General features: G+C 48.8%; 5 protein-coding genes and 1 pseudogene across 5 annotated transcripts in view; 4 read left to right on the forward strand and 2 right to left on the reverse strand.

Annotated features, from left to right (window-relative positions):
• Positions 1 to 19709: 19709 nt before the first annotated feature.
• GNG2 (G protein subunit gamma 2) lies at positions 19710 to 85241 on the forward strand. The gene is made up of 4 exons (XM_066610692.1): positions 19710 to 19841; positions 75092 to 75174; positions 76887 to 77016; positions 84464 to 85241. The coding sequence occupies exons 3-4, from the start codon at positions 76930 to 76932 to the stop codon at positions 84590 to 84592; spliced, it is 216 nt and encodes a 71-aa protein (XP_066466789.1). The 5' UTR covers positions 19710 to 19841; positions 75092 to 75174; positions 76887 to 76929; the 3' UTR covers positions 84593 to 85241.
• LOC136638198 (5S ribosomal RNA) lies at positions 56002 to 56121 on the reverse strand (annotated as a pseudogene).
• Positions 85242 to 94222: 8981 nt separating the features above from the next.
• Positions 94223 to 108277, forward strand: RTRAF (RNA transcription, translation and transport factor). Its single transcript, XM_066629983.1, has 8 exons — positions 94223 to 94368; positions 97365 to 97492; positions 100218 to 100317; positions 101708 to 101794; positions 101951 to 102039; positions 104275 to 104343; positions 106027 to 106075; positions 107291 to 108277. The coding sequence occupies exons 1-8, from the start codon at positions 94308 to 94310 to the stop codon at positions 107443 to 107445; spliced, it is 738 nt and encodes a 245-aa protein (XP_066486080.1). The 5' UTR covers positions 94223 to 94307; the 3' UTR covers positions 107446 to 108277.
• On the reverse strand, positions 108219 to 168279 carry NID2 (nidogen 2). The gene is given in 24 exon segments (XM_066624359.1): positions 108219 to 108616; positions 109602 to 109714; positions 110790 to 110913; positions 112334 to 112491; positions 113316 to 113487; positions 114911 to 115040; positions 117602 to 117771; positions 117946 to 118167; positions 119206 to 119436; positions 120389 to 120508; positions 123873 to 123926; positions 123929 to 124015; positions 126813 to 126932; positions 130015 to 130116; positions 130119 to 130142; positions 131986 to 132129; positions 134845 to 135075; positions 136349 to 136549; positions 138579 to 138824; positions 140146 to 140295; positions 142328 to 143043; positions 148508 to 148734; positions 158889 to 159194; positions 168070 to 168279. Coding segments are annotated over 24 exon segments (4269 nt in total). The 3' UTR covers positions 108219 to 108605.
• Positions 168280 to 218213: 49934 nt separating this feature from the next.
• On the forward strand, positions 218214 to 232436 carry LOC136648257 (prostaglandin D2 receptor-like). The gene is made up of 2 exons (XM_066624370.1): positions 218214 to 219281; positions 232203 to 232436. The coding sequence occupies exons 1-2, from the start codon at positions 218214 to 218216 to the stop codon at positions 232434 to 232436; spliced, it is 1302 nt and encodes a 433-aa protein (XP_066480467.1).
• Positions 232437 to 248834: 16398 nt separating this feature from the next.
• The window catches only part of PTGER2 (prostaglandin E receptor 2), an 11819-nt gene continuing 4707 nt past the window's right edge, over positions 248835 to 255946 (forward strand). The window contains exon 1 of the mRNA XM_066624383.1: positions 248835 to 249638. Coding sequence (XP_066480480.1) covers positions 248835 to 249638 — 804 coding nt within the window. The remainder of the gene's footprint in view (positions 249639 to 255946) is intronic.

A 255946-nucleotide genomic window follows, 5' to 3' on the forward strand; every position in this document is an offset into this window, starting at 1 on the left:
TGTGGGTGAGCTTTGCAGATGGCAGCAGCTGCCTTGGCAAACATAGATGACATAGATAGCAACATAGATGGCAACATAGATGACACACAGGAAGCTTCTCCTAAGGTGGACTGTCCAACTTTCCTTAGACAGTCTTTTCCTAGACAGAGGCTGTAATATAAGTTAACCCAACCAGCACTTGTCCTGTTTCTAGAACTGAAGAGGTGTTAGCACAAGCATTTGTGAGAGGGCCACATTGTTGCAGTTGTGTGGCCTACTGTACATGTGAGTTGTGTTGAGCACAGTCTATGTGACTGCCTGCACATTGTGCGAGATCTGTGTTGGAAGAGGAGGAAGGTGCAACAGCCCAGCACCTGTGGGGGACAGTATTGTCAGGAGGAGGGATCATGGGGGTATTGCTGTCTTTTTTTTTTTCCCCTTCAATCTGCAGATTGCTATTCTCAAGCGGACTTCCTTTCACTTTCACCTCCTCTTCTCTTTTTTAACTTTGTAAGCATACCAACAGAATTGTTTCATCAAATGAACTTTGTGAACAACCAGTCTGACCAACATTATACACACCCACCCCTGTGGACCCCAATCCAACTAGTCATTTCTCCCATTCTCCTTGGATAGGATTGAACCCTTTAAAAATTTAATGAAATTAAATTTTTCCAGCAGCTGGTGGGGAAAACAAAAATAGACCATGAAACTATATCAGAGCTGATAAGGGTTTGGTTAGGAAGCTGATTTGTCTCCGATACTAGGAGATGCTCAAGCCTATGCATGTCTACTCAGAAGTAAGTCCCATTAGAGTCAATGGGGCTTACTCCCAGGAAAGTGTGGATAGGATTGGGCTGGCAATCACTTCATCAATGGCTGATAAGTATTCCCTTCAAATAACAAGATTCATCACTTTAAAAATACAGCCTCTCCCCTTCAGTCAAACATATGTATTGGCAACCTTCAGTCTCGAAAGACTATGGTATCGCGCTCTGAAAGGTGGTTCTGGCACAGCGTCTAGTGTGGCTGAAAAGGCCAATCCGGGAGTGACAATCCCTTCCACACCGGGAGCAAGTGCAGTCTGTCCCTGGTCTGTCTCCCTGGCTATGGGCCTTCCTTCTTTGCCTCTTAGCCTCAGACTGTTGGCAAAGTGTCTCTTCAAACTGGGAAAGGCCATGCTGCACAGCCTGCCTCCAAGCGGGCCGCTCAGAGGCCAGGGTTTCCCACTTGTTGAGGTCCATCCCTAAGGCCTTCAGATCCCTCTTGCAGATGTCCTTGTATCGCAGCTGTGGTCTACCTGTAGGGCGCTTTCCTTGCATGAGTTCTCCATAGAGGAGATCCTTTGGGATCCGGCCATCATCCATTCTCACGACATGACCGAGCCAACGCAGGCGTCTCTGTTTCAGCAGTGAATACATGCTAGGGATTCCAGCACGTTCCAGGACTGTGTTGTTTGGAACTTTGTCCTGCCAGGTGATGCCGAGGATGCGTCGGAGGCAGCGCATGTGGAAAGCGCTCAGTTTCCTCTCCTGTTGTGGGCGAAGAGTCCATGACTCGCTGCAGTACAGAAGTGTACTCAGGACGCAAGCTCTGTAGACCTGGATCTTGGTATGTTCCGTCAGCTTCTTGTTGGACCAGACTCTCTTTGTGAGTCTGGAAAACGTGGTAGCTGCTTTACCGATGCGCCTGTTTAGCTCGGCATCGAGAGAATGAGTGTCGGAGATCGTTGAGCCAAGGTACACAAAGTCATGGACAACCTCCAGTTCATGCTCAGAGATTGTAATGCAGGGAGGTGAGTCCACATCCTGAACCATGACCTGTGTTTTCTTCAGGCTGATTGTCAGTCCAAAATCTTGGCAGGCCTTGCTAAAACGATCCATGAGCTGCTGGAGATCTTTGGCAGAGTGGGTAGTGACAGCTGCATCGTCGGCAAAGAGGAAGTCACGCAGACATTTCAGCTGGACTTTGGATTTTGCTCTCAGTCTGGAGAGGTTGAAGAGCTTTCCGTCTGATCTGGTCCGGAGATAGATGCCTTCTGTTGCAGTTCCAAAGGCCTGCTTCAGCAGGACAGCGAAGAAAATCCCAAACAAGGTTGGTGCAAGAACACAGCCCTGCTTCACTCCGCTTCGGATGTCAAAAGGGTCTGATGTGGAGCCATCGAAGACAACAGTGCCCTTCATGTCCTTGTGGAAGGATCTGATGATGCTGAGGAGCCTGGGTGGACATCCAATCTTGGGGAGAATCTTGAAGAGGCCGTCTCTGCTGACCAGGTCGAAAGCCTTTGTGAGATCTATGAAGGCTATAAAGAGTGGCTGTCGTTGTTCCCTGCATTTCTCCTGCAGTTGTCTAAGGGAGAATACCATATCAGTGGTGGACCTGTTGGCTCGGAATCCACACTGCGATTCTGGATAGACGCTCTCTGCAAGTACCTGGAGCCTCTTTAGTACAACTCGGGCAAACAGCTTTCCTACAACGCTAAGGAGAGAGATGCCGCGGTAGTTGTTGCAGTCACCCCTGTCACCTTTGTTCTTGTACAGCGTGATGATGTTTGCATCCCTCATGTCTTGAGGTACTCCACCTTCTCTCCAGCAGAGACAGAGGATTTCATGCAGCTCAGTGACGATGATCTCTTTGCAGCATTTTAGGACTTCAGCAGGGATGCTGTCTTTTCCAGGTGCCTTGCCAAAGGCAAGGGAGTCCAGGGCCACGTGAAGTTCTTCTAGGGTTGGTTCACTGTCAAGCTCTTCCAGCACAGGCAGGCACTCAATGTTGTTCAGTGCTTCTTCGGTGACTACATTTTCTCTGGAATATAGCTCAGAGTAGTGCTGCACCCAGCGTTCCATCTGCTGCGCCCGATCCTGGATGACCTCGCCTGTGGCAGACTTCAGAGGGGCAATTTTCTTCTGTGTTGGACCTAGGGCCTGCTTGATACCATCATACATCCCCTTGATGTTGCCCGTGTCAGCTGCTATCTGTATCTCGGAACAGAGCTGGAGCCAGTAGTCGTTAGCACATCTCCTGGCAGTCTGTTGGACTTTGCTGCGAGCAGTTCGGAGGACCTGCAGGTTGCGCTCACTGGGACAGACCTTGTATGCTGCTTGAGCTCTCCTCTTTTCCTCAATGACTGGTGTCAACTCCTCAGAGTGGGCTTCAAACCAGTCTGCCGCCTTGTTGGTCTTCTTGCCGAATATGGACAAGGCGGTGTTGTAAACGGTATTCTTGAAATGTTCCCATCTGCTGGATGCGTTTGCGTCGGCCGGGCCTGGAAGAGATTCCTCAAGCGCTTGTGCAAATTCCTCCACTTTTCTCTGATCCCGGGTCTTGCTGGTATCAATGCGAGGTCTTCCTTCCTTTTTCGTGTGATACAGTCGCTTTGTTTGCAGTTTCACTCTGCTGCACACCAGGGAGTGGTCAGTGTCGCAGGCAGCACCATGATAACTGCGTGTGATCTTGATGCTGGGAAGGCTGGAGCGTCTGGTGAGGATCAGGTCGAGCTGGTGCCAGTGCTTTGATCTTGGATGTCTCCAAGAGACTCTATGTTGGGGCTTTGTGTTGAAGAATGTGTTGCTGACACAGAGACCGTGATGACAGCAAAACTCTAGCAGGCGTTGGCCATTTTCGTTCATCCTCCCAGTGCCAAACTGACCTAAGCAAGTGGGCCATGAACTGTTATCAGCACCAACTCTAGCATTGAAATCGCCGAGGATGAACAATGGCTCTTTTACAGGGATTTTCTTGACAGTGGTGGCCAGGTCATCATAGAATTTGTCTTTGGCTTCTGCTGGAGACGACAGAGTCGGTGCATAAGCACTGATGAGAGTGATAGGTCCTGCTGATGACTGGAGCTGCAGGGACAAAATTCTTTCACTTCCCACAGTAGGTGGGATGATGGATTTCAGCAGGGTATTTCTGACCGCAAAGCCAACGCCATGTTCCCTGGTTTCGTTTGGTGGTTTTCCCTGCCAGAAAAATGAGAAATTTCTCTCCTTGACAGATCCGGAATCTGGCAGCCTAGTCTCTTGAAGGGCGACGATGTCCATCTGCAGTCTGCTCAGCTCCATGTCGATGACAGCTGTTTTGCGTGCGTCGTCTATTTCTTGCAGGTCATCAGAGAAGCCAGGTGTCATTGTCCTAACGTTCCAGGTGCCCAGCTTTAGGGCAGTAGTTTTCTGTTTTCTGTTGCATGGTGCAGAGTTGTCGATCCGCTTGTCGGTTTTCACCCTAAACCCCACGCACCCCATGAGGTTAACGGACCGTGGCGAGGCAACACCTTACTGGCTGGGGACTGCCCAGCTTAAGGCGGGCGGTAGCTGCCCAATGAGATGCAATGATCTCTCCCACCGTCGGAAGCAGCCCCTGGCGTCATGCTCTACGCCAATCGAGCGAAGACTTATAACCGGTAAACTGCTGCTTCCCGTGTTGTGCCGACGCCGTATGGCGAAGTTGGAGTGTCCTCTCCAGTGCGCGAAGCCTGGGTAAAGAAGGTATGGAGGATAGGCTGTTACCCATGCAGCAAATCCCCCCTCTCCACGTCGCTGGAATGGTCCAATGGAAAGGCAGAAGCCAATACGGTTGGTTCCAGCGGCGTCGCAGGAGTTGCCAGAACGTGACTGTGTTCAGCCATGAACTGCCTAAGGGACTCCGGCTCCTGATTTTGCCTCGAGGTTGACTCCTGAAGCCTTTTCCACAACTGGATGTAGCCACAAGGCAGTGGAGGTTTGGGATCAGAGTTTCCTTCTCTTAGATGAGCTGCCTTCCTAGGCTGACGAGTCCCATCTACCCGGTGGCTGTTTAGTCGCCTCTTACGACAAGTACAGCCAAACTGAGGGCCTATTCTTGGCCCCCAGCCCCCAGGGGTACAAACAACAAGATGAATAAATCACTTTAAAAACGGTACCCTTTTTCTGCTCCTGGCCAAGTAAAACCTGTGCTTGTCTCTCCCCTCCCTCTTTGCCAACTGCATGGAAGCAACTTTGAGAATCCTGATGACCGGTAAAATAGGAAGCGTTTTATTTGGGGAGGGGGAGGAAAGCGGGAAGGTTTGGAGATCGAAAGGGGGGAGTGGAAGAGGGAGGGGGTTGAAAAGAGAGATTTCACTTTGATGAGAAGCAATCCCAGGCTGGGAACTAGGAACCAACCAGACAAGGATCAGCGAGGGTTAAGGACTGCAAGCTGAGCATGCTCGGTACTTGCCAGCTGGGGGTTGGAGTCGAAGAGCTTTGGAAACAACATGCAACGAACAGGAAGGCAGCAGCCTTGGAGTGGAGGGAGAAGAGGGCGGGGCGGCAGCAGCTACTCTCACAGCTGAGCAACTCCCCTTTCTTCTGCTTTTAAAAAAAGCGCAGAAGACGGGCTCGTATTCTGCCCAGGAGTGTGACTGTATCACTGCGAGAGGACATCCCGCACCTCCCCTTTGAGTTCCAGGCGCCGCCCTAAGGAGCCACACCTTGCAGTTTGAATAACACTGGCATACATGATTTTCCCTTTCCTGGCAGTGGTGGCGTAGCTGGAGGGGGGCAGAGCACTCAGTCTGGTGGGGAGACTCAGCAGGGCAGGGAAGCAGCCCCTCCCTTTGGAGCCATTCCTGGCTCTGTACGGCTCTGTTTTGTTCCCCCCGCCAGGAATGGCTCTGAAGGGAGGGGCCACTTGCCTGCCCCACTGAGCCTCCGCACTGGACTGAGCGATCCGTCCCCCCCTCCAGCTATGCCACTGCCTGGCAGTGATCTTCTGAACAGAAGTCTCCAAAAACCTGCTGCATAAACCAACTGTGCCAACAAGCTGTTCTGTCATAAGATGGAAAGGAGGTTGCAGAGGAGGTTGGCGCCATCTCCCAAAGTGCATTTGGAGATACTATACTTGTTTAGGCCTTCACAGGGCAGACAAGCCCCGTCCCAGGACTGGACCCTGTCATCTGCCCAACATATCTGACCCTCTAGTACTGGCTGCCTGAAACAAACAGGACACAGCCCAGATTCAAGGTGTTCTGAAATGTGCTGGCTGAGCTTGAAAATCTGGCATCTTTCCCCCAGCTGGCTGAAGCATACAGATGCCTTGTCTGTCTCATTTTCCCTTGCAAAAAAACCCCGCTGAAAGCCACAGTGGATGTCTACAGCCCCCCTACTATGGCGGATTTCAGTAGTAGACACGTTGAATGACTGGCTTGCTGTGCACCAGGAGGAGTGAGCCCGCCAAGTGCTGGTGAGAGGCAGTGGATCAAAGAGAAAGGATTTAATTTTATTTGCTAGGAAGTGGAGACATGAGCCAACTTGGTCTTCAGGTTAGCTTTGCAGGCTAATCCTAGGGACACAATGAGGGATTTCAGCTCACCAAGAATCCTACCCAGTCAATACACCAGACTCATTCATAGATCTTGCTGCTGCTTCTCTTCCCATACAACAAGAACACAAGCCCTGCTGGATCAGGCCCTGATCTGTATTGTCTTTGTATTCCTGTAACTGTATCGTAAGGTACAGAAAGCTGGATCTACTCCAACTTCCTGCATCTTACAATGGCCCACCAGATGCCTTTGGGAGCACATAAGACCACAAGGCACCTGTATCCTGTTGTCATTCCCTTGCATCTGGCATTCAGAGCCAGCCCACTTCTGAAAGCAGGAGACTGTGTATACCCATCATGGCTTGTAACCTGTGATGGACTTTTCCTCCAGATATCTGTCCAATCCCCTTTTCAAGGCATCTAGGCTTTCTGGTGCCATTACAATGTCCTGCAGCAAGGAGTTTCACAAATTACTTATTTACTGGGTAAAGAAGTGACTCTCTTGTCACTCAATTTTAGTAGATGTCCCCTGGTTCTAGTGTTGTGTGAGAGGGAAGAGAACTTTCCTCTGTTGACTCTATCCACCCCCTGCATAATTTTATACGTCTCCATCCTGTCCCCCTAGGGTGCCTTCTTTCTAGAGTGAAGAGCCCTGAATGCTGTAGCCTTTCCTCATAAAAGAGGTGCCCCAACTGGCTCATTGTTTTGGTCACTCTCTTCTGCACCTTTTCCATTTCCACTATGTTTGAGATGTAGTGACCAGAACTGTCAACTCCAGGTGTGGCCTTATCAGCAATTTGCAGAATAGCATATAATATTATTTCCCCTGGGGGCTGGGGAAAAGAATAGGCCCTCGGTTTGGCTGTACTTGTTGTAAGAGGCGACTAAACAGCCACCGGGTAGATGGGACTCCTCAGCCTGGGAAGGCAGCTCATCTGAGAGAAGGAAAACTCTGATCCCAAACCTCCACTGCCTTGTGGCTACATCCAGTTATGGAAAAGGCTTCAGGAGTCAACCTCAAGGCAAAATCTGGAGTCCCTGAGGCAGTTCATGGCTGAACACAGTCACGTTCTGGCAACTCCTGCGACGCCGCTGGAACCAACCGTATTGGCCTCTGCCTTTCCATTGGACCATTTCAGCGACGTGGAGAGGGGGGATTTGCTGTATGGGTAACAGCCTATCCTCCATACCTACTTTACCCAGGCTTCGCGCACTGGAGAGGACACTCTGTTCCGGAACCACCATTCAGAGCGTGACACCATAGTCTTCCGAGACTGAAGGATGCCAACTTAATCATAATATTAGCTGTTTTATTCCCAGTCCCTTGTACATGATCCTGAGCATGGAACTGGTCTTCCTCACAGCTGCCACACACTGGGTCAACACTTTCAGCTCAGAACCCCATCAGTGTATGTGTGAAATGATTTCTTGCTTTTCACCTTTGTCCTCTGTGAAAGTTGCCCATTTACACCCATTCTTCAACCAGTTCCTAATCCATAAGAGTACCTGCTCTCTTATTTCCTGACTGTGGAGTTTTCCCAGGAAACTTTGTGAGAGGATGTGTCAAATGTCTTCTGAAAGTTCAGATATATAATATCTGTGAGTTCATCCACATACCTGTTGACCTTTTCAAAGAACTCTAAAAGATTGGGAAAAAAGACTTACCCTTGCAGAAGCCTTGCTGATTCTCCCTCAGTAAGGCTTGTTTGTCTATGAGTTTTAAGATTTAATCTTTGATGAGGTCTTCCACCATCTTACCTGGAACAGAAGCTAGGCTGACCACCTGTAGTTTCATGGGTCCCCTCTCCCTTTTTTAAAGACTAGTGTGCTATCTAAAGACATTAGCGATCTCCAGTCCTCTGGCACAGTGGCCATTTTAAGGGAAAAGTTGCAAAGATTTCATACTTGAGTTCCTCGAGAAGTCCTAGGTGGCTGATATCTGGGGCTGGTAACTTGCTAATCTTCAATTTGTCAATATGTTCTGAAATGTCCTCTCTCTTGACTTCTGTTTAACTTACTGCTCAATCCTATCCTCCACTATTGGTGCCAATGCAGCTGCGCTGACTGACGGAACATGTGCTGCATGGGGGGGGGGCAATCAGGAGGCCTGCCAGAAGCGTTTTTTACTTACCTCTACGCAGACCTCCTGTTGGCCTATGGGTCTCCTCGGACCCACGCCACCTATATAGCTGGCATAAGTCCGAGGAAAGAAAGTGGTCAGGAGGATTAGTTCAACATGGTAACCACTGCACAACACTGGCTCTTCAGGAGTTAATTTACTGGGTTGACTACAACATGATACCTACATCTGGCTCACACTGTACCTCCACTGTGGGAATGTGTGCCATTGATACTGTCCATAAAAAAGAAAGTCACATGTTATGCTTCTGAGTAATTGAAGCCACGTTGTGTGTGTGTGTGTGTGAGAGAGAGAGAGAAACAGCCTGGCAGGACATGGTCTCCAAGATCAAGAGAGGGGTCAAAATGGAGCCAACCTGACCAGCTCAGCAGCAGCTGCCACCCCTACCCAAGCCAGCCAACATGTGATGTCTTCTTTTAGCCCAGGTTCCCCCCACATCCAGTTGCATTCTGTCACTGCTCTCTCCCTTTCCCTTAATGCTTAACATAATTATGAAACAAAACAAATGCTTCAGAAATGATCCTTTTGATTGTTTTGCTTGTCCTAGAATGTTCCTGTTTCCTGGGAAAGGACACTTTTGCACACAGAGATTTGTTCCACTCTGGTTTCCAAGGGGCCACCAAGTGCTTTCATGGCCTTAGCCATGTCCCTGTTGGGGAGAGCCTGGTCTTCCCAAGGTGCAAAGTAGACAGGAATTTAGCCACACGGAAAGAAAAGCAGGCTACAGTTTAAAAGCATGTGCATCTCTGTAGGTAGTGCAGGTCCCTGATTTGGGGACAGGGAGTGCAGAGCTCTTCCCTTGCATGGAGGTGTGAGAGCTCATGGCTTGGCATGCAAGAGCTCCTTGTGGCTGGCAGAGCTCATGGAGCGAGCTCTTATTCATTGAAAGGTAGAGAGAGGAGTGGGGGAAGAACATAAGAAGAGCCCTGCTGGATCTCTAGTCCATCTTCCTGTATTTCACAGTGGCCCACCCGGTGCCTCAGGGAGCACACCAGATAACAAGAGGCCTGCATCCCAGTGCCCTCCCTTGCATCTGGCACTCAGAGACAGCTTACTTCTAAAACCAGGTGGCTGCACATATGCATCATGGCTTGTAACCCATGATGGACTTTTCCTCCAGAAATTTCTCCGATCCCCTTTTAAGGCATCCAGGCCAGATGCCATCACCACATCCTGTAGCAAGGAGTTCCACAGACTAACTATACTCTGGGTAAAGAAATATTTTCTTTTGTCTATCCTAACTCTCCCAACACTCACTTTAGTGGATGTCCCCTGGTTCTGGTGTTGTGTGAGAGGGAAAAGAGCATCTCTCTATCCACTCTGTCCATCCCCTGCATAATTTTATATGTATCAATCATGTCCCCCCTCAGACGCCTTTTTTCTAGACTGAAGGAGAGGACCTGTCCTCTGATTCCCTGACTGTGGAGTTTCCTCAGCAGCCTTTGGTAAGGGACCATGTCAAACACCTTCTGAAAGTTCAGATATATAATAGCCACAGGTTCTCTGGGTTTAAATATTTGTATTCTTTCAAGTAGTAGTAGTTGGCAACCTTCTGTCTCGAAAGACTGTGGTATCGCGCTCTGAATGGTGGTTCGGGAACAGCGTCTAGTGTGGCTGATTCAGGAGTGACAATCCCTTCCACACTGGGAGCAAGATAAGAACATAAGAACATAAGAACAGCCCCACTGGATCAGGCCATAGGCCCATCTAGTCCAGCTTCCTGTATCTCACTGCGGCCCACCAAATGCCCCAGGGAGCACACCAGATAACAAGAGACCTCATCCTGGTGCTCTCCCCTACATCTGGCATTCTGACTTAACCCATTCCTAAAATCAGGAGGTTGCGCATACACATCATGGCTTGTACCCCATAATGGATTTTTCCTCCAGAAACTCGTCCAATCCCCTTTTAAAGGTGTCTAGGCTAGACGCCAGCACCACATCCTGTGGCAAGGAGTTCCACAGACCGACCACGCGCTGAGTAAAGAAATATTTTCTTTTGTCTGTCCTAACCCGCCCAACACTCAATTTTAGTGGATGTCCCCTGGTTCTGGTATTATGTGAGAGTGTAAAGAGCATCTCCCTATCCACTCTGTCCATCCCCTGCATAATTTTGTATGTCTCAATCATGTCCCCCCTCAAGCGTCTCTTTTCTAGGCTGAAGAGGCCCAAACGCCGTAGCCTTTCCTCATAAGGAAGGTGCCCCAGCCCCGTAATCATCTTAGTCGCTCTCTTTTGCACCTTTTCCATTTCCACTATGTCTTTTTTGAGATGCGGCGACCAGAACTGGACACAATACTCCAGGTGTGGCCTTACCATAGATTTGTACAACGGCATTATAATACTAACCGTTTTGTTCTCAATACCCTTCCTAATGATCCCAAGCATAGAATTGGCCTTCTTCACTGCCGCCGCACATTGGGTCGACACTTTCATCGACCTGTCCACCACCACCCCAAGATCTCTCTCCTGATCTGTCACAGACAGCTCAGAACCCATCAGCCTATATCTAAAGTTTTGATTTTTTGCCCCAATGTGCATGACTTTACACTTACTGACATTGAAGCGCATCTGCCATTTTGCTGCCCATTCTGCCAGTCTGGAGAGATCCTTCTGGAGCTCCTCACAATCACTTCTGGTCTTTACCACTCGGAAAAGTTTGGTGTCATCTGCAAACTTAGCCACTTCACTGCTCAACCCTGTCTCCAGGTCATTTATGAAGAGGTTGAAAAGCACCGGTCCCAGGACAGATCCTTGGGGCACACCGCTTTTCACCTCTCTCCATTGTGAAAATTGCCCATTGACACCCACTCTCTGCTTCCTGGCCTCCAACCAGTTCTCAATCCAGGAGAGGACCTGTCCTCTAATTCCCTGACTGTGGAGTTTTTTCAGTAGCCTTTGGTGAGGGACCGTGTCAAACGCCTTCTGAAAGTCCAGATATATAATGTCCACGGGTTCTCCCGCATCCACATGCCTGTTGACCTTTTCAAAGAATTCTATAAGGTTTGTGAGGCAAGACTTACCCTTACAGAAGCCATGCTGACTCTCCCTCAGCAAGGCCTGTTCGTCTATGTGTTTTGAGATCCTATCTTTGATGAGGCATTCCACCATCTTACCCGGTATAGATGTTAGGCTGACCGGCCTATAGTTTCCCGGGTCCCCCCTCTTTCCCTTTTTAAAAATAGGCGTGACATTTGCTATCCTCCAATCTTCTGGTACCGTGGCCGTTTTGAGGGACAAGTTGCATACCTTAGTCAAGAGATCTGCAACTTCATTCTTCAATTCCTTAATAACCCTTGGGTGGATGCCATCAGGGCCCGGTGACTTATTGATCTTTAATTTATCAATGAGGTCTGAAACATCTTCTCTTTTAACCTCTATCTGACTTAACTCCTCGGTTAGGAGGGGCCGTTCGGGCAGCGGTATCTGCCCGAGGTCTTCTGCCGTGAAGACAGATGCAAAGAACTCATTTAATTTCTCTGCCATCTCTAAGTCTCCTTTTATCTCCCCTTTCCCTCCCTCACCATCCAGAGGGCCAACCGCTTCTCTGGCGGGTTTCCTGCTTCTAACATATTTGAAGAAGCTTTTATTATTCCCCTTAATGTTGCTGGCCATGCGTTCCTCATAGTCTCGCTTGGCCTCCCCTATCACCTTCTTACATTTCTTTTGCCACAGTTTATGTTCCTTTTTATTCTCTTCATTAGGGCAAGACTTCCATTTACGGAAGGAAGCTTCCTTGCCCTTCACAGCCTCTCTAACTTGGCTGGTTAGCCATGCGGGCACTCTCCTGGATTTAGTGGAACCCTTCTTTCTTTGCGGTATACACCTCTGCTGGGCCTCTATTACTGTTGTTTTAAGCAGCCTCCATGCACTTTGGAGAGATTGGACTCTTTTTACCCTCCCTTTCAACCTCCTCCTAACCAGCCTCCTCATTTGAGGGAAGTCCGCCCGTCGGAAGTCAAGGGTTTTTGTTAGAGATTTGCCTGGTATTCTTCCCCCAACGTGCACGTCAAAACGGATCGCAGCATGATCACTGTTCCCCAATGGCTCAGTAACGTTTACATCTCTAACCAGGTCCTGCGTACCGCACAAAATTAAATCCAGAGTCACCTGTCCTCTGGTGGGCTCCGTGACTAGCTGATCTAAGCCACAGTCATTTAGCACGTCAAGAAATCCGGTTTCCTTATCGTGACCAGAACACAAATTGACCCAGTCAATATGAGGATAATTGAAGTCCCCCATGATTACAACCCTGTCCTTCCTTGTCACCTCCCTGATCTGTTTCCTCATTTCAAGGTCCCCATCAGATTTCTGGTCTGGAGGACGATAGCACACCCCCAGTATTACATCGCTGCTCAAGCCTGGTAATTTAACCCACAGAGATTCCACGGTGGAGTCGGACCCACCTTCAATCTCTACTTTGCTGGATTCTATCCCTTCCTTAACATAAAGGGCCACCCCACCTCCAACACGCCCCTGCCTGTCCCTCCTGTAGAGTTTATAGCCCGGGATTGCGGTATCCCACTGATTCTCCGCATTCCACCAGGTTTCCGTTATGCCCACTATGTCAATATTTTCCCTTGTCACCAGACATTCCAGTTCTCCCACCTTTGCTCGTAGACTTCGGGCATTCGCATAAAAGCATTTATACACGGAATGCCCCAGGATGGGCTGCTTATTTGCTCCTTTGTCCCCGCATCCTCTCATTGTGCCAAACTGTCTATCACATCCCATCTCCCTACCTTTCCCAATTTCTTCTCCTACCCTGCCTTTGTCTTGTTGTTCTCTAACCTCCCCATCCTCATCCCATAGGGATGAGGAGTCCCGAACCGGATGCCCCTCAGCTCCTGTCGGCCTTCCCCCAGGGATCAGTTTAAAAGCTGCTCTGCCACCTTTTTAATGTTATGCGCCAGCAGTCTGGTTCCATTCTGGTTCAAATGGAGCCCGTCCCTCTTGTACAGGCCCCGCTTGTCCCAAAATGTTCCCCAGTGCCTAACGAATCTAATCTGTCTGTCCCTGGTCTGTCTCCCTGGCTATGGGCCTTCCTTCTTTGCCTCTTAGCCTCAGACTGCTGGCCAAGTGTCTCTTCAAACTGGGAAAGGCCATGCTGCACAGCCTGCCTCCAAGTGGGCCGCTCAGAGGCCAGGGTTTCCCACTTGTTGAGGTCCATCCCTAAGGCCTTCAGATCCCTCTTGCAGATGTCCTTGTATCGCAGCTGTGGTCTACCTGTAGGGCGCTTTCCTTGCATGAGTTCTCCATAGAGGTTATCCTTTGGGATCCGGCCATCATCCATTCTCACAACATGACCGAGCCAACGCAGCGTCTCTGTTTCAGCAGTGCATACATGCTAGGGATTCCAGCTCGTTCCAGGACTGTGTTGTTCAGAACCTTGTCCTGCCAGGAGATGCCGAGGATGCGTCGGAGGCAGCGCATGTGGAAAGCATTCAGGAGGGCAGGAGGTCTGGTCTAGAGGGTAGAGCCTCCGTTTGCCTGAAGATAACATCTGAAGGTTGCCAGTTCGAGGCCACCAGCACCATGAATGGCGAGACCTTGAAGCAGCTGACAAGCCGAGCCAAGTTATGCTGAGTTATTCCACCTGCTCCTTGGCTGCTGTCAGCTTGCGTGGGAGGAAACTGGAGGCCAGAATGTGATACCAGATCATAAAAAGATCCATCTGAAATGTTGTGGTTCTTGAAAGACAGAACCTTCTTCAATTATAAAAATCTCTATTGGGATTTAGTATAGCCTGCCTATGTAAACCGCCTTGAATTAAAGTCTGAGGAGAAATCTGACGACCAAGAAAGGTGGTATATAAATACCTGTATTACTATTATTTCCTCTCCTGTTGTGAGCGAAGAGTCCATGACTCGCTGCAGTACAGAAGTGTACTCAGGACACAAGCTCTGTAGACCTGGATCTTGGTATGTTCCGTCAGCTTCTTGTTGGACCAGACTCTCTTTGTGAGTCTGGAAAACGTGGTAGCTGCTTCACCAATGCATTTGTTTAGCTCGTTATCGAGAGAAAGAGTGTCGGAGATCATTGAGCCAAGGTACACAAAGTCATGGACAACCTCCAGTTCATGTGCAGAGATTGTAATGCAGGGAGGTGAGTCCACATCCTGAACCATGACCTGTGTTTTCTTCAGGCTGATCGTCAGTCCAGAATCTTGGCAGGCCTTGCTAAAACGATCCATGAGCTGCTGGAGATCTTTGGCAGAGTGGGTAGTGACAGCTGCATCGTCGGCAAAGAGGAAGTCACGCAGACATTTCAGCTGGACTTTGGACTTTGCTCTCAGTCTGGAGAGGTTGAAGAGCTTTCCGTCTGATCTGGTCCGGAGATAGATGCCTTCTGTTGCAGTTCCAAAGGCCTGCTTCAGCAGGACAGCGAAGAAAATCCCAAATATTCTGTCAAAGGTTATTCAAAACCTATCAAAGGTTATAGCCAAATAACCAGAAAAGGAAGAGACAACTGCCTTATTTAACAAAAAGTGGATTTTCTTTTTAACCAAAACTAACCAATGAGACTGATTGTTCTGAGAGCCAATGAGGTGTCATGATGACACAGCAGAGGACCAATAAAGCGTTAGTATGAGTCAGCTCTCATTTCCAAGTATCAGAGCTAACTCAGTTGTGTGAGTGTCATCAAGTTGGCCACTTGTTTTTGTTGTGTGGCCTGTCTGTTGGCAACCTTCAGTCTCGAAAGACTCTGGTATTGTGCTCTGAATGGTGGTTCTGGAACAGCGTCTAGTGTGGCTGAAAAGGCCAATCCGGGAGTGACAATCCCTTCCACACTGGGAGCAAGTGCAGTCTGTCCCTGGCCTGTCTCCCTGGCTATGAGCCTTCCTTCTGTGTGGCCTGTACTGTTATATATTTAAATAAAGTTAATGTTGGTTACACCAACTCTAGTGGTGCGACTACATTTAGGTTGTGCTGATGATCCTGTAATTTATTCTGTATGGTCTGATACAGGAGGAGGTTCATCTAGGGGAGACGCAATGAGCTCTTGCACTAGTGCTGCCCCCTGACCTTAGCTTTCCCTTCCTTCGATCTCAAGGATTCCAAGACGTGGTCATTTGTGCCCAATGTCCCTGACCCTTCCACTTCCTTTGCCAACTCTTCCCTATTGGTCATGATTAAGTGCAGGGCAGCAAGCACAGGGCCCAATCCTATCCAATTTTCCAGTGCCAGTGCAGCTGCAATGCAGCCCCAGGATAAGAGATGTTCCCATAGCTTGAGGAGTTCTCTGTGACTGCCTCCCCACCACAGGGTGCAGTGCATGCCCCATTGGCACAGCTGCACTGGCACTGGAAAATTGGATAGGATTGGGCCCACAGGCATATGCAGGCAGAGCTTCCAAGAGGAATTTTTTCAGGAGATACAAAGTTCCTTTTGAACCACTTCCCAAAGGGGGAAGGGAGGGGCAAAACAGAGCAGGGCAGGATGATGATGGCAGTGGGCAGAAAGGGGGTGGTGAAAGGGCTGAAACAGGGCAGGGGGGGAGGTGCAACAGCCAGAAACATCTTTGGAGCCCATATCTACCAGGCTTCTCAATGCAGAGCCAGAGCCGACCTGCCCACACAGTGTTGGCAGCTAGATACAGCAATACGGAAAACCAAATGCAGTCCTAAGTCTCTCTAAAATCTTTTGAATATAAAAAACCATTGCAGAAATCAGCAGCATCATATTGAGGCTCACACCAGAATGGAAAGTTCCTGCTTGTACCAAAACTTGCTTCTTTAGTTGTAGTGGAATGTGCAAGGTCCCTTTTGAAGATAGGGTGTGGTGTCAACAGTGGCCCCTTGCTCTGGCAGGAAAGCAAGGGGTTAAAACCAGGGCCTTAGATTGCAGTGGGTGTGCTGTCCAGCTGCAGCCACTTGGAGGCAATGAGGCTCTCAAGCAGGGGTGCTCACACTTTCTTGGCTCGAGAGCTACTTTGAAACCCAGCAAGGCCCGGAGATCTACCAGAGTTTTTTTTACAATGTTCGTGCCATCATAACATATAACATTTATGTGTACAATGTATGTTGGTGTACCTTGCATAACCGCATGAGCCAATATTGCACAACTTGTATTGGCACCCTTCAGTCTCGAAAGACTATGGTATCGTGCTCAGAAAGGTGGTTCTGGCACAGCGTCTAGTGTGGCTGAAAAGGCCAATCCGGGAGTGACAATCCCTTCCACACCGGGAGCAAGTGCAGTCTGTCCCTGGTCTGTCTCCCTGGCTATGGGCCTTCCTTCTTTGCCTCTTAGCCTCAGACTGTTGGCCAAGTGTCTCTTCAAACTGGGAAAGGCCATGTTGCACAGCCTGCCTCCAAGCGGGCCGCTCAGAGGCCAGGGTTTCCCACTTGTTGAGGTCCATCCCTAAGGCCTTCAGATCCCTCTTGCAGATGTCCTTGTATCACAGCTGTGGTCTACCTGTAGGGCGCTTTCCTTGCACAAGTTCTCCATAGAGGAGATCCTTTGGGATCCGGCCATCATCCATTCTCACGACATGACCAAGCCAACGCAGGCATCTCTGTTTCAGCAGTGAATACATGCTAGGGATTCCAGCACGTTCCAGGACTGTGTTGTTTGGAACTTTGTCCTGCCAGGTGATGCCGAGGATGCGTCGGAGGCAGCGCATGTGGAAAGCGCTCAGTTTCCTCTCCTGTTGTGAGTGAAGAGTCCATGACTCGCTGCAGTACAGAAGTGTACTCAGGACCATTGCACAACACAACATAATTAACTATAAACATTTTTTGTAATGACTTGAGTTTACTTTGATGACTTGCACTGAAGTGAATCAGCCAAGGATGCATAGCCCGGACAGTAGCTGCTGACAGCCAGCTTCAAGCACACTTCCAAATGTTCATCAGTCATAGTGGAATGGTACTTGGACTTAATGATCTTCAAGTAGGAAAAGGCTGACTCACATAAATAAGTGGAGCCCTTCCTGCCTCAGGTGCTCTTATATCCCTGAGGGCCTATTGCCTTCAAGTGGCTGCAGCTGTGCAGCACACTCTGCTGGATGCCCAGACCTTACCCTTAAAGGGGCCACTGGTGACACCACATCTACCTCCCCACCAGATCTTCCTCGATTCCAATACAAGTGGGGGGGGGGGGAGCAGATCTCTATACAGACCACTGCAAAAACAAGGGAAAGGTGTGAGGGAGGGAAGATCTCTATATAGGCATCACAGCAAGACCAGTGCAAAACCCCTTGCACACAGAACCAACAGATGGAAGTTGGGAGGGGGGCAGATCTCCATACATACCAGTGCAAAAACAGGGGGAAGGTAAGTCATCCCCAGGAGAGTCAACGGGGCTCACTCCCAGGGATGCATGGATGGGAGAGAAGCCTGCCAGCTGCTCCTCTCCAGGACTACTCATGAGTCAGCCCCAGGACTGCTCACTCCCAGGGCGGGGCTCACTCCCAAGAATTCGTGGATGTGAGAGAAGCCTGCGATGGACTCATTTTGCCTGGTGATCGACTGGTAGATCGGGATCGACTTATTGAGCACCCCTGCAAGGTTAAAAGCAGCACCTGGTGGAAGGAAAGGGTGTAGGAGCAAAGATGATGGGTCTGAGACTGCTGGAGGCTGATGTGTGGCTGTCAGGCCCAGGAGCTGCTGGTAGGAGAGTGGAGGAAGAAAGAACTCTGCAGATTGAACAGGTGAGCTACCCTGGTGGTGGGGTCCAGCAGTGCTTTCTGCAAGGTTAGGACCATTTTAAGTGAAGATGGGAACTAACTAGCTTACAGTGAGCATAAGTTCTCTAGAGCAGTGGTTCTCACATGTTTAGCACTGGGACCCACTTTTTAGAATGAGAATATGTCAGGACCCACCAGAAGTGATGTCATGACTGGAAGTGACATCAAGCAGGAAAATTTTTAACAATCCTAGGCTGCAATCCTACCCATGCTTACCCATGCTTACCCAGGATAGTCAATAGGAAGTCCCATTGACTATCAATGTTAAAAGAATATACATAGTAGTGTGTTAGAAGTACAGGTCTGTCACATTTCCTCCAAATGAAGTCGCATACCATGGAAACATTGGGTCTAATATATTAAAAATAAAACATTGAAATGAATGGGGACCCACCTGAAACTGGCTTGTGACCCAGCAGTTTGAAAAACACTGCCCTAGACCAAGTTTGGAAAGGAAACTTGTCCAAATAGCAGCTACTGTAGTCCCACTTTGGTGTCCTGAGCTCCTAAAACACCCTTTCATGGCAAGTGGCTCTACAAGCCAAAGGGTTCCTGTAGCAGGCCAGTTTCCTCCCAGATTGGACACTGTGTGAAGGAGTGTCATGTAGGCATTCCTGGGCCTGGCGCATATGGCTTGCAGCAGCAGCAGCTACTGCCATGCACCTGTGGTAGCAGCTCCAGCATCCCAAATTGGCCACAAGACCGGGTGAGAGGAAAATGTAAGATCCCAGGAAATGGGGTGGGGGGGGGCCTGTGTTGGCTCTCCAGAGCCAGAGAAGTCCTCCGGACTGGGAGGCAGTGGGTGTAGGCAGCTCTTGCTGCCATTCACTCCTCTCCTGTTAATTCACATACACCCAGGGTGGTGCGCTGCAGTTGAAAGCACATCTGGGGCTGCTGGATCACATCAAGGAAAAATACATGGGAGTGTTTTACAGCAGCTTTTCTCACTGTTTGTCCCCCACCACACCACTTTGCACGGTCCACCTGTTGGATATACCACCAGAAGTGACTGGTGATGATGTCATCACCCGTTACTTCCAGACTGGGAGGCCAGACGAAACATGACAAGCACCAGAAAAAGGCTCTTTGTGGGCAGGAAAGCTTTTTTGAGCAGGCCCAAAGTGCAGGCTGGAGCTCTGCCTGCTGAGCTGGGCCTCCCACCGCTGTTCGTTGCACTGTGTTGCTGGTTGCGCTGCCAGGTGGTGGGGGTCTGGGGGTCCTGCAAGTACCAGCGGGCGCCACCTTGAGTACCACTGGTTGGGAAAGGCCGCTCTACAGTCCTGTACATCCTTTTCCAGCATGTATTTCCTCCCCCAACCTCAGATGGAGCCCCTTTGATCTCCTGCCCCTCCATAGCAGGGCTTGCAGTGGCGTAGCTAGAGGGGGGCGATGCGCTCAGTTGGGCGTGGAGCCTCCCCCAGCTGCTTAGCGCACCGCCCTCCCTCTAGCTACGCCACTGGTACGCCCTCTAGCTACGCCTGGAACGTGGGCGCGCAGGCTCCGCGGGGCAGGGACCTGCCGGCTCCCGGGGCGTGGCAGCATCGGCTGGAGGCGGAGGCAGCGCGGCCGGAGCCGTTTCCTGCACAGCGGCGCGGCGATCGCACGAGGCTGGGTGGGACTCGGCGCGCTGCTCCGCTCCAGCCAGTTGCTGCTGCCGCTGTCGCGGGCGGGTGGAGGCTGCGCCTGGTCTCGCCGCGATCGCAGGCTGCTGGTGCTGCGGGACTCCCCGGGTGAGCTGCCAGGAGAAGCCTCGCCAGGTAAGGCGCCCGGACGGGCCCCCGCTGCAGCCCCCGGCCTCGAGCCGGCTCCTGCGGGGCGCTCCCTCCAGCCGCAGCTCGGGATCGTGCCGGGCGGAGGGGAGGGGAGGCGCTCCCTTCCAGTGGCGTAGCCGGAGGGGGGCAAAGCTCTAAGTTCGGTAGGGAGCCCCACCCATGCCTCCTTTGGGCTCCCCCCGCCCGGAATGGCTCCGAGGGGGAGGGACCCCTTGCGCGCTGCGGTGAGGTTCCCTGCAAAACGTAGTGCTTTGCTCCCCTCTGGCTACGCCACTGCTTTGCCCCCCCCAGCTACGCCACTTTTTGCAGCTGCCGGCACATGAATTCGATGCTCCCCGCCCGGGAGTCGCTCGCAGGGGCCGCGATGCATGTGTGGGGCAGCCGCCCCTTCGTGCTCCAGCAGTCGGGGAGGGGTCCTTCGTAGTTCTTTGTTCCTGGCTATGGACAGTCAGGGCAATGCCAGGTTTGCCATCTCTTCCCTCCCATGTCTAATAATGGGGGGGGTCTGTCTGTCAGATGAACTTGGTGGGGGGAGCTGATGAGCCCACCCAGGGTTAACGCAAGAAAGAAAGGAGCTTTGTGTCTCCTTGCAAACTGTGGCCCCCTCTAACTGGGCAGGCTGGCTTTTGGTCAAGAGGTAGCTCCATCCTGACCTCTTGCATTTCCCCAGATGAGCAGACCCTAATAGGTGGTCTTCTTGGCCTCATGGCAGAGGGAATGGAGAAGAGATCTCCTTTCCACAGGCACCATGTGTGCCAAGCGCCCAAGAAACACATTGCCCAGAAGGGAGGTTTGGGGTGGCATTTGAACTGCATGTACAGATGCACATCTGTGGGCATTGAATGGAGCAGGTTTGTCCTCTCCCCGCCCCGGTCATAAAATGGACTGTTGGGTTCTGGAATCCAATAACAGCTGGGGGGGCAAGAGGTGGTGGACCAAATAGGTTCAGACTCTGCTAACAAAGATCAAATTCAGTTTAGTGTACTGTGTAGACTGCCTGTTAATCTGGGATAAATGGAATCTGGCATTCCTGGCTTTGTGTGTGTGTTAAAGCTAGAGATCAGCTTTTTCACCAGTGGCCCCCCTCCTAACACCCACACCTGACCACCTCTCAGAAGAAACAGACAAGCCTGACATGACCACTTGTTTCATTTCAGGAGATGATTTGACCCAGGTCAATGATGTAAAAGTTATTTTCATGCAGATGACTTTGATGTTGGCTCTTAAAAATAAAAACCCGATTGCAGCCTAGCAGAGGAATGGGATGTAGCCCTAAAGCATCTTTTGCGTTCAAGAATCTGAGAAGCGGAAAAGCAGCCCAACCAGCTACAGAGCTGTCTGTGTATCTGTTCAGACTGTGTGAGACTTGATTTGCTGGGTGATGCAAACAGGTCTGCTAAAGAGAAAAATGAAACGGGAAGACGCTTCCTTTCAACCTTGGGTGGGCATTCAGTCATATTTATTAGGAAGCAGAGCTGATGTGTCCCCCCTCCTCTTTTTTTCCTTTGGCTTCCCACATTAGTCATGCGTTCATAGAGCATCACAACCTATAACAGTTAATGGTCCTTTGCATTTAGGTACATAAGTAATCATTGGGCAAAGGTACCTGTTGTCTCTGTCCCCTAGGATCATTTCTAATGGCTTTTTATTCTTTCCGTGTTCTGTTGAAAGAGCTGGCATCAAACCCACTTCTGTCTCTTCAGTGATTCCCTGGCTAGCTTTCAGATTTGCTGGTACCTTAAGACAATAGGAAAACGTACCTAGATTTTTTGGGATCTCTTTTGAAAGTAATCCATTATGGAAGAGCAGGCTGAGCTGAAAGATCAACCTGTATTTCTTTGGGAGGGGGACTCTGGTGGGGGGGGAGTTGGTGTAGGATTCTATGGATCTTAAAACAGCAACATCTGTCTCCTGATTTCAGTGGGCATTGGTGCCATGATGGGCTGCACCACGCCCACCCTTTCTATTAACTGGATTTCACTGAATTCTCATATGTTAATCCTCTTTTCTGCCATATGGCTATAGACTGAACTGAAATACAATTGATTTACTCAGCGATGATGTAGAAAGCTACTTGGCTTTTTTTTCGCTTTCCCTGTGGCTTTGTGTCTCCTCCATAGGTGTGGCAGGCTGCAAATCCCTCCATCATAGAAAAAATACAGCCACAGAGCACATGATAGGAGCTTATCAAGCTACAAGTGTTATGGATGCAGAAAGGGGGAAAGCTTTCCTCCTGCATGTCTCATCATACTTCAAGTCAGGGTCATCTACGGAAACGGATTCTCAGTAGACTCAGCTGTGAGAAAACACTGTGATTAAGAACATAAGAACATAAGAACAGCCCCACTGGATCAGGCCATAGGCCCATCTAGTCCAGCTTCCTGTATCTCACAGCGGCCCACCAAATGCCCCAGGGAGCACACCAGATAACAAGAGACCTCATCCTGGTGCTCTCCCCTACATCTGGCATTCTGACTTAACCCATTCCTAAAATCAGGAGGTTGCGCATACACATCATGGCTTGTACCCCATAATGGATTTTTCCTCCAGAAACTCGTCCAATCCCCTTTTAAAGGCGTCTAGGCTAGACGCCAGCACCACATCCTGTGGCAAGGAGTTCCACAGACCGACCACACGCTGAGTAAAGAAATATTTTCTTTTGTCTGTCCTAACCCGCCCAACACTCAATTTTAGTGGATGTCCCCTGGTTCTGGTATTATGTGAGAGTGTAAAGAGCATCTCCCTATCCACTCTGTCCATCCCCTGCATAATTTTGTATGTCTCAATCATGTCCCCCCTCAAGCGTCTCTTTTCTAGGCTGAAGAGGCCCAAACGCCGTAGCCTTTCCTCATAAGGAAGGTGCCCCAGCCCCGTAATCATCTTAGTCGCTCTCTTTTGCACCTTTTCCATTTCCACTATGTCTTTTTTGAGATGCGGCGACCAGAACTGGACACAATACTCCAGGTGTGGCCTTACCATCGATTTGTACAACGGCATTATAATACTAACCGTTTTGTTCTCAATACCCTTCCTAATGATCCCAAGCATAGAATTGGCCTTCTTCACTGCCGCCGCACATTGGGTCGACACTTTCATCGACCTGTCCACCACCACCCCAAGATCTCTCTCCTGATCTGTCACAGACAGCTCAGAACCCATCAGCCTATATCTAAAGTTTTGATTTTTTGCCCCAATGTGCATGACTTTACACTTACTGACATTGAAGCGCATCTGCCATTTTGCTGCCCATTCTGCCAGTCTGGAGAGATCCTTCTGGAGCTCCTCACAATCACTTCTGGTCTTTACCACTCGGAAAAGTTTGGTGTCGTCTGCAAACTTAGCCACTTCACTGCTCAACCCTGTCTCCAGGTCATTTATGAAGAGGTTGAAAAGCACCGGTCCCAGGACAGATCCTTGGGGCACACCGCTTTTCACCTCTCTCCATTGTGAAAATTGCCCATTGACACCCACTCTCTGCTTCCTGGCCTCCAACCAGTTCTCAATCCACGAGAGGACCTGTCCTCTAATTCCCTGACTGTGGAGTTTTTTCAGTAGCCTTTGGTGAGGGACCGTGTCAAACGCCTTCTGAAAGTCCAGATATATAATGTCCACGGGTTCTCCCGCATCCACATGCCTGTTGACTTTTTCAAAGAATTCTATAAGGTTTGTGAGGCAAGACTTACCCTTACAGAAGCCATGCTGACTCTCCCTCAGCAAGGCCTGTTCATCTATGTGTTTTGAGATCCTATCTTTGATGAGGCATTCCACCATCTTACCCGGTATAGATGTTAGGCTGACCGGCCTATAGTTTCCCGGGTCCCCCCTCTTTCCCTTTTTAAAAATAGGCGTGACATTTGCTATCCTCCAATCTTCTGGCACCATGGCCGTTTTGAGGGACAAGTTGCATACCTTAGTCAAGAGATCTGCAACTTCATTCTTCAATTCCTTAATAACCCTTGGGTGGATGCCATCAGGGCCCGGTGACTTATTGATCTTTAATTTATCAATGAGGTCTGAAACATCTTCTCTTTTAACCTCTATCTGACTTAACTCCTCGGTCAGGAGGGGCCGTTCGGGCAGCGGTATCTGCCCGAGGTCTTCTGCCGTGAAGACAGATGCAAAGAACTCATTTAATTTCTCTGCCATCTCTAAGTCTCCTTTTATCTCCCCTTTCCCTCCCTCACCATCCAGAGGGCCAACCGCTTCTCTGGCGGGTTTCCTGCTTCTAACATATTTGAAGAAGCTTTTATTATTCCCCTTAATGTTGCTGGCCATGCGTTCCTCATAGTCTCGCTTGGCCTCCCCTATCACCTTCTTACATTTCTTTTGCCACAGTTTATGTTCCTTTTTATTCTCTTCATTAGGGCAAGACTTCCATTTATGGAAGGAAGCTTCCTTGCCCTTCACAGCCTCTCTAACTTGGCTGGTTAGCCATGCGGGCACCCTCCTGGATTTAGTGGAACCCTTCTTTCTTTGCGGTATACACCTCTGCTGGGCCTCTATTACTGTTGTTCCATTAGCTTGATGGAATTGGCTACACAGGTTGCGGGGATGCCCATTAATTAAGCCTGTTCAGGACCTGCAGCTGCTGACTGAGGTAGTAGAAACCTCTGGTGCTAGAACAGATCATGCTGTTTCAGACTCCAGGTAGGAGATGCTGTTATTTTAATATCTCCCTCCTCACCACATTTTAAAGATATCCTCCTTGGGCAGAGAAAAATAGCACTTTGGGGACAAGGGTTTAAGCCCAGCCCACTCCCTGCTGTGCCAGTTTCTCTTAGCAAGAGGGTGTTCTGTATTTTTAACTCGGGGGACCATGCCAGTTACGTGGTTCACCAGCTGCAGCCTGCTGGGATACAGCCCATTGTCCCATCTCAGGAGACCTTCATCTCACTCCATAGCATGTGTCAATCAGATTTTAAAAGGGGAGAAAACAAATTTCAGAGGGGAAGGTGGATCTGTCCATGGGGAAAAACTAGACTGCTTCTTTTGGATGCTTGTTTCAATGCTGGAGTGCTGGCAAGTGCACATGCTGGCAAGGCAGCTCCTTGGCTAAATGACCTGTAGTTTCTAGAGACTAGGAGGCACAGCGGGTAAGGATTCAGTGCCTGGTGCAGGCTTAACAGTACCTGATGTGCAAATAGATTTGCTATGTACCCATTTTCTGATTATGTCCATGTGCATCGGATGCACATTTTAGGAGCCAAAGCGTTCAGAGTTAAGCTGGAAACTGGATCCTGTTTGCAGTTTCCAATGCAATAAACGACCATTATGGTGTGCAGTTTTATTGTATCTTGCCCTGAAAACAACCATGCAAGTTTGATTGCTGTTATTCTCATTTAACAGTTGGGAAAACAGAGTAGTGACTTGTCTAAAATCAACCAATGAATCTATGGCAGAGGTGTGGCAAACCCTGCTCTTTGTGCTGACCGCCCCCCCTCCCATGATCACTCTAGCTTTTAGGAAGTAAGAGGACCAGTCTTGAGGTGGTTCAGAATTTGGGAATGGGGCTGTGTCAGAGAGCATCAAGCTAGTATCATTCTGATACCCGTGCAGGGAGTTTGCACCAGTGACCACATCTGACAGTTGTCTAGATCTCCTCCAAAAAGCACATAGCTGCGATGGGATACTGATCTGGAACAATTGCACACACATTGAAAGTTGGGTGCCCAGGGATCCAAACTCACCCAAGCTTTGGAGTGCTTTACAATCTGTTTTGGTTTTACCGACCCTGAACAGTTTGGTGTCATCTGCAAACTTGGTCATGTTGCTGTTTACCCCAGACTGGAGATCAAGTATCGTAGCAAAACAAAGATGTGGATCAGTACCTAAGACACTCCAAAAGGATCTCTCCAAATTGGATGGGCAACTAAATGGCAAACTCAGTTCATTGTCAGCACATGTAAAGTGAAGCATGAGGGGGCAAGGGTGGATCCAAGGGGGGCCATGGCTGTGTGCCCCCCCCCAAAAAAAACTAATGCCAGAGGAAAAAGGATCTACTGGGACACAAAACAGTCCAAGCATGACCAGGAGCCCAGGTCTACCTGCCTGGAAGAGGCGGCAAGGGAGCCCAGGTCTACCTGCCCAGCGAACCTCAGCCATGGAGGCCAGTTCATCTGGGAGCACTGGTCTACCCAGCTGGTAGATCTGGGTTCTGAGTCCAAGCTGGAGCCTCAGGTTTACCCACCCAGCGAACCTCAGCCACGGAGGACATTAAGTTCGGTCCGCGGCCCATGTCTACCTGCCTGGTTGTCATGGGCTCTGGAGTTGGTAGTGCTCATGGCCATCCCCAAAATACAAACACTGGATCCGCCCCTGCATGGGGGTGAAAACTCCTGGCTTCACGTACACGCTGATGGGGTCTGAGCCGTCAGTGACGAACCAGCAAGGAGGCATCGTGGAGAGATCCATGAAGACCTAGTGTCCAGCAGCAGTAAACAGGGTAAAATCCATGCTTGGGGTCATTGAGAAAGGGATTGAGAGACTGCTATATACAAATATAGCCAGTGAGAGATAATGCCCATATATAAATCTGTGATATGGCCACAGTTCAAAAAGGGTATCACAGAACTGGAACATGTGCACAAGGGGGCAGAGCACCTTTCTTATGAGGTAAAACTATAGTATTCAGAACTTCTTTGCTTGGAAAATATGATTACGAGAGGACAAGACTGAGACCTGTAAAATCATGCATGGTGTGAGGAGAGCAAAGTTTTTCTTTCTCTCTCTTGCAGTGCTACAACCAGGCATCATTCATGGAAGCGGGTAGGTGAGAGATTTAGGATGAACCAAAGGAGGTCCTTCTTCACACAGCTCATATACTGTCAGGAATTCATTGCAACAAGGTGTGGTGGTGGCCACTAGCGTGGATAGCTTTAAAGCATGATTGGACGGATTAGTGGAGGACAGGTCCATCAATGGCTTCTAGCCATGATGGTTATGCAATGCCTCTAGGTAGGCTCTGAATGCTAGTTGTAGGGGAGCAGGTGGGAGAGAAGGGTGCCTTTCTCCCCTGCTAGTCAGCTTCCCAGAGGTAGCTTCCTGGGTGACCTTGGGCCAGTCACTTTCTCTCAGCAGCAACAGTTACCCTGCACATCCCTGATCTCGTCTAATCTTGGAAGCTAAGCAGGGTCAGGCCTGGTTAGTACTTGGATGGGAGACCGCCTGGGAATACCGGGTGCAGTAGGCTTATACCATAGTCTTTCGAGACTGAAGGTTGCCAACCAACCTACCTCACAGGGTTGTTGTGAGGACAAAAGGAGGGGAGCAGCTGTGTACACAGTCCTGAGCTCTTTGGAGGAAGGGCGGTAGAAAAACGTGAAAAATAAAAAAATAGAGCAGGATACGAGACTAGATGGGGCCCTTGGGCCTGATCTGCAGGGCTTTTCTCACATTATGTTATGATTTGAGGCAGTTTAGAGCTAATTTACACCTCCAAACTGGCAAGCTCCGTATGTGGTTATATGCAGACATGCGCAGCATTCAGCACACAAGGGAAGTGGTTCACCACATGCCCAGCTCACAATGCGAAGCCGCACCTGCAGCATTCAGCCCTCTCTTGGTTCTCTGTGAAAGGGTGCGAGAGCCCAAGCAGAATGTGGCTCCCACCAAGACAGCTGTGATGCCACTCGAGGCTGGTAGCGGATCTGGCCCAGAGCTCGGTCTGTGGAGTTGAGAGGGCTGAAGCAGGGGGAGACTGCGAGTGCTGCAAGGGAAAGTAGGTCCATGAGAGAAAACATGGGGGCAGTGCAAGCCAACCAGACTATTGTTTCCCCTGGACATAAACACTCTGGACAAGACAGTGGCTCATCTATAGGGGCGGCAGAGCAGTAAGTACTGCAGGTGCTGTAGCCTGTTGTGTAAGCAGGCCCCTCCCACTCCCCATCAGAGCCATTCTGGGCAGCAATGACAATGCGCAGAAGTGAAATGGGACCAGGACTGAGGAGAGCTAGGTTCAAATCCCTGCTCAGACATTAAGCTTACTGGGTGCTGTGGGATACTCGTACAGTACTCTCTTGGCCTCTCCCACCTCACAGGGTTGTTGTGAAGAGAAGAGATTTAACATACCTTCCAGCATTTCAAAAGCGAAATCAGGGACAGTCTTAAGTACTTCGAACACTCATAAGAACAGCCTCACTGGAACAGGCCAGAGGCCCATCCAGTCCAACTTTCTGTACCTCACAGCGGCCCACCAAATGCCCCAGGGAGCACACCAGATCACAAGAGACCAGCATCCTGGTGCATTCCCATGCATCTGGCATTCTGACATAACCCATTTCTAGAATCAGGAGGTGGCGCGTACACATCATGGCTTGTAACCCGTAACGGATTTTTCCTCCAGAAACCTGTCCAATCCCCTTTTAAAGGCAGCCAGGCCAGATGCTATCACTACATCCTGTGGCAAGGAGTTCCACAGACCAACCACATGCTGAGTAAATAAATATTTTCTTTTGTCTGTCCTAACCCTCCCAACACTCAATTTTAGTGGATGTCCCCTGATTCTGGTGTTATGTGAGAGTGTAAAGAGCATCTCTCTAGCTACTTTCTCTTTCCCGTACTTAATTTTGCATGTCTCAGTCATGTCCCCCCTCAGGCGTCTCTTTTCTAGGCTGAAGAGGCCCAAATGCCATAGCCTTTTCTCATAAGGAAGGTGCCCCAGCCCGGTAATCATCCTAGTCGCTCTCTTTTGCACCTTTTCCATTTCCACTATATCCTTTTTGAGATGTGGTGACCAGAACTGGACACAATACTCCAGGTGTGTCCTTACCATCAATTTGTACAATGGCATTATAATATTAGCCGTTTTGTTCTCAATACCTTTTCTAATGATCCCAGGCATAGAACTTGGCCGTCTTTACTGCCGCCGCACATTGGGTCGACACTTTTCATCGACCTGTCCACCACCACCCCAAGATCTCTCTCCTGATCTGTCACAGACAGGTCAGAACCCATCAGCCTATATGTGAAGTTTTTTTCCCCAATGTGCATGACTTTACAGTTACTGACATTGAAACACATCTGCCATTTTGCTGCCCATTCTGCCAGTTTGGAGAGATCCTTCTGGAGCTCCTCACAATCACTTCTGGTCTTCACCACTCAGAAAAGTTTGGTGTTGTCTGCAAACTTAGCCACTTCACTGCTCAACCCTGTCTCCAGGTCATTTATGAAGAGGTTGAAGAGCACCGGTCCCAGGACAGATCCTTGGGGCACACCGCTTTTCACCTCTCTCCATTGTGAAAATTGCCCATTGACACCCACTCTCTGTTTCCTGGTCTTCAACCAGTTCTCAATCCATGAGAGGACCTGCCCTCTAATTCCCTGACTGTGGAGTTTTTTCAACAACCTTTGGTGAGGTACCATGTCAAATGCCTTCTGAAAGTCCAGATATATAATGTCCATGGGTTCTCCTGCATCCACATGCCTGTTGACCTTTTCAAAGAATTCTATAGGGTTTGTGAGGCAAGACTTACCGTTACAGAAGCCATGCTGACTCTCCCTCAGCAAGACGTGTTGGTCTATGTGTTTTGAGATTCTATCTTTGATAAGGCATTGCACCATCTTACCCGGTATAGATGTCAGGCTGACCAGCCTATAGTTTCCCGGGTCCCCCCTCTTTCCCTTTTTAAAGATCAGCGTGACATTTGCTATCCTCCAATCTTCTGGCACCATGGCCGTTTTGAGGGACAAGTTGCATATTTTAGTCAAGAGATCAGCAACTTCATTCTTCAGTTCCTTAATAACACTTGGGTGGATGCCATCAGGGCCCTGTGACTTATTGATCTTTAATTTATCAATAAGGTCTGAAATCTTCTGTTTCAACCTCTATGTGACTTAATTCCTTGTTCAGGAGGGGCCGTTTGGGCAGCGGTATTTGCCCGAGATCTTCTGCCATGAAGAAAGATGCAAAGAACTCATTTAATTTCTCTGCCATCTCTAAGTCTCCTTTTATCTCCCCTTTCCCTCCCTCACCATCCAGAGGGCCAACTGCTTCTCTGGCGGGTTTCCTGCTTCTAACATATTTGAAGAAGCTTTTATTATTCCCCTTAATGTTGCTGGCCATGCGTTCCTCATAGTCTCGCTTGGCCTCCCGTATCACCTTCTTACATTTCTTTTGCCACAGTTTATGTTCCTTTTTATTCTCCTCATGAGGGCAAGACTTCCATTTACGGAAGGAAGCTTCCTTGCCCTTTACGGCCTCTCTAACTTGGCTGGTTAGCCATGCGGGGACCCTCCTGGACTTAGTGGAGCCCTTTTTCCTTTCAGGTATACACTTCCGCTGGGCCTCTATTACTGTTGATTTGAGCAACCTCCATGGACTCTGTAGAGATTGGACTCTTTTTACCTTCCCTTTCAACCTCCTTCTAACCAGCCTCCTCATTTGAGGGAAGTCTGCTCGTCGGAAGTCCAGGGTTTCTGTGAGAGATTTGCCCAGTATTCTTTCCCCAACATGCATGTCGAAACGAATTGCAGCACAATCATTGTTCCCCATCAGCTCAGTAACACTGACGTCTCTAACCAGGTCCTGAGTACTGCACATAAGAACAGCCCCACTGGATCAGGCCATAGGCCCATCTAGTCCAGCTTCCTGTATTTCACAGAGGCCCACCAAATGCCCCAGGGAGCACACCAGATCACAAGAGATCTCATCCTGGTGCCCTCCCTTGCATCTGGCATTCTGACATAGCCCATTTCTAAAATCAGGAGGTTGTGCATACACATCATGGCTTGTACCCCGTAATGGATTTTTCCTCCAGAAACTTGTCCAATCCCCTTTTAAAGGCGTCCAGGCTAGACGCCAGCATCACATCCTGTGGCAAGGAGTTCCACAGACCGACCACACGCTGAGTAAAGAAATATTTTCTTTTGTCTGTCCTAACCCGCCCAACACTCAATTTTAGTGGCTGTCCCCTGGTTCTGGTATTATGTGAGAGTGTAAAGAGCATCTCCCTATCCACTCTGTCCATCCCCTGCATAATTTTGTATGTCTCAATCATGTCCCCCCTCAGGCGTCTCTTTTCTAGGCTGAAGAGGCCCAAACGCCGTAGCCTTTCCTCATAATGAAGGTGCCCCAGCCCCGTAATCATTTTAGTCGCTCTCTTTTGCACCTTTTCCATTTCCACTATGTCTTTTTTGAGATGCGGCGACCAGAACTGGACACAATATTAAATCCAGAGTCACCTGTCCTCTGGTGGGCTTCATGACTAGCTGCTCCAAGGCATAGTCATTTAGCATGTCAAGGAATCTGGTCTCTTTTTTGTGACCAGAACACAAATTGACCCAGTCAATATGAGGCTATTTGAAGTCCCCCATGATTACAACCCTGTTCCTCCTTGTCAGCTCCCTGATCTGTTTCCTCATTTCAAGGTCCCCTTCCAGTTTCTGGTTCGGAGGATGATAGTACACCCCCAGTATTACATCACTCCTCAGGCCTTGTAATTTAACCCATAGAGATTCTATGGAGTCAGACCCACCTTCATTCTCTACTTTGCTGGATTCTTTTCCTTCCTTAACATAAATGGCCACCCCACCTCCAACATGCCCCTCCCTGTCCTTCCTGTAGAGTTTATAGCCCAGGATTGTGGTATCCCACTGATTCTCCACATTCCACCAGGTTTCTGTTATGCCCACTATGTCAATGTTTTCCCACCAGACATTCCAGTTCTCCCATCTTTGCTCGGGCATTTGCATAAAAGCATTTGTACACGGAATGCCCTAGGATGGGCTGCTTATTCGCTCCTTTGTCCCCGCATCCTCTCATTGTGCCAAACCGTCTATCACATCCCATCACGCTACCTTTGCCAATTTCTTCTCCTACCCTGCCTTTGTCTTGTTGTTCTCTAACCTCCCCATCCTCGTCCCATAGGGATGAGGAGTCCCGAACCGGATGCCCCTCGGCTCCTGTCGGCCTTTCCCCAGGGATCAGTTTAAAAGCTGCTCTGCCATCTTTTTAATGTTATGTGCCAGCAGTCTGGTTCCATTCTGGTTCAAGTGAAGCCCGTCCCTCTTGTACAGGCCCCGCTTGTCCCAAAACGTTCCCCAGTGCCTAATGAATCTAAACCCCTCCTCCCTACACCACCGTCTCATCCACGCATTGAGACCCCTGATCTCCGCCTGTCTGGCTGGCCCTGTGAGTGGAACAGGTAGCACTTCAGAGAACGCTACCTTTCAGGTCCTAGCTTTCAGCTTCCTACCTAGGACTACCTACCTAAGAACTTCCTACCTAAGACTCCTTGTTTTGCACCAAGGATCGCTGCCTGAGTCCCCTTCTCCTCCCAATCCATCCCATTTTCCACTGCTGAATGCTTTCCACATGAACAAAGTGCTTATTCTGTAGCAGCCTGTCCTGCCCTCTGATGTGGGCATGTTAGAAAATGGACCATTACAGCTTCCTTTTAAAATTTTTTAGAGTGTTTAAGGGGTATTTAATCTCACGGCAGACTTAGCATAGCGAATGGGGATGCAAAGCACTAAGTTTGGCAGGTGCCTGGATTCGCCGCACAAGCAAAACAGGCGTTTTGCTCTTGCCTCCAGGAATGGCTCCAAAGGGGAGAGGGAGGGGCCTGCTTCCAGGGCGCATTCAGGCACCTGCAAAACTTAATGCTTTGCACTTCCTCTAGCTCACCACTGCCTAGTTGTACTTCTAGAACAGTTGCAAGTTGAAAACATTCAGCCCACATTTACTCCTTGGTGTAGGTGGCAGTTGGAGGCAGGTGATGGGATACTGGTTCACTCTGGCGTGTCATTTTATACTGCTTGAAATTGTTCAGGGGTTTGTTTTACTACCGTTAATTGTTTTTAGTGTTGTGATTTTAAGATTATTGGTCTTGTTTGTATCTGTACACAACGTTACATTTGTAAAAAGAGGGGCTATAGAGTTACAGAAATGTGTAAACACACGAACAATTTTTCTTTTAAAGCCTCAGATCCCTACAACCTCTTCCGCAGGCGAAATGGGGGTGGTAGTTTACCAGGTAGGTAATAGAAAAGAGTGACTGCACTGGTCAACGGGGCAGCTCATCCCACTGGAGAAAGTTCATCTCCTTCCTGGGAGTTCAGGGTAGCAAACAGGAGGTTGATCCAGTGCACTTTGATAATACCCGCTTGTGTCACCTGAGCTCTTTGGGGAATGCGCAAGTCATGGTTTCTCAGTGGAGTAGGCTGGTCCCGAGAGAATGAACTCTCTGGGTCTTGCAAATTCTGCCTCCTCAGTCTGCCCTGAAAGTGTGCTGTGGAGTGCTGGGATGACTTATTCAGAAGGCAGTTATAAAGGGATCTTTCTAATGGCGCACAGATCTCTGTATCATGAAATTACTTCATCCCAGCTCTGGGGAGTTGGTGCCAGCAGCCCTCTGCTCCATTGTTCTCTGTGAAATAAGTGACACGAAGACTTCTTAGCCCTGTCGCCAATGCTGACCGTCTTCACTTGGGCTATGAAGGGGGGAATGATACTGCCATTTAAAGACATGGCACACAAGCACCTCTCTGTCTGATCACAGTTCTTGTGGCAGCAGCTTTTACGGGCGAGAGCCCTCTTTGTGCCATTGATGGCATGCATGAGCTCTTGTCCACGGAACCTTCTGCCACAAGAAATCCTTTCTGGCACCGCAAGACTCCTCCATTTCTGGCTGCAAAAGGCTACCTTGGATCTAGGAGGTTTGGACCCAGAAAAAAATGAGCGCTGAGGATGCCTTTCCCAGTGTTGCTCCAGTGCCAAAATAACTGGAAAATCAAGTTGGGGTTTAAGCCCCTATCTTGAGACATATTTACTTGGAAGTTCCATTTTTCTCAAGGTGATGGTCTTCTAGGTAAGCACAAGTGTCTGGTCCTAGAAGTAAGGCCCATTGTGTGGACTGTATCCCCCAGTAAGTTGATCAGAGTGTGGCCCAGGAGTGGTTGTGATAGCAGCAGCCACAGGTTCTGCAAGACAGTTCTGTTTTTCTTCTTCCCTTTGCTTCTGCTTTTGCTGTTATATTCATAACAGGGAGACAGTGTGGTATAGTGGATAGAGCAGAAGAGTCCCCGCTATGTGTTGGGGCCATAGATCAGGAGCAGAATACATGCTTTGCATTCAGAAGGTGCCAGATTGTCACAAGGGCGTCGTATGGCAGGGCTTGGAAGATCTCTGCTGGGCACACTGGAGAGTTGCTGCTCCTTTGGTCCCGGCTGGAGGTTGCATTAAATCCATTGCAATGGCTGGTGTGCCTATGTAGAAGCTATTGGGATAGTAGCTTTGGGGGGGGGGGTTGGTTAGACTCTTGGCCCCTGCTGTAATCCCATTCCCAATCTCCCCTCTGGAAGGGGGTGCCCACTGGTGCCAGTGGGGGAAGGCCAAACATTTTCTGTGCGTGCTGCATCTTGTGTACACACAGGATTGCAGTCTGAGTCCCTGGGTTGTTTTTCAGCTGGTATGGAGGTGGGGCTGATCCCTCCCCTTCCCCTCCAGTGCCAAATTTGGGACCAAAGGGAAAGGCAGGAGAGAGCCAGGATGGTGTAGTGGTTTGGGAGGTGGACTTAGACCTGGGATGATCCAGGTTCAAATCTCCCCTCAGCCACAAAGCATCCTGGGTAACCCTGGGCCAGTCACTTTCTCTCAGCCTCACCTACCTCACAGGGTTGTTGTGAGGACAAGGAGGAGGAGAGAAGCAGCTGTGTAAACCGCTCTGAGCTCTTTGGAGGAAGGGCGGTATAAAAATGTGAATAAATAAAAAAAGGCAGGCAGGCTCCCACCGTTTTCCTCCAGTGAAATAGCCAACACTGGTCTTCCTCTGCAGCTTGAAGTGGGGGGGGGGTCCTTCTCCATGGCTGCCAGCCTGGGGACATCCTCTGGGGCCCAGAGGGCACTGGGACACTCAGCATGGTGGATGGAATGTTGGGCACTTGCACTGTGCTTTGCCCGCTGACTCACGCGGCTCAGTTTTTCCTTCCTGCCCTCGCACCTCTGGGAGCACCTCCACTGAAACCCGATTTTCCAACTGTCCTTAAACAAAGTGAGGAAAAAGCTCCTTGCAGGTAGCAGTGTGTTTTTTAAGTCTCCGGAGACACTGCCAAAGTCTTGCCCCTTTGCGCAAGAGGATTCCCTCGGGCGTGACTCTCTCTCTCGGTGTGGAATCTCAGTGGGCCCCAGTGATGTTTCATAATTGGGCTGTGTCTGTCTCTCTCTCAGGGTGCCGTTGCTCGGGCGGCTACACTGGTTGCCGGTTCTGTTCCGGGCCCAATTCAAGGTGCTAGTTTTGACTTTGAAAGCCCTTTACGGCTTGGGTCCGGGGTATTTGAGGGACCGCCTCCTTCCCTACAATCCGGCCCGTGCTCTTAGATCTTCTGGGGCGGCCCTTTTGACTGTGCCGCCACTAAGAGATGTGAGAGGGGTGGCGGCCAGGAAGAGGGCCTTCTCGGTGGTGGCCCCCGAACTGTGCAATACCCTCCCCTTAGAACTGCTCCCTCGTTGCTAACGTCTCAGCGTGGACTGAAGACCTTTTTATTTCAAAAAGCTTTTAATTGTTGACAGGCTGGCTGCTTTTTAAATGAAAATCCACGGGGTTTGTTTTGTTTTGTTTTTAGCTTTTTAATCATTGTAAATTGTTTTTAACTGTTTTTTATGTTGTATTTTTAAATTGTTTGTTAGGCGCCTTGTGTGCCCGTTGGGTAAAAAGGCGGGGTACAAATTAATAAAATAATAATAATAATAATAAGATAAATCACCATTCAGCCATGAAGCTTCCTGGGTGACTTTGGGCCAGTCACTATCTCTCAGTCTTGCTTACCTCACAGAGATGCTGTGAGGATCAAAGGATGGAAGGAAACGTGTGCACCATCCTGAGCTCCTTGGAGGAAGGGCAGGATAAAAAAGTGGAAAATAAAACATCCTCATGGAAACTAAGAAGAGGCTCCACTAGGGAGGGAGTGGGTTGCAGCTCAGTGGAAGCATTCCAGTTTGCAGGTAGAAGGTCCCAGATTCAGTTTTGACATATCCATCTGTCAAGGCTGAGAGAGAGAGGCTTGGAGAGCTACTGTCAACCTGAGCAAGCAAGAGTGGCCCAGATGGATCCATGGTCTGACTCAGCAGTTTTGAATGTTTTTCTTCTCATGGCACACTGACCTCTTTGGTCTTCCCTATGACCTTCACCTCTTGTGATGTCACTTGAGACGTCCAGGAGACATGCCTGGGTTCTGCTGCTCGGTTTGTAGGGTCAGTAGTAAAGGAAGAGTTTGTCAGCTCTTTTCAACCAGTGTGCTCCCAACTTCTGTGGCACAGCTGGGGACCTTCGACTGGTTGAAAATCACTGACCAAGTCAGCTTCATAAGTTCTGATGAATGTGTGGATGGCGAGGTGGATGCAGTCCTGAACATGTGGATTGTACATGCCATGTCGCCTGCACCAGCTTGTCTAAGGCTTCTTCTTTGGCTGGAGCAAATTGTTTCCTGTACTTGTTTAAGAAAACACACCTGGGCCGTTAAAAACAGCTTAATGGAATCCCAGCTGTATACAAAGGGAGTGTATACAAAGATCTCTCCCTTTCTAAACTATTTACAAATTAATTCATGTTAATTGGATTAGAAAGCTTGGATTTGCATAGTTTTGTCCAGGAATGCAGCAGCTGCCCTGATATATACTCTTCTCTTCCCCCCCCCCCAATTCATAACAGAGCGGCTTATGCAAGCCAAAGCTACCAAGATTACAACCGTTATTGTTCCGGTATGTGCTCTTCGGAAAATAGTGTTCATACTGATTTGGAGGTGGGGGTGCCTGTGTATTTGGGTTTCTATTTTAAAACAATTCAGCCTTAAAAATGGTGGTTGAGGGACCACTTCAAGAAACGAGGGGGGAAAAATGAGTCATTAAAAAAAACAACCTCAAGAAATCCACCCACTCGACTCATGCCGTTGCTATAGCAATTGGGCTCAGCCATGCCAGAGCAGCTTCTCACTTCTCCGAAAGAACCCTGGACTGATTGACACCCCGCAAAGGGGGCTTTTTCCCCAACTCCTGTGTAGGGCAAAAAGCCTCCTGTGAGGCTTCCCTGTCTGCTAGGAGTGGAGGTGTTTGTGGCTACCAGTTTGGGTGAGGTCAGCATGGGTCCTTGCCAATCCACTTGGGGTTGCTCTGAAAAGATGTCAGATGGATGGATGCAGTAGATAGGGAGAGAGAAAAGCCAGGACCTTCACTCAAGGCATAGTGAACTGATGGAACATGCTGCCAGCAGAAGTGGGGATAACCCCTGGTTGAAACAGCTTCTAAGGGAGATTACACAAATGATGGCACCTCCACGTCCAGAGGAGCTTATGCACAACACAAGCATTGCCTGCAGGATCCCTGGCAGCCCCTCCAGGTGAGGAAAGACCCCCTGTTGGAGAACTGCTGCTGCCAGCCTGTGTAGATGGTACTGAGCAGGATGGAGCGGTGGCCTCACTCAGTATCAGGCAGCTTCCTGAGCACGTAGTGTTTTACAAAGACTGAGATGGGTCTCTGTCCCAAGGGGCTTACATTTTGTAATTCAGCAGAGGGAAGGGAAAGATTGGGATGGAAGAAGATGCAGTGATCAGAGTCCTGTGAAGACAAGGGCTGTGCCAAAGGCTTCAACTCTGGACATCTGGTTGGCCACTGGAGCCCAGGCAGAGTGGGAGCCCTGGGCAAAGCATGTTGGCATTTCAGCAGAGGCTCCACTAGCCCTTTCTGTCTGTTTACTCAAATAAATATTCTGTAGTTGTATTCTGTAAACTCAGACAGATACTCCTGGCTGGTGCCACAGAAACCTCCTTAAGTACAGCCATTGTTCAAGTTGGGAGCTGAGGGAGAACCAAACCTATGTGCTGTTTTCGGATTCATCTTCCTTACTGCCATTAGAACCCCCCTGCTTCAAATCCAGGGCTAATCCGAGTGTGTGACAGGATTAACAACCTGGGCTCTGGAGGGACTCTCCGCCCCCCCTCTTTCACTTTGTTTCCAGAACCTTCATGGCTTGGTCCTCTCCTCGGTGGTCCAAGGCTAAGAACATAAGAACAGCCCCACTGGATCAGGCCATAGGCCCATCTAGTCCAGCTTCCTGTATCTCACAGCGGCCCACCAAATGCCCCAGGGAGCACACCAGATCACAAGAGACCTCATCCTGGTGCCCTCCCTTGCATCTGGCCTTCTGACATAGCCCATTTCTAAAATCAGGAGGTTGCACATACACATCATGGCTTGTAACCCGGAATGGATTTTTCCTCCAGAAATTTGTCCAATCCCCTTTTAAAGGCGTCCAGGCCAGATGCCGTCACCACTTGCTGTGGCAAGGAGTTCCACAGACCGACCACACGCTGAGTAAAGAAACATTTTCTTTTGTCTGTCCTAACTCTCCCAACACTCAATTTTAGTGGATGTCCCCTGGTTCTGTTATGTAGAGCATCTCTCTATCCACTTTATCCTTCCCCTGCATAATTTTGTATGTCTCAATCATGTCCCCCCTCAGGCGTCTCTTTTCTAGGCTGAAGAGGCCCAAACGCTGTAGCCTTTCCTCATAAGGAAGGTGCCCCAGCCCCGTAATCATCTTAGTTGCTCTCTTTTGCACCTGTTCCATTTCCACTATGTCCTTTTTGAGATGTGGCGACCAGAACTGGACACAATACTCCAGGTGTGGCCTTACCATCGATTTGTCTGCAGGCACCTGACTCAGTAGTCTTGCTCCTGGTCTGGCTGCTGGCAATGCTGGGTGGCAGACCTCCTACATATTCCACGCCCCTTAGTTTCATTTGAGAAAGATGATTTAGTAAATTCCTCTGATCCATGTTTGGTTTAGCCCTTCTTCTAAGCAAGAGTTCAGGGACGTCCTTCCAAAGCAGAAGCAATTGACTCAAAATACAAGTGGTTACAAGATACTTTACAAACCTTCATTTGGCCACAAAACTCTTGGAAGCCCAGGCAAAAAAGGGTTAACCAGGACCCCTAAGTATGAGTGATCCCACCTGGGGCTAAACCGAAGAATGCAAGTGTTCTGGCAGGAATGCAACCCACTTCCTCCCAAGTGAACTGGGTCAAGGCAGGTAATCAGTAGAACAGAAATAGGAGAAGTTTATGAAAAAGCTGAATGAACAAAACAATCCAAAGGGGGATGAAGCAGAATGAAAGCATAGCATGAATTTTAAAAAACTGATGTCTTCAAAAGGAGAGTGTTTGACCCAGGTTGGCAAGGAGATTAAAATGCAAAATAGAGACATTCCCTGGTGTAGAGGACTGACTATTGTCCTCTTTTGTCATTCCTGATCTTCCAATGTTCTTGTACTCACAATGCAGCAGTGGCCACTGTTACCCTGCACATCCCTGATCTTGGAAGCTAAGCAGGGTCAGGCCTGGTTAGTACTGGGATGGGAGAACGCCTGGGAATACCGGGTGCTGTAGGCTTATACCATAGTCTTTCGAGACTGAAGGTTGCTAACCAGACACTTAAGTCCCCTTGTGTGTGACCCAGAGGCAGTGATGCTGTGGGTTCATCCGCCTGAATGGTTCACTGCAAACTGGGGGCATCCCTGCCTGCGCCTTGTCCTGGTCAGGTGGGCTTGAATGCCCAGCCAGATGTTGCAGGCCAATCTCAACAGGGAGACTGACCTGGGTCTGCTGTATGGGGAACCCAGAGGATGAGCAGCGCACAAAATGACTTGGCAGCTTCTGCCACGTGGCCTTTCTGGGATGCCACTGAAAGCAATTCAGAACAATGGCTGTTGAAGCAGGATATCCCTGGAGCCTTTATAGTGCACTTAAGGTATCACAGAAACCTGGGGAGGGGGGGAGTTAGAAGGACTCAAAGATGGACAAAAACTAGAAAAAGATCAGGAGTGTTCACCTCCACTACACTTAAAATACGCCTTTCTCACTCAGAGTCCTCTGAGTGTTCTTGTCTTTTACACCTTGATTTTATTCAGCTGTCACTGTTGTGATAAAGATTCTGCAAATGGAGCAGTGCGAGCTTAGGTCAGGCACTGGCCAGGCCAATCGCATTTTTAAGTACCCAAAGGGATCTTGTTGGAACTTCGCATCACGAGCCAGCAGACAATGGAACACCAGGCCATTTGAGTCAGTGGGTTTTGAGAATGTGCGAAATCACAGCCAGGAGCTGGTTCTGAAACAATAGAGGATCTATGACCTGTTGGAGAGGCTAAAATTAGATGCAGGACTGGAGGAGCTGGTCAAGGCTACACAAAGGTTCTTTGTTCCTTTCGGCTGACGTTTTGCTCACCAGCCCCCTGGGCTGAAGTGGGTTTCCTTAAATGGCTTTTCTCAGTCCAGTTTTGTCAGCTGGCCTTCGTCACCGAGTGGGCGTTTGTTGAAAAGGAAGTCTGGACATAGCAGGGGGCTGGCTCGTGGGAACTGGAAGCAGAGACTGGGATTCACATCCCATTGCTGCTCCCTTCATTTGTGTTATTTATTTATTTAATAATTTATAATGCTTTTCAGTGTGGTACACAACCTTGTCTGAAATAATTACAAGCAAACAATGCACATCGGAAACACATTGTGCAAGGAACAGCACAGTAACACAAGTAGCCAGGTTTGGGGTGGTGAAGAGAAGAGCTTTGCCCTACGTGAGTGTGATTGTGAAAAACAGAATCAAAGAGTTAGTGATAGAGGTGAACAGAGGAAGTATTGTGTCCAGTTCTGGTCACCACATCTCAAAAAGGTCATAGTGGAGATGGAAAAGGTGCAAAAGAGAGCGACTAAGATGATTATGGGGCTGGGGCACCTTCCTTATGAGGAAAGGCTACAGCGTTTGGGCCTCTTCAGCCTAGAAAAGAGACGTCTGAGGAGGGACATGATTGAGACATACAAAATTATGCGGGGGATGGACAGAGAGATGCTCTTTACACTCTCACATAACACCAGAACCAGGGGACATCCACTAAAATTGAGTGTTGGGTGGGTCAGAACAGACAAAAAATGTTTCTTTACTCAGCGTGTGGTTGGTCTGTGGCAGGGGTGTCCAAAGTTTTTGGCAGGAGGGCCACATCATCTCTCTGACACTGTGCTGGGGGCCGAATTAATTTACATTTCAAATTTGAATAAATTTACATAATGAATATATTAAAGATGAACTTACATGAATGAATGAAGGACTTGCAATAGCTCAAGGCCTATAAAAGGCCTTGCACAAAGCAAGGCTGGCCTTTCCTTTGCTGCTGCTGCTGCATCACAGACGTGAAACAACAAGCAGTGGAGGGAGCCCTCATCCCACAGCTCACTCAATAGGCCAAACAGTTGCCCTCACGCTGAGAGCAGTTGCGTCGGGCCAGTGTCGGCTCCAACAAATCTCCGGAGGGCCAGAGGCTCATTGGAGACTAAGGGCTCCCTGAGGGCCGCATAGAGAGGCCTTAAGGGCCACAAGTGGCCCCAGGGCTGGGGTTTGGGCACCCCTGGTCTGTGGAATTCCTTGCCACAGGATGTGGTGATGGCATCTGGCCTGGTTGCCTTTAAAGAGGATTGGACAAGTTTCTGGAGGAAAATCCATTACGAGTTACAAGCCATGATGCGTATGTGCAACCTCCTGATTTTAGAAATGGGTTATGTCAGAATAACCGGGTAGATGGGACTCGTCAGCCTAGGAAGGCAGCTCATCTAAGAGAAGGAAACTCTGATCCCAAACCTCCACTGCCTTGTGGCTACATCCAGTTCTGGAAAAGGCTTCAGGAGTCAACCTCGAGGCAAAATCAGGAGCCGGAGTCCCTTAGGCAGTTCATGGCTGAACACAGTCACGTTCTGGCAACTCCTGCGACGCCGCTGGAACCAACCGTATTGGCTTCTGCCTTTCCATTGGACCATTCCAGCGACGTGGAGAGGGGGGATTTGCTGCATGGGTAACAGCCTATCCTCCATACCTTCTTTACCCAGGCTTTGCGCACTGGAGAGGACACTCCAACTTCGCCATACGGCGTCGGCACAACACGGGAAGCAGCAGTTTACCGGTTATAAGTCTTTGCTCGATTGGCGTAGAGCATGATGCCAGGGGCTGCTTCCGACGGTGGGAGAGATCATTGCATCTCATTGGGCAGCTACCGCCCGCCTTAAGCTGGGCAGTCCCCAGCCAGTAAGGTGTTGCCTCGCCACGGTCCGTTAACCTCATGGGGTGCGTGGGGTTTAGGGTGAAAACCGACAAGCGGATCGACAACTCTGCACCATGCAACAGAAAACAGAAAACTACTGCCCTAAAGCTGGGCACCTGGAACGTTAGGACAATGACACCTGGCTTCTCTGATGACCTGCAAGAAATAGACGACGCACGCAAAACAGCTGTCATCGACATGGAGCTGAGCAGACTGCAGATGGACATCGTCGCCCTTCAAGAGACTAGGCTGCCAGATTCCGGATCTGTCAAGGAGAGAAATTTCTCATTTTTCTGGCAGGGAAAACCACCAAACGAAACCAGGGAACATGGCGTTGGCTTTGCGGTCAGAAATACCCTGCTGAAATTCATCATCCCACCTACTGTGGGAAGTGAAAGAATTTTGTCCCTGCAGCTCCAGTCATCAGCAGGACCTATCACTCTCATCAGTGCTTATGCACCGACTCTGTCGTCTCCAGCAGAAGCCAAAGACAAATTCTATGATGACCTGGCCACCACTGTCAAGAAAATCCCTGTAAAAGAGCCATTGTTCATCCTCGGCGATTTCAATGCTAGAGTTGGTGCTGATAACAGTTCATGGCCCACTTGCTTAGGTCAGTTTGGCACTGGGAGGATGAACGAAAATGGCCAACGCCTGCTAGAGTTTTGCTGTCATCACGGTCTCTGTGTCAGCAACACATTCTTCAACACAAAGCCCCAACATAGAGTCTCTTGGAGACATCCAAGATCAAAGCACTGGCACCAGCTCGACCTGATCCTCACCAGACGCTCCAGCCTTCCCAGCATCAAGATCACACGCAGTTATCATGGTGCTGCCTGCGACACTGACCACTCCCTGGTGTGCAGCAGAGTGAAACTGCAAACAAAGCGACTGTATCACACGAAAAAGGAAGGAAGACCTCGCATTGATACCAGCAAGACCCGGGATCAGAGAAAAGTGGAGGAATTTGCACAAGCGCTTGAGGAATCTCTTCCAGGCCCGGCCGACGCAAACGCATCCAACAGATGGGAACATTTCAAGAATACCGTTTACAACACCGCCTTGTCCATATTCGGCAAGAAGACCAACAAGGCGGCAGACTGGTTTGAAGCCCACTCTGAGGAGCTGACACCAGTCATTGAGGAAAAGAGGAGAGCTCAAGCAGCATACAAGGCCTGTCCCAGTGAGCGCAACCTGCAGGTCCTCCGAACTGCTCGCAGCAAAGTCCAACAGACTGCCAGGAGATGTGCTAACGACTACTGGCTCCAGCTCTGTTCCGAGATACAGATAGCAGCTGACACGGGCAACATCAAGGGGATGTATGATGGTATCAAGCAGGCCCTAGGTCCAACACAGAAGAAAATTGCCCCTCTGAAGTCTGCCACAGGCGAGGTCATCCAGGATCGGGCGCAGCAGATGGAACGCTGGGTGCAGCACTACTCTGAGCTATATTCCAGAGAAAATGTAGTCACCGAAGAAGCACTGAACAACATTGAGTGCCTGCCTGTGCTGGAAGAGCTTGACAGTGAACCAATCCTAGAAGAACTTCACGTGGCCCTGGACTCCCTTGCCTTTGGCAAGGCACCTGGAAAAGACAGCATCCCTGCTGAAGTCCTAAAATGCTGCAAAGAGATCATCGTCACTGAGCTGCATGAAATCCTCTGTCTCTGCTGGAGAGAAGGTGGAGTACCTCAAGACATGAGGGATGCAAACATCATCACGCTGTACAAGAACAAAGGTGACAGGGGTGACTGCAACAACTACCGCGGCATCTCTCTCCTTAGCGTTGTAGGAAAGCTGTTTGCCCGAGTTGTACTAAAGAGGCTCCAGGTACTTGCAGAGAGCGTCTATCCAGAATCGCAGTGTGGATTCCGAGCCAACAGGTCCACCACTGATATGGTATTCTCCCTTAGACAACTGCAGGAGAAATGCAGGGAACAACGACAGCCACTCTTTATAGCCTTCATAGATCTCACAAAGGCTTTCGACCTGGTCAGCAGAGACGGCCTCTTCAAGATTCTCCCCAAGATTGGATGTCCACCCAGGCTCCTCAGCATCATCAGATCTTTCCACAAGGACATGAAGGGCACTGTTGTCTTCGATGACTCCACATCAGACCCTTTTGACATCCGAAGCGGAGTGAAGCAGGGCTGTGTTCTTGCACCAACCTTGTTTGGGATTTTCTTCGCTGTCCTGCTGAAGCAGGCCTTTGGAACTGCAACAGAAGGCATCTATCTCCGGACCAGATCAGACGGAAAGCTCTTCAACCTCTCCAGACTGAGAGCAAAATCCAAAGTCCAGCTGAAATGTCTGCATGACTTCCTCTTTGCCGACGATGCAGCTGTCACTACCCACTCTGCCAAAGATCTCCAGCAGCTCATGGATCGTTTTAGCAAGGCCTGTCAAGATTTTGGACTGACAATCAGCCTGAAGAAAACACAGGTCATGGTTCAGGATGTGGACTCACCTCCCTGCATTACAATCTCTGAGCATGAACTGGAGGTTGTCCATGACTTTGTGTACCTTGGCTCAACGATCTCCGACACACATTCTCTCGATACCGAGCTAAACAAGCGCATCGGTAAAGCAGCTACCACGTTTTCCAGACTCACAAAGAGAGTCTGGTCCAACAAGAAGCTGACGGAACATACCAAGATCCAGGTCTACAGAGCTTGCATCCTGAGTACACTTCTGTACTGCAGCGAGTCATGGACTCTTCGCTCACAACAGGAGAGGAAACTGAGCGCTTTCCACATGCGCTGCCTCCGACGCATCCTCAACATCACCTGGCAGGACAAAGTTCCAAACAACACAGTCCTGGAACGTGCTGGAATCCCTAGCATGTATTCACTGCTGAAACAGAGACGCCTGCGTTGGCTTGGTCATGTCGTGAGAATGGATGATGGGCGGATCCCAAAGGATCTCCTCTATGGAGAACTCGTGCAAGGAAAGCACCCTACAGGTAGACCACAGCTGCGATACAAGGACATCTGCAAGAGGGATCTGAAGGCCTTAGGGATGGACCTCAACAAGTGGGAAACCCTGGCCTCTGAGCGGCCCGCTTGGAGGCAGGCTGTGCAGCATGGCCTTTCCCAGTTTGAAGAGACACTTTGCCAACAGTCTGAGGCTAAGAGGCAAAGAAGGAAGGCCCATAGCCAGGGAGACAGACCAGGGACAGACTGCACTTGCTCCCGGTGTGGAAGGGATTGTCACTCCCGGATTGGCCTTTTCAGCCACACTAGACGCTGTTCCAGAACCACCTTTCAGAGCGCGATACCATAGTCTTTCGAGACTGAAGGTTGCCAATACTATGTCAGAATGCCAGATGCAAGGGAGGGCACCAGGATGAGGTCTCTTGTGATCTGGTGTGCTCCCTGGGGCATGTGGCGGCCACTGTGAGATCCAGGAAGCTGGACTAGATGGGCCTATGGCCTGATCCAGTGGGGCTGTTCTTGTGTTCTTATGTCTTTCTCGAAAGTGGTTGTGCTGCTCACATACAATAAAGTGCTGCAGTTGGGCCTAGAGAGAACATCACTGGTATCCTTTCCCCAATCCTTAACCTACCACCCTTCTTCTTTTGCTGAGTGGCAGTCCTCCTTTCTGCCATTATCAGCTAGGCAATGAATGAAAATTTTGGTCTTGATGGTATTTTTTATTGCCCTGGGGCACTGGTGCCATTTGGTGTGTCTGCCTGAGGTGCCAGAACATCTGGAGAGTTGACTTTCAGACCTGTCAAAGGAGAGGATATAGCCAAGACTGCTGAAGCCTGGTGCTTTTGTCCATCCTTATCCCCTCCCTCCATTCTCCTTTCATGCTACAGTGGAAAGGAGGGCTGCAGACAAGGCCTTTTCAGCCTTTTGTGGCAACCAGAACTGGACACAATACTCCAGGTGTGGCCTTACCATCGATTTGTACAACAGCATTATAATACTAGCCGTTTTGTTCTCAATACCCTTCCTAATGATCCCAAGCATAGAATTGGCCTTCTTCACTGCCGCCGCACATTGGGTCGACACTTTCATCGACCTGTCCACCACCACCCCAAGATCTCTCTCCTGATCTGTCACAGACAGCTCAGAACCCATCAGCCTATATGTGAAGTTTTGATTCTTTGCCCCAATGTGCATGACTTTACACTTACTGACATTGAAGCGCACCTGCCATTTTGCTGCCCATTCTGCCAGTTTGGAGAGTCCTTCTGGAGCTCCTCACAATCACTTCTGGTCTTCACCACTTGGAAAAGTTTGGTGTCGTCTGCAAACTTAGCCACTTAACTGCTCAACCCTGTCTCCAGGTCATTTATGAAGAGGTTGAAGAGCACCGGTCCCAGGACAGATCCTTGGGTCACACCGCTTTTCACCTCTCTCCATTGTGAAAATTGCCCATTGACACCCACTCTCTGTTTCCTGGTCTTCAACCAGGTCTCAATCCATGAGAGGACCTGTCTTCTAATTCCCTGACTGTGGAGTTTTTTCAACAGCCTTTGGTGAGGGACCATGTCAAATGCCTTCTGAAAGTCCAGATATATAATGTCCATGGGTTCTCCTGCATCCACATGCCTGTTGACCTTTTCAAATAATTCTATAAGGTTCGTGAGGCAAGACTTACCCTTACAGAAGCCAGGCTGATTCTCCCTCAGCAAGGCCTGTTCATCCATGTGTTTTGAGATTCTATCTTTGATGAGGCATTGCACCATCTTACTCAGTATAGATGTTAGGCTGACCGGCCTATAATTTCCCGGGTCCCCCCTCCTTCCTTTTTTAAAAATTGGTGTAACATTTGCTGTCCTCCAATCCTCTAGCACCGTGGCCTAGGATGTGGTGGTGGCATCTGGCCTCAATGTCTTTAAGAGGGGACTGGACAAATTTCTGGAGGAAAAGTCCATCATGGGTTACAAGTCACAATAGGTATGTGCAAGCTCCTGTTTTTAGAGGTAGACTAACCCAGAGTGTCAAATGCAGGGGAGGACACGTGAGTGCAGGTTGTGTCGTGTAGGGCACAATCCTAACCAGGTCTACTCAGAAGTAAGTCTTATTTTGTTCTGTGCAGCTTACTCTCAGGAAAGTGTGGTTAGGTTTGCAGCCATGGTCTTGTGTGCTTACTGAGGCATTTGGTGGGCCACTGTGAGATACAAGAAGTTGGACTAGATGGACCGATGGCCTGATCTAGCGGGGTTCTTCTTAGTTCTTATGCTTTTAACACTGTTTCAGGGGTGTACCATACCAAAAATCTTGGAGGATAAAGTCTGTGTGATGGGGCTTTCTCAATGGGACCTGGAAAGGAGTTTTGTTCTGTTGTTGGCAACCTTCAGTCTCGAAAAACTATGGTATCGCGCTCTGAAAGGTGGTTCTGGAACAGCGTCTAATGTGGCTGAAAAGGCCGATTCGGGAGTGACAATCCCTTCCACACTGGGAGCAAGTGCAGTCTGTCCCTGGTCTGTCTCCCTGGCTATGGGCCTTCCTTCTTTGCCTCTTTGCCTCAGACTGTTGGCCAAGTGTCTCTTCAAACTGGGAAAGGCCATGCTGCACAGCCTGCCTCCAAGCGGGCCGCTCAGAGGCCAGGGTTTCCCACCTGTTGAGGTCCACTCCTAAGGCCTTCAGATCCCTCTTGCAGATGTCCTTGTATCGCAGCTGTGGTCTACCTGTAGGGCACTTTCCTTGCACGAGTTCTCCATAGAGGAGATCCTTTGGGATCCGGCCATCATCCATTCTCACGACATGATCGAGCCAACGCAGGCATCGTTGCCTGCCAAACCCCTCCTGTGTCTTTTACTAGTTGTTTGTATCTGTTCTTTGACAGGTCTTTAAAACGTGAACTTTCAAAATGAAAATTGTACAAGTAATTTAAGGAGGCCCTGCCTATGTCTCTCAGATAGTCTTTTTTTTTTTTTTTTAAACAGGCAGTGGGAGGCAGGGATCAGCCCCCAAACCATTGGAATATTTGAAATCAACCAGTGTTTGTGTGGCAGGACTCCCATGCTGGGTCTCTGAGAACAGGCGGCTGCTGGGTTAAAGCACACCCTGAGAAGCGGGAGGACGGGACGGGACGGGACAGGTACTGAGAACCCTGCAGTGGCAATGGCTTCTCTTTAAAACTGTGGATGCTTGCATTATGAGCATTTGAAACGACTAGAGGGGAGGGAAATCCTTCTGACTGGCAGTGGGTTCAGGAGCTTTTTCAGACTATGAGTCGCTGACTTACGGAACTCACTGCCCCAGGATTTGGTGAACCCATGTGATGATCCTAGCTTAGGATCAAACTTGATGGAGGTGATAGTAATCTTGTAATTGGATCTCCTGCCTTTTAAATATTGGCAAGTAATAGGAGTGTGTGTGGATCAGTACCATGATACTCAGGGAGGGGGGACCCCCCTCTCCTCTTTTTGCTGTCCACATGTAGAAAATTTGGATATAGGACAGAATTCAAAGACATGATTTCCGTTTCCCCCACATTTTATGCAGCCCTTAGAGTACTATACCATAAGAACAGCCCCACTGGATCAGGCCATAGGCCCATCTAGTCCAGCTTCCTGTATCTCATAGCATGGGAAAACTGTGTGGGTTTTTTGGTCACATTTGCATGTCCCCTTAAAGCTGCAGTTTTCAAACTCTCCGGGAGTTTGAAACTCGCAGTAAGTCTTTGCGGGGGCAGGGGGGGAGGCAGCAGGCGGAAGGCAGATCGTGTTGCTCAGGGGGCCGCAGGGACTGGGATGCACTCACCAGTCCCTGCAGCAGCCATCCCTGTGCACGATCGCTCCGCTTTCACTTTTCCTGACCTGGGGAGCCCTGCTGAAGGTTGCGCAGGGCTACCTGCACCCCGGGAGGCTGCAGGAGGCTTGGGCAACTGCACCCAAGCCCCTGCACCCCCCCTGAGCAGCGCAATCCTGTGGATCGCGCCCCTGTCGCCCGTCTGTGTCCTGGCTGCCCCCGCCTCTTAAGGGGACAGAGGTCAGGACCCACAGGCTGGGGCGTCACAATGCCCCAGTTTGAATACCACTGCATTAAAGGATATGACCCACTGTGATTTTCAGCTCTAGGCTCCTTTGATTCTGTCCGGTGCCGCACAACCTTGTGTTACAACTTCCGTCAGCTTCAGTTCCCACGTGCACAGATTTTGGATGGGAGATCACCTGGGAATACCAGGTGCTGTAGGCTTATACCATAGTCTTTTGAGACTGAAGGTTGCCAACCAATAACGAAGGAAGGCTTGGTGGGTGACGAGGCCTTTGGTGTTGGCGATGCTGGGGAAGGGAGAGCTGCTCCCTTTTACAAGTTTGCTGTTGCCAAGGAAACAAGTTTGCACTCTTCTGTGGGTGATTTGTGGTGGGGGGAGACAGAGGAGTGAGACTATGAAAGGCTGTGGCGTTCGGTTGTACACACGCCTGTGTGTACTCCTCGTAGTGCCGTGTGGCAGACTGAATACAGGCCAAGGCTGGCAACGTTGGCTGTTGTTTTGTCATCCAGGCCTTGCACCAACCAGGACAGAACTTGCTCTTGGAGTCAGCCATGGTTTCTTTAGGCTGTTCAGTGCTGAGCAGGGGCTGCTGGGACTCAGCCCAGCGCCTGTTTTCACAGGTACCACTACACTGGTGACTCCTGACATGTGAAGCTGTCGCAGATGAGCATCTCGTCTTAGCAGGATTAAAAAAACTCAGCCAGCTCAGAAATGGGTGCCCACTCAGAGTCCTGCCCACTTGTTTAGTAGGGAGGGGTTAGCAGGTACAAGGACTACAGCTTACCCGCCAGCATTTCACCGATGAAAACTGGGGCATGCTTATGATGTCCTTATCCCCATACCAAGGATTATGGCCTGAATCCTCTCCCCCCAGCCAGGTGCCAAAGGCTGTCCTCCGTCTGCTACATGCGGCATTCGTGGACCTGCCGCGCCTTCACGTCTACTCTGTTTTCAAAGCCAAGGACGGGCCTGGAGAGAAACAGGCCGTAATCAGCAGGTCAAAATTAGCCTTGCCTGCTTGGGAAATGGCCGGCTGCTCAATATGTGGCACCATAATGTGCAGGTACGTGGCTGTGCCCTCAGGGCGAGAGGCGTGAGTTTGAGGAGTCCTTTGGAAGGGGGCTGGACCCTGCCAGGTGTCTTGTTCACCATCCTACTGTGCTGTCACCATGGTGTGCTGTTTGTGAGAAGCCCAGGATGAGTCCAAGGTCATCAAACCAAGACGCATGCCTAATGTATTGTTAGCAGGGTAGTGCAGGGACTTGTGGTGGGTGGGGAGGCAGGCGAGGCAGAGCCTCCCCCCCAGAGTCCTTCGCTGCTGTCTGAGGTCTGCAAGCACTCATGCATGGGTTGTGTGTGCTTGCACACCTCACACGCGACAGCGCTGTTCAAAGGACTCCGGTGGGGAGGCTCTGCCTCACCTGCCTCCCCACCCACCGCGCATCCCTGGGTAGTGGCGTTTGTCGCACGTGGTCACCCTCGGAATGGCGCCTGTCTCTTGTCTTTGCTGCTTCCTATCCTGTTCAGGAGTTATTTCAGTTTTTTTGCAATTATGAACCATTCCAGAAATGTGGGCTAGTACCGTCTTAGCTGCAATACTAAACATGCTTTTGCGACTTTCCCGGAAAGTGTTGGCGCCAAGCTGACATCGGAATGTCTGTGTCCATGAGCTCATTACCTTAGTTGATTATTCATTTTAAACCCTAACCCTCTCCTCCTCCACATTCCCTCTTCTGCTCCACTATCCTCTTCCTTTGTAAATCCAGGAAGTGGAAGGAGCAGAGGCTGGCAGGCCCCCAGGTAAAGGAGGGGAGCATTTGGCCCACTGCCTCGGGGATCGGGAGGCCTTAGGGCATCCCTGACTCAGTGGAAGGCAGCTTCTCCAGATCTCTCCTTGGCAGCAGGCCCCAACTTTTCTGTGTTTTGTGCTCTTCTGAGTCAGTGGAGGATGGGAGGGCATAAGAACATAAGAAGATCACTGCTGGATCAGGCCAAAGGCCCATCTAGTCCAGCTTCCTGTATCTCACTGTGGCCCACCAAATGCCCCAGGGAGCACACCAGATAACAAGAGACCTGCAAGGCCTCCTGGGAATTGTAGTTAAGAACATAAGAACAGCCCCGCTGGATCAGGCCAAAGGCCCATCTGGTCCAGCTTCCTGTATCTCACTGTGGCCCACCAAATGCCCCAGGGAGCACACAGGACAACAGGCGCAATCTGCGTCCCAGTGCCCTCCCCTACATCTGGCAATCAGAGCCAGCCTGCCTCTAAAACCAAGAGCTTGCACATACCTACAAGGGGGCTTTCCACACACGCCAGCAGCAGCTATCAGAATGGCAAGCTACGCTGGTTCTCTGGAAACATCAAGACTGGAGTCTTGCTTGAGCACTCTGGGGTGAACCACAACACAGACTTGTGTGCATATATGTTATGGAGCATGGCTTGAGCAAGCCACGGGACCCACCAAAACCAGTGGGGACAATCCAGTGGGCCTAGATGTTGACAGGGCTGTAGGCATTGCGCTAATGAAGTCCTTCTTTAGGAAGAAGGGAAGGTGCTGTTCCTTGCCTGCTTTGGCCCAAGTGCAAAGTGGATTGATTTTCCATCAAGGCAATTGCATATTCATGCCTGTGTTCAGAGAAAACCAAACAGAAATCCATTAATCTCACTGTGCTGCCCCACTTCGCCCCATTCTCTAAGTAGATCTAAGTGTGCCATGCAAAAGGCATGTGGGCTACAACACCAGAGTTCTGGATGATTCTCCTTGGGAGTGTGAATGCTTGATTTAGCTACGGACCAAAATGTTTAGTTGTTAGAGGAACCAGTCCGTGTGCTCTCTTTGTTCAGGAAATGCATGAAGTCTGAAATGGGGAGTCCCATTGAAACCAGTGACTGAAATGGCCCGCTCTTGTTCTTGTTGATTTCTATCACGTGTGCCCCAGGTTCACGTGTGCCAGGTTCAGCTCCAAGGCATCTCACCCAGTGGCGTAGCTGGAGGGGGGGCAGAGCCCCCCATGGCAGGGAACCTCAGCGCAACGGCTCCGTTTTGCCCCCCCCTGCTGGGAATGGCTCCGAAAGGAGGGGCCACTTGCCCCCCATGATGAGGCTCCCTGCCAGACTGGGTGCTCCGCCCTCCTCTGGCTACGCCACCGATCTCACCTTCTGATAACTACATAATTGTGTTCTATGTGTGTGTTGGGGAGGGGTACCAGGTTGTGCACAGCACTGGTGCATATCCACTCTCCCTGCACAGAATTTTCACCAGCACAAGCATAGTGTGTGGGGGGGAGTACCATAGGAAAGTGGGAGGCTTATTTGGGGGCCATAGCAAAATTCAGTTCTCTGTAGCCTGAGTGAAGGGCTACAGGACAAAAGTGAGTCTGTCAATGGAGAAGTGAAGTCTCTTCACCCACTTGCAGTGGGAGATCTAGGTTCTCCCACCAAAGGATCCCTCAGTCTTCACTGATATCCCAAGCCTCGCATTGCAGGGCGAGAATGCCAAGACCTTGCAATGCCCTGGGTAAAAAAATGGTGTGTGGAAAAGGGCTTTGAAGCCAACGCAAAGCTGGGCTGTAGCCAGAGCTGTCCAAGGGGGGAAGCAGAGGAAGGAAGCCAGAGCTGCCTTCCTGGGGGAAGAGGTTGCATTGCAAGGTGGCCCACAAAGGGTGGCTGTCCTGCCCACAGTGGCATAGTGGCTTCAGGTTGTGCTGGAGAAGGCTGGAATAGGAGTGTGTTGTCAGTAATCCTGGGTGCTTGCTTGCTTGTGGTTCTTGGGTTGCAACTGAATGCAGCACTGGCAGGTCAACAGACAGCAGAAGCAACAGCAAGTCCATGAAGGAAGAAGGCATGAGGGTCTGGTGGCTCAACTTTTAATACCTCTTCTTCCTTCAGACTCCTACGGGATCTTTTGTAGGATGAACTCGTCAAGAGACCTTCTTTTGTAACCGGAGGCCTTAGTCTTTGTGTTCCTGGACCTCATTGGGTGCTGCTCTAGTTGCGCATCTTACCAAAGGACGCGTGACCAGTTCTGGAGGCCCTTGCTTGGTATTTGATTAGCATGAACTCCTTGATTGAATTTGTCCAGGGAGCTGGTGAGGACAGCCAGAGCAGGAGATGCTTACTTGTGGTGGGTAAAACCCACTTCCATATGACCTGGCAGGGAAGTATTTTAAAAAAATATCTCCCTGAATTCCACCCCCCACCCCCAATTCATATTTGGTTGGTACATTTGCAGGGTTGAGTTCAAAGTTCTTGTTCTGAAAAAGAAATCCAAAAGGTAAGATTTTTTCAGTGCAAACAGTCAGATGCCAAATGTTGAATTTCTGCAATATAAAGTTTGAGTTGAGGGACTGTCGCTCTGCTTTGCATAGAGTCCACAGCAGGCTCCTTGCAAGTCCTTAGTCAGCCTCCATCCATTTGCCTAATCCCACGCATGCATCCCTTGCAGTGCAAAGCAGTTGCTTTGGGGGGAGCAGGAGGTTCTGCTTCTGGCTAGCAGGGAGGAAATGGGTCAGAAAAAGTGTTGACTAAGATGCAGCAGTGCATGAGCGCCTCATCTGAGAACCCGGAAAAGGCACAAACGTTTGACAAACGGCTTGCAAGAGAAAAGGAATCTCTGCAATTTTACACATGGCCGGCTTCCAGCTGCGTGTGGCTGCCTTTTCGGCAGAAAGCTGCTAATCAGGGAGGCGTTGGTGTGATGGCAAAGAAACAGACTTAAACACTCAGGTTGGTGAAGGAGATCCCGTCTATGTTTGGAACCCAAAGTGTTTTCAAAAGCAACTGAGAAGAAATTAACCCAGTTGTGGCTTTGTCTAAGGCAGCTTCCTCTGTTTCCTGCTAGCCCCACAGCTGCAGTCTTCAAGGCCCCATCTGTCTTAGGGACATATGCACACACCCAGTAGTCTGAAAAGGGGAGGGGAGGGATGCCATCTAGGTTTGGTGTGTACACCCCTCTGCGTACAGACCTTGGATGAATGCAGGCTGAAAGTGGGGCCGGGGTGCAGTTCTTCCTCCACTGGTTCATTTCTTCAGGGCTGTAGTCATTCAGATACCAATCAGCAGCAGTAAGACCATGCTGAGGGTTTGATTGGGGTATCCCTGCATGCACACTGGCCATGACATCATTTGTTCCACAGACCAATCACACACTGAGTAAAGAAATATTTTCTTTTGTCTGTCCTAACCCTCCCAACACTCAATTTTAGTGGATGTCCCCTGGTTCTGGTGTTGTGTGAGAGTGTAAAGAGCATCTCCCTATCCACTCTGTCCATCCCCTGCATAATTTTGTATGTCTCAATCATGTCCCCCCTCAGGCGTCTCTTTTCTAGGCTGAAGAGGCCCAAACGCCGTAGCCTTTCCTCATAAGGAAGGTGCCCCAGCCCCGTAATCATCTTAGTCGCTCTCTTTTGCACCTTTTCCATTTCCACTATGTCTTTTTTGAGATGCGGCGACCAGAACTGGACACAATACTCCAGGTGTGGCCTTACCATCGATTTGTACAACGGCATTATAATATTAGCCGTTTTGTTCTCAATACCCTTCCTAATGATCCCAAGCATAGAATTGGCCTTCTTCACTGCCGCCGCACATTGGGTCGACACTTTCATCGACCTGTCCACCACTACCCCAAGATCTCTCTCCTGATCTGTCACAGACAGCTCAGAACCCATCAGCCTATATCTAAAGTTTTGATTTTTTGCCCCAATGTGCATGACTTTACACTTACTGACATTGAAGCGCATCTGCCATTTTGCTGCCCATTCTGCCAGTCTGGAGAGATCCTTCTGGAGCTCCTCACAATCACTTCTGGTCTTACTTAAGATGGTGCATTTATTTGATTGGTCCTAGTAAAGGTATTAGCAGATTGTAGATTTTTGATATTGCATCTAATGGCAATAGCTGGAGGGGGTGCAAAGTGCTAAGTTTTGCCAGGATCCTCACCACAGCGTGCAAGCAGCCGCTTCCCCTCCCCTTCAGAGCCGTTCTGGGCAAGGGGAGCAAAACAGAGGCAAATGCCAGAGAAGACCCAGAGAAGACGCAAACGCCTGTTTTGCGCCCCCCCCCCAGCTGGAATGGTTCTGAAAGGGGGAAGGGGCTCTTTGCACGCTACAGCGAGGCTGCCTGCAAAACTTAGTGCTTTGCACCCCCTCTAGCTACGCCACTGTCTAGTGGACCAACACAGCTGGCTATGATTTTTCTGACTAGTGGAAACATCCTTTGCTATGGTGAGGGTGGAGGAGCGTGGCAGCTGCCAGACAAGACCTTGGGAGTGAGCAAACCCAGCAGCACTCTGGGGATGATGCCTTGTCATTGCTGGATGACTGCATGTGTGCTGATAAGCATGACTCATCAAGGGCTGCACGAGCCTTCTGCCCCCCCCTTTGGGGATGCATTTCAGGTAAATCCATGCAGTTTGGCCAGCGCATGTAAGATGTCATGCTTGAGGTGCCAACTGTAAATGCTCCAGAGTCTTATCAGACCTTCACTATGCAAAAGATATTGCATTGACCCAAATATCGAAATGGGGGCTCTGTTGTGACTGCAGAGCTGGCCAAAGCACTGACACATTTTAACCAAAAGCTTCCTAAGTCTTTTCTGTTCTAATTTGCCTCTTAGGAACAATTTTCGAGCCACTTAGAACAACAGCCAACTCATACCAGATTCTTGTGTCTCTCTGCCAGTTTGCTGCCCATGACAACACGTGTGCTGGGGCTCATTCCAAGTGGAACAAAGAGGCAGGCTGGGTCCTCCTTCGTGCCTCCCACCTTCAAGGGTGTGTGGCCCCATTTGAGGCTTGCCCTGATGGGAATTCCCTTCTCCATTCATTTTAATTGAATCTTGAAAGTGCACTGGCTCTAACCTGGATCTGTGGACGTGTGTGTTCATTTCAAGATGAAGTTCTTTGAGTTTTTGAACAAAGACAGCCAGAGGCTTCCAATTTAATTCAGTGTAATTGACATTATATGGGTCATCATCCCCCACTTCACCAGTACATGGAGTTAACCAAGGGCCACGTGCGAGAAGTCCTACTTCTGGGGAAATGACTCTCAGGAACGGAATTCAGCACCCTGCCAGTCAAGCAGATGTGGTTGGCAACCTTCAGTCTCGAAGGACTATGGTAGAAGCCTACAGCACCCAGTATTCCCAGGCGGTCTCCCATCCAAGTACTAACCAGGCCTGACCCTGCTTAGCTTCTGAGATCAGACGAGATCGGGCATGTGCAAGGTAACAGTTGCTGTTGGTGTCACAAAGGATGTCAGCCATGTGTTCCGTTTCCAGGTCTGCCTTCCCTATCAAGTCTTGTAGAACTTGCCCCATAGGAACTTTCTGGAGGATGAGGCAGCCATTTGTCCATCTGGGCTAGTATTGTCCATGTCCCACAACTTCTCTTCAGGGTCTCTTTGGCAGCTCTTCTGCTGCCTGAGGTCCTGTAACTGGGGATGTCAGGGATTGAACCGTGGACCTTCTGCATGCAAAGCCTGTGCTCCGCCACTGAGCTGTTGCAGTCCCTTGTGTCCTGCCATACTGCTGTCACACATTGCTTTGCCCTCCTACCATTGGAAGGTCAGGGTGTGAAGCAAGAGCAGGAAAGGTCAACAGACCATCATGATGGAAGAATGACACCGTGGACGTTCTGCAAGACGTTGCATAGAGAGAAGCAAGACGCTTGGTTGCTGTATTCAGAGGCAGCCATATCTGCCATCGTGTCTGGTTTGGCCCTCTCAATCTGGGGGCTCTGTTTCTCTAGCCCCTGCAGCCACATGGGGAAGCTGGAGAATGGACAGACAAAGACTGAAACTCAGACCTCAATGAGAAGGGCTTCCAGCAAGAAAGACATTTCTCTCTTCTGGCTAGCTGTAGAAGAGGGATACTGACCAACAGTCATTGGAATTATCAGAAGGGATCACGGAAGTCCACCTTTTACACACCCCTGAAGGAGCTATTCTTAGTGCTTCTCACCCCACCATCCATTGTGGTTCCCCAAGTGGATGCTGCAATGACAGCATATCTTTAAGTGAGAGAGTTCCAAACAGGAACAGTTTGGTCAGGTGGGACTGAAGTATCAAGTGTAACTAGGAACACACAGAAAGAGCCACCTGAGTGGAGTTTAATCAGTCCTTTACTCCTGAGGATTGTCTTCACAAAGCAATGCAGCAGGAGCACTGAACACAACACAGCCTGCAAGTTGGTATCACTGCCCAGAGTGGCTCTGACAGTGAGTGGGAAGGGCCGCTTACACAGTGCAATGCAGCAGTGCCCCCCAGTAGCTATGCTACTGCAACACAGCATTCTCCCTTGGTTTGCCTTTGACTGAGTAGTCCCCTAGAGTCCTCCAGGCTGCACCTTTTGAAGTGGTGGCTGGGGAGGGGGAATAACTATTCATCTCAGCATAGCCTCCCTCCCAGTGGCTCCTACTGGTATTTCACTGGAATTCTCTCTCTCTCTCTCTCTCTCTCTCTCTCAGATTATGAGTCTTTGAGGACAGGAAGCCATCTTATTTCTTTGGCTAAGTATAATGTCAACAGCTCTGATTAATACAAATATTTTAAATATGTGTGCAAGTGTGTGGGCGGAAGGTGCTGACATGCTGGAATCCCTAGCATGTATGCACTGCTGAAACAGAGACACCTGCGTTGGCTTGGTCATGTCGTGAGAATGGATGATGGGCGGATCCCAAAGGATCTCCTCTATGGAGAACTCGTGCAAGGAAAGCGCCCTACAGGTAGACCACAGCTGCGATACAAGGACATCTGCAAGAGGGATCTGAAGGCCTTAGGAGTGGACCTCAACAGGTGGGAAACCCTGGCCTCTGAGCGGCCCGCTTGGAGGCAGGCTGTGCAGCATGGCCTTTCCCAGTTTGAAGAGACACTTGGCCAACAGGCTGAGGCAAAGAAGGAAGGCCCACAGCCAGGGAGACAGACCAGGGTCAGACTGCACTTGCTCCCGGTGTGGAAGGGATTGTCACTCCCGAATTGGCCTTTTCAGCCACACTAGACGCTGTTCCAGAACCACCATTCAGAGCGCGATACCAGAGTCTTTCGAGACTGAAGGTTGCCAAGAAAAATAGTGTGGTGGGGTCTCATGGAAGTGCATACCTACATTTAGAAACAATCAAAAATCACACACCTGCATACACACACACCTGCTGATAAAAAGACTAGACTGCCAAGGCAAAGGGCTCCAGCCAACTCTCCTCGTTGACATGCTAGTTCTCTATAAGCAGTGATTCTTGTGTGTGGAAGGATGTCCAGATGTGAAGCGGCCATCCCCAGATATAGATTTACCACCTCTGCGAGAACTAAGCCTGAGCAAGCTGAAGAACTGAATGGAAATTTTGCCCAAGACAACCTGAAGTCTGTATTCTCCGTGTGTGTGCTACTGGGGCGTGATCTGTTTGGTGTATTTGAAGCTTGAAGCAGACCCTTGTGAATACTGGGCTCCAGGTGCTGACTGCTAATTAATTCATTTTTAGCCTAGATGCCTAATTAAAGCCGTCCAAGAGGCTTAATGCCACGGGGACTGTTTTCCAGGCGGACTCTTCCGTCGTGCTTGACGTCATTGTTGGCATGAATCTCACTGGCTTTCTGGGCTAGGTGTGACTGCCTTTGTGTGGCGGTTACTAAAAATATGACATCGGTGGAGAATTGAGGCAGTCTGGGGTACTGGAGGAGAGGACACAAGTTTGCCAAGGAAAGAGAAACTTCAGGCTCCAGTTCCAAGAATGAGGCAGCTCAACGGGGCTGTCAGATCTTAAGAGGAATTAGTTGTTAGGGTGTACAGTGGGCCCTCCGTGGGAGATCTGTTCCAGGACACCCTCCCCTGTGGATGCTGATTTTTGTCGATACTGGAGTCTGTGGAAAGCCGTCACTGTCTCCCCGTACCTCAGAACACCTCTTGGGCGCAACCAGAAGACACTTCCAGTCACATCCAGGAGGTCAAGTGAGTCCCTCCAGTGAGGGTTGGCAGCTCCACTGAGTCAAATTTGCAGGTGTCAAACCTATGGATAAGGAGGACCCACTGCGCTCACTGCATCTCAAGAAGAGAGCATCAGCTGAGCCCTGCTGGATCACACCTCATCCAGCATCTCTCTTCCCATGAAGGCCAAACAGATACTTCCAGGAAGCCCACAATCCTCTCTGGCGCTAAGATATCCTTCCATGCTGTTCACTGGAAGAGTGCCTCCAAACAGGGAACCTCCCTGAACCTTAATGACTAATGGCCATTCACTAGACCTCCTCCTCTTCCTCCACAGATTTATCTTCCTTTCAAAGCCATCTAAATCAGTTGCCATATTGTCAGATCGGTTGTCATAACATGGTTGCATTGTGTGAAGAAGTTGGTCAACACCTGACAGCTAGTGTTGCATGGTAGCTAAGGCAGGCCCTGGGTTCAAGTTTCCCCTCTGCCTTGAGACCACTAGGTTGCTTTGCTCGTTTAAGAAATGTTTATTCTGACTTCCTGTCCCCCATACAGGCAAGTAAGGTGGCTCACAGCAATTATTATTTCAATTTATATTCCATGGCATCAGGGATGCTTACAGTATCTCCCCTAGCAGGGATGTGTGGTGGGTGGGAGTCTCATGTTCGCATGTGGGTTGTGAGTGCTTGGGCAACTCACACAGCAGTGGCGCTTTTTGAAGGACTCCAGCAGGGAGTCTCTGCCTGACCTGCCTCCCCACCCACCGCACATCCCTGTCCCCCATCCCCAATATGGAAAGTATAATACTGGTTTACCCCATAAAGCTGTTGTAAGGATTACTAATAGGTATCTGAAGTGTTTTGAGCATGTATAGAAGTCTTGATGGTGCATAGCATTCTGTTTTTGCCACAGGAATATACTAATATACTGTACAGTGTGAGTGGGGGAGATACAAACACAGGCACATTATATTCCTGCTTGAACCATATGGCTGCCTACTTGGACAGCCAGACATCTCCCCTGGGATATGTCAGCTTCACAGCTGACAGCAATCTCACTGAGCCTGGGCTGGATGGATGGCCAGCCAGAGCCCTTTTAAAGGGAGAATTGAGGGGGGTGCAGGGGGAGGAGCAGGTCAGACAAGAAAAGGAAAAGGAAGCAGCAGAAGGCAAGAGAAGGGGAATCGGGCAGTTGTGAGCAGCAAGAGTGGACAGTGCAGTACTTTTGAGAACCTGTTGAAATTCTGCTCTTTTAAATGTGGGGGATTTTTGCACATAATTCCTAATAAATTGCACTTGTAACCATGGGGAGTTGGTTAAATTTCTTCCCAGCCTGCAGGTGCACACATTTGATCCCTGTTGCGTACATGCAATATTGGGCAGAAATGGCTTAACAGAGACGCTTATAGTGAGCCCCCCGGTCATTTATTGAAAATCCAAAAGGAAGGGAATTTCACCATATGGGAAAGGGGAGGTAGGAGAAGTTCAAGCAGGCTGACGGGCAGTGCCTGAACTTGATTGGAAAGACACAAAGAAAAAGCTTGGCCAAATTGGAAACAGTAACCAGTACTGTCCAGCAGATGGACCTAGGATGCTTTCAAGAGCAAAGCATGCAAGCCCCCAGTGCACAGTGAGTTTTCAGGCTTGGAGGGAATAGCAGCTGTAGACCAAACTAATTCCTGAACCCATCTGGCTATAAATACAGTCCCTTTTGCTAGCTGTGTATCTTGTCCCAGGAAACCCAGTTCCAGTCCCTGCATTTACTGGAGTGCAACTGGGTGTGGCTTTCACACGCCAATATTAGATGCCCTGGCAGAAACACACGTGAGTATCCCTGTGCTTGACCGTCAGTAATCCAGGTTTGATGATGTCACATGGCTACCTGACCTCTCCACCCCACTTCTTCACCTACAGCAGGGGTCTCCAACCCAGCAGAGGGGCCAATTGCGGCCCATGACGAGCCTCTATCCGGCCCGCAGCCAGTCTCTGATCCCTTGAGAGCCTCTGGCCCAGTTGACCAAACACAGCCAGAGTTGTGGGGTGGGGGAATGGCGATCCATTTAAGTGTGTACTTTATTTCTTGGGCTGAGTTCGTGCTTGGAGAAGTCCTGGACATCTGAGCATTTGGCATTCCTTTATTCATTCATCTAAGTTTCATCTCTAATGTATTTATTTAAATTTAAATTTTATATTTAATTTTTTTCCCGGTGCTCGACACTGTGCCAGATATTTGATGGGGCCCTTTGGTCGAAAAGTTTATAGAGACCCCTGACCTAGAGATAGACAGTGACTGACTGGGCAGCCACTCCAGAGGAGCACTCCATGAAGAATGATTTCAGATCCACAACAAGCATGAATGCTTGGCTGATAATGAGCTTTTAACCAAATGCCAACAACTGCTGGAAGAGGAGGTCTGAGCAGCTTTTTAGATGACTGAACTGCATAGGAGCTACTGGAGAGTTAGAAATGTTGAAAATAGGGGGGAAACCAGTGCTTTCATCACAGGGGGTGGCAAGGTTGGCTTGTTCCCCCTTGTTCACCTGCCAGTCCTCCAGCTAGGGGAAGCTGAAGGTCCATAGAGCCCCCCCTCCCCAAGACCTTGAGGTTTCAGTGGCACAAACCACTTCTGCTCTTTGCCGCAAGGCCCTGGGAAAATACTCAGCAGTGTGGCTGAAGCAGCCCAGACTGGATTTAGGTGAACCAATTCCTTCTCACAGACAACACAGCTGTAGATTTTCTAAGTTTATCATGAAAGGATAATTACGAGTACTTAGGTTATGCGGAACTCAAAAGTACTTAAGTCAGGCTGCAAGCAACAGTCCAAAAGCATCACAGCAAATGGAGCTGAAAGTGTGGCCTGCCCAACAGTAGCGCTGGCAGGAATCCTGAGAGCAATGGGGTTTTGTACCTGAGAGGCAACCTTTTGACCACATCCTGTCCAGTCTGGACCCCAGGGTATCTGAAGCTTCCGGAACACTGATGTCCCTGACTGATGCCACCTCCCTGAGAATCTCAGCTGGGGGCCACTTCTAATGAGCAGCTCAGCTTCTTCAGCCCTGCAGAGCCATTCCAGTGGACAACTCACATGTGGCCAGCCTGGGAAATAGCTGGAAAGCCCTTCGCCCAGGCGCAGCAATGCCCAGCAACCCAAAATGGAGCTCCAGCAAGAGCCGGATTTCTTGACAGAGGTCAGCCAGGTGGGGCTCCACCCAGGCAGGCCAGTCCAAAACTCTCTTTCCCAGTGGCAGCAGCAGTGCCCACTCTACCATCTGGGGTTCGGGAGGAGGCAGTGCAAGCCTTAGCCCCAGGGCCGCCAGCTACCTGGCACTGCTTCACACGCAGTACCTTCCACCCATCTGCTCTAAGGAAGGGGCTGGCAGAGCAGTGGGGCAGGAGAGAAAAGTAGCTGCACCATCTCCAGAGGGAGCCCCAGTACTCAACGGGGAGCAGCCGTGTTGTAAGGGGTCCTGAAGAAGCAGCACACAGTCTCCGAGGCACTTCCCCTGATCTGTTGCACTGTCCCAAAGGCAGCTGGAGCACAGATCCTGACTCACTCACTTGCAATTCCTCCTGTGGTCCTGGGAGGGATGCAGCTTGCACGGCACGCAGCCCTTCTCTCTCGCTGTTCAGGCCCTTTTTCGAACAGCCGCGTTCTCTCCAGGCTGACTTTTGGCAACATTTAACAATCCCGTTTTTCAACTTTGCGCTTTGGAGAAGGGCAAGTTTGGAATTGAGGAAACAAGCAAGTGCTACAATAGGATCAGCCTAATTAACGTGAAATAATTGCTCTTGACAGCACCTATTAATTTGGGGTCATGGAATCGGAGTGGCGTGAACAGATGCTGTTGTAATTTCCCTGTTACAAGAACAGAGGTGGTAGTAATGCTGAGAGCCAATGTGCTTGTCACAATATATATTGCAGCCAGGTGTGCTGCTCCTGCCATGATTTCTCCCCCCCTCCAACGTGTGATCAGACTGAGCCAGCAACAATATAACTAGGAAAACCAATGGCAGGATGGTTGGCATTCACAATACCCAGTCGGTGGCGTAGCCGGAGGGGGGCGGACCACCCAGTCTGGCGGGGAGCCTCAGCGCGGGGGGGGGAGAAGCGGCCCCTCCCTTCAGAGCCATTCCTGGCGGGGGGGAACGGAGCCACCCCCTCTATGGGAGAGCCAAGCAAAAGACCAGGGGTGGAGCCAACTCTCTCTGTGCCCCACCCTCATGGAAGCTTTGTGTAATTCCTCTGTCTTCAAGGAGGCTGTTCCAAGTAGGGGGCCCCCCTTGCAATGCTGTTTTCAATACCTCGTGACTGAACACCGTAGGACTGTAAAGAACTGTTGTACCTTTTAAATCTTTGCAACTTATCAACACCCAAGGGGGGAAATCTGGCAGCTCCTTAAAATTATACAAATGTCGTCGTCTGTTGATGTTTCAGGGCTTGCTTGCCATTAATTAGCTGATGATCCAGATCTTGTTTAAGTAGTAGTTGGTTTCCATCCGTTACAAAGTTCTGTTTTACATTTGTTGCCAGCTGAACAATCCAGGCCTTCTGTTCCAGAGTTAAAACCCTTCCAATGTTTTAATAACACATTCAGCCTCACCCAAATTTATTGTGCTGAAATGCTATGAAGAGACAGCTGGAATGGGGCTCAGTTTGAGCTGGAACGTCTCAAAAAACCTTGTTTCGTGCTGGAGTAGACATCTTCGTGATGGTGATGGTGATGGCGCAAAGCTAATTCTGTACAGACATCACACATGTTAACACATATAGCAATTCAAACAGGAAGCTTTTGGTCCATGGCTTGGCTTAATAGAATAGTTTTCAGTCTTTCTGCTTTAAGAGGTCCAACTTCTGCCTGCAGTCCCTCCTCTACAGGTTCTCCTCCCCCATCCCCCATTCCTTGCATTTGAACGGAAGAGTGGAAGACTTTTAAAACCAGAAGGTTGCCCATGATGGGTACATCACGGCTTGTAACCTGTGATGGACTTTCCTTCCACAAATCTATCCAATCCCCTTCAAAAGGCATCTAGGCCAGGCACCATCACCGCATCCTGTGGCAAGGAGTTCCACAGGTTAATCGCATGCTGGGTAAAGAAATATCTTCTTTTGTCTTTTCTAACTCTCCCAACACTCAATTTTAGTGGACGTTCCCTGTTTTAGTGGATGTTCCCTGGATCTGGTGTTGTATGAGAGGGATAGGAATATCCATTCTATCCATCCCCTGTATAATTTTATGCATGTCCCCCCTGAGGGATCATGTTCCCCCCCCCAAGTATCTGTTTTCTAGACTGAAAAGCCCCCAACACTGTAGCCTTTCCTCATAAGGCAGGTGCCCCAGCCCAGTAATCACTTTGGTCACTGTTCCAGTTCCAATATATCTTTTTTGAGATGTGGCAACCATAACTGGATTCAATACTCCAGGTGTGGCCTTCACACTGATTTGTACAATGTCATTATAATATTGACTGTTTTATCCCAATCTCTTTTCAATGATCCTGGGCATGGAAATAGCCTTCTTCACAGCCACCACACACTGGATCGACTCTTCCATTGAGCTGCCCGCTAGCACCCCAACGTGTCTCTCCTGATCCATCACAGGCAGCTCAGAACCCTGTTCAGGATCTTCATTCAATGAGGAATACGCATGAGATAGCCCACTTCTCTGCACATGTGTTGAATTACACAATCATGCTTTATCTTTGTTGGAAACTGAGCGCTTTCCACATGCGCTGCCTCCGATGCATCCTCGGCATCACCTGGCAGGACAAAGTTCCAAACAACACAGTCCTGGAACGTGCTGGAATCCCTAGCATGTATTCACTGCTGAAACAGAGACGCCTGCGTTGGCTCGGTCATGTCGTGAGAATGGATGATGGCCGGATCCCAAAGGATCTCCTCTATGGAGAACTCGTGCAAGGAAAGCGCCCTACAGATAGACCACAGCTGCGATACAAGGACATCTGCAAGAGGGATCTGAAGGCCTTAGGAGTGGACCTCAACAGGTGGGAAACCCTGGCCTCTGAGCGGCCCGCTTGGAGGCAGGCTGTGCAGCATGGCCTTTCCCAGTTTGAAGAGACACTTGGCCAACAGTCTGAGGCTAAGAGGCAAAGAAGGAAGGCCCACAGCCAGGGAGACAGACCAGGGACAGACTGCACTTGCTCCCAGAGTGGAAGGGATTGTCACTCCCGGATTGGCCTTTTCAGCCACACTAGACGCTGTTCCAGAACCACCTTTCAGAGCGAGATACCAGAGTCTTTCGAGACTGAAGGTTGCCAATACAATGTCTCTGAAGCCAAGACTGCCTCTTGCTAGGCCTAAAACCTGCCGGTGGCATCACTAAGGTTTACGTCACCCAGTGCAGGAGGCCAGTGCATCACGCCCATGGTGGACCTCCTCCCCTGCACTAGGTGGGGCTTTACCCTGGGCAGTGGGCAAGGTGATGTGCCAGTGCCCCGCCCTGGCTGGTATTTTGGCTATAACTTTTGATAGGGAAATATCAACATAGTATGTTTAATTGCGTTCTGCATGTAATTATGGATCAAATGGTTTATAACATAATGGTATTATTCAAAAATACCAAGATTTTAAAAATTTTGGCCAGTAGTGATGTCTCCCTCTCAGTGTGCATCACCTGATGTGGCCTGGATCCCCCCCCCCATACTGACACCACTGAACCTGATAGATTTTTCCTTCTTATATCATGCTGACTTTTCACGTTTTTGAAGCTTGAAAAGTTACATAAGAAGAGCCCCGCTGGATCAGGCCAAAGGCCCATCTAGTCCAGCTTGTGTGTTCCCTGAAGCATTTACTGAGATACAGAAAGCTAACATAAGAACATAAGAACAGCCCCACTGGATCAGGCCACAGCTCATCTAGTCCAGCTTCCTGCATCTCACAGCGGCCCACCAAATGCCCCAGGGAGCACGCCAGATAACAAGAGACCTGCAAGGCCTCCTGGGAATTGTAGTTTAAGAACATAAGAACAGCCCTACTGGATCAGGCCACAGCCCATCTAGTCCAGCTTCCTGTATCTCACAGCGGCCCACCAAATGCCCCAGGGAGCACACCAGATAACAAGAGACCTGCATCCTGGTGCCCTCCCCTGCATCTGGCATTCTGACATAACCCACTTCTAAAATCAGGAGGTTGCGCATACACATCATGGCTTGTACCCCGTAATGGATTTTTCCTCCAGAAACGTATCCAATCCCCTTTTAAAGGCATCCAGGCCATATGCCGTCACCACATCCTGTAGCAAGGAGTTCCACAGACCAACCACACACTGAGTAAAGAAATATTTTCTTCTGTCCTAACTCTCCCAACACTCAGTTTTAGTGGATGTCCCCTGGTTCTGATGCCCCAGCCTGAGAACATAAGAACAGCCCCACTGGATTAGGCCATAGGCCCATCTAGTCCAGCTTCCTGTATCTCACAGCGGACCACCAAATGCCCCAGGGAGCACACCAGATCACAAGAGACCTCATTCTGGTGCCATTCTTCTCCCAGCACGCTAACATCTACGGTCTTCTCTGTGGTCTTCGCCTCTTGTGATGTGGCTTCCAGCTTCTGGGAGATTCTTTGGCGGCTCTGTTTCTAGGGCAACTGCCTATAGTTGCAAATTGTCTGCCTTCCGCTGTCAGAGAGGGAGAAGCAATTCATTACTACAGCCCATTGCCCTAGAATCACAGCTGCAGGACCAGGAAGAGTTTTTCAGCTATTTTCAAATGCTGTGCTCCAGACCCCCGTGTGGCACACCTGTGGACCTTTCATGGCACACCAGTTGGGAGTTGCTGCCCTCACTCAGGCCGTGCTTCTGAGTCGCTTGCTGTTGGTGTGGGGATCCTGATGGGTTCTGGCTGGCTCCTTCCTCTTGTGACTCGGCCTCTCTGGCCTGCCTCTTCTGACGCACTTGGCCTTTTGCAGCCAGAGCTGGAGACTTGCTGAGGCCTGGCACTCTCTCAGAGTTCTCAGGTGGTCACCTGGGTCATCTCAGTACACCTGGTGAGAGCGGCAGATCCCTGCTTGTGTTGCCTTCGTTTTAGTATTCCAACGCATGTCCCTTTGGAGCCTGTTTTCAGCACACACCCTGTCAAAGTCCGGGAACGTGCTATTTCTTGCTTTCAAATGCTCAACTTCACCATGTTCCAGCATCTCCTGAAGGCTCCTCAAGGGAACGTCCTGCGAGGTCAGCAGCAATAAAAACCACCGTCTTGTTTTTGTAGAGCAGAGAAACAGATCTGGTTTGACAGAGGGGCTCTTTCTTCCCCTCTTGCGCAGGAAGAAGCAGGCCAGCCCTTTCGGAACCCGCTTCCCCTCTGCTAAGCTGCGGCATCGTACGCCAGCATGCTAATGAAGCCGTCTCCATGGAAACGGGCTCATTACTGCTCATTTTTGCTGGCCCTCTTCCAGCTTCTGAGCTGTGCTGCTTTTCCAATTTTTCAACCGCACATCATATATCAAACAAAAATATGGCATCAGTTGGAGAAAAAGAAAACCGCTGACAGCTCCGGTGAATCAACTCCCTTGTCCCAGTTAAGAGCCGTTACAGGAATCCTGAAGCGGTGTTTCGGTGGATGGTATTTCATTTTCCTGGCTGCGAGAGGGGAATGCATGAAATGTGGAGTCCTCAAAGATTTCTGTTTCAGAAATAGAGTCGACTGCAGAATCAGAGCCAAGAGCCTCCTCACCTGGTCCTCTGTTTCCAACAGAGGGTGGGCAGATGCTTCTGAGAAGCCCACAAGTGGGGCCCAAAAGTGGCAGCCCTCCCCACTGTTGGAGGTAACAGATGCCTTCACCTTGATGAACACAACCTGTCGGTTTCATAAGTTTCTAAAGCACTCAGTGAACAAGCAGCCATTGTCTTGGATACGAGAGACTCAATAACTGAGTTAACAGCCCAATCCTGAGCTGCCCATTGCACTGGGACTGCCATGGAATAATGTGCGCAACAGGGCAGCCGCCACCGGCTCCTCAGGGGAAGGGGACTTCCATCCCCTTCCTCCAGGTAAGGGATGTAGCCCCACAATGGGGCTACTTGATTCTGCGGCAACCCTTGGGCCACATGGCCTGACTTGGAGCTCAGGATTCGGTGGAGCTGAACTCCAGTAGTTCCGCCTCTCTCCCACTCTGCTCCCCCCCCAGCATGCCTCTCCCTCTCTCACCCCCACCTATCCGCCACCCGGCAGTCCACACAACCGCTGAGCAGCGGAGTACCGGTGTTCCACCAGTGCTAGCCCAGTGCCCACTGGGACTGGGGTAGCTTTGGTGCTCAGCCAGCACTAAGCCTCGCAAACGTACCTTACGGCACATTTGTGACAGTGCGTGCCAGTGGTAAGCCGGCATGCACTGCTTAGAATTGAGCCCTAAGATAGTAGGGCCTGAACCCTCTTCAGGCAACCTGTAACCATGGGCAGCTTCCAACGAGAGTGTGCAGCATCCCTACAGAGTGGATAGAGAGATGCTCTTTCTCCTCTCACACAACACCAGAATCAGGGGACATCCACTAAAATTGAGTGTTGGGAGAGTTAAGGCAGACAAAAAAAAATATTTCTTTACTCAGCATGTGGTGGGTCTGTGGAACTCCTTGCCACAGGATGTGGTGACAGCATCGGGCGTGGACGCCTTTAAAAGGGGATTGGACAAATTTCTGGAGGAAAAATCCTTTACGGGTTACAAGCCATGATGTGTATGCGCCACCTCCTCATTTTAGAAATGGGCTACGTCAGAATGCCAGATGCAAGGGAGGGCACCAGGATGCAGGTCTCTTGTGATCTGGTGTGCTCCCTGGGGCATTTGGTGGGTCGCTGTGAGATACATGAAGCTGGACTAGATGGGCCTATGGCCTGATCCAGCGGGGCTGTTCTTATGTTCTTATCCACAGGGAGGATTTCTTCCACAGCACAGTGTCTGGTTTCTTTTCTTTCTTTTTTCTTTCATAATTGTGCCAAGGTGGCATCAGATGGTATTCTGGGTTGCACCGCTGCTGGATGGATGGGAGAAATATGGCTACAAACACATTACCTTTGATTTATTATATATAAACAAATGTTATCTGGGCATGAGTGGCTGATGTAGTTCTGCACGTCTGTGTAAGTAGTGAAGAGAGGGTGACAGTTTATCTGGCCATCTTTGGCTTAACTGTTGTGACATCACAGAAAGGCTCACCAACCTGAGCCAAACAACTAGAAACTAAGGGGAGGAGACATTATCTGTGAGAACAAGCCCACAAGCAGACTTTTGATAAATGGATAATCTCTATAACAATTGCCTGCAGTCTATGGGCTTTCCAGTAAGCCTTTCCTCCTGTTGCTTGGGCAAGAGTAAAAGGCTGAGGGGCCAAATGGAGAGTGAGAAAATCAAGGATTTATAAATGAACAGGAAAAATCTGTTGAAGCCTGTTTCTGTGCCTTTAACAGTAGCTTGATTGGTGGTCAATGTGTGAAGTTTTCCATACAGTGGCAATAAGGAACAACACCTAACATCTGCAGAACAAGCTGTTGTTAATGGCACAGGAGCAGGGACCAGTAATAAACCTTGGCAACCCTAGGGAACTGTTTAGGATCAGAATGTGCTTTGCTGGACTTGCTTATCCCAGCCCTACTGATCTTCAGTGGGACCACCTGGAAGTGTAACCTGTGTGAATGCACAGACAGATCGCTGCACAGATCTCTCTTGCCTCTCTTGCTACACAGTTCTCTCTTGCCTCTGATGAAATCAGCTCTTGCATAAAAAGCTCACATCAGAAGAAAAATGACTTTTAGTCATCCTGCATCTGATGAAGTAGGCTGTAGTCCCCAAAAGTTATACCAGCATAAATGTGCTAGTCTTTAAGAAGCTACAAGACTCTTTGCTGTCTCTGTTGCAACACAGCAACCCCTTCTCCTGAAATGTGTTTCTACTGTTATCCTGGGGTTCTGCTTTTTCCAAAATGATTGGTGTTGCTGTGGGGCAGTAACTGTGATCTTCTGGTTTGTGTGTTGCAGTAAGGTTACAAACCTGTGCGTAATTCCTTGGAATTAAGTATTTGCTTTGCTATAAATCCCCGCTAATTGGGTAAGAGGCACTTTTTCAAGTGGGTGCTGGCAGGACAAAGTTCCAAACAACACAGTCCTGGAACGTGCTGGAATCCCTAGCATGTATGCACTGCTGAAACAGAGACGCCTGCGGTCATGTCGTGAGAATGGATGATGGGCGGATCCCAAAGGATCTCCTCTATGGAGAACTCGTGCAAGGAAAGCGCCCTACAGGTAGACCACAGCTGCAATACAAGGACATCTGCAAGAGGGATCTGAAGGCCTTAGGGATGGACCACAAGTGGGAAACCCTGGCCTCTGAGTGGCCCGCTTGGAGGCAGGCTGTGCAGCATGGCCTTTCCCAGTTTGAAGAGACACTTGCCCAACAGACTGAGGCAAAGAGACAAAGAAGGAAGGCCCACAGCCAGGGAGACAGACCAGGGACAGACTGCACTTGCTCCCAGTGTGGAAGGGATTGTCACTCCCGAATCGGCCTTTTCAGCCACACTAGACGCTGTTCCAGAACCACCATCCAGAGCGCGATACCAGAGTCTTTCGAGACTGAAGGTTGCCTACAGAGCTCCTTTTTTTAGCAGGGGGAGAGTAACTGGCCCACCTCACCCCAGCACTGTCTGTTCTAGTGGCTGTCTGCTGGTATTCATTTGCATCTTTTTAGATTGTGAGCCCTTTTGAGACAGGGAGCCATTTAGTTATTTGAGTTTTCTCTGTAAACAGCTTTGTGAACTTTTAGTTGAAAAGCGGTATATAAATACTGTTAATAATTAATAATAATAATAAACATGCAGGCTGTTGCTCCCAGCATATAGGTTTAGGGAAAGTCACACCCTAGAAACCCTTTTCAGATTTCTTTTGCTTTATAGGAGCAATGTACCCTAGAATGTATCCCTCCTTTGCCTTCTAGAAACTAAATCAACATTGGCAAGGAGGTACTCTGTAAACCGCTTTGTGAACTTTTAGTTGAAAAGCGGTATATAAATACTGTTAATAATAATAATAATAATAATAATAATAATAATAATAATAATAATAATAATAATAATAATAATAATAATCAGGTTCCCACCTCCAGGTCTTCTGTAGAAGAATCTCCACCCTTCCACAGTTCCCAGCTCCTGAAGGTGATGAAGGGGTACCTTTTTTCAAATGATTGTGATCCAGAGAGCCCAGTCCTACATGCACTTTCCTGGGATTTTGCATGATGTGGGACTGATTTCTGAGAAAATGTGCATTGGGATGGATTCCATGGCTGCAGTCCTACTTGCACTTTCCTGGTAGCAAGTTCCACTGATCACATGAACTTGCTTCCAGGTAAATGTGCCTAGGGCCAGGCTGAAAGACAGTCTTGCAGATGACATGGGTGCAATTTCAAGGTAGGATGATGCCCATATGAACTGCATGTTATAATCCAGGTGTCTCCAAACCCCAGCCGGGGGGCCAGATGCAGCCCTCAAGCCACTGTCTGGTCCACAGCCAGCCTCTTGTCCCCTGAAAGCCCCTGGCCAAACATGAATGGAACTATCTCTGGTTGTGTCTGGAGGGTGTTCTAAGGGCCAGAGAGGTTGAATGAATGAGCCCATTCATTCATTTATTCACTCATCTAAGTTCTAGCTCTATTTTATGTATATAAATTTTATATTTAAATTTTTTTTTTAACACTGTGCCAGATATTTGATGCAGCCCTCTGGCCAAAAAGTTTGGAGACACCTGCTATAATCAATAAAAGAGGAAGGAGGAAGGATTTTTTTGCTTGTCCAAGGTGAGAATCCTACAATCCAAAGCCCAGATCAAGTCACAACTACGTGTTCTGCAAAGAAGAGAATACTTATGATTCCTGTTTTCCTGGCAGGAAAATCCTATCCAATTTTCCAGTGCTGGTGCAGCTGTGCCAATGGGACATGCACTGCATCCTGTGGTGGGGAGGCAGTTTCAGAGCACTCCTCAAGGTATGGGAACATATGTTCCCTTATCTCAGGGCTGCATTGTGGTTACATTGGTACTGGAAAGTTGGATAGGATTGGACCCAGAATCTCTGTCAGGAAGAGAAAAGGGCATGTGCACCCAACCGCATATCATGACACCTGCCAGCCATATCAAACCCGTGTGTGGTTTACAAGTAGGATTAAGGAGCCAGGAGGAAAACTATAAAAGGGGGGGTGTTGGATGCGGATATTTAAACTCTCCATTGGGAAGTAGTCAGTTGGTCACAGCTGGGCTGGTAAGTGGGTGACCTGGCAAAATCTAGCACGACTTGGGAGCAGAGTGTCTGTTCTGGTCAGCATGAGCTGACAGGCTGTGAGTGCTTCAGCCCATCTCTTTGCGCTGGTCCTGCAGTTGCCAGGGCAACTGGAGAATGATGTTTTAGTGCTGACTTTAGTGAACAAATGAATTGAGTCAAAGCCCTGGTCTGCCTGGCTCAGTTTTGCCCTATGCTGAGTGGGAGGGGGCTCTTCGGGCACAGAGGAGGTGCTCTCTGACCATCCTCCTGTTTCACTAAAAGCATCTGGCACCTTAAAGGATGGTAGAGGGTGTCCTAACCACCCCTCGCTGGATTTTGGAGGGTGGATGAATTTCTATGGATGAGGAGGAAGGCAGGATGGGTGCTGTTGTGTGAATGGGGATGGTCAGGCCAGATCTGTCCTTGGGAACCTGTGATGGGGGAAGTGCACCTTCTCCATGGAGAGGTCCCTTCTGAAGAAGTCATCTCTTCAGAAAGCTTGAACATGTGGTGGATGTAAGGATGTGACATTGTGGTGGTGGTGGTGGAAGGGTTGGCGTCTTAGACCATTTTTATGCAGTTATGTGTTGTGCATCTGAAGGGTGTTGCCTGTTTTGCATTCAGATGATCCTTGATGCTGTGTCCTACCATTTTGGTCTTGTAAGAAATTAGATATTTTTTTTAGAAAAAGTAAATATACCTTCAGAAAGAGTGGCCCCAAAGATGGTGAGAAATTTATGAACAAACCAGGCATTAGAATGGCTGAGGGGTCTTGGTGTAAAGTGTGAATTTAAAATGAGAAAAGGGGGGATTAAATAAAACCTCATTAGATGGGATGAGGGAGCCCCGTGACTAGAATTCCTAATCTAATTCCTTTTTTTCAAGAAGTGGTTGTCGAGGGGTGATCTGGATTAGGGACGCATGATGAGGAAGTTCTGACCATTCTGCACCACCCCCACATGCTGCAGCGCCATTAAAAAAATTCTTCAGGCAGGTCAGGTGAAGTGCTGAGGGTTGCTGTGCTGCTTCTCTAAACTCCAAATCCAGCTCCCAAGAGCTGCCTCTTTTCCAAAACTTGCCAAGCATTGATTGACTCCCACCCCTTCAAACCCCTATGAAGCACATCCATCCTGAAGAAGTGCATCTTCTAGTAAGCATAACTCCCCCAAAATGCTGGTTTCTGGCCTATATATTTGGTGTCCAGATTTTTGCTCCTGGACCTTCCACGTTCACCTGCAGCAATAATTCTTTGGCTGTTGCACTAAGAGAATTTCCTATTTGTGAGTAAGAACATAAGAACAGCCCCATTGGATCAGGCCATAGGCCCATCTAGTCCAGCTTCCTGGATCTCACAGCGGCCCACCAAATGCCCCAGGGAGCACACCGGATAACAAGAGACCTGCAAGGCCTCCTGGGAATTGTAGTTAAGAACATAAGAACAGCCCCACGGGATCAGGCCATAGGCCCATCTAGTCCAGCTTCCTGTATCTCACAGCGGCCCACCAAATGCCCCAGGGAGCACACCAGATAACAAGAGACCTGCAAGGCCTCCTGGGAATTGTAGTTAAGAACATAAGAACAGCCCCGCAGGATCAGGCCATAGGCCCATCTAGTCCAGCTTCCTGTATCACACAGCAGCCCACCAAATGCCCCAAGGAGCACACCAGATAACAAGAGACCTGCATCCTGGTGCCCTCCCTTGCATCTGCAATTCTGATATAGCCCATTTCTAAAATCCGGAGGTTGCACATACACATCATGGCTTGAAACCCGTAATGAATTTTTCCTCCAGAAACTTGTCCAATCCCCTTTTAAAGGCGTCCAGGCCATATGCCGTCACCACATCCTGTGGCAAGGAGTTCCACAGACCACCCACATGCAGAGTAAAAAAATATTTTCTTTTGTCTGTCCTAACTCTCCCAACACTCAATTTTAGTGGATGTCCCCTGGTTCTGGTGCTATGTGAGAGCGTAAAGAGCATCTCTCTATCCACTTAATCCTTCCCATGCATAATTTCATATGTCTCAATCATGACCCCCCTCAGGCGCCTCTTTTTAGGCTGAAGAGGCCCAAACACCATAGCCTTTCCTCATAAGGAAGGTGCCCCAGTCCAGTAATCATCTTAGTCGCTCTCTTTTGCACCTTTTCCATTTCCGCTATATCCTTTTTGAGATGCAGCGACCAGAACTGGACACAATACTCCAGGTGTGGCCTTACCATTGATTTGTACAACAGCATTATAATATTAACTGTTTTGTTCTCAATACCTTTTCTAATGCTCCCAAGCATAGAATTGGCCTTCTTCACTACCGCCACACATTGGGTCGACACTTTCATCGACTTGTCCACCACCACCCCAAGATCTCTCTCCTGACCTGTCACGGACAGCTCAGAACCCATCAGCCTATATGTGAAGTTTTGATTCTTTGCCCCAATGTGCATGACTTTACACTTACTTACACTTAAATGCATCTGCTATTTTGCTGCCCATCCTGCCAGTCTGGAGAGATCCTTCTGGAGCTCCTCACAATCACTTCTGGTCTTCACCACTCAGAAATGTTTGGTGTTGTCTGCAAACGTAGCCACCTCACTGCTCACCCCTCTCTCCAGGTCATTTATGAAGAGGTTGAAGAGCACCGGTCCCAGGACAGATCCTTGGGGCACACCACTTTTCACCTCTCTCCATTGTGAAAATTGCCCATTGACACCCACTCTCTGTTTCCTGGTCTTCAACAAGGTCTCAGTCCAGGAGAGGACCTGCCTTCTAATTCCCTGACTGGAGTTTTTTCAGTAGCCTTTGGTGAGGGACCATGTCAAATGCCTTCTGAAAGTCCAGATATATAATGTCCACGGGTTCTCCCACATCCACATGCCTGTTGACCTTTTCAAAGAAGTAGTAAGTAAGTAAGTAAGTAAGTGGTAGTAAGAGTGCTCTTCTATACACTTCCAAGTGTGGTGGGGAGGGGTTCATCATTGCTCTTCCCATATTTCCTTAAGTCTTGGACAGATGATTCATCATCCATCACTCTGTTCCCTTGCTCTACAGGGTTACTCTTGAGGTGCACGGCATCTTAGTTTGAGCCTGCTGTTTGTCGGTCATTGCAGAGGAGCGTGCAAGGTTGGAGTGAGGTGAGTGGTTCATATTTGTGTGCTGAGCAAACGGAATTGCTATGGTGAGTCTCTACCTTCTGAAACCAGGTGTGGTCCTTTTTCTCTAAGGTGGCACATGGGGTCAAATATGGTTGTTGCCTCTCTCTCTCTCCTCCCCTCCACCTTAGTGGCAACACCTTTCCAGGGTTCCAGATGGGAACTCTTCTCCACCCTCCCTGGAGATGAAGGCCAGGGATTGCACCTGGCCTTCTGTGTCCAAGGTAAGTGCCTAGCCACGGATCTTTAACCCCTTACTCAGGTCTTGTGTCAGTGAACGTATGCGAGGAGCTTTACCTGTTGAGATGCTGCCCATTTTGCAGGGCACAGGATGCTTGATGCAGAAATGCTGGCTCAGTATTCAGGGCACACCCAAACAGCATCTTCAAAGATGACACCATCCTGGCTGGGAGTGGATCTGCTCTCTTGCCTGGAGCTTTGCATGTGGAAGTTCCATCCCCTTTCTGTGTTGGCTGCTGATTAAAGGTCTATCCTAGCTTGGCTAGCAAAGACCTTGGCCCAAGGCAGTTGGAGAGCTGCTGCCTCTTAAGCGGCCAACAGGCGACCTTTGGTCTTTCCTCTCACCGGCCCTGACCTCAAGGGGGTACAGGCACTAAATTGTTCCCAGCCTGGCATCAAAAAGGAGCAAAACGAGGGACCCTGAAAATGTCCTCAGATTTCCTGTCTCGCCAGGGCCCATGAAAGGGGGTACAGGGTTAGGATTGTACCTTGGTCTGGGATCAAAAAGGAGGCCCTCTTTTGGCTTAAGGAGGGGAGCAGAAGTTTCCTGTGATCTCAGAAAATGGTTGCATCAATTGTGTGAAGACCAGCATTCGCACTGAATGTAAGCCTGCATAGCTTTATATATTGTAATTTGTATGGTTTCAGCAATGCACCTGCTTTGGAAGCTCTGCTCTTACCAAAATGCCTGCACCATCTCTTTCCCTGGACTGAGCTTGGAGAAAATCTCTTACAAATTAGTCTGTAGCCAGAAGCTTTATTTGCCCACCTCATGCTGGCTGCCTCCTGTGTCAGTCACCAAGGAATTTCTCCCCTTCCTCAGAGCAGATTAAGCAGAAAGCATTTTGCAAAAAGAGTGCCAAGCAAAGATTTGATCAGGTAGCCTGAAACGAAGAGATGTTTAGCAAGTGGGTGAGAAATCTGGAGCCAGGTATGTGACATTGAAGGAAGGAAAGCAGAACTTGTCCAGTAAGTCCCCACCCACCCACCCCGATATGCTCTTGTTCCGGAGTCTGTTGGTAAACAGCCTCTGTATAAGAGCTTCTTAGAGCAAACTAACATACTATTAATGCTCGTCTTCTAGAATAGAGCAGCAAAGGTTAACCCTTCTGGGTGTTCTCTGATCTGATTCCAGTCACGTGCCAACTGGCTGGGCTTACTCGGGGACAAGCACAGCATACTCTGTGCATGTTCAGGCACTTCATCAAAATCTGATCTTGTTTGATGTGTGTGGATCTTAACTTTTTCCAAGAGAGTCTCCTGAACGAGCTTAGAATAATGAGCTTTTTTTTAAAAAAAAGGTGGGATCTTGCTGCCAGTGAAACCAAAGTGTAGTTTTGCATCATTATTAATCACCATCTCCTTTATTAGATCTTGCATCCCGGCGGATGGGTTTGCAAGCCTGGCAGTTTATTAGTTCCCTGATGGATCGATGTAATTTATTATCTTGGCAGAGCATTTGAAGGAAGGCATCGCTTGTGCACTCAGAAGGCTCAGATGGCCAGCAACAACACCACCAGCATCGCACAAGCCAGGAAGCTGGTGGAACAGCTCAAAATGGAGGCCAATATTGACAGAATAAAGGTAAATCTCTACTGTCATGTGTTTTGTGGAATCCTGGGGGATTACTCTGAAGCTGGTCGATCTTCACCTGCCTTGTAGAGCAGCAGTTTTTTTTTTCAGTGTCTTTCTTATCACAGCACACTGACCTCTATGGTGACCTCTGTGGTTGCTTTAGACTCTCACACAACACCAGAACCAGGGGACAGCCACTAAAATTGAGTGTTGGGAGAGTTAGGACAGACAAAATAAAATATTTCTTTACTCAGCGTGTGGTTGGTCTGTGGAACTCCTTGCCACAGGATGTGGTGATGGCATCTGGCCTAGATGCCTTTAAAAGGGGATTAAACAAGTTTCTGGAGGAAAAATCCATTATGGGTGACAAGCTGTAATGGGTATGTGCAACCTCCTGATTTTAGAAATGGGCTACATCAGAATGCCAGATGCAGGGGAGGGCACCAGGATGCAGTTCTCTTGTTATCTGGTGTGCTCCCTGGGGCATTTGGTGGGTCGCTGTGAGATACAGGAAGCTGGACTAGATGGGTCTTTGGCCTGATCCAGTGGTTCTTTTCTTATGTTCTTATGTGTTCCCCTTTTGCAGTATCACTTCCAGGAGATTCTTCTGGGTTCTGTAGCTCTGTTTTAAGGGCAACTGTCTGTAGTAATCAATTGTCTGTTATCTTCCTCTTCTGGAAAGCCAGTGGAGGAAGAGATAATTTGTTACTATATAGACCGTTGCACTAGAAACAGAGCTGCAGAACCTGGAAGAATTTTTCAGTGATTTTTCAGCTGCTATGCTCCAAACTCCCACAACATACCTGTGGACCATTCACAACACACCAGTGTGCTGCAGCACATTGGTTGAAAATGGCTTTTGTAGAGTGTATTCCGAATACATGCAGGGCAACAGTAAGGATCCCACATAAATGGATTTACTGGAAAACCCGTAGTGTGCATGTATTCTAATGGGAACTCTTAGCATATTTCCTAACGCTGGCATTTGGTCAGGTTTGGGGGCTTAGCTCTCATGACTGTTGGCTCACCCAAAGCTCTGCCAAGCCTTCTTGTTGAGGTTAATAGAGCCAGTGGGATTTTTAGCTGAGCTGAAATGCTGACAGTCGTGCTGCAAACTGGCATACAAAACCCTAGGCTTGGTTTGAGTGCTGGGTCATGGGCTGCAATTCCCCGTGTCCCAGGACACTTGAGTTTCTCACTCTTGATTGGTGGCTCTCTACAGCTCACAAAACTCTTTTGAACAATTGTTGGGAGTTGTGTAGGATCAAATGTAGTTGTGCAGCAGTTTCAGAGAAGCTGCAGCATAGTGAGTTGTTCTTGCACATGGAGTAAGGTATCCCCCTCTGTTTAGCTTTTTTGTCTCCTGAAGACTTGCCAATCGCAAGCCTGCCTGTCCATTTTCCAGAAGCACTCAAGTAGAAGGCTTTCTGAGCCCTTGGTATTGGGAAAGTAAGAAGTCCAGTTAGTATGTGTGTGATGATATGGGGAAGTTGATGATATGGTGCAAGGGAGGGCAGGTGTGCTATCAGGTGTGATCAGGTTATCAGGTGTGCTCCCTGGGGCATTTGGTGGGCTGCTGTGAGATACAGGAAGCTGGACTAGACGGGCCTATGCCTGATCCAGCGGGGCTGTTCTTATGTTCTTAAGTTGCCACCTCATACTTAATTGGCCAAGTACGAGTCTCCTATTAGAAATTTATATTAACAGTATGGTTAATTGTAAAACAACAAACACTAGACTTTTTTTACTCTTACCCTAACCACCAGGAGATATGGACATAATACCCTGCTTTTGTGCTTATTTACTAGAAAGCAAGTTCCATAGAATTTAATGGAGCATACTCAAAAGCAAGGGTGTCTACAATTGCAGCCTTGGTCTGTTTTGTAGTAGTCAGCTAGAGGGGGTGCAAAGCATTACATTTTGCAGGGATCCTCACTGCACCATCAAGCCGCCCCTCCCCTTTGGAGCCATTCCGTGCCACTAGAACAGGGGTGTCCAAAGTTTTTGGCAGGAGGGCCACATCAGCTCTCTGACTCTGTGTCAGGGGCCGGGGGGAAAAAAGAATTAATTTACATTTAAAATTTGAATAAATTTACATAAGTTTACATAAATGAATATATTAAAGGTGAACTTATATGAATGAATGAAGGTCTTGCAATAGCTCAAGGCCTATAAAAGGCCTTGCACAAAGCAAGGCCAGCCTTTCCTTCACTGCCACTGCTGCATCACAGATGTGAAAGAGCAAGCAGTGGAGGGAGCTCTCATCCCATAGCTCACATGAGAGGTCAAACAGTTGCCCTCACACTGAGAGAAGTTGCGTTGGACCAGTGTGGGCTTCAACAAATCTCCAGAGGGCCAGAGGCTCATTGGAGACTGGGGACTCCCTGAGGGCCGCATTGAGAGGCCTCGAGGGTTGCAAGTGGCCCCCAGGCCGGGGTTTGGGCACCCCTGCACTAGAACAAAGCAGGCATTCAAAACAGTACAGAGACTGCAAAACTTAGTACATTGCACCCCCCTCTAGCTATGCCATTGTTCGGAGTTACAAAATGTGTTCACATTGTGGCACTAGTGATCATCCAGAGAAAAGAGGATTCTGTACACTGTCACAGGGTGGGAGTTCTGCTCTCCATCAGCAGTCTTGCTGTGCGACATGGTGGGGCTTGTGACTTGGATTGAGGCTGCTTCACAATGAGAGGCTTTATCTGAGGGGAGTCCTCATTGGCAGAGCTGGCTGCTGGTTTCTTTCTGAGCACATTCTCAGTGCTGGTGCTTAATTTCCATGGCCCAAGGTTGCGATCTGAGGCATGCTTATCTGGGAGTAAGCCCCATAAGCAGTGAGACAATGACAGTGAGACTTACTTCTAAGTAAATATGAATAGGATTTTCAGGCCCAATGTTTTCCAGTGTTCCATCTGGAACCTTCATTCCAGTGGCACAGCCTGCTTTATGGGGACACAAAACACATCCTGCCCAGAAAAGCCCCAGCACTGGTAAGTGGGTGGGGAGGGGAAGGAATGAAGCAGAGAACAGGTGTGTGCTGAGGCTGGGAAGGGTATGGTATTGCTGGCAGCGGTTCTGTGGATATCCTATCCCCCTTGCTGGCCTCAATCCACCTTCCTGAGTCCACTCAGACTGGCACCAGAAAAATCACTGGTGCAGATCCAAGTAGACCCACTGCGGCAGTGGGGACTCATGGGAGAAGGAACACATGTTCCATTAGTTGGAGGAGACCTTCAGGCCTGCCCCACCTTCCACAGGAAGCAATGTGCATTCTGGCGGCACAGCTGTATCGGCGGGGGTGTGCGTCTGTGTTAAGAATGTGCTGTAGGTGGCCTGGGACCTGGTTTCCTGAAGGATCCACCTCCTCCCACAGGAACATTCTTGCATGTCCAGGGAGACCTTTCTCCACCTACTCCTGCAATGTGAACAGCAGGCATTGCACCTGGAGATGGTTACATAAGAACATAAGAACAGCCCCATTGGATCAGGCGATAGGCCCATCTAGTCCAGCTTCCTGTATCTCGCAGCAGCCCACCAAATGCCCCAGGGAGCACACAAGACAGCAAGAGACCTGCAAGGCTTCCTGGGAATTGTAGTTAAGAACATAAGAACAGCCCCACTGGATCAGGCCAAGGGCCCATCTAGTCCAGCTTCCTGTATCTCACAGCGGCCCACCAAATGCCCCAGGGAGCACACCAGATAACAAGAGACCTGCAAGGCTTCCTGGGAATTGTAGTTAAGAACATAAGAACAGCCCCACTGGATCAGGCCAAGGGCCCATCTAGTCCAGCTTCCTGTATCTCGCAGCGGCCCACCAAATGCCCCAGGGAGCACACCAGATAACAAGAGACCTGCAAGGCTTCCTGGGAATTGTAGTTAAGAACAGCCCCACTGGATCAGGCCACAGGCCCATCTAGTCCAGCTTCCTGTATCTCGCAGTGGCCCACCAAATGCCCAGGGAGCACACCAGATAACAAGAGACCTCATCCTGGTGCCCTCCCTTGCATCTGGCATTCTGACATAACCCATTTCTGAAATCAGGAGGTTGCGCATACACATCATGGCTTGTACCCCGTAATGGATTTTTCCTCCAGAAACTTGTCCAATCCCCTTTTAAAGGCGACTAGGCTAGACGCCAGCACCACATCCTATGGCAAGGAGTTCCACAGACCGACCACACACTGAGTAAAGAAATATTTTCTTTTGTCTGTCCTAACCCGCCCAACACTCAATTTTAGTGGATGTCCCCTGGTTCTGGTGTTATGTGAGAGTGTAAAGAGCATCTCCCTATCCACTCTGTCCATCCCCTGCATAATTTTGTATGTCTCAATCATGTCCCCCCTCAGGTGTCTCTTTTCTAGGCTGAAGAGGCCCAAACGCCGTAGCCTTTCCTCATAAGGAAAGTGCCCCAGCCCCGTAATCATCTTAGTCGCTCTCTTTTGCACCTTTTCCATTTCCACTATGTCTTTTTTGAGATGTGGCGACCAGAACTGGAAGATGCAGCCCCATGTGTGTGGATTACTGTATTGATGTGATCAACACATCTTCCAGGTGTCTCATGACTCTCAAAAGTTTACTACTCATGGCCAGTATAGCTGTGCCACAAGAGACCTCGATTTTGTCAAGAGAGTCTTTTCCACTCAGCTTTCAGACCTCACAGACCCCTTCCCCTCTGAAATCTTGTCTTCTGTCCTTCCCAAGTGGCACAGGCATTGACCCCTCATCTTCAGAGGTTAGGAGAAAGAGCCTCTAGCGTTCCAACTGCTTTTCCTAGGGTGGCTTGCCTGTTGCCCTCTCTCTCCTTGGCCCCACACAAGGTCTCCCTGTTCATCCAGGACAGTTCAAGTATTGCTTGAAAATGGTTTCAATTCTGTTGCTGATATTAATAAATAATAATAAATAACTCGGTATTTCTATACCGCCTTTCTGGTCATTGGATTACTCCTCTGACTTTATTCAAGGCGGTTTACATAGGCAGGCGTTCCTAAATCCCTCAAGGGGATTTTGACAATCATAGAGGTTCTCTCTTTCAAGAACCAACCACATTTCAGAATGGATCTTCCTGGTTTGGTCTCACTTCTGGCCTCCAGTTCTCCCACACAGGCTGACAAGCAGCTCCTTCATCTCTCACATGGAGGGCAGCCAAGACACTTCTTGCTCACAGCAAGAGCAGGTGGAATCACTCAGCTGGGCTTGTCAGTTGCTTCAAGGTCTCGCCATTCTCAGCTGTTCAGGGAGCTGCTGGTGTCCTCAAACTGGCGACCTTCTGATATTATATTTGGGCTAATGGAGGCTCTACCCTCTCGACCAGACCTCCTGCCCTTCTTTTCTGTTACTATGCTATACTTGAACTGTTGGTTTCGTTGACTGCAAGTCCCCCTGCAGATGCTGCCCTGAAGGGTGTGAACCAGTCATTGAACATCTTCTAAACCAGTGTGAACATCTTCTAAACCAGTGATTTTCAACCTTTTTCATCTCATGGCACACTGACAAGGTACTAAACTTGTCAAGGCACACCATCAGTTTTTGGACAATTGACAAGGCGCACCTTGCTGTTGGTGGGGGGCTCATATCCCCAAGAGCCCTATTAATAAATGATCCTCCACCAAACTCCCACGGCACACCTGGAGACCATTCACGGCACACCAGTGTGCCATGGCACAGTGGTTGAAAATGGCTGTTCTAAACTTTAAGCCTCTGGATTTTTCCTTGCTTTGTCAGTGGTGTAACTTACCTGTCCTTGATAGTCGGGAGGGTGAGAATCTGAGTGCTGGGGGTTTCTACACAGCTGGCTTCATGTGGAACGCACCAGACAGCAAAACATTTCTCCTTCCGTTACTATGGCAACTACAGACATCAACGGAGCAGTTTGCCATATGTTTAGAAAGGGATCGGAAAGAAACTTGCCCGTCGAGAGCCTGGACCCTTTGGGACAAAATAACAGAATTCATGGGAAAAACTCACTGTCTAGCATAGTATCCCTGCCCACCTGGGAAATTGTAGTACTGCTGAATGCATGGGCAGATCGGGGGGGGGGCAGGTAGATCTGGCTCCAAGTCCAGGTGAGAGCCTAGTTCTACCCACCTGGTTGACCTGGGCTCTGGAGTTAAGGGAGTGCTCAAGGTTCCGTTCCCCCCCAACACAAGCACTGGCTCCATCTCTGGCTGAATGTGCCTCCCCCACCCCAGAGGTGTATTGAAAGTGAAGAGTAGGCTAAAGTTCTCCCAGATATGACGTGGCTGGGCTGCAGGCACTTTCTTGGGCCCCAGGTAGAAACTAGGTCCTCCGGGGCCTCCTTGCCTGCCTGTCTAGGATCAGAGTGGCTGTCAGCCCCTCCATCCGCTGACAAGTCAGCCAGCCTCTGCCAGATAGTCCACCTGCACCAAATTCCAAACCGCACATGATACTAAATGCGCCGGTGTGTGATTACAGGATTATGTTTACCCCTGTGTAGCGGTCATGTAGGGCTGCAATTTGGAGTAGGACTGCAGTGCAGAGGTGTAGCAGGAGGAGGTCTCATTCTCTGGTACCACAGCTTCTGCTGAAAATCACCTCTACAAAGTAGTGGTTTTACCCTTATATTCTCATAGCGAACAGATCATTGTTGGTAAGTGTAGTAATTAAATTACTGCAAGATCTGATGTTTAACCATTTCCCCTGTTTGTTGGTGGAAGGGGATTGTTCCATCACTCCCACAACTTATGCCCAGGGTTCTGCGAGTGCAGCTGGTGTGGTGACTGTGCCACCAGCCTCTGGCAAGCGTAATGAGACCAGTCTTCTTCCAGCTCTGAAGCGGAGAGAGGAGCTGGAGGGGAGCAGGGTTTGTGCCCATTCTTGCACACCCCTGGCCCCTCTCCAGTTCCAAGGTTGGGAGGAAGATTAAGGGGGTAACTTGCAGCACAGGGCCAGACCAGTCTGTGTCGCCTCCAGCTCTGGAACAGGAAAGGGAGGCAGAAACGCGCAGTGCCTGGCCAGCACAGAGCCAAAGCAAGTCCTTGGTCTCCACCCTGAGCTGGAGAGTGGGAGGCAAGGGGCTTGCTCTGGCTCTGCCCTTCCTGGGCACTCCAAGCACTTCCCAAATGCAGCCACCTTACAGCAAGTTCCTGCTTTCCAGCTCTGAACTAGAATGAAGTGCTTGGAATGATTCTCTTCCCTTGAAGAGTGTGGCTTGGGAGGAAATCGAGGCCCTAACCTGGGCTCTGAATTTTGAGACTTTGGGACACAACATCATCCCTTGAAGGAGGCCTGTTGAGCCCCGTTTGTCCTGTTGGCAAGAGGTTCTAGGGCCACCTCTGTTTACTTATATTTACAACGAGGCTCTGTTACTTCTTGCATCTAGAGAGATCTTCTTTAGATGTTCCTGGGCTTCCTCTGGCCAACTATCTGGGCCCTCTTCCTCTTTGACAAACATGGTTTCAGAGAGGCAAGGGTCCACAGAACCTTCTTTTTCTCCTAGGTGTCTAAAGCAGCGGCTGACCTGATGGCATACTGCGAAGCTCATGCCAAGGAAGACCCCTTATTGACTCCTGTTCCTGCGTCTGAAAACCCATTTAGAGAGAAGAAGTTCTTTTGTGCCATCCTGTAAACCTGACAGGAGCCTGACTCCAACTTGGGCCACCCTGGACACTGATGTAGAGATTTTTCAGCATCGTGGACGTGTTTTTTCAGAGTCCACCCAATTTAAAAATCCAGCTGCCTAGAAGTGCATGCTCAAAGTGCAAACGGGCCACCTTCTTTGGAGAACGTGATGCTGATGTTGATCTACATCATGAGGCTAAAGATCTTGACATCTGCAGAGTTGCCTGGAGAGGGAGGGGGAAAAATGTGTACCAGAATAACTTTAATGTCCACTTCGGCTTTTGCCAAACGAGCCCTTTGTCTTTTTTCAAAAAAGAGGGTCGTGCACGGCAAAGTTACAGAATGACACAAAGGTGTGAGTGTGTGTCTGTGTGTAGCCTTATTCTCAATTTTTGTTTGGCTTATCCTCAGTGTCATTTTTATTTATGTTGAAGTGTAAAATAATCACAAGTTAGACTTACTTGGATGTTTCTCAGCATTGGGTCTTGTGCATATTTAGCCTTTTAGTAGTGCCACGTAAGGGGGAGAGATCGGAACTGCAGCCGCCTTTCGGCTGACTCTGAACAAGCATTTAGCCGGGAATGTGTCACAGCTGCTAACGGGCCATGGGTTGTCTGGTGCATACTTACTACCACTGTTTTTCTAACGTTTGTACTTGGTAGCTTTTTGTTCTGCAAGTAAATTGTATGTTGTGATGAATGTTTTGGCTTGCTCTCCTTTTTTCTCTCTAAAGAGTCTTCTGGCATTCTGCACTCTGCGCTGTGTACAGATGACAGACAGCACCTTGTTGCAGAGTTTCTATCATTTTGACAATCGCATCTCGGTCCCTGGGGATGTCATCAACTCTGCCTTGGAAGGCATGGTTGGTTGGCTGGCAACCTTCAGTCTCGAAAGACTGTGGTATAAGCCTACAGCACCCAGTATTCCCAGGTGGTCTCCCATCCAAGTACTAACCAGGCCTGACCCTGCTTAGCTTCTGAGATCAGATGAGCATGGTCTGTCCCATGTCGGGGATGGTGTGCCTGCCAATAGTAGGGGCACTTGTTTTCCCCAGTCAGCAGGGCATGATAAACAGCAGATGTTACCTGCTACTTTTCTCAACACAGCCAGCTGAAGTCGAGATCTAATAGGAAATAAATTCAAAGGCAAATTTTTCCCTAATTAGCTAGATACATAGTTATGAAAATAGTGACACTGTTACACATTCTTCACTTTTTGGGGGAATTGCTATTTAGAAAATGGCTGTTCTTGCAGTATAGAAATCTAACATTCTGATCAGCTCCTCCATGCTTGCTATGAATTCAGATGATGCAGGTCTTTATTAAGGGGAGTCATCGATCTCAGGTACTTCCTTACAAAGCTCCATTTTGCAGGGTCACAGTTCACACATCACTGGGCAAACATCCTGAGGGAGCTATACAACGGGGGAAGAGTCTACCTTGTTGGCGGCTGGATAGCCACCTCTCACTGATGCTGTAGTAGTAGTTACCACCACTACTAGTAGTAGTAGTTATGTTTAGTTACCCATACTAAAGTGCTAGTTTTTACATTTAAAGCCCTACGCAGCTAGGGTCCAGGATATTTGAGGGACCTCCTCCTTCCATACAATCTGACCCATCCTCTCAGGTCATCAGAGGGGGCCCTTCTGAATGTGCCATTACCAGTGGAGGTGAAGGGGGTGGTGGCAAGAAAGAGGGCCTTCTCGGTGGTGGCTCCCCATTTGTGGAACTCCCTTCCCCTAGAGCTGAGAACAGCTCCCTCTCTAGAATCCTTTCAGCCGGGGCTTAAGACCTTTTTATTTACACAAACCTATTAATGCTGACACAAGGGAGCATGGCCTTCTCTTCTCCCTCTTTTTTTTTTGAGGGGGGAACCAATTGTTTGTGTTTATTGTTTTTAAATGTTTGATTTTTATGCTTATTTATAGTTTTCATGGTTTTCATATTTTATTTGTTAGCCGTCTTGAGTGCTCCTTTCTGGAGTGGAAAGGCGGGATATAAATTCTACTGTTGACAACCTTCAGTCTCGAAAGACTATGGTATCACGCTCTGAAAGGTGGTTCTGGAACAGCGTCTAGTGTGGCTGAAAAGGCCAATTTGGGAGTGACAATCCCTTCCACACTGGGAGCAAGTGCAGACTGTCCCTGGTCTGTCTCCCTGGCTATGGGCCTTCCTTCTTTGCCTCTTTGCCTCAGACTGTTGGCCAAGTGTCTCTTCAAACTGGGAAAGGCCATGCTGCACAGCCTGCCTCCAAGCGGGCCACTCAGAGGCCAGGGTTTCCCACCTGTTGAGGTCCGCTCCTAAGGCCTTCAGATCCCTCTTGCAGATGTCCTTGTATCGCAGCTGTGGTCTACCTGTAGGGCGCTTTCCTTGCACGAGTTCTCCATAGAGGAGATCCTTTGGGATCTGGCCATCATCCATTCTCACGACATGACCGAGCCAACGCAGGCGTCTCTGTTTCAGCAATGCATATGTGCTAGGGATTCCAGCTCGTTCCAGGACAATGAATAAATAATACTGGGCAGAAGTTGAGCCTCTGAGGTTCCTTTCAAGTCTATCATTTCTGAAGCAGAAGAAACCTGGGAGAGTTAACAAAACCATGGACAGTGCCTGGCAAGGCACCTCACAAGCAAAATCAGTATAGTGTGCCTCTTTTTAAATTGTACTTGATCCATCTTGTTCAGGTTTAAACTTTGAGATAACCTCTTTAGGCTTTCTTTTGCAGAAGGTGCTGGTAGAACCTTGTGCAGAAGACAGAGACAAGGTGCTGGTAGGCAGAGTGAATAGAGAGATGCTCTTGATTGACTCTCTCACATAACATCAGAACCAGGGGACATCCACTAAACTTGAGTGTTGGGAGAGTTAGGACAGACAGAAGAAAATATTTCTTTATTCAACATGTAGTTGGTCTGTGGAACTCCTTGCCACAGCATGTGGTGATAGCATCTGGCCTAGATGCCTTTAAAAGGGGAGTGGACACGTTTCTGGAGGAAAAATCCATTACGGGGTACAAGCCATGATGTGTATGCGCAACCTCCTCATTTTAGAAATGGGCTACGTCAGAATGCCAGATGCAGGGGAGGGCACCAGGATGCAGGTCTCTTGCTGTCTTGTGTGCTCCCTGAGGCATTTGGTGGGCCAATGTGAGATACAAGAAGCTGAACTAGATGGGCCTATGGCCTGATCCGGTGGGGCTGTTCTTATGTAGAAGTGTTTATTCCTGAGAAAGCCTAGAGAGGTTTTTCACTGCCTTCATTCCTCCCTGCCCCTCCCTGCCCACTGGCTGGTGGATTGTGACCTACCAGTTTAGGAACCTCTGGACTAAACCCAAATACTTTTCGGAACATGCATAAAGCAAACAAAACTTAAATCCAAACAGAGGTCAACTGACTTGGCAGCCAGAAGTCTTCCTAGGCAGAGTGATGTGGCTGCTATTGAGAATATCCTGTTGTGGGTAACTTATTGCACTTCAAACGGCAAAAGCATCCTAGCAGATCTTTAGGGGTGGGGAGAGGGGAATACAGTGGAGGAGATATTCCTTCTAATATTTTAGAGCCAGTCCATTTACAGCTTTAAAGGTCAAAACCCATGATCTAGAAAACCCCCAAACTAGTGCCTGGAAACCAACTAACATCCAATGAAACATTTCAAAGAATGGTGCTAACATCGTCCCACCAGTTAAGGGCCTATTTGTAGCATTCCAGAATGTGTAGCATGCAGAAATACCAGAGGTCTCCCAAAGTGTGTTCTTTGTGAGTGTGACCCGCACACCTGAACCAAAGGAAGGAACAAGACTTTTGGTGAAGCGTGGCAAGGTCTCGCTTTCAGAGTAATGGCCTGGTCTGTTGCAAAGCATCCAGTTCAGACCTGCTTTGTGTGTGTGTGTGTGAGAGAGAGAGAGAGAGAGAATAGGCATACAATGCTCAAGGTCCAGTTGGGCTTCTCCCTCACATAGGAGGGACTGCATTGTGCCTAGTGCAACTGACCATGCTTTATTTTTTGAAAACAGACCTGCTCTTGCCTGGATCACTGCTTCCTCCCTCAAATGCAAGCTGAAAGACAAGACTGAGGTTGTTTCAGACAGGCACACAGAGAGCCCCACTGTCACCTCCTCTGCTCCTGCCACAGCCTGTCACACACTGTTTAGTCTGAACGCTGTTCCTTTCCAGCAAGGGACAGTTGAGGTCTCCAAGCTTGGTGGTCAGCATGCGTTTCTCAACTAGCACTTGCTATTACATCATTACAAAGCAGCTGTTGTGAGGATGTGCAGCATAGCGGTCTCATTTTCACAGAGAAAGAAGGGAGTTGCAAGGGAGAGTTGCAGATCAGTGAGGGTTGTACAAAGCCCTCTGCTGGACAATTTGGGAGAAATCTTGATGGATCAGGAGCCGGCAGGCAGCAGCAGGCAAGAAGGATGCAGTAGTATGTATTGTAGTTCTGGAGTTTGTATGGAGGAGGAGGAGGGCGGTGGAGGACAGGAAAGATCTGGGTTCTGAATCCTCACCTTGAGGGTGAAGACAGGCACTCATCTTTTAAGTGCGGTGGAAGTGGTGTGAGCATACATTCTCTGTACATTCATGCGTGAGCTTTAAGTCTACATCGGGGTGTCCAAACTTTTTGGCAGGAGGGCCACATCATCTCTCTGACAATGTGTTGGGGGCTGGGAAAAAGAATTAATTTACATTTAAAATTTGAACAGATTTTACATAAATGAATATATCAGAGTTGGAACTTATACGGATGAATGAAGGTCTCAGGATAGCTCAAAGCCTATAAAAGTCCTTGCGCAAAGTAAGGCTGGCCTTTCCTTTGCTGCTGCGTCACGTGAAACACCTAGCTGCAGAGGGAGCCCTTGGCTCGCAGCTCTTGCGAGAGGTCAAACAGTCGGCCCTTGTCCTTAGAGTAGTCATGTCGGGCCAGCGCAGGCTCCAGCAAGTCTCGAGGGCCAGAGGCTCATTGGAGACTGGGGGCTCCCCATGGGCTGGATTGGAGGCCCCTGCAGGCCACAAATGGCCCCTGGGCCGGGGTTTGGGCACCCCTGATCTATATTTTCAAGCCGCTTCTACCATACTCAGGGCCCAATCCTATCCAATTTTCCAGCCTCTTGCAATTGTACCAATGGGGTGTGCACTGCATTATGTGGTGGAGGGGCAGTCACAGAGGCCTCCTCAAGGTATGGGAACATGTGTTCCTTTACCTTGGGGCTGCATTGCGACTGCACCGGTGCTGGAAAGTTGGATAGGATTGGGTCCTTAAAATATCTTCACTCATATTCTACTACCCTATCCCACAGGGCTGTTGTGAAGGGAGAATGGGCCCATCTAGTGGTTCTAAGCATCTGGGCAGAAGGCCTGCATAGATACACACATATCAAAATCGTTCTGATTCAGAATAGCTCTGATATGGCCATGAGCACCAGCCTAGTTCACCCACACTCACTCCCATGCTCGACGCCCTTCTTGAAACCTTCCCTGGAGCACGAACAGAACTGCTGTCTCAGTCAAGGAAGCTTTCCCTCACAAGTATTGCTAAGCTTGCCATTTATTCTGGAATGCTACACTCATGAACCTCAGTGATGTGATGTGACACAGAAAACGGAAGAGCGGTCAGTGACCAGGGACCACTCGTTTTCTCACAGCTGATCCAACTGTGCAACGAAGCTGCTCTATGAACACATCTGCCTCCTACTGATTCAGACCCTTGATCCACCCAGCTCAGCATTGCTTGCAGGGTCTGGTCACAGCTTTCCAGATTTCAGACACAGAAAGGTCTTGCCCACTTAGAGACGCCACCAAGGACGAAATCCGGGACCTTCTGCGTGCAAAGCGGGAAAGCCGGGAAAGCCCATTCCCTGGATAGCATTGCCTAAGCAGTGGTTGCACAGGTGTGTGGTGCACTCAAATGGAAAAAGGTTACTAGTGTGTGTGTGTGGGGGAGCCCTGAGAAGCAAGCATGCTTCCAGATTGATCCTCCCAGCAGTCCTTTTCCCTTTCCAGTATGAGTACAAGAGAAATAACTTTTTATTAGATAATGTTTTGCATTTCCAAACAAAGAATAACAACTAAGTAGCCTCAAATACGAGGTTTTGAAACACAGTTACATACATTGGAAAGATGTTGGTGATCGCAAGCATAGAGCATGCAAGTCCATTTCAGGCGGTTACTAGTGGTGGGTTTAGCCCATTTCTGCCCAGCCCACAGATGTATACATTTGATCCATGTTGCGTATATGAAACATTGAGCAGATATGGCTTAAAGTCCACAAGTCACTAATTCCAAGGCTAGAGAGTGGGGTATGCCCGGTCTCGCCTTGCCCATGGCCAACTGTGCCAGGTCAGCCTTCTTCTTCCAATGGCAGACTCCAGCTGTGGATCTGGCGTCCAGGGGGTTCTCCGTGTGGGCGGTCTCTGCAGTCATCACTGGTGTGTCTGGCTTTGGGTTTGTTCTAGGCATGCATTATAACAGTGAGGCATGAAATCAGAGCACCAGGTGATGCACAGAATAAGAAGTCATAATAGGGGTAAAGGGGGAGAGGATAAAGCAAAAAAATGGTTATGAAGTGTGTGGAAATGTCTGTGGCTGCAGAGGTGTAGTGGGTGGGGATAAAGCATTAAGTTTTGCAGGGAGTCTCATGGTAGCGTACAAGGGGCCTCTCCCCTTCAGAGCCATTCCAGACTCCAAACTTTTCCGAGTGGTGAAGACCAGAAGAGGTTGTGAGAAGCTCCAGAAGGATCTCTCTAAACTGGGAGGCTGGGCAGCAAAATGGCAGATGCGTTTCAATGTAAGTAAGTGTAAAGTCATGCACATTGGGGCAAAAAAATCAAAACTTCACATACAGGCTGATGGGTTCTGAGCTGTCTGAGACAGATCAGGAGAGAGATCATGGGGTGGTGGTGGACAGGTTGATGAAAGTGTCGACCCAATGTGTGGCAGTGGTGAAAAAGGCTAATTCCATGCTTGGGATCATTAGAAAGGTATTAAGAATAAGACAGCTAATATTGTAATAATAATAATAATAATAATTCTGGTATTTATATACTGCCTTTCTGGTCATCGGATTATTCCTCTGGTGGTTCACATAGGCAGGCTATCTCTAAACCCCCGGGGGGGGGCGATTTTTACAATAACAGAAAGTTTCCATCTTTCAAGAACTCCACTACATTTCAAATGGATCTTTCATGGTCTGGTATAACTTCTGACCCCCAGTTGCCTCCCAAGCAGCTCCTCCATCTCTCACTTGAAGGGCAGCCAAGACGCTTCTTTGCTCACACCAAAGAGTAGGTGGAATAATTCAGCTCGGCTTGTCAGCTGCTACAAGGTCTCGCCATTCAGATGTTATCTTTGGGCTAACAGAGGCTCCACCTTCTAGACCAGCAGTGCATGCATGCTACGCCGACGCATCCTCGGCATCACCTGGCAGGACAAAGTTCCAAACAACACAGTCCTGGAACGTGCTGGAACGTGCTGGAATCCCTAGCATGTATTCACTGCTGAAACAGAGACGCCTGCGTTGGCTTGGTCATGTCGTGAGAATGGATGATGGCCGGATCCCAAAGGATCTCCTCTATGGAGAACTCGTGCAAGGAAAGCGCCCTACAGGTAGACCACAGCTGCGATACAAGGACATCTGCAAGAGGGATCTGAAGGCCTTAGGAGTGGACCTCAACAGGTGGGAAACCCTGGCCTCTGAGCGGCCCGCTTGGAGGCAGGCTGTGCAGCATGGCCTTTCCCAGTTTGAAGAGACACTTGGCCAACAGTCTGAGGCAAAGAGGCAAAGAAGGAAGGCCCATTGCCAGGGAGACAGACCAGGGACAGACTGCACTTGCTCCCGGTGTGGAAGGGATTGTCACTCCCGGATTGGCCTTTTCAGCCACACTAGACGCTGTGCCAGAACCACCTTTCAGAGCGCGATACCATAGTCTTTCGAGACTGAAGGTTGCCAATACATGCTACGGATTCCAGCACGTTCCAGGACTGTGTTGTTTGGAACTTTGCCCTGCCAGGTGATGCCGAGGATGCGGCGGAGGCAGCACATGTGGAAAGCATTCAGTTTCCTCTCCTGTTGTGAGTGAAGAGTCCATGACTCGCTGCAGTACAGAAGTGTACTCAGGACACAAGCTCTGTAGACCTGGATCTTGGTATGTTCCGTCAGCTTCTTGTTGGACCAGACTCTATTTGTGAGCCTGGAAAACGTGGTAGCTGCTTTACCAATGCGTTTGTTTAGCTTGGTATCGAGAGAAAGAGTGTCGGAGATCGTTGAGCCAAGGTACACAAAGTCATGGACAACCTCCAGTTCATGTGCAGAGATTGTAATGCAGGGAGGTGAGTCAACATCCTGAACCATGACCTATGTTTTCTTCAGGCTGATCGTCAGTCCAAAATCTTGGCAGGCCTTGCTAAAATGATCCATGAGCTGCTGGAGATCTTTGGCAGAGTGGGTAGTGACAGCTGCATCGGCAAAGAGGAAGTCACGCAGACATTTCAGCTGGACTTTGGACTTTGCTCTCAGTCTGGAGAGGCTGAAGAGCTTTCCATCTGATCTGGTCCGGAGATAGATGCCTTCTGTTGCAAAAAAGACATAGTGGAGATGGAAAAGGTGCAAAAGAGGGCAACTAAGATGATTGCTGGGCTGGGGCACCTTCCTTTTGAGGAAAGGCTACAGCATTTGGGCCTCTTCAGCCTAGAAAAGAGACGCCTGAGGGGGGACATGATTGAGACATACAAAATTATGCAGGGGATGGACAGAGTGGATAGGGAGATGCCCTTTTCCCTCTCACATAACACCAGAACCAGGGGACATCCATGAAAGTCGAGTGTTGGGAGAGTTAGGACAGATAGAAGAAAATATTTCTTTTACCCAGCGTGTCATTAGTTTGTGGAACTCTTTGCCACAGGAAGTATTGATGGCATCTTGCCTGAATGCCTTTAAGAGGGAATTGGACAAATTTCTGGAGAAGTTCATTACGGGTTACAAGTCATAGTAGGTATGTGCAAGCTCTTGGTCTTAGAGGCAGGCTTCCTCTGATTGCCAGATGCAGGGGAGGGCACCAGGATCATAAGACTCCCGTTTTGCTCCCCCCCGCCGGGAATGGCTCCGAAGGGAGGGGCCGCTTGTCCGCCCCGCTGCCAGCCTGAGTGCTCTGCCCCCTCCAGCTACGCCACCGGTAGGTGCAAAACGTGCTCTGCCCCCCCAGCTATGCCACTACTGTGGGGCATCAGCGGCCTCCTGCTTGCAAACCCCTCCTGGGGGGGCTGCCCCATGCAGAGCAACAGCCCCATCCTCTGCAGGTCTACTCAGAAGTAAGCCCCATTGGAGCCAATGGGGCTTACTCCCAGATAAGTGTGGACAGGACTGCAGCCTGAGAGCCCCACCCCACGCACACTTTCCTGGGAGTAAGCCCCATTGGATCCAATGGGGCTTACTTCTGAGTAGACCAGCCACGTGACACTGCTGCACCCCCTGCGCCCCTATTGGCCTCATCCGCTGTCGTTCAAGAGCTTCGCACCACCTCCCCTGCTCTGCCCCGCCTTTCCCCTTGCCCCGCCCCTCGCGCGCGGATTGGCCGTCCCAGCAGCCAGTCAGCTGGAGGCCGGGTTCCAGAGCCCGGTTGCGCGTGCGCAGTCGACAAGGCCGCGGCGCAGGCGCAGTAGGAGCGTCGCCGTTCCCTCTGCCTCTCGTCAGCGCCCGGCGGAGGAGCGCTCGCTCGAGGCCTCGTCAGTCGCCATGTTCCGGCGGAAGCTGTCGGCGCTGGACTACCATAACCCGGCCGGGTTCAACTGCCGAGGTGAGGCCAGGCTGGGCGGGTAGGCCGCACCCAGCGCCACCCCCCGCTCCCTGTCTGCCCGGCCCGCCCTGCGTCGCGATGACGCCCGCGCTGCCCGCAGCCCCGCCGTGCGGCCCACTCGGGCTCCGTTCACATGTGACGTGTCATCACGTGCTCCTCAGCACTGGTGGTTGCCTGTGGAACTCCCTGCCTCTGGGTGTTGCCTGTGGAACTGCCTGCCACTGAGTGTCATCACGTGAACCCCCACGTGGTTGCTTGTGGAACTCCCTGCCGCTGGGTGTCATCACGTGACACACCCCTCGGCGCTGGTGGTTGCCTGTGGAACTCCCTGCCACTGGGTGTGGGTGGCACCTGGAAGAGGGTTGGGCAGGTTCGTGGAGGAAAGTTCGTCCCCAAAGGCCATTCCTTTGACCCTGGACAGCAGGGGGTGCAGAGTTCCTCTTGGGCCCCCTCTGAAGCAGGAGCGGGAGGGGAGGAAGCAGCACTAGACTAGATGGGCCTTTTCTCTCATCCAGCAGGGCTGTGATGTACTTACAGTGTCTGCAGGTGTGTGCACTCAGAAATAAGCCCCTTTTGAGTTCAGTGGGATTTACTTCCAGGTAAAATGCTGCCTTTCTGGCAAGATCTTCAAGATAGCCTGCTGTTTAATCCTAAAGCAAACAAAAGGACAAAATAAGGACTTTTCAGACCATTGAATGTGTGAATTCCCTGGGCTGGAAAGTAGATAATACTTTTATTATTTGCCATAAGAGGCTTGTAGGGGACGATAAGCAGCAGAAGATGGGTTGCTGTTCTGAGAAGGTAGCCTGTGATGTGGGTAGTGCTGGGTTCCTGCAGCCTGCCTCCTTGCAGTTGGTTCTTGCTAAGTCACCCTTCCAAGTTCACATCGTCTTTTAGGGAGTAGAATGAATTTCCATCCTTCTGCTATTCTTGTTTTTGTTATATGTGCATACTGTCAAATACCTCTTCTCCCTGTGTTACACACAACTAAGACTTGTATAGTCAGTCCTAGGGTCCTGCTTCCCATCTTGCATTGGGTTTCCAATTAGGCACTTCCTAGTAAGCTGGCTGAGATTTTCTCATTGCAGTGAAAATGGTGTGTATGTGTGTGTGTGTACACGCCTACAGCCTAGTCACATACGAAGATCGCTGCTAGTCAAGTAATTCGTAAACTTGGAGCAGGTTTTCACATGTCCAGGTGCCACCCTTTGTGCATTGGAGCACTTTCCTCTGTGTCTCTTTGAGTAGAGCTACACATTATGTGGAGACCCAGGTCTGGGAATATGGGTCTGTCTCCAACAGCTGCAAAGCATCATTATTGAACCCAGTATGCATTGTCTTTTAGCAATTTGTTCCAAGACCTTAGAAGCTGAAATTTCTAGCACAGAACTAAGCTATTTCCCTCTCTTAAAAGTACCTACTGTGCTTTGTTAGGTGCCATGGTTATCAATTTACACAATGTTATAATTATAAAACACAAATTACAAGGATGTTTGTATTGGCAACCTTCAGTCTCGAAAGACTCTGGTATCGCGCTCTGAAAGGTGGTTCTGGCACAGTGTCTAGTGTGGCTGAAAAGGCCAATCCGGGAGTGACAATCCCTTCCACACCGGGAGCCAGTGCAGTCTGTCCCTGGTCTGTCTCCCTGGCTATGGGCCTTCCTTCTTTGCCTCTTAGCCTCAGACTGTTGGCAAAGTGTCTCTTCAAACTGGGAAAGGTCATGCTGCACAGCCTGCCTCCAAGCAGGCCGCTCAGAGGCCAGGGTTTTCCACCTGTTGAGGTCCACTCCTAAGGCCTTCAGATCCCTCTTGCAGATGTCCTTGTATCACAGCTGTGGTCTACCTGTAAGGCACTTTCCTTGCACAAGTTCTCCATAGAGGAGATCCTTTGGGATCCGGCCATAATCCATTCTCACAACATGACCGAGCCAACGCAGGCGTCTCTGTTTCAGCCTTAATGAACACTGCCACAATTCTAGAAAAGTTGCTACCAGCTGAGACACTACTTAAAGGGCTTGTATTTGCATCACGGCTTGCTTCAGCTGTATCCTTACCTCCATACACACAGATGTGATGTTAAAAATTGTGCTGTTCCCTGAGAGGCTATTGTTAGCATCTCTGATTGATCGGTCACCCATGAGGTCCTGTTGACAGCAGTCATGAGCCCATCATAAATTGAGTAACTGTCTTGTTGTAAAGTGAACCTACAGAGAGTCTGTTGTAAGGTGACTTAACTGTAAAGTGAACCTGTAAAGCAGAGGGTTCTCTGTACTTTGTTTGGGGGCATTTGGGCCCAAAAGTGGCTTAAAAAAAAACCATAACACAAAATAAACATACTACCACAAGGTGTTCCAATAACTTTGAGACAAATTCACAAGGGGCTTCCGTCATCTATGACTGTTAGCCATGCTAGGCTATGTGGAGCTTCCATGTATAGAGGCAATGTGTGTCTCATTAGTAGTTGCTAGGAGATGTACAGTGGGAGAACACTGAGGCCTTTGTGGCCTCCTTGTTGGCTTTCTGTTGGAAGCAAAAGCAGACTGCGTGGATCAGACCAGCAGTGTTCTTCTGGTAACTGAAACTAGCATAGTTAAGGAGGGAGCTGTTTTCAAGCAATGTGTGAGGCTACTGCACTGCTGAACTTTGTTGTATTTTCACAGGGGGATTGGGAGAGGAATGACACTGGTAGATGTCTTGCTCTAGAGTATATAGTACTGGCAGCAGCTGTTGTGCATGTGTGGTTTTTTCCTGGAAGAAAATGAATTCTGTTTATTGATAGCAGTTTAAAACATTTGGCCATCTTCTTGAAAATTGTGTGCTTGAGACCAGATCACACTGGATCACTGATGGCAGTAAAACTGAATCTGATTGGTTGAAATTCAGGGAATTGAAGGCTTTAGTCCCAGGAACCTCTTGATCATACCTCTTAACTCTGTGAAGTGGATGGCTTGGGATGGACTTTGACTGCTTTTCTATGAATTGTATTTATCCTCACAGATGAAACTGAATTTCGAAACTTTATTGTTTGGCTTGAAGACCAGAAAATCCGTCACTACAAGATTGAAGACCGAGGGAATTTAAGAAACATTCACAATGCCACAGAATGGACAAAGTCCTTTGAAAAGGTAGTGTCATTTGAAGACTTGCCTGCTGCATCTGGGTAGGGTTTCTGTTTCACAACACCTGCATATCAAGCTTTGGGTATCTTAAAAGAGCTGTTAGAGAGTGGGCAAAGGTTCAGAGAAGGGCAGTGAAAAAGTTCAGACTCTGGAACATCTTCCCTATAAGGAAAGGCAAAGAGGTTTGAAACATCTTAATTTAGAGAAGGTCATCTGATGGGTTTATAGAATTATTATGAATGTTCTGGTGCACAGAACTTTCATGTGCTTCTGTTTGCCAGAAGCTGCAGACAAAGCAGCCCAGTCCAAACAAATATTGCATGTGTTCCTGGTGTCCATTTTGGGGCTGCTGCCACCAGCTACCTATGGGAACACCTGTAAGCTGTTGTGTGGGACTAGCAGTGTGAAGAATGGGGCAGGGAGAGGGAGGAACTTGAGTTTCTAGGTGGGGGGGTGGATCCCAGTGGGCCAGGATCCTATCCCTGCTCCCTCTCTTCTTCTCTCTCTTACTCTCCTTGTAAAAGAGCTGGCATAGATCCAAGCAGACCTGCTGGGAAAGCAGAGGCTTACCCTGACTTAGGACAAAAGTTCCTTTACCCTTAAGGCGGCCTCCATCACTGTTCCTTCCACCACAGGATGGAGCTGCACCCAGTTGGTGCAGCTGCATCAACATTGGGGGAGTTGATTAGGATTGAGCCCAGGGAGGAGTATAGTTGACTTCATTTTGGTCTGTTGTGAGCTTCCCAGAAACCTGTGACTGGCCACTTGTGGGAGACAGAGTGCCACACTAGATGGTCTGATCCTGCATTACAACTTATGTTAAGCATAAGTTGTTCGCCAGAACATAACTTAAGAATGTTCACCAGAACATTCATAATAATTCTATAAACCCAGGCTCTTTCACCCTCATCAAGAGGTTCTTTAGATCCTCCTCATTTCTGCCATTAGAGTGGTATTGTCTGCATATCTGAGGTTATTGATATTTTTCCCAGCTATCTTAACTCTGGCTTGTGATTCATCCAGCCCAGCCTTTTGCCTGATGTACTCTACATATAAGTTAAATAAGCAGGGTGACAATATACAGGCTTGTCACATTCCTTTGCCAGTTTTAAACCAATCAGTTGTTCCATATCCGGTTCCAAATGTATCATTCCCCAAATGCAGTCACATAACATGGTAGTATCAAGTTTAACGTATTAAAAATAAAATACACATTGAAATGAATGGGGACCCACCTAAAATTTGAGAAACACTAGACTAATGAACACATACAGTGCAAATCAAAACTGGATAGTTGCAATCAACTTTTTTTTTCTTTCAGATGACTATCATTAGGAAGCATGCATGTATAGTTGGACTCAGTATCCATGAGGGATCTGTTCGCAGATCCCCCCACAGATACCAAAACCTGCAGATAAGCAAATCTGTGGATCAGGTCCAATAGGACCTCCGGACACAACCAAAGCTGTCCTCCAGTCATGTCTGGGAGGCTTTCTGAGGCCTGTGGTGGACACGTGCAGCCTTTTATAAAAACCAGATGTGCCTTTCTGACATCCCTGGGACCTTCCTGGGGCTTGGAGAGGTTGCATGCAACCTTTGCAGCCCGCCTGTATACAATGAATCAAATCTATGGACCCGCATGTATACGTATAAGTGCAGAGCTTTTTAGTTGTGCTCAAAAGTTGTACACTAAACATTTTAGTGCCTTTGCTTTATGTCCTAGATTATTCATAATATTAGTTTCAGTATATAGCATTCAGAGCACACTAATTTTTGATCCTTGTTTCTTATCAAATATTTCAGTTCAAATGCTTTTGGCAGTTGGAGAAATGTTTGAGATATTTATGCAGCATGTAAAATTATCATGGTGAACATTTTGTATTTTGTTTGTTAAATATAAGTCAAGCAAGCATGCTAAATTGGATCCTAGTCTATTTAGAGGATTGAAAAATGTCTCCATTCAGAATTTTTCTGGGCAACCCACATCACTTCTGCCTGCAAGAATCTGCTTTTCATAAGGGCTTGGGGCAAGTGCCAGGCTTTGCCCATCATGGCAGTGGTCAGCATTTCCTTGAAGGCCCTGCATTGTTCATTCAGATGATGCTTCTCTCAGATTGGATTCTTGAACTGCCAGTAGGACTGAGCCATTGATGCTCCAGAGAGAGCTGTCTTTAGGTTATTCTGGGTTATGTGGGATTGTGCCTAATGTTGCTGTTGGCCTTTTTGAGGATTGGAAATGCCCTTAAGCTCAGGCATATGTCACTGCAGGAGCTTTCGAGAGGAATCGGAGTGTCACAAGCACAGGGCTGCTGTTGTGCACTTTTCTTGTTGGTTTCGCACAAAGAGAAATTCCCCACTCATCCTCTGTTCACTTATTACGTGCATATCTTGGTGTTCCTCTGGAGAATGCAGGTGAAGTCCGTGGGGGTTCTCAGGCAGGCTCCCTTCCAAGCAGTGACCTCATCTGGACCTGCTTAGTTTTCAGAAGGGTAACTGCAGCCTGTGCCTTGAAGGCACAGCTATGGTCTTTGTATACAGTATGTGTTTAAACTTTTCAGAGTGATAAATATTTGGTGTACTTAGGCATGGAAATATGGAACTGAAAGCATCAAATGAGGTTTGACAGTAAACAGTTTTATTTCTGTCCGTCCCCCCTCGCCATGACGTGACCAGATCTGCAGTTGTTGCCATTTTATGCTAACTTCTGCATCTCTCTTTTTATTCCTTACAGTACCTCAAAGATGTGAATTGCCCCTTCAGCATTCAAGAACGACAAGAAACTATTGACTGGCTTCTGGGATTGGCAGTTAGACTTGAGTATGGGGACAATGGTAGGCTTGGCTTCTCAGCATCTCTTGTGTGGAAGGAGGGGGGTGTGCTTGCAATTTCAGATGCAGTCTAATGTTTCAGATGGGAGTGAGGGACCAGCAAGTACCCATTGATTTGCATTATCGTTTACTTTTAATATATCGGTTGAGCTTGTAAAGTGCGTCAAGACAATGCTCCTTTATTCCACTCTGAGGCTATAGTCTTTCGAAGAGAACCACCAGGAGTCTTGGGGCACCTTCAAGGCTAAGCAGTATCCATGGCATAAGCTTTCTTGTCTATTTGGTCAGGTACATGGGTAGGAAAAGCGTTGAATGTTATGTGTATGTGTAACTGAGGAGGCTTAAAGCAAGGTGAGAATGAAAAATAAAGGAGTCTATCCTGAAAGCTAAGGTTTTTTCAGTCAAAGCTAAGAAGATTTCATCGAGAGACCACAGCAGGCCTGTCAAAGTCAGTAGGCTCTGGAAACACTGGCAGGGTACATAGATATGTTAGCCTTCCACTTTTCTTTTTTGGAAATGGACTAGCATAGCTACTGTTCTTGAATTCAGTTGTTAATGGACTTCAACTTAAAGTGATGAGCTTCAGACCATTAGCCTTAATGGCTTGAGACCATAATAACTGACCTGCTTTCAGGTCAGTTGAAGGCTGTTGTTTTAACTGGCTTCCAGCTCGATCCTGCTTAAGATCTGTCAAAATCATTGGGGCTAATTTGTGAAGGATTTGTATGTTTGGGAATAAGATAACCAAGATCAGTCTTAAAGGATTTACCCTTGAATACCTGCAGACTGACTCTGTGTCCCATCACAGAGTGATTAACACATGTGTGTTAATGCTGAACTACTACTTAAGGTGGAGCTATACATTTGACAAAGACCCATGTCTGGGAATGTAGGTCCCTACAAACAGCAGCAGAGTGACAGGGAGGGATGTGCGAGTGAATTTTAATTCTTCGTTGTCCTTCACTTTTTCCCTGCAACTCAGTCAGTCAGAATTTACCACAGTGTGGGGAAAATGAATTCCAAGGAAAAACAAGATGGGGTAAAAGAAGGGTTACATAGACGCATCCTTCCTGCAAACAACCGTTCTACTTTGGATTGGTTTCTTCTGACGCATTATTCCCCACCTGCCCCCACAAAATCCAGATTAGTTTTTCCACTGAACATGAGACAAGTTTCATTATTATTTGTGATTGATTGACAAGAACCCAAAATGGTATTTTTGGTCAACTTGGCAGCTGTTGCAATTCCATGCACAGACTGTTCTCTGTGGATGAGGATAATTATTTAATGCCTGTTCTCTTTGTGGACCTGGAGCTTTCTTTCATTTTTAGCTCATTCTTAGTTCTCTGATCTCTTGTGATTCATGGAACAAAATGGCTTTTTGTTTCAACAGCTGACAAGTACAAGGATGCCACGCCTGAAGGCGCCAAAAACACCGACAATGCAGCCAAAAATGCAGAGCCCTTAATAAATCTGGATGGTGAGTGAAGGTTCAACTCCTGCTTGCTTGGTTGCTAGCTTCATTTGAGATATTTATACTCCATTTATACTTTTGAGCATATTGTGTCTGGATTAAGCAGCCCTAAACAGAAGTTGAGGCTTATTTTTGAAATCCACTTGTGTGTACCTTTCACAGTGAACAATCCTGACTTTAAAGCTGGTGTGATGGCTTTGGCAAACCTCCTTCAGATCCAGCGTCATGATGACTATTTGGTGATGCTCAAGGTTAGTTGCTTAATATTATATTATTGTGCCGTAATCCCTGGCTGTGTGATAGTTAACAAGTTTTTGAGAAAACATGGCTTGCATAAAGTCCTTCCCTTGCCTTCTGAAAGCTGCTAGGGTCTTTGTTCTGTATTTGCTTGGCAGATGTCTGAAAAGGAGGCCAGAGCCTTGATCACTGGCATGATGACTCTCTTGGCAGTGCCCTGAGATAATATACCCTCTTCCCAAGACACCCTCAGTGGATCCCCACATATTGTTAGAAACACCTTTTGCTTAGAATCACCCCTGCTTAGAACACACCCCTGTGTGTTTAAATATTAGAATGATCTTCCTAATGTTAACCTCCGTCTGCAATCCTGTAAGATGTGCTTAAGTGAAACATAGAAAAAGACCAAGATTGTAAAATCTGCCTCTGAGGAGGAGGGATGTCTCACTTACTACCAAGCATATTCACTGAGAAGTAAGCTCCACTGATTAAGGGCCCAATCCTATCCAACTTTCCAGCTCACAATGGGTGTAGCCACAATGCATCCCTGTGATAAGAGAACACATGTTCCCATACCTTAAGAATGGCCCAGTGACTGCCTCTCCACTACAGGATGCAGCGCATGTCCCGCTGACACAACTGCACCTGCACTGGAAAATTAGATAGGGTTGGGCCTTTCGTGCAGTGGGATTTACCCTCTACTAAATGAGCCTTTTGCTAATTGATATTTGCAGTTCCTACTTCCAAATGATTTCAGTCTACTAAGGGTCCTTTTGATTTTGCTTCAGTTAATGATTTGGGAGATCAGTTCCAAGAGGATCTGCTGCACTGGCTTGGCAGAAAAAGATGTGTGGACTTTATATTGGATCTTTTGGCACTTCAGAAGTACACATTGTCATGGTCTTGGAGGAGCCTGTTCGAACTCGTAAATGGCTATGACTATTCGTTCATTTCCCTGCTCATATTTAGTATTATCTTCTTTGTGTAGAATTAGGTAGACGGTATGTTAGCCAAATTGACAGTCTTGAAGATACAGCACAGATAGAAATATCTCTCAGACTCCCAGGGAAAAAACTCTCAGTTCTGGCACCAAGTGGTAAACATGTGGGGGTGATGGACCTGGCTTTGACAGTATGATGATCCCTCCAACTAGAGTCATCCAGTCTAGTATCTAGTCAGACTACATGGACTGGAAGAGACCCCCCTGAAGGCTGAATTAAATGTTGCTGCTTTGTGTATAGAAAAGCAGTGGGAGGGGGTTGGAATTATGCTTTTTCCTATGTGCAGTTTTTTCTTTTCCTCTCTCACACACACATGCACACATTTTTCTCTGCATAGGGCTCCAGATGCTACATGTGCATGGTTGAAGTGGGGGGGGTGGGTGGGAAGCATGCAGAGAAAGGATTAAACATGCGTTGTCATCACAGCACTGTGTCTCTGCTCACAGTTGCCCCTTCTTGAAGATGCTTTCCCTTTAGCTAGTAGGATTGAAAAACATGCACTTGCAACATCAAACTTGGCCGTAAGAATTTAAAATGGGAGGGCCAGTCATGATTCCAAAACTAGGAACGCCTAGTTCTTTTATTCTCAATGGAAACAAAAAGGTGGGGAGGGGGGAGGATGGCTTGCAGGCTAGCACAAAAACCCCAAGTTGCACCTCTGCAGGGGCCTGTCGTAATGAGAAATGGCCAATGAACCCTTAGAAAGTCTTGAAGTTTCTCAACCAGTAGCAACTTGTTTAACCCTTGATGCACATAGCCTAATCTGCCCTCTCAGTTTTGCAAATCACCAAAAATTAAGTCATGACCCACTGGTGGGTCCTGGACCCACAGTTCGGGAACTGTTGAGTTAAAGAATTGGACCAAGTGCTTGAAATGTTCCCCATTGGTATCTTTACATTGCTGATTAAGGGATCTACAGACATCCACCAGCGTGAGTGCTGGGATGGTTCCATACCTCTTCAGTTGCTCCACTTAAGTGTTTAAATGTTGCAAGTTTTATACTATGAAGTATGTATGGATTAGACCACATTAAAATGTATGTACATTTTTTGAGACACCCTATAGTTGTAGAAGATGCAATTGCAGCAAAGTTCAAGTATGTGTAACTGCAAGTGCTTCTATGCACCACTTATACTGACAGTGCAGTATAAATTATAATTTGCCACCATCTTCATTTGACAGCTTTCAGACATTTCTAGACAGGAGGAGTTGATCTGGACTTATTTGGGCCTCTTCTTTCCTTTCTAGGCAATTCGCATTCTGGTCCAGGAACGCCTAACTCAAGATGCTGTGGCAAAGGCAAACCAGTCAAAAGAGGTGGGTCTCTGTACAGCCTGTGAATAATTCACCTATGATCTCTTTCATGACATAATATAGCTAAAATACTTAAGATGCAATTCTGGGGGAGTGTCTTCTTCTCTCTCTTCATCCCGGCACTCTTGCATAGAAAGGGCTCTATTTCAGAAGTAACCACAATGCTGCAGAATTCTTAAATAAAAAAGCTCTTCTCTCTTCAGAGGGACCCTTTAGTGTCATAGTATAGGGCGGTGAAATGATGTGTGAAATAGCTGGAGACTTTGGAAAGTATCTCTGGAGGAGGCTGTGGTTGTGGTTGAGGAGTATGGATCCCCTCCAGATCTGGGTCGCTAAATGTAGAATTCAACAGCTGAATGTGCCAAAGGAGGTTGGTGCCCAACAATCCAGAAGGGTTTCTAGAAACCTGTGAACTTGGAAGTAGCCCTCCCAGAGTGGGAAATATTCAGTGAGGAAAGTTGTGTTGGGAGCAGCTGCTAGCATAGTGGATGGAAGTCAGCTGATTCAAAGCATCTCAGACGCCTTCCAGGCACCAGGACTGTGTCTGCCGGCAGGTGGCTGTACTCTTGAGACCACAGTACCCATTCATCCCTTGTGGCAGTTTTGATTGTAGCAGTGTGAGGTGTGAGAATAGCTGTAGAGATCTTCTCATGGCACCTGCTCAAGGCCAGTAGGTAGAGGAAGGTACTTAACAGCTAGCACTGCAGTTTCACTGGCAAGTTACATCAGTTTAAACGTTAAGTGATACATAAGCAGAGCCCAATTTTAGTCAGGGAAGCTTCAAGTGAAGAGTGTGCATTGCTAATGGAGGCTAATTTAGTTTTGGTGTGTAGTTAAAGATAATCTAATGAAGAGTGTAACTCTTGTTTAGTACGTGTAAGTGAACTCACTTCAGTACTTTAAAAGCACCTATACAGAGGTTTTGCTAACCTCACAGAGTATGTCTAATGTCCTAAATATGGTACAAACACTGAACATTATAATTTTAACTGTGTTGGATTTATTTTTCTGTGACTAACAATTATCAGTAATATGGGTAATGTACTTGTTATCTTCAAGAAGTAAACTTTTTGAATAGACTTTTAAAAAAAGAATTCTTGGATCACTAAGTTGTGAAGTATCCTTGCCTGACACCCTGGAGAAGCTGCCAGAGTAGACCATATGGATCCATGTTCTGACTTGGTATTGGACAGCTTCAGGTGTTTGTTTACAATTTACTGTTTATAATTGGTTGAAATAGTAGAGGATTCAGTAACTTGAAGTACTGTATGTACGTACTTCTGGCAGCCTTGCTGTGGAACAAAGTTTCTTCTGCTTCCAAGGCTCTTTTCTTCCCAAGGGATTTAACTCCTGGGGCCACAACCCTACAAACCATGTATTGCTGGATAGTTCAGCTTGAAATCAGTGGAAGCAAGGAGCAGGATTTGAGCTTGGTAAACGGAAGTTCTGGTTCCCCACTATCCTAGAATTAGCAAGGCCATGAGGCGGCTGTACCAGAGCCAAGGGTCTGAACAAGTCTTCTCCCAGAGAGGAATATACATCATGGTGACCTTAGAAATAGCATTTGTGTTGGCTTTGTAACTCTGGTGGAATCATCTGGCTGTGGTTTGGATAAGTGGATCCTTAATAGTGTACTTAAATTCCCTTTCACTGTAAATGTTTTGCTCTTTGTTTTTGTTTTTAAAGGGTTTGCCTGTTGCCTTAGAAAAGCACATTCTTGGCTTTGACACAGGAGGTAAGATCTTCATGATGTGCTTTTTAAAAAGTCTGCCTCCTAGATCTTTCCATACTGCTGCTTTATTGCATCAGAAAACGTTTACTGTATAGTACTCTTAATTCTGTTGTGGAGAATGTAGCTCTGAGTGCTGAGAAAATGTATCATTTTTTACCTGCTGGAAGTTACTGCGTGCTCTGGTTGCGTTAGTGGTGTTCCCAGAGGGGCTGGGCAGTAAAGCACTCATTTTTGCAAGGCACCTCCTGTCAACTGTCCCTCCCCTTGCCACCAGAGCCATTTCAAGCAGCAAGAGCAACGCGGAGGAAGTGCCTCTGCACTGCTAAGAATGGCTCTGATGGCAGGGGAGGTGCAATTTACAGGGTGCGTTGAGTTGCCTTGCAAAATGTAGTTCTTCCCCCCCCTCCCCCGGATGCCACTGGGTTGTATGAGATGCAGGCTGCTACTTTTGAGTCTCATGTTGCAACTCCCCCATCCCATCAGTGATAAAGTACCCCTGTCCTGTCCTTTTTTAAAATCCCAGCATGATCTCAGTCCACAGCTCAGCATGTTCATTTGCAGAATAGATGCTTGATGTTATACATCCCAACTCTGCTTAAAGGATTTGAGAAATGCAGGCTGCAGTCAAGCTGGAATGTCCTTATAGAGGGGTATTGTCTGTTCTCCAGCCCTTTTTCCTGCTAGGCTTTTTATATGGACAGATTTGGTGGCTGGTGGTTCAGAGCAAAGCAACTGCTTTGCATGCAAAAGGGGTCATCCTCAGAGGACCTTGGCTCGCTGGACTCTTGGAGAGTTACTGCTAGTCAGAATACCAAATTGCTGAACCAAGGCCTGACTGAGTGTGAGGCTGCATACTTGGTTCTTCATTGTTGAGGCTTGTGTGCTATCTGAATGCTGCCAGTAGCAGAGGGCCTGATGCCTTTCTGCTACTGAAGAACAATCTATTGGACATTGGGCTGGACTGTTCTCAAATCTTTGCTTAATTTTCTATGTGCGTCTTTGTGCAGACTCTTGAGACAAGCCTAGATTAAAATGCAGAAAGGAATAGGGAAATTAGCCATCCCTTTGCCCAGGGCACACTTAAGTCAAAAGATTGAGTCAGAAGTCCTCCTTTGAACTTGGTTTTTGAAGTGTCAGCCTACCAGACTTGGGCCACTGATCAAAGGAAGGGCCAACTAAATGCAAGTCCTGTTTCTCTCCCTTTCTCACCCACCCCAGATGCTGTTCTCAATGAAGCTGCTCAGATCCTGCGCCTGCTACATATAGAGGAGCTGCGAGAGCTGCAGACCAAGATCAACGAAGCCATAGTTGCTGTTCAAGCCATTATTGCTGATCCAAAAACTGACCACAGACTGGGCAAAGTTGGGAGATGAGTGAGCAAAGGGCTTCCGGCTCTCCTGCTGTTGTGCACAGTTAGACTCCTCCATCCTAGCATGCAACTCAGAATGGATGTCCGGAAAGAAAGCAGGGGCAACTGCCAGGACGGGCCACTGCATCTCATTTTTCTGTACATAAATAAAGCTTGGCTTAAAGAGAGGCACACTGTTGTCCTTTAGTGAGAGGTTGCCAAGTCCAGCCCTCCATTTTGAGTTAAGTTGGTTCCAAGGGCACATGGCAGCCTCCAAGAGTTGGGAATTCATGCTGCTGCTGCTACTCTTGTTGGTACTAAATCACAGCACACAGTTCTTCATGTGAGATTCTAGGCAGAATGAAAGTCTGGTTTTACCTGAACCTTTCAGTAGTCCCAGAAGGTTTCTGAGGCCTGTCAGTAAGTAACAGGGCCTAACAACAACTGTCGTGTTTATTTAGTTCCTAGAATAGCCTAGAAAACGGGAGAAGATACAGTCAGCTAGTGTGACACTCTCACTGTCCCAGAATTTCTGGGGGGGGGGGTAGAGTTGAAAAAATTTATTCTAGCATAGTCTCGTGTAGCCCCGCCTTGAGGCAGAAGTTACAAGAGGTTGGAATTTGTACAGAATTCCTGCAAGATGCCCTGAACCACTTTTGCATGGCTCTTAACTACAGACAAGTTCAACCCCCCCCCCCTTCTCGTGAGAGCAGAGCTGTGACACTGACTGGACACTGCAGTAGGAGCCCGCTTGAGAATTTCACTTTTAAGCCAACAGGCTCCTCTTTCTGTTCCCCCAAATTTTAAAAGTGGAGAGTCTCTTGTGTTTTTTCCAATAAAATAAACAATGGAGTACAGAGATGTTTATATGGTCATTTTTTAACACAAAGTTGTTCCCATTAGCAAAAGAGTATTATTAGCTACCATTTCCATAGCACCATTTTTTCTTTGCAATACATAAAAATGTTTTCATTTGGTAAAAAAAATACAGTAGTAAAAATTTGAGGTATAACTTAAAAATACTGGATAACTTTGCTCTAAGTTAAACCACTTAATTCCCTTCAGTACATCCTTCTGATTGTCCTGCTGAAGCTGCAGGGGGTCCTCTTTGGGTACAACAAAGTCAGGCTCTGGGTGTCTTCGGGCAGCTGGAACTGGTCCCCTTTCCTTCACAGCACCAGTGTCTTATTTTCTTCCTGTAAAAAGAGAAATGTGTGGAATACAGAACCTAATTATCCACAGATTTTTCACCCACAGTTTTATCTCAACATGATGAGAAGGGCCCTTTAAATTAAAAGAAAAAAGTAACAATAGCCTCATTAATGTGAGAGAAAGCAGCTGGCTGACAATCCATCAATCATTCTCTCTCCAGGCACTTAGAACAGCTTCACTTCAAGGCAAGTGACCCCTCCCTTCCCCCTGAGCACCTGAAAGAAAGATAATCACTTTGCATTTTTTTGAAGGGAGGGTTTGCTGGCTCAGAGTGAAGTCTTTCTAAGCACCTGGAGAGAGAGAGAGAGAGACTGATGGATTGTCTGCCTGATGACTCGGCACAATCCTACCCACGTCTGCTCAGAAGTTCTATTTTGTTCAATGGGGCTTACTCTCAGGAAAGTGTGGTTAGGATTGCAGCCTAAGCCTTATATCACAAAGGTCAACAAGGCTGTTTTTAAATTGCCTAGCCAAAGTGACGTTGTTTTTAAACAGATTTGCTTTAATGCAATTTTTGCCATCCACGTGAGTTCTGGGAACAGAACCCTCATGAATAATGAGACTCAGCCTGTACTCTTGTTCAGAAGACAAGTGGTGTGCAGGGATGATTCTAGTCCAACCAAACTCTGGGTGTTGACAGAGTTGTCATCAGTGACACTGACAGGTGGTAGATGTGCAGGCAAAACACTTCTGATAAGTTTTAAAGGGGGGTGCAGTTAGATATGTTCATGAACAAAGTGTCAATAGCCATGAGGTCTAAGCAGAACCTCCATTTGCAGAGGCAGTTTATCTTTGTATACTAATATTAGAGGCAATACTGGAAGATCTACCTTAGCTTCGTTTTGGGGAGAGGGAGTCTGTTCTTAAGAGTGCTCATCAAAAAAGTGGGGCTTTTTGTTTTGCAGGGAGAAAGAGTGATTGTGAAAGGCATCACCCATCACCATTTCAGAGAAAAGCTCTAGTTTTTACCTCCTGGACAGTATGGGTGAACTGCTGTTATTCCATAAAGATGTGTTCGCTGCTCTGGAAGATATTCACCCGTGAAAGCACCGCTGTCTTTGTTTACAGCTATAACACCATCCCTGTGAAGAAAGGAAATGGAAAAGAAAAAAAGATAACTGCTGTTTTTGCCAAAAGCAACACCACTCCTATCAAGAAATGTCTGTGGCAGTGATTTTCAACTAGTATGCCATGAAAGATCTGCAGGTGTGCCGTGGGGGTTTGGAGAACAGCAGTTGAAAATAGCTGAAAAACTCATCTGGGTTTTGCAGCTCTGTTTCCAGGGCAACTGTCTGTAGTAATGCATTGTCCCTCTTCCCCTGCTGGCAGAATAACTGTCATTACTACAGAGAGTTGCCCTAGAAACAGCTGCAAAACCCAGAGGAGTCTCCCAGAAGCCGGAAGTGACATCACAAGAGACCAAGACCATAGAGTTAAGCGTACTGAGGAAAACTATTTTTTGAGGCCTGCTTCGACAGTATGGAGTCTCTCCCAAGGCTGTTTCACCTTGTAAATACCAAGGAGAAAACACATGGAGACCTTTTCACATCCAAACCAATAGTGCAAAGGCCACCAGGAAAGTGGTGCAGGCCCCTCCAGGTTGGGCAGATGTATAGCTTGGGTTCCATTTGAGCTCCATGGGCCACTTGTTTGTTTGTAGGCTCAATTCAAGGTGTTGGTTCTTGCCTGTACAGTCCTCAACAGCTTCGGCCTGAGTACTGTAAGGGCTACCTTTCTCCACATGTGCTCCCCCCCACCCATGCTGCACTCAGCTCCTCTGAATTTGTGAGTCCCTGCCTTGTCTGTCACGGCACAGAATGGCCTCTGTAGAAAGACCACTAGATGCAGATGCGCACCCAGAGGGGCTAGCGCGGTATCAACAAAAGTACAGCAAGTGCTGCAATGCACCATGTTAGTGGCCCCTACACTAGCTGAATGGCTCCAACAGTAAGACAGAGACTGCCATACTTACTGTGCCACCCTCTCCTGGCTACATTTCTGACTAGATCCCTTCTACTTCCTGAAGACCTGACTCTCAAGAGCAGTGGGGGGGGGGGGGGAAAGATTGCAAATTTTAACATAAGACCACAAAGAAAGACTACAAAAGGGTCTTTCCTCATACACTCTGGGGCTGCAGAGTTCCAAGGAGGGGCCCACCTTCTCCAATCTGTGTGGTAGAAATGATTGGTGTAGCTAATGATGCTGAAGGGGTAGTTGAGGTTGTTCTGAATAATGTGTCGTCCTGTTCCATCAGGCAACGCACACTCCAGCTTCTTGGTTCCTTTGTAAACAAGAAACTTGATCAGGGAATAATAGGTGCCGTTTTCCACCCCCCTCCACATGCAAAACACTGTTGAATTTTTAATATTTCGTATACAATTTAGAGGCATTGATTCCAATGGTGCTTAGGTTTTTTGTATCAACAAAACTCTTTAGTTATCTTAAATTTTGTTTTCATCTGTTCTATTGCCTAATGCAGCCATTGTCAACCACTGTGCCGTGGCACACTGGTGTGCCACGAGTGGTTCACAGGTGTGCCACAGGAATTTGGGGGAAGTCATTTATTAGTAGGGCCAATGTGGATGTGATTCCCCCCCCTTGGCAGCATGGTGTGCCTTGGCAATTATCAAAAACCTGACCTTGACCGTTTTAGTGCCTTGACAGTGTGCCATGAGATGGAAAAGGTTGAAAATCGCTGGCCTAATGCATCATAACACACATCACGTTATAGTGTAAGCTGTGGCTAAACTATTGATGCAATGCCAAAAATAGCAGTTTTGAAATCCTTGCACCAAAATTAACAAACATTGAAATATTCAGAGAAACACAATATGATTCCCTTTTGTTACACAGTGTAATGCTACTGTATCATTCGGGTTGTAAAAGTCTCTCACACACTTTCCTTTTAATATGCACCTCAGTAGCTGCCATTCATATAAGCTCTCTCGCTCCCGCCTCCCCACACTGTGTGACACAAGCAAAGGGGCTGTAAGAAGGGCCAGAGTCTGTCAAAATCTTTGGTGCTGTTGGCATTGGGGCAGAAGAGTTTAAAGGGCTCCAGACAGCAATGGACAAAGCCACTACTGTGGGGCTCTGGCACTTGTTCAACTGAGAATACAACCCATTATGCACTCGTTGCGATTCATGGGTAAAACCAAGCCTCCAGGCAAATGGAAGCAACTGATTCCCCCACTATCATTGATCCACCAATCTCTCCATATATCCTGAAATCCACTGATCAGATCCAAGTGCAAAATGGTGGCTGAGAGGGCTGCGCTGATGACCTCCTGTACCCCATGAGCAAACACGTGGTGAGGGCACTGGTGGCCTGCAGTCACCACTCCAAATCTGCAGCTCAATCACTACTGATTCCAACAGCATAATTAAAGAGGGGGGAAAGTGCCTGTTGCTACTGCCACTGTTTATTATTATAATTTTTATGATCCTCTTTTTGCATCTCCATGTGCTCAAGGCAGCATGTCAAACCAGAGCCAGAAACCCTTGTCAATCATCCAGAAATTTACCCTGCAAATTCTGCTGCAAACCCACCCCTGATTTAGACTTTCCAGTCGGACCCATTTCAGACATCTTGGTTTTGGTTCTAAACCACATGATAAGAAAAAGAGCGGGTGTGTTTTTAAATATACCGTTTCTCTCTCACACACACACCACTCCATTCCTTTACAAGAAATCCACTTTACCTGCATCTGCCCAACAAATCAATTTGGAAAAGGGATCAAAGGTTAAGCCATTTGGCAGCCCAATGTCTCGGTTGACCAGAATCCGCCTGTGTTCTCCAGTCACAGTGGACGTCTCAATTTTGGGGGCTTCGCGATTCCAATCTGTCCAATAGAGATTCCTGCAGAGAAACCAATATGTAAACAGGGCAAAAACAACATGGTCAGCCAGGCAGCTGAATGGCAAAACAAGACAAGAACAGGCATCTAATTAGCGCTTCTTCCCATCCCTGCGGATTATCCAGCAGATCTATTCATGTGAAACTGGCATCTGCAAGAAGCAGGGCCTTTTTGTAGGTGGCACTCCACTTGGGAAATGCATGAGACCCACACCAGTGGCATTCAGGAAGTGTTTCACATTTCACCAGGCTTGGGGCTTTATTATTTATGCTGAGCAACGCATAAACCATCTATGGAATTCACTGCTATGGGATACTTCTGCATAATCACAAACAGAAGCAGGACATGAAAAGGACAGCCTTCCCCGCTTGTCACCAGCCTCTGCTATTGACAGAAAACCTCTATGTACATGGAGGTTCTACTTAACTCTCATGGCAAAAAGCCACTGACTAGCCTATGTGAATTATCTAAAGCAGGGGTGCTCAAACTTTCAACTTTAGGGATGCTGGACCTTTAACAAGTGTATAGAAGAGAGAATTGCAGCAGGTGCAGCTTGTCATCTGTGGGATGACAAGTTGCGCCTGCTGAAATTCTCTCTTCTATACACTTGTTAAAGGTCCAACATCCCTAAAGTTGAAAGTTTGAGCAGCCCTGATCTAAAGCCCTTTTAAACCCATCCAAGACGGGCTATTGCTGCATCTTGTGGCAGCAAATTCCATAAAGTTAATGACATCATTCAGCCACAGTATCTTCCATGATCTGCTTAAACCTTGGAAGACACACAGCCTTTTCAAAAGCCAAAGTTGGCCCCTCCCCAGCCACTGACCCACGGATGGGATCCACTGCAATTGCACGAGGGTTGACAAGGTCCGTGGCAAAGAGAACGCGGCGTTCTGAGCCATCCAGTTTGGAACTCTCAATTTTGTCCAAGCCACTGTCTGTCCAGAACATGGTTCTTCGGAGGTGGTCAATGGCGAGGCCCTCTGGACTCATCAGTCCTGTGGATGTGAAAGCAAGAGGAAGAGAATGGTCGCTGGAAGACTAGGGGAACCACGGAAGGTGAGTGTCTGTTTGCAGCCTGCTACAGAAAATTGCACAAGAATGTGGCACCATTAGCAGCCCATTTCCTGATCTGTCAGTTTCAGTGTTTCTCCAGTGGTTTCATGTTTCCCAACCCAGGACCCCAAGACATTGATGCTGACCTGACCAGTACTTCTTCTGTGGCCACCAGTCCCTCATTTGCCAGGGCCTCAATCTCTGCAAAGCCTTGGGGAATTAGGGACACTCCTGGGTTCTCAACCCATGAGCCTGACTTACTCTAAGCTGGTGCTCTACTACTCGTAGAACTCAGGGCAGAACTGCAATCGAGACAACACTTCAAACAAAACAGGGTTTAATTCCAAAGGATGCTTTGGAAGTAATCTATCAAATGGTTCAGCAATGCAATTTAGCAGCGATATGGCTCAGGAATTTCCGGGCCGCTGTGAGATACAGGAAGCTGGACTAGATGGGCCTATGGCCTGCTCCAGTGGGGCTGTTCTTATGTTCTTAACTACAATTCCCAGGAAGCCTTGCAGGTCTCTTGTTATCTGGTGTGCTCCCTGGGGCATTTGGTGGGCCGCTGTGAGATACAGGAAGCTGGACTAGATGGGCCTATGGCCTGATCCAGTGGGGCTGTTCTTATGTTCTTAACTACAATTCCCAGGAGGCCTTGCAGGTCTCTTGTTATCTGGTGTGCTCCCTGGGGCATTTGGTGGGCCGCTGTGAGATACAGGAAGCTGGACTAGATGGGCCTATGGCCTGATCCAGTGGGGCTGTTCTTATGTTCTTAACTACAATCCCCAGGAAGCCTTGCAGGTCTCTTGTTATCTGGTGTGCTCCCTGGGGCATTTGGTGGGCCGCTGTGAGATACAGGAAGCTGGACTAGATGGGCCTATGGCCTGATGCAGTGGGGCTGTTCTTATGTTCTTAACTACAATTCCCAGGAGGCCTTGCAGGTCTCTTGTTATCTGGTGTGCTCCCTGGGGCATTTGGTGGGCCGCTGTGAGATACAGGAAGCTGGACTAGATGGGCCTATGGCCTGATCCAGCAGGCTGTTCTTATGCTCTTAACAGGGTGCACGAAGCCACTAGCACCCTGTCCTCCAGAGGGAATCCAGAAGTGACGTCATCACATGATGTCACAACCCCAGGCACCAGGGCAATGCAATACGCCACTGGCTGTATTCAACCTAACAAGACTTCTTCCAGAAAATCCACTCCATCCCCATCTCTTGGTGTGGGTTAGGAGAGAAATGTGACCAGCAACCCATCACCCGGTCCTCCCCAAAGGTGACTAGCCCACCTCACTCAGGGCACTCTTTCTCAGCCCCACAGTGTATTATCAGTGGCAGTTTTGTAGTCCAGAAGGTGCATCACCTACCGGAGCTGATGATGGTCTCCGGTTCTGCTCCTGGCTCGAGACTTGCCCGGCTGATGGTTCGTCCTGCAACATCTGTCCAGTATATCATTTTTTCCCTGCACTCATAGTCAATACCCACAACAATGGAACCCTAAGAGGACATGAGAAATGCATGAAAGACCATCGCAATATACGGGATGCTCTTATTAAACAACCGGAAGGTGACCCATCCTGTTGGATCAAGTTCCCACATTGGCCAGTCTGATGCTTGAAAGAAGCCTACAAGTTGGACAACAGCCCTCCCTCCCTCCCTCCCTCCCTGATTGTCCCCATGTTGGCAACCTTCAGTCTCGAAAGACCCTGGTATCGCGCTCTGGATGGTGGTTCTGGCACAGCGTCTGGTGTGGCTGAAGAGGCCAATTCGGGAGTGACAATCCCTTCCACACTGGGAGCAAGTGCAGTCTGTCCCTGGTCTGTCTCCCTGGCTATGGGCAAGTGTAGTGTGTCCCTGATTGTCCCCATCCTTTGATATTCAGTTGCAATCATACTGGGGCCAAGGGAAATGCACTCTGCACACGCTAAAAGGCACTTTCTCTTATGATTGTTATGTCCCAGGGGCTAGTCTTAGTGCTAATGAGCAACTTTCAAGAACTCACATAAGTACACAATTCATATTTCCTTTAGTGAAAGTGCCTGGCTAGCCATCCTCAGGCAGCTTCTGGGTACCTTTAAGGGGTGACACATTTAATGGCGTGTGTGTGCATGTCAGATGTCAAACCATCCTTGGCAAAGGAGTTCTGCAAAGAGCAGAAATATCACCACCTTTCACCAATCTGTTCCCTCTTCCATTCCTCCCTCAAAGGTTTTTTTTTTTTTTTTTTTAAAATCTTTTACTCCTTCATTCATCAAGAGCAAGGGAAGCAGTAAAATGAGGGCATGACCTCCAGACAGCTGCATCTTGCTCAACGCACAATATATTCCCTGCAGAACCTTTGGAGGTTGTGCTCTGTGCCAGTTTTAATTTTGAGCGAATCCACTCAATTCCCAGCAGGGCTTTTTCTCAAGAACTCATCTGTCCATGAAGGACTGGTGTGGAAGATGGCTACCTTCCGTTAAAAACAAAAGTTCCAGGTTGGAAAGTGCCATAGCAAACATTTCTTGATCTGCAGTTCATAAAAGTCTGAGTGAAAATTATTATTGAGATGAGGGGAGGGGAGGAGGAAGAGAACACAAAGGGTTTTTCTCTTATTCAGATTTAAAAGCACATGAGGATTCAGGAGGAAAAGGGGAACAACTCAGTGTTCCACTACTAGCTCCGGATCTGATCCAAAAGAAGACTGCCTCACACTTCCTGTTCCTTGATTCTCCAAGAACAAAACAAGGGAATACAATCTACCAAGGTTTTTTACAGCAGAATTCTATGCATGCTTACTCAAAAGTCATGAGTAAATCCCATCACGTTTAATCAGGCTTACTCCTAGGAAAGTGTGTATAGGATTGCAGCCTTCGGTCGCAATCCTAATCAATTTTCCAGCACTGATGTAAGGACAATGCAACTCCGAGGTGAGGGAACAAACATTGCCCTACATTGAGGAAGCCTCCATGACTGCCCCCAACTGGCACAGCTACGCAGTACATGCAGTACATGCCCCACTGGCACAGCTACGCCAGTGCTGGAAAGTTGGTTAGGATTGCGCCCTGAGGGCCCAATCCTATCCAATTTTCCAGTGCCAGTGCTGCTGAGCCAATGGGGCAAGCATTGCATCTTGTGGTGGGGCAGCAGTCACAGAGGCCACCTTAAGGTATAGGAACATATATGTTCCCTTACCTTGGGGCTGCATTGCAGCTGCACCAGTGCTGGAAAATTGGATAGGATTGGGCCCTTAGTCTGCAAAAGAGCCAGATGGTCGGCGATGACATCAGCAAGTCATCACCAAATTTCCGGGTTGCCAAATTCCCAGAAGCGGCTGCATGGAGCTTGGCTTGGGAGGCAAAGCCTCCCACCTAATTTGCTGTGTGTGGAGAGGGCACGGCAGAGCCATTGCATGGCCCAGGGACTCTGCCAGCTTGGGCAGGCAGCTCTGCCATGCTCTGTCCGGCAGGGGCTGTAGGTTGCCGACCCCTTCCTTAGTCTAGAAGTGAACTGATTTTTCACTCTGACTTCACAAGCTAAGATGGGCTTCCAAAATAGGGTTTACCCACAGGAATGTCAAGAGCTCCAGTGTTGTCACTGTATCTACCCAGAGAGACTGCGAGCTAATTTTGCTCTGCCTTGTGTGGAAAATGTCTCTCCAAACAGAACGTTAAAAATAATTTGATGCATCGAACATGTCCATCCAGAATTTCAGAAGATGCATGGAATACCATTTCAGCTCCAAGCAGTCGTGTAGCCAGAGGGGACTGGCGGCGTGGTAAGTACTGCAGGTGCCGCAATGCACTGTGAAAGCGGTCCCTCGTGCTCAAAGCTGCTGGGGAAGCAACAGCAATGTACAGGCAATCAGCTTACCACACCCCCACCTTCTGGCTCTAAGAGGCCTTTCCTGGGACAGAGGAGAGCAGCTTGAACAGCACAGACAAGCTTTGATTTGTCCTGCACTGTACACTGACAAGGAGAAAATGCCTTGCAGCAGGAAGTCAGTGTGTGAGCCCCAAGTTCACCCTTCGCCAGAATCCCAGCTCCCTTGCCCTCCCCCCTGCAGAAAAATACTTTACGTGGAGAGAGAGCAGGGTCTTCGCCCCCTCCTTCTGAAGTCTCGTGCCGTTCAGGGGCAAGCAGCCAATCTGCTGGCCCTGTGCATACAGCAAGAACGTCCCTGCTGAGGGGGGGCTGATGTTGGGGTGTGGAGATGGCTGGACAGTTGGTGGGGCAACACTGGGCAGGCCTGCAGGTTAAAAGTGAGGCGTACGTGTTACACAGCTGAGCCACCATGCTGCTTCCTTCAGGGGGGCAGCTGGCCAGCCTCTGCCTGTCCGCTGCTTCGGCCTCTTCTTGGAAACCCCCCTCATTTGGCCCCTACTCTTTCAGGAAGGTTTGAAGCGCACTGAGGCCCCCTTACATGGAGGAGTGATGCCAGGTTCAGATCTTGTGCCTTGAAGCTCACGGCCATGTTCGTCCACGCACCAGCAGTAGCCGCTGTTCCCATGGCACTGCAGAGGGAGAAAGTTGCCCAGAGTGTCACACTGGGGCACATACTGCTCATCCCGTGGGCTGCCCCCATAGTGCTCCAGAAGGCTCTGCCTCCAGCGTTCACACATCGTCTGCGGCCTCTGGGTTGGCTCTAAAGAACATAGAACAAGTAGAGGACATCAGGTGCTGCCATAAGAACTACACTGACGTCTGTCTCCCCAACACTTAATTTGCAGAAAGTCGGATTCTGACCTCAGATCTGCCTAAGTCCCACCCCCCATCCCCATCCCCAAAGCCTCATCTCCTATTCCAGTACTAACAGCAGTCCCTGGTGCAATTGACTGGATCCCACAACCATGATGACAACAGCAGTGAAAAATCTGAGAAGAGATGAAATTCCCTCTGATGTTCCCACCATCAACCCAGGTGTCAATTTACATCTTCCTAATTAGCCAGAAAAATGGCTTGCCTCTTCAGCAGTGCAAGAGGCTTCAGTGCAAACACCAACAAAATCACTTGACTGTATGCAGAATTTTCCCCCCTCATTTGTGTGAATACAGCTTAGCACTGGCTGTCAATGCAGCAACTAAGTTTTGACAGTGACATATCACAGTTGAGCTCTTTGATACATCGTAAGAGTGAGAGGAAGGAGAAAGAGAAGCAATGCTTCTTATTAACTACTGGTATATTCAGCTTCCTGGGATGCTCACCAGGTTTCTAGACCTTATGGCTGTGGTGATAAGCTTGAAAGTGGGTAGGCAAGGCCCACTGACATCTCACAATGTGAGGGAAAGCTGGGCCAGATCTCCAGTGGTCTGGGAGGAGGGCTTCCATGTCCTTACCCCTTCCAACAACTAGCAAAATTTGGACAATTATCCAAAAATAGTAGGAAATGCAGAGAAAATGACGCAGACTAAGAGAAATCATATCCCCAAACAAATAAGACCACCAGGAAGGGTGACAATTGGACCAGGAAGGGCAAGAATCCTCCTCTGTTGTATAACCCCAGAGTCTGACACTCCAGGGGAGACTGCCTCGGAACCTGAATGTCCTATTTCTGGCAAGTCCCAGGAATAGAATGTTCTCTTCCTTGGAGTCCCAAGCCCTCACTTGGGTTCCCAGTACCAACCTTGCCTACTACCAATCACTACTACCAGCAAGCTAGAATAAGAGGCTGGGAACTACTCACCCTGAGTCCCACAGCGAGGTGGGGCGGAACCCGGCAGTGTCCGGCTTCCAGCAACCTCCTTGCCATCACTGTCTACACACCAACACTCCCCGGTGCTGCCGCGGCACTGCAGTGTCCTGTAGTTCCCTTGCTCGTCACATTCAGGGATGTGGGGGCCTCCAGGAAGGGACTGAGCCTGCTGGCTGGAATAGAGCCGCTCGTGTTCGCAGCGGGTCATTCTCTGCACACTCCCTGCCAGCCGGAACAAAGGAAGAAACAACCTGATCCAGGTCTCCACAGCATGAGTCTGAGAGCCTATTTCATGAAACTTTGGGCGAGGCGTAGCCAGCCAATCACAAGGGGAAAGGCCCGGTTGCCAAGAGTGGAAAGAACTTCTTTCTGCTCTTTGAACCTCTCGTGAGATGCTCCAGATGCACAATTGGCAAAAATGTATCAAATCATACCAATTCTTACCCAGAACCTCTGCCTTTTCACTGTATAAGGTTCACATGTGTACACAGAAATCTCTCTCTGGGAACTCATAAGAACATAAGAAGAGCCCTGCTGGATCAAGCCAAAGGCCCATCTAGTCCAGCTTCCTGTACCTCAGTGACCCACCAAATGCCCCATGGAGCACACAAGTCAACAGACACAACCTGCATCCCGGTGCCCGCCCCTGCAACTGGCAATCAGAGGCAGCCTGCCTCTAAAACCAAGAGCTTGCACATACCTACTATGACTTGTAACCTGTAATGAACTTCTCCTTCAGAAATTTGTCCAATCCCCTCTTAAAGGCATTCAGGCAAGATGCCATCACTACTTCTTGTGGCAAAGAGTTCCACAAACTAAATATATTCTTCTGTCTGTCCTAACACTCAACTTTCGTAGCTGTCCCCTGGTTCTGGTGTCATGTGAGAGGGAGAAGAGCGTCTCTCTATCCGCTCTGTTCATCCCCTGCATGATTTTTTTTATGTCTCAATCATGTCCCCCCTGAGGCACCTCTTTTCTAGGTTGAAGAGGCCCAAACGCTGTAACCTTTCCTCATAGGGAAGGTGACTCAGCCCAGGAATCATTTTGGTTGCTCTCTTTTGCACCTTTTCCATCTCCACTATACCCTTCTTGAAATGTGGCGACCAGAACTCGAGAGCTGCCCTCCATTTCTCCCTACCCAAACACCGTGAGACATCTAACCGCTGAGTCATACCTGGTGAGCAATGGAAACCGTCCCCTTCATAGCCAGCGCGGCAGCGACAAGAGAAGGAGCCGGGAGAATTGTAGCAATCAGCAGCTTGGTGGCACCTCCTTTCTGCACATTCATCCACATCTGGAAGGGAGGGAAGGAAGAAAATGCCAGAGAACTCAAAGAACAGCCCCACAGAGTCTGGCCTGGACAAAGATATGGCCCAAGGCATTTTGCTATCACTGGAAGAAAATGTAACAGGAACCGGGGTGGGGGGGCGATTGTCAGTCTGACCCCCTCCTCCGCCAAAATGAGACCAGTGCTTTCAGGAAAGCAACAACAGGTGCAGCCTTGCTGGGAAATAGCTGCAGAAGCCAAAGAAGAAAATCCCTCTTAAAGCCCTAAAATTCTCAGAGCTGGAAAATGCCAAGTCCTGATGGGCCACAGCCAGGGGGTTCCTTGCAGGCTTCTGCCTGAGATGCTCACTTGAAGGCGCATGGGAAAGGGAACCACTTCAGTGTTCCAAACAAGAAAGACTTACTGGCTATAAATTAATTACATCAGTTAAGAATTGGGCTCATAGGTAATTAATCACTTCATTGCGCTTTCCACGTACTTGCAAAGTCAATGCCAGCCTTGAATAACCTTTCAGAGCCCTACCTGTGGAGAGACAAAACGTGGGAACTGTTTCAAGTCCAGGGCATCCAGAGTGGAAGAAAAACACTTGTCTTGCCAATCAGTCCCAAGTACGTCAAAGGAAGAGAATCTGGAGGCAAGCACAGGCTGTGGTTTTGGAAACCTCCAGACCTGTTGGCTGTGGGGCTCTGCCTCAGGTGGACGAATCTGTCTGCTCCCTACCCCTTGATTGCTTCAGCTGTGGAGGTGCCATGGAATGGTTCCAGAGTTTTCCACTACTCCCAAAAATTTTTTTAAGCTGCCAGCATACAAAGCATGTTGTGGGCAGGGGAGGGGTTCACAGCGGAGAAGGGAGTTGCCAAAACAGAGGAAAGGCTGGTTCAGGGGAGGAGGTGGGACATGTCCCCAGCTGCGTCTTTCCTCCAGAGAAGAAACCTCCTAGCACAGTGGTTCTCCAACTGATGGGTTGTGACCCATAAGAACATAAGAACAGCCCCACTGGATCAGGCCATAGGCCCATCTAGTCCAGCTTCCTGCATCTCACAGCAGCCCACCAAATGCCCCAGGGAGCACACCAGATAACAAGAGACATCACTCTGGCGCCCTCCCTTGCATTTGGCATTCTGACATAGCACATTTCTAAAATCAGGAGGTTGCGCATACACATCATGGCTTGTACCCCATACTGGATTTTTCCTCCAGAAACTTGTCCAATCCCCTTTAAAGGCGTCCAGGTCAGACGCCATCACCACATCCTGTGGCAAGGAGTTCCACAGACCAGCCAGACGCTGAGTAAAGAAATATTTTCTCTTGTCTGTTCTAACTCTTCCCAACACTCAATTTTAGTGGATGTCCCCTGGTTCTGGTGTTATGTGAGAGTGTAAAGAGCATCTCTCTATCCACTTTATCCTTCCCATGAATAATTTTGTATGTCTCAATCATGTCCCCTCTCAGGCGCCTCTTTTCTAGGCTGAAGAGGCCCAAACGCCGTAGCCTTTCCTCATAAGGAAGGTGCCCCAGCCCCATAATCATCTTAGTCGCTCTCTTTCGCACCTTTTCCATTTCCACTATGTCTTTTTTGAGATGCAGCGACCCAAAAAAGACATAGTGGACCCATCAGTTTGTGTAAAGGTTCCCCATCCCTTTAAGGGGCGGGGGAAGGGGAGAGGCAGGGAAGCAATCCCCAGGATCGCATCTGTATGGGGGGGCGAGGGGGTGCATTTTGACTTACATTGACTTGCTTACAAATGGAGGGTAGGCACTTACTTTTTGCAGGAGGTGCTTTTTTCCTGCTGTTTCTGAATGTTCCAAGCCTTGGGGAGCGCTGAGGAGGGCTATGCAGGGCTTCCTGCACCTCCTGCCTACCTAATGCGAGTCAAAAGCGCGCACACGCACAGGCACACACACACGCACACACCCAGTCCCCAGAGACGCGATCCTGGGGATTGCATTGCTGCCCTAATTTCCCCCCCCCCCCCCACAAAGAGTTACTGAGAGAGTAAAGCTCCCTCAGAGTTTGAGAACCACTATCCTAGCAGATAGATCAAAGAGCACCCCAGGGTAACAAGCAGGAAGAACATGAAAGAGAGTGAAAGGGGAAAGAGATACAAATATAAAATAATCATGTGTTTTCCCCTTATTTATTCCAACCATCATTTCCTTCCCCTGCATCGAATTTTAGATCAGAGAGTCCTCAGGGAAGGAAACTTTCCCCAGATATTCTCTAAAACCCCAAGCACACTGAGTATCTAATATACAAGAGCAAACGCAGGTGCTGAAATGCCTGTCACTTTGCCACAGACAAGGCAGTAGTTTCCTGCATAATGGGGGGGGGGGGGAATATCTGTCTATGCACATGTAAATTTGTAAATAAAAATTTTAAAAAACAGGCTGATGGGGACTGATTGTGTTCAGTGCCCCAAGAGCCAAGGAACATTGAGGTATCATCTGGGAAAAAAATAACAGCAGTATAAACTGGGGTGGGATGGAGAAGGCGGGAGAAAAAATGGCTTGCTTAAGCCACTTGGATATTAAGGCCAAGGAGATGCAACATTTTGCTGCCAACCCCCCTTGCATTCCTAATTCTAGCAGCACCACACAAAATGTGTGTTGTTGGCAACCTTCAGTCTGGAAAGACTCTGGTATCGCGCTCTGAAAGGTGGTTCTGGAACAGCGTCTAGTGTGGCTGAAAAGGCCAATCCGGGAGTGACAATCCCTTCCACACCGGGAGCAAGTGCAGTCTGTCCCTGGTCAATCTCCTGGCTATGGGCCTTCCTTCTTTGCCTCAGACTGTTGGCCAAGTGTCTCTTCAAACTGGGAAAGGCCATGCTGCACAGCCTGCCTCCAAGCAGGCCACTCAGAGGCCAGGGTTTCCCACTTGTTGAGGTCCACTCCTAAGGCCTTCAGATCCCTCTTGCAGATGTCCTTGTATCGCAGCTGTGGTCTGCCTGTAGGGCGCTTTCCTTGCACGAGTTCTCCATAGAGGAGATCTTTTGGGATCCGGCCATCATCCATTCTCATGACATGACCGAGCCAACGCAGGCATCTCTGTTTCACACCACTGGTAAAGTATCACTACTTCTGACTCTGAGTGCATTTACTATAGAACCATTGTGAGACAGGTGGCTTTTTGTGCAATCTGGAAGGAAGGGGGTAGCCTCTCTTCTGATATAATTTGCAGGAAAATTTATGAACGAAATGATTTTGAAACCATAGCACTTCAAGTATTTGCAGAAATGAACTCAGATTTCAAATCCGGGGCCCATTTCCTCTCTCACCAGTTGTGACTTTTCCACAGGTTCCTGGCATCTTACATGGAAGGGCAAGGCACGATAGGCTTTCTGGCAGTCCACCCTCCCTCCTTTCCCCTTACCTGTGCAGTTGTGCCCGTTCCCAGTATAACCAGGAAGGCAGACGCAGCCAAATGAGCGACCCCGTAATGCACACATCGTGCCCGATCTGCAGAGGCGCAGGTGTGAGTTCCATCCTCGCAGGGATTGGATGGTGGAGCAGTGACTGGAAGGGAGGAAAACGTAAGGCCTGCCGTTGTAGCACATAGCTGAGGAAAGAGGGCAGAAGCCAGTTGCAACTATACTTCAGATGTGTGCAGAGCACAACGGGAGCATATCTTGAACTGGAGCTTCCGGCAGTCAGACTCCAACACAATACGACCTGAACCACCAGCTCTCTCATTCCATTGCAAGCCTGAAAAACTGAGATCAATGGTGCCAACCTTCCTGCGCCTCCAGTCAGCTGGTCTCCAAGGGCCAATCCCATCCCACCAGGCCCTATAAAGCTCCTGGCTTCACAGTGTGCTTCTCAATCTAAACAACTAACAGGGCATCTGATACGCTTTCCACAATGGCTGCTTCAGTTCCTGATCCCTACCTGCCTGTGGCTATGCACCTGCCATCAACTTCTAATTTGATTCTCCTAGAACTCGACCCCCACCTATTCTGGACCCAAAACCATTTCTGGCCTTTGCTGAGGCCTAACACACAACCTGGCAAGAGACAGGCTTGACCTACTCATCACAAAGAGTTCTGCAATTCTCTGTTCTGCATTTTTTTTAAACCCTAAGACACCTGGGCAGGGCACATCTGAGTAGAAGAAGTGTGTGTGCCATGAGAGGCTGCTTCCCCTCTCCTTTCTGGCCCCTTTTCAGTTAAACACAGCCCCCCCCATCCTGGTCTCTTCCTCACCCCATGGAGACAGATGAATGTCCCACATTGTCCCTGCATCTTTTCTCTTGCCTCTTGGGGAAGTTGATTTTGTGCTTGAAAAAAGGATTAAGCAGCCTTCCCATCCATCCTTCCCCCACTCAGACTTACGGCCTGTCAAGACTGCATGCGTGTGGGTGCATGCTTATAAAAACCTTAGAAGAATGAATCAATAATTCTGTGCAATTCATCATTGGAGCCTTAGTTGCAATTGAAGTCTATGGGCAGCAATCAAGAGAGATTTCTCTGGAAAAAGCTCAGCTAGCCCCACAACTCACGTTTGCTAGGCTGTGCCCAGTGTGGACAAACTTTCTGCCAGGAGCCAATTTGGGGACAGATTTCAATCTTCTTGGACGCCTCCCTTCCAACGAGGGCTGGAATATTTGTATTTTAAAGCACAACTGGAAGGGAACTTCCAAGCAAGAAGTCCTCAATAAAAGCTGATGACAGCTCCTGGGACAACCAAGTTCAGGATGCCACCCAGGGACACGTATAGTCTGGGTTCCACCACACACAAAAACAAGAATAACCAGCACATGGAAATCACATTGCCTCGATTCAAGTTTCTTGCACACAGATAATGTGAAACCAATGGCGTAGCTAGTAAGGAGCAGGGGGCAGTCCACCCCAGGTACCAGCTTTGGGGATGTGACAAATGAGCCAACAACACTAACGTCACGGAGGTTATGAGTAACCTCATCATGCTATATACTGTTGGATGTGGAATTTCCAGTAGAATGCAATGCAAAAACCCGGGGTAGAATATCTCCTTTCCTTCAAAAGTTATGGTCAAAAAACCAGAGAACAAAAAATGCATGGAGCCCTATGGAAAGTGAAACTGAGTCGTATCATGCGTTTACTTGTGAGTAGGCGAACGTGCCATAGTCCGTCAGAAAGGGCAGGCTGAGAGGAATCCAAGGACACCAGAATGGTTCTTATCCAATGAAAGCAGCACCCAAAAAACAACCAAGAAGGAAGTCCCTCCCTCCAAGCAGATGATGTATTGAGCCCTATGGAAAGCAAAAGTAAGCCACACTGTCGCGTTTACTAGCGAGTAAGCAAACGTGCCTTGGTTGCTGGTCAAGTCAGGCAAATGGGAATGCAAGGCTAGCTGCATGGTCCCAATCTGATGAAAGTGGAGCTCAACAAATGCTCCAGAAGGCAGCACCCCCCCCCAAAGAATAAAACAGAGGCTTGAGCTAGTAAGGTGGGCACTGGGGAGGGCTGAAAATCTCACTGATTTTGTGTGTGTGTGTGGGGGGGGGGTATTATTGCAGGCAGGTTACAGAGAAAATTCACTTGGTGAAACAGGGCTGGCTTCCCCTTATTCAATTATCTGTTTTTCTTTAACTTAATTATTTATAATTATTTTATTTTGCTTGATGATGTCAGTTCCAGACATGACATCACTTCCGGTGGGTTCTGGACAGATTGTCATTCTAAAAAGTGGGTCCCAGTGTTAAAAGTTTGAGAACCACTGCCTTAACTCAAAACAGGCCAATGAGACATTGGGGGGAGGGTGACACCCTAGTGACCAAAGTTCTGGTAATCACAGCTTATAGGAATAATACCAGCATGTTCTATATCATTTGATGCAGAATTTCATTATGGGGAAATATTCACTGCATTTATTTTCTAGCCATTATTATTATTCATTTCATGCCATGACTATTACTATCAGTCTCACCTACCTCACAGGGTTGTTGTGAGGACAAAATAAGGGAGGAACCAGGTTCACCACCCTGAGCTGCTTAGAGGAAGGGTGGAACAAAAATGTGAATCAAGCAATTATTAATAATATAATTAATAATAATAAATAATTACATAATTAAATAATTATGTTGTATGGGGTGACAAAAATTTATGGGTCCCGGGTGTCAAATGACATAGCTACACCTCCATGTGAAACTGAGCTACATATTCTCAAAAAAGTCTTTGTCCATTAGCTGCAGTGGTTCCCAAATGTTTTAGCAGCGGGACCCACTTTTTAAAGTGACACTCTATCAGGACCCACCTAGCTTTATGAGGCTACCCACTGGCAACTCATTTCTCCCTTCCCAAACATTATGAGACGTCTAACTGCTGAGCCATACCTGGTGAGCACTGAAAACCGTCACCTTCATAGCCGGCCCAGCAGCGACAAGAGAAGGAGCCGGGAGAATTGTAGCAATCAGCGGCTTGGTGGCACTTCCCTTCTGCACATTCATCCACATCTGGAAAGGAAGGAAGGAAGAAAAGCCAGAGCACCCAAGAACAGGACCCACCGAGTCTGGCCTGGACACAGATACGGCCCAAGGCATTTTGTTCTCACTGGAAGAAAATGCGACCAGAATCTGTCTGGGGATGAGTGGGAATTAGCAGTCCTGCCCCCTTTCCCCAAAATGAGATCAGCGCTTGAGGAAAGCAATGACAGGTGAAGGTCTGCTGGGAAATGGCTTCAAGAGCAAAGGAGAAAATCCTCCTTAAACCCCTAAAATCTTCAGAGCTGGAAAATACTAATCCTGATGGGCCAAAGCCAGTGGGGTCCTGACAGGCCTCTGCCCAAGACACTCACCTGAAGGTGCATGGGGAAGGGAGGAAACCACCTCCAAGTTCCAAACATGAAAGCAGCACTACCAGTTGCCAATTAATCAGTCAGTTGGGCTCGCAGCCAATTTACAATAGGGTTCCAAACTTGCAGCGCCACGACTCACCTTGTCCTCTGCAGTAGGTCACAATGCTTTCAGTGCTACTGGAGGCCTCTCCCAGCCCAGCAACCACTCTACAGCTCTCTGCAGGCCTCAGAATATCCCTCAGAAGTCTGCATAAGCCACCCAGTTTTCGAAGCAAACTGGCTTACAGATGCTACTTAAGCCAATCCGAGACCTCCAAAGGCCCAGAGAGTGGTCATCAGGCAGGAAGAGGTCTCCAGAGGCTCAGGTAAGGAAAGGGGCTGCTGGAATGGCTCCTATTTGTAACCAAACCAGCATGAGGGCAGACAGGAGGGCCCAGATTGCAACCCACTGTGCTTGGGCTTGTGACCCACACATTGGGAAGCACTGATTTATTACATTTAAATACATACTTGCAAAGTCAATGCCAGTCTTGGACATTCAGGGCCCTACCTGTGATCTTAGAAGACAAATGTGGGAGCCGTTTTAAAGCACAAGGCATTCAGATTGGAAGAAAAACACTTTTCTTGTCTAATATTTCTTGGCTAATATTATAATGCCATCGTACAAATCTATGGTAAGGCCACACCTGGAGTATTGTGTTCAGTTCAGTATTGTGTTCAGTTCTGGTCGCCGCATCTCAAAAAGACATAGTGGAAATGGAAAAGGTGCAAAAGAGAGTGACTAAGATGATTACGGGGCTGGGGCACCTTCCTTATGAGGAAAGGCTACGGCGTTTGGGCCTCTTCAGCCTAGAAAAGAGACGCCTGAGGGGGGACATGATTGAGACATACAAAATTATGCAGGGGATGGACAGAGTGGATAGAGAGATGCTCTTTACACTCTCACATAACACCAGAACCAGGGGACATCCACTAAAATTGAGTGTTGGGAGAGTTAGAGCAGACAAAAGAAAATATTTATTTACTCAGCATGTGGTTGGTCTGTGGAACTCCTTGCCACAGCATGTGGTGGCAGCATCTGGCCTGGACGCCTTTAAAAGGGAATTGACAAGTTTCTGGAGGAAAAATCCATTACGGGTTACAAGCCATGATGTGTATGTGCAACCTCCTGATTTTAGTAATGGGCTATGTCAGAACGCCAGATGCAAGGGAGGGCACCAGAATGAGGTCTCTTGAGATACAGGAAGCTGGACTAGATGGGCCTATGGCTGATCCAGTGGGGCTGTCTTTATGTTCTTGTCAATAAGCCCTGAAAACTCCTAGGAAAAGAATCTGAGATAAACACAGGTTGTTGTTGTTTTTAACCTCCATGCATGTTGGCTGGAGGGTGCTGCAAGCTTGTTCCTCTTACTAATAATTGCAAACAGCACTTGAGCGTCTGAAGCACTTCACAGACATCATCTTAATGCCAGCCTTTGAACAACCTGTTCCAGTTCAAGTGGAGAGCTGAGGATGAGAGAAGCAGCTCACCAAGGCCACCCTGTCAGCCAATGGCAGAGGCAAAACTTGGACCCACTTGGCCACTCGACTCCTTGGCCTCCACACAACACCAGGTCTCTTCTCCTTCCCATCACCCTCATCTCCCACCCCCACACACTCTTCCCTGCAGCTCACAGATTCTGCAAATGGGGAGTTAATTGATACCAGGCCTTGAAAAGCCCAAAGCCAAATCTTGATTTGAGGAAACCAGAAAGCTTCCACTGGCATCAGCAGAAGCCTGGGAAAAAGAGGTGCGCCAAAAGCTGTGGCATTTGCTACGCTTGCTCAGATCATGATTCCCAAGTTAGTTTTTTTCAAGTCTTTATACGGAGACCAACAAGCACTTTGGGAATGATCTGGGATGTGAGACTAGGCTTCGATTCTGCAAGTGTACAGAAAACCTGCACAGTGTGTAGCTCAGGCTGCAGAACGTAGCTGCCCGAGGATCTCAGCCTTCTTTTCCAAAAAAGCAAGTTGCTAGTCCTTAGGATACAAAGACAGAAGTCAGAGGAGCAAAACCAGAGCTATGCACGAGAAGGGTGAAAAAATAAGAAATTTGCAAATGTGATAGAGACTGCACTATCCATTTTCCTTGGCACAGATTCTGGACTATCTGAATGCAATTTTTTTTCCTTAAAAGGTGGGACTATGCAAGTGGGATTCAATCACTGGGATTCAATCATTGGCAGGAGAAGAGAAATAAAGAAGAGGAGCTGAAACTGACAGCACTGCTTAACAATACACAGTAATACTTCAGAATGAGAGGCAAGGGGATGGCATGCATAAGTGATCCCTGCAGGTAGAGAACCAGAGTATCATGGACCATTAAAGTTCCAAAGTCATTTCCTGGACTGCTAGTTTTCTACATGCTGGGACTCTCTGCAACTAACATGTGCAATTGCTGAATGCATAGATCAGGTCTGAGCCATGTTATCATCAAAAATTCATACATTTCATGATTCTGCAGTTCAAGATGAAAGTGCAGAAAACAGTATGAGGAGGGAGGAAGGAAGAGATAAATTTCAGTGAATTGTTTTTCATAGCAGTCTGGTTATTCACCCCATTCCTTTACTTTTATTACATCCTCATAGCCAATGCCTCCCCTCCTCCACTGAAAACCCAGTCTCTGGCAAATGTTGCCCAAGGAATTTGTGTTTCCTCAGTCAAAAAGCAGGCCTTCCTCATAGGGACTAGCCTCTTACCTAAGCAAGTGGTCCGGTCAGTTGCAAGCTGGTATCCACTGGGACACTCGCACCTGTAGCTGCCTGGGGTATTCACACACACGGCCTCTGGGCTGCATCTTCCAGGCCCTGAGCACATTCATTGAGTTCTGAGGAAGGACAAAGGGAATTAACAGGACAAATAAGGGCTTTTTGACAACTTCTGGGCATGAAGGAGGAAATGCATTTCCATCAGGATTCCAAGGAGCTCCAGTGAATGCTGCATGATCAGCTGGGTGATGGATGATTCCCAGTTCCACATCTGGCTCATTCCTGCCAGAACGGCTCAGCCCCCTTCCAGCTATAAAAACACAACCAGGGCCAAATGGATCCAGATGTTTTTCAAGGGAAGCAAAGTTCCAAGTTTAACCTCTTAAATGTGGTTGAAAAACACACTGTTCGACTTGGAACAACACTAGCTGCAGGGACAGAAGGTTCTATTCTTCTCCCCATCCCCCTCCAGCTTTTCTTACGTTAGCACAGCCCTGGACAGACTTGGCAACTGAAACATTAATGTGGCCATTTAACCATTTCTGCCCAGCCCACAGGTGCACACATTTGATCCCTGTTGCGTATATGCAACATTGGGCAGAAATGGCTTAACAAGGCAAAGAAGCCAGCTGCCTCCTGCAAGCTCCCCTTGCCCACGGGCTGAGTTACAGGGATGTCACAGAAAGTTCACTGCGCAACACTGACATTTGTTTGAACCATATATAGTGAAAAGCATCATGCACACGGCAACATGGCCTTTAGCACAATAAATGCATGTCTGAAGGCACCCCAACAGCGCTTGTACACTTGAGGCTTTAAAGGATTCTTGCTTGACCTGCTTTGTAATGCAAATGCAAATCTGGGCTGGCCAAAAACCCACTGGCATTACAAGTGTATCCACCAGAACAAGGATATCCCATGACGTGATCACTCCCAGGTGAAATAAGCTTCACATACGTCAGTGCACTTCAGTGTGGTCGTTAAACTGAGATTCACACAACTGGACTGAGGTGCTGAAGTTCACTGTCAGGGAAAGGCTACCTACCACTGCCAGCAGAGGGCAAGTTTTGAACCCTTCTGACTTCCTGCACCATTGTACAGCATTTCACCAGAGAAGTTCAAACCTGACATTTTAATGAATATATTTTAAAAACGTATTTTATGCTGTCCTTCCATTTTGTTAACCCTCCAGCACAACTCTAGACAGGAAAACAAGAGAGGGCATCAAAACTAGCAGTACCAGAAAAAAGAAGCAGATTAAAGGAGTGCAGAAGTTTGCTGAAATGCCTTGGGGGGACGGGCGGACATGTGGAGTCTTTGCCTGGTGCCCAAAGGACATTTAGTTCAGTGCCAGGCAAGCTTCTCTAACAAAGGTGCACCACACACCTCCCCAGCCTCGCACCCAGGGCAAAGGTCTGCAATGGCGTCTCCTGCAAGATGCCACTGCCCCCCGCATGCGAATCTGTCCTCCCCCCACTCACCAAAGCGATGCAGAGACTCCAGGACGCGTCGAAGAAGCCTCCTGAGGCTTTTCTGACCAACTCTGCTTGTGGCACACCTGAAGCACCACGTTGGAAGCCTCTCTGAGGGTCCTAGAGGGGCATTTGCCCCATTTAATTAATGCCAGATCCACTACTGACCCAAAAAGGCCCTCATTCCAGGCACCTCTGGCAGGCTCATACTCGAGAAGGCAGTCCTTTAAACTCAAGCAGCCCTGCCAGGCCCCCCCAAGGGTGTGCAAGGCTCTGGAGCTGCAGGGGAGCAATAGTGGGAGAGAAGGGTGCCTTCCTCTCCTTCTTGTGTATTTCCCGGCAGCAGCTATGGGAGTGGGGGGGGGGGGAGAGACTGTGAGAAACAGGATGTGGAACTAGACAGGGCCCTTGGCCCTGATCCAGCAAAGCTGTTCTTCAGAATGGAACTCCAACACTACCAAGTCCAGCCAGGACGCGGCTCGACACTCACCCACACACTCCTTGCCGTCTCCCCAGTAGCCAGCAGTGCACTCGCAGGTGTAGTCCAGCCCGGAGCCCGGCTGGCAACGTGCCTTGATGTCGCATGTGTGGGTGCCCACGTAGCAGGGGTTCACTGTGGTCGAGTCAGAAACGTCTGGGCAGGGAAGGAAAGCAGAAGAGGAAATGCTGAAAGAACCAAGGCCTCCACGTTTCTCATCCTGTGCGTTTTGGGAGGGAAAGGTGATGTCCCGTTGTTCAAAAATGTGTTTATGGCACCTTTCGCTTTGCATTCAGGGTGGTCAACAGCCACTGAATAAAATCAAAACAGCAGCAGCAGACTGCAAGAAATACCACAAATTGGATCAGGAGATGCCGGCGCTTGGAGCAGAAACCTTTGCCCTGCAACAGATCATGTGTTCCAAGACCAAGGTGTGGGACCCTCCCTCTTTTCCTTCCACTGATTTGTTCCCTGCACCAGAATGGGTGGGAAGCTCTTGGCTTCTAGTCTCTGGGAAAGAGTAGAACAACTGGCATCTGTCACTCCACAGGACCTCAGGAACAAGCGCACTTGGTTTATGCCAGTTCGACAGGCAGAATACACATCACAATGAGTGTATCGGCAGCTAACTCGTGCTGGGAATCCTTCTGGCTCCACCAAACCCCTCATCTGATTAGCAGGCTTCTGGGGCACACAACACTGATGTGCTCAGTAACTGCATGCGCATTTGGGCCCATCCCTACATAAGAACATAATAAGAACATAAGAACAGCCCCACTGGATCAGGCCAGAGGCCCATCTAGTCCAGCTTCCTGTATCTCACAGCGGCCCACCAAATGCCCAGGGAGCACACCAGGTAACAAGAGACCTGCAAGGCCTCCTGGGAAGTGTAGTTAAGAACATAAGAACAGCCCCACTGGAGCAGGCCATAGGCCCATCTAGTCCAGCTTCCTGTATCTCACAGCGGCCCACCAAATGCCCCAGGGAGCACACCAGACAACAAGAGACCTGCAAGGCTTCCTGGGAATTGTAGTTAAGAACATAAGAACAGCCCCACTGGATCAGGCCATAGGCCCATCTAGTCCAGCTTCCTGTATCTCACAGCGGCCCACCAAATGCCCCAGGGAGCACACCATTCCTGTATTGTACACGGAGTGGACTAGGAAGCTGGCTGCATCCCACAGCTCCCCTTAGCCACTGTTGAAGGTTGCAATGCCAGGAGGTGTTCACAAACAAGCTCGTCAAACGCTTGGCCACACTTCACAGTTCACCCCAGAAGGAAGCTGGGGCTTTGCCGAAGCCCTGCCAGGAGGGTTGCAAAGTGTGTCTGGTGCACAGCAGCACACACTAGAGGCAACAGGAGTAACACACCATTGCTGCATCTTCTGCCACAGACTTTTTGCCAATTGCTCACGTCCCCCCACGGTGGCCAAGCTGACTCACAGCTCTTCAAATCATCTTCTTGGGTCCTGCTGTGGTACAGACAGACTCACCCTGTTCTGCCTGGACTCCAAACCAAGATCTGGAACTCGTTTATGCATTTTGGAGGGGAGGAAAGGGGGAGGGCAGCAACAAATTGCACCTTTTGTTGTCAGAGAAGCCACGAGAAGACCACCCCGGCTCCCCGGGACAAGACCTCCTAGCTCTCACCCACACACAGAAAACCACTTTATCTCTGTAAAGGAGGGAGAGGGAATCTTGGCAAACCTCCTTGATTGCTCCACGACTACATAATTTCCACCAGTCATGGCCCATGAACTGAAAAAGGGGGTGTAGAGTCAGCAGCTAAGGGCTAAACTACACTGAGCCCTTGGGTGCTTGGATTTCATTTTCTACCGGAGGCCCCCAGCTCCTTTCCTGTTGCACCTTCTCTGTGTCCTGTGCAAGGAAAGTTCAACCATGAAGTTTTTTCATTTATTTATCTAAAACGCTTCATGGGAAGCACTGCAGGAAAAGGCTCTAAGTTGGGACCAAAAAGTTGCTGACAATTACACAAGTCTCCTGCACAAACTCAGGAGTCTGCGGTGGCTCCTACAGAGCAAACAGTGGCGGCAGGAGGCTCCAGTCTGGCTCTGCCAAGATTCCCTTTCCCCACCAGGCCTGGTCCCGATCCTGAATGCTACGTCTGCCACAGCTGCCAGTAAGGAAATGCATATAGAGCCACGCTGGTTTCAGAAAAATATCTGGCCCTTGAAACACTGGCCAGCAGTTTCCATTTAGCTTCTTCCCAGTTCTAACATTCAGAAATGACTTCTCCGAGTGGAAACATCATGGCCTATGAACAGGTCCTCATGTCTCTTCTGTCTGAACGTGATTCATTCTAACTCAGCCATTTTCAGCCACTGTGCCATGGCACACTGGTGTGCCGCGAGTGGTCCACAGGTGTGCCACAGGAATTTGAGGGAAGGTCATTTATTAGTAGGGCCAATAGGGATGGGAGGCCCCCACCGGCAGCATGATGTGCCTTGGCAATTATCAAAAACCTGGTGGTGTGCTTTGATAATTTTAGTGCCTTGTCAGTGTGCCGTGAGATGAAAATGGCTGAAAATCACTGTTCTACCTCTTCCTTTCAGAGCTGCTTCCAGCACTTAACTGCAATTAATCAAGCAGTCAACTTGTAAAGGCAAAACATGGCATGCATGCATGTGGTGCATTTAGTGCTACTGTCCCTGCCCCTCAAAGGGGCGGCAAGTGGGTCTTTCTGTCTCCAAACTGCCATCCTGGACATTGATGACCAGCAGTTTTCAAGACTGTAGCAAGCACTGATAATCTTTGCATGAGTAAAGCCTTCTGGGAGAGTCAAAAGCCACTGGCCTGAGGATGGAATACGAGCCCCCTGAGAACCAGGTCCCCTCCATGGTTGGAACTCACCTCCTAGTGATCCAATCTGGTTGGTGATGGCATAGCGCAGCACCCTCTCCTCCTCGTTATACAAGGCAAAGATCCGGTCCACTACCAGCCTCTGGGAGGCAGGAATCGTCCTGTGGTGGCGTGCGTGTGGGCAGTCTTGGTAGGTTATATTCTGATGCAGCTGGTAGGAGTAGGTTTGGTTAATGCTCCCCAAAATGAGGGAATATTCCCGATAAGATGTGGATGTCACAACTGTGGCAAGGAGCAAGAAAGGCAAAGGCTCATGTTAGAAACCCACAGGGGTGCTTCAGATACAATGACAGCCCAAAGCAAAACTGTGGTTTGTTGCAATGTTCAAAACAAAACTATCTGTATTTTAACTTGATTGTTAGCCACCTTGGGTGCCCTTTGGGGAGAAAAGCGGAATACAAATCTAATAAATAAATAAATAGATCTGCCAAACCACTGCTTGAGAATGGCCACAAAATCAGAATCTGAAACCACAGTTTGAACTTGGTTTGCAGACCACAATCTGAGTAAACTGCTATTTGGCATTACATCCTAATTAACAAGCCCTGACTTAAGACACTGCTACACAGAGGCTACTGTCTGGAATAGCATCCAGGGATTCTCATGAAGGGCATGAGAAAGGGAAACTGCACAGTTCCATGGTATGAAACACAAACCATGGCTCAGAATCTACAGTTAGTGCAAGTCATAGTTTGGTATTGTGTAAACAAACCAGTTTTATTATCTAAATACGTGCATCAATTGTTTATCCAGAGCATTTTATTATGTTCAATAGTGTTAAAAAAGGACCCCAATGAAAAGTCTCTGCTTCCAAAGAGCCTACATTTAATGCTGAATTCCTCTTCTTTCAAGATGTTTGTTTATATTATATATTCTTTTAATAAAGGAGACATTAAGGATATAAGCTAATACAGGGGTGCTCAATAGGTGGATCGCGATCTACTGGTAGATCACGAGGCAAAATGAGTAGATCGCGGAGCCCTGTCTCTCCAAACTGTTAATATGTCAGTTTAGTCTAGTGACTAGATGAAACTGACATATATAGCTGACACTAAACTGACACTGAAACTGACACTTTAGCTGCTCTTCAGGCATGCAGCAACAAAACTGACGAAACTGACTAGACTCCAGCAGGTGCTCCATACATTAAAGGGGGTGTCTGTCAGACGCTTCCTTCCCCCCTGGTAGATCTCCGGGCCTTGCTGGGTTTCAAAGTAGCTCTCGAGCCAAAAAAGTGTGAGCACCCCTGAGCTAATATCTTGGATAGCTGTTTCTTGCCTTTGCAGAGCTAGGGGCTAATCTGCTGTGCTGTCATAGAATGTTCACAAATATCCCATCCACTCAGCTTAGAGCTGCTGAAGTTCACCTGTTGATCTGAAGTAACTAGTCAACACAATGGCAGAGGGGGAGGCCCTCCCCCAAAACAGCAAAGTTTCCAACATACAGAGGATCACACACAAGGTATGGGGAATTGTTAAGAGACTCTCAACCATACCTGAATCTGTGTAGCGGTAGATCTCCTTATAAGGTGCAATGTGGACTGTGAAATTCTCAGGAATATAAGGCACCTGCCCTTGAATTTCAGTCCTAATGCTGAGATAATTTTCTGCATCCAGCCCATCAGCTGTTTGCTTCACAAAGACCTTTTCCTCTCCTGGATAGAAAGTGGCTTCAAAACTGTGAGTAAATTTAGCACCTATTTGGAAGCAGGGAAGGGGAAATGTGTTATGGTACCATAGCAAGTAATATTAAAGTCCCAACCAGTCCATTTACATTGAAAATGCTGCATTTTTGGAACAGAAAATGAGTGAAGGGGAAGGGTTAAGCACTCCCTTCACTATTAATTCTCTGCTCGGGTTAGCCCCCTCCTAACATAAATAAATAAATGGATAGAAGGAAGGAAGGAAGGAAGAAGGAAGGAAGGAAGGAAGGAAGGAAGGAAGGAAGGAAGGAAGGAAGGAAGGAAGGAAGGAAGGAAGGAAGGAAGGAAGGAAGGAAGGAAGGAAGGAAGGAAGGAAGGAAGGAAGGAAGGAAGGAAGGAAGGAAGGAAGGAAGGAAGGAAGGAAGGAAGGAAGGAAGAAAGAAAGAAAGAAAGAAAGAAAGAAAGAAAGAAACCATCAGCACTTGGTTACAAGCATTTATGTGCTACTTCAAACATTAGGCGCTTAGGAAAAATGCAACAGCAATATAAAAATCCAACCCACACTGTTGCTGCATCCTAGTTTCCACTTCCTTGATGCACAGCTCTACATATACAAGTTATCTCCTGACAACACACACACATGAAGGAGAGCTGCCCCCAGCCCCATCATTTTACTCTCTCTCTCTTTTTGAAAACCACCTTGCAAACAGAGTGTGCTATTCCTGAGGTATTCAATCTGTGCGTCCTGCCTCCCTAATGAGGCGTGATGAGCCTCCAGGGGCATCGCCAGGCATCTCGAGGAGAGAGGCTGCTCTGCTCCGCTCCAAGTGCTGCCTGCTGACTTGCTGCTTTTCTATAGCTGTGACCGAGGTGGATGCAGCAGCGTGAGGCTGGGAGGGCGTGTGAAACATGGTGGGGGGAGGTGGGAGAGACGGCTGGCTGGGCAGGCAGAGGTGCCGCATCTCAGCATGGAGCTCTCTCCATGTGCAGCCTCGCCCCAAGGACTACATTCCCAGTGTGCCCCTCGCCCTGGGCATCCTGGTATTGGTCAAGTCTGCTTGGGAAGGAAGGAGCCAGCCTGCTCCTAGTGGGGGGGTGTCCAAATGCCCCAGCCTGCATCCCTCCGTCTTGCCTGGGGGGAACAGGGGTGGCATCTGCATGTTGGGTGTGTGTGTGTGTGTGTGTGTGTGTGTGTGTGTGTGAACAGCCCCCATCTACTTTGGGGTGAGGCTTGCTGGGTGTGGCTGCAATCCTTTCCACACTTTCCTGGGAGTAAGCCCCATTGACTCAAATGGGGCTTACTTCTGAGTAGACCTATATAGGCTTGGGGTCTGTGTCAGCTTAACCCAGGATCCTTACCTTTCTCTTTTTCCTCCCCCTCCAAAAAAGAGAAAAAAGCCACTCTTGATGGCTTTGTCTCCAAAAATTGATTAAAAATAAAAATCCCCATTCCTTTTTAGCCATTCCCCTTTTTCCTCCTTTTTTTGGGGGGGAGGGGGTACTCTGTTGGCTGCTACTGTAAGACAAAAGGCACAATCCTAGCTAGGTCTACTCAGAAGTAAGTCCTATTGTGCTCAATGGGACTTACGCCCAGGAGAGTGGGGTTAGGATTCCAGCCAAACAGTCTCTAGGTCTCAGTTTGCATCAGTTTGCAGTTAGCAGATACACACAAAACAAAGTCTTCCCCTCCCCCAGCAAATTCATCACTTCCCCCCTCCCTTTCCAAAACCCTCCAGGTGTGCTGCTAACAAACTCTGGACACAATCCTAACCAGGTCTACTTACTTCTAAGTCCTATTTTGTTCAATGGGGCTTACTCTCAGGTAAGTGTGGTTAGTGTGGTTTGGATTGCAGCCTCAGAGTGCAGGCAGCTGTTTTTTGTTTCTAGTGTATAATTATAACACCTTCACCCCCATTTTGGGGGTAACTGAGGTGGGGTGTTGTAATGGGGAGATGTGGCCAATGGCTACAAGGATCGGGGGGAAAGTTCGAGAACCACTGTGCTATTCATATAAATAATATTAAAAGCAAAGATTTAAAATATTTCTAGGATACTTTTCAGCCAAAATAAAAACGCTACTTACCAACAATACTGAAGCCATTTTCAAAGCCGGGCTTCTCGAGAGCAAAAAGCCAGCCAAAGAGGCCCCCGACGGGAGCCAAGGGCATCAGAGACCTAGCAGCCGGCTGAGGGATGTGGCTGATGGCCGTGTAGGCGCGCCCATCATTGCCGACAATGTAGGCGTGGAGGTCAACATTGTCAAAGTGCACCGGAGTCTGCCCCACCAGGAGATTGCCACTCACTTTGCCGTTGAGTCGGTGAGCGGCTCCTGGCAAGAGGAAAGAAAACGGTGACCCCCACACTGCGCCAGGCAACGGTCAGGAGAGATTCCCCCAGATGCAGGATTTGAATATCACAACACAGAAACGTCTCACAAACTACTTCGCTCCAGAATTTTTTTGCTCATCTACCAACCAGACGAAGGATGAATAAGTCCTTCTCCCAGGTTGACCACACCAGCATTTTCCTTCCAGATTTTTTTGTTGATCTTATGCCTTTGACAGAAAATGTCAAGATCATTTTGTGAAAAGCTGAGGCCTCCTAGGAACACATCACCTCAAACATCGAGGGACTTGCCTACCCACAGATCCTTATTCCATTTTGGGCAGCGTACCTTGCTAGAGCCAAAGTCTTGCTTGCTCACTTTTGACAGTTGCTTCTTTGGTGGTCCAAAAGCCTGACCAAATGTGTGCTCCCTTGTAGAAATGAGCTTTCCCCACCAAATAACTGCACAGTTGGATGCAAAACCCACATGGGCTTCCTTAACCATGAGACATCTATGAGCTTTTTTTGGGGCCACAGAATATCCATATACCAAAACATGGCTAAAGACAGGAGGGTGTGCATTTGTGCTGTGCTTCCCACCCCTTCCCCTCCTCTCTGACCAAGATTCCAACCAGAAACACTGAGCAAGACAGAGGTAGGGCACTTCCCCCCCCCCCAAACATGGAGAAGCCTGCAGACTGTCCACCCCAGGAGCCGTGACCTAACAGTGATTACAAACCACAGTATGAAAGCAGGATCAGATTCACGCTTCAAATCCTCATTTGTGAACCACTGTTGATTCACAGCTCCTGGTGCTGGCAACATACGGAGCTGTGGCTTAAATCACCAGGATTCCTCCCTCATAGCTGGGTGGGCACAAGGGGTAGAGGAAGAATATGGGGCAGGGGACAGCACGCATGCTCAGCGCTCCTTCCCACCATTTCACAGTCATGGTTTGTTGACCAGGCCAATACCCTAAAGAGCCCATTCAGCCAGGAAAGTCTTCATCCTTTCCTCCACTCTGCACTCACATTGGCCAAGGGCCCAGATCCAGTGAATATGAAATAGAAGGGAATTCCCGCATCCCCAGGGCCACCATGTTTTTGAAAGCAAGTCTGTGGTCCGCTCCCAAAAATTACTTATTTTTTCCACTGGGGCCTTGTATGGCTGCAAGAACATGCAACTAACCTCCTCCCCACAGTGGCCTGAGGGAATGACTCACACCAGTGCCAGCCTCAGGGAAGTGCAAGGCCAGCAGGGGCATTTTACACACATCTGGAGCAGTTGCATGACTTCTAGGGGGCAAGCAGCCCATTGTGACGTACCTTCTGGCAAGCAATGCCTGCCGTTGCCGTAGAACTTGTTCTGGCAGTGACAGCAGAAGCCAGTGCGGTAATCCGTGCAGAAGGCATGTGGGGAACACTGGCTGTGGTGCCGCTCACAGGTTTCCACATTGGCAGTGCCATATGTGAACACTACAACACAAAATGCAATGGGTTACTTCAGAGACGAGAACATAAGAACAGCCCCACTGGATCAGGCCATAAGCCCATCTAGTCCAGCTTCCTGTATCTCACAGCGGCCACCAAATGTCCCAGGGAGCACACCAGATAACAAGAGACCTCATCCTGGTGCCCTCCCTTGCCACCTCTCCACTGTGTCACCTCAACCTGTCATGTGGAGCTCCAGGCCTATCCAATCATCCTTCCCGCGTGACCCGAGCACTTCATCTAGGCCTTATGCACACATGAAGCTTCCTTGCATGGCCAGAGGAATGTCCACATTCATAGAGGACAGGTCTATCGATAGCTAGTAGCCACGACACCTAAACAAAACCTCCATGGTCACAGGCAGTCTACCACACATTACCTGATTAGACACAGGGGAGGCTGTTGCCTGCATGCTGTGCTTCTAAACTTGTAAGCTTCCAAGACAGAGCTGGCTGGTCTTGGGCAGCAACTTAAAGCTAGACAAGGTGGATCTTTAGCCCAGCACAACCCAGCTGGGTTTTCTAAACAACTGGGGAAGTTTGCTGTAGCCCTGACCAAACTTTTCAAAAAGAGAGAATCAATGCAGTAGCTACTTCTGTCTCCCTCATCTTATCCCACGTTTTGAACCCAGAAGGTGAGGGAGATCCCAATTACTAACACAACGTAGTCCAGTTACAATACTGTTATCTACTCCTGGGCAGGAGTGCAAATGCATGTCCCATTGATTCTCTCTGGTAAGCAGTCATCTCGTGAGGCCCAATAGAAACACTTCTATTTCTCTGCCCTTTCTCTGCTGTCTCTCCACAATGAGGCTGCAGGGGATTTCACCCCTGCCTTTCAGCCCTGCCCCTTCACATAATTTTCTTCTTGAAACTCTTCCCAAGGCTATCCAAAGCTGCCACTGTAATCAATGGCACCACCAAAACTCCATAGCTGCTTCCAGGGAGTGGGAAAATAGTACAGGCAGTAAAGAGTTAAAACCTCCAAACTGCCCCTGCACCACAGTCCCAATCTGGCCTGAGCCCCCACATGGCTACCTTAGACTAAAAATAAGCCCCTAACTAGACAACAATACATTTCGTATCTCATCACATTTGTTCCTAAAAGTAAATTTGGATGTGTGACGAATGAACCTGTTCAAGTTTTAATCAATTTTTTGTTCAGCCAACAGGTGTACACATTTGGTCCATGTTGCATATATGCAACATTGGGCAGAAATGGCTTAAACCACTGTACCAACCAGAAGATTGGGCACCACCAAACTGAAAAGTAGCGAAGGGGATGCTCACAGCTGTGTGACCAAGGGCTGAGTCTCCTGGAGGGGGGAGAATGCGACATTACAGGGGGCTTCAGCCCTCCACCCACAGACTTGGATGTTGCTACACTCTGGTCCTGTTTTAGTCTGTCCACTCTCTCAGTTCTGGTCCCAACCTGTCAACTCTGAGTTCCTTTCACTTCAAGTGGATGCTCTTCTCTGCACCTACCTGGGTACCTGAGGGCCCAGACCCCCCACCATGGTCAGTCCTTCCTCCCACTGCCGTGCCGGGCACTAGTTGGTGCATGTTCCTGATCTGTCCTCCTCCAACTGGCTCAGGGTTCCCTACACAGAGCATGATGCTCCTGGGTCTGATGCCTGGAGCTTCCTTCTTCAGCAATCCCCTCCCCTCCCCACCTCTCCTTCACTTCTCCTCACCCCTTCCCTCCTCATTTCATTTCTCTCTGACCCTCTTGCAGGTGCTCTCTGTTCCCACCCCAAGACCACAGCACACACACCCCACTCCACCACCCAAGTCTGGCCAGCAGTCTGGACATCTCAGCTCTTCCTGGGGCTGGTGAGGGACCAGCTGTGATGTCACTGGCCTCTTGTCATGGTCAGGCCATTCTCCAGCAGCACTGGTGGCCTGGACTGAGTCACATTCCCAAGATCACATACTCTTAACACGGCTGCCTAAGAGCTGCAAAGAACTGCCTCTCAGATAAGAGGGGTCTGCCCTCTTAAGACATCTGAGGAACTCACCATCTGGATTAAAACCGACATCCTCATCAACATCAACTATCCGCCTTCTGTGACCGAAAGGGGGGGTGTTGCCTGGAAAGCTTTCCAGGAGAACTTCCTCCTCTGGGTAGATGGGAGCACTTTCCGTTTCCAAATGGACGCCCCTGTCTTCCTCCTTGGGGCGAGGAGCATCCCTGTCACCAGGACGCCCCAACAGGACCGCAGTGACCGCCTCAATAGGACTCTCATACACCAGGGGCGAAGACGGAGTTCTAGTGTTTTCTTCTGATACAGAAGATGCTACGGACGGGACTTCCTCCCCTTCCGGGAACAGCAGGACAGAATCCAGCTCAGGATAGGGGTGGTTGGACACCGGATACAGCAACGTGGGCTCCAGATCCAAATCTCGCCTGGTGTCGGAATGCCTGGGCTCACTGTAATCAAACTGGTCATCAGGGTGTAGCAAAGCACCGGATCTGGTTTCAGGTGCAAGCTCAGTGGGTGCCAGGGGCGAGTATTCAAAGTCATCTTCATTGCCATCATAGAAGGACTCTGCGTAATCAAGGTTTGCATCAGGATATTCCGCCTCCTCGATGTTATGGTCGACGGGGCTGCTGTCTGGATGTCCCAAGGGAAGGGGAGGCTTCCCACCAACTGTGGCTGGGATCACGTTGTCCAGCCCGGAGGTGCTGCCAATATGGAAGACCCACACGCCCGGGATCCCCGAGTTGCTGGTCCTACATGAAGGATAAAGAACTGTTAATGCAGAACAGTTACTTTTTTAAAACTGCCAGAAGGCAAAGAAATCACACGCCTGCAATAAGGCCACAAGTTGATATTAATACAACATTGCCAGTGCACAAGGTAATTTACAAGTAGCATAAGAAAAACACAGGTGCCTGCCCCAAAGAGTTTACATACTAAATTTTGACAGTGGGAGATACAATGAATTTATTTAGCAAAGGATGGATGTAAGCAAATCAAGTTTCATGCACTTGAATTTACAGCCCATTCCTACCTAAATCCCTAAATACATGCTCTGTGCTGTATCCTTGGGGGGGCTGACACAACTCTGAGTGGTCCCAGGGAGTTGGACTGAGACCACAAAGAGCAGCAGGATCTCAGCAGAGATACTAACCACTCCCTTCCCATCCCTCAACATGCCTCTTCTCTGCCCTGATCTCCACCCCATTCAAATCTTATCCCTCTCCATCTCCTTGGTGTTCCATCTCCAACACCTGCTGCCCACCCTTCCCCTGCCCCCAAATTTCTCCCTCCTGCCTCCTCCCCAGATCCCTGCGTCGGCCAAGCTCAGCCGACGCAAACTCACCTTCCCCAGGGCCCACAATGGCGCAGGGAGGCATGAAAGTGCCTCACAACACTCCTGGGCTGGCAGAAGGGATTTGTGCTGACCTAACTCCAGGTTAGGATCGTGCCCTTAGTTCTGCACCGCTGCAGGACCAAGGAGCTGGTGCAGAACCAAGGAGACCTATAGGAAAAACACTCTTTCCCCAGTGCAAGGGAACAAAAGTTTGCTTACTGAAAGGAGACCTGTGCAACTGTCCCTCCCACCCTAGGATGCAGCGGGGTTAGGTAGGAGTGGGCTGTTTGTTACATCTAAGCTAGATTTGTGTAACGGCTTCTACATGAGGCTCTTTGAAGACAGTACGCAATTTCCTCATGTGCTGATGATGTTAGACTCCTGGCTAGTGCCAGATTTGGGGAGCAGGTTTCTTTCTTCTGAGGTGCAGGTGGCGGGGACAAGGGGAAGGGCCTTTTCTGTGGTGGCATCCAGAACATGGAATGCCCTGCTCTGTGAGTTACATAGGAAGTTGCCTGCAACTGAGTCAGATCGCAGGTCTGTTTTGCCCGACTCTCTCCAGGTTTTTAGATAAGAGCAATGGTTCTCACACTTTTTGCACCAGGACCCACTTTTTAGAAACAAAATCTTACAGGACCCACCAGAAGCGATGTCATGAAAGGAAGTAACATCATCGAGCAAGAAAATTTTTAACAATTCTAGGCTGCAGTCCTACCCACACATACCCAGGAGTAAGCCCCATTGACGATCATATAAAAGCATATGAAGAGTAGCCTATTCAAAATATAGATCTGTAATACCCCAAATTCAGTCACATACCATGAGAGCATCAAGCCTAATGAATTAAAAATAAAATACTGAAGTGAATGGGGACCCACCTGAAATTGATTCACAACCCACCAAGTGGGTCCCGACCCACAGTTTGAGAACCACTGGATCAGTCTTTCTCCAGCCCTGCCTGGAGATGCTTCCATAGGCTGAGACTGGGATCTGACACATGTAAAGTCAGCACTCCACTGCCAAGCCACGTCGGCAGCAGCTCCAAGAAGTTCTGTTGTCCCCACTTTACTAGTGTCTTGCTGCTGCCTTAGGACAGGTTCCCTGTCCAGCACACATGTGGTCTACCTGCTGTGCTGAATCTTTTTTCTTTTGTTTGGTCCTGGTTTTCCTTTCCTCAGTGTCAGTTTTAGCTCTTGATTGCTGCTTTATCTTCTAACGTAAGAACATAAGAACAGCCCTGCTGGATCAGGCCATAGGCCCCTCTAGTCCAGCTTCCTGTATCTCACAGCGGCCCACCAAATGCCCCAGGGAGCACACCAGATAACAAGAGACCTGCAAGGCCTCCTGGGAATTGTAGTTTAAGAACATAAGAACAGCCCCACTGGATCAGGCCATAGGCCCATCTAGTCCAGCTTCCTGTATCTCACAGCAGCCCACCAAATGCCCCAGGGAGCACACCAGAAAACAAGAGACCTGCAAGTCTTCCTGGGAATTGTAGTTAAGAACATAAGAACAGCCCCACTGGATCAGGCCATAGGCCCATCTAGTCCAGCTTCCGGTATCTCACAGCGGCCCACCAAATGCCCCAGGGAGCACACCAGATAACAAGAGACCTCATCCTGGTGCCCTCCCTTGCATCTGGCATTCTGACATAGCCCATTTCTAAAATCAGGAGATTGCGCATACACATCATGGCTTGTACCCCATAATGGATTTTTCCTCCAGAAACTTGTCCAATCCCCTTTTAAAGGCGTCCAGGCTAGACGCCATCACCACATCCTGTGGCAAGGAGTTCCACAGACCGACCACACGCTGACTAAAGAAATATTTTCTTTTGTCTGTCCTAACCCGCCCAACACTCAATTTTAGTGGATGTCCCCTGGTTCTGGTGTTATGTGAGAGCGTAAAGAGCATCTCCCTATCCACTCTGTCCATTCCCTGCATAATTTTGTATGTCTCAATCATGTCCCCCCTCAGGCGTCTCTTTTCTAGGCTGAAGAGGCCCAAACGCCATAGCCTTTCCTCGTAAGGAAGGTGCCCCACTAACTTGATTCTAGTTTTGGTGCAATTCTTATTTTGTTGCTGGCTGAAGTGCCTCCATTTTTGAAAATAAAAAGTGAGAGCAAGAGAATCCCCAATAAGTCAAAATAAAAGAGTTTTAAGCATCTGCAGGAGGGGGGCTTTCAGGTGTTGGACAGACTAAAGGGCTGTGCTCAACCTCTTTGCCCCACCTTACTCCAACTGCACAGAATGGCCACACAATCAACCAACGCTGCAAATTGCCATGTGGGTTTCAATCTCAGAGGAGCAGTTTTCCTATAGCTACCCAAACCCAACATGCGTTTGTGCACTGAGCTTCAGCAGAATGCTGGAGAAAGCAGGGACAAGGAAGTAATGGGAATATGGGGAACATCACAGAGGGCGCAAGGAGAATAGTCGCTTTGTCCTGCAGAGACGCCCAGGGACATGAAGCTTGTGAGAAGGTTGGAGAGCAGGAAGGGAAGAAAAACCCCACATAGTGCCAAAAGACAAGAGGAGCCATGCGCCGTTGGTGGTGGTGGCAGAGGACAGCCGCATTTCCTATCCAGATTTGGAATAGCCAGCCAAATAGATAAGATAACACACTGAGGCTGAGACTCTCTCTCTCTCTCTCTCTCTCTCTCTGTGTATGCACACATGCAAGCATGCAGAAAGCATTATCTGCAGCCATTTCTTCAGAGTTGGTCATACAACATTTTGAATAAAAATCAGGTCGCAAAGCAGCCTGCCAGGTCCCCAGGATATCTGGACAGAAAATATCCTGTAATAGTGGCGTAAGCAAGCTGTGAGCTCCTTGGTGCTTTATTTTCTCACATTCCTCTCCCTCCAGCCAGAGAGCAGCTGGCATTTGATAACTTTGGGCCGTGTGTGCTGCGGCAGCTGTGCTTTACAAGCTCAACTCCTCGTGCCGGTCAGGTTTCAGTGAAATTTCCAAATTCTCCCCAACCCCAAGCTCTCCAACGCTTGCTGCGATGCTTCACTGTTGGATGCCTTTGTTTCAGGAAGAGGCAAGGGATGTGTTCCTTGGAGCCAAAACCTCAGTAGAAGACCCTCTGCGTGGTGGGAACAACCTCCATCCAGCTCCTAACATTTGTCCAGGGCCAACCGCATGCTCAGTGCTGACTGTACAGAACCTGAACCTGAGTCAGGACTAGTTCACACAAACAGGGAACGAGGAGGGACATGTGTGTCGGGGTAGCTCACATGACATGGACAAACAGTAGGTTCAGCACTGACCAAAGGAAGCATTTCACCTAATAGCAAACTTGTGGAACTGCCTGGTGCGTTTTAAGGCACACTCCACTCAGGCAAGGCAGCCCAACAAGATTGTCTAAGACTCAGAATGAACCGAGCCCTTAGAATGTGCCCCAGAATCCTTGCAACACTCAGGGTTTTCGTAGCAGACACACTGGGCTTCCCGAAGAGAGAAAGTTTGAATGCGACTAACAATTGTCTCTTTTGTGGACCCAAGAGAGCTTCTTTGCTTGCCCCCACTCCTCTGTCGCCCTGTGACAGGTCTTGAAGAGGAAAGCCTCCAGGCGCCCGGCTTTGATCTCTTTCCATTCCTCCAGGCACCGCAGCATCCTTCGAGACAGCAAGACTCTGCATCAACTCACAAGCACACAGTGCAGTCAAGCATAGGGAGCTGTCAATCAAAGCACCGAGGGTAACAGGTTTTCTGGGGCAAGAGCCTGGAACACCATCACCACCAGCACCATCCCAGAGGGAGGTTTCCACAGGTTTTCCTCCCAGCACTGGCCTTTCTTTGAACCCACATTATTTTTAAAAACTGAACCAAAGACCAAGCACACATTTCCTGGCAGGCCCAGCATTATCTACTGCAACAGCTGGGCTATGCAAACAAAGCTGAGTTTGACATCTGACACCGAACCCCTCCTCCCTTCCAAATTGATGAGGCAGGTTTGCTCCCAGAATTCTGAAAATGGAAACTGGCTTATTCAACATCAGAAGTGGAAGCTTTCAATCCTCTTCCCTTGTGCAGAGGAAGAGGAGAGGGGACTGCAATAATCTGAACAGTGGTTCTCAAACTGTGGGTTGTGACCCAATTTTGGGAGGGTTGCAGGGCTGGCACTACCCAGAAGCCACAAGGCATTCTGGGCCACATTGCACCCCAGAATGCCCTGAGGCCTTGCCTTCTGGGATGTGACCTGGAAGTCACAAGGCATTATGGGGTGTGATAGGACCACTGCAGACGATGGTGGGTTGCGGTGGTAAAAGTTTGAGAAACACTGATCTAAAGCAGGGGTGTCCAAAGTTTTTGGCAGGAGGGCCACATCATCTCTCTGACACCGTGTGGGGGGCCGAATTAATTTACATTTCAAATTTGAATAAATTTACATAAATGAATATATTAAAGATGAACTTATATGAATGAATGAAGGTCTTGCAGTAGTTCAAGGCCTATAAAAGGCCTTGAACAAAGCAAGGCTGGCCTTTCCTTTGCTGCTCCTACTGAATCACAGACGTGAAACAACAAGCAGTGGAGGGAGCCCTCATCCCACAGCTCACTTGAGAGGCCAAACAGTTGCCCTCACGCTGAGAGCAGTTGCATCGGGCCAGTGTGGGCTCCAACAAATCTCCAGGAGGGCCAGAGGATCATTGGAGGCTAGGGGCTCCCTGCGGGCCACATAGAGAGGCCTTGAGGGCTGCAAGTGGCCCCTGGGCCGGGGTTTGGGCACCCCTGATCTAAAGCAACAGTTTGGTCTTATGTCTGAACTCAGCCAACCTCATCATTTGCAACCAGCTGTCAAAAAATAGAAGGAATGCTTGCCTTTAACCAATATTTTGAGGGGTTCCCAGCAAAGCCACCAGCTACTTACTGGTAGAGGTCCTTGACTGACTGCTCGTTGCTGGTCACGCTGGAGTACGGACCTTCCCTTCGCTGATAATCCCCCCTGCTGAAGCCAACTCGAGCAGGGAGTTCCAAATGGACATTGTATGATTCTTTCGGGCGCGTTCCAAAGAACTGGATCCCATCCTCAGGATAAAGGAAAAGGGCGTAGGCATCCGAATCGCTGTAGGCCAAGACTGCCTGGAAGGTATTAAGCTGCAGGAGTACCAAAGGAAACGCAGGAGTCAGAACCCAGCACTTTCCCACACAGTTCCCAGCACCATTGATTTGGGCAAGCTCCCAACTAAGCTGATGGAGACCAGTTCACAAAGGAGAGTTCTGGAGAAGAGCAGGCTCCTGTGCTGTGAACCCACCAATTGTAGGCCAGCTGCACTCCTCAGCCCCTCATCAGACCTACAGGGGTAATGGAGCTGACCTACCTCACAGGACTGCTGTGAGGATTAATATTCATCGCTCTTCCTGGTCCGACTCTTAACTTTTCCACTCAGCGTTAAAGGCTGCTGCCCAGTTGATAGTCTGTTTTTTGCTTATCATTCCAATCATATGACTCCCTCTGTACCATTTTTTCCTTGGCTTTCGGTCTCTGTTCTAAGCCTCTTGTACTTCCTCCCAGATGCCTCCCTGGTCTCGCTCCTTCCTATATTCCTGTTCCCTTGCAGTTCCCTATCACTGGAAAATCCTTTCTCTTCACAGTCAACTCTCTTCCTCTTTTTAAATTCAAGTACCTCTTAAAGGCTACAATCCAATTCACACTTACCTGGGAGTGAGACCCATTGAAATAAATGAGACTTATTGCCAAGTAGGCATGTTTAGGATTCTGTGGTAAGATGCAGGGATGGGCAAGTCCAGCGCCGACTGACTCGAGTGTCTCCACCCGCCATGACTTGACTCAAAAAAGACTCATAACAGGGGCACTTTCCAAGTTGCTGAGTCACCCCTTTGTGACTAGATGGGATTCAAGTTGTACTGTCTCCTTTAAAAAGCCTGCCACAAAAAACAGGGCTGCTGCCAGGCTCTGCGTGTGGTGGGGGGTGTTCAAGACTCCCCTGACGTACCATCCCATCTGTAAACAGGGCAGAAGGGGGTGGGAAAGATTGCAAGAGAGCAGGGGCAGAAGCGGCAAGAGGGAGGTGGGTCATGCACAGTAGCTGTGAGGCTTATCAGGATGACCCAATCCTTGGCAGCTCTACTCATAAGTAGTCCCACTTGGGCCAGCCATTCAATGAGAGTTCCTCCCCCAAGAAACAGCCATGTGGAGGAAAGTGTGATTGCTACAAACAGCCTCCCACCCACCCAGCTTCCCTGCCTCCTTTCTGTCCCTCCCTGGGCTTCTGCAGCCAACTGTAAGGCAAGAACCCTCTTGGGCTTCTTCTCCTGCCCTCCCTCAGCCAAAGATCCAGTGATCATCGGTTCTTCCCTTCTTATCAGAGACCCACTCCTGCCTCCCCCCATAAGAACATAAGAACAGCCCCACTGGATCAGGCCATAGGCCCATCTAGTCCAGCTTCCTGTATCTCACAGCAGCCCACCAAATGCCCCAGGGAGCGCACCAGATAACAAGAGACCTGCAAGGCCTCCTGGGAATTGTAGTTAAGAACATAAGAACAGCCCCACTGGATCAGGCCATAGGCCCATCTAGTCCAGCTTCCTGGATCTCACAGCGGCCCACCAAATGCCCCAGGGAGCACACCAGATACCAAGAGACCTGCAAGGCCTCCTGGGAATTGTAGTTAAGAACATAAGAACAGCCCGACTGGATCAGGCCAGAGGCCCATCTAGTCCAGCTTCCTGTATCTCACAGTGGTCCACCAAATGCCCCAGGGAGCGCACCAGATACCAAGAGACCTGCAAGGCCTCCTGGGAATTGTAGTTAAGAACATAAGAACAGCCCCACTGGATCAGGCCACAGGCCCATCTAGTCCAGCTTCCTGTATCTCACAGTGGTCCACCAAATGCCCCAGGGAGCGCACCAGATACCAAGAGACCTGCAAGGCCTCCTGGGAATTGTAGTTAAGAACATAAGAACAGCCCCACTGGATCAGGCCATAGGCCCATCTAGTCCAGCTTCCTGTATCTCACAGCAGCCCACCAAATGCCCCAGGGAGCACACCAGATAACAAGAGACCTGCAAGGCCTCCTGGGAATTGTAGTTAAGAACATAAGAACAGCCCGACTGGATCAGGCCAGAGGCCCATCTAGTCCAGCTTCCTGTATCTCACAGTGGTCCACCAAATGCCCCAGGGAGCGCACCAGATACCAAGAGACCTGCAAGGCCTCCTGGGAATTGTAGTTAAGAACATAAGAACAGCCCCACTGGATCAGGCCATAGGCCCATCTAGTCCAGCTTCCTGTATCTCACAGCGGCCCACCAAATGCCCCAGGGAGCGCACCAGATACCAAGAGACCTGCAAGGCCTCCTGGGAATTGTAGTTAAGAACATAAGAACAGCCCCACTGGATCAGGCCATAGGCCCATCTAGTCCAGCTTCCTGTATCTCACAGCGGCCCACCAAATGCCCCAGGGAGCGCACCAGATACCAAGAGACCTGCAAGGCCTCCTGGGAATTGTAGTTAAGAACATAAGAACAGCCCCACTGGATCAGGCCACAGGCCCATCTAGTCCAGCTTCCTGTATCTCACAGTGGTCCACCAAATGCCCCAGGGAGCGCACCAGATACCAAGAGACCTGCAAGGCCTCCTGGGAATTGTAGTTAAGAACATAAGAACAGCCCCACTGGATCAGGCCATAGGCCCATCTAGTCCAGCTTCCTGTATCTCACAGCGGCCCACCAAATGCCCCAGGGAGCGCACCAGATACCAAGAGACCTGCAAGGCCTCCTGGGAATTGTAGTTAAGAACATAAGAACAGCCCCACTGGATCAGGCCATAGGCCCATCTAGTCCAGCTTCCTGTATCTCACAGCGGCCCACCAAATGCCCCAGGGAGCGCACCAGATACCAAGAGACCTGCAAGGCCTCCTGGGAATTGTAGTTAAGAACATAAGAACAGCCCCACTGGATCAGGCCATAGGCCCATCTAGTCCAGCTTCCTGTATCTCACAGCGGCCCACCAAATGCCCCAGGGAGCACACCAGATACACCAGGGAGCACACCAGGGAGCACCCCCCCACCATTCATTGCGAGAGGAAAGCATTAACCCTTCCCTGCCTCATGGATGGAACTCCCTGCTGCTTTCCCGGTCTGAATGACGGCCCCATGAGGTTTTTCACAACGAAAAAACAGTAAGCAAGCACACCCAGACAGAGGAGGACTGGAGTCTGCATGCGTGGGGACAAGTGCCAAGTCAGGAGGTCCCTGACTCGAATGTTTTTCTGAGTCTTTCACGCGTGCAACTCATGAGTCCACAAGTCAGCAGAAATGTGCACTTTCACGACTCAAATTCAAGCCACCTTATTCAAGTTCCCATCCCTGGTAAGACGCATCTGTTCACCCTGGTCTAGACCAACGGATTCTCCTTCCCTTTTACTCACCTTCCTGTTGCACCTTGTTGCACATCCCCTCATATCCACGGGGGATACGTTCCAGGCCCCCTCCCACAGATAACGGAAACTGCAGATAAGAGAGAACCCTAAAGGAAGAGACATGCTTGCTCGGAGCCACCGCTAAGAACAAAAACAAAGGTACTGGGTGGAGGAAGGGAGAGGGCTACAGTGAACTGAATCTGCTGATACTAGAGCACACCTGTACTGTTGTATTATAAGCCTGGGAGGGCTGGGCCCATGTTATTTCTAACAGCTCCTGGCAATATTAGATGTATTATTAAATATATATATGAAACCGTTTGACGTGCGCAAAAAGGAAAAAATACGAAAATTCTGCACTGACATGAAAAGATGAATTATGCAACCTTCACACATTTCTCAATTTTGCTGCTGCCACCTTTTTCACATCATCTGCCATTCATACTATTTTGTAGTATTTATCCTAATTATGCTAGACATGCGGAAGGACACTGACTCCTTGCTGTGGACTACATCAGTAATACATACGTCTGCCTGGCTTTAGAGCTTTCAGTAAACATGGTTCACCCACTGCATATGGAAACTGAAATTCTCAGGGGCCGTATCTGACATGCTTTCCCCATGCTTAAGCACTAGAAACTTAGGGCGTAATCCACACTGTGCCCTATGCCAGTCCGTCCCTTGGGCCGACCTGGGAGGGTTGCAAACATGCCATAAGACACGTTTGCGCCTCCTCGGGAGGAAGCCAGGCCGGCGCTTCAAGAAGGCTGCGTGAGGCTGAGTGAGTCCGTGCGGGTGAGCCAACACAAGGACGAAAGGTAGGTGTGGGGGAGGCAGGGAGGAGGAGGGAGGGAAGCATTCCTGGGCAGGGGGAGGGCGAGCAGTGGACGGCCCTGGGGGCAGACGGGTTGGGAGCAGAAGGCGGGGCTGGGATCTGGCAGTTATGCCGGATCCCAACCCCCATTCCCAGGCAGAATGGAGCGGCTTCAAGTCACTCCTCTCTCCTTGGACTTGTGCCACCTCAGGAGGTGTGATCTAGCACCTCAAGTGCTAGATACAGCGCAAGCACTTGCCTGTTCCAGCGCAGGATAGGACTGCGCCCTTTTTTTAAAAAAATCCTGGAAGCTGGGTATATTCAGAGGACGTATTCTGAAGACTTTACTTACATGTGGGCTGTGCATCCACAGAGCACACAACCCTGCATGCATCCCTTCCTCCATCAGCATTACAAGGGCATTGTGTGGTGTTTGTGGCACATAGTTCCACTTAGATGGTAAGGTTTACATGATTACCCACTCAAAAGAGCACACTCCTTTCTCCTGCTCCTTCTCCAGGGACCGATTGCTCAAGAAGCTATAAAACATCCCTGGCTAGTATCATCTTTCCTCTTCCCCCCCCCCCCATCTAATCTTCCTGGCTCAGAATCCTGTCTCTTCTTTTGCCAGCGACAAGAGAAACAATCCTCTGTTCCGTTTTATGATTACCCCCTCTGTTGGGAACCAGGCAAGATCATTTACAATTTTCCCTTCTGCCTCCACCCAAGCCAAGCAAGCCTTGAGCAGCGCAATGCTCATTTCTGCAAACATGGAGGTTGCAAGTCCAAGCGTTCTTGGGTGGCAGAGGTCAAGGCTCTCAGCCCAAATGCCCAGCTAGCTGAGGGTCAGCTGGTCACAGACATCCACGGCTGCCACCTACTCACCAGTCCCTCTAGCTCAGTACTGTCCACACTGACTGGCAGAGGCTCTATCTATGCTCTATCTTCTCTGTTTTTCCCTCTCCTATCTGGAGCTGTTGCCAGGGATTAAACCGGGGACCTTCTCCACGCAAAGCAAGTGCCTGACCACCAACCCCATGACACTAGCGTGTCACTAGAACTCAGCGTAAGAGTTCATTTAGCCCAGTTTTGCAGACATGGTTGGTCTCCACGCGTCCAGCAGGGCCATTCCCAAGGTCCTTTTGCTGAGGACAGTGGGGAACCAAGCCCGGGGCATGCTATATGTGCACTCCAGCATTGAGCTGCAGCCCTTCCTGGGAAACTTCAAAAAGACTTCAGACAGAGATCCGTTAGCAGCCCTTTCCCAGTGTGACCAGCATATCGAAAGTCATGGAAAGAAAGCTCTCCATATGCCTTGACCAGCAGTAAGCAGAGACAGGGCGGGGATGACAGTTTCAGCGTTTCCAAGCCATTTTCGGACTGCAGGCACTTGTCAGCCAGGCCAGATATAAAGGCAAGCTTGTTGTCAAACAACACACATGCACACATGTCGACATCCAGGGCTGAGCCCCAGAGAGGACAGTTGAACTCTGCAAACAAAACTTATTTGGTTTGGGGTTGGGTGGGCAGATCTGGGAAGGAAACACACGCAGTTAAAAACCTGAACAAAGTGGGGGCACAGGGGGAAAGCACTTGGCCCTCAGCCATGATCGTTAAGGGGATTTTCTCCTACAGGAAAGGGCCAACATTTTATGCTGCAATTGGTTGGGAGGGTTCTTTTGCATAAGCCCTATTGCAACGAACGGGAAGTGTGGGGGAATTCTCTCACGGGTTTCAAGGGTCCTTGCTCTGGAGATCCTGCCCTTTGTTAATGAACAACTGAGGTTTCACAAAAAATAAAAGCTGGGCAAGATCAGGACTACAATTGACTTGGAGATTTCAATGGGGAAAGCAGTGGATCAGAGCGTGGTGGGGCCAAGGGTCAAAGGGCAGTTGCAAAGGTCAGACAGATGCTTGTTCCCAAGTTGCTCTGAGTGCACAATGCTTGTCAAGAGGCACCGAGGGCACATTCCACCCCCTCACCGTTGCCAAGCATTCCAGCAAAACGGTGACTAGGACCAAACTCAGGGCTGGGCTGCTTACAACCAAAGGAAGAGATTTCTGGAGCTAAATCTGGGATCTTCCGCCTATAAAGCATGTGCTCCACCATGGGCTGACAGCCCCATCAAACCCTCCTCTGCTAACTTCAGTAGTGAGCAGGAGTCCACCTGTGCTTTCCTGCCAGTGGTAGTGAAGATCGAAGGACCAAAGGAATGGGATGGGGGGGGGAGCTGTGGCCACCTCACCTCTAGCTTCATCAGGCCCTTAAGGGCTCATACAAGTTCTGACAACCATAACAGTGAGGCTGACACATCTCTAGCAAGCCCAGAGATTGCCCAGATCCCTGGCAGATGAGGACCTCAGGAGTGTTCAAGGTCTACCCAAAACAGAGCTCCCTGTCCTTTTCCCATCTCAGAATTGCTTTTTACAGGGCCCCAAGGACCACCAACCTTTGCTACAGGGAAGTACTAAATTGTGAGGAAGAGATGGACATCCTGGGCTTCACTCAGCCCAGTCCCCCCCCATCTGTTTTCAGTGACGCATCTGAAGAAGAGATGAAAGGCCTCCTGTGCAAGGGGCAGGGTGGATTTATCTTCCCGTCCAGGAGCTGCAGAGAAGTTCCACACACTGGGGATTCATGTGAAGGGCTTCTAGAGCAAAGAAGGTTATTTGCAGACAGACTGGGAAACATGGGAATGCGAGGCAGTCGGCACAGTGTGCATCCCCAAACACTTGAGTATGGGAGCCAAAACCAACATCCCCCACACACATGGTACAATATGTCTACCACAGCAAACACTGACCAATTGCTGGCCAACCCCCAAGAAAGGCTCTCAATTCCATCCATTCATATCTCCTCCCAGGACATTCTGGGCTATTTACAACTCCCTCAGAGAGGGCAGGGCTCCAACCCAGGGTCAAATGCTGGAGAGGTGAAAGGGGGTGGTCTAAGGGCATGGTTCTCCAAACTGCGGTCAGGGGGCCACATCTGGTTCACCCCCCAAGATTTTATCCAGCACACAGCAATTTTCTTTTTGTCTGAGTATTTGCTAATGTTTGCTATTTGTACTCATATCACTTCTCAGTTTAAGCATGGCATTATTTCTTTGCAATTGGCAGATTTCTCATTCATGCTAATAACAAGAAGGTCCAAATAAAATGTGGACATTCATTTAAATTTCATTCATTCATAACATTTTTTTCCCAGCCCACAAAAATATGTAAAATGTTCGATGTGGCCCTTGTACTGAAAAGTTTGGAGACCCCTGGTCTAGGGGGTTGGCAAAAACTTGACAGTTAAGGATCCAAGCTCAGAGGTACGGAAGCACACACACCTTACATGCAAATGGTCACAGATTCTTGCATGTCTCTTATTAACGTAGAAGCTTCTAGACTCTGAGCCACCTCCTACCACAGCATGGAAGCTACTTCTTCATTTGCCACTGAAGGGGATGGCAATGAAACCCCAGAAATGGGGGGACCAGTGAAGGAGGAATTCAGTGTGAATAGAGGGCAATCTCGGGCCAGCAGTGAGTGAGATGTTTCATGTCATCCATCCAGCAGTGGTTGCAGTGAAAAGCTAATGCAGAAGAAGGGAAAGAGGGGCTGGAAAGAACTTGACCAAAGTGCATCCCGATTCTTCAGATTTGGGGGCCATGGTTGCCAACTCCACTTGTGCGTCTGTGTATTTTTATGTATATCATCTAGTGACTGAGAGTAATGTTTCCGACATCTAATTAAGTGGATTCTCACCCATGAAAGCTGCTGCTACAATTGTCTTCAACGAACTATAAGAGGCTCTATGGTTTTCACTGCAGCAAAGCAACACGGCCAAGCATCTGGGTTTGTCAGTTTTTCTTTGATTTCCTCCTTCTCTTCAAAATGACACCATCAAAGAAAACAGCAGTGGTACAGTTGACACAACCCCGTTGTAGGCCCTGACTCACTCGCTGAAGCCCCAGGCGACAGAATCACAGGCAGTGCGACTCGAAAGGTCTCAGGCCACAACTTAGGGGCAGCACTGCCAGACAGCACCAACTTAGACACACCAAAGGTCTGACTCAATCAAAGGTGATGAGACAGATACTATGTACACTTGAGGGGTTAACTATGTTTTATGACAGTTGTCAATAATACTGCTAATTGTCTGGAGTGCCTCCAAATTGGGAGGGGGAAGGTATAAATTTTTGAATTCAAGAAACCTGCAGACTAATGGGGCAAACTAACAGAGAATCTTATGCATCTTTATCTGGAAGGAAGGAAAACCCAGTGAGGTCTGTGGGTGTGTTAGGAAGGCAGCCTTAAAGCCAGGCACAGTACAGTCCTTCCATTCTGGACCACTTCAGGCAGCCAGTGGAGGAGTCCCCTGTATTTAAAAAAAAACAAAACAGCAGGGAGATGGCAAGACTGGAATCCTTCTCCCTAACATACTGAAAGGCAGGGTTTTATTCCATGTGGGTAGATCAATAAAAATTAAAATCAGAAAAAAAATGCATGCCCATCCCATCCCAGGAATTTCATTGGTGCCGCCTTTCCAGGAACCACAGAAAATCAGAAACAGACCATTTCCCACGGACATATGAATACTAGTTTAGGGGGGAAAACTCATCCACCCACCAAAACAAGTTGAAGTTGAAACAGTTAACAAAAAAGTCACAACTTTTCTGAAAATTCAAATCAACCACTCCAGTGGGCCTGTCCTGAGAGGGGTCAGAGTTGCAGGCACCAAAAACTGCAAAGACTTCTGAAACATAAAAAATGGTTGGCAACCTTCAGTCTGGAAAGACTATGGTATAAGCCTACAGCACCCGGTATTCCCAGGCAGTCTCCCATCCAAGTACTAACCAGGCCTGACCCTGCTTAGCTTCCGAGATCAGACAAGATCCAGCATGTGCAGGGTAACAGTTGCTGCCTGAAACATAAAGCACTGCACAGAAGGGAACATGGAGCCTGCTACACTGTAGCAGCTACAGCTTTTCATTAATGCAACACTACATAAGAAAAGCCATGAAATTGACTGCTGCTATAAGATAAACAATCCCTAGCATCACAATCCTATGCATGTCTATTCAGAAGCAAGTTCCATTGTGTTCAATGAGTCTTACTCCCAATAAGCAGAATCACTGAAAACAAAGTCTTTTCCTCCCCCAGCAAATTTCTTCACTTCCCCCCCCCTTACAAGAAACAAAAAAGTCCCTTTCCAAAATCCTCCAGGTTTGCTACTAACAAACCTAGGCTGCTAGCAGCTCCGCTGCAGATTTGGCTTCTCTAGTTTTTGGTTCCCTGGCGCCTTCAAATTCACTTTCTCTATGGTTGTTTGTATAATTATAACACCTTCATCCCAATTTTGGAGGTAACTGAAGTGGAGTTATGTAAGCCGCCTTGGGTGCCTTGGTTTGGGGAGAAAGGCGGAGTATAAATCAAATCAAAACAAAGGGGAGCCGTGACCAATGACCACAGGGACCAGGGGAGCAGCAGGCTGAAAATGTTTGAGAACCACTGCCTTAAGAGGAAAGTGACCCTTTTAAGTTTCAGTGGTGGGTCACAACTCACCAATTTGAACACCACTGGTCTAGCCATTGGCTCTGGCGTGCTGGTCAGCAGTGGTGCAACCCAGAATGCGGCCTCAAGTTTGCTGCCTCTGCAGGATTCTTTTTTTAAAAAGCAGTTGCTCCTCATGGAGTTTCTTCAACTGTGGGCTTCGACTGCAGAACTTCCACATTTGATTTAAAGGGATGGCTCAAACGAAACAGCACCTTTATTTGCACAGTCCCCGTAAATCAAACCGGAAGTCCTGTATTTCCATGTCTGAAGAATTCAGACTAGCAGCAAGGAGGCAGATTATTCACTTTCTGTTCACTTTTAGCAGGCAGAAAGCAGGTCAGCACAGGTTGCATCTGCAGCAGGCTGGAGGTGAAGGGCACCCCAAATCCACCACCCAACTTGCATCACTTTGCCTAATGGATGAGCTAATCCTGGTGCTGGAGTTTACTTGTTTGACATATCAGAAAAATAAATCAGGACAAGACAGACGCCACTGAAAGCCTCGTCTTACCTGTTTAGACGGCTCCGAGTTCTGGGTCACTTCTTCATAGGCCCCCACATTCTCCCAGGTAGCAACGAAAGCTTGGCTTGGGGCAAAGTTGGTAGCACTGGGAAATCCAGTCTGGACTAGCTGGACAGCCCGATCCAGCACCTCTACGGAATCGTCCAGGCGGTAATAGATCTTGCCCCTCCCACCACTGGTGTCAATGTCTGATAGGAAGGGAGCAATCGCTGGGAAATCTGTGGGCAAATCATAATCCACATATTGGGTCTCTCTGGGGAAGTCCTGGGTGGAAATGATCCCATTGGTCCCAACCTGCAGGGAGACAATTCAACATCTAGTAAGCAAAAGAGATCCACCAGCAAGCACAGCTGCCTGGATATGGAGGAATTACATGACCCATTAATTGGTTGGGTGGAAACATTATCATACTGAATATTTCCAATTTTCCCCTAACTTTGCATATTTTCCCGTTTTGGATCTCCCTATTCCCCTCCCCCCCCCAGGTTTCTGTGATCCTCAGCATCTTAAAAAGCCTGCTGGGTCATTCTGCTTCAGTAGCCGCGGTCCTGGGATGCTTCCGCCTTGACACCCTTTGAAGTCAGTACCATAACAGAAAACTCACTATGGCCAAGTAGACAGGCATGTGCTGTCTTCTCATCAGGTTTCACCAAGAACAGAAAGTCCCAGCCAATTGGACATCCCATCCCACCTGACCAGGTCAAAGGGCAAGAAAGGATGCCCAGGTGGTCATAAACCATCCAAATGGGTGAGCCTATGACATCATCAATTCTAAGTTTTTTTATCACACACAAGTGTGTCAAAGAGTGTAGTCCCAGTCCACCCCTGAAAGCAGACTGGTTTCACCACCCACTGTGTGAGTGTAGAGATCAGACTCCTGAATCAGGAGTAGAGTAACCAGGATAAAGGAATTCCTCAACCACACTGTGGTTGACTTTCAACCGCTTTGCACATTTCACCAACAACCCTCTTTTCCTTGCCCATTTTTGATCCATGCCTCGTTCACATCTCTTGCCCTTGTCCATTCAATATTTATTTCTCTAGCTCCTCAATAAATGTTTTGTGCTTTAACATAAGAACAGCCCCACTGGATCAGGCCATAGGCCCATCTAGTCCAGCTTCCTGTATCTCACAGTGGCCCACCAAATGCCCCAGGGAGCACACCAGATAACAAGAGACCTGCAAGGCCTCCTGGGAATTGTAGTTTAAGAACATAAGAACCGCCCCACTGGATCAGGCCATAGGCCCATCTAGTCCAGCTTCCTGTATCTCACAGTGGCCCCACCAAATGCCCCAGGGAGCACACCAGATAACAAGAGACTTGCATCCTGGTGCTCTCCCTTGCATCTGCTTGTAACCCACAATGGATTTTTCCTCCAGAAACTTCTCCAAACCCCTTTTAAAGGCATCCAGGCCAGATGCCATCATCACATCCTGTGGCAAGGAGTTCCATAGACCACACACTGAGTAAAGAAATAGTTTCTTTTGTCTGTCCTAACTCTCCCAACACTCAATTGTAGTGAATGTCCCCTGGTTCTGGTGTTATGTGAGAGTGCAAAGAGCATCTCTCTATCCACTTTATCCTTCCCATGCATAATTTTGTATGTCTCAATCATGTCCCCCCTCAGGCGCCTCTTTTCTAGGCTGAAGAGGCCCAAACGCCGTAGCCTTTCCTCATAAGGAAGGTGCCCCACCCCCTAATCATCTTAGTTGCCCTCTTTTGCACCTTTTTCATTTCCGCTATATCCTTTTTGAGATGCGGCAACAAGAACTGGACACAATACTCTAGGTGTGGCCTTACCATAGATTTGTACAACGGCATTATACGAGTAATATTAACTGTTTTGTTCTCAATGCCTTTTCTAATGCTCCCAAGCATAAAATTGGCCTTCTTTACTGCCGCCGCACATTGGGTTGACTTTCATCGACTTGTCCACGACCACCCCAAGATCTCTCTCCTGATCTGTCACAGACAGATCAGAACCCACCAGCCTATATCTAAAGTTTTGATTCTTTGCCCCAATGTGCATGACTTTACACTTACTGACATTGAAACACATCTGCCATTTTGCTGCCCATTCTGCCAGTCTGGAGAGATTCTTCTGGAGCTCCTCACAATCACTTCTGGTCTTCACCACTCAGAAAAGTTTGGTGTCATCGGCAAACTTAGCCACCTCACTGCTCAACCCTGTCTCCAGGTCATTTATGAAGAGGTTGAAGAGCACTGGTCCCAGGACAGATCCTTGGGGCACACCGCTTTTCACCTCTCTCCATTGTGAAAATTGCCCATTGACACCCACTCTCGGTTTCCTGGCCTTCAACCAGTTCTCAATCCATGAGAGGACCTGTCCTCTAATTCCCTGACTGTGGAGTTTTTTTCAGTAGCCTTTGGTGAGGGACCGTGTCAAACGCCTTCTGAAAGTCCAGATATGTAATGTTCCCGGTTTCCTCCTCATCCACATGCCTGTTGATCTTTCCAAAGAATTCTATTTTTTTTTAATTGAATAAAGATATGGGTACAGGAACCAGATGTACATGGGTTGAAGGTAGTACAAAGGGAATTCCTTTCCAAAGAATTCTAAAAGGTTCATGAGCCAAGACTTACCCTTACAGAAGCCATGCTGACTCTCCCTCAGCAAGGCCTGTTCGTCTATGTGTTTTGAGATCCTATCTTTGATGAGGCATTCCACCATCTTACCCGGTATGGATGTTAGGCTGACCCACCTATAGTTTCCCGGGCCCCCCTCTTTCTCTTTTTAAAAATTGGTGTGACATCTGCTATCCTCCAATCTTCTGGCACCGTGGCCGTTTTGAGGGACAAGTTGCATACCTTAGTCAAGAGATCTGCAACTTCATTCTTCAATTCCTTAATAACTCTTGGGTGGATGCCATCAGGGCCTGGTGACTTATTGATCTTTAATTTATCAATGAGGTCTGAAACATCTTCTCTTTTAACCTCTATCTGACTTAACTCCTCGGTCAGGAGGGGCCGTTCAGGCAGCGGTATCTGCCCGAGGTCTTCTGCCGTGAAGACAGATGCAAAGAATTCATTTAATTTCTCTGCCATCTCTAAGTCTCCTTTTATCTCCCCTTTTCCTCCCTCACCATCCAGAGGGCCAACTGCTTCTCTGGCGGGTTTCCTGCTTCTAACATATTTGAAGAAGCTTTTATTATTCCCCTTAATGCTGCTGGTCATGTGTTCCTCATAGTTTCTCTTGACCTCTCATATCACCTTCTTACATTTCTTTTGCCACAGTTTATGTTCCTTTTTATTCTCCTCATGAGGGCAAGACTTCCATTTACGGAAGGAAGCTTCCTTGCCCTTTACGGCCTCGCTAACTTGGCTCATTAGCCATGCAGGCACCCTCCTGGACTTAGTCGAGCCCTTCTTTGTTTGCAGTATACACTTCTGCTGGGTCTCTGTAGTTTTAAGCAGCCTCCATGCACTCTGGAGAGACTGAACTCTTTTTACCTTCCCTTTCTTTCTAACCAGCCTCCTCATTTGAGGAAAGTCCGCTCATCAGAAGTCAAGCGTTTTTGTGACAGATTTGCCCGGTATTCTTTCCCCGACGTGCACGTCAAAACAGATCGCAGCATGATCACTGTTCCTCAATGGCTCAGTAACACTGACATCTCTAACCAGGTCCTGTGCACCGCACAATATTAAATCCAGAGTCACCTGTCCTCTTGTGGGCTCCATGACTAGCTGCTCTAAGGCACAGTCATTTAGCATGTCAAGGAATTCGGTCTCCTTTTCGTAACCAGAACACAATTGACCCATTCGATGTGAGGATAATTGAAGTCCCCCATGATTACAACCCTGTCCCTCCTTGACACCACCCTGAACTGTTTCCTCATTTCAAGGTCCCCTTCCGGTTTCTGGTCTGGAGGACGATAGTACGCCCCCAGTATTATATTGCTCCTCGAACCTGGTAATTTAATCCACAGCGATTCTTTGGTGGAGTCGGACCCACCTACAATCTCTACTTTGCTGGATTCTATCCCTTCCTTAACATAAACGGTCACCCCACCTCCAACACGCCCCTCCCTGTCCCTCCTGTAGAATTTATAGCCCAGGATTGCGGTATCCCACTGATTTTCCGCATTCCACCAGGTTTCTGTTATGCCCACTACGTCAATGTTTTCCCTAGTCACCAAACATTCTAGTTCTCCCATCTTTGCTCGGAGACTTCAGGAATGTCCCAGGATGGACTGCTTATTAGTTCCTTTGTCTCTGCATCCTCTCATTGTGCCAAACCATCTATCACATCCCATCATGCTACCATTCCCAATTTCTTCTCCTACTCTTTCACCTTGTTGTTCTCTAACCTCCCCATCCTCGTCCCACAGGGATGAGGAGTCCCGAACCGGATGCCTCTCGGCTTCTGTCGGCCTTCCCCCAGGGATCAGTTTAAAAGCTGCTCTGCTCGATATTGAGCGTCAAGAGCTACTCTGTGCAGCTAACACCATTTGCTCCCCTCTCCATCTGCACATCCCAGTCAGCTTTGGGAAGCCGGCTTCTTTCCTTTATCATCTGCAGTGCCCACAGGCTCGCAGAGCATTCTCCCTTGCAAGATGCAATGCCTTTCCATCAGCTCTGCTAGCGGGCAGGTTTTGTGGCATTCCCTACTCAGAAAGAAGATGTACCTGTGACAGGAATTGTGTGGAGACATTACATCATATATTTTTTTACTGTCCACTCCATGATACCCTTCGTAAGATCTATCTGGCTCCACTGCTGAATAAAATGCAGGGCTGGGAGGATTCATTTAAATTACAAACTCTTCTTTCCATAGAGGAAACTGACTCTCTTGACAAGGTTGCCAACTTTGTTTCTGGGATTCTGGTAGGACGGAATTCTGGGTCTTCCGCTATATTATGGTGAATGGGGGGAGGGGGTATTGGATGATTACGAGTGTTTTATTTTATTGTGTGTGTATTCTGAATGTTTAATGTTTGGTTGTTGTTTCGTATTTTCATTATCTATGCCAATAAAGGTCTTATGTATGTAAAAGGTGCTCTGCCACCTTTTTAATGTTATGCGCCAGCAGTCTGGTTCCATTCTGGTTCAAGTGAAGCCTGTCCCTCTTGTACAGGCCCCGCTTGTCCCAAAACGTTCCCCAGTGCCTAACGAATCTAAACCCCTCCTCCCTACACCACCGTCTCATCCACGCATTGAGACCCCTGATCTCCGCCTGCCTAGCTGGCCCTGCGCGTGGAACAGGTAGCACTTCAGAGAACGCTACCTTTGAGGTCCTGGCTTTCAGCTTTCTACCTAATAGCCTAAATCTGGCCTCCAGGACCTCCCGGCTACTCTTGCCCACGTCGTTGGTGCCGACATGCACCACAACCGCTACCTCCTCCCCAGCACTGTCTACCAGCCTGTCTAGACGAGAAGTGATGTCCGCAACCTTCGCACCAGGCAGGCAAGTCGCCATGCGGTCCTCACATCCATCGCAAACCCCCCTCTCTATGTTTCTGATAATTGAATCCCCCACTACAAGAAGCCCCCAACCCCCCTCCCGCCAAGGAGTATCCTGAGTGCATTCGGATATGGGCCCGTCCCCTGGAGAAGGGGTCCCCCCTAGGGGGTTGTTTCCCTCCTCTCCAGGATGACGTCCTCCAGCCCCGAGACTTCCCACCCGGGCAGCTGAGGAGCTGCACGCCTGAGGTTGGGACGAAGCCTGATCGTCCCCGGAAGTCTCCCCACAGTCCTTCTCTGCCTGCCTCTGCTTCTCCAGGTCAGCCACCAAGTCTTCAAGGGAGCAGATGCGTTCCCTGAGTCCCTGGAGCTCCTTGCACAGAGGACACACCCATGACTTATGCCCCAGAGGCATTTAGTCATACATGTGGCACTCAATGCAAAACACTGGATAGCCCCCTCCCTGCTGCTAGCTGTCTGACCGCAGAGCTTTTTTTGGTTTGTTTGTTTGTTTAGGGGTGCTTAAAAACCCTACACTGGTTAGGTTCCCACATTCCTAGGTTCTTACCCTCCTAATTCAGTTCTTAGGCTGGACTGTTTTTTAACCTCAAGCTAGTTTTTATTTATTTATTTATTTATTTATTTATTTATTTATTTAATGCTCTCACCTAGATCCTGTGTCCCAATTTACTGAACCTTTAGATTATGTTCTAACTTAGATTAAGTTTAACTTGGGTTAATTTAAACAAAGTAGAAAAACTTGCTTTCCAATTTATCCTCCTCTGTTTTATTTATTTTCCCAAGTGCCTGACCCTTGGGCTCTTACTCACAAGTAGGACTCTGCTCCTGCTCAGAGTAGACCTATGTACACACTTGCGTATTTATTTTTATTGCCCTCACCAGCTCCTGTGCCCCAACTTGCTGGACCTTAGATTCCCTCCCTCAGGTTAGATTAGGTGCTAACTTAGGTAAAGCTTCGGTAAAGCTAAGCTAAAGGTAAAGCTAAATTTCAATTCCAATTTGCCGATTCCCCTGACACGTGAGCAGAGGAAGAAGAAAGGGGGAATGCACCAGCTCAGGAAGTCAGATGTCACGTTCAAGACCAAACCAACGAATGTTTGTTCAGTCATCTGAACTGGCCCCCAAACTCTGCAGGCCTTGGATATGACTATGAAGAAGGAGGGTCTGGATGGCTCCCAGAATTTCAACAGCTGTGCAGATCTAGAACAGGGATTCCCACGGAGAAGATCAGACACAGATTTTTCTTGGCAATGCACAGCCATGGAACACCTCGGAGCATATTCTAGTTTATAGCCTCACTTCATATGGGGGAAACAATCAGTGTCCCCTATGACTTTCTCCATTCACTGGAGAGCCCTACTGGAAATCAAGGCCATAAGTTGAAACAGGGAGGCCCAGGTTCAAACCTTGTCACAGCCATGACTGGGTGTTTGGGCAGGCTACCAACCCTCAGCCTGATCTACTTTACAGGACTGTTGCAAGGATAAAAGGGGAGAGGACAACCATATAGCCCACTCTAGTCTCCTTAAAGGAATGGTACATTAAACATGTGAGAATAATGGTTCAATTTCCCCACTTTTAAAAAATCATGTTTCTAGCACTCGTCACTGAGAAGAAAGAATACTGTTTGTCTGGGTGTGCTGAAGGCTCAGAAACTGGTTTTTCTCTGGTCCCACCTCCAGCAAGATGGACATAGGGTCTGACTCGGTAATAAGCAGCCACATCTTGCCATTGCCTTCCCCCCCTTCATTTCTCACCTTTGGGCTGTTTGCCATCCAAATCCCTTAAGAAACAGGTCTGAATAGCTTGTCTCAAACAGGCAGGATATCACGTGGGTGCCTTTGTGCCCACCATTTAAGACTGACTAGCCAGAGTGCAGAGAGGAAGTTTTTGGTAGGTGCCCCACCACTGGAAATACATCAAAGCCTGAACATCTTTTGGTAGTGTGTTCAATGTAGGCTTCTGACACTGAAGCCCACATAAGCTGCTACAAGAATTTTAGTTCATTTTATTGCACACTCACTTCAGCACCTGAATCAGCATTTTATTGTATGCTGTATGTATTATATCCTTAGATCTTAAGGATCTGGGCATCCCAAATTTCCTTAGTTCATGGTCATTAATATTCCTATCCCATTTCCTTATGAACATGAAAAAATCCCTCTCATGAACTATGTGACATCTATCATCCTATTGCAGTGAGTTCCAAAGTTCAATAATAGACAGTACATTATTTGATAGTGTGGCACAACTGGCTAGACCAGTGTTTCTCAACATTTGTCCTCTGCTGCACCACTTCACATGGTCCACCTATTGGAAGTAACTGGTGATGACAGCATCACCAGTTACTTCTGGGTTGGGAGGTGAGACATGACATGACCAACACCAGTAAGAGACTCATGGTGGACAGGAGGGCTTTTTTGAGCACAGAAAAAGTATGCTTTGAAGCCTGCTGCTGTTTGCTGTTTGTTGTGTCATGTTCCTGGTCTCACAGCCAGGCAGCAGATATCTGGGGTCCTGCAAGAACCACCAGACACCATTTGAAGTACGACTGGTGATACTTGTAAAAGGGGTTGTGAAACAGTGGACTAGACTGCTGGCTTTAGAAGTGGGAAACCTAGGTTTATGTCAGCCTCCCTGATTCCCTAAGGGTGCGTGTGTGCGCGGTGAAAATAGCATGTGAAAATCACCCCTTTTACACTGCTCGGAGCTCCTTGGAAGTAGAATGGTACACAAAGCGATCATCAAGGGAGCAAGAGATGTTTCCATTTGCCCCTTTCAGTTCCCTTCACAGGATATCCTTAAATTCCAGCGTGGAACTGTAAACAAGCCCATTTACTTAGTGTGCAACGTCTCTGTTGGATGGAGAAGCAAACGTGTGAAATCTGGTGAGCCACAACATGGGAGAGGCTGAAGAGCTGATTTGTTCCCAGGCTGGAGAGGAGGAGTTGGTGTCATTTTAATCTGGGAAACTGCCTTTAATAAAGGTTGTATTAGTAGAATAAATTCGTATAGTGCGTTAAAACTTAGCCACAGTACAGCATGCTGCTAACCTGTTGCACTCCTTAAGAGAAGACAATGTGGATCAGTGCTAGAATCTTCTACCTTACAGCTCCAGAATGGCAGTGGTGTAGCTGGAGGGGGGCCAAAGCACTCGGTTTTGCAGGGAGCTTCACTGAGGTGTGCAGGCAGCCCCTCCCCTTCAGAGCTTGCACAGACCTAACGCTTCGCAACTGTGGTGAGGCTCCCTGCAAAACTTAGTGCTCTGGCCCCCCTCCAGCTATGCCACTGGATGTGACTGAGAAGAACTTCCTTCTTCTTGGAAGAAAACTCCATTGCCTCGAAGAGGACCGACTCCCCAGAGAGCACGAAGGGGGCTGCAGCCCCGGGAGCGGACGGCCCACAACTCACAGCCCCCTTCCGCTGCATCTCTGGGACTGCCCGGCTCGGTGGGGGGGGGGCGCATCTGGAACATGCCCCCCAGAAGACCCAGGCTGCAATCCTATGCACTCACCTAGGAGTAAGGCTCATTGTCTCCACTGGGACTTACTTCCGAGTAGACATGCCTAGGCTCTCGGGCTACCATCCTATGCACACTTAGCCGGGAGTAAGACCCCCTGACTACACTGGGGCTTCCTTCCGAGTAGACCTGCCTGGGCTCGGGCTCCTCCGACGGGGCGTCCGCCCGGAGGCGCCTCCCGGCCCTCCCGCGGCAGCGGCACTTACGTAGAGGCGTCCGAAGCGGGTCTCGTAGAAGGGCAGCGGGCGGCGCAGGGCGAGCGGCGGCGCGGAGGTCTCGTCGTCGCCGTCGGGCAGCGCCCGGTCCCCGCGCAGCGCCCCGAAGGGGAAGAGGTGGGCGCGCGGCAGGGCGGCGCCGCGGCCGGGCAGCAGCAGCAGCGGCAGGAGGAGGAGGGCGAGCGGCGCCGACCCCGGCATGCTTCCTGCGGCCACGGCGGGGCTGCTGCCGGCCCAGGCTCCGCTGCGCCCCCGCGCTGGCCCTGGGCGGGCCCTGCTGCTCCGCGCCCGCCCCGCCCCGCCGCTGGCCACGCCCTCCCGCCGCATCTGGCTCTCGTTAGGGGCCCCCCGCACGGCTGCGGGGCGCTTCCTTCCAGGGTGGGGCTCCCACGCCCCAGCGCAGCCTGCCCGCAAGCCCTGATCACCTCTGAAGGGGAGCCCCTCCACAGACACGCGCTGCCGGCGCCCTGCCCTGCCCTCAAGTACCACCAGTGGGACTGAAGATCGTGCACCCTGGACCTCTGCCACCTGGCCACGGCCTCCGAGAGGAAATTTTCCAGGGGGGGGGGAAGTTTCTTTGGGGCCCCTTTGCAAAGGGGGAGGTGACGGGCAAGCAGAACGGGGACAGGGAGGGGAAAAACAGGGTGGGGGGAGCTGGAAAAGTCTTTGGAGCCCAGGTCTACCCACCCAGGTGGCATCAGTAGTGTCCCCAGCATCCTGTGCAGGCAACAAGTCTGGGTAGATAGGAAAAGGTCAGATCCCAGGACATTTCTGGGCTTTGGCTCCTGGGCCCCCTTTTTGCCCCTGGGCCTGGGTACAAATGACCCTCTTTACCCCCCTCTCCTAGGCCCTGCACCTGGCAGTGACATCAAGAATGAGCTCCGAAGCATGCTTTTTAAAAACAAGCCCTTCTGTCCACCCTGAGCCTCTTACTGGTGTTTGTCATGTTGCATCTGGCCTCCCAACCGGGAAGTAACTGGTGATGACATCATTGCAATGATGTCATCACCAGTTGGTACTTCAAATAAATGGACTGTGTGAAGTGACACAGCAAACGCTGAGAAGCACTGATCCAGATGAGAGGGGTCATCCTCACAAGCTCTTCCCCTCTCTTCCCTCCACCCCACCTCCCAATCAGGCCTGGAGTGCGGCAGGCACAACGTTGAGCAGCAACGTGGGAGCACCATAAATGGTTGCGAAGTTTCCAAAGGATGTTTGCACAGCGTCTTCACAGTGCTGTGAAGGGAGGCGGGGTGGGCAGTGTTTGCAGTTCTAAAAAAAAGAGGTGCCTTTGCTTTGCCATCTGCCCAGGGCAGAAGCTCTTCTCTTTAGCTCAAAGTCTGTGGAGAGGAAAACGCATTTTGTACATGCTCAGAAAGTAGCTACCTTCAGAGACACTGACAGAATCTTGATCAAGGGGTATAACATTTCTTTTGGACCCCTTCCCTTCTCCCTTCAAATGTGAATTTGGCTCCTGGGCCCTCCTTTTAACCCCTCTCTCAGAGGCCCTGCTCACTTTTTGTTGGAATTGGTGCAACTCCGTATGCTCTCAAGGGGTGGCAGGAGACTGTCCTAAAAAGGGTTAAACCCAGGCGACCTCTACCTGTCCACTTCTAATGACCTATGTGGGGGGGGGCATGACCCAGACCCTATATAACTCCTGAGCACGCTCTCCTCCCTCTCTCTTATCTCTTCCTCACCACAACTGAGCAGACAAGATGGCATGCAGCAGGGATCTGCTGGCGCCGCCATCTTGACCACATGGCACGCAGGACAAGGCAGCTGTAGGGCCTTGTTATCTTTAAGTCAGTGTACCTCTGAACATATTCAGATGTTGTAACCTTACTTCCAATGAATCGTGAGTAAATGAATCTGTTCTTGCAACTTCAACCAGCCAATGTTGTTTGTGTTTCTTGATTAGCAGTCAGCCGAGTGTGGGAGGCTCCCTGGGGTTGATTCCCAGCAAAGGGGGGTTCTGCTGCTGAAGCGATTCTGCTCCCCCCTTAATGGAGGAAACCACAGTTTAAGAAATTCCTCCAACACTTTTATTCCTATCTGTTTCTTTAAAGAAGGGGTGTGGTCAAAAATGAAAGTGGGTAGGGCTAATTGTCCATTCCTTGCCCAGCATGAGGGTTTTTCCCACCCATCACACCCGTATACCATGCACAGCAGTGGTTCTCACACTTTTAGCACCAGGATCCACTTTTTAGAATGAGAATCTGTCAGGACCCACCATAAGTGATGTCATGACCAGAAGTGACATCATCAAGCAGGGAAATTTTAACCATCCTAGTCTGTAATCCTACCAACACTTACCAAGGGAGTAAGTTTCCACATGCGCTGCCTCCGATGCATCCTCGGCATCACCTGGCAGGACAAAGTTCCAAGCAACACAGTCCTGGAATGAGCTGGAATCCCTAGCATGTATGCACTGCTGAAACAGAGACACCTGTGTTGGCTCGGTCATGTTGTGAGAATGGATGATGGCCGGATCCCAAAGGATCTCCTCTATGGAGAACTTGTGCAAGGAAAGCGCCCTACAGGTAGACCACAGCTGCGATACAAGGACATCTGCAAGAGGGATCTGAAGGCCTTAGGAGTGGACCTCAACAGGTGGGAAACCCTGGCCTCTGAGCGACCCGCTTGGAGGCAGGCTGTGCAGCATGGCCTTTCCCAGTTTGAAGAGACACTTGGCCAACAGTCTGAGGCAAAGAGGCAAAGAAGGAAGGCCCATAGCCAGGGAGACAGAGCAGGGACAGACTGCACTTGCTCCCGGTGTGGAAGGGATTGTCACTCCCGAATTGGCCTTTTCAGCCACACTAGATGCTGTTCCAGAACCACCATTCAGAGCGTGATACCAGAGTCTTTTGAGACTGAAGGTTGCCAACACACAAGTCCCACTGAGTATCATTGTTAAAAGCATATACATAGTAGCCTGTTAAAAGTACAGATGTGTAAAATTTCCCCAAATGCAGTCACTTACCAGGGTAGCATCAAGTCTAATATATTGAAAATAAAATAATGAAATGAATGGGGACCCACCTGAAATTGGCTCGCGACCCACCTAGTGGGTCCTGACCCACAGTTTGAGAAACACTGAGTATAGTGCTTTACCAACAGGATTAATTTGGTAAACAAAGGAAACTTTTCTCCTTCAGTGTGAGCCTTTGATAATGCAAAGAGGCCTTTTCTCTCAAGGCTTTCCTGGAGTGCTTGACTGCAGAGAATAGACTTCAATCATTTACTGAACTATTATTGGCCTTTGAAGGCCAGTGGGTACTTCAAGGCACTGGAAAAAGGTTCACCCTCCCACCACCACCACCACCTTTCTGGGAAGAGGCTGAAAGAAGCAGTGTTTAAGGCTTAAATGTCAACACAACAGGGGGCGGTCAGATGTTGCTGACCACAACTGGCTCAGAAGTTCCTGGCTGTCAGATCAGGGTGCTGGACTTACAATGCTCCTGCTGGTTTCCCATCAACCTTTACATTTCACCTGAACAGTGTATCTCAAAGGAGCGCCATAACTTTAGTCTCTGGTACTGCCTCTGCACAAGGGAGAGGGCCCTCTCAACGGCTGTCCCTGAATACAGTGGGCCCCCCTCCTTATCCATGGTCTCGTATGTTGTATGTTGGCAACCTTCAGTCTCGAAAGACTCTGGTATCGCGCTCTGAAAGGTGGTTCTGGAACAGCGTCTAGTGTGGCTGAAAAGGCCGATTCGGGAGTGACAATCCCTTCCACACTGGGAGCAAGTGCAGTCTGTCCCTGGTCTGTCTCCCTGGCTATGGGCCTTCCTTCTTTGCCTCTTAGCCTCAGACTGTTGGCAAAGTGTCTCTTCAAACTGGGAAAGGCCATGCTGCACAGCCTGCCTCCAAGCGGGCCGCTCAGAGGCCAGGGTTTCCCACTTGTTGAGGTCCACTCCTAAGGCCTTCAGATCCCTCTTGCAGATGTCCTTGTATCACAGCTGTGGTCTACCTGTAGGGCTCTTTCCTTGCACGAGTTCTCCATAGAGGAGATCCTTTGGGATCCGGCCATCATCCATTCTCACGACATGACCGAGCCAACGCAGACGTCTCTGTTTCAGCAGTGCATACATGCTAGGGATTCCAGCACGTTCCAGGACTGTGTTGTTTGGAACTTTGTTCTGCCAGGTGATTCCGAGGATGCATTGGAGGCAGCGCATGTGGAAAGCGTTCAGTTTCCTCTCCTGTTGTGAGCGAAGAGTCCATGACTCGCTGCAGTACAGAAGTGTACTCAGGACGCAAGCTCTGTAGACCTGGATCTTGGTATGTTCCGTCAGCTTCTTGTTGGACCAGACTCTCTTTGTGAGAGTCTCAAATAGTCTCATGGAGAGTCTATCCATGGTCTCAGCACTTGTGGATTCGACAACCCACGGATGCCGAATCTGCAGTCTCCTGGCGCCTCAGAACACCTCTGGGATACAACTGGAAGTCACTGGCGCAAACTGGAAGCAGTGGCATAGTGAAGAGGGGCGGGGGGTACATTGCCCAGGTACCGTGCCTTGAAGAGATGCCAACGTACACCCCGATGACAGATCCTGAGGTGTCAGGAGGAGTTCTCAGGCATGGGGAGGCTGCATGCAGCCTCCCTGTACCTCAGAATGCCTTAGAAGTCCTCCTGGAGACACTTCCAGTTTTCATTGTTCTGGGCTTCTGGCCCCCGGGGGGGTGTTAACACGTCAGGGGGTGGTTAAAAATTTTTGTGCGCCCAGGTGCCAGATTCCTTAGCTATGCCAATGACTTCCGATTGCATCAAGGAGGCCTTCTGAGATAGCCCTGAGACTGTGCATGACCTCCAGGAGGGTGGGCGTGCCCCCTACATAAGTTAGACTCCCTCTACTGATTTAATTACCTGTGAATGTCAGAATCCCCAGCAGGTATCGAGGGCCCACTGCAATCTCAAAATTTAGGGGCATGATACACTGACGAAATTGAGGCTGGAAGAGATTCAAAAGCCATGCACTGGTGTTCACAGCATGAGGTCCTCTCCTGAAGCAGCAGCAGCACATCAGTTCTCTTATCACTGTTGTGACAGGACACAGGCAACCGTCCATCCTGTTCATGCTAGAAATATGCTGCCCACGCAGCAATACCCAAGAGGCAGGTTATTGGTTCCCAATCTGAAGTGGCAGCCAAGAAGGAGGGGAGGGGAAGGCATGCAGGCCCCAGACTGGAAAGAAATCCCACGGGGATGACACTGATGCCCCCACAGAACTTCAGTCCTTTACACCAGGATTGAAGGAAACAAGCAAAGGAAATCAAATATGTTGTTTCAAAGGAGAGCGGCCATCAAAGTGTTCCAGGCAGGCATGTAGGGGAAGCACACATGAGATAGCAGAGGGAGGAAGCTCCAATGATTCATAATGGGGCACTTTCTCCTGCTCCCCTCTCCACACGAGTAATCCCTTGGCTTTCAAGTCAGTCTTGTGCAGCTGCTGGATCTTCTGCCTGTGCCAGAGAGCTTTGGTGTACTGTATCTTCCCAGCATCTTCTTTGTCTTTCAGACATAAGCATGCATGTTCTGCCCTCCACACTTTTCCAAGCTTTATAATGTGTTGTGTGTGGGGGGGGGGGGGCTTTACAGGCTGCCTAGTGAAGAGGAAGAACTGGACATTCACAGTGTTTTTATAATATCTGTTGAATGGCAGAAGTTAGGCTTGGGGAAGCAAGCATTTAGCCATCTTTAAAACAGCATCAGTTCCCCCAGAAGCAAACAACATGCCCTTGGACCCCCAGCTTCAGCTCCTTCTTATCAGCTGGTTGCATTGCCAAACTGTTTTTCTCTGGTTCTCATCCACACAGGTGGTTTCTGTTCCACATTGTTGTTGGCAACCTTCAGTCTCAAAAGACTTTGGTATCGCGCTCTGAAAGGTGGTTCTGGAACAGCGTCTAGTTTGGCTGAAGAGGCCGATTCGGGAGTGACAATCCCTTCCACACCGGGAGCAAGTGCAGTCTGACCCTGGTCTGTCTCCCTGGCTGTGGGCCTTCCTTCTTTGCCTCTTTGCCTCAGACTGTTGGCAAAGTGTCTCTTCAAACTGGGAAAGGCCATGCTGCACAGCCTGCCTCCAAGCGGGCCACTCAGAGGCCAGGGTTTCCTTGTTGAGGTCCACTCCTAAGGCCTTCAGATCCCTCTTGCAGATGTCCTTGTAGCGCAGCTGTGGTCTACCTGTAGGGCGCTTTCCTTGCACGAGTTCACCATAGAGGAGATCCTTGCGGATCCGGCCATCATCCATTCTCACGACATGACCGAGCCAACGCAGGCGTCTCTGTTTCAGCAGTGCATACATGCTAGGGATTCCAGTTCGTTCCATAGCAGATGCCACAAGTCATCAAAAGCCATTCATGCTCATTTTAGGCAAACATCTTTGACGAACCAGCAGTGTCCATTGGAAAAGCATCTTTTCTCAAAAACCTAGAGAAAATGTTGCCTCCTTGCTTTACATAGCCATAAATTGCACTGTCATTGTCCAGAGTGAACCCATCCACAGTTGCTTTGTCACAGCAATATTTTTAGGGGGCACGGATGAGCAACAAAGTGCCCGTGAAGTGCCCTGACTGGGGTGTCCGCAAGCACCATCATCAGCAAGCAAAATGCAGGGGCGGTGGTGAGACAAGAGGGAGTGGCAATGCCAGAGGTTTGGAAGGATGAGTCCAGAGGCTCCCAGAATCTCTTGAGACCTGCAGGCTGCCCATTAAGGGCCTTAATGGACAGAAACCGACAATTAAGAAGTACCAGGAAACCATTATGGGTGAGATGGTTCTCTCACTTTCATAACAAATTTACTGTACTGACAAGATACTGCAGGAGCTTGAGAAGAAGAATGTGAGGTTGGTTTTCATTACTGTACACATGAAACTGCTCAGAAGATGGATTCCTGCTGGTTCTTCTGAAAATTTTGCAGGCATGACGCATTCCAAAAATGTTTTAACCAACAGAGAGTCCTTTGGGCATCGTGAGGTCTACCAAATGTATCCTGGCACATAAGAACATAATAACAGCCCCTCTGGATCAAGCCATAGGCCCATCCAGTCCAGCTTCCTGTATTTCACAGCGGCCCACCAAATGCCCCAGGGAGCACACCAGATAACAAGAGACCTGCAAGGCCTCCTGGGAATTGTAGTTTAAGAACATAAGAACAGCCCCACTGGATCAGGCCATAGGCCCATCCAGTCCGGCTTCCTGTATCTCACAGCGGCCCACCAAATGCCCCAGGGAGCACATCAGATAACAAGAGACCTGCATCCCGGTGCCCTCCCTTGCATCCAGCATTCTGACATAGCCCATTTCTGAAATCGGGAGGTTGCACATGTGTTTGTCAGAAGTGTGATGTAGTCTAGGAAGTTGACAGATAAAAAAGAAATCTGTTTTGCACAACAGGGTGAACAAAGAAAGCCCAAGAGATGGCTAAAAGGTGCATCTGATCTCACCTCTGACCTGCTCATGGGTTCCCAGAGGCAACTAACGGCCAACTACAGCATACCTACTACAGGTAACACAGGATGCTGGAGAAAAGAGGGATCCTTGTTTTCTTCCAGCAGGGTTCTTCTTAACCATAATACTCAACAAAACCTTCAGATTCAGAGTCTGTCTATCCCTCACCACCAATTCTTGGGGAGACAGCAGGAAGGGCTTTTATCTTCTTGCCCAGTTTGTGGGCTTCCCAGAGGCATCTGATTAGCCATGAGGGGAAAGAAGATATTTATTTATTTATTTATTTAAAAGATTATTATCCCACCTTTCGAAAAATTGCACAAGGCAGCTAATAATTCAGTACAATCAGTGGCGTCACTAGGATTCATGTCACCCGGTGCAGGAGGCCTGCGCATCACCCCATGCAGTGGGCAGGTCAAAGCCCCAGGTGATGGGCGTGGTTATGTACCATCGCCCCACCCCAACTGGTTTTTTGGCTGTACCTTTTGTTAGAACACAGGTATTTCAAGGTGGTTTGTTTCATTGCATTCTGCATGAAATTACACATTGATTGATATATAACATGATGGGATTATTCCTCCAAATTCTGATTTTAGTGATTTTGAAAACTTGTAGAGTCACACACACACACCCCTACCCCCGTGTCAACTTACTAACACCTTATTGCAGCAGTTCTCAAACGTTTAGCACCGGGACCCACTTTTTAGAATGACAATCTGTCCAGGACCCACTGGAAGTGATGTCATGGCCAGAGGTGACATCATCAAGCAAATTAAAATAAATAATTATAAACAATTAAATTAAAATAAAATAAATAATTAAATAAGGGGGAAACAGTCCTGTTCCACCAAGTGAATATACTCTGAAGTAATTCCCATAGTGGCCAATGGGGCTTACTCTCAGGAAAGTGTGGGTAGAATTGCAGCCTGTGAGCCCAATCCTATGCATGTCTACTCTGAAGTTAGTCCCATAGTGGTCAATGGGGCTTACTCTGTAGTCTACCTGCAATAACAACCCCCCAAAAAGAATCAGTGAGATCTTCAGCCCTCCCCAGTGCCCAGTTTAAGGTTCTTCTATTTCAGGCATATCAATACAAAAGAGAAGATGTTTCAGACCTCACTGATAAATTAGATCAATTAGTAACTGGGCCCTGAATGGTATCAACCCAAGAATTATTAAGAAATTGAAGAATGAAGTTGCTGATCTCTTGACTAAAATATGCAACTTGTCCCTCAAAACGGCCACAGTGCCAGAAGATTGGAGGATAGCAAATGTCACGCCTATCTTTAAAAGGGGAAAGACCTGGGAAACTATAGGCCGGTCAGCCTAACATCCATACTGGGTAAGATGGTGGAATGCCTCATCAAAGATAGGATCTCAAAACACATAGACGAACAGGCCTTGCTGAGGGAGAGTCAGCATGGCTTCTGTAAGGGTAAGTCTTGCCTCACAAACCTTTTAGAATTCTTTGAAAATGTCAACAGGCATGTGGATGCAGGAGAACCCGTGGACATTATATATCTGGACTTTCAGAAGGCATTTGACAGGGTCCCTCACCAAAGGTTGTTGAAAAAACTCCACAGTCAGGGAATTAGAAGGCAGGTCCTGTCCTGGATTGAGACCTGGTTGAAAACCAGGAAACAGAGAGTGGGTGTCAATGGGCAATTTTCACAATGGAGAGAAGTGAAAAGCGGTGTGCCCCAAGGATCTGTCCTGGGACCGGTGCTTTCCAACCTCTTCATAAATGACCTGGAGACAGGGTTGAGCAGTGAAGTGGCTAAGTTTGCAGATGACACCAAACGTTTCCGAGTGGTAAAGACCAGAAGTGATTGTGAGGAGCTCCAGAAGGATCTCTCCAAACTGGCAGAATGCAGGTCTCTTGTTATCTTGTGTGCTCCCCACCAAATGCCCCAGGGAGCACACCAGATAAATTATCTTATGTTCTTACGTTCTTATGAAGTGTAAATTAGAAAAGTTTCCCCTTACCATTCAAGCCTCTTTTTTGTCCTTTTTAGTGGGGGGGGGGCTGCCTTCTGTTGCACTCCAGCTCAACCGGATGAGGACCCTTCTGGTGTTCTCACATTCCCCTTTGCCTGGCCTGACCATCAGCCAAGGCAGGTCTGCCTACTCACAAGTAAACGTTACCCTGAGGCTGCTTTGCTTTGCTTTGCAGCTGGGAGAGAGGGAGGGAGGGACCGGTGTTTTTTGGGGCTGCATTCATTGGATCGGGACCGTTCTGGTGTTGTTGGATTTTCCCAGCCTGCCCTTTCCAATGGACTAAGGCAAGTCCGCCTATTCGCAAGTAAAGGAGTGATACGGCTCACTTTCACTTTCCATCGGGATCCATTCATTTTTTCCTTCCGGTTTTTTTGGCCATAACTTTTGAACGAAAGGAGCTATTTCAATCCCGTTTTTTGCACTGCAGTCTGCTGGCCATTCCACATCCAACGGTATGGGCATGACTTGGTAGCTCCTAACCCCGCGATGTTAGTGCGCCCTCCCCCAGGGAACGTCACCCCACCCAGGCGCGTCACCTGGTGCGGCCCGCACCCCCTGCGCCCCCTAGCGACGCCAGTGAGTACAATAGACATAAAAACAATAAAACTACAATATAAAAATACAGTAATACTACTTCAATAATTAATCAAATCAGAATTCCAGAACTCACCATCACATAGACCACCCATAGCAGCAAATCATTCAGATCTATAAGCAGCAGCCTAGATATTCTTCATTAAATCAGCACAAATATAAAGAGCCCAACTGCGCAATAAAAGTACCACATAAAAATACCACATAAAAGAAGCGGCAAGCAGAGAGTGTGAGCCGCCAACCCAACATGCTGCCCACACTGAAACACTCATCTAAAGAAGTCTTTAGCCCCTGCTGGAAGATCTTTCAGGCAGGGGCAGTTTTAGGATCATGAGGAAGTCCCACAGCTGTGGTGCTACTACCAGAAAGGGTCCTGGACTGCTTGGATCTTTCATTTGACCCTGTAGGACTGTTCTGATGTTTTATGCAGCCCACAAGGCCTGTCCAGATGTTTGGCTCCTGGGGAGACAGAACTCAGTCAGAACACAGGACCATTGCGTCCTCGACAACTGTGTGCTGATCATTGGCAAGTATCCCTCCAAGTCCTTCGAAAAGCACCACCACCGTGTGAGGCAAGCAAGCGCTCACAATGCTGCAGTGGCACTTTTTGAAGGACTTCTGTGGGGAGGTTCTGCCTCCCCACCCACCACATGTCCTTCACATACACTGCATGGACATGCTCAGAACATGCTTTGTTTCCTGCTTGGGCAAATGACAATCATTAGTAGACTGCGGCCACCACGCGCAGAGGCAAAAGACTGTCTGTTAAAAAGAGCTATTATGACAGCCCAGAGTGCACTGCCCCCAGGCCCCCCCCCACCAGCTGACAAATGGGAACTCAGATTCCTCCCCATCCCACTCATTTTCCATGTCATTGTGGCAGCTGGCAAGAGAATGGGGGGAGGTCATTCTCCCATAATTAGCAGTCTTCATTGTTGTCCCCAGGGCCTGAGCAACTGGAATGAAAGCAGCTCCTTTTGGAGGGTGGATCTGGAACTCTTTGTCAGTTCCCATGTCTGAAAATGAAGCGAGACAACAAGCCGTCTCCTGGGAATACTGTTGTCACTTCTGCTAATGACCCTCTTGCTTGCTTGCTTTGTTAGCAGAGCCAGATTTTCTGCAAATAATCACAAAGCAGAACCAGATTTTTTTTTTTAAATTCAGGACAAATATCTCCCTGTCTTTAGAACTGCTGGGCAAAATCTGCATCTAATTTCAGCTAGGCATAGACTTCGGTCTGATTCAGAAATCCAGAGGTGCCATTAAGGGTTGTTCCTCCATCTGTGTTTCAAGCCCAAAATCAAAAGGGGCTCTAGCTCAGTGGTAAGGTGCATGCTTTGCATGCAGAAGGCCGCTGTGTCAGTCCCTGGCATCTCCTGGTAAAAGACTCCTCTCTGAAACCACAGAGGGTGACTGTTGGTCAATGTGAACAGGCCTGAGCTAGGTGGACCACTGGCCGGACTCATTAGAGCTCAGCATCATGTGTTCATATGAAATCTGGTCTCCAAGCAACCTTCAAAATAGTTGCAGGGAGTTCCACTGGTATGATGATACTGAGAGAGCAGGTTGTTTGTCTCCTCGCTCTCACACACACTTCAGAGCCTACAAGTCCCAAAGTGAGATAAAATCCCAGGAACTCTGTACTGCACTTATAGTCCCCCCCCCCCCCAGTGGGATGAGTAGCATTGAAAGGTAAACCAACTGGGATGTAAGCTGCAATCCTACATTCCCTTTCCTGGGAGTAAGTCCCATTGAACACAATGGGACATGTGTAGACTTGCATAAGATTGTGCTGTGCGCCATTTGCATTTAGAAGCTGGGAAAACATTTAACCTCAGACCTCAACCAAGAAGAGCTGATGCTCCCATGTGGTCAGGCTCCCGTACACCCCTAGCCCTCCATCTCTACATATGAGGCATTCTCCAAAAGGGCAAAGCAAGAGGAAGATGATTTTTCAGTGACAGCAGCAATGAGGTGACTTCATTTCTACACAAACCTTGTTTCTCCATGTCATGTGGGGACATTTCCGGTTTTGGCATCATATGATGTTGTCTGCTGGAATCCAATTCCCAATCTCTTTGGGAATAGCAAGCATTACTATTAGACAACTATGTAAATATGTAACTCTGTAAATGCCAAAAAAGGTCATTGCCTGTCCACATTGTAGCTCTTCTGAGAGGTCAACTACACATTACGTGCAAATGTGCGTAAGAGCTCACCCACGGCCTTTTAAAATAAATAAATTTTAAAGCAATATATTGGAGAGGAGGACTTGGGAACAAAGAAGTAGCAAGGAGGAAGAGATGCATAACTTTTTGTCCGCCTACCACAACCTCACTCCAAAACCCTCCCCTGTGCCCCTCTCCAGTGGATGCCCTCCCCTGAGTAATCTTCTGCCCTCTTACGCTTCAGGCAAGGAGCAAAACTTTTATTTTTAAGCACAATATTCTTCTCCTTTGGGGAGAAAAGAACCAAATTACTGGGCAAAAAGAATTGAAAAACTGGATGGATATTGTAGGGAGAGGTATTGGTGACTTTCCGGGTACAAGCCAGTCGGTGCAGTGCACAGTCAGCTTTGTGCAAACTTTCAGTGCTGCTTTTTTCCAAGTACAGCCCTTGTAAAGATATGTCTGTCTTGCCTGCATTCAGTGGGGGCACTTCCACTGGAGTCAGGTTTGGGGAATCGTAGCAAGTAACCTCCAAAAATCTCATATTCCCCCATGTATTTAATTCTTGTTAAAAGGAAATATTTATGCTCGCTGTGTGAGAAATACTTCCTTTTGTTTGCCTTAAACCTGCTACTTATCCATTCAGTGGATGGTCCCAGGGTTCTTTCTATTTTGAGAGAAATTGAATCATTTCCTGCAGTGACTCTCTGTGGACCACTCGTGATTTTATAAACCTCTGTCTTCCCAGAGCTGGTCTCAGGTTTCTTGCTTCTCTAGGCAAACTAAAACCTCTCTCTCTCTCTCTCTCTCTCTCACACACACACACACACACACACACACACACACGCACACACACACACACACGCACACACACACGCACGAACACACACACACAGAGTACAATAGTGCATTAAGTGATCAAGAGATGACCAGGTGATTCCTGTTTGCTTATGTTCATTGTTAATGTCTGTGTACAGCTTTCCCATTACAACAGGGGATGGACAGAGTGGATAGGGAGATGCTCCTTACACTCTCACATAACACCAGAACCAGGGGACATCTACTAAAATTGAGTGTTGGGAGAGTTAGGACAGACAAAAGAAAATATTTCTTTACTCAGCTCTGTGGAACTCCTTGCCACAGGATGTGGTGATGGCGACTGGCCTGGACGCCTTTAAAAGGGGATCGGACAAGTTTCTGGAGGAAAAATCCATTACGGGGTACAAGCCATGATGTGTGTGCGCAACCTCCTGATTTTGGAGGTGCACTATGTCAGAATGCCAGGTGCAAGGGAGGGCAGCAGGATGAGGTCTCTTGTGATCTGGTGTGCTCCCTGGGGCATTTGGTGGGCCGCTGTGAGATACCGGAAGCTGGACTAGATGGGCCTATGGCCTGATCCAGTGGGGCTGTTCTTATGTTCTTAACTACAATTCCCAGGAAGCCTTGCAGGTCTCTTGTTATCTGGTGTGCTCCCTGGGGCATTTGGTGGGCCGCTGTGAGATACAGGAAGCTGGTCTAGATGGGCCTATGGCCTGATCCAGTGGGGCTGTTCTTATGTTCTTAACTACAATTCCCAGGAAGCCTTGCAGGTCTCTTGTTATCTGGTGTGCTCCCTGGGGCATTTGGTGGGCCGCTGTGAGATACAGGAAGCTGGTCTAGATGGGCCTATGGCCTGATCCAGTGAGGCGGTTCTTATGCTCTTATGTTCTTATGTTAACAATGTCTGTCTATATTTTGGACAGTCACTGAGAATCAGAAAGGTGCCACCCAAAGCAGAAGTTAGCAAAACCACACATGGAGTGGAGAAAGTAAAGGGAGAGAAGTTGGAACATCCAGTGGAACTGATGGACAGGCAAAAGAAAGTTTGACTTTAGACAGTGCAGGTCATGGAGGGAACTCTGTAGCACAGGCCATGGTGATGGTAGCCACTAGCTAAACTGACTTGACAGGGGATTAGACAGATTCATAGAGGTCTGTCAAGCTGTTAATGGTCGTGTGGACGCTCCATGTTCAGGGTCAGTGTACCTCTGACAAAAAGTTCATGGGGAGGATCACAATGACATGAGAGGTGGGATTCCAGCAGGGCTCTTCTAACATCCCCCCAAAGACCATCCAGCCACTTTCTCTCCAAGACAGTCGCATAGCTGAGGCAGGCACCCCAAGAATTTGGGCCTTTCATGGTTGACCCAGCCAGTGACATAGCTATGGGGGGGGGGAAGAAACACACTAAGTTTTGCAGGAAGCCTTATTGTGGCTTGCAAGCAGCCCCTCCCCCTCCCTTTTGGAGCCACTCCAGGCAGTGAGAGCAAAACAGAGGCTGAAACCAATTCAGAGTCACTTTGCCATGGTTCTTGTTAGAGATGCTGGGGAAGCAATACGCAGTGGCATAGCATAGTGGTAAAGCACTCAGTTTTGCGGGGAGTCCCACCATGGCGTTCAAGCAGCCCCTCCCCTTCAAAGCCATTCCATATGCCTCCGTTTTGCTCCCACCACCCGGAATGGCTCCAAAGGGGAGAGAGGGGGGCTGCTTGCATGCCGCAGTGAGGCTCCCTGCAAAATGGAGTGTTTTGCACCCCTTCTAGCTATGCCACTGTGCCCAGACCTGCCTGAATTGCGTCCAGCTGAAAGGAGGGCCTTTTTCACACACAACTGAAGGAAAGAAAAGGCCAATCCCGAATGACGCTGACATCCACTTTCTTCCCTGCATTGGTCTGCCGTTTGTGGAGTCGCTTTCACTGAAATGCTGGTGCTTCCAATACATGCATTATTGCAATGTGTGTGACCTCCGCATGCCCCGTCTTGAATGCAGGACAGGCTGCAAATCATTCTTGCGCCTAGAACCAGCGGCTGGCTTTGGGAAGGGCCTCCCTGGCATGTGACCTCCAGGCCCTTTTGGCCCATCAGAACTAGCTGAGCCATTCTTGACATTTTTATGCAGATATTCACAGCACAGGGCGTGACTGGGCAGCTTGGCAGCCAGCAAAGCAGAGACTCCTAATGGCCAGTGGCTCTGATGGAGGTTGCCCCTCTTCTGCCTGCAGGAAGCCCCATTGACATGGGGCTGGAACAGAAGAGCCCAGTGTGGTAGCATAGCTGGAGGGGGGCAGAGCACCCAGCTTGGCAGGGAGCCTCAGCACAGCAGACAAGTGGCCCCTCCCTTTGGAAGGGAGGGGCCACTTGCCCACCGCGCTGAGGCTCCCTGCCAGGCTGGGTGCTCCCCCCCTCCAGCTATGCCACCAGCCCAGTGCAGCAGGTCCAATATCCCTCTAGTCCAACTTTTTGTCTCCACAAGCAGGAGAGGAAGGCAATAATAGCCCCTCAACATTGTTGTCCCTAGGAGAATGTGGGGCCTGGGGCAGGTCTGGTCTAAACTGACCTTGCACCTAAAGCAAATTGTTCACCACCCCCCTCTCCTTAAAAATTGTGCACTGTGGTAATGGGGAGAGGAATCCCTGGTGCTCATGCCTCCTTCTCCAAATTTGCCCCCATGCCAGGGCCCCAATTGGTTAACTCCCCTGCCAGCTCCAAGACACAGTCAGGCAGAGAGAGAATGGCCTTGAAAGCATTCCTCCTGGTGACATGTCCAAGGGCCCAATCCTACCTGGGACTTGTACACCGGAACACACGCAACGTGTGCCGGAGCAAGTAACATGGCAGCAGGGGCAGTTGGGGGGAGAATTAGGGTGAGGAACGGGAGTCTGAGCACTGGAGGCCATGCACCAGTGACAATGGCCTGCTGACCCTCCTCTGCCCCACAGAGCTTCTGGTAAGTCAGTGGAGGGTGCGATAAGGAGGATCATGCACAGTTTAGGGTCGGAAGCAGGCTGAGCTGGGGTGGTTCAAGTGCAGGGAGGGGAGGATCTCAGTGGCAGCAGTGCATGCTCAGATCCTATTCCTGTTTTCCTGGCACCACACGTTTCCTGAGGTTCTTTGGATGTATGCCAGCTATTTAGTGCCATAAGACAAAAGAGACCCTTTGGCAGCCAAGTAGTTTAAGGCTGCAATCCTAACCACACTTTCCTGAGAGTAAGCCTCATTGAACAAAATAGGACTTACTCTGGGCTGGTGAGGGATAGGATTGGGCTGTTGGTGAAATGGGCTGTCTGTCGTTCAGAAGAGGAGGGAGATGCAAAAACACAAAATGGAGGGGGAGAAATTAGAGGAGGAGGAGATGGGACCTGGGTGCAGAGTTGGGCATTACTACGAAGATGGGCCAAGGGTCTCCTAACATCAGTGGCATTGTCAGACACAAATATGTATGGAGAGGATACAGGAGGGGCAAAGGGCATTTCTGGGAGGGGGAAGTTGAACCGCTACAGAGATCATGGTACATTTCACATTCATGTTCTTACCCAAACTATAAACCCAGGTGAGCACTTGGAAACCAGCCCTTTATATATGTTTAATGCTTTTCTAAAAGAAGAAGAGTATGTAAAAACTTTCTCTCAAATTGCTACAGGGCTCTAGCAATGGGGGGGGGGGTCATTGGAAAGGTGAGCTGCTTTGGGGGCCAGGGCAGGGGGCTTGCTAGCCTTGCCCCTGGTTCCACCTATGCTAAAACTGTCGGAACAATGCCCCATCCATTCTCTAAGTCAAGGGTCTCCAAACCCCGGCCCGGGGGCCAGATGCGGCCCACAGCAAGCCTCTATCTGGCCCGTGGCCAGCCTCTTGTCCCCTGAAAGCCTCTGGCCCGCTTGACTGAACATACCAGAGCTGTGCTCTGATTGCATCTGGAGGGTGTTCTAAGGGCCAGAGAGGCTGAGTGAATGAGCCCACGCATTCATTTATTCATTCATCTAAGTTCCATCTCTAATTTCTTTATTTAAATTTTATATTTAAATTTTTTTTTCTGGCCCTCAGCACTGCGCCAGATATTTCATGCGGCCCTCTGGCCAAAAAATTTGGAGACCCTGCTCTAAGTAAACGGGATGTTGCCCTTTCCAGCACACGCCATGAAACCGATGATGTGACATGACAACATCGCCCTCTGTTGCCCACAGAAGGCAAAAATGTCTCTGGTCAGTGTCGGAATTGTTAAAGTAGCCCTATGCATGTCTACTCAGAGGTAAGTCCCACTGCATTCAATGGGACATACTCACATGTAAGTGTCTATAGCATCACAGCCTTAGATATCGGAAATGGTCCAACGGGCAAAATGAACACTGTGTTTAACATAACGACTCTAAAAGAGCAGGCATACAGCAGCCGGTATTTAATGGCGACATGAAGTAACACCTTTACTTTTTATTGGTATGTCATGCTGTAATAAGCAACATGCATTAATTCAGTGCTTCCCAAACCTTTTAGCACCAGGACCCACTGACAATCTATTGTGATCCTCTAGACCAGAGAGAGAGAGAGAGAGAGAGAGCGAGAGAGAGAGAGAGAGAGAGAGAGAGATTTTATTTATTAATAAAAATTAATTGTATACTTTGACAGCAGCTCCCCAGGCTCTTGGCCAGGGCAGGCTCTTCCCAGCCTTGTAACCTGGAATCCTGCAGGTTGAAGACATCTGGGATCAAACTTGGAGTCTTCTGTACACCACTAGTTGGCATCCTTCAGTCTCAGAAGACTATGGTATTGCGCTTTGAATGGTGGTTCTGGAACAGTGTCCTCTCCAGTGCGCGAAGCCTGGGTAAAGTAGATATGGAGGATACCCACGCAGCAAATCCCCCCTCTCCACGTTGCTGAAATGGTCCAGTGGAAAGGCAGAAGCCAATATGGTTGCTTCCAGCAGCGTCGCAGGAGTTGCCGGAACATGACTGTGTTCAGCCACGAACTGCCTCAGGGACTCCTGAATCCTTTTCCATAACTGGATGTAGCCACAAGGCAGTGGAGGTTTGGGATCAGAGTTTTCCTTCTCTCAGATGAGCTGCCTTCCCAGGCTAACGAGTCCCATCTACTCGGTGGCTGTTTAGTCGCCTCTTACGCCAAGTACAGCCAAACATATCTGTACACCAAGGATATGCTTAACTACTATGACAATGTCCATTGGAGTGGCATTGCCACCTTTAGGCCTGGCTTGTGGCCTAACTGCCCTAGGAACATGAAGTTTGGAGTGGCGCGCCACCCATGGGAGAAGAACTTTCTGCCTGCCCATCAGAAAACTTCCCATCAGAAAAACATTCTGCCTGCCCAAGTGCAAGCTCCTGATTTTAGAAGTAGGCTACCTCAGAATGCCAGATGCAGGGGAGGGCACCAGGATGTAGGTTGTGTCTTGTTGTGTTGTGTGCTCCCTGAAGCATTTGGTGGGCCACTGTGAGATTCAGGAAGCTGGACTAGATGGGCCTTTGGCCTGATACAGCGGGGGGGGGGGGCTCTTCCTCTTCTTATGTTCTTATCAGGGTGATATTTGGGGCTTACATTTCTATCCATGCCTGCAAATATTCAACTTCCATTGAAGTTCAGCTATAGAAAACACAAGAATGCAAGAATGTGCATCGTTTGAATTCCAAGGTATGCAACATATCAGCACGGGCACGATGTGTAATGGGACCTTTAGCTGATCACAGCTTAGGTTTGAAGCCTAAATTGATGATGTCACTTCTGGCCATGATGTCACTTCCAGGTTAATGACATCACTTCCAGTGGGTTCCAACAGAGTGTTGTTCTACTCTAATACTTTTGTTCTGCTTGCCCAACAGACTGAGGCAAAGAGGCAAAGAAGGAAGGCCCATAGCCAGGGAGGCAGACCAGGGACAGACTGCACTTGCTCCCAGTGCGGAAGGAATTGTCACTCCCAAATTGGCCTTTTCAGCCACACTAGACGCTGTTCCAAAACCACCATTCAGAGCACAATACCAGAGTCTTCCTAGGACCTAGACTGAAGGTTGCCAACTTCAACATGTTGCTTGAAATTCTGTAGTACCACTTTTGCCCAGGAGATGGCAGTACATCCTAGGATTTACTTAGATGTACTCTCCAATTCTTCACATCAATTGGGTTCCTGAGACTTCACTCTTGAGCAGAGCTGTGCACCAGACAGTATCTCTTCCATTAGGAGACAGTGGCATAGCTGAAGGGGTGAAAGCACTAAGTTTGGCAAGTAGCCTCATTGTGGCATGCAAGGGGCCCCTTCCCTTTGGAGTCATTCCAGAGAGGGGGAGTAAAACAGGGGAAGAGTAGGGGCTGCTTGCATGCCACAGTGAGGCTCCCTGCAAAATTTAGTGCTTTGCCCCACTCTAACTACGCCACTGTTAGGAGACCTCCCATAAGGGTCACTGGCACCAGGAAAAGCGATAGAGTCCTTTGTCATCTCAGAATACTGGTGCTTTCCTGGACTACAGTCTACTTCATCTGATTTACAAAGCTTGTGACAAGACTAGACTTCTTGCTTATCCTGCAGCCACTCTTGTTTTTGTTTGTTGTTGGTTTTTTAAACATATACCCCTGTATATACCCACTCACACATACATATATATTTGCCTACGGAGGATTACACTTCATGCATTTGATGAAACAGGGACCCACTTTAAGCCATTTCTGCCCAACACTGCATATATAATGCAACAGGGGTCAAATGTGTACACCTGTGGGCTGCTCAGAAATGGGTTAAGGTCCCACAAGATCCTTCGTGGTTTTTGCTTCTTGGTAATGTTTTCAAAGAGGGCATGGAAGTGATTGTGAACTCAGAACCCTGGCTTTCATGTCTAGCAAATCTGAGGTCACATACAGAGCCCAGCTGTATCTCAGATGGCCAACTTTTTGACCACTTTTTCTTCTGTGCCTTTAGCTGCTTCACCCAAAGACAGAAGGCTTATTTCCAAGCTGCAAAAGCACCACCTGCTATTAACACTCAAAATAAGGCAGACTGGCTTTTTCTCTAGCCTTTGACAAGTTGTACCTTGAGTCATTTTGGTTCGTGTTGCTTACAGGTTACGAAGAAGAGAATGCTGGACAACCTCATTCCATCAATCCCAGAGGTGTACCAATCTGGCATCACTGATAGAGGAAGTCTGGAGCACATCTGAGGATGAAGTTGGGATGGAGTTCAATGGTCACCACTGGGTCCAGGGTGGAACCAGTATAAAAACAGTTAATTCACTCAGGCTGCAATCCTAACCACACTTTCCTGAGAGTAAGCCCCATTGAACAAAATAGGACTAATGAGTAGACCTGGTATTTATTATTTACTTTATTTTTTACATTATTATCCCACCCTTCCTCAGGACCTCAGGATGGTGTACATGGGCTCCTTCCCTCCTTTTGTCCTCACAACAACCCTGTGAGGTAGGAGAGGTTGAGAGACTGGCCCAAGGGCCACTACACCATCCTGGCCCACTCAACTTTTCTGTGCCAGATTAGGCCAGAAAGAGCAAAGAGCTGTGCCAGATTAGGCCAAATGCCTGGCGAGACTCAGATCCTGTTTTCCACAATGGGCAGATGACTGAGATGCCCACCATGGCACCCCAGCTTTCAGGGGCTCCGAATGTCAGTACTGAGGGATGGGGGACTCTTCTTTTGCAGGCTGTTTCCCTGCAAAACCTCTGCCCGAAAGCTGCTGCCAGGCCTGCTTCCCCTTGAGGGCTCACAGCAGCTTGGGCAAGGCAACTGAGGTGGGGAAAGCAGCCCTGGAGGAAGAATTAGAAACAAAACCCTCCCCTGGTGTCACTTCTTGGAAGGGAATGACTGTCTGCTGCTGCTCCCTGCATCCAAGAAGGGTGAGGGGCATCGCCCTGGCACTGTGCAACCCCCTGCCCTCTTCCTTTCAGACGCAGGGCATGGGAGGACGAGGAGCAGTGGAGGCAGCAGCTGGCATGCTGCCAGGACAGGGAGTGGCATTTGGCAACACAAGACCCTTCATGGGGAGGGGGGGGAGTCTTGGACAACCCTGGACCTCCTGCATTGCTTGGCCCCAAGAGGAAGACCACCTTTCCCTAAGGGCCCCCCCATGCTTCCATGGAAGTCACTGTTCTAAGCAAAGCTGCTGGATCTGAAGGGTCTGAGGAGGATGGAACAAGTCTCTTCCTTGGGACACACAGGAGCAGTTCTCTCTTGATGCCGCATCACTTGGGAATTTGTAGACTAGCGGCACAACCACATCAGGGCACGCAGTGGGGCTCCAATGAGAATGAAGTCGGGCACTGCTTCATCCAGCCTCAAATTCTCAATTCGGATGGAAGGGCAGCTCCCAACCTTGCAACTTGAACCCTTTTAAATTGGAGAGGCCAGGGATCAAATCTGGAGCCTGTTAGGTGCTTTGTCACTGAGCAAGGGTCCCATGCAGCTCCGTTTTGCCACCCCCCTTCTGGGAATGGCTCCGAAGGGAGGGGCTGCTCGCCCACCTCCCTGCCAGCCTGAGTGCTCCACCCCCCTCCAGCTACACCACTGCACATACGTGATATGTAGGTACACAAGGGGACAGCATGTGATGGGACTGCAGTAAAGACTTGACTCGTGGCAAATCCTGATCACCCTAGCAAGGAAGACTATGATGGCAAGCTACCGGTGGGAGAATAATTTGCTGTCAGGGGGATATTTGGGGGGCTTTCCATCTATGCCAGGGGTGCCCAAACCCCGGCCCGGGGGCCACTTGCGGCCCTCGGGGGTTCCCAATCCGGCCCGCAGGGAGCCCCCAGTCTCCAATGAGTTTCTGGTCCTCCAGATATTTACTGGAGCCCATGCTGGCCCGACGCAACTGCTCTCAGCATGAGGACGGTTGTTCAACCTCTTGCCTGAGCTGTGGGATGAGGGTTCCCTCCACTACTTGCTGTTTCATGTCTGTGATGCAACACTGGCAGCAAAGGAAAGGCTGGCCTTTTATCAGACTTGAGCTACTGCAAGACCTTCATTTATTCATATAAGTTACATTTTTAATAAATTCATTTATGTAAATTTATTCAAATTTTAAATGTAAATTAATTCTCCCCCCCCCCCGGCCCCTGACACAGTGTCAGCGAGATGATGCGGCCCTCCTGCCAAAATGTTTGGACACCCCTGATCTATGCCATTTAACTTCCAGCAGCATATGCATCTGCAAGTTGCCACCTCCAGGCTCAGTGCTCACTGGCACACATCAGAGGGCCTGGTGCATCTTGGGGAACAGATCATTTGATGCTGTGAAGGACACAGCCTGGAAGCTTCATGTGGAACAGAAACAAGGAAAGTCACTAATGGAACCACTCCGTTTCAAGCTGCTTTTAAATCTTGGGTCACCTTAAATCAACATGACAAAGTGCAGTTATTTTCTTTTTAATGATTTATAGTTGAGGGCTCCAAGGCACGGAGATTAAGAGAGGTGATGGAACAGTCTCCAATCTGTACCATGCAGAGGTTTTAGGACAGAACAGAGGATCTGTCCCAGGACATCTGTTCTTTGTGGTTGCATTCCTTGTAAATGCCATTTTTTTCAAGAAGTCCCTTCAGTGGGAAAGAAGTGCTGGAAAAGGGGAAGAGATGGAGCCAAGAATGAAGATACTCGTGTGAATTCAATGCTGTATTAAAACAATGTTTAGCAGAGTAACAACTTTTTGGGTTGGGTTTCCTTCTTCTGCATATTTTGTTTTATGTGTTCATGTTGGTGCAGAAAGAACTGTGTCCTGTTATGTGATACATTTATTTGCAAAACAAAACTCAATCCATTTCTTGTAAGGAGACACCCCTAATGCAAGGGTGTCCAAAGTTTTTGGCAGGAAGACCACATCGTCTCTCTGACACTGTGTCGAGGGCTGAGGAAAAAAAGAATTAATTTGCATTTAAAATTTGAATAAATTTACATAAGTTTACATAAATGAATATATTAAAGATGAACTTATACGAATGAATGAAGGTCTTGCAATAGCTCAAGGCTTATCAAAGGCCTTGTACAAAGCAAGGCTGGCCTTTCCTTTGCTGCCACTACTGCATCACAGACGTGAAACAACAAGCAGTGGAGAAAGCCCTCATCCCACAGCTCACACGAGAGGTCAAACAGTCACCCTCACTCTGAGAGCAGTTGCGTTGGGCCAGAGGCTCATTGGGGACTCCCTGAGGGCAGCACTGAAAGGCCTTGAGGGCTGCATGTGGCCCCAGGGCTGGGGTTTGGGCACCCCTGCCCTAATGAATAACTTCAAGGCCTGAGGTTTTTAGTTAGATGACTTATAGCCCAATCCTATCCAACTTTTCAGCACCGGTGCAACCGCAACGCAGCCCCAGAGTAAGGAATCAAATGTTCCCAAACCTTAAGGAGGCCTCTGTGACTGCACCCCCAACACAGGAAGCAGTGCTTCCCGCAGCAGCACCAGCACTGGAAAATTGGATAGGATTGGACTGCCAGGCTTCACCTTTCCCCACTATCAGTTATTGACAGACTTGAGGAGGGGGGAACACACACCAGAAAAAAGATGCTCAAACTACCTCGCTGTATTTACACAAACCTGCAAACTGAAGGAACTCAGCTCTTGCAGGGCAATTAGCAGCTATCTTGCAGAATGCAGGAGCTCAGCTCTTTGCAGGACAGGTAGCAGTGATCTGATTTTTGAATAGCCACAGGGCTTGAGGCAATTAGTTATCTGAACTTTCCTTCATCTGTGTTTTCATTAGAAACTCTGTGGGACCCACCAGAAATCGGGTCCTGACCCACCAAGTGGGTCTCACAATTCGAGAAATATTGTATTAATTCATTCATTTTATTTTGATTTTCTTATTATGTAAACTGCTTTGTGAATTATTCTTGTTGAAAAGTGGTCCACTGCATAAATATTCTTGGTACTAATAACAGCAGAAATAATTCAGCTACCAGCCCTCAACTGCCCTCTACAATGTATAATCATGTATTAATTTCAAATGATAATCATGCATGTATGAAGCAGGTTCAAGAGAACAGCGAATCATGGCCCCATCCTATCTCCCACCAGCACACAGCATGCAGTGCCACTGATAGAGTGTGTACTGCATGCTATGGTGGAGGATGACCAAATGGCCCAGGAGAGGCAAGTGAAAAAATCTTGTTTATTTACCTCCAAGTAGGCAACTTGGCCTCCTTCACCAGCAAGTCCAAGGAGTCAAGGGGCACATCTGGCCAAGAAAATGGGGATAGGATCTTGGCATATGCCACTGCAGCTGAGACCTTTTCCCATTTCTCTGTCTCTGTCTCTATCTCTGTCTCTCTCTCTCTCTCTCTCTCTCACACACACACACACACATTCACAAACCCTGACTTCCTGGAGGCAGCATGGGATGGAGGAGATAAGAGTGGGCCTCCAGCCATTTAGCCTGGGGGCTACAGCCCACAAAACAATGGCACAACTTATTCTGGGACTTATGCTGATGGATCACAAGATCCTTCAGTGTAAGCCCTGGATAGGATTGGGCTGCCCATCAAGTGAAAGTGAAATCAAGTGAAAGTGAAATCAAGCAATGCTCTTGAAGACTGGCCTGGTACAGAAAGTAGTACTCCAGTGATGGAGAAGCTCCATGCAGCTCAATTCAGAATCAGCTTGATGTTTAAGAGGGCATCCAAAAAGGATTTCTTTTCCAAAAATTCTTTTCCTCTGAGTTGTGGTTAATGTTTAGGAGTTGGACTAAAAACACATGAAGTGTTGAAGGAGGTTGAAAACTCACCAATCACACATGTCTAGATTTTGTTGTTACTTTCCAAACTAGAAAGGAACTTCTTGTAGAAATGATAGTACATTAGACATCTGTGCATTAGATGCTGGACAAATCCATACCCCAGTCCAAATTTCAGCAACATGAGAGAAAATGATTGAAAAGCCCTGCTTTGAACTGATGTGTGTTGGCATGAAAGTGCTCTATTGTGTTTCATCGACAATGGCCAGTTCCCTCTTGCAACACATCACTTGACGTCAGTAGTGGTTAGCGATGACTTCCAATACGGAATTTAAGGAGCAAGTCCTGACACATTCTCATCACTGCCAGCCACTGAGCTGAATGGAAGCTTGCAAACACCCCAATCCTATGGGACTTCTATCACAGTGGAGCTTCCAATCCTCTGTCATAAATGGCCCTGCAACTGCCAACACACACAATGGAGCTGCTGGAGGAAATAGCCAGCAGCTCTGTGTGTGAGCCACAACTGTCCAGATATGATGGCAGAGAGGGGCTTTGAGGGTGGTCTGGGGTGAAGAGGAGGGAGGGCAGGGGGTGAGAAACAGATGGAGGGGATAGATCTCAGCAGCAAAACATAGTAGATCCTATCCCAGATATTCCAACCTGCCCTACTCTTCCTCTCCTCCGATTTACACCAGCAAAAGAACCGGCATGGATCAAAGGAGACTCAAAAGTGATCAGGCAGCCTACCGGGAGGCAAATAAAAAGGATTTTTGCTTACCTCTCACCCCCACACTGTAGCATGCTGCAGATGTTTCATCAGTGTGGTGCTATGCTATGGAATGGAGGGGGGAGTAGGACTGGGCTGAAAGGAAGAGAGTTCTTAAGGCAACTGCTCAGATGTACCAAATGTTTGTCATAGCAGATCTTCCCAAAAGCAGCCAACAAGTTGATCCTGCCAGAGATTTTACAAGCAGGGATGAAAGAGGAAGAAAAAATATTGTGTGTCCCATAGGATTTTCTGTTCTTTGTCTCAAAAGATGTTGACAATTCACTGGGAAGGCTGGCCTCTGAGCCATGCTGGGGAACAGAGTGGTGTCTGGTCCTTGCTTGCTTGGTATAAATGTAAACCGTTTCCAAAGTATAACATTTTCATCCAGAAGATCTGGTTTAAAATTTTGTAGTGAGGTTTAGAATCCTAAGGCTGCAATCCTATTTACATTTACCTGGGAGTAAGCCTCATTGACTATAATGAGACTTACTTTTGAGTAGACATGCACAGGATTGGGCTTTTACTTCCTGATAGGGAAGAACTTGTGTTCGTCCTTTGAAAACACTGTGCTAACCCTGCAAATCCAAAGCTGCAGAGAAGGGGTAGCATGTCTGTAGAACTTTTTTCCTTAGATGGGAAAGCAGTCAGCACCATATCTGAGTTCGGATCACAGTGACACATTGCCAGTGGCGTAGATGGGGAAGCAATGTGCAGTGGCGTAGCTAGAGGGGGTGCAAAGCACTAGGTTTTGCAGGGAGCCTCACCACGCCATGCAAGAGGCCCTTCCCCCTCCCCTTCAGAGCCATTCTGTTTGCCTCCATTTTGTCCCCACCACCTGGAAAGGCTCCAAAGGGAAGGGGCCGCTTGTATGCTGCAGTGAGGCTCCCTGCAAAACTTAATGCTTTGCACACCGCAATGAGGCTCTGTGCAAAACTTAGTGCTTTGCACCCCTCTAGCTACGCTACTGCACATTGCTTCCCCAGCATCTTTAACAAGAACCTTGGCAAAGTGACTCTGAATTGGTTTCCATGTTCAGCCACCTGCTGAAGACAAAAAAATCACAAACTAGCCTTCTGGACTGACTTGGCATGACAAGAACATCTGTGCTCCACTAGTGCAAGAGTCCTGTGTGGGTTTGCGCTGCCTGTCTGCACATGTTCCTAACTGTGGTGGAATCCCACTGGATTCTGCTGGGTATTGAGCAAGGTGTGGTTCAGCTAGGGACAGACTCCCAAATGGAATTCCCGTTACAGATGCCTTTGTGTGCCCATCCTGGCTGCTGCTGTAAATGCTAAAAGTGCACAATGTAATTGTAACAGAACGGAAATTACAGTCACAGATTGCACAGTAAGAGAATGGCAATAAGGAAGGCCCTCACTGTTGTCATGAAGATTCGCCACCGCTTGGCTTTCTTGCTCTGAGTTTTCAACAAATCTGAAATCAGCAAGAACATAAGAACAGCCCTGCTGGATCAGGCCAAGGGCCCATCAAGTCCAGCTTTGCATATCTCACAGTGGCCCACCAAATGCCCCAGGGAGCACACAAGACAGCAAGAGACCTGCATCCTGGTGGTCTTTGAGATTTTTGCATTTTTGCCTATAAATAACAGTCCGGGTTAGAAGGAAGACCCTTCTTGATGGGCCCTTGGCCTGATCCAGCGGGGCTGTTCTTATGTTCTTGCTGATTTCAGATTTGTTGAAAACTCAGATTTCCCCTGAAACAGTTAAACTGATGCATATTTCAGCGGTATTTGTGTTCTTTATGCAAAGTAAGCTTTGCTTAAGAAAGAAAACAAGTGGTTTCATTCATTGCTTTTAAAATATTTACACGCCACTTTCTGCTAAAAGAGCAAAAAGGACTGACAAACATTAATCTATACATAAAAATAATGGATAATTCCAAAAATCTAAAAACGAAGGAGCAAAATTAACCAAAGCAGTAGAGGGAAACAGTCACAAGAGCAGATGCAGAAATAAGCTTTGTCCCCCACATTCCCTCTGGGACAGAAATCCTTGTGAGATGGCAGCTTATCTCCATGTACAGTGGTGCAATGACAGCCCTGCTGGCACAGAAGTTCCTCTGCCAAAAGACACACCAGGGATGCCAGGGCAAAGGGAGAAAAACATCACCCCGATGTAGCTCAGTCATCACTGCGATGCCAGTGCAACTTCACCTGCGGAGAGGTCAAAACAGAGTTTGGGGCATGATGTGGGAAGTATGTTAGGAGATGACAAACAGCATATCCTAACATCCCCCCCCCCCTTTGCATAAACACCAGAAAAATGCTACTCTGACGGAGCTGGTGTAGGTAGGGATAACCCCATAAAGAACAATGGGGAAGGGGACAACAGCAGAAAAGTGCACCCCTCACAGCCCCCCACCCTGCCCAGCTTCCTGTGATGAAAAACAAGGTACAGATTATGTATATACATATAGTGGAAATGGAAAAAGTGCAGAAGAGAGCAACCAAAATGATTATTGGGCTGGAGCACCTTCCTTATGAGGAAAGGCTATGGCGTTTGGGCCTCTTCAGCCTAGAAAAGAGACACCTGAGGGGGGACATGATTGAGACATACAAAATTATGCAGGGGATGGACAGAGTGGATAGGGAGATGCTCTTTACACTCTCACATAATACCAGAACCAGGGGACATCCACTAAAATTGAGTCTTGGGAGAGTTAGGACAGAAGAAAATATTTATTTACTTGGCATGTGGTTGGGCTGTGGAACTCCTTGCCACAGCATGTGGTGATGGCTTCTGGCCTAACTATGGTTGGCAAACTTCAGTCTCAAAAGACTATAGCATAAGAACATAAGAACAGCCCCACTGGATCAGGCCATAGGCCCATCTAGTCCAGCTTCCTGTATCTCACAGCAGCCCACCAAATGCCCCAGGGAGCACACCAGATAACAAGAGACCTGCAAGGCCTCCTGGGAATTGTAGTTAAGAACATAAGAACAGCCCCACTGGATCAGGCCATAGGCCCATCTAGTCCAGCTTCCTGTATCTCACAGCGGCCCACCAAATGCCCCAGGGAGCACACCAGATAACAAGAGACCTGCAAGGCCTCCTGGGAATTGTAGTTAAGAACATAAGAACAGCCCCACTGGATCAAGCCACAGGCCCATCTAGTCCAGCTTCCTGTATCTCACAGTGGCCCACCAAATGCTTCAGGGAGCACACCAGATCACAAGAGACCTCATCCTGGTGCCCTCCTTTGCATCTGGCCTTCTGACATAGCCCATTTCTAAAATCAGGAGGTTGCGCATACACATCATGGCTTGTACCCTGTAATGGATTTTTCCTCCAGAAACTTGTCCAATCCCCTTTTAAAGGCGTCCAGGCTAGACGCCATCACCACATCCTGTAGCACCCAGTATTCCCAGGCGGTCTCCCATCCAAGTACTAACCAGGCCTGACCCTGCTTAGCTTCCAAGATCAGACGAGATCGGGCATTGGCCTGGATGCCTTTAAAAGTGGATTGGACAAGTTTCTGGAGGAAAAATCCATTACGGGTTACAAGCCATGATGTGTATGTGCAACCTCCTGATTTTAGAAATGGGCTATGTCAGAATGCCAATGCAAGGGAGGGCACCAAGATGCAGGTCTCTTGTTATCTGGTGTGCTCCCTGGGGCATTTGGTGGGCCGCTGTGAGATACAGGAGGCTGGACTAGATGGGCCTATGGCCTGATCCAGTGGGGCTGTTCTTATGTTCTTAACCTCTCCCTCCCCACCCCATTAGGGGAAGGTCTCTACACAGGTAAGCAAAGCAGAGGAAGGAATTCCATGCTGCAATGTATTGATGCTGCATGTCTCAAGTCTCTACCCTCCAGTCCTTCAGGATTATCAAATGTGTCTCTGCCATCAACTATGTTGCCTAACCCAGGGCCTATGAAAGGAATTGTAGTAGGGGGTAGAAAGTTTCTTCTGGTCCCCTTCCCAAAGGGGGCAATGGGGGCAGGCAGAACAGGGGGCAAAATAGGGCAGGGGAGGGTGCTGACAGCCACGATAGTCTTTGGAGCTCAGGTATCCTAGGCTTCTTGATGCATAGCCCAGGTCTACCTGGCCGTGCAGCGTTGGCAGCTAGATAAAGTAATATGGAAAACCAAACACACTCCTAAGTCTCTCTAAAATTTTTGAAATATAGAAAATACATTGAAGAAAATTTGCATCATCGTATTTAGGCTCACACTAGAATGGATCAAAATGAACTTCCGCAGCAGCTGTAGCCCCACAGCTGGGTCCCGGAGCTTCTATACACTCCTTCATGGTAATGGAATCCACAAGCCAAAAAGCTACTATAGCAGGCCAGTTTCCTCCCAGATCTGTGTTAAGAAGGGTCATGGGTGCTTCCTGGGCCTGGTGTGCATGGCTTGCAGCAGCAGTTAACATTGCATGCACATAGTTGTGCCCCAACATTATGCGCTGGCAGCGAGTTCAGGTGAGATAGGAAAATGTCAGGTTCCAGGAACTTTCTGGGCCCCCTCCTTTGGATCCTGGGCCCCCTTTCTGACCCTGGGCCAGGTACAAATTACCCCCTTTACCCCCCTCTCCTAGGCCCTGGCCTTACCATCCTTTCATATATAGCACCTAAGGCTGCAATCCTAACAACACTTTCCTGAGAGTAAGCCCCATTGAACAAAATAGGACTTACTTCTAAGCAGACCTGGTTAGGATTGTGCCCCAAGAGTCTGAAGTGTCTGTTCCTTTCCAGGGAACGTTAGGGATGCCAACCCTTGCTACTGCTGGCCAAACACTTAGGAGAACCTCTTTTGTCTTCAGGACTGCACTATTGCCACAGGGGTCTGAACAATGTTCTTCTGCAGATTTCCACTGCAGTCCTCCTACATGAGAGGGCAAGGTAATGTTCCAAGCCACCATGCTCTCACCCCCTACAGGGCACTCTGGGGATACCACATTCCCTATTTTGTGCCATTTATAAAACCTTATTTGTGAATCCTGTAAGAGGTCCTCTTCACTGGAAGACCATATTGAAACAAATTTAGGAGGCAGAAACTAAACATTGGAGGCCCTGCTGAGAAAACAGAGGGTGTAACCCTGGTAGCACTTCTGGGTGATTTGTTGGCCTCTCTGCTAGAGACAATGTTGCTCTTGGTGTGCTTATGTCTCCACTGTTTGCAAGCTAAAAATAAAAAGCTGGACAGAGATGTGTTGGGTTCTTCTAAAAACCCCAGTTCTTGAGATACTGTGTGGAAAACAAGAGAAAATCCTGAGTTAAAAGTAGGTAATCAGATTTCATTCCTAATGGCCTCCTCTCTTACAACTTTAAGTGAACAGCGAGATTAAATTTATGACCAACACATGAAAGAACAAGTTCCGTTTCCGTGGGCAGTGGCATTCCTAGGGGGGCAAGGGAGCAAATATCCCAGGGTACCACACCCCTGAGGGTAATGCCACCTTCCCCCCCCCCCACTACCAAGCCACCCCTGCCCCATTCTGGGACCTTTAAGAGCCAGGAATGCCATGCGCAGCTTCTCCAGCCCTCTGAAGAAGGGCTGAGAAGAAGAATGGGATGAGGATGGGGAGGTTAGAGAACAACAAGACAAAGGCAGAGTAGGAGAAGAAATTGGGAAAGGTAGCGTGATCGGATGTGATAGACGGTTTGGCACAATGAGAGGATGCGGGGACAAAGGAGTGAATAAGCAGCCCATCCTGGGGCATTCCGTGTACAAATGCTTTTATGCGAATGCCCAAAGTCTACGAGCAAAGGTGGGAGAACTGGAATGCCTGGTGACAAGGGAAAACATTGACATAGTGGGCATAACGGAAACCTGGTGGAATGCGGAGAATCAGTGGGATACCGCAATCCCGGGCTATAAACTCTACAGGAGGGACAGGCAGGGGCGTGTTGGAGGTGGGGTGGCCATTTATGTTAAGGACGGGATAGAATCCGGCAAAGTAGAGATTGAAGGTGGATCCGACTCCACCGTAGAATCTCTGTGGGTTAAATTACCAGGCTTGTGCAGCGATGTAATACTGGGGGGTGTGCTATCGTCCTCCAGACCAGAAATCGGATGGGGACCTTGAAATGAGGAAACAGATCAGGGAGGTGACAAGGAAGGACAGGGTTGTAATCATGGGGGACTTCAATTATCCTCATATTGACTGAGTCAATTTGTGTTCTGGTCATGATAAGGAAACCGGATTTCTTGACGTGCTAAATGACTGTGGCTTAGAGCAGCTAGTCACAGAGCCCACCAGAGGACAGGTGACTCTGGATTTAATATTGTGCGGTACGCAGGACCTGGTTAGAGATGTAAATGTTACTGAGCCATTGGGGAACAGTGATCATGCTGCGATCCGTTTTGACGTGCACGTTGGGGGAAGAATACCAGGCAAATCTCTAACAAAAACCCTTGACTTCCGACGGGCAGACTTCCCCCAAATGAGGAGGCTGGTTAGAAGGAGGTTGAAAGGGAGGGTAAAAAGAGTCCAATCTCTCCAGAGTGCATGGAGGCTGCTTAAAACAACAGTAATAGAGGCCCAGCAGAGGTGTATACCGCAAAGAAAGAAGGGTTCCACTAAATCCAGGAGGGTGCCCGCATGGCTAACCAGCCAAGTTAGAGAGGCTGTGAAGGGCAAGGAAGCTTCCTTCTGTAAATGGAAGTCTTGCCCTAATGAGGAGAATAAAAAGGAACATAAACTTTGGCAAAAGAAATGTAAGAAGGTGATACGGGAGGCCAAGCGAGACTATGAGGAACGCATGGCCAGCAACATTAAGGGGAATAATAAAAGCTTCTTCAAATATGTTAGAAGCAGGAAACCCGCCAGAGAAGCGGTTGGCCCTCTGGATGGTGAGGGAGGGAAAGGGGAGATAAAAGGAAACTTAGAGATGGCAGAGAAATTAAATGAGTTCTTTGCATCTGTCTTCACGGCAGAAGACCTCGGGCAGATACCGCTGCCCGAACGGCCCCTCCTGAACGAGGAATTAAGTCAGATAGAGGTTAAAAGAGAAGATGTTTCAGACCTCATTGATAAATTAAAGATCAATAAGTCACCGGGCCCTGATGGCATACACCCAAGGGTTATTAAGGAATTGAAGAATGAAGTTGCAGATCTCTTGACTAAGGTATGCAACTTGTCCCTTAAAACGGCCATAGTGCCAGAAGATTGGAGGATAGCAAATGCCACGCCGATCTTTAAAAAGGGAAAGAGGGGGGACCCGGGAAACTATAGGCCGGTCAGCCAAACATCCATACCGGTAAGATGGTGGAATGCCTCATCAAAGATAGGATCTCAAAACACATAGACGAACAGGCCTTGCTGAGGGAGAGTCAGCATGGCTTCTGTAAGGGTAAGTCTTGCCTCACGAACCTTATAGAATTCTTTGAAAAGGTCAACAGGCATGTGGATTTGGGAGAACCTGTGGACATTATATATCTGGACTTTCAGAAGGCATTCAACACGATCCCTCACCAAAGGCTACTGAAAAAACTCCACAGTCAGGGAATTAGAGGACAGGTCCTCTCATGGATTGATAACTGGTTGGAGGCCAGGAAGCAGAGAGTGGGTGTCAATGGGCAATTTTCACAATGGAGAGAGGTGAAAAGCGGTGTGCCCCAAGGATCTGTCCTGGGACCGGTGCTTTTCAACCTCTTCATAAATGACCTGGAGACAGGGTTGAGCAGTGAAGTGGCTAAGTTTGCAGACGACACCAAACTTTTCCGAGTGGTAAAGACCAGAAGTGATTGTGAGGAGCTCCAGAAGGATCTCTCCAGACTGGCAGAATGGGCAGCAAAATGGCAGATGCGCTTCAATGTCAGTAAGTGTAAAGTCATGCACATTGGGGCAAAAAATCAAAACTTTAGATATAGGCTGATGGGTTCTGAGCTGTCTGTGACAGATCAGGAGAGAGATCTTGGGGTGGTGGTGGACAGGTCGATGAAAGTGTCGACCCAATGTGCGGCGGCAGTGAAGAAGGCCAATTCTATGCTTGGGATCATTAGGAAGGGTATTGAGAACAAAACGGCTAGTATTATAATGCCGTTGTACAAATCGATGGTAAGGCCACACCTGGAGTATTGTGTCCAGTTCTGGTCACCGCATCTCAAAAAAGACATAGTGGAAATGGAAAAGGTGCAAAAGAGAGCGACTAAGATGATTACGGGTCTGGGGCACCTTCCTTATGAGGAAAGGCTATGGTGTTTGGGCCTCTTCAGCCTAGAAAAGAGATGCCTGAGGGGGGACATGATTGAGACATACAAAATTATGCAGGGGATGGACAGAGTGGATAGGGAGATGCTCCTTACACTCTCACATAATACCAGAACCAGGGGACATCCACTAAAATTGAGTGTTGGGTGGGTTAGGACAGACAAAAGAAAATATTTCTTTACTCAGCGTGTGGTCGGTCTGTGGAACTCCTTGCCACAGGATGTGGTGCTGGCGTCTAGCCTAGACGCCTTTAATAGGGGATTGGACAAGTTTCTAGAGGAAAAATCCATTACGGGGTACAAGCCATGATGTGTATGCGCAACCTCCTGATTTTAGAAATGGGCTATGTCAGATGAAAGGGAGGGCACCAGGATGAGGTCTCATTACCTGGTGTGCTCCCTGGGGCATTTGGTGGGCCGCTGTGAGATACAGGAAGCTGGACTAGATGGGCCTATGGCCTGATCCAGTGGCGCTGTTCTTAGGTTCTTATGTTCTTATGCCTTTAAACCCCACTTCCAGTTTTTAGCTGAAAACCGGAAATGGGGTTTTAAAGCCCTGCAAAGGTCAGATGGGAACCGGGCAGCACAGAGGCCAGGATCGCCAGTGTCAGTGAGCAAGTCTTTTCAAACATATTTAGATTTCACTGCATCTGGCCCCCTCTAACACAGTGATTTTCGACCTTTTTCATATCACTTACAAGGCACTAAAATTGACAAGACACACCATGCTTTCGGGGGGAGGCTCACATCCCCCATTGGCCCTACTGATAAATGACCTTCCCCCAAATTCCTGTGGCACACCTGTGGACCACCTGTGGCACACCAATGTGCCACAGCACAGTGGTTGAAAATGGCTGCTCTGACAACTAAAGAAGAGGCGCTAAACTTTCTTGGAAATGTTGGAAACAGTGAACCGGTGGAGCTTGAAGCCGTTCTGTTGAATTATGAGCTTGAGGTTCGTAAAGTTCAAGGACATGATTCATTAATAGAACTGCTGGAGGAACTCCCAGATGATACTTGGGTAACCAGAGCAGGGAGAAGGGAATCTATTTGATGATATATAAAACTGTTGATAAAACTACCAGATCTCAGTAGGGTAAATCCACCTTTGTTGGTGGGCAAATCTCCCTTGACACGTGAGCTTGAGTCAAAAGCATTTATTTCTCTCATGTCTCGTCTTACAGCTCTTAGAGAAAACAAAGTTTTTAAACAGCCCAATCCTATCCCCTGTATGGCTGCTGGAATGAGTGTTCTGGTGGTGGAAAAGTGCTTTTTGATAGTCACAAGTGGTGATCCAGAAGCAAGCACAGTCTCACACTTCTGGACTGCTGTTTGAGATGGTGTGGAAGCCCCATACACAGCAATGGGGTAAAGAAGGCCCACTGATGAAGGTGAGTCAGTGGGGTGAGTGGAATGGGGTGGGGAGGAGGAAGTAACAGGGTGGAACGGGGGTAGGACAGGAGGTGTGTCAGAGGTGAGGGGGGGCACCCAGCACAGGTGACTTGCACTGGTGGCAGCCTTCACAGCCCTTTCCTCTCCTCAGGTTTGCAACAGCTCAAGTACTGCATAGGTTCAAGGAGACCCACTGGGAATCAAGAGGTTCCCAATCTCCCTCCCCGCCCCCGCACCATAGCATGCAGCGCAGCACATTTTGGGATGACTGCATGCTATCGCAGGAAAACCATAGGACTGGCCTATCAAAGTTTAAATGTTAAAGGCAGTGGCGTAGCTAGAGGGGGTGGAAAGCATTAAGTTTTGCAGGCACCTGAATGCACTGCGCAAGTGGCCCCCTCCCCTTCCCCTCTGAAACCATTCTGGGGATGGGAGCAAAATGAAGGCGTTCTGCCTGAATTTTGCTCCCACCACTCGGAATGGCTCTGAAGGAGGGGAGGGTCTGCTTGCACAGCATGTTCAGGTGCCTGCAAAACTAAGAGCTCCGCACCCGCTCTAGCTACGCCACTGGTTAAAGGGTTAAAGCATAGTAGAAAGCAAAAAGCGGTATGATATTTAAATAAAGGAAATGAAGTATTGTATTCCTGTATTAAGAACACGTGTGGAAAACATCCTTATGGACTATGCCAAGAGAAGCCTTATTCAGCATGCTCTAATTCTAAAACTAAATGAGAAATTTGGCCTATGAAGACTGATGGCCCCTTCACTGCTAGGAAAGAAGTTGAAGATAAAAGTCCATTTATCATGCTTAAAGAAATCCTCTGTAATGAAAACAGGACTGTGATCAGTGTGTATGTGCCTAAATGTGGACGGGACATCTTATTTTGTACCTTGTTGGATTAATACTGCCTTTTGTTGAAGGCAACATAATATGTGTGTGTGGGGGGGGGAGACTTCAGTGGCATAGCAACAGGAAACAAGGTAGTCAGAACTTAACTTGGCACTCCCAGACATCTTCTTCAGAGACATTCAGGCATTGCCCTTGATTCAAATCTGGCAGTTCCATCATTTTGAAACTCAAGATTTTATCTTTTGTTCAGTCTTTGATATTATGTGATTGCTGGGGGGGGGGGGGAGGCGGCGAGCCGTGGTGCAGGGGGCTTTACTCCTTCCCCAGATCTGTCCAATACCGCCCGACACTGGTCAGTAGACTCTGAGAACACCATAGGAACAAAGTCAGAGCCAGACCTCCCTCCCTCTATGTAGCCAATTCTCCAAAAATCTATGCTATTTTTGACAAGTAGCCTGGTTCTAGGAGAACTAAGGCAAGGCTCAGACCCAGCACAGGCCAACAAAGGGTTGAAATGTAAAGGAACTTATTGAAAATCTAAAGCAGGGGTGTCCAAAGTTTTTGGCAGGAGGGCCACATCATCTCTCTGACACTGTGTCGGGGGCCAGAGAAAAAGAGAATTAATTTACATTTAAAATTTGAATAAATTTGCATAGGTTTACATAAATGAATATATTAAAGGTGAACTTATATATATGAATGAAGGTCTTGCGATAGCTCAAGGCCTATAAATCGCCTTGCACAGATCAAGGCTGGCCTTTCCTTTGCTGCTGCTACTGCATCACAGACATGAAACAGCAAGCAGTGGAGGGAGCCCTTGGCCCGCAGCTCACGCAGGAGGTCAAACAGTCACCCTCACACTGAGAGCAGTTGCATCGGGCCAGTGCAGGCTCCAACTAATCTCTGAAGGGTCAGAGGCTCATTGGAGCCTGGGCTCCCAGCAGGCCACATTGAGAGGCCTTGAGGACTGCAAGTGGCCCCAGGGCTGAGGTTTGGGCACCCCTGCCCTAGTGACATCTACTTAGATTAGATTACTGTAACTACTGTCTACTACATCATAGACATGAAACAGCAAGGAGTGGAGGGAGCCCTCATCCCACAGCTCACATAATAATAATAATAATAATAATAATAATAATAATAATAATAATAATAATAATAATAGGCCTTGCTAAAACGACACAGCTGCGATACAAGGACACAGCTGCGATACAAGGACATCTGCAAGAGGGATCTGAAGGCCTTAGGGATGGACCTCAACAAGTGGGAAACCCTGGCCTCTGAGCGGTCCGCTTGGAGGCAGGCTGTGCAGCATGGCTTCACCCAGTTTGAAGAGACACTTTGCCAACAGTCTGAGGCTAAGAGGCAAAGAAGGAAGGCCCATAGCCAGGGAGACAGACCAGGGACAGACTGCACTTGCTCCCAGTGTGGAAGGGATTGTCACTCCCGAATCGGCCTTTTCAGCCACACTAGACGCTGTGCCAGAACCACCCTTCAGAGCACAATACCAGAGTCTTTCAAGACTGAAGGTTGCCAATACAATAATAATAATAATAATAATAATAATAATAATAATAATAATAATAATAATAATAATAATAATATTACAGGTATTTATATACCGCCTTTCATGGTCTTCAGATTTCTCCTCAGACTTTATTTCAAGGTGGTTTACACAGGCAGGCTATACTAAATCCCTATAGGGATTTTTACAATTGACAGTTATACAATTTTTACAATTGTAGTTCTGTCTTTCAAGAACTACAACATTTCAGATGGATCCTTTTATGATCTGGTATCACATTCTGGCCTCCAGTTTCCTCCCACGCAAGCTGACAATCCTTCATATCGCACTTGAAGGGCAGCAAAAGAGCAGATGGAAAAACTCGGCTCGGCTTGTTAGCTCCTTCAAGGTCTCGCCGTTCACGGTGCCGGTGGCCTCAAACTGGCGACCTTCAGCTGTTATCTTCAGGCAAACGGAGGTTCTACCCTCTAGACCAGACCTCCTGCCCAAGTGGCCTCAAACAGTTGCCCTCATGCTGAGAGCAGTTGCGTCGGGCCAGTGTGGGTTCCAGCAAGTGTCCAGAGGGCCAGAAGCTCATTGGAGACTGGGGGCTGCTTGAGGACTGCATTGGGAGTCCTTGAGGGCCGCAAGTGGCCCCAGGGCCGGGGTTTGGGCACCCCTGATCTAAAGGAATAGAGCCGAATAACAAAAGAAGGAAGTAACAAAAGTAGCAGGCTCTGAGAATAGCTTGAGCTAACATTTAAGTGCAGATCTTGGCAAAAACTCAAGCAATTACAGACAAACTTAAAAGCACAATAATTCCTTAATGCATCTGAATTGCACTGCAAGTTTCCTATTTGCACTTACTGCAAGATCACCAGGAAGCTGACCTCTCTGATCCCCAAGAGGCAGGTGAGAGGTTGGCCGCCCTCAGAGGCAGTCTGTCAACTCACCACTTCTCCTAACTTAGCACCTGAAGCCAAGTCATCAAGTCATAGCTGGGCCACCCTTGTAGGGAGTGGTCTGGCTTATACAGGTCCAGGACTGCAGGCTCATACAGGTCCTCACACTGCTGTTTTTCTTTGGGCAAACACATTGGAAAAAAGAAGAGAGATGCTCAGTCATTACAGGTAGCTATTCTAGAATTGATACGTGTTTTGTCAGTGGAGTAGCTAGAGGGGTGCAAAGCGCTAAGTTTTTGCAAGGATCCTCATCTTGGCATGCAAGTGGCCCCTCCCCTATGGAGCCATTCTGGGCAGTGGGTGCAAAATGGAGGCGTATGCTCCAAAGAGGAGGGGCCGCTTGCACATCGCAGTGAAGATCGCCGGAAAACTTAGTTCTTTGCACCCCCTCTAGCTATGCCACTGTGTTTTGTTTCTCCAGCTTTGATTTCTGAGAAATCCAAAACAGTAACTAATCAAATACGTTCATCGGACCATGCACTTCTCCATTTTATATGGGGGACTGATGAAAGATCAGGCAAATCCATAAATTAGAGAATGGATAATTTTCTCTTAGAAAATGACAGCTTATTATTAGTATTGATATGATGCAATGATTTCTTTGATTCACAAGAAAGGGAGGAGTCCAGTAAATGCGGACCATATTGCCCCATGTCTCTCTTGAAACAAGACTGTGAAACACTACCCAGAGTATATGCTAAAGGCTCACAGCCCAATCCTACACCCCCGCCCCCCGCCACCAGCACCAAGGCAGCCACACCAAAAGTGCTGCATCCTATGTTAGAGGGGTAATCAGACAGCCTGCCAGAGGTGAGTGAAAACATTTTTTACTTGCCTCCTGATAGGCTGCCTGAATGCCAATGGGTCTCCTTGACATAGTGGGTCAAATGGGTCTCCCACTTGTTTTGGGAGAACTGCCTACCCAGGCTCATGGAGTTCCTGTGCCACGCAGAAAACTGTGTAGGAGGCTTCACCTCCCAAGCCAAGCTCCACACAGGCCTGATAACTTTGGTTGGCAGGTCGGATCTGGCCCTTGGGCTACAGGTTGCCGACCCCATAGTTGCCAACCCTAGTGGTTACGGAGGCAAGCTAGGAAATGAACCTTCACTTTCTGCTGGAAGTCTTGACGTTCCCTGAATCAAAATGTGGCAGGGGGAACTTGAGTGCCGCTCCCGAGGACTAGAAGCAGAATATATTATTCAAATAAGCATTTCTATCACTGTAAGGATCAGGTGAGATTTTTAAGAAAGTGAATGCTGAGTCCTGGAGGGTTTTGCCACGCTTAAATGAAAACACAGCATCCATGCTTATTGCCTGTTCATATTAACATGAAAAATATGCCATCAAAATATGACTCTTAAATAAAAAAAGTGATGCAAAAAGTTGAGAAAAAGGCAGGGTGGAAAGGCCAGCAGATTTAGTTAGCAGATATTTAGAAGCCCAGCAGATCAGTGGGAATCACTGCAAGTACAAGCTTACATACCAGGCTGCATCCAAGTCCTAAAGCCATTAGAAATGCCTCCGGAGGTCGGGTCAACCTTCCTCTGTCCCATCACTGGACTCAGCCAGTGGCCTGCTCCGAATGTACCCGAGGAGTGAACAAAAGCATCCTGTTCTAAAAGAGAATCCAGTCCCTGATAATTGCTTCCAGCTTCTGATACTTGGACAGTTACAGGCAGTGCAGTCTGCAAGATGATGGGTTCAGAAATTCACTGGCTCTTGGCTGAGCACGTTTCTGTGCCGGGGCTCAGCTCCGGGACATGAAAAGCAGCAATAAATATGGTCAGGTTTGGAACAGCCCCAAAAGTTTCAGAAACAAAGATGGATTTTGGAAGGCAGAAACAAGCACTAGGAGCCTTGGAAAGGCTTTACTCTGTCAGTACCCTGCGGGGAAGAAGCAGCAGCCCCTCCTTGGCCTTGTGTGTGCCTGTGATTGATGGGAGGAGAGACTGCTAGTGTGAACATGTGCGTGAGCATGTGCCAAATCCTATCCCCTCTTTTTCAAGCCTTCCTGCCCCTTACTTCTGCTCAGTTGCACCAGCTGTGAGCTGGCACAAGTCCAAGGACACCCATTGTAGAGTAAGAGGCTTATGGAGGTGTAAGGGGAAATAATTCCCCACCCTCCACCCTCAACATGATTTCTAAATTCTAGCAATTCAAGCAACACTGTGTTCAATGGGACTTACTCCCAGGTAAGTGTATATAGGATTGCAGGCTAATGGCCTAATCCTATCAAGGGCCTGCACCCAGTAGAACGTGCGTTCTGCAGAGTGAACTGCCGCAAAAGTACTGTAAAGTGCTTTGTGACTACAGGAGGCCCCAGTGAACTGGCAGGAAGGCCAGAGCCTTCTTGTTGGTGCTGGCAAAGCAGCAAGAGGTCCACCAGTGCAGGTAAGTCCAGCGCAGGGGTGGCGGAGGGCAAGGAGGGGGCTTAATAGGACAGGAGGAGGGCAGAATGGGAACAGGTGTGTGGATGAGGCCTAGGAGGAGAGCAGGATTGGCGGCACCAGTGCACACCAAATCCTGAGGCCCTTCCCAGGCCTGATTCGCCTGCATGAACATGGACTTGCGCCAGCTCTATCGCTGGCACAGCTTGAGTTGCCCCTTAGCAGCTGCTGGGGCTAACCCAAGGGAAGGGGACAAATGTTCCCTTACCCCAGGAGTCCTCTAGCAACCAAAAATACCTTGCTGAATGCAGTGTAGCCCACACTGGTGCTCCTGCGTCACTGCCTGGGGATGTAGGTTGTATTGGGCTTGCTGTGAGTAAATAAACCTCAGATTCAAAGGAACACTTTTATGGGGCCTTCATAGACTTCTCCGTAGCCTTTTATCAGATTAGCTCTGACAGAATGTGGTACATGAAGCTATAGAAAGCAAATATTGACAGAACTCTTTCTGTTGGCATCAAAGGAAGCTTTTATCCTTGTAAAACTATATCCACAGGGAGATCCAGAGCAGGACCACAGTGGGGGGGGCAAAGTGGTACAGGAGGAAGACTACAACAGGTAGAAAATCCTGACGGTACACGGATTGTACGGGGGACGCGGAGGACTCAATATAAATTGGGCCCTGTATGGATGCCGCTTAAAAAGTAAAGAGCCCTGGTGTGCACGCAATTAAGATATGAATAGCACACGTAGCTTAGCTCTAAGAAGGGAGCCAGAAGGGATCTTTGCCTCACCCTCTTTTAAGAGGAACTGCCCATCAGCAACAATCATGAAAATGCCTGAATGGAACCGTCTGATTAGTCTAGAAACGCTTCTGTCAATATTTGGCTCCCCAGCTTCAGCCGCAACCTGTCCTGGTTGATCCTATCAACGATGGCTGAAAGATCTCAGCAGGCCCCACAAAGGCGTTGCTTGGAATCCACTATGTGTTGACTTAATGGGCAATCAAATGAGAAATTCAGCCCCATTGTGCACCTGCCTCATCTAAAGCCCGCTGGTTTCTCAGGAATGATATTATTATTAGTGAGTCTGTTTCTCAGATAACAGGTATAGAATTTGTGTGACATAAGAACATAAGAACAGCCCTACTGGATCAGGTCATAGGCCCATCTAGTCCAGCTTCCAGCGGCCCACCAAATGCCCCACGGAGCACACCAAATAACAAGAGTCCTCATCCTGGTGCCCTCCCTTGCATCTGACATAGCCCATTTCTAAAATCAGGAGGTTGCGCATACACATCATGGCTTGTACCCTGTAATGGATTTTTCCTCCAGAAACTTGTCCAATCCCCTTTTAAAGGCATCCAGGCCAGATGCCGTCACCACATCCTGTGGCAAGGAGTTCCACAGACCAACCACACGCTGAGTAAAGAAACGCTGACAGATTGGACAACAATTGCAAGGCTCTGCTTGGTTACCTTTGGAACAGATCAGGACAGTAACACTCAGTCACTGGTGGGCCAGCCTGCCCAAGATGCTGAAGGAAAGGCTTGTACCAAGTTGGGGGAAAGCTGCTAACTGACAAGGGGTGCCCTGTGCCCCTCAGGCCCCCTGCCCACCAGGACACATTTGCATGCTCTCCAATCATTTGCCCGCTCACTGAGAGCAAGTAGGAAGAGGATCAGTGGCAGTTCACCTCTTCCTCCAGCACTGGGCCGCCATCACTGCTGCCTCTTCACCCACTGCAAGGACAGAGCGGTGTGGCAATCTGCGACCTGACCCCTGACCTGATGCTCTAGCAGCACCTCCTTCCCCTGCAGCCATCCTGCTTCAAAGAAAGAGCAGCTCCCAGCAAGCTGTGCTCTTCCTGTTATTTGAAACAGGACAGGTGAGGAGGAAGGAAGCAATGCCAGATCTCCAGGGAAGGGTTCAGGCTCTAGATCGCCTCATCTTGCCCTCCCTGCATACACCCCACAAGGAGGAGGGCAAGGAGGAGGTAGCAACCGGAGGGGTGATGGATTTGGGCACCGTCTGGAAGTGCCTGTGCTTTGACCAGGCCTGGCCACAGCTGAACATCTGCTCCATGTTGAAAAATTTGATACGAAGTTGCAGCCTGGACCCTAAATCACCCACCACATCAGAAGTCAGTTCAGAATGCATTTCCCATTTCCAAGGCAGCCTCTGAGCGTCCGGTCCAAATTTAACATCTCCAATGGCAGGCTGCTGCACTGCCAAGATTTAAAGAGCTGCTTGTGAGTTGCTGCAGCATCAACCCAAAGCAAGTCGTAAATAATTTGCTTTTTTCTTCTTGAGCAGCTGTTGATGTTGGCGGTGAAGCAACACAACATGCCTGCGTTTAGTGGGGGATGGGCTCAAAAACTGCAGCGTTTGGAGTCTCTCTCCTGGCCTTCCTCTATTCCTCCTCATACCAACCTCTGCTACATTTAGTTATCTTAAGAAGGAACCCCCACCAGGTAATCAAAGATTTATACTATTGTGCAGCCGCATTGTTGCCTTGCAGCAAATTCCAGCACTTCACCTGGGAGAAACCAACATGTAGCAAAAAAAAATCTTTCTTTTGGCACATACATTTTGATTCCATTTTCATCACCAAGGTCCGCACAGGACAGGCACAGACCAAGGAGCTTTCTCCAGTAAGCTTTCTCGTGAGGAGGACAATACCTTATCAGAAACTGGTGATTATTTTTGGAAAGTTCTCCTCCCATCAGATTCTAAAAACAGAGCATGACAAATTGAGATTAGTTTGTGGAACTCTTTGCCACAGGAAGTACTGGTGGCATCTTGCCTGGATGCCTTTAAGAGGGGATTGGACAAATTTCTGGAGGAAAAGTTTGTTACGGGTTACAAGTCATATTAGGTATGTGCAAGCTCTTGGTTTTAGTGGCAGGCTGCCTCTGACTGCCAGATGCAGGGGAGGGCATGGGGACACAGATTGTGTCTGTTGTCTTGTGTGCTCCCTGAAGCACTTGGTGGGTCACTGTGAGATACAGGAAGCTGAACTAGATGGGCTTTTGGCCTGATCCAGCAGGGCTCTTCTCATTTTTTTAACATTGAAAACTAAAGATGTACATGATCCCTAAAGATGTATGATCCCTATGATCCCTAAAGACGGTGGGAGAGAAGGTGTTGCCTCGCCACGGTCCATTAACCTCATGGGGTGCATGGGGTTTAGGGTGAAAACCGACAAGCGGATCGACAACTCTGCACCATGCAACAGAAAACAGAAAACTCCTGCCCTAAAGCTGGGCACCTGGAACGTAAGGACAAAGAGAAACTTAAGAGGCAGTCTGAGGCAAAGAGGCAAAGGAGGAAGGCCCACAGCCAGGGAGACAGACCAGGGACAGACTGCACTTGCTCCCAGTGTGGAAGGGATTGTCACTCCCGAATCGGCCTTTTCAGTCACACTAGACGCTGTGCCAGAACCACCATCCAGAGCGCGATACCAGAGTCTTCCAAGACTGAAGGTTGCCAACAGTAAAGATGTACAAGATCCCCAAAGATCTCCTGGAGCATGACTTACTTTTTCAACATAGGAACAATAGAACAGCCCCACTGGATCAGGCCATAGGCCCATCGGTCCAGCTTCCTGTATCTCACAGCGGCCCACCAAATGCCCCAGGGAGCACACCAGATAACAAGAGACCTCATCCTGGTGCCCTCCCTTGCATTGGCATTCTGACATAGCCCATTTCTAAAATCAGGAGGTTGCACATACACATCATGGCTTGTAACCCGCAATGGATTTTTCTTCCAGAAACGTGTCCAATCGCCTTTTAAAGGCATCCAGGCTAGACGCCGTCACCACATCCTGTGGCAAGGAGTTCCACAGACCAAGCACACACTGAGTAAAGAAATATTTTCTTTTATCTGTCCTAACTCTCCCAATACTCAATTTGAGTGGCTGTCCCGTTTCTGGTGTTATGTGAGTGTAAAGAGCATCTCTCTATCCACTTTCTCCTTCCCGTGCTTAATTTTGTATGTCTCAATCATGTCCCCCCTCAGGCGCCTCTTTTTTAGGCTGAAGAGGCCCAAACGTTGTAGCCTTTCCTCATAAGGAAGGTGCCCTAGCCCAGCAATCATCTTAGTTGCCCTCTTTTGCACCTTTTCCATTTCCACAATGTCTTTTTTGAGATGCGGTGACCAGAACTGGACACAATACTCCAGGTGTGGCCTTACCATCAATTTGTACAACGGCATTATAATATTAGGCGTTTTGCGCTCAATACCTTTTCTAATGATCCCAAGCATAGAATTGGCCTTCTTCATTGCCACCGCACATTGGGTCAACGCTTTGATCGACCTGTCCACCACCACCCCAAGATCTCTCTCCTGATCTGTCACAGACAGCTCAGAACCCATCAGCCTATATCTAAAGTTTTTGATTTTTTGCCCCAATGTTTTTTGCCTCTTCAGCCTAGAAAAGAGACGCCTGAGGGGGGACATGATTGAGACATACAAAATTATGCAGGGGATGGACAGAGTGGATAGGGAGATGCTCTTTACACTCTCACATAATACCAGAACCAGGGGACATCCACTAAAATTGAGTGTTGGGAGGGTTAGGACAGACAAAAGAAATATTTCTTTACTCAGCGTGTGGTCGGTCTGTGGAACTCCTTGCCACAGGATGTGGTGCTGGCGTCTAGCCTAGACGCCTTTAAAAGGGGATTGGACACGTTTCTGGAGGAAAAATCCATTATGGGGTACAAGCCATGATGTGTATGCGCAACGCCCTGATTTTAGAAATGGGCACCAGGATGAGGTCTCTTGTTATCTGGTGTGCTCCCTGGGGCATTTGGTGGGCCGCTGTGAGATACAGGAAGCTGGACTAGATGGGCCTATGGCCTGATCCAGTGGGGCTGTTCTTATGTTAAGAACATAAGAACAAGAAGACCTGCAAGGCCTCCTGGGAATTGTAGTTTAAGAACATAAGAACATGTCAGAATGCCAGATGCAAGGGAGGGCACCAGGATGAGGTCTCTTGTTATCTGGTGTGCTCCATGGGGCATTTGGTGGGCCGCTGTGAGATACAGGAAGCTGGACTAGATGGGCCTATGGCCTGATCCAGTGGGGCTGTTCTTATGTTCTTATAACAGAAAAAAAACTCAACATACTGAGAATGGTGAGGGGCTAGGTGTCTTGGCACAAAATGATCCGTATTTATTAATGAATGAATGAAATTTATATCGCGGCTTTCCACCCTGCTTAGGGGCCCTCAAGGTAGCTTACAAAATATTGCAATTTAATAGATAAAACAATGCTAAAACATTAATAAAAACAATTAAAACCATAAAACAGTAAAACACAATTGGATCATTAAAAGAAGTTTCATAAAAAGCGCCAGCCCCCCAGTGTCAGCATTTAAAAGCTTCCCTAATTAAAAAGTCTTGAAATCCCATCAAAAGGACTCTAAAGAGGGAGCTGTTCTCAATTTCTGGAGGAGGGAATTCCATAGACAGGGCACCACCACTGAGAAGGCCCTATTTCTTGCTGCCATTCCCCTCATCTCTATTGGTAGTGGCACAGTTAGAAGGGCCCCCTCTGATGGGCCGGATTATATGGGTCCCTTAGAAGGCATTTTGGAGACCAAGGAGGCTTCCCCAGCCCCCAGAAGGCCTTCTAATGGCTTAAAAACATCACTTCTGGTTTCTTCTGTGAAACTGGAAGTTGTTTTTTTTTTGGACCCTGGACCTGAGCCATAAAGGGTTTTTAGGTGGGGCAACTGGGCCTTTTCTCTCTCTCTTCCTTTCTATGACCTACCTCTGTGCTTTTTGCCACAAGCACAGAGTGTGTTGACTTTCCCTGGACTGAGCCCTGTTCTTGTAAGTGGTCCAGGGCACTTTGGTAAATAGAATAAGTGAGTCACTAGTGACCTTTCTTCTATTCTTGAGATGTTTTCCCCACCCCGGGATGCTCAGCAAAAGAAATTGGGCTGGAAATTCTCTGCCTGCAGGAAGCCCAGGTCTTATCATAAATGTGCAAAAGAGCTTCAAAGGCACAAACAATGTGTGAAAACATCTGAGGGCCCAATCCCATCCGATTTTGCAGTGCCGGTGCTGCCGTGCCAATGGGGCATGCACTGTTTCCATTGTTGGGGAGGCAATCACAGAGGCCTCCTCAAGATATGGAAACATTTGTTCCCTTACCTTGGGGCTGCATTGTGGCTGCACTGATGCTGGAAAGTTGGATAGGATTGGGCCCTCAGCCATTGCCACAAATATCTTTTGATGAATTTGATTGTTTCTTCTACAAGGTGAAGAACTAATTTTTGTGACAGCCTTCAGAGTTGGCTGCATGGAAGATTACTATCAGCATAGATATATTGCCATCAACGTTTGTGGCAATGTACAAAGTGGCAGATGTACCAAAAGCAAGGTCCGTGCCCCAAGGACCTTACAATCTAAACAGGGGAGAGACAAAGACCATGTGTGCATCTGCAGTTACAGATCCAGCCTCAAGTCTCCACTGCAACACAGAAGGACATAATTTTGAGCAAGACATTCTCTAGTCTCAAACCTACCTGGAATCCTTGGTAAAAGGGGGGGGGATTTACAGCAGGAGGAAAGGAACTTTGTACTTGCTCAGAGGTGTTTTCATTATTGTAATTTTTCATTATACGAGCTTAATACATTCCTTGAAAATTGCTAATATGGCAAAAACTTGTATAGTGAAGACATTTCCCCAATGAATCCCTTGTGGTAATTTGTAATTGGTTCTTGAGCCCAAAAATTCACCCCCAAAATCCAAAAATTGACTCAAACATAGCATGAAATGATACCAAACTATCAAAACAATATAATTCCTATTCAAATTGGTTGTTGGCAACCTTCAGTCTCGAAAGACTCTGGTATCGAGCTCTGAATGGTGGTTCTGGAACAGTGTCTAATGTGGCTAAAAAGGCCAATTTGGGAGTGACAATCCCTTCCACAGTGGGAGCAAGTGCAGTCTGTCCCTGGTCTGTCTCCCTGGCTATGGGCCTTCCTTCTTTGCCTCTTTGCCTCAGACTGTTGGCCAAGTGTCTCTTCAAACTGGGAAAGGCCATGCTGCACAGCCTGCCTCCAAGCGGGCCGCTCAGAGGACAGGGTTTCCCACCTGTTGAGGTCCACTCCTAAGGCCTTCAGATCCCTCTTGCAGATGTCCTTGTATCGCAGCTGTGGTCTACCTGTAGGGCGCTTTCCTTGCACAAGTTCTCCATAGAGGAGATCCTTTGGGATCCGGCCATCATCCATTCTCACGACATGACCGAGCCAACGCAGGCGTCTCTGTTTCAGCAGTGCATACATGCTAGGGATTCCAGCTCGTTCCAGGACTTTGTTGTTTGGAACTTTGTCCTGCCAGGTGATGCCGAGGATGCATTGGAGGCAGCGCATGTGGAAAGCGTTCAGTTTCCTCTCCTGTTGTGAGCGAAGAGTCCATGACTCGCTGCAGTACAGAAGTGTACTCAGGACGCAAGCTAGGAATTAACACTTATCAAACAGACAACACCTTGGCTGTATACAATGAAGTGGTGGCTGGTATTTTCAGTGAGCACAAGGTTCTGTGCAAGATCAAAATGCGCACTAAATAGCCTGATGTACTATGAGGGCAGCATGCTGGGAATTCACGCTGATGCCTGAGAAGATACAAGATTTCTGCTTGTGCAGCCTGCTTTGCAAGACTACCTAGTGTCTGAGGGGCAAGCCAAACGCTGTCCCTCTTAACATAAAAACGTAAGAAGAACCTTGCAGCATCAGGTCAAGCTCCCTGTTTCTCACAGTGGCCTACTAAATGCCTCAGGAAGCATTCAAGACAACAAGATACCCGCATCCTGTTGCCACTCCCTTGTGTCTGGCATTCAGAGACAGGCTACATCTAAAATGTGGAAGTCATCATGATTTGTAACCTGTGATGAATTTTTCATCCATAAATGTATGCAATCCCTTTTTAAAGACATTTAGGTCTTCAGATCCATCACCACATCCTGTGGCAAGGAATTCCACAGACTAATTAAATGCTGGCTAAAGAAATGTTTCCTGTTGTCTGTTCTAACTCTCCCAACACTCAATTTTAGTGGATTTCCCCTGGTTCTGGTACTATGTAAGAGGGAAAAGAACTTCTGTCTATCCACTCTATTCATCCCCTGAATAATTTTGTATGTCTCAATCAGGTCACCCCTCAGATGCCTTTTTTTCTAGACTGAAGAGCCCCAAATGTTGTAGCCTTCCTCATAAGGGTAGTGCCCCAGCCCAGTTGTCATTCTGGCTACTATCTTCTGCACCTTTTCCATTTCCACTACACCTTTTTGGAGATGTGGCAACCAGTAAGCAATACTTCAGGGGTGACCTTATCATCGATTTTTACAATGGCATTGTAACATTGGTTGGCTGTTTTGTTCTCTAATCCAGTGTTTCCAGTGGTAGGGGTACTACCAGTGGTACTTGAAGTGGTGTCTGGTGGTACTTGTGGGACACCTGGATACCTGCCACCTGGCAGCAAGACCAGGAATGCAACATGACAAACACTGGTAGGAGACTTGGCTGGGCGAGCAGAGTTCCAAAGCATGCTTTTCCATGCCCTCTTGTCCACCATGAACCTCTTACCAGTGTTTGTCACATCGCATCAGGCCTCCCAATCCAGGAGTCTGCTATCACCAGTTGCCATCGCCAGTTACTTCCGGTGATACTTCGAATAGGTGGAACACGTGAAGTGGTATGGCAGAGAACAAACATTGAGAAACTGTTCTAATCCTTTTTGAATGACCACCAGCATGGATTTGGCCTTCTTCACCTTACCCGGTGAAGATGTCCCAGCCTCTGCTTCTCTTGACTCTCCAGCCCAGCGCTCTTCTTTCCTCCACACTTGTTTGTGCTCAGTCCCCTCTTCCAACCCAGGGAATGAGAAGCACTGGAGGCAAGTGGATGGAGAGGAGTGGGTTCCTCTTGGCCAACCTGCTGCCTGAGGTGACTATCAGCCCAATCCTATCCACACTTTCCTGGGAATAAGCCCTGTTGACTCTAATAGGACTTACTTCTGAGTAGATATGCATAGGATTGGGCTGTATGTCAGTTGGTCTCATGGCTGGGCCAGCCCTGCTTTACATGCACTAAACAGCAGAACATGCCGTTCCCATGTGCTGCAAGGGAAATGTGATGGGAACACACACTGGCCCTCCAGAGTCCAGAAGGTATCTCTGTACCGCACGCTGTACTGTTTAGAGGCGGCACAGCTAGAGGGGGGTGCAAAGTTTTGCAGGGTGTGCAAGAGCCCCTTAGAGTCACTACCTCCTGAGGGGAGGGGGAAGGGCCCCTTGCAGGCTGTGTCGAGGCTCCCTGCAAAACTCAGTGCTTTGCCCCCTCACTGAGCGATGTGGCGCCGCTAGGTGGGCTGGGCCACATGGGCGTGGCTCGGAGCCCAGCCCGGCCCGGCCCTGGCATCTGCGCCTCCTGCTGCCGCGTCTTCTCGCTTTGTCGCAGGGATGTGCAGGGGGGGCTCTGGCGGAGATTCCCCTCCCCCCCGGGGCGCGTGCCAGAGGCCGGTGCAGCCCTCGAAGTGCCGCCAGGCGGCGGGGACGGGCTCCGGGGCTGGGCTGCTGCGCGACTCCGCCCCGACGGCCCCCGCGGGGCAGAGCGCCGGGCCGCTGGCCGCCGGGCTCGCGGGATGGAGGCGGAGGCGGGCGCGTACCGGTGCGGCGGCAGCCGGAGCCTGGAGGGCGGCGGGTCGGCGCTGCCGGGCGCGCTGCTGTTCGCGGCGGGGCTGGCGGGCAACGTGCTGGCGCTGGGCGTGCTGCGGCGGCACCGGCGGCGCGAGGGGCGGCGCGGCGCGTCGGCCTTCTACCTGCTGGCCAGCGCGCTGGCCGCCACCGACCTGCTGGGCAAGTGCCTGCTGAGCCCGATGGTGCTGGCCGCCTACGCGCGCAACCGCAGCCTCAGCGCGCTCTGGCCGGCGGAGGGCGCGCCGTCGGGGGGCGGCCCGCGGCTGGAGCCGGGGCGGCTGTGCCAGCTCTTCGCCTTCCTGATGGGCTTCTTCGGCCTGGCGCCCACCGCGCTGCTGCTGGCCATGGCGCTGCAGAGCTGCCTGGCGCTGGGCCACCCCTACTGCTACCAGCGCCACGCCAGCCGCCGCCGCGCCGCGCTCGGCGCCGCCGCCGCCGCCGCCAGCTGCGCCGCGCTCTGCGCCCTGCCGCTGCTGGGCTTCGGCGCCACCGCGCAGTACTGCCCGGGCAGCTGGTGCTTCATGCGCATGGCCGGCGCCCGCGCGCGCCCCTACTCGCTGCTCTACGCCAGCCTGCTGGGCGCGCTGGTGCTGGCCGTCTGCCTCTGCCACCTGCGCGCCATGCGCAGCCTCTGCGCCCTCGCGCGCCGCCGCCCCGGCCCCGGCGCCGGCCCCGTCGAGGAGCTCGGCCAGCTGCTGCTGCTCGGCCTCATGACCGTCCTCTTCGCCGTCTGCTCGCTGCCCCTCATCGTGAGTGCCGCGCCGGGGGGGGGGGCTGCCGCGCCGCGCGCCCGGCTGGGGGCCGTCGAGCTCCGGGCGCTCGCCTGCGCGGGACCTGCCTCGCCGCTTCTCAGGGACGTGCGGTGGGCGGGAGTCCTTCGGAAAGCGCCGCTGCCGCGCCAGGCGCAGGCACGGAGGCAGGCAAGCGCGGGGCTTGTGAGTGCTCCGCACTTTTCCTCCCCACCGAAAAGCAGGGTGGATGGGTGGGGAGGCAGCCCTTAGAAAAGCACCACCACCACGTGAGGCACAGGCTTCCACTCTTGTGGCTGCTATTTGGCCTGGGCCATTGAGACCCAGTTTCTCTTTTTAGTGCTTCTAGTGTGCAGGGACATGCGGTGGTGTAGTAGTAGCAGTAGCAGTAGCAACTTTATTGTCTTTGTGCTACAGCACTCCAAAATTTATTCACCTTTGAGATACAAGTATAAATATATACAACAGTTCCAACAGTCACACTCTACACACTTACCCACACATTCTATACAACATAATATAAAAACAGTATAACAGACCATAATGCCCAGGAGCCTGGTAACAACTAGATCACCTTATTCAACGTAATTATGGCTGTGGGATAGAAACTGTTCAGGAGTCGTGTGGTGCTGCTCTAATAGTTCTGCATCATCCACCTGAAGGCAACAGTTCAAAGAACTTATGAGCCGGATGGAAGGGGTCTCTCAGAATACGATGTGACTTCTGCAGACAGCGAGATGTATAGATGTCCTCCAGAGCTGGTAGATGAAGGCTGATGATGTGTTGCGCGATCTTAATAATTCTCTGCAGAGCTTTTTTGTCCCCTGCAGAGCAATTTCCGTACCACACCAAGATATCATAGGTTAGGACACTCTCAATGGTGCAACGATATTAAGACACAAGCAGCTGCTGTGAGACAAGTGAGGCAGGTGAGGCCAGCGGTGTAGCTAATGATTGTGTAGCCCAGTGCCAAGCTCAAAATGTTGCCCCATAAGTGATGTCACAACCGGAAGTGACATCACACCCAGGCTTTTTAAAAAGTGAAAATTGGGAGGAACCCACCTTCTCCCCCCAGCAGCTCACCACCCACTTGCTCTGTTGCCTCCCCTCAGTCAGTGGCATAACTAAGGCATCTATCTACAACCTGGGGTCCAAGAACATTTTGTAGCCCCCCCCCCGCATGACAAAATCAAATTTAATTAAGTAAATAAATAAGTTATTGGTTCCATGCTGTATCATAATAACATCTCATTGGCACTCAGAACAATCAGTCTCATAGGTCAGTTTGGAGTTAAGCAAATCCACTTTTTGTTCCATAAGGCAGTTGTGTTTTCATTTTCTGGTTAATTGGCCATAACTTTTGATTGAATACAAATATTCCAATGCAGTTTGTTTCATTGCATTCTGCATTCAATTCCCTTTCCAATGATATATAACATGATGGAATTATTGATACATACCACGATTTTCACAATTTTGGTCATTAGTGTCAAGCTCAGCTTGTTTGCTCCCTAAAGCTTGATGCGCGGTGCAACTGCTATCCCCTGCACCCCCTTAGCTATGCCGCTGGGTGAGGCAGTGCCTCCCCACCAGAGTCCTATGTGAACCTGTGTGTTCCAAACACATGGGTTGCTTAGGCACGCTTTTCAAAGCACTCCAGTGGGAATGCTCTGCCTCACCCTGGTGTGCTCCCTGGGGCATTTGGTGGGCCACTGTGAGATACAGGAAGCTGGACTAGATGGGCCTATGGCCTGATCCAGTGGGGCTGTTCTTATGTTCTTAACTACAATTCCCAGGAAGCCTTGCAGGTCTCTTGTTACCTGGTGTGCTCCCTGGGGCATTTGGTGGGCCGCTGTGAGATACAGGAAGCTGGACTAGATGGGCCTATGGCCTGATCCAGTGGGGCTGTTCTTATGTACTTAACTACAATTCCCAGGAAGCCTTGCAGGTCTCTTGTTATCTGGTGTGCTCCCTGGGGCATTTGGTGGGCCGCTGTGAGATGCAGGAAGCTGGACTAGATGGGCCTATGGCCTGATCCAGTGGGGCTGTTCTTATGTTCTTAACTACAATTCCCAGGAAGCCTTGCAGGTCTCTTGTTGTCTGGTGTGCTCCCTGGGGCATTTGGTGGGCCGCTGTGAGATACAGGAAGCTGGACTAGATGGGCCTATGGCTTGATCCAGTGGGGCTGTTCTTATGTACTTAACTACAATTCCCAGGAAGCCTTGCAGGTCTCTTGTTATCTGGTGTGCTCCCTGGGGCATTTGGTGGGCCGCTGTGAGATGCAGGAAGCTGGACTAGATGGGCCTATGGCCTGATCCAGTGGGGCTGTTCTTATGTTCTTAACTACAATTCCCAGGAAGCCTTGCAGGTCTCTTGTTGTCTGGTGTGCTCCCTGGGGCATTTGGTGGGCCGCTGTGAGATACAGGAAGCTGGACTAGATGGGCCTATGGCTTGATCCAGTGGGGCTGTTCTTATGTTGTTATGTTCTTATGTACCTGCCTCCCCATGCAGCACACATCCCTGTTAAACAGCCAAATTTGTCCTGCTGTTTCCCATGCACCTCAACTCACCTTTTCTTGTGGTGCTGGACCAGCCAATCCTTTGCGAAGTGGTCTGGTGGTGGTCCAGGTCTCACAAGTTTCTCATCTCACGCACCTTCAATGGGTTCAGCTTCCTTGAAAACCAAACAGCTTGTCAGATGTGACAGAAAACAGACGAGATAAGATGACGGATGGCACGGGGTGGTAAGCGGTAGAGACAGAAGGAGAGCCCCACAGGCAGGCACCCTTCTGGGATAATAATAATAATACAGGTATTTATATACCGCCTTTCTTGGTCTTTATTCAAGACTTTATTCAAGGTGGTTTACATAGGCAGGCTAATTTAAATCCCCGTAGGGATTTTTACAATTGAAAGAAGGCTCTGTCTTTCAAGAGCCACAACAATTCAGATGTTTCATTCTGATCTGTCCTCCATCCTCCCACGCTCAGAGCAGATGGAATAGCTGGGCTTCAGCTTCTCAGCTGCTTCAAGGTCGCACCGTGCTGGTGGCCTCAAACTGGTGACCTTGTGGATGTTATCTTCAGGCAAATGGAGGCTCTACCCTCTAGACCAGACCTCCTGCCCGTCTCCAGGGTCAGAGACGGTCTCCAGTGTCAATGGCAGGTGCTGCCAGTGTTGCCACCCCTCCTCTTTTCCTGTTTCACTCACATGCTGGAGTGGTGAAGAAAAGCGGCAAGGAAAGTGTGTGTCTGGTCTCAGAGGGGCCTCTTGACTGGACTTTTCCCTTCAGTTCTTGTGGATACAGTTGGATTTCAGCATTTTAGAGAACTGGGCAGGCATTTAAAGCAGCCCCTTGCAGTTAAAAGAGCTTGGGATGTTTAGCCTGGAGAAGTCTCAGGGGAGATAAGATGGCTGCCTTCAAGTACCTGAAGGGAAATCACATGGGAGGGTTGTTTTTGGTGGCTCCTGAGGGCAGGACTGAATCCAGTGGCTTGAAAATAAGGGAAGTAGATCTAGGCTGGACCTGAGGAAGACTCTCCTAACTGGAATGGCTGTCTGGCCCTGGAATGGTCAACATGCCGTTGTGGGCTCTTCTTCATTGAAGAGTTTTGGGCAGAGGCTAGACAGTCTTCTCTTAGGGATGCTGTAGCAGTTGCCTGCACTGAGCAAGCGGTTGGACTAGATGACCTTTGTCAGATGACCACTGTTAACCTCTGTCAACCCTAATTATATGATTCTATGACTTTAAAAAAAGGGGGACTTCTCAATGAGAACTTTTCAGTGAGAATGACTAGTCAAAAAGAAGCTGAAAGGGAAAGTTGAGGGAGTTGACTAGTGCATGGATAAGAACATAAGCAGAGCCCCACTGGATCAGGCCAAAGGCACATCTAGTCTAGCTTCCTGCATCTCTCAGTGGCCCACCAGATGCCTGTATTGGAATCGCAGAAGATCTGTCAAGGCGGTAGATGTGGTGTCAGCAGTGGCCCCTTTAAGGGTAAGGTCTGGGCATCCAGCAGAGTGTGCTGCACAGCTGCAGCCACTTGAAGGCAATAGGGCCCTCAGGGATATAAGGAGCACCTGAGGCAGGAAGGGGGTGTGGGTTGTAGAAGGAGTGAAGGTTAGAGAGGAGGCTGACTGGGTAGATTGAATTGGGAATCTGACTGTGGACTGTGACTTGGCTACCCTGACTGATTTGACTGACCTACCTGGAATCTGACCTTGGACTGTGACTTGGCAACTCTAACTGATTGGACTGACTTACTTGGAATCTGTGTAACAGACAGACGTGGCAAGGTACTGGACTCTGACTTTTGCTTGCTGCACTTTAACAAGGGAAACTAATCAGCCTTAAGTGGGCACGAGGCCCAGTGGATTGGGATTTGGCAGAACAATGCCTCAGAGAACATGCAAGAACTGCAGCCTGGTGCCCTCCCTTGCAAACCTGCAGCCCGATGCCCTGAGTTAGCCTACTTCTAAAATCAGAAAGTTGTGTACATCCATATGGCTTGTAATCTGTGATGGATTTTCCTTCTAGAAATCTGACCAGTCCCCTTTTAAAGACACCTAGGCCAGATGCCATCACTACATCCTGTGACAAGGAGTTCCACAGACTATTTACATGCTGGGTAAAGCAGTTTTTTCTTAGTCTGTTCTCTCTGGACACTCAATTTTAGTGGATGTCCCCTGGTTCTGGTGCTGTGTGAGAGGGAAAAGAACATTCCTCTATCCACTCTATCCATCGCCTGCTGAAGTTGTTTAAACCACATTTACAGAAATGCAGCTGGAATGCTTACCACTAAGTAGGAAAGGCATCCCCTCCAGTCCAGGAGGATGCTAGCGTGGTTCATGTGTGGAGTCAAGGAAAATTTCCTTCAGAAAACAGAAGTCTTGCCCAAATGAAGAGAACAGAAAGAAACACAAACTTTGGCAAAGTAGTAAGGGATGTAGAAGAAGAGTTGTAGATGGAGAGTTAGGAGGGACAAAAGAAAATATTTCTTTACTCAGTGTGTAGTTGGTCTGTGGAGCTCCTTGCCACAGGATATGGTGATGACATCGAGCCTAGACGCCTTTAAAAGGGGATTGGACAAATTTCTGGAGGAAAAATCCATTACGAGTTACAAGCCATGACAGGTATGTGCAACCTCCTGATTTTAGAAATGGGTTACGTCAGAATACCAGATGCAAGGGAGGACACCAGGGTGCAAGTCTCTTGTTGTCTTGCATCTCGTGTTGTTGAGATACAAGAAGCTGGACTAGATGGGCCTATGGCCTGATCCAGCGCGGCTGTTCTTATGTTCTTAAGAAAGAAAAAAGGATAGTAGGTGTGTATGGCTAAAAACAGAATGGCAAATAATAGAACACTTATTTAAGTACATCAAAAGCAGGAAAACTGCCAGGGAGGCAGTTGAACTGTTGGATGATGAGTGAATAAAAGGAATGTTTGAAGAAGATGTGGAGATTGCAGAGAAGCTGAATGAATTATTTGCATCTGTCTTCACTATGGAAGTTGTAGGCAGATTCCCATGTCTGGACTGTTCCTTCTCAGGGAAGGAATCAGAGGTATTGAGTCCAACAGACGTGGCAAGGGATAAAGCTCCAGAGCATATTAACAATTTTATTTACAATTTAGTAATTAATGAATCAAAGTGCCCAGGTGGCATCCACCCAAGAGTCCCTGTTATATTTAACTTCAAATTGCTGATCTTCTAACAAAAATAGCATCAAACCAGCCTCCATTCCAGAGGACTGGAAGGTATCCAATGTAACACATTTATTTAGAAAGAGACCCAGGGGGACCTGAGAAATTATAGGCCAATCAGTTTAAAGTCTGTTCCAGGTAAACTGACCTAACCATAATTAAAGATAAAATATGGAAGCATAAGCCTTGCTGAAGAAGAATCAGCCTGGTTTCTGCAGAGGTAACTCCTTCCTCACTGACATTCTAGAGTTCTTTGAAAGTGTCAACAGACATGTGGCTAGAGGTGATCTTGCAGACACTATATACTTGCCCTTTCAAGAAGCTTTTCATGAAGTCTATTCACAAAGGCTCTTGAGTAAGTTTAGTGCCATGCACTGGCATTCCTGGGGGGGACGGGGACGCTAAGTATTACAGCCTCCCTAACATCAGTTTAAAGGGGACATGATTGAGACATACAAAATTATGCAGGGGACGGACAGAGTAGATAGAGAGATGCTCCTTACACTCTCACATAACACCAGAATCAGGGGACATCCACTAAAAATGAGTGTTGGGAGAGTTAGAACAGACAAAAGAAAATATTTCTTTATTCAGCGTGTGGTCGGTCTGTGGAAATCCTTGCCACAGGATGTGGTGATGGCATCTGGCCTGGATGCCTTTAAAAGAGGATTGGACAAGTTTCTGGAGGAAAAATCCATTATAGGTTACAAGCCATGATGTGTATGTGCAACCTCCTGATTTTAGAAATGGGCTGTGTGAGAATGCCAGATTCAAGGGAGGGCACCAGGATGAGGTCTCTTGTTGTCTTGTGTGCTCCCTGGGGCATTTGGTGGACCGCTGTGAGATACAGGAAGCTGGACTAGATGGACCTATGGCCTGATTCATTGGGGCTGTTCTTATGTTCTTAGACCCCTCCACTTTCCCTCTAAATCCTGGAATCATTGGAGATGTGTGCACAGGGGGTGCTGCCATTCTGGCTCTGTGCCCCCTTTTTCTGCCTTGTATCTTATAGGGCAGTCTTCTGCCTGGGGTGATGCCTTCCTTCTGTATCCTAGCACAACCCTAGCACATGACTTATGGGTTACAAGTCATAGCAGTTATGTGCAACCTCTTGGTTTTAGAGGCAGGCTGCCTCTGATTACCAGATGCAGGGGAGGGCACCGGGACGCAGGTCTCTTGTTATCTGGTGTGCTCCCTGGGGCATTTGGTGGGCCGCTGTGAGATACAGGAAGCTGGACTAGATGGGCCTATGGCCTGATCCAGTGGGGCTGTTCTTATGTTCTTAACTAAAATTCCCAGGAAGCCTTGCAGGTCTCTTGTTATCAGGTGTGCTCCCCGGGGCATTTGGTGGGCCGCTGTGAGATATAGGAAGCTGGACTAGATGGGCCTTTGGCCTGATCCAGCTGGGCTCTTCTTATTTTAACCCTTGTTTTTGCTTTGTTTTGTCCTTTCTGTGTAATTAAAGGCTACAGTTCAATTAGCTAGTTCAAGAATAGCACCGTGTTCGTCTCAGAGATTAACACAGCAGTAGGGACGTTGTCCTTTCCCAATTTTCCCTATCCTGCCGACTACACCAATTTGTCCCATCCAAATATTCCAACTCCCTTCTAATGCCCACTTTTTGGCTAATTAACACCCTCCTTTTCCAAAAACAACAGCTGTGGTGTGCAAAGAAATGAACAGAACTCCTTATCAGTTGAGCCATTAACAACTGCTACAACTGCTAAAACTGTGTTTTATTGCTACAAACACATACACTCCCTGCAAGTCCTCTTGTCCAGAGGCTTTCCCTCCCCAAAACTCCACTTAACTCAGTGGATAAAGGTCTGTAGCCTCCAGTCCAAGTCCACAGTCTCCAAAGCACAGTCCAGTCTTTCCAGTCCAGTCTTCTGCAGCAGAGTCCCTCCTCTGTGTCCTCTCCAGCAGAGTGTCTCCTCCAGCAGGGTCCTGGCAGTCCTCTCTTCTGTGTCCTCCAGCAGAGTCCTGGCGGTCCCCTTCTCCTATGTGTCTGCCCTGTAGGTCTGGGGTCAGGTTCCCTCTTGGTCAGCTTCCCTGTGTATCAGGTAACATCTTCCTCTGGGTCAGGGTAGCTCTGTCTCCTTCTGAAGCTGCCTTTTATCCTTGGATGTCTCATAATGCAAAATGCAACTCACCTGTGAGCTACCTTGCTAGTCCCTTGTTAAGTCCAAATTAGGCTCAGCTGAGCCATCTCTTCAGTCCATGTCTATTCAAAGTCCCATCAAGGTCAAATGAAGCTCAGGTGTCCATCCAGGTCTCCATTGGCCTTGATTGATTACAGCTGTGGAGCCAGACCTGCCCTTCCCAGAGCTGTCAAACAGCTGTCAAAACATGGAATCGCTGTCAACACCACATCGCCCACCTGACGATCTTCTGATCTTCCATTACAGACGTGGAAGAGAACAACCCCCCTAGGGGGGCAGGGGCCAGGGGCGGTGGTGAGCAGTCAGAGGCAGGACTTCCAGGAGCAGAGGGGGCCCTGGCGTTTTGTGTTCAGCTGCTAGGCTTCAGTTTATGGGGTTATAAGAAACTAGGGTGACATGTCACAAAATTAGTAATAAATTAATAAATAATATAATAATATACCATAGTCTTTCGAGACTGAAGGTTGCCAACTATACTATAATAAATAATAAATGTATTAAATAAATTAATAAATACTGTTTAATAGTGGATTGTTTGCAACCTGTCACGCCCTTAGGAATCAAAAGCTGTGAATTGATCAATTCCTGGAATAAGCCTGCCGGTAACTATGATAGATGATGATATATTTAAGGAATTGCTTTGGTTACTTACACATGTACGCAAGCAAACAATGGAGAAAATGTTTTGCATTCCTAGGCAACAGCATCACTTTTTTAAAAGTTAGAAAGGCGCAGTTTTAAGACCTTGGTCCTGTGGGGAAGGGGAAGAATTAAATGTTTTCCGATTGAGTTAGATAACCAGGCGCCGAGGCCTCAATACACCCTAAAATTTTGCAGAAGAGCAGCCTCGTTGGATCAGACTAAAGGTCTGGCATCCTGTTTCCAGTTGTGGCCTGACAGCTGCTCTGGGACATGGACTGCAGCCGCCTCCTGTTCTAGGTCTCTCAGCAACCAGCATTCTGCATTGAGCTGCCTCCTCTGAGCCCGCAGACTCCATCCAGCCGTTACAGCTAGTTCTCCTCTGTGCTTATAGACAATGGAGATGTCCTCTTTGAAAGTCACCTGGCATCCTAGCTGATGTCACACCTTTTTGTGTTGGTGGATTGCTTGTACAGAAAGTGAAGAAGGGCTTCGTTCTGTTGGTCTTAAATCCACTGCCAGTACCTTGAGCCCTCCAGGTTCTGGTATTGTGGACAAAACAAACACTCTTCTCCATCAATTGTTCTTAAATAGCTTTTAAACTTAATTTCACCTTTGAAATTTTGTACATCGTGTTTTGCCCACGCAATGGGAGGGGGCAGAGTGTATGGGAACAAGAGCCTGCTTGTACAATAGACTTACTTCTGAGTAGACATGCATAGGATTGGGCTCTGAATGATGGGGCTGCCTAAACAACTTTGTTTACTGTTAATAAACAATTAATAACTAAAATCATATCGTTGGAATATATCACAAGGTCATCTAGTCCAACCCCTGCCTACAGCAGGAAATCCTCCTGCTTGAAGTTCTCCAGTCTGTTCCCTTACCTTGAGTTCAGCCTCCCCTTCCCCAGTAGGTGTACTTGAACCTGTGCCTGCTGTTTAGCTGGTGCAACTCCATGTGGACCCAAAACGGAGGATCATGGCTGAAAAGGGGGATAGGATATTGGTGAGGCTGCTGCTGTAGATAATCACCCCCTTCACACCCTCTGCATGTCCCTTCTCTGCCCTGGTCCCCATCTCATTCTCCCACCCTGCCCTTTTCTGCTTGTCTCCTGCTCCCTGCCTGCAACCCGACAACACAGTGACATTTCCTGCATTGTAAAATGCAGTGTCCTGCTGTGTGCAACCGGGCCATTGCTAGAATTAGCAAGCAACAGCACCCACACAGCAGCTGCCTTCAGAACTGCTCCAGCACTACTGGTAAGTTGGCGCAGGGAGTGACCTTGGGGATGGGAGCAGGGTTTGGGAAGAATGGGGTGGAATGGGTGTCAAAGGTGGGAAGGGGGCAGTTATTGGTGGCAGAGGCTTCATTGATCCATCTCCCCAAGTCCACTTGGAGTTCCACCAGCCAACGAGTTGGCATTGGAGAAAGTGGTGGCTTACTTTGAAGAGGCTTGCAGGATTGTGCATCCCACAGAATACAGCATACGCTCCATTGGCACAGATGCTTCAGTAAGGGAGGGGATTTAATTAGAATTTGGCTGCAGGGGACATTATATAGCGTGACAGGTCCATCAGAGAAAGAGAAGCTGCTTTCCAAGTCCAGGCCAAATGGACAGTGCCGTATCTGCCTAATCTGCCTTTCCAGTTCTGTAGGCAGAACATCGGCTGTAAATATAACATGAGCATTTGTGGTTTCATATCTTAGATCTGTAGCTGGGAAGCTGTTCAGGGCAGTTTTAAGAGAGCATAAAGTCAGATCATTTTTTGAAAGCCATTAAAAAACTGCAGAGCAGCACTCCAGGCGTATACGCAGTCTTGCCTGGCCTTTTCAAGGTCAGGATAAAAGCATCAGGTTGGAGGTTGACCAGAGGTGGTGCTGAGGCTGGCATCTTGCCAGTCCTTGCTCCAAAATAGTGAGAGGCCTCAGGAAAGGCATTTTCAGTGAGTCCTGAGTCTTGAAGAGGGGGTCATGCAAGGAGGGGCTGTCTCACTGCCTTGGGTGCTTTGTGCAGAGAAAGAACAGGGGTTCTGTGGGGACAAGAAGGAAATACCCATCCAGAACTGTGCCCTGGAGCTGCCCATCTCTTTGGAAGGAAGCCAGGCCTTTGGTGTCCTCTTTCAACTGCACAGTTAAGCAGCCAAACCCCAAAGCGGTGTGGGCCAGACACACACCCAGTTCAGGGCTCCATGCAGTTCATTGGGGGTGTGCCTCTGTTTAGTCTTGGACAGGTTATTCTCTGGGCCTTGGGTTCCAGGGTCTTGCATGTGGTCCAAGTGGTGTGTGATCCAAAAGCAGTGTGGTCCAAAAGAGGTGAAGTTCCAGTGGCAGAGGGATTTGCCACTGGATCAGCCCATCTTGTCCAGCTTCCTGTATCTCACAGTGGCCCACCAAATGCCCCAGGCAGCACACAAGACAACAGACACAACCTGCGTCCCAATGCCCTCCCCTGCATCTGGAAATCAGAGGCAGCTTGCCTCTAAAACCAAGAGCTTGCACATACCTACTATGACTTGTACCTTCAGACTTGACTTTTTCTCCAGAAATTTGTCTAATCCCCTCTTAAAGGCATCCAGGCAAGGTTCCATCACTACTTCCTGTGGCAAAGAGTTCCACAAACTAATTACACACTGGGTAAAGAAATGTTTTCTTCTGTCTGTCCTAACTCTCCCAACACCCGACTTTCATGGATGTTCCCTGGTCCTGGTGTTATGTGAGAGGGAAAAGAGCATCTCTCTGTCCATCCTCTTCATGATTTTGTATGTCTCAATCATGTCCCTCCTCAGGCGCCTGAACAGTCCCTCTAGCCTGAACAGGCCCAAACGCTGCACCTTCCCTCATAGGGAAGGTACCCCAGCCGAGTAATCATTTTGGTTCCTCTCTTCTGCACCTTTTCCATCTCCACTATATCCTTTTTGAGATGTGGCGACCAGAACTGGATGCAATACTCCAGGTGTGGCCTAACCATCAATTTGTACAATGGCATTACATTATTAGCTGTCTTATTCTCAATGCCTTTCCTAATGATCCCGAGCATGGAATTAGCCCTCTTCACTGCCGCCGCACATTGGGTCGACACTTTCATCAAGCAGTCCACAAGCACCCCAAGATCTCTCTCCTGATTTGTTACAGACGGCGCAGAATCCATTAGCCTATATGTAGCGTTTTGATTCTTTGCCCCATTGTGCATGACTTTACACTTACTTACATTGAAACGCATCTGTCATTTTGTTGCCCAGTCTCCCAGTTTGGAGAATCCTTCTGGAGCTCTTCACAATCTCTTCTGGTCTTCACCACTCGGAAAAGTTTGGTGTCATCGGCAAACTTGGCCACCTCGCTGCTTAGCCCTGCCTCCCAGGCATGCTGGAATATTTCAAAGTTAAAATTTAACTTTCTCAGGTGACTGACCCTAGGCAACACATGATCATGCCAAGCTCTGGGGATGTGAACATGAGAATGTTAACAGTTTTCAATGCCTCTCCTCACACACACCCCCAGAGTAACCACTGTGAGGGCAGTTGTGCTATTAGCCATCTTATTAAACTACTTATTTATAAACTACAACAAGTAGTTTTTAAAACTATTTGCCAAGTATAATTCTTTGAATATATAATTTAAATCACACTAACAGTCCAATCCTAACTGGGCTGGGCAGTAGTAGAACAGATGTTCCACAGCCAGCTCCAGCTGAATAGCGCACTGCTGGATGCTGGCAGGAAGACCAAAGCCTTCCCACCAGCGCCAGCAGATCCCCGGCCGCCCAATGAGGAAGGTAAGGTGGCGGAGGAGAGGGGAAGGGGGAAAACTGGGTGGGGAAGGGGAGGAATGGGGCAGGGAGGCTGTGGGAGGGGATGAATCTGGCAGCAACGGTGTGTGCAGGATTCTATCCCTTCTGGCAGCAGCCCTGCCCCTTCCGGGACTGCTCCGACTTACTCTAGTGAAACCACCAGCACATGTCCAAGGAGACCCATTGCAGGGTGGGAGCCTTATGCAGGGGTAAGGGGATTTAAATCCCCTTTCCCAGCTGATAGCTCCCAACCCACCCTCCCCCTCCCCACACTGAATATAGCGCGCGCATTTCTGATGTAGCTGCACCAGCATGAGTGGGAAAGGATAGGATTGGGCTGTAAGTGAACTTTTTTCTGTGTATTGTTTTTCCTGGTCCTGTAATTCATTACAAAATACCTTTGGCTGTTGGACCAAAGTTTTGAGGTATTTATAAAGTATCTTAAATTAATAAGGCAGATGATTTTTTTTTTTTGACACAACCAGTCAAAAATTTGTGGAAAATTTCTTGATTTAGACTTTTCCAGGAAACCCTGATCACTGCAGGCTGTGATGAAACACTTTCCTCTCTACAGGAACACGTTTATGGCTTGTAAGTGGGTCTTTCTTCCTGTCTCTCACTTCCTGCAGGTCCGGGCTTACGTCGGAGCCTTTGCCCCAGATTTTGACGAGAACGCCGATCTGACAGCCCTCCGGTTTTTCTCTGTGAACTCCATTGTGGACCCCTGGGTCTTCATCATTTTCCGGACATCCTTTTTCCGCACTTGCCTCCACCGGGTTGCTCGACGGCTGAGCCTTAGGAGAGCCCCACGTGCTCAGTTCTTGGAAACTTGGGAGCGGAAGGAATCTGGCCCAGTGAAGTGAGGAATTTCCTTCGTCTGATGAGCTGGAGGTGATGCAGCTGGACTCTTTCCCGTGAGTCGTCACAGCCTAAGGAATGCTCAGTGTCACAAGCTCATGTTCACTGTGGGTTCGGAAGCAGCCAAGATAGCTTTGTGGTTGGGACCAAACTACCACTGCTGGATTGTGTTCCTTGACGACAAAATGTGGTGCCTTTTGGAAATTCCAGGAATCCATAACTGAAAACCTCATTTGTTCTGCTTGTTGGCTTGACCTGTGGAACCTTACAGTGAAGTTTTCAGGGATCTGCTTATCTCAAACCTACAAGGAAACCCACCCAATATACTAGCACTCCTACCTTCAGAAAACCTGCTGGGCTACGGATGGCAATCACTTGTGGCAACAAGTCAATTACCTGAAAGACTTTTTAAGAGGGGAAAGGGAGGGAAGAACCACTTTGCAGAAATTTCCCTGCCTGGTCACCTGTAGGCTCTGATTGTGCACCAGAGATGACCAGGAAAGGGGCTACTTACAAGCCTGGCATGGCACAGTGGAGTCAGGTCTGGTCCAGTGCAGACACTACTTGCTTGAACATCAGATTTCCCCAGTGCCACTTTCTACCCTGCAAATATGTCTTACACAAACTGAGGACTCACCATGATGGCTATTTATGAGCTGCATTGAAATAGCGTGTGCATTTCTGGTTGCCCACCTTAACTCATTGTTGCTCAGCCCACAGGTGTACCTGTGGTCCCTGTCACGCATATGCAATGTTGGGCAGAAATATCTTAAAAAATGGTATCCTATAGATGGAAAAGGGGGCAATCAAAATGAACTAGGTATATGACTGGATTTGCTGCCATAAAATGTGGTGATGGCCACTGACCAGCTAATCTTCTTGATGTGCTGCAAAAGACTTGTATGTGTGAATAAATGCACCTTTGCAGTGCATTCACGCTTGTGGATTTACTTATGAGGCAGAGCTATAAGCAATAGCTTATATTTTGTGGGGGAAGGAACTGACCAGGGCAAAATCAAACCAGAAAGTATTTCTAGTCCTAGCTGTGCCCAAATGCCGGGAGGTTTCTTGCATCGTCTTGGAATGGTGCAATTCCAAAAGGGGATTGGACAAGTTTCTGGAGGAAAAATCCATTACGGGGTACAAGCCATGATGTGTATGCGCAACCTCCTGATTTTAGAAATGGGCTATGTCAGAATGCCAGGTGCAAGGGAGGGCACCAGGATGAGGTCTCTTGTTATCTGGTGTGCTCCCTGGGGCATTTGGTGGGCCGCTGTGAGATACAGGAACCTGGACTAGATGGGCCTGTGGCCTGATCCAGTGGGGCTGTTCTTATGTTCTTAACTACAATTCCTAGGAAGCCTTGCAGGTCTCTTGTTATCTGGTGTGCTCCCTGGGGCATTTGGTGGGCCGCTGTGAGATACAGGAAGCTGGACTAGATGGGCCTATGGCCTGATCCAGTGGGGCTGTTCTTATGTTAATTTTCTACATGGACTGTGGCTGGCTTGCATGCTTGTGTGGTTTTCAAAAACTTCAGTGGAAATTTATGCATCCTGAGCAGTTTATTAGGATCATCATTAAGGGCAAAGAACACAACTGCTGCTGAGCAGATGATGCAGTGCTTCCCCTGCAGTGCACATGGCCAAGCTAGATGTGACAGCCACAGCTGGGTTTGCCTGTTTCTGCCCTGTTCATGTCTGAAGTTTGGGGGCAGCTGCGATTTTTACATCAAGCAGGAGAATTGGGGGGAGGGATTGAACTCTCCTATTCCCGCAAACCATGAGTGGTGTGACTTGATTCCCCACTGTACTATTGCTGGTGAAGTTGAATTGCCCAGCAGGGCATGAGAAGGTCCAAGGAAATATGCTGAAGCGGCAGGGGAGCTGTCCAGCTAAATAGTAGAGAAGCTGGGGGGGGGGGGAACAGTAAATACTGCAGGTGCCGCAACGCACTGTGTAAGTGGAGCCATTCCAGGCAGTGTTGGCAACTCAATGGCTTACATGGTGCGGCACTTGCAGTACTTGCCATTTTGCCTCATCAGCTATGCTACTGCAGCTAAGGAATCAGATTAGTGCACTGGGCAGGAGAAGGTGTTGCACCAGCATGACCGTGTTAATGGCTCACCCTGTTCCTCTGCTCTTTCTTCGGCACATTAATGGTGCTTTCACCTGCAGCATGCTTCAGTTCTTGCTTCTTTCCCTGCACAGCACTCAGAACGCTGCATGCAGCCAGAGGTGTGGCAGGCCACGTCAGCTTGTTATTGTCTGGTCCTGGGGCCTCTGTAGCCTAAACTCCTCTTTCTCCCAAACTGGCTTCATTTCTGGAAATGGGACTGTAGGACAGGGAAGGGAGAAGGATTCATGTCAGGACCAAACCATGCCCAGACCCAGAACTGGGTTTGATCTGCTTGGGAGAGAACCACACACACACACAAACACACACACACACACATATGAACTGGCCTCCGCACATACTGGAACTGAGGAAAACTGGCATGCCCTGATGAATACCCCAAAGTTTCTACCGGAAGGTATCCTGTTGAGGGAGTCTTCAGAATCAGGGAATGAATTCCTCACTCCCAACTGGACATATGCCCTAGCATGAGACCCTCACCAGGAGGCAAGATTCAGCTTCTCTCACCATTTGTCCTTTTTGGTGTTCCAATTAGACCCTGCCATACCCCACGCTGTGTATATGGTCAGGCCAATGCTTTGTCAAACCAAGTGGCTGCCACAGTCAGCCTCAGCCACAAGACACCACTGGGCTTTCCCTATCATAGGGAGTGCTCCAGTGATGCTACTAGGGAGTGGGGGGTCAATTGCCTCGGACTCCACTCAGTGGGGGGATGTCCATCTAGCTGCCACCAAGATGGCAGCAGCCAGCATGCATCCGTCTCTGGAGAGGAGAATGCAGCCTGAAGGAAGAAGCAGCAGCGGCAGGTACTTGGAGGTGACCTGGGGGGAGTGAGCCGGAGGGGGAGGGGGGAGGCAGTAGAGCAAGGGAGCAAGCGGCCAGAGACTGCTTTCGCCACTACCACTTGCAGACCGTTCCTTTTTTCTTTTAGTTTGCAAGCAGCAGTGGTGAATGCAATCTCTGGCCGCTCATTGCCCCTTTCTGAGGGTTAATGAGTGAATGGGCTTGGGGAGTGAGCAGGAGGGCTGTGACATCCCAAATGGAAGGGACATCACTTCTGGGTATGATATTGGGGCATCATTTTTAACTTTGCCTCAGGCACCAGGGTGACTGGTGTGCTCTCAGCTGGTGTGGGGCAACATCCTGGCCTGAAACCAGGACGAACTCTGTGCATCCTAAGAAATGGATTTAATATTGTGCGGTACTCGGGACCTGGTTGGAGATGCCAATGTTACTGAGCCATTGGGGAACAGTGATCATGCTGCGATCCGTTTCGACATGCACGTCGGGGGAAGAATACCGGGCAAATCTCTCACAAAAACCCTTGACTTCCAACAAGCGGACTTCCCTCAAATGAGGAGGCTGGTTAGAAGGAGGTTGAAAGGGAAGGTGAAAAGAGTCAAATCTCTCCAGAGTGCATGGAGGCTGCTTAAAACAACAGTTATAAAGGCCCAGCAGAAGTGTATACCGCAAAGGAAGAATGGCTCGACTAAGTCCAGGAGGGTGGCCGCATTGCTAACGAGCCAAGTTAGAGAGGCCGTGAAGGGCAAGGAAGCTTCCTTTCGTAAATGGAAGTCTTGCCCTCATGAGGAGAATAAAAAGGAACATAAACTGTGGCAAAAGAAATGCAAGAAGGTGATATGGGAGGCCAAGAGAGACTATGAGGAACACATGGCCAGCAGCATTAAAGGGAATAATCTTCAAATATGTTAGAAGCAGGAAACCTACAAGAGAAGCAGTTGGCCCTCTGGATGGTGAGGGAGGGAAAGGGGAGATAAAAGGAAACTTAGAGATAGCAGAGAAATTTCTTTGCATCTATCTTCACGGCAGAAGGCCTCGGGCAAATACTGCTGCCTGAACGGCCCCTCCTGACCAAGAAATTAAGTCAGATAGAGGTTGAAAGAGAAGATGTTTCAGACCTCATTGATAAATTAAAGATCAATAAGTCACCCGGCCCTGATGGCATCCACCCAAGAGTTATTAAGGAATGAAAGAATGAAGTTGCTGATCTCTTGACTAAGATATGCAACTTGTCCCTCAAAACGGCCACGGTGCCAGAGGATTTGAGGATAGCAAATGTCACGCCGATCTTTAAAAAGGTAAAGTGGGAGGACCCTGGAAACTATAGGCCGGTCAGCCTAACATCTATACCGGGTAAGATGGTGGAATGCCTCATCAAAGATAGGATCTCAAAACACATAGACGAACAGGCCTTGCTGAGGGAGAGTCAGCATGGCTTCTGTAAGGGTAAGTCTTGCCTCACGAACCTTATAGAATTCTTTGAAAAGGTCAACAGGCATGTGGATGCGGGAGAACCGGTGGACATTATATATCTGGACTTTCAGAAGGCGTTCAACACGGTCCCTCACCAAAGGCTACTGAGAAAACTCCACAGTCAGGGAATTAGAGGACAGGTCCTCTCCTGAATTGAGACCTGATTGAAGATCATAAGAACATAAGAACAGCCCCACTGGATCAGGCCATAGGCCCATCTAGTCCAGCTTCCTGTATCTCACAGCGGCCCACCAAATGCCCCAGGGAGCACACCAGATAACAAGAGACCTCATCCTGGTGCCCTCCCCTACATCTGGCATTCTGACTTAACCCATTCCTAAAATCAGGAGGTTGCGCATACACATCATGGCTTGTACCCCATAATGGATTTTTCCTCCAGAAACTTGTCCAATCCCCTTTTAAAGGCGTCTAGGCTAGATGCCAGCACCACATCCTGTGGCAAGGAGTTCCACAGACCGACCACACGCTGAGTAAAGAAATAATTTCTTTTGTCTGTCCTAACCCGCCCAACACTCAATTTTAGTGGATGTCCCCTGGTTCTGGTGTTATGTGAGAGTGTAAAGAGCATCTCTATCCACTCTGTCCATGCCCTGCATAATTTTGTATGTCTCAATCATGTCCCCCCTCAGGCGCCTCTTTTCTAGGCTGAAGAGGCCCAAACGCCGTAGCCTTTCCTCATAAGGAAGGTGCCCCAGCCCTGTAATCATCTTAGTCGCTCTCTTTTGCACCTTTTCCATTTCCATCTTAGATCAGGAGATCTAAGATCAGGAGAGTGGGTGTCAATGGGCAATTTTCACAATGGAGGGAGGTGAAAATTGGTGTGCTCCAAGGATCTGTCCTGGGACCCCTGCTTTTCAACCTCTTCATAAATGACCTGAAGATGGGTGAGCAATGAGGTGGCCAGGTTTGCAGACGACACCAAACTTTTCCAATGGTGAAGACCAGAAGTGATTGTGAGGAGTTCCAGAAGGATCTCTCCAAACTGGCAGAATGGGCAGCAAAATGGCAGATGCATTTCAATGCCAGTAAGTGTAAAGTCATGCACATTGGGGCAAAAATCAAAACTTCACATATAAGTGATGGGTTCTGAGCTGTCTGTGACAGATCAGGAGAGAGATCTTGGGGTGTTGGTGGACAGGTTGATGAAAGTGTCGACCCAATGTGCGGCGGCAGTGAAGAAGGCCAATTCTATGCTTGGTGTCATTAGAAAAGGTATTGAGAACAAAACGGCTAATATTATAATGCCGTTGTACAAATCAATGGTAAGGCCACACCTGGAGTATTGTGTCCAGTTCTGGTCACCACATCTCAGAAAGGACGTAGTGGAAATGGAAAAGGTGAAAAGAGAGCGACTAAGATGATTACTGGGCTGGAGCACCTTCCTTATGCGGAAAGGCTATGGCGTTTGGGCCTCTTCAGCCTAGAAAAGAGACGCCTGAGGGGGGGACATGATTGAGACATACAAAATGTTGCAGGGGAAGGATAAAGTGGATAGAGAGATGTTCTTTACACTCTCACATAACACCAGAACCAGGGGACATCCACTAAAATTGAGTGTTGGGAGGGTTACGACAGACAAAAGAAAATATTTCTTTACTCAGCGTGTGGTCAGTCTGTGGAACTCCTTGTCGCAGGATGTGGTGACGGCATCGGGCCTGGATGCCTTTAAAAGGGGATTAGACAAGTTTCTGGAGGAAAAATCCATTATGGGTTACAAGCCATGATGTGTATGTGCAACCTCCTGATTTTAGAAATGGGCTACGTCAGAATGTCAGATGCAAGGGAGGGCACCAGGATGAGGTCTCTTGTTATCTGGTGTGCTCCCTGGGGCATTTGGTGGGCCGCTATGAGATACAGAAAGCTGGACTAGATGGGCCTATGGCCTGATCCAGTGGGCTGTTCTTATGTTCTTATGTAAATGGCTCAGAATCCACTATAGTATGTAGAGATTCCAGTGTCATCACACAGGGATTCCTTGCAGGACAAATTTTGGTAAGCACTGACAGCAGAATTTATGTGCACATTGTCTTTGCTGCTGAGTTATGCTGGTGGGTATTCTGTAATTGGAAGTGTGTGTGTGTATGTGTTTCGTTGCTCCCATCTCAGTGATATTGTGGAGCTAAAGACGGTACTTACGTGGAGAGAAGCAAAATGTTCAAAGGCTTCAGAGGTTGGGGCTTCTGGGTTTACAGAGAAGGAAGATTTTGGGCCCATCTTACACATGTTAAACATGGTCCTGTATAATTAAATAAATAATAAATACGACCCTGCATATTTAACTTTTTATTGGTATTATAACTAGTTGCTGTGGGGTCAAGATCAAAATTACTTACCCCTAACTTTCATGCCGCTGCCTTGGTGAAGAAACGCCCCCCCCCGTTGGCATTTCTGTGGGAAGAGAAGTTACTGTTGGCATCAGCCACCCAGGAATCTTACCAGGGGGTGCAACCTACCTTCCACCTTCTTGGTATAAAGAGAGTGGATGAAATTAAATCATTTTCTATTCTGCCTCTCAAATATTCGCACTCAGGGTTACCCCATGGAAGTAAGTTCAATACTGACAAAAGAATGCATAATCATGGCTTTTTAACAAATTAATTAGACACATTTAAGAACATAAGAACAGCCCCACTGGATCAGGCCATAGGTGCATCTAGTCTAGCTTCCTGTATCTCACAGCGGCCCACCAAATGCCCCAGGGAGCACACCAGATAACAAGAGACCTCATCCTGGTGCCCTCCCTTGCATCTGACATAGCCCATTTCTAAAATCAGGAGGTTGCACATACACGTTTATACAAGATGTTTATATCAACAGTCATCTGTGATGATAGCTATGAATGTAAACTCCACGTATGCCTCTGAATTTCCTGAAGACATCTGGCTGTACATTGTGGTAGGGCAAAGTGCTTTGCCAATAATTGGTCTCAGCTCTTACGTCCTTATTATGTTTTCCTCCAGTGTATGTCCATATTCAATTGTTAACACTTTGCCACTAAGCAAGTCAGATCAGTGGCATAGCTAGAGGGGGTACAACACACTAAGTTTTGCAGGAAGCCTCACCGCAGCATGCACAGCATACCCCTCCCCCTCCCCTTTGGAGCCATTCCAGGCAGGGGGAGCAAAAAAGAGGTGTATTTCTGAATGCTTCCCTTACCAAAAGCACTCCCTGAAAAATTTAGTGCTTTGCACCCCCTCCAGCTATGTCACCGATTCAGACTATTTATAAACAACCTCTGATTTCTCTGCAATTCAGTCAACAATTAGGATGTTCTCATTTTTTAAAAAGGCAGCCCTTTTTTAGCCACTTTATACTATCCATGTAACCAAAATTCCAATTAGCATCAAGAGTTGGGCCAGATACAGTATCTGCCTTCTCCAGGAAATAGATGGGTGTGCATTGCTTTGTCTTCTGCAATTTCATGCATCTGAAAATACCAAGGAGCACACTCCGGTCTTCAAGCAGTAAATAGGAAGCAGAGTACTGCTGCCCCCTGCAGGCACAAATGTATAATGGAGGTGTTAGAACCCAATATTGAGGGGAGCAGAATTGGACCAGCAGCTGAAAGTACTTCAGTCCATCCCCCCATTTATAAGAGATATGAATCATTCAAGAGGCTGGATAAAGAGGAGGCAGGATTTTGGTAGCCCCGTCTGATCCCTTCGACCTCCTGTTAGGATACCAATTGTCAATGTTTATCTTCTCATGGCACACTGACCTCTATGGTCTTCTCTATGTCTTCGCCTCTTATGATGTCACTTCTGGCTTCCTGGTTCTGCAGGTCTGTTTCTAGGGCAACTGCCTGTAGTAACAAAATGTCCCTCTTCCTCTGCCAGCAGAAAGAAAGACAATTTGTTACTACAATTTGTTACCCTAGAGTTTTTCAGCTATTTTCAACACTGCTCCAGACTCCTGTGGCACACCTGCAAACCTTTCATGGCACACTGTTTGAAAATTGCTGTGTTAGGACCTGGTCTGCACTTGCAGAAGAATGACGTGGTAGACTCGGACGGTGCCACCTCAAACCAAAGTATGGAGTTTGGTTTTTGAATGTATCTCCATGGGGGGCGGGGGGACTCTTTACCAATTCAAACCAACTGGAATATCAGGGAGAAAGGTTGTAGCTTAGCCTGTTCCTTCCTTTGCTTGCTTTCTACCTGCAGGGAGCTCTTTTGGTAAGGGGAGCATTCAGAAATGCAAACCCCCACCTGCAGTCTGAAGTAGTACAGTCCATTCTGCCATCTCCTTTCCAGCTCATTCTGGGACACAAGTAGGTCTACCCTGCTGCAGAATCTGTCACAGTCTCCCTCCTGCTCTGTGCTCAAATGTGCAGCAACCTTGTTAACAATCATATTTATAAATGTTCAGGCTCTCCCTGCCATCTTCCTCATCTCCCCCTTGCAATGCCCAACTATCAGATGGATTGCCGTGTATAAGGCACGGCATAGCAGTGCAACAGAAGTATTTGCATGCATCGACTGTGCTGGTATTTCAGATACTCATTGCAAGTCATTTCATGGTATTACATTTCTGAAATAAATTATTCTTTAACCCACACTAAGTCGTGCGCCTGATTTCTCCTGCTAGTAGAAGCAAAAGCCACTTTTGGGTTGCAGAGCACCAGACAGCAGAAGGGTTCAGAACCCTTTTCCTCTCTAGTCCCTCCTCTAATTCTGATTCATTTTCACTGCAGCATTTCCTGTTTTAAAAGGGCCACTGGGTTAATGCTGCACACATCAGGGTGTCCCACCCAGTTTGGCCTTTAGCCCCAGCAAAAGAAAAGTACGTAAGTGGCTTGATGAGAGAGAGAGAGAGAGAGAGAAAGAGTTCTGCAGAAGGAAACCAGGTGAAGACAGCTGGAAAAATTTTCACATGCAGATTTTCACATGAGATTAAATTTTCACATTTCACATGAGATTTCACATGAGATTAAACTTTCACATGAGATTAAACAAGACAGACAAACCAAACATATATTTACATCCCAATTTTCTTGGGCCAGAATCCAGACAACTGCTCTGAGCACACCCAATGACTCTTTGTGCATGCTTTTTGGAGGGGCTGTAGCACAGTCCCTGCCTTACTACAACCTCAGAGAACTGGTGACAGATTACATAGAGAAGACCAAACTAGACGGGCTGGTGGTCTGACCAAGAAGAGTCCATCTGCTCCTGTGCTTCAGCAGCCACTTACATAGCAAGAGGCTGATGTTTTTCCTTGGAACACCAGGATAATCAAACAGACCTTCCAAGCCCTGGGCTGGGCGCAAAGCAAAGCACTGGCCACAGTGGGTCCCTGGATCATGCTCTTGAGCATTCGGGGTGAGGGGCTGTCATAATCTTGACTCTCTTGTGCTTGAAAAGGGAGCAACACCCTCTGTTTGCATGTTATGGGAGCACTGACTCAAACCCTACCTTGATATTTTGCTGAATTCCTAGCCGGCCCAAGGTCTCCTGGTGCCTGAGGCAGAAGGCCAAATGCTGCTCCACCCCCACCCCAATAACTAATGATGCTCATCCCAGTCTCCAATGTTTCAGCTCAGCACTCTCCTCCGTACTTCCTCTCCCCCCTGTCCCTCCCTTCCTTTTTCGATCAAATTGTAGAAAGAGCAGTGGAGGAAAGTAGAGTGTCCCAGGAAGAGTTAAGCAAATGCTTAATTGTGGATTATGTATCTCACACATTTAGCACTGGGACCCACTTTTTAGCATGAGAATCTGTCAGGACTCACCAGAAGTGATGACATGACCGGAAGTGACATCATCAAGCAGGAACATTTGTAGGCTGCAATCCTACCCACACTTACCCAGGAGTAAGTCCCATTGACTATCATTGCTAAAAGAATGTACATAGTAGCTTGTTAAAAGTACAGGTCTGTAACATTTTCCCAAATGCAGTCACGTACCATGGTAGCATCAAGTCTAATATATAAAAAGTAAAATATTGAATTGAATTGGGACCCACCTGAAATGGGCTCACGACCCACATAGTGGGTCCCGACCCACAGTTTGAGAAACACTGGTGTGCCTTACTAGATATTTTGCAATGCAAGTTGTCTGCATTGATAATTTCATCCAACAGGTGGTGGTGTTTCACCAATAAGGAAAATACTGTAGGGATTCTGTACACCTGAGCGTCTACATCTGTTCATACTAACAGGAGTATATTAAGTGCATCACCTACCTTATCTCAGAAGTATGCACAACAGCAATCCTCACCACCACTTTAGGACAAGGGTCAGCAACCTTTTTCTTTAAAGGGCCTAGATGTTTGACATCCAGGAGTTCCTCATGCCTTCGCTGAACTTCTGCGTAACTGAGCACCTGGAAGCGTCCTGTGTGGAATCTGCTTAGGAGGCTTCACTTCCTGCCCTGTGGACAGAGGAGTGAGGGAAGTGGAATGGGCAAGTGAGGGTGCAAATTCCTTTGCTTTCAGCAAAGCTTCCCAAGCAAAGCCCCATGCAAGGGAGACTTTGGCTGGCGGGTCAGATAACTTTGGCTCATGCACTGGACATGGCCTGTGTGCTGTAGGTTGCTGACCCCTGCAGAGCATATAACAAAAGGGGGGTAGATTGCTTCCTTGTTCTCTTTAAGTAGCAAGCTTTACTAGATCAGACCAAGCATCTAGCCCAGTATCCTGTTTCTTACCATGGCCATCCAGGTGACCCTGGGAAAACCCTCAGAGAAAGTCTGTGCCTCTGGCACCTCGGAACTGGTTGCCTCAAAAAGAAGAGGCCCAACTCACTCAGGAGAGAACTCAACTCCATGATTTTCCCTGGCACTTCCCAATAGCTCTCTACCCACAGGCCAGCACCCAGGAGCTTGAGAAAAAGCAGTGGCTTTTGGCATAGACATTCTAGATTAAGTTCACTGGAAGTGTAGCCTCTGCAGGGAAAGGCCCAAGTCATAAGAACATAAGAAGAGCCCCACTGGATCAGGGCAAAGGCCCATCTAGTATAGCTTCCTGTATCTCATAGTGGCCCACCAAATGCTTCAGGGAACACACTAGACAATAGACACAACCTGTGTCCTGGTGACCTCCCCTGCATCTAGCAATCAGAGGCAGCCTACCTCTACCTTGCACATACCTACCATGACTTGTAACCCATCATGAATTTTTCCTCCAGAAATTTGTCCAATTCCCTCTTAAAGGCATCTAGGCAAGATGCCATCACTACTTCCTGTGGCAAGGAGTTCCACAGGCTCCTGTGGGAGTCGTTCCCAGGAACCTCCTGCCAGCCCGCTGTTTCCAGTGCATCTTTGATTTTGTGTATTGGTAAGCACAGCAGATATTACAAGGAAAGCCTGAGGGCCCAATCCTACCCAACCTTCCAGCACCAGTGCAACCGGAATGCAGCCCCGAAGTAAGGGAACAAATGTTCCCATACCTTAGGCCTCTGTGACTGCCTCCCCAACACAGGCTGAAGTGCATACCCCACTGGCATAGCTGCACCAGTACTGGAAAATTGGATAGGATTGGACCCCAAGTCTCCAGCTCGCTTCACTGTGGGAATCAAGCCAAACCCCAGCCCTACTCAGGGAAGTGGGGTGTGCACAAATGTCTGTCAAGTGGATCAAAGAAGAGTGTGGAAACTGAAACTTGCCCATAGTTGTAAGCACAGCTGGTCAAGCTGTATTTACTTTGGCAAGATGGGGGAAATTTTAATTTATTTGGTTCTAAATGCTGACTGGTCAAATTAACATTTGACATCAGCACACAACATTAATCAGCACACAACAGCAATTTAACTGCCCGATCTTAACCAAGCCCCCCTGAAGCAGCCATACCAGCAGACCGTGTGCTGCACTCATGGGGGGGGGGGGCAGTCCAAAGGCCTCCTTGAGATAAGGGGAACATCCTTTACCTCAGGACAAGCCTCTGCTGCCCAAACAGGTCTCCTCAGATCTGCACCAGCTATTTTGCTGGCCCAAGTCTGAGGAGAGTAAGGGAGAAGGAACAGTGTTAGGATTCTGGTGCATGCCAGTGCCATCCCATTCCCTCCCACCTTTCTCTCCTGCCCACCCTTCTCTCTGCCCAGAAATTCCCGTTCCTCCCTCTCCCCTTTCCATTTCACCCACACCATGCTGCTGGAGGTAGCGGGCTATGGCAGCGAGCCTCTGGAACCACCATCGTGGTGGAGGGACATTTTTACCTCAGAAACTGCTGCTGCAGTGAGGGGACTGTTAAGCTTCTGCCTGGGCACATTCTGCCCCTCAGTTCCTCAGCTGAGGGGGTCTCCAGCCTGTTCCTTCGGGCATGGAGGCAGCAGTCCTAAGAAATCACAACGCTGCCGTCCCAGTCGTCCTGAACTGATGCACCAAATCCTGGCTGGGACTGTGTCACCCCTTCAAGCCTCAGCACAGTGAGGCGGAGGGTTCAGGAGCTTTCAGGTCCCCTGTGGGCCACGTTCCTTGCTTCGGCGGGCTGAGGGCCAGGCAGGCTTAAAAGAAATTTGGCACCCAGCCTGTCCCACGCTCCCAAGCTTTTCTCCACAGTGTTTGCTGAGGAGCACCTTAAGGGCACCATTTGATGCATCATGGTTCCCTCAAGGCTTCCAGGGACATGACAGTTGGCATTCCTGAAGTCTCTGCCTTCCTATATACAGAGGCCTTCCCTTTCTCCGTGGCATTGGGGGAAAGTGCTGGTTCGGCTGGAGGTCGGCCTGAGGAGGATTTTAAGACGGCCCTGAGGCAGCTGTTTTTCCCCAGGACAAGATTCCCCAGGCACAGCCTGCCTTGCCAGAGTCCCAGGAAGCACACCATTTACTGCTCTAAGGAGGAAGGAGAATTCTTGGGGGAGGAAGCCACTAACACAGAGAATAACCTGGACAGGTTTTTCCTGGTGGACCTATTTCTTAAACTGTTACCTAAGGCAACTAGGTCTCTGAATCTTGGCCCAGAGGCTGGGTCATTTTCTGCCTCTGCCACTCTAACCAGGCTAACCAAGTGTCTCTTTTCCTCAGGGTCCCACCACGCCACAGGTTTCTCAGGAAATGAAGATGTGCCTTAAACCCCTCATTGTTTGTCTTTTGGCTACATTCTGTGCCCCAAAGAAGGTTTTTTGTTGAGAAGTTTCTTGAATTTGAAGAAAATTAAAGAAGGCATGGATCTCAGGTTATGGAACCAAATCCACCAGCTTCTCATATTTGATTAGAAAAAAAGAATGGTGTTGCGGCAGTTAAACATTTTATAAAGCCTTCCGTCAGGGATCGAGCTGGAGAAGGCCATAGGTCAAGGAGAGTAGTACCTAGTGGTTAGTGCTCACATACCTCTGCTTTCCTTTTTTACTGGGTCAGCAGCCAAATGGGCATGTTTTGCCTGGGGCTGCTGGACCAGGGCTAGAGACACTTTTGGATCTGAGGATGAAGCAAGTCTAATGCAAGTTTGTCATTAAAGAGCTTTATTTGACTAAAATACAAGAACATCAACTTACAGGAGTACCTCCAGGCATCCAGAGGTATCTCCAGGCATAGGCTTACAGTCTGCCAGGAGAAATGCCTCCTGCAGCCTGTCCGAGTGCCCCGCCCACAGCAAGTAATACACAGCAAGTTGGCATGGCTAAGTGCTATAACAAGGTGGAGGATAGAATGGGGCTGTCAAGCAGTTAGAGAAAAGCACGAGTAGAAGGCTGATAGGAAATGCCTGAACTCAACAGGAGCAGCACATCCTGATCAAATTTGATACATACAGTAACCAGAAGAGGGAGCTGGGAAACTACTCATGAACAAAGCACACAAAATCCCAAGGCTGCTAAACTAGTGACATCTGCAGATTGGCTTGGGGGGGGGGGCAGAAAAGATAAAATTAACTCCCTAAATACAGTCCCTATTGTTAGCTACTAACATTGTCCCAGGAGTAAGTGGAAGTTCCTTTTGCAAATTAGCATTAGGTTCCATGGCAGACCTTATAGATACGTCCCTGAGCACCCTAGTGCTTGCACACTTAAAAAACCTACGGATGATGATGTCATCAGGATATCTGTACTTCCTTATCAAACAAGTGTTGGAAATGTAAGCACAGTGAGGGTACTTTTTATCATATGTGGTGGACTTGTGAAAAAGCTAAGCAATTAATAATAATAATTATTATTATTATTAACAGTTTCCACATGCGCTGCCTCTGACGCATTCTCGGCATCACCTGGCAGGACAAAGTTCCAAACAATACAGTCCTGGAACGAGCTGGAATCCCTAGCATGTATTCACTACTGAAACAGAGACGCCTGTGTCATGTCGTGAGAATGGATGATGGGCGGATCCCAAAGGATCTCCTCTATGGAGAACTCGTGCAAGGAAAGCACCCTACAGGTAGACCACAGCTGCAATACAAGGACATCTGCAAGAGTGATCTGAAGGCCTTAGGGATGGACCTCAACAAGTGGGAAACCCTGGCCTCTGAGCGGCCCGCTTGGAGGCAGGCTGTGCAGCATGGCCTTTCCCAGTTTGAAGAGACACTTGGCCAACAGTCTGAGGCTAAGAGGCAAAGAAGGAAGACCCATAGCCAGGGAGACAGACCAGGGACAGACTGCACTTGTTCCCGGTGTGGAAGGGACTGTCAAATTGGCCTTTTCAGCCACACTAGACGCTGTTCCAGAACCACCTTTCAGAGCACGATACCATAGTCTTTCAAGACTGAAGGTTACCAACAACCTATATACCACTTTTCAACTAAAAATTCACAAAGCGGTTTACAGAGAAAAATCAAATAACTAAATGGCTCCCTGTCCCAAAAGGGCTCACAATAAAAAAAAATGCAAAAGAATACCAGCAGACAGCCACTAGAATAGACACTGCTGGGGTGAGGTGGGCCAGTTACTGTCCCCCTGCTAAAAAAAGAGGAGCACCCACTTGAAAAAGTGCCTCTTACCCAATTAGCAGGGGTATTAGAAATATTGGAAAATGATACAAAAAATGTTACAAGAGATACTTAATTTTGTAATACCATTGAAACCAGAAATATTCCTCCTAAATACAGTATCAGAAATTAAAGACTTACAAAAGAGATATCTTATTGTACAGATTAAACCACCTCTCAGAGCGCGATACCCATAGTGGCAAGAATATTGTGTGCACAATTGTGGATTGTGCACAACTGTGGAAATCTATAGATATTCCTAATAGAGAAAATAGATAAGATTTATGAAATTGCAGAAATGGATGTATTAACAGAAAGAATGAAGATAAAGAAGATATTGGAAGCCATTTTATGATTGGATAGATAATCCAATCATATACCTTTGATAGATAATCCAATCATATACCATTGAGGGTGCAAAACCCTGGGTGAATCTGGGTTTGCAAGTTATGTGCAGTTATGTGCGGAGTGGAGCCCGAGAAGCAGGTCAAAACAGCGGCTGGAGAAATGTGCTGTTCAGGAATGAAGGTTTATATGGCAGAGTCACTGCCGAAGCTCTTAACGTGCGCTTCTTTTCATATATAAAAAGGGCACAATCCTAACCAGGTCTACTCAGAAGTGAGTCCTATTTTGTTCAAGGGGGCTTCCTCACAGGAAAGTGTGGTGAGGACTGCAGCCAAAGAAACTCACAAAGCAGTTTGTGTAGCAAAGGAAAGGAAACGACGCTTCCCTGACCCCGGAGGCCTGTCAAACTTTTTATCCGTTCATGATCTCATTTCGGTTTAGCGAGTGATATAAAAACAAATGCACGCTAACACAGTGCAAAGAAAGAAGGGGGGAAGGAGAGCCTCTCCGGGAGCGGGCAGACCAGGGACGTGCGGCGGGTGGGGAGGCGGGTGAGGCAGAGCCTCCCCGCTGGGGAGAGAGCCAAGGGAGGAGCTGCCTACTCTGCAGGGACGTGCGGCGGGTGGGGAGGCAGGTGAGGCAGAGCCTCCCCGCCGGGAGGGAGCCCAGGACCCCGCCCGGCGTGCGAGGGGCGCGCGGAGGCTGCGGCCCCGCCCCGGGGAGTGGCGGCGGGAGGGCGCCGCCGCCTGGCGCTGCCGCGCCGGGCCAGTGCAGACGGGGATGTCGGAGGGCTGCGAGGAGCGCGAGGCGCTGCTGCTGCGGCCGGGCGAGGGGGGCGCGCTGGCGGCGGCGCTGATGTTCGCGGCGGGCGTGCTGGGCAACCTGGCGGCGCTGGCGCTGCTGCTGCGGGCGCGCGCGCGGCGGCGGGCGCGGCGCGAGCGGCCGTCGGCGTTCCCGGGGCTGGCGCTGGCGCTGGTGCTGACGGACCTGCTGGGCACGTGCCTGCTGAGCCCGGCCGTGCTGGCGGCGTACGGGCGCGGGCGCGCGCTGCGGGCGCTGGCGGGCGGGCGGCTGTGCGCCGCCTTCGCCTTCGCCATGGCCTTCTTCGGGCTGGCGGGCACGGGCACGCTGGGCGCGATGGCGCTGGAGCGCTGCCTGGCGCTGGGCGCGCCCTACCGCTACGCGCGCCTGCTGCGCGGCCGCCGCGCCGCCCTCCTGCCGCTGGCCGCGCTGCCGGCGCTGCACGCGCTCTTCGCCGCGCTCTGCGCCCTGCCGCTGCTGGGCTTCGGCCGCTACGTGCAGTACTGCCCGGGCACCTGGTGCTTCCTGCAGCTCCACTTCCCCGGCGGCGCGGGCGACCGGCGCGCGCTCGCCTTCGCCCTGCTCTACGCCGCGCTGCTGCTGCTGCTCGTGCTGGCCGTGCTGCTCTGCAACCTGCGCGCCATCGCCTGCCTGCTGCGCATGCGGCGCGCCCGCCCCGCGCCCGCCGCCCGCCCGCCGCCCTCCGTGGCGCAGGAGCTCGACCACCTGGTGCTGCTGGCGCTCATGACGCTCGTCTTCGCCGGCTGCTCGCTGCCCTTCACGGTGAGTGGCGCTCCTGGGAGGGACTCCGGGGGAAGGCGCCGCGCGCCCCACTCCTCGGACTGAGGTCCGGCTGGGGCCCCTCCAAGTGGCGAGGGGAAAGCACTCTGCACGTGCTCGGAAGCAGCACGTGCGGCGGGCAGGCCAGGCAGAGCCCGCAAAAAGCACTGAGGCGCGGGGCGTGGAGGCAGGTGAGGCAGAGCCTCCCCGCTGGAGTCCTTCAAAAAGTGCCTCCGCTGTGTGAGGCGCACAAGAACTCTTCCTCGCCTGCCTCCCCACCTCCTCCTCAGAAGTAGCCTTGGCTTGTGTAACAGGTCCACACGTCCTGGAATTGGTCCTGTCCTGTCCCGTCTGTTGCTGGATTGAGGCTTCAAACGCCGCCGCCCCCCCCCCCCCCACCGTCACCCTGGATAACATAAGAGATGAGATAGCAGACAGGAGCAGCTTTCATGCACGATGCTTGGAGCACTTGAATCAGAGCCTGCCTCACCCCCTTAGATAAGAGTCGGATCACTTCTGAAGAGAACTGAGCAAGGGAGGCATTTGTGAGATGAAGGTTAGACAGCCACTTCACAAATCCCATTGAAGCAAGAGCTGGATCAGCTTGACGTATGGATTTCCTCTAAGCGTGTGCAGAGTGCCTTTCCATAGCCAGGCAGCCTGGAACCACAGCAAGTCCTTACAAGACGTTAGGAGAGAGGCCAGAATCCCTTGGTATTGGTGGAATTCTTAGCGTTTCTTTTGACCTAAATTCAGTCATTGGAAAACACCCTGAGGAGGAAGCTAATAAACAGGAATCAGAAACTGGGAATCTGCGCAGTCCTGTAGTTTCCACAAAGATAAGTCCTGCCTCACTCACCTCCTGGAGTTCTTTGAGGGTATCAGGAGGTATGTGGATGAAGGCTGTGCAGTTGACACTCTGCCCTTCGGCTTGCAGAAAGCTTTTGATGAAATCTATCATCAAAGGCTCTCAAGTAAACTTAGCAGTCATGGAGTAAGAGGACAGGTTCTTTTTTGAATTGATTGCTGGTTGAAGAACAAGAAGGAGAAAGGAATAGTGGACAATTCTTACTGGGGAGGAGAGTAAGAAATGGGAAATCGTCAAATATCAGTCTTGGGGCCATTATTTTTTAACTTGTTCATAATTGATCTGTAGTTGGGGGGTGGCCGAGTCTGCAGATGGCACCAAATTGTTCTGGGTGGTTAAAACCAAAGTGGATTGTGAAGAGTTCCAAAGAGATCTCTGCAGTCTTGGTGGATAGGCAACCAAATGGCAATTTTACGTGTTAAGTGTTGCCATTGAGGCAAAAAATCCCAATGTCATGTAACACACTGTCAGAGCTGTTGGTGACAGCTGTTGGTGGAGTCAGAGCTGTTGGTGACAAACCAGGAAAGAGCTCTTGGGTTAGTTCATTGAACAGCTCTTTGAAAATATTGACCCAAAGTGCAGTAGCAGTGAAGAAAGCAGATTCCATACTAGGGGTAGTTAAGAAAGTGATCCAGATAAAACTACTAATATTATAGTGCCCCTCTATAAATCTATGGCGCGGTTCCAATCACCACTCTGCAAGCAGGGTATTGTAGAGCTTGAAAAAGTACAAAAGGGGGAAGCCAAAATGGTCAAAGCCTGGAGCACCTTTTTAGGTAAGGCTTCTGGGGCTTTTTAGCTTGACCTGTAAAATTAGGCATGGTTTGGAGAGAGTGGATCAAGAGAAGTTCTTCTCTCACAACGCTAGAATCAGGAGACATGGTTCTGGCATTGTGGTGCTGACAATGTGGCAGTGTCTTATCTGGCTCCCCTGGCACCAGTAGATTAGCACAGGGGGTGGGTGGTAGGTAGGGAGGAAGGGGGAGTTACAGGTTGGAGAGGGAGAATCAGAGCAAGGGCTGCGGCCATTGGGAGGCATTTCATGGGTGAGCAGGGAGCAGTTATTGGTGGCAAAGTCACTGCTAATATCCTTTGCTCCCCACCCAGCCTTGCTTGTGCCACCCACTTGGACTTGTGCCAGCCAAAGAGCTGGTGCAGATCCAAGTAGACCTATAGGGCAACAGAGAGCTTATCTGGAGGTAAAGAAACAAAAGTTCCCTTACTTTCAGGAAGCTTCCTGATGCCCCCCCTAGGATGCCTCTATGGCATGACTGCATCAGTGCAAGTTGCAGAGGGAAGGATTGGGGGAGAAGTCATGGAGGGCAGGTCTGCCAGTGGCTACTGGTCATGATGGATACGCGCCACCTCCAGATCCAGCTGCAGCCTGCCTCTGAATCCCAGCCACAGGAGACCAGTGGCAGGAGAGCAGTCCTCCTTACTCTCCTGCTCGTGGACTTCTTAGAGGCAACTGAGTGGCCGCTGTGGGGAGGAGGACACAGGACTGAGTGGCCCTTCCACCTGGTTTTGCGAGGCTTTGTGCTTTCACCCTTTCCTTGCCAGCTATTTTTTCCTCACAAAATGCATGCGGCTTTTCTCCCATAGAGTAAGAGATGGGGGACCGGTATGTTGCTCCCTTCTAGAGAACCAAGCAGTGGAAGGGGGGCAATTTTGAGTAAATAAAGCTGCCGGGACAGAAAGGGGGAAGCACCTCCCCACTTTTCCGCTGCTAACAACCAGAGCCTCCTGAGGACACTCCTCAAATCTGTTGTCTGTTTCTGGAGTTGGGGGAAGTAACCTCAAAATTTGCCAGATGTTAGTGTGTCCTTTCACCCTGAAAATTGGCTTTTTCCCTGCACCCCAAAACCAGATTGTAGTTTAGCTGCCTTGGCAAATGTCTATACCAGCTCCTAGCAGCAAATGGCTTAAAACATGCCCAGAGGGTGAAAAGTGAAAAATGGACTCAGGCGGATTCCCATGGATGCGGAGAGTCATCCTAGCATTTGTTGCCAAATGGTCTTAAGTGTACTTAAATATCTTTGCTCCCAGTCCCAGTTTACATTTTCCCATCTGGCTTAAAGGCAGAGAGCCTGGGAAGGAACAGGTGGGGACAAGCTTCTGGAGGAAAAATCCATTACGGGGTACAAGTCATGCTGTGTATGCGCAACCTCCTGATTTTAGAAATGGGCTCCGTCAGAATGCCAGATGCAAGGGAGGGCACCAGGATGAGGTCTCTTGTTATCTGGTGTGCTCCCTGGGGCATTTGGTGGGCCACTGTGAGATACAGTAAGCTGGACTAGATGGGCCTATGGCCTGATCCAGCGTGGTTCTTCTTATGTTCTTATGGAGGCCATGATGGATTGATTCTTAGAAAAGGATCACTGCCCTCCTATGGCCTTTTCTGGATTGGGAGGAGTTCCTGAATTTTCACTGCAGGGTATTAAGAACCTGAGGGCAGCCCTGCTGAATCCACCTTGTCCCGCATCCTCCTTCTCCCACTGTGGCCAACCAAATGCCCTTAGGAAGCAGGATGAAGGATGATGGTACCCTCTCCTGCCATTGTTCCCTGGCAACTCATATTCTTCACTAGTACCCATCAGTGGACCACTCTTCCTCCTTCACAAATCTGTTGAATCCTTTCACAGCCATCTAAGCCAGTCTCGATCAAGACTCTTGGTACTGGAGACTGGTTACACCTGTAGAGGGTAGTAACCATCCTCCCATGATGGAGGGGGAGTGGCCTGTGAGAAGTTTCTCAGGTACACACATTACTTTTAGGACTGGGTGAATACCATGATTTTGTGAGAACAGAATGCCACAAAGATCGTATTACTGAATTCTGCTTCCTGGAATCTCTGCTTTCGTTGAAAAGAAAATCAAGTGGCCAGTCCTTATGGGTACTAAACTCAGATGGAAGCATATGGGGCTTCATATGCAAAAAGATCCAGGGGCAGAAGGGGTGGTAAAGTCCTATTTCTCTTCACTGGAATCAGAGCTGCAGTGCCCTGCACAGCTGATTCTCTCCCCCCACAATGAGAAAAACCATAAGAAATTATGCAAAATACAAAACATTTTATTTACTTATGTGTTTATTTATACATTTATTTCTATTTTGCCTTTCGCTGAATAGTCTCAAAGTATCTAAACTGAGTATAAAACAAAACAATAAAAACACATTTTGGCCATTTAAGAAACAGAGACTGATCAAAATACAGCATTTCAACAGCAGCAGACCCAGGAACCACTCAGCTTCCCAACTCAAAAGCCTGGCAGAACCAGTGCCTCTTAAGAGCTTTTTTAAAAGCAAAGAGAGAGGGAAACTTGTGAAATCCGCGAGGCAGGGAGTTCCCTGTATAGGGGCTGTACGTCTACCACCCAAGCCTCACTCAATGACAGCACTTAGAGCAGAGCATCCCCCAAAGACCTTAGCAGACAGGGAAGGGCAAAGGTGGTTCTTGGGGACTGAGGACCACAACTGTAGCAACCAGCTCCTTGAAATGAACCCAGTGTAGCTCCTGCAGGTTGGGAGTGATTTCAGAATTCTGCAGCATCCAAAAGCAGGTTCCACTTCCAAATGCTCCTCAAAAGCAGCCCCACATTGCAAGAGTGACCAGAGCACAAGTGCCTGTGGCCTGCTTTCCTGAGGAAGAGCTACTGTTGTGCACCATCTGAAGCAGAACAAAGGCACCCTCAGCCCCAGTTGCCACCTGCCCACTTGGGGAAGTGCTGGTCAGATCCAGGAGCACTCCTCAGTCATGTGCTGGCTCTTTTAGGAGAAGAACTACTCCAGCGATAGCAGGGTGACCTCCCCTGGATCAGCTCTCCTGTTGAATGGCAGCACCACTGTTTTATCTGGCTTAAGTTGAGGACGAGCAGCCCAATTCTGGAGCAGCAGTACCAAAGCAGCTACCGCTGTGTCCAGTGAGCACCAGGAAGCCGACGAGAGCCTCCTCGGGGGAAGGGAACAAAAGTCCCCTGGGGAAAGCCTCAAGCCCCTCAGTGGGGCTTCCCAAGTCTGCACCGGCTGTTTTGCCAGAGCAGATTTGAGAGACTCTATGTTAGGCTTTTCAGTCCAATACAGAATTCAGGATAAGGTGGAGCAGAGCTCCACTAGTCCCACGCCCCTCCTGCCCCAGTTCCTCCTGCTGCCCCACCCTTGTTCCACCCTCCCCTGGTGGCAACGTGTCTTCCTCCTGCCGACACCAGACCTGGCACCTGACTGGTGCCCAGGGCCAGCACTCCCTATGCTCCCTACTCATATTTACGGCACCTAGCACTGGTGCTAAGACACAGCACTGGCGCTGGGTGTGTTCAGGATTGGGCCCTAAATCACTACTATTCAGTCTTTTCCAGGTCGTGACCCAAATACGTACATACAGGTAGAGCCTGCTTATCTGTTGATTTTACATCTGTGGATCTGGCTCAGCACGGGTGCCCTGGACTCAGCCTCACCTGAACCCTCCGAAGGCAACCGGCACTGTGCTCCAGTCACCTCCGGAGGACTTTCTGAAGCCCGCAGAGGCCACGTTAAGCCGCACGTGGTCTCTGGGCTTCAGAATAGCCCGAAGAGCCTAAAAAAGCGACTTTTGGTTTCAAGTGACATTTTAATGCTTTTTAAGGCATTCTGAGACCCAAGGAAGCCCTCCAGGGAATCACTTCCACTTTCCCTTGGGAAACAAGAAATAGTGTCTTTTCGCCTGTATGGGCCATTCTGAAGTCCGCAGAGGCTGTGAGCGGATGTGCATGGCCTCTGCAGGTTTCAGAAAGCCCTCTGGAGGTGACTGGAGCACAGCTCCGGTCACCTTTGGAGTGTTTAAGGGGCCAAAACCCACGGATTTCATTGTCTGCAGTTTTCAGTATTCATGGGGTGAGGGTGGGGGTCCAAGAATGGATCTCTCATGAATACTGAGGCCCCACCTGTATGTGCGTACATAAAGTATGGGACTGGGGGCCTACCGCCAATCTCATCCCCTTCCCAGGACCTGTCTCCCTACCCCCTGCCCCCGTCGTGGATAATTGTGTAAAATAAGTGAGAGTGAAGCTTGAGCCATTTTTGTTCATTTAAGAGGCAAGCTTTGAAAGGTTGCTGCGACCCCCCCCCCCAATGAAGCTTTGCACCCCCTTGGTGGCACAACCCACAGGTTGGAGAACACAGCACTAAATGGTGCAGAATAAGAACACGTGCTCCATCTGATTGCAGAATTCAGCTTTTCATAGAGCACAACGTAGATTTTCTGGATGCAGAATTTCAGTGTTTTTTTAAGTACAGTGTGTGCTAAACACCCTGCTTGGATCAGCTTCCTGCAAATTCTCTCTCCCCCCATGGGGTAGGTGTGCACAAAGACCTTCTGCTTCCCATATTGTTGCAGTGCGTTTGACGCAGTGTAGGGCCGGCTTGAGAGATGAGGGAAAGGATTGCGTAGTGGTGCTCTGGAGACCATCTCTG

This window comes from Tiliqua scincoides, chromosome 1 (assembly GCF_035046505.1).
Source record: "Tiliqua scincoides isolate rTilSci1 chromosome 1, rTilSci1.hap2, whole genome shotgun sequence".
NCBI lineage: Eukaryota > Metazoa > Chordata > Lepidosauria > Squamata > Scincidae > Tiliqua > Tiliqua scincoides.

Bases quoted from the DNA above. Each gene is read 5' to 3' on its own strand.
- GNG2 (XM_066610692.1), top strand. From the start codon at position 76,930: ATGGCCAGCAACAACACCACCAGCATCGCACAAGCCAGGAAGCTGGTG. The intron at 77,017-84,463 runs GTAAATCTCTAC...TTTTTCTCCTAG, and splicing joins CCAATATTGACAGAATAAAG to GTGTCTAAAGCAGCGGCTGA.
- RTRAF (XM_066629983.1), top strand. From the start codon at position 94,308: ATGTTCCGGCGGAAGCTGTCGGCGCTGGACTACCATAACCCGGCCGGG. The intron at 101,795-101,950 runs GTGAGTGAAGGT...TACCTTTCACAG, and splicing joins GCCCTTAATAAATCTGGATG to TGAACAATCCTGACTTTAAA. The intron at 104,344-106,026 runs GTGGGTCTCTGT...TTGTTTTTAAAG, and splicing joins AGGCAAACCAGTCAAAAGAG to GGTTTGCCTGTTGCCTTAGA.
- LOC136648257 (XM_066624370.1), top strand. From the start codon at position 218,214: ATGGGCGTGGCTCGGAGCCCAGCCCGGCCCGGCCCTGGCATCTGCGCC. The intron at 219,282-232,202 runs GTGAGTGCCGCG...CACTTCCTGCAG, and splicing joins TCTGCTCGCTGCCCCTCATC to GTCCGGGCTTACGTCGGAGC.